The sequence below is a fragment of the Tachyglossus aculeatus genome, chromosome 5, assembly GCF_015852505.1.
Source record: "Tachyglossus aculeatus isolate mTacAcu1 chromosome 5, mTacAcu1.pri, whole genome shotgun sequence".
NCBI lineage: Eukaryota > Metazoa > Chordata > Mammalia > Monotremata > Tachyglossidae > Tachyglossus > Tachyglossus aculeatus.
Genome location: NC_052070.1, coordinates 32,452,279 through 32,740,636, shown reverse-complemented (window position 1 = coordinate 32,740,636; position 288,358 = coordinate 32,452,279). Strand labels below are relative to the sequence as shown.

Genomic DNA, 288,358 nt, shown 5'->3' with positions numbered 1-288,358 from the left:
ACTTTGGCCTACACACAGAAAGCATTCAGTAAATACCACGGATTGATAGAGAAGCAGCGTGGCTCAGTGGAAAGAGCGTGTGCTTTAGAGTCAGAGGTCATTGGTTCAAATCCTGGATCCCCCCTTGTCAGCTGTGTGACTTTGGGCAAGTCACTTAACTTCTCTGGGCCTCAGTTACTTCATCAGTAAAATGGGGGTTAAGACTGTGAGCCTCCCATGGGACAACCTGATCACTTTGTAACCTCCCCAGCACTTAGAACAGTGCTTTGCACATAGTAAGCACTCAATAAATGCTATCATTATTATTATTATTGATAGAATGGTCCCCAGAAAAATTGTGAAGCCCATGAAGGACAGGGACTGTGTCCAACCCAATTATCATATATCTACCCAAGCACTTAACAAATGCTACAGTTATTATTATTATAATTATTATCCGACACCACAATGCATATATTGGTGAGGGTGACCCAGAGGGCTCACTGTGATGTCAGGAGATGATCTCGCATGAGCACTGGGCAGAAGTCCACCCGAACCAGGAGAGTTTCTTCAGGGACATGCCTGAGCCTCCACCATGTTCTGGTGGGGGGCCATGTTGTTTCCTCACCAGGTCCCCATGAACACAGGGAACGCTTCCGAGCCAGGGACGGTCAGGAGGAGCCACGGTGGAAGGAGGCTCGGACTCAAATTCAAAAATGGTGGACATAAAGGGGGTTTGGTATCCCATCCTGGAACGCCCTCCCTCCTCATATCAGACAGGTAATTGCTCTCCTCCACCTGAAAGCCTTATTGAAACATCTCCTTCAAGAAGCCTTCTCTGACTAAGCCCTAGTATCCTCTTCTCGCACTCCCTTCTCTATTGCCGATTTGCTCCCTTCATTTATTCTCCCTCCCAGCCCCACAACCCATATATATATAGCTGTAATTTAGTCGTTTATTTATTTATGTATGTATGTATGTATGTTAATGCCTGTCTCCCCATATTGATTGTGAGCTTGCTGTGGGCAGGGAATGTGTCTATTGTTGTATTGCATGCTCCCAAGTGCTTAGTACAGTGTTTTGCACTCAGCACTCAATAAATACCAGTGAATGAACATCCACACTGGTCAGGGGACAAGCCAGACTACTCAGAAGAAGACCCCCGCCTCCCGGCCAAAGGCATCTACAGAGTACGGGTGGGGGGGGCTGGGGGAGCCCAAAAAGAAGGGGAAGACAAGACAAAGATCCACATTACCATACTTTTAGGGTGGAAATGGATCCACTTCCAGGGGTCACTACTGGACACATGTGATGACCCCTGGGAAGACTCAGGAGCTAAGGAAACAATCCCACTTGCATGATATGATCACCCATTCCATTCCTGGTCCAGGAGAGATGCTGCAGTCTCTTGCACCACCCAGCTTTAATCCCCACGAACAAACTAATAATAATTGTATAATAATAATTGTAAGAGTGGTGAATTTTTTTGTTTGTTTAATTGGTTTTTGTTTCATTTTATGGCATTTGTTAAGTGCTTACTATGTTCCAGGTACTGTACTAAGCACTGGGGTAGATACAAGCTAATCAGGTTGAACACAGTCCATGGCCCACATGAGATGCACAGTCTTAATCCTCCATTTTACAGGTGAGGTAACTGAGGCATGGAGAAGTCAAGGTCACACAGCAGACAAGTGGTGGAGCTGGGATTAGGAGCTCTATCCACTAGGCCATGCGGCTTCTAAATTGTTAAGCGTTTACTATGTGCCAAGCAGCATACTAAATTCCAGGGTAGGTACAAAATAATCAGATTAGACACAGTCCCTGTCCCACATGGGGCTCACAGTCTCAGAGGGAGAACAGGTATTTTAGAAACGAGGCACCTGGGACCCACAGATATTAAATGGTTTGCCCAGGTTCACAAGGCAGGCAGAGGAACTGGGATTAAAACCCAGCTCCCCTGACTCCCAGGACCCTTCACTCCTTCGCTATGCTGTGAGCTTCACTACGCCCCCCCCCAGATTATAAATTCATTATGGACCAGGAACGTGTTTGCTAATTCTGTTGCATCCATTGCCTAGTACAGTGCTCTACACTTAGTAAGCTCCATAAATACCACTGATTGATTGATTGGGATTGAAGGTGGGGGGCATCCAAAAAACCCAAAACCCCAAGGTTTGACTCAGGAACAGCCCGAATCCACCTCATAGGAACTTGGAACTGGGTCGTTCCTTCTGGATTTCTATTCCTCATCCTCCACCTGTCCCCCCTAACCTTCATTCATTCACTCAAGTTGTATTAATTGAGGGCTTACTGTGTGGGGAGGCACTGTACTAAGTGCTTGGGAGAGTACAATTCTACAATAAACTGGCATTTCCTTCCCACAACGAGTTTACAGTCTGAACCACAGCAGTGCTCTTGCTCCTTTATGCTCCCAAACCCAATCCTTCCCCGCAAGAGGGAAGCATGGAACCAAAGTTCTTTTTCTTCCCTTCCCCTGGCTCCACTATCAAGTCCAGGCTAGTTAATTCCTCCCAACCCCCCGATCCTCCGGCTTCTTCAGTCTTCCATGGCCTTTTTCATTAAAAAGCAATTATACATTGCTTATAATAGTCTAGTTTCTAACAGGTTCGTGATTCCTGAATATGAATAATTTTCTTTTCCTTTCACAGGATCATCATTTGCCTAATAATCCTACCCTGAAAGAAAGAACCCCTCTGCTCTTTGATTCCAGGCATATAATTTTACAGCATTTTTTTCTTTGATAGATTAAAAAAAAAATCTAAACATTTTAGTGTGGTCCCCCAAATCCACTGTAAAACAAAAATAACCCAAACAAAAGTCCAGTAAAAGCAGCCGGGACTAGTGGATAGAACGCAGGACTGGGAGTCAGAAGGACCTGGGTTCTAATCCTGGTTCCGCCACTTGTCTGCTGTGTGACCTCGAGCAAATCACTTAACTTCTCTGTGCCTCAGTTACTTCATCTGAAAATAGGGATTAAGGCTGTGAGCCCCATGTGGGACGTGGACCATGTCCAACCTGATTATCTTGTATCTTCCCCAGTGCTTAATACAGTGCCTGGCACATAGTAAGTGCTTAACAAATAACATGAAACAAAAAAAGTAACTTCTTTAAGGCATAAAAAAATTTAGTCTTTTGAACACAGCTCATTAATATAAATGCTAAATGCACATTCATAAACTAGTAACACTACACCTTAACCAAGAAGCCTGTAAGAGTCACCCTGCTAGAACTAGGTTTGCAATGGAAATGTTCAAGTGATACAACTTGGATGAACTTGGTATTCGCCTCCACATGTTCCAGTCCAAATATAAGTTTATTGATCGTAGGAGAACGACTAAACTCACTGGACCTGAACTTGGCAATCTAAACAGAGCGGTCATTTCTAGGGTATCTGTTTTTATTTAGTGACATTCTTTATTTTTATCCAGCCCTGGTCTTTTTCTAACGTGAAATGTTTTGGATCATATACACTGCATAAAGGTCAATCCCTTTAATTTATGGAGAGTTCCCCTTGCTTCTCCACTAAACAGCAATGGAATTTTTCAATATCCTCAAAATAAATTCCCTTTCCACAGCAGTAAACATAAGTATGCTAGAATGTCAGGCATGGATTTGTTTCCAGATTATTTACTTACAATTAAACAACACTGCTGGCTCCTGAAGTGCATTATCAGCAAAAAACATTATTTAAAGCATCAGGGGGAACAGCAAGAGGTTTAGAATCCAAAGAATGTCGTTTCCTCAAGTACCTCAGGATTATGAGATGCTATAGAACCAATAAATATGTTCCCTAAAATAGGCCAGAAAGAATGTTTAACTCTGCTTATAAGTTGGAAATATTATTGATGGGGAGAAGGCATTTCTCCCTTTATTTGGCTCGCTTCTCAAAACAGCTCACAGGGTCTGGTTTTTGCTTTTTAGGGCTTTCTCTTTCTGGCTTTCAAAAGGGAAGAATCCCCAAGTTGGACTCTCAACTGGGCTCTCTTTTGGACAAGAAAGAGGGAAAGAATGAAAAGTAAAAAATATGTAAGCAGAATGAATATGAAAATGCATGTCCCTTTGGTAATATTAGTAAAAATTATGGTATTTGTTAAGCACTTACTATGTGCCAAGCACTGTACTAAGCGCTGGGATGGATACAAGTGTGTTGGGTTGCACACAGTACCTGTCCCACTTGGGGCTCACAGTCTCAATCCTCATTTTACAGATGAGGGTAAGGGAAGCCCAGGAAAGTTATGTGACTTACCCAAGGTCACACAGCGGACAGGTGGCAGAGCCAGGATTAGAGCCCATGACTTTCTGACTCTCAGTCCCACGCTTCTATGCACTATGCCATGCTGATTCCCATTATGACATGTAGTGCTAGCCTTTGGTTGGGTATGGCTTTTCCTGTTCTAGTATCTTTTAATTTTTTTATGGCATTTGTTAGGCACTTACTATGTGGGAGGCACTGTACTAAGTGTTGGGGTAGACACTAGTTAGGTTGGACATAGTCTATGTCCCATATGGGGCTCGTAATTTTAATCCCCATTTTACAGGTGAGGAAACTAAGGCCCAGAGAAGTGAAGTGACTCTACCAAGGTCACACAAGCAGACAAGTGGCGGAGCAGGGATTAAAACCCAGGTTCTCTAATTCCCAGGTCTGAGCTCTTGAGGCAAAAATATCTGACCCGTGGTCATGGAGGATGTCTTTATGATTCATACATCACACAATGGCAAATAGGAGAAATTGGCTTTGGTGAAAAAGGTTATGTAATCCTTAACATTCATTTTTGTGTCTACACGGTGGAAGGAATACAGGTTACATCATGCAGAGAAGAATTGAAACATATATTTACGCATGTATAGGACTGAAACAGCCAAGCTATTAGTATGCCCAACCAAATAGCCTGCCTGTGGTAGAGCCAAAATCTAGTAGTTTGACTAATTTAACATTGAATGAATGAGATTTCATTCATTCAAATATATTTATTGAGTGCTTACTTCATTCATTCCTTCAGTTGTATTTATTGAGTGCTTACTGTGTGGTCACTGTGTGCAGAGCACTGTACTAAGCACTTGGAAAGTACAGTTCAGCAATAAAAAAAGGCAATCCCTCCCCACACTGGTCTTGAGAGTTGTGGGAAGGGAATGTGTACATTTATTGTTACATCATACTTTCCCAAGTGCTTAGTACAGTGCTCTGAATGCAATAAGTGCTCCATAAATATGACTGAATGAACTGGGGAATTTCCTTCCTTGTTGTTTTGTTTTATGCTTAGTGAAAAGTCAGTCAGCTGCTATTGATTTACCTTTTAACCTTGTGCTTACTGTTAATTATGTTTTTTTAAAATGAAATAGTGAGAGCTAAACAATACAATTGGCAATGCACCAAAAGTATTAGAAGAAATGCAGTGTTTATCCTAAGACCTTTCTCTAGATAGAAAATACAATCTCAGATATAAAATAAACTCAGATGATTATAGAGAAGCCCTATAAAAATCAGAAGATATTACAAATGAGCTAACCATTTTCAATAGTAGACATTTCAGATATACTATCCGCTTCACTACCTTCTGTTCTATTTTAATTGCCTTCATGTTGGCCCAAAACTATTTTCTTTGATGCATGTGAAATTTACTCCTGCTTTGGCCTTTAAAACAAATTCCCTAGTTTTGTTCATTATGACAGGGTGGAGAGTTATAACTGATGTGCTTTTTCCTTCTTCTAATTAGGGAGATTAGAGTATAAAAATGGAAGAAGGGACAGTGGTCCAAGTCTTTCTAAACCCCCTCATCAATCTATGGTATTTATTGAGTGCTTACTATGTACAGAAGTTGGAGAAGCAGCGTGGCTCAGTGGAAAGAGCCCGGGCTTTGGAGTCAGGGGTCATGGGTTCGAATCCCAGCTCTGCCAACTGTCAGCTGTGTGACTTTGGGAAAGTCACTTCACTTCTCTGGGCCTCAGTTCCCTCATCTGTAAAATGGGGATTAAGACTGTGAGCCCCCCAGTGGGACAACCTGATCTCCTTGTAACCTGCCCAGTGCTTAGAGCAGTGCTTTGCACATAGTAAGCGCTTAATAAATGCCATCATCATTATTATTATTATTACAGAGCACTGTATTAAGTGCCTGGAAGAGTACAACAGAATTAGCAGAACCTTTCCCTGCCCTGTAATTCCTTGTCATTTTATAAATTTATATTGATGTCTGTCTCCCCCTCTAGACTCTAATCTTGTTGAGGGCAGGGAATGTTTCCGTTATAGTGTTACATTGTCCTCTCCCAAGTGTTTAGTACAGTGCTCTGCACACAGTAAGCCCTCAATAAATACAATCGACTGACAGACTGCCCATAATGAGCTTCCGGTCTATACTGATCACTCTTTCAATGGCAGGATTAACAATGGGTCAGCTGGGACTACTGTTTAGGGTCCTAATCAATCAGCCAAACAATCAATCAATCAATGGGAGTCCCTACTTTAAAGAGGACACTGTACTGAGCGCTTGGGAGAGTATAATGCAATAAAGTTGCTAGACCCAATCCCTGCCCACAGAAACTTACAATCTAACAGGGGAAACAGATATAAAGATAAATTGTAGGTAAGGGAAGCAATTCTTCCAATGGAACTTCCACACAGAAACTCCACTAGATCAGAAATTCAAATGGGGCCATTCATTGAACCCTGCCAACAGCATCAAAGTGCCTGGATGCATTTATTTTAAACGGTATTTGTTAAGCGCTTCCAATTACAAATTACAGCATGGTATAGTAGATAGAGCAGATAGATAGGCCCTGGGTTCTAATCCCAGCTTTGCCGTTTGTCTGCTGTGTGACCTTGGGCAAGAAACTTCATTTCTCCAGGCCTCAGTTCTCTCATCTGTAAAACGAGGATTAGGACCGTGAGTCCCATCGGGGATAGGAACTGTGTTCAACCCAATTTGTTTGGGCCTAGAGCTTAGTACAGTGCCCGGCACATAGTAAGTGCTTAACGAATCCCACAATTTTATTTGTTTATTTATTTATTTTTTATTTTATTTGTCAGTTCTAAGCACTGGGGTAGACAGAAGGTTGGACACAGTCCCTGTCCCTCATGGTGCTCACAGTCTAAATTTGAGGGAGTAGAATTCAATCCTTATTTTACAGATGAGGCAGCTGAGGCACAGAGAAATTGAGGGACTTGCCCAAGGCAGCAAGAAAATGGCAGAGCTGGGATTAGAACCCAGGTCCTTTGACTCCCAGGTCATACTCAGCCAGACAGAGCAGCAGGCAACTGCAACAGCAGGAGGAGGGGGTGATGCCATGGGAATCCTTCCAACTCTCACCAACAAAACAGGGGAAGAGAAAGGCCTCCAGAAGCAATGCCACACCAGATGGGTTCCATCACTGAACTCTCCCCTTCTATTCCCGCCTCACCACCCCATCCCATTAGCAGATTGGGGCTGGTGGTCAGAGGACCTGGGTTCTAATCCCAGCCCTGCCAAGTACCTCCTGCGTGACTTTGGGCAAGTCATTTCACTTCTCTGGGCCTCAGCTCCCTCATCTGAAAAATGGGGATTCAATACCTGTTCTCTCTCCAACTTAGACTGTGAGCCCCATGTGGGAGCTGATTATCTTGTATCTCCCCCAATGCTTAGTACATTGTTGGCACATAGTGAGCCCTTAACAAATACCACAATTAGGTCCTTCAATTTTGGGAGGTTTTTTTATGACATTTGTTAAGAATTTACTAAGTGCCAGGCACTATACAAAGCGCTGGGGTAGATACGAGCTAATCAGGTTGGAAACGGTCCACGTCCCACTTGGGGCTCACAGTCTTAATCCCCACTTTACATTTGAGGGAATTGAGGCCCAGAGAAGTTAAGTGACTTGTCCAAGGTCACACAGCAGACAAGTGGCAGAACGGGAATTAAAACCCAGGTCCATGATTTCCAGGCTCCGGGCTCTTTCCATTAGGCCACGCTGGCTCCCCAGTTCACACCAGATGGGTCCCTGGGGTGACACTCCAGCCAACATATGAGTCAAACAGGGTGGCTTTGCCTTTAGGTGCATGCTCAGCTGCTCCACCAAATCTTAATTCCCACAGAGGCTGCCTGTCCCAGAGGATTGTCGGGGATTGGAGGGGTCTTGGGAATTCACCTCTGTGGCCTTAAGCTATAGAAGCTGGAATCCACTCCTCCTGGTCCTCTTTGGGGTTAGGGAGAAGGAACAACATGGCCTAGTGAATAGAACACCAGCCTGGGAGTAAGAAGGACCGGCGTTCTAATCCCAGCTTCGCAATTTGTCTGCTGTGTGACCTTGGACTAGTCACTTCACTTATCTGTGCCTCAGTTACCTCATCTGTAAAGTGGGGAGTAAGACTGTGAGCCCCATGTGGGACAAGAACTGTGTCCAACCTGATTTGCTTATATCCACCTTAGCGCTTAGTACAGTGCCTGGCACATAGTAAGCATTTAAGAAATGCCATAAAACAGGGACTTCATTCATTCAAACATATTGAGTGCTTGCAGAGCACTGTACTAAACGCTTGGGAGAATATCGTGGCTCAGTGGAAAGAGCACAGGCTTTGGAGTCAGAGGTCAGGGGTTCAAATCCTGGCTCTGCCAATTGTCAGCTGTGTGACTTTGGGCAAGTCACTTCACTGTGCCTCAGTTACCTCATCTGTAAAGTGGGGGTTAAGACTGTGAGCTCCCCGTGGGACAACCTGATCACCTTGAAACCTCCCCAGTGGTTAGAACAGTGCTTTGCAAATAGCACTTAATAAATGCCACCATTATTATTATTATTATTTTTATATAACAATAAACAAAAACATTCTCTGCCCGCAGATACCTTACACTCTAGGGGGACAACTTATGTAAGTAATCCACACTCCAGAGTGAGCCGTAAGCCCTTTGCAGAATAAAGCACAGCAGTAACCTCCACTAGGCTGACCAGAAAAACCAAGGAATACAGACCTGAGATGAGAAAGGCCAGAGAAAAGAGGAATTTTGAAAAAAGAATTCTTTAACTGGGTGGCGGTAACTCCAGAAGATGATAGGGAGGAAACTGTTCTGGTTAGCATTAGCAGTGGCTTGCATATTTAGTTTTGAGAGACAGCTAGCTGACACTGGAATGAAAAACCCACAGAGAGGGTCAGTTGTCAACTCAAAAGAGAAGAGGGAGGGTGGTGTGAGTCCTCATCTCTTCCAATCCTAATTGTCCTTTTTTTACTTAGCAACTCAGGGAGGGGTTTTGTGATAAGGGGACTTGTTGGGGGAGGAATTGCCAGTTTTTGCTTTGAGAGGAGGCTAAACCGATCTGTTGGCTCTCTTTGATGTTTTTCTTCCTGGGCAGCGGCAGGACTTTGAAAGGCAGGAGAACTGGGTGTTGCTCAGGAGGAGTTTTTTGATCCTGCCTCACAGGACAGCAGCAATTTTTGAGGTTCATTTTCCTCCCCAAGCTTCTTAACTGAATTACAGCAGCTCTCTGTTGATGACCTCAGTCTGCTCCAAAAAGCTCATTATTGCAGGCGCTTCTCTACAAACCTAAGAAATGAAAAATTCCTATCCTACAGATCTGTCCCTTCAGAGGAAGAATAGTATGCCCGCAAGGAACTTTCATTAAAGGGGAAGGGTCTGAACTGAATTTAGAGTATAGAACTTGGGCCTGGGAGTCAGAAGGTCATGGGTTCTAATCCCTGCTCCACCACTCCTCTGCAGTGGGGCTTTGAGCAAGTCACTTAACTACTCTGTGCCTCACTTACCTCATCTGTAAAATAGGGATTAAGACTGTGAGCCACATGTGGGACAGGACTGTGTCTAGCTGAATTTGCTTGTATCCTCCCCAGGTTTTAGTTCAGGGCCTGGCACATAGTAAGTGCTTAACCAATATCATTATTTATTTTATCTGTCTGTGTGTGTGTGTGTGTGTGTGTGTGTGTGTGTGTGTGTGTGTGTGTGTGTGTTCTAAGAAGCAGTTCAAATAAATACTTGAATAGACATACCTGCAAGAGTGCTGGGGATGGGCATAAGTTCTAAGACTTGGCTAATGGGTTTTTATGGCTTAGTTTGCTGGGAAATTAATCAATCAGTGGTATTTATTGCGTGCTCACTATTTGCAGAGCACTGAACTTGCACTTGGCTTGTGGGAAGAGGAGGTGGAATTTTAGGCAGGCTTTGAATGTGGAGAAATCTGTGAGCTGTTGATTTGGAGGAGGGATCTGTAGGTGCAAGCTTGTTGTGAGCAGGAAATGTCTGTTATATTGTTGTTTGTACTCTCCCAAGTGGATAATACAGTGCCCTGGACAGAGTGGGTGCTCAATATGATGGACTGATTGACTCCCAACTTTTAGCTGGGTAGCATCATCATTTGTGGCTTTGGTTTGTTATCTTATGCTGTCGAGTCAAGTCCAACCCACTGCGATGTCATGGACACATCTCTCCCAGAATGCCCTACCTCCACCTGCAAACATTCTGGTAGTGTAACCTTAGGGTTTTCTTGGTAAAAATACAGAAGTGGTTTACCATTGCCTCCTTCTGCACAGTAAACCTGAGCCTTCACCCTCGACTCTCCTCCATGCAGCTATTGCCCAGCACGGGTGAGTTTTGACTTGTAGCAAATTGCCTTCCACTCACTAGCCACTGCCCAAGCTAGGAATGGAATGGATATGCCTCTGCTTGACTCTCCCTCCCAAAGTTGAGACTGGCAGAACTGAGTGCAGTTGACTAGCTGATGTATTTTTGGAGGGCTAACTGTAGCTGTTTCAAAAGAATGATAATGCAGGTGCAGATCACCATCCACTGCCCTCCTTTTTTTGGAGGGGAGGCCCGGCGAAGTAAAGTGACATGCCCGAGGTCACCCAGCAGACCGATGGCAGAGCCAGGATGAGAATGCCTGTCTACTTGTTTTGTTGTCCATCTCCCCACTTCTATACCATGAGCCCGTTGTTGGGCAGGGATTATATGTTGCCAAACTGTACTTTCCAAGTGCTTAGTAAAGTGCTCTGCAGACAGTAGGCACTCAAATTCATTCATTCAATCAATCATATTTATTGAGGGCTTATTGCATGCAGAGCACTAAGCGCTTGGGAAGTACAAGTCGGCAACATCTAGAGACAGTCCGTACCCAACAATAGAGCGCTCTGCACATAGTAAGTGCTCAATAAATATGATTGACTAACTGACCGACCCTTCAGTGGGCCCATCTTGCTAGGAGTCATTTCAGGAAAGAATGGGCTCACAGGGATTCTGGGAAGGCTAAGGGGATTCGCTCTAGCCCAGTGCTCTCTCCCCCTCCCTCCAGGCTCGCATCTCCTCCTGCCTTCAGGACATCTCCATCTGGATGTCTGCCCGCCACCTAAAGCTCAACATGTCGAAGACTGAGCTCCTTGTCTTCCCTCCCAAACCTTGTCCTCTCCCTGACTTTCCCATCTCTGTTGACGGCACTACCATCCTTCCCGTCTCACAAGCCCGCAAACTTGGTGTCATCCTCGACTCCGCTCTCTCATTCACCCCTCACATCCAAGCCGTCACCAAAACCTGCCGGTCTCAGCTCCACAACATTGCCAAGATCCGCCCTTTCCTCTCTATCCAAACCGCTACCCTGCTCACTCAAGCTCTCATCCTATCCCATCTGGACTACTGCACTAGCCTTCTCTCTGATCTCCCATCCTCGTGTCTCTCTCCACTTCAATCCATACTTCATGCTGCTGCCCGGATTATCTTTGTCCAGAAACGCTCTGGACATATCACTCCCCTCCTCAAAAACCTCCAATGGCTACCGATCAATCTGCGCATCAGGCAGAAACTCCTCACCCTGGGCTTCAAGGCTCTCCATCACCTCACCCCCTCCTACCTCACCTCCCTTCTCTCCTTCTACTGCCCAGCCCGCACCCTCCGCTCCTCCACCACTAATCTCCTCACTGTACCTCGCTCTCGCCTGTCCCGCCATCGACCCCCGGCCCACGTCATCCCCCGGGCCTGGAATGCCCTCCCTCTGCCCATCCGCCAAGCTAGCTCTCTTCCTCCCTTCAAGGCCCTGCTGAGAGCTCACCTCCTCCAGGAGGCCTTCCCAGACTGAGCCCCTTCTTTCCTCTCCCCCTCGTCCCCCTCTCCATCCCCCCATCTTACCTCCTTCCCTTCCCCACAGCACCTGTATATATGTATATATGGTTGTACATATTTATTACTCTGTTTATTTATTTATTTATTTATTTTACTTGTACATTTCTATCCTACTTATTTTATTTTGTTGGTATGTTTGGTTCTGTTCTCTGTCTCCCCCTTTTAGACTGTGAGCCCACTGTTGGGTAGGGACTGTCTCTATGTGATGCCAATTTGTACTTCCCAAGCGCTTAGTACAGTGCTCTGCGCATAGTAAGCGCTCAATAAATACGATTGATTGATTGATTGATTGGGCCGGAGGGTTAGCTTCCGGGTGCTGTGGGCTGTGGTGGTTTCAGGACAGCCCTGAGATAACAGAGGGCAGTGAGGAGGCGTCAGAAAACTCCAGCTCTAATCAGGTCAGCCACCGCCTTCCCCACCTTCTGGAATGGACCCCTTTCACAAGCGACTTTCAAGGAGAAACAGATATCTTTGGGAACACACGCAGATGACGGGTTTTCATTTCAGCTAGGCCATTCAACCAATTCCTAAAGGTCCTGAGAAATGAGATGTTACTGAAACGAGTTAGATCAAACCAATGAAACATTAAACCTGAGGAGAGGGTAAACAAACTCCTTCCCAAAGACAAAAGCAACTCCTGATATTTTCTCATCTTGCTTTCTTACTGGTTGATCTCAGCACAAAGGTCTTGTCCACTCTCCAAAGGTGTGCCAAAGGGTGGCCTTCCAGGACAATCAGCTTTGCCCTCTCTCTTTCTGCCCAGATGCCAGGACCAGCCAATCACGGCCTTTGGGTGGACCTGTCTCCAGGCACCCCTTCACCTACTGCTCTTCCCTAACTCCTAGGTCCAGCTTCAGTTGTTTGGACATCCTGACATGACCCAAAAAATATCACCTCTGAGTCCTACGTGATGCCACAGCCTCACACTGTATGTTTCTCTAGATATCCCCTTGACTGTGAGCCCATTATGGGCGGGGACATATCTGTTAATTCTATTGTAGTGTATTCCCCAAGCGCTTAGTAAAGTGCTCTGCACATAGTAAGTGCTCAATAAATGCCATCACATCACACTGCACACACACTCTCTTCGAGTGACAGAGAAAAACCTGAGGAAACATCATGGCCTAGTAGAAAGAGCATGGGAGTCAGAGAACCTGGGTTCTAATCCCAGCTCTGCAGCATGCCTGCTGCGGTATGTTGGACAAGTCACTTAACCTCTCTGTGCCTCTATTACCTAATCCGTAAAATGCGGATTAAGACGGTGAGCCCCATGAAGGACGGGAACTGTGTCCTACCTGATTATCTTGTATCTATCCCACAGTTTAGTACAGGTCCTGGCAATCAATCATATTTATCAAGTGCTTAATGCGTGCACATTCCCTTCCCACAATGAGCTCACAGTCTAAATCAATCAATCATATTTATTGAGCACTTACTGTGTGCAGAGCACTGTACTAAGTGCTTGGGAAGTACAAGTTGGCAACATATAGAGACAGTCCCTACCCAACAGTGGGCTCACAGTCTAAAAGGGGGAGACAGAGAACAAAACCAAACATACTAACAAAATAAAATAAATAGAATTAACAAAGTCTAAAGGGGGAGACAGACATTAATGTCTTGTCCTAAGCCATCGAGTCATTTCCAACCCATAGCGACAGCACGGACACATATCTCCCAGAACGCCCCACTCTCCATCTGCAATTGTTCTGGTAGGGTATCCACAAAGTTTTCTTGGTAAAAATACAGAACTGGTTTACCATTGCCTCTTTCCACACAGTAAACTTGAGTCTCTGCCCTCAATTCTCTCCCAGGCTATTGCTGGCCAACATGGGTGTGTTTTGACTTGTAGCAGATTGCCTTCTGCTCACCAGCCATTGCCCAAGCTAGGAATGGATTGGGTATTCCTCTGCTTGACTCTCTCTCCCCAAGCCAAGACTGGTAGAGTACTGGAAACTCTCCAGGTGCGACCCTGAGAGGGGCAGACATTAATAGAAATAAATAAATGACTGATATGTACATGGTGCTGTAGGCCTGAGGGAGGGATGAATAAAGGGAGAAAATCAGGGCAATGCAGAAGGGAGTGGGAAAGAGGAAACAAGGACTTAGGGAAAGCCTCTTGGAGGAGATGATATAATAATAATGGCATTTATTAAGTGCTTATTATGTGCAAAGCACTGTTCTAAGTGCTGGGGAGGTTACAAGGTGATCAGGTTATTCCACGGTGGGGGAGCTCACAGTCTTAATCCCCATTTTACAGATGAGGCAACTGAGGCCCAGAGAAGTTAAGTGACTTGCCCAAAGTCACACAGCTGACAAGGGGCAGAGGCGGGATTCAAACCCACAACCTCTGACTTCCAAGCCCACTTTCCACTAAGCCACACTGCTTCAATAAGGCTTTGAAGGTGGAGAGAGTAATTGTCTGTTGGATATGAAGAGGGACGGCATTCCAGGCCAAAGGCGGGACTTGGGCGAGTCGTCGGCAGCAAGATGGACAAGAGTGAGGTGCAGTAAGTAGGTTGGCATTAGAGGAGTGAGGTGTGTGGGCTGGTTTGCAATAGAAGAGCAGTGAAGTGAAGTAGGAGAGGGTAAGATGATTGTTTTAAAGCTGATGGTAAGCAGTTTCTGTTGTTGCGGAGGTAGATGGGCAACCACTGGAGGTTCTTGAGGAGTGGGGAAACATGGACTGACTTTCTTTAGAAAAATGATCCAGGCAGCACAGTGAAGTATAGATTGGAGAGGGGAAAGACAGGAAGCAAGGAGGTCAGCAAGGAGGCTGATATGGTAATCAAAACGGGGTAGGATAAGGGCTTGCACAAATGTGGTAGTAGTTTGGATAGAGAGTAAGGGACGAATTTTAGCAATGTTGTGAAGGATGAACCAAAAGAAGTTAGTGAAATATGTGGGCTGACAGAGATGTATCAAGGATAATGTCAAGGGCTTGTGAGACAGGGAGGGTGGTGGTGTTGTCTACAGTGATGGGAAAATCATAGGGAGGACAGGATTTGCGTGGGAAGATAAGTTCTGTTTTAGACATGTTAAGTTTGAAGAGTCAGTGGGCCAATCAAGTAGAAATGTCTTGACGGCAGGAGGAAATGTGAGACTGTACAGTGGGAGAGAGAGAAGAGTTAAGAGATATAGATTTGGGTATCATCTGCATAGAGGTGGTAGTTGAAGCCACGGGAGCGAAAGAGTTCTCCCAGGGAGTGGGTGTTAACGGAGAATAGGAGGAGACCCGGAACTGAACCCTGATGGACACCCACAGTTGGGGCAGGGGAGGAGCCCATGAAAGAGACTGTGAGCCCATTATTGGGTAGGGACAGTCTCTATATGTTGCCGACTTGTACTTCCCAAGCGCTTAGTACAGTGCTCTGCACACAGTAAGTGCTCAATAAATATGATTGATTGAATGAATGAAAGAGACTGGAGAAGCAGTGTGGCTTGGGTGGAAACAGCACGGTCTTGGGTGTCAGAGGATGCGGGTTCTAATTGCAGCTCCACCACTTGTCTGCTGTTTTGGGCAAGCCACTTAACTTCTCTGTGCCTCAGTTACCTCAGCTGTAAAATGAAGATTAAGACTGTGAGCCCCATGTGGGACAACCTGATCACCTCGTACCTGATTACCCTGTAGATGGGATGCTAACTGGCACATAGCAAGCACTTAAATACCATAAAAGCATTTCATAAGGAAAGAGAGGCAAGGAGGAAATATAGAAAACACCTCCAGGAAACACTAAAAACAATAATCCAATGAAGGAGAGTCTCTTTGTGTAGATATTCTGGCCAGGACCTTGAGTCCCACATTGGCCCTTGCAGCCACACACACACTCATGGGTGAATTTTGCTATTAGTGGTGTCTTCAAAAATGAAAGACAATTCTGTATGTTGTGTGGGTGGCTCTGTGACTTGGTTAAAGCATCTGTTTAGTAAACAGGAGATCCTGGATTTGAATCCCAGTGGGGCCTAGTTTTTAAGGATCAGTATGGCCTAGTGAACAGAACATGGACCTGGGATTCAGAGGACCTGAGTTTGATTCTCAGCTCTGCCAGTTTCCTAATGTGTGACCTTGGGCAACTCATTTAACTTCTCTGGGCATCTTTTTCCTCATCTTCAAAACGAAGTTCAATGTTTGTTCTCCCTCCTACTTAGACTGTGAGCCCCATGTGGGACAGGGACTCTGGCTACCTGATTAATTTGAGTCTACCCCAGGGTTTAGAACAGTGCTTAACACAAGCTAAGCACTTAAATACCATAATTTATTTTTATTTATATGCTGCATATAAATGCCACATAGCATCAATCCCTTCCTTGATTAATCTCTCATCTCCCCAGCACCTCTTTGCCAACTGCACATTTGTGAATTTACATCCTCGCCTAGTTCTTATGAATATATCTTACATACCTTATTACTTACAGACACCAATTTACAGACAAGAGTAAAAAAAGAATGGAAAAATGAATATGCGGTGAGTAAGCGCTTAAATTATGGAGTATTTCTATCAATATGAATTGAAGTCTAAATGGGTGGTTCATTCAATCAATTGTATTTATTGAGCACTTACTATGTGCAGAGTACTGCACTAAGCACTTGGGAGAGTACACTATAACAATAAACAGACATCCCCTGTCCACAATGAGCTTACAGTCTAGAGGGGGAGACAGAGGGTGGTTCTGACCATAGAGGTGGTAGTTGGAAGGGTATGACTTGGGAAGTAGAAAAGTTAATCAGTGAAGATCTTCCAGAAGAGGGATTCAGAAGGACTTTGAATAATAATAATGATAGTGGTTTTTCTTAAGCGCTTACTGTGTGCCAGGCACTGTAATAAGCACAGGGGGCGGGGGGACGACGACACACAAGCAAATTGGATTGGACACAGTCCCTGTCCCACATGGGGCTCACAGTCTCAATCCTCATTTTACAGATTAGGTAACTGAGGCCCAGATAATAATAATTATTATTATGGTATTTGTTAAATGCTTACTATGTGCCAGGCACTGTACTAAGCGCTGGGGTGGATACAAGCAAATTGGGTTTGACACAGTCCCTGTCCCACATGGGACTCACACTCTCACACCCCATTTTCCAGATGAGGTACCAGGCTCAGAGAAGTGAAGTGACTTACCCAAGATCACACAGCAGACAAGTGGTGGAGCCGGGACTAGAACCCATGACCTTCTGACTCCCAAGCCCATGCTCTAGCCACTATGCCAGCTGCTTCTCAATAATTTTGGTGTTTTTTAAGCACCTACTATGTGCCAGGCACTGCACTAAGTGCTGGTGGATACAAGCAAATCAGGTTTGATGCAGTCCCTCTCCCATGTGGGGCTCACAGTCTCAATCCCCATTTTCCAGATGAGGTAGCTGAGGCTCAGAGTAGCAAAGTGACTTGCCCAAGGTCACACAGCAGGCAAGTGGCAGAGCCAGGATTAGAAGGCATGACTTGCTTTAACCACTACACCATGCTGTTTCCCATGAATGACTGAGAGATTGAATGTGAGAGTGGGAAAAGAGCAAGGACTAAGATCAAGACTACAGGCTTCAAATATAGCAGGGACGGAGGATGATGGTGTAACTAACCCCAGTTTAGGTGGAGGGAAATTGAAGTGTAGTTTTTGAAATACTGAGCTTAAAGTGCTGGCCAGACATTGCAGAAAAAAAAAAGGATGGTATTTGTTAAGTGCTTAACGGGAGTCAGAAGGTCATGAGCTCTAGTCCAGGCTCCATCACTAGTCTAATGTGTGATCTTAGGCAAATCACTTCACTTCTCTGTGCCTCGGTTACCTCATCTGGAAAATGGGGTGTGAGAGTGTGAGTCCCACGTGGGACAGGGACTGTGTCAAACCCAATTTGCTTGTATCCACCCCAGCGCTTAGTACAGTGCCAGGCACATAGAAAGCATTTAACAAATACCATAATTATTCATTATTATTATTATTCTCTGGGCCTCAGTTACCTCATCTGTAAAATGAGGATTGAGACTGTGAGCCCCATCTGGGACAGGGACTGTGTCCAATCCAATTTGCTTTTGTGTCCCCCGCCCCCCCCCCCCATGCTCCCGAGTGCTTAGTACAGTGTCTGCCACACAGTAAGCACTTAAGCATTGTTCTAAAAGTTCAGGTAGATACAAGGTAATCAGTTTGTCCCATGTGGGGCTCACAGTCTTAATCCTCATTTTACAGATGAGGGAACTGAGGCTCAGAGAAGTGAAGCGACTTGCCCAAGATCAAACAGCAGACAAGCGGTGGAGCTGGGATTAGAACCCAGGACCTCTGACTCCTAAACCCGTGCTCTTTCCACTAAGTCACGCTGAAGTCAGTGATAGAGATAGATTAGATGGATGGATCGATGGATGGATAGACAGATTTATTGATTGATAGAGATAGATTCCCTCTAGACTGTAAACTCATTGCGGGCAGGGAACATGTTTGCCAACTCTATTATATCATACTAATGTGGTATTTGTTAAATGCTTACCATGTGCCAAATACTGAACTAAGCACTGGGGTAGGTAGAAGATAATCAGGTCCCATTTGGGGCTCTCAGTCTAAGTAGGAAGGAGAACAAATATTAAATCTCCATTTTGCAGATGAGGGAACTGAGGCACAGAGCAGTTAAATGACTTGCCCTAGTTCACTCAGCAGACAAATGGCAGAGCTGAGATTAGGGCCCAGGTCCTCTAACTCCCAAGCCCGTGCTCTTTCGCTTAGTACAGTCCTCTGCATGTAATTAGCACTCAATAAATGATTGACTATATACAGTCAATCATATATATATATATAGTCAATCATAATATGTTGCCAACTTGTACTTCCCAAGCGCTTTGTACAGTGCTCTGCACACAGTAAGCGCTCAATAAATATGATTGATTGATTGATCAACTGCTCTGGGAGTCACCTGCATAGAGATGGTAACTGCAGTGTTATTGTCGAAGAAGGAGCATTTCTTTATTTCTGAGGTCTTAGGAGCAGGAGTTTACCCTTGCCTTAGCTCAGTGGTTATGGCTGACCTCGGGTTTACCCAAAAGACTGATATCAAGTCACAGCATTCAATTTTATAATCCCAGGGATTACTGGATTGACAAACTCCCTGCAAAAGAGACTATTTGTCGTAAATGAGCCAACACAATGAGTGTAACAGAATTTTAGCTTTTTCCAGCTCTTCTGTTCCTCTTAAACAGTAAAAATATCAAGTGTTTGTATTTTCTCTTCTCCCCCAAGACATCTTGAGCAGGATGGTCAGCAATAAAGACATTTTATGAGGCCATCCCAGCTCAGTCCAGGGGGTAACCCTGGAATTTGCTGAGTGATACTCTAATTAAGATGACTGGGACCTTTTTTTAAATACTATTCCAGGTCAAATAGAAACACAAATAATAACAAGAATTAGCAAGTCTCCCTGGTGTTTCCTCTGGATCACACTGTTTCCAGGCTGGGTTGGGGGGAATTCCACTGTCTCAGTTGTGTTTCCCAGCTGCCATAGGGCTGGTCTGTTTTAGACAGCCTCCCTCCCCCCATGATCTCACAAATGGACAATCGACACCTTTTCCAGCCCAGTGGTTAGAATCAATCATATTTCCTGAACATGTACTGCATGCCCAGCACTGTTTTAAGCACTTAGTACAGTGCTTTGCACAGAGTAAGTGCTCAATAAATACAGTTGATTGATTGATTGTTTTAAGTGCTCGTGAAAAAACAATATAACAGCTTTGGTAGATACGTTCCCTGTCCAAAACGAGTTTACAGTCTGGAGTGGGAGACAGACATTAAAATAAATGACAGATAAATATGTAAGTGCTGTGGGGGATACAATCTAGGGGATACAGTCTAAAATGATGTGATCTTCGTGTTGAAAATTCCTCCCAATTTTTGGATAATAGGTTAAGATGATATTCATCCTGGGGGAAAGAAGAAAGTTCTCCCCCTCTAGACTCGTAACCTCATTGTGGGCAAGGATCAGGTCTACCAAATTCTGTTATAGGGTACTCTCCCAAGTGCTTAGTAAAGTGCTCTGTGTTCAGTAAGTGCTGAAATGATTGATGATGATGGTATTTGTTAAGAGCATGTAATGTGTCAAGCACTGTTCTAAGCTCTGGTGAAGATACAAGCTAATAAGGTTGGACACAGTCCCTGTCCCGCATGGGCCTCACAGTCTTAATTCTCATTTTACAGATGAGGTAACAGGCATGGAGAAGTTAAGTGACATGCTTAAGGTCACACTGCAAGCAGGTGGCAGAGCCTGGATTAGAACCTGGCTTCTTCTGAATCCCAGTCCCGTGCTCTATCCACTAGGCAGCTGATTGATTGAATTTACTCAGTTAGTTTTATGTATACTCGTGATATATTTCAGACCCAGTTCTAACGGGAAATAAATTTGATCCTTTCCTAAAGCCAAAGACTTTGCTTTCTCCTTCAGGATAACCTCCTTTAAGCATCATCATCATTCTCTTCCTCCTCTTCATCAACACCAGTGGCATGTGACACTCTATTGTACAGAGCCAAGCCTTTGGGAAGGGTAAAACAGAAGCAAGACAAGCCGTTACTATCCTCCATGAACCTACCATCTAATGGGATGGATGGAAAAAAAAATGATTTACAAATAGTAGGAGCAGGAAGAGGAAGAATAATGTAGCAGAAAATTGTCCCCCCTGGGACAACCTGATCACCTTGTAACTTCCCCAGAGCTTAGAACAGTGCTTTGCACATAGTAAGTGCTTAATTAATGCCATCATTATTTATTTGTTAATTATTAAGCCAGGCACTGTACTAAGCACTGGGGTAGATACAAACTAAGCAGCCTGGACACGGTCAGTGTCCCGTGTGGGGCTCACCGTCTTTTTTTAATGGTATTTGTTAAGCACTTACTACATGACAGGCACTGTACTAGAAGCTGGGGTAGATAGGAGCTAATCAGGTTGGACACAGTTCCTTTATCCCACTGGGCCATGCTGCTGGCATATCGTAGGGGGAAAAGGAAAGGGCAGGCTGTGTTTGGAGTGGCCTAGTGGATAGAGCTCAAGCCTAGAAGTCTAAAGGACCTAGGTTTTAATTCCAGCTCCGCCACTTGTCTGCTGTGTGACTCTGGGCTTCACTTCACTTCTTTGTGCCTCTGTTACCTCATCTGTAAAATAGGGATTAAGACTGTGAGCCCCAGGGTGGGGATACAGACTTGTGTCCAACCTGATGAGCTTGTATCTAACCCAGCACTTAAACAACAGTGCCTGGCACATAGTAAGCACTTAATGATGGCATTTATGAAGTGCTTACTATGTGCAAAGCACTGTTCTAAGCACTGGGGAGGTTACAAGGTGATCAGGTTGTCCCACAGGGGGGCTCACAGTCAATCCCCATTTTACAGATGAGGGAACTGAGGCACAGAGAAGTTAAATGACTTGCCCAAAATCACACAGCTGACAATTGGCAGAGTGGGATTTGAACCCATGACCTCTGACTCCAAAGCCCATGCTCTTTCCACTGAGCCACGCTGCTTCTCTGACAAACTGACAAACTGACACTTGACAAATACCATTAGAAAAAAAAAAACTTTTAAAAATCCAAAACTTATCTTTACCTTGTGTGGGACATGGACTTGTGCCCAAACAAATGTATCCCAGAACTTCAAACAGTGCCTTGCACATAGTAAGCGTTTAAATACCATTAAAAACAAAGACATCTCGTGCCTTGTTACCTCATCTATAAAATGGGGATTAAGACTTTGAGCCCCGTGTGAGAGAGGGACTGTGTCTGACCTGATTAGCTTTTATCTACCTCAATCTTAATAAAGTGCCTGCCAAAGTAAGTGCTTCACAAATACCATTAAAAAGCAATAGTTGAAGTGGACAATGGGGAATTCACGCAAACACCCAGTGAGTTGTAAAACGATAGTACAAGATATTGCCTGAAAGAAGACCTCTTTACCTGACAGCTTGGAAGTCCATCACCTGTGCAAACAAAAAAATACAGAAAGGATCAAGTTGAACTGCAAATATTTTTACTCTCACCACGTTTATGTGTTTTTAATATTTTTACGTCCGACTCACTGAACAAAAAACACACTGGGGTGGCATCACTCATTTCAGTTTATTTTTAAGCTCTGAATACGCATTAATGTAATGAGATACTAATAGAATAAAGACACATCCACACTATTTATAGAACTAGATCAGGCTGATTAATCCAACTTAACCTTCTTGCTCCTAGGGAAGTAAATATGGAGAGCTTGTAAAAGAAATAGCCATATGCTTTCCTCTTCTCCAAGAGTTTTCTATGGTCACGTAGAAGTGAAAACTTTGAGCAGATGCCCCATTTGAACTAAAAAAAAAAAAAAAAAGAAGATGACGACGACGACAAAGAAGAAGAGTCATACTATTTCCCTGACCCTGGTGCAGACATCCAGGCAGTGTTACTAGGACACGCTAAAAAGAGTTTCCAGAAATACATGGCTAAACAATTACTGGGAAGAGATTTGAGGTTGTTACCTAATGAAAATGTCATAAATGCCATGTGATGAAATAGCACAGGAAATGAATTGTTAGTAAAGTGCAAGCTGGAATGTAGGAGAGTTAAAAAAAAAATCACTTAAACTTTGCATGACCTTGAAGAACTTAAGGATATGTCATTCGGGATGTTTTTCTAAACTCCTCAAAAGTATTCTGAGAATTGGGTGCTATCTCAAGTCTTGGTATTGCTATCATGGTATTTGTTAAGCGCTTAATATGTGTTAAACACTATTCTAAACTCCAGGATAGATAGAAGTTAATCAGGTCGGACACAGTCCCTGTCCCAAATGGGGCTCACGTTCTAAATAGGAGGGAGAAAAAGCTTTGAATTCCCAGTTTACCGAAGAGGAAAATGAGGCCCAGAGAGGTCAAATGACTTGTCCAGGTCACACAGCAGGCTGGTGTGTAGTACCTATATGATTAGCTCCTTTTTGACTGGGATCATGTCTTCCAACTCTCTCGCACTGCATCGTACTCTCCCAAGCCCCTAGTACAGTGCTTTGTGCACATAAAGTGCTCAATAAATACCACTGATTGATTGAATAATGAAGCTAAATTTAGCTCTAGCTCATCTTGTCTTTTGTTAAAATCATGTTTCAGGTCCTCTCTTCCCACCACCTCATCTCCCTTTAGGCATTCTTGCCTAATGGGACAATTCATTCCAGAAAGGCATCTTGTTTATTGCAGGCAGGATAGCAATGCTTTCTTTGCTAATTCAGAGCAGTGGTGAGGAGAGAGACACACATCACCCTAGGGTTATGCCTCAACCACAAAGATGCCTGTAGCACTGAGTTTCTCTACAATTGTCTACACATGTTCTCGATTTTCCTTGGACTCACCTTTGAATTTGAAGAATTTCTACACTCTTAGCTATTTGAAAACAAAGCCATATGCATGAATCTGAGATCTACGAATTTGCCCTTTGAGAAATAGGTTGCATTCCTTTTTCTGTTTTTTCCTCTCACAGGAACCCATATCATGCGTGTGGCTCCAAATAAAACTTGACTTCTTCTCCAGATACTTTCACCTATTTATTGACTTTTAAATTATGACCATCATTCTTTATTACAGAATCTGAATTTGCTGTAAGAAATTAAGAAAATGCATTAAATTAGTAGTTAAACAATGACCTAAAAGCCAAATCATCCCTCAAAAAGTGAATCCACAGATAAGGTTGCAAACAATTGGAAGGTAGGGTGGCCTGGTGGACAAAGTGCATGCCAGAGAGCCCGGGAACTAGGTTCTAATCCCATCTCCACCACATGCCTGATCTGTGACCTTGGACAATTCACTTAATTTATCCGTGCCTCAGTTTCCTCAGCTGCAAAATGGGGATTCAACACCTATTCTCCCTCCTTCTTGACTGAACCCCATGTTGAACAGGAACTGTGTCCAGCCTGATTAATTTGTATCTAGTGCTTATAATAGTGCTTGATACCTAGTATGCACTTAAATACCATTAAAGAAAATCTGTCTTATTGATAAGGTCGCTCATTTATCAACCTATCAATACAAAATGCAATCAAAATCTACCATGTAGGAAGTAAAATGATTTAACCTAAATATTGAATTCTTGACTTTGTGTCTTAAAAATTTTGTTTACAAACCTCTGGATCTAATGCTTTTCTTTTCTGGAAGAACAATCTAATTTCCCATGCAGGCACTGGCTGATTGTATGGCTTTGGGCAAGTCATTTGACCGATTTGGGCCTCAATTTCCTCACCTGTAAAATGGGGGAGAAGATACCGTCTTTCCCTCTCTGATTATGAGCTCTGTGTGTGATTGGGTCCAATTTGATTATTTCCTAGCAACCCCAGCCCTAAAGGTCTTGGCTCATTGTAAAGGCGTAATAAATATCTTAACTATCTTTTATGGTATTTGTTAAATAATAATAATGATGGCATTTGTTAAGCACTTACTATGTGCCAAGCACTGTTCTAAGCACTGGGGGGGATACAAGGTTGTCCCACGTGGGGCTCACAGTCTTAATCCCCATTTTATAGATGAAGTAACTGAGGCCCAGAGAAGTTAAGTGACTTGTCCAAAGTCACACAGATGACAAGTGGTGGAGCTGCGATTAGAACCCATGACTTCTGACTCCTAAACCCAGGCTCTTTCCACTGAGCCATGCAAACACTTACTATGTGTCAAATGCTATTCTAAGAACTGGGGTTGATACAAGTTAATCAGGCCAGACTCATGGCTTAGTGGATAGAGCCTGGGAGTCAGAAGGACCTGAATTCTAATTCCTACTCTGCCACTTGTCTGCTGTGTGACCTTGGGCAAGTCGCTTCACTTCTCTGGGCCTGTTACCTCAGCGGTAAAATGGGGATTAAGAGTATGAGCCCCATGTGGAACAGGGACTGCGTCCAACCTGATGAACTTGTATCCACCCCATTGCTTAGAACAGTGCTTGGCACATTGTAGGTACTTAACAAGTACCATAATTATTATTATTTCACAGTCTCTAATCCACACAGGGCTCACAGACTAAGTAGGAGGGAAAACAGATATGGAATCCTTATTTTACAGTTGAAGAAACTGGGGCACAGGTAAATTAATTATTACAGCAAATAGTTTTTGACTCTAAAGAATTGACAGTTCCAGTTATAAATGGTGACGTGGACCTGAACTAATTATAAATTATTTTGAAAAGGGTGCATTTAAAAAAAAATAGGTTAAGGGATTTCCCCCTTCAATCATTTAGATAGGCATTATCATAATCATTTAGATTATCATTTAGATCGTTATCATAACCATTTAGAGAAGCTGCGTGGCTCAGTGAAAAGGAGCACAGGCTTTGAAGTCAGAGGTCATGGGTTCTAATCCGACTCCACCAATTGTCAGCTGTGTGGTTTGGGGCAACTCAACTTCTCCGTGCCTCAGTTACCTCATCTGTAAAATGGGGATTAAGACTGTGAGCCCCCTGTGGGACAACCTCACTACCTTGTAACATCCCCAGCGCTTAGAACAATGCTTTGCATTGTAAGCTCTCCATAAATGCCATTATTATTATTATTATTATCTAGGTTTTTATGGCTGGCTTCAAGATAAAATTAATGATTGATAATGGAAATATTTCCTTAATCTCAAGATGCCAATCAATTATATATTTTGAGCACCTACTCTGTGCAGAGCACTGTACTAAGCACTTGGGAGAGTTGATAGACACGTTCCATGCCCACAATAAACTTCTTCAATCCCATCTTCTTTCCACTGATGGGTTAATCAGGTACTGTTTGACCTAAATTTTGTGCTGATTCTTTAGTATTAGAACTGAGAATATAATTATAGGTGGATTTTCAATAAGGGTGAATCACCTGTATGCTAATGATTCCAATGGTTAGAAGCCAGCGCTTAGAACAGTGCTTTGCACATAGTAAGCGCTTAAGAAATACCATCATTATTATTATTATTATATTTATATGTGCATTTTTTTCTGGATCCAAGAGGGTTTTGTAGTTCAGGAGACTGTAATATAGGAATTCCTGTTAAAAGTTTTAAAAATTATAGAAAATTCAAGATTCCTTGGACAATGAACTCAAATCTGTACAAGGAGAATACAAATTAGGCAAAATCACTTCCAAGTGAATATTTATTATTAGTAGTAGTAATAATAATAACGATGGAATTTGTTAAGGGCTTACTATGTGCCAGGCACTGTAGTAAGTGCTGGGGTGGATGCAAGGGAATTGAGTTGGACCTAATCCCTGTCCCACGTGAGGCTCCCAATCTCAATCCCCATATTATAGATGAGAGGACTGAGGCCCAGAGAAGTGAAGTGACTTGCCTAAGGTCACGCAGAAAACAAGTGGTGGAGCTGGGATTAGAACCCATGACCTCCTGACTTCCAGGCCTGCGGTCTATCAACTAGGGCATGCTGCTTTTCCAATGTGCACCCCTATATTCAGAGTCAAGGAATCGCTGAAATTGCCTAAAGCAGAGTACACAAACCCATGACTAATCCTTGAGCATGTCCAATGGAACATTATTATCAATCAATCAGCTAGTCAATGGTATAAATTGACTGCTTACTGAGGGCAGAATATTGTAGTAAATTCTTGGGAAAGTACAGTACTATAAAATAATAATAATAATAATGATGTTGGTATTTGTTAAGCACTTACTATGTGTGAAGCACTGTTCTAAGCACTGAGGAGGGGGGAAAATACAAGGTGATCAGGTTGTCCCGCATGGGGCTCAGTCTTAATTCCCATTTTACAGATGAGAGAACTGAGGCACAGAGAAGTTAAGTGGCTTGCCCAAGGTCACACAGCAGACATGTGGGGGAGGCAGGATTCAAACCCATGACCTCTGACTCCCAAACCCACATTCTTTACACTGAGCCACGCTGCTTCTCTTAAACACACTTCCTACCCACAAGGAATTTACTATCTTGTAGGAGAGACAGACATTAAAATAGGGTAGGGAATGGGTCTGTTTAATGGCATATTGCATTCTCCCAAGCGCTTAGTACAGTGCTCTGCACCCAGTAAGAGCTCAATAAATATAATTGACTGACTGATTGAAAATAAATTTCAGATAGAAGAAATGGTGGAATGTAAGAATATGTACATAAATGCTGTGAGGTAGGGTGCAGACCACCACCTTCCCCAACTTCAAAGCCCCTCTGAAATCACACCTCCTCCAAGAGTTCTTCCCTGACTAAAAGCTCATTTCCACACCCTATTCACCCTCCCTTCTGGATGGCCTACTCCTGGGCGTGAACTCATCAAGGACTTAGATGAACAGTGAAACCCCAATATCTGTGTTTATCAGAATTTACATTTTCCTTCCCTTTGCATCTTCTCCTTTCGACCATCTTAATTCAATTAATGGTATTTATTTAGCTTTTGTGCATGCAGAGCACTGTACTAAGCGCAGAGTTCATAGACATGTTCCGTTGTTGGGTAGGGACCATCTCTATATGTTGCCAACTTGTACTTCCCAAGTGCTTAGTACAGTGCTCTGCACACAGTAAATGCTCAATAAATACGATTGAATGAATGAATGAATGTTCCCTGCCCACAGTGAGCTTAGAGTCTACAGTACAATCCAACAGCATTGCAGGTGCATTTCCTGCCCTCAAGAAGCTTACAATTTTTGTAGTTTGCCATACAAGGAGTAGGGCAGGCATGGGTAGGGGTTGTTCAGTTTGAATTTTATCCTTCCCATCCAAGCCAACAGGTCTCATCAGAACTTTCTTTAAACAGATTGGGAGGGAGGGAAGAACTCCAGCGAAGAGACTGGCAGAGACTGGCCATCTTCCCAGCCCCAAAAATCTAAGCCCAAATCCTGTAGGCCTGAAAACAGTTTGCCAGTTTATCAACCCAAATGAAAATCTCCCTGGAAACAGGCCCCATCACTCCAGTTTTGAGTGTCAGTGAGAGATGTGAAGCTAGATGGCCTGCCTAACTAAATCTCCTGCCTGAAGAGATTTTCTAGAAAGCCCAAGGTCCTGAACAGAAGGTAAACTTCACAATTCTAGGCCTCTCTGGCTTACGTGGATGGCTCCCTTCCAACCTCTGACAACAAGCAATATTCTAGATAAACTACTGAATGTAAATCAATATAATCATTGGGCATATAACAATTATTATAGTATTTAAGGATTTACTAATGTGCCCAGCACTATACTAAACCCTGGGGTAGATACAATCAGTCAGTGGTATTGATTCAGCACTTACTCTATGCAGAACACTGTACTAAGTGCTTGGGAGCGTACAATCCAACAGAATTAGCAGTCACATTCACAGTCTGTAACAAACTGGGTTCTAATCCCGGCTCCACCCCTTATCTGCTGGGTGACCTTGGGTGAGTCATTTCAATTCCTCTGTGCCTCAGTTACCTCATCTGCAAAATAGGACTGTGAGCCCCAAGTGGGTCTTGGACTGAGTCCAGTTTGATTAACTTGTACTTACCCCAGTGCCTAATACAGTGCCTGATACAAGATAATCAGGTCATATATAGTCCCTATTCCAAATGGGGCTCACCTTCCAAGTGGGAGGGAAAACAAAAATTGAAACTGCATTTTACAGAGGAGGAAACCGAGACACAGAGAGATGTTAAATGACTTCCCCAAGGTCACTCAGCAGGTAAGTATGTTAGATTATGGTATCGGTTACTAGTACTTGTATCCCCAGGGCTGATACAAGTAAATCGGACCATTCATTCATTCACTCAATCGTATTTATTGAGCACTTACTGTGTGCAGAGCACTGTACTAAGCACTTGGGAAGTACAAGTTGGCAACATATAGAGACGGTCCCTACCCAACAGTTGGCTCACAGTCTAGAAGGGGGAAACAGACAACAAAACATATTAACAAAATAAAATAGAATAAATATGTACAAATAGAGTAATACATATGTGCAAACATATATACATATATACAGGTGCTGTGGGGAGGGAAAGGAGGTAAGGCGGGGGGATGGTGAGGGGGAGGAGGGGGCTCAGTCTGGGAAGGCCTCCTGGAAGAGGTGAGCTCTCAGTAGGGTTTTGAAGGGAGGAAGAGAGCTAGCTTGGCAGATGTGCGGAGGGAGGGCATTCCAGGCCAGGGGGAGGATGTGGGCCGGGGATCGATGGCAGGACAGGCAAGAACGAAGCACAGTGAGGAGATTAGCAGCAGAGGAGCGGAGGGTGTGAGCTGGGCTGGAGAAGGAGAGAAGGGAGGTGAGGTAGGAGGGGGCGAGGTGATGGAGAGCCTTGAAGCCGAGGGTGAGGAGTTTTTGCCTAATGCATAGGTTGATTGGTAGCCACTGGAAATTTTTGAGGAGGGGAGTAACATGCCCAGAGCATTTCTGCACAAAGATGATCCGGGCAGCTGCGTGAAGTATGGATTGAAGTGGGGAGAGACGGGAGGATGGGAGATCAGAGAGGAGGCTGATGCAGTAATCCAGTGGGGATAGGATGAGAGATTGAATGAGCAGGGTAGTGGTTAGGATGGAGAGGAAAGGGCAGATCTTGGCAATGTTGCGGAGGTAAGACCGGCAGGTTTTGGTGACAGCTTGGATGTGAGGGGTGAACGAGAGAGCAGAGTAAAGGATGACACGAAGGTTGCGGGCTTCTGAGATGGGAAGGATGGTAGTGCCGTCAACAGTGATGGGAAAGTCAGGGAGAGGGCAGGGTTTGGGAGGGAAGATAAGGAGTTCAGTCTTGGACATATTGAGTTTTAGATGGCGGGCAGACATCCAGATGGAAATGTCCTGAAGGCAGGAGGAGATGCGAATCTGGAGGGAGGGAGAGAGAGCAGGGACAGAGATGTAGATTTGGGTGTCATCAGCATGGAGATGATAGTTGAAGCCGTGGGAGCGAATGAGGTCACCAAGGGAGTGAGTGTAGATCAAGAACAGAAGGGGACCAAGAACTGACCCTTGAGGAACCCCTACAGTAAGGGGATGGGAGGGGAAGGAGGAGCCCGCGAAAGAGACTGGGAATGAACAGCCAGAGAGATAAGAGGAGAATCAGGAGAGGACAGAGTCTGTGAAGCCAAGGTTGGATAGCATGTTGAGGAGAAGGGGGTGGTCCACAGTGTCGAAGGCAGCTGAGAGGTCGAGGAGGATTAGGATAGAGTATGAGCCGTTGGATTTGGAAAGCAGGAGGTCATTGGTGACCTTTGAGAGGGCAGTTTCCATGGAATGTAGGGCCCGGAAGCCAGATTGGAGGGGGTTGAAGAGAGAGTTGGCGTTGAGGAATTCGAGGCACTGCGTGTAGATGACTCGTTCAAGGAGTTTGGAAAGGAATGGTAGGAGGGAGATAGGGCGATAACTAGAAGGTGAGCTAGGGTCAAGAGAGGGTTTTTTTTAGGATGAGAGAGATGTGGGAATGTTTGAAGGCAGCAGGGAAGGGACAAGTGGAGAGTGAGCGGTTGAAAATGGAAGTTAAGGAGGGGAGAAGGGACGGAGCAAGAGATTTCATAAGATGAGAGGGAATGGGGTCAGAAGCACAGGTGGCCGGAGTAGCACTTGAGGGGAGGGAGGAGATCTCCTCTGAGGATACCGCTGGGAAGGATGGGAGAGTAGCGGAGAGTGTTGAGAGCCGGGGGGTTGGAGAAGGGGTGGGGAGTGACTTTAGGGACCAGACACATGGCTTAGTGGATAAAGCATGGGCCTGGGAGTCAGAAGGAGCTGGTTTTTAATTCCAACTCTTCCACGTGTCTGCTGTGTGACCTTGGCATATAGTAAGGGTTTAACAAATGCCACAAAAGAAAAAGAAAAAGCAGAGAGGGGGCAGGCCCCAGGCCAGCATCACCATTGTGTCACATGACTGGGAGAGGGGAAAGCAGCACCTTGTTGGATCATAGTTCATTGCCTTCACCTCAAAATTGGTAGACTTGATAGGATGCCCAGACAACTTCCTACATTAAGCAAATGCCTCCTATGCAACTCACACCCACACTGCGGACCCAAAAACAGGTCAAGGAGAGCAAGGTAGATTTGGGAGTCATTCACCTCGAGATGATCATTTATTTTCCTCAATTTACCCTCAACATTCCTTCTCTCATGGTCCCCACCCCCTGCACCCCTGACAGTCTTCAGAAAAGTTTTAAAGAGAAGTTTTACAGTATCAATCATATTTACTGAGCATTTACTGAGTGCAGGGCACTGCACTAGTCATGGGTTCTAATCCTAGCTCCACCACTTGTCTTCTGTGTGACCTCGGGCAAGTCACTTCATTTATCTGTGCCTCAGTTACCTCATCTGTAAAATGGGGATTGAAACTGGGAGCTCTATGTGGGACAGGGACTGTGTCCACCCTGATTTGCTTATATTCACCCCAGCGCTTAGTACAGTGTATGGCACAAAGCAAGCACTTAAATACCACAATTATTATTATTACCACCAAGCATTTGGGAGAGTACAAACCACAATATAACAGACACATTCCCTGCCCACAATGAGCTTACAGTTTAGATGGAGAGAAACATTAATATAAATGAATAAATTACAGTTCTGCATATGGGTGCTGTTCATAGTCAATGATCTCTGAACATTATTGAAAATCTTACTAAAATCAAATCTCCTCCAAGAATCCTTCCCTGACTAACCTCTCATTTCCCCACCCTTTCGGCCCTCCCTTCTACATCACCTCTGAATTTGGGCTTGTACTCCTTAAGCACTTTGAAATTCATACCATCCACAAATCACTCACGCACAAATCATCATCGGTGGTATTCATTAAACACTTACTCTATGCAGTGCACTGTACTAAGCCCTTGGGAGAGAACAATACAACAATACACAATGAGTTTACAGCTTAGAAGTGGCTAGAGGGGAAGGCAGACATGGCTTAGTGAAAAGAACATGGGCTTGGGAATCAGGGGTTGTGGGTTCTAATCCCAGTTCTGCCACTTATCAACCGTATGACTTGGGGCAAGTCACAACTTCTCTGTGCCTCAGTTCCCTCATCTGTAAAATGGGAATTAAGACTGTGAGCCCCACGTGGGACAACCTGATAATCTTGTATCTACCCCAGCACTTAGAACAGTGTTTGGCACATAGTAAGTGCTGAACAAATACCATTATTATTAATAATAATATAAATCATTATATCCTCATTGCTGCTGCCTCTATTCATAATTTATTTTTAAATCCGTCTTCCCCACTAGATTGTATGCTCCTTGAGAGCAGGGATTGTATCTCCCATCTCTACTGTATTTTACAGTCCCACGCTCCTACAGCCAACTGTTTTCTAATGGAAATGAATGATTTTGCTTATAATGAGTCATTGTTTCCTTTAGTTTCCCAGGCCTCTGACTTCCCTCTACATGGTGTTTTTTGTTTTACTTTGTTTTTTCCCCATGTATCTTCCTCTGGACTCAATCAATTAAGATGTTTTTCTTCTAGGTTTCGGTAATCACTAAACATCGTTTGTAATATCTGAAAACCCACCAAAACATTTAAATACCAGACATGTGACAGGTCATAAAAACCAGACTTCCAGAACCCATATGTGGTTCTGTTGAGTCTGATGGACTAAAACAGCAGCTGAAAAAACACCCGAGTTAGAAAAAGAGCACTTTGGTGGGCATTAAAATACTTTGTCATACCTAAGTCCCAATCTGCAACAAAACTCTGTTCTCAGAAATCAGTTAATATCAGGGAAAATAAGAAAAAAAACTGCTTCTGTTTGATAAGCCATCTGGATGGCATAATGCCGTTTTGGTTGCACCCCAAAGTGTGACTGGGAAATTGGTGACTTTGCTAGGATGGCAACTGCTGGCCATCTCTACATGAGAGACAAAAGACATTTCTGGGAAGAAGGATGTGGTGCCTTCATGCACAGGTGATTAGTTTCCTCAATGGAGACACTGGACTTCTGTGGCCAAACACTGGTTGATTACTTAGTAAGTGTTTAGTATAGCGCTATACACACCTTTGTGAATTGCGGCCAATAAGTACCACTGTGATTGATTTGGGTATGCTGAAATAGTTCGTGGGACAGGGGTTTACAATCCCAAGATGGTGGGGCCCGTCTAAAATGGGGTGCCCATCCCCTAGTCTAACCAGTCCTCCTGCCCGCCTCCCTTTGTTGTGGGTGCTTAATTGAACCTAAGGATGACTCCATTTCCCGAAACCCAGATGCCACCAACCTCACAAGCCACATTCAGAGGGGAGAAAGGCCCCACTTTAACTCCATTTGAGAATTCTGACCTATTTTATAACAATAATAATAATTTGTATTTTGTTCCTGGCACTTTATTAAGTACTGGAGTGGATACAAGCAAATCAGGTTGAACACAGTCCCTGTCCCACATGGGGCTCACAGCCTCAATCCCCATTTTACAGATGAGGTAACTGAGGTACAGAGAAGCTAGGTGACTTGCCCAATGTCACCTAGCAGGCAGTGGTGGAACCAGGATTGGAACGCATGATTTTTATGAGTCCCAGGCCCATGCTCTAGCCACTATGCCATGCTGCTTTATATTTGACAATGTTATTTAAATATTGATCAAGCTATCAGTCAATGGCATTACGTACTTACGTGCATACTTATAAATCTAGAAAATATTTATGTTCATTAATGTCTGCCTCCCTTAAAGACTGAATGTTCATTATGGGCAGGGACCATTTCTACCAACTCTCTTATCATACTCTCCCAAGAACTTAGTAGAGTACTCTACACACAGTAAGTGCTCAATAAATATACTGATTGACTGATTGAGGGATTACTGTGTGCAAAGTACATTGTATTTAAAGAGTGAAATTACAATATAATTGGTAGTTACATCCCTGCCCTCCAGGAGCTTACAATCTAGTAGGGGAGGCAACATTAAAATGAATTACAGATAGGGAAGGTAGCATTTAATACTCTTAATTTTTACCTGGTTTCATAGAGAAGCAGAAAGGTGTAGTGGATAGAGCACGGGCCTGGGAGACAGAAGGTCGTGGGTTCTAATCCCACCTCCTCCACTTGTCTGCTGTGTGACCTTGGGCAAGCCACTTAATTTCTCTATGCCTCAGTTACCTCATCTGTAAAATGGGGATCAGGACTGTAAGCCCTGTGGGACAACCTGATTACCCTGTATCTACCCCAGCGCTTGTACTTCTACCCCAAGCGCTTAGTACAGTTCTCTGCACATCGTAACTACTCAATAAATATGACAATGAATGAATGAGCAGTGCTTGGCACCTAGTAAGTGCTTAACAAATACCATTATTATTATTATTATTATTGTATTTACCCCAGTGCTTAGAACAGTGCTTGGCACATAGTAAGTGTTTAACAAATACCATGATTATTATTATCATCTAGCTATTTAAATCACATGTTAATGATGTGCATATAGCTATAATTCTATTTGTTCTGATGATTTTTGACAACTGTCTACATGTTTTCGTGTCTGTCTCCCCCTTCTAGACTGTGAGCACATTGTTGGGTAGGGACTGTCTCTATATGTTGCTGACTTGTACTTCCCAAGCGCTTAGTACAGTGCTCTGCACACAGTAAGTGCTCAATATGATTGAATGAATGAATCACACTTTCCTACCTGAACGTTTATTGCCTTTATGTCATACTATTTTAATTGGTTGGTTAGTATTCAGAGTTGTAAACTTAGATATTACTGCAATCAAAGTCATATTACTGGGAGAGATGAGAGAACCTATTCCAGTCAGAGTTATTTTCTGTAAAATGAATTTTAAAAAGATAAAAATTTAACATTTAAAATGGTATTGTCCCAAGTGAAACAGAAATAGTATAACATATATTAAGAAGCAGTGTGACTTAGTGGCAAGAGCCCGGGCGTGGGAGTCAGAGGTCGTGAGTTCTAATCCCGGCTCTGCCACTTGTCAGCAGTGTGACTTTGGTCAAGTCACAACTTCCCTGTGCCTCAGTTCCCTCATCTGTAAAATGGGGATTAAGACTGTAAATCCCACGTGGGACAACCTGACTACCTTGTATCTCCCCCAGAACTTAGAACAGTGCTTGGCAAATAATAATAATAATAATAATAATGATAATAATAATAATAATAACGATAATAATAACGGCATTTATTAAGCGCTTACAATGGGCAATGCACTGTTCTAAGCGCTGGGGAGGTTACAAGGTGATCAGGTTGTCCCACGGGGGGCTCACAGTCTTAAACCCCATTTTACAGATGAGGGAACTGAGGCAAAGAGAAGTGAACTTGCCCAAAGTCGCAATTGGCAGAGCTGGGATTTGAATTCATGACCTCTGACTCCGGGGTCTTTCCACTGAGCCACGCTGCTTCTCTAGTAACCTCTAAACAAATACCATCTTTACTATTAACTACAAATCACAGAGAACAGGGGCAACGGCGGTGAGGTTTCTAATGTGACATGTTAAACACTCCCTCTAGTGCTTCTTTTTTCATGGAGACCCCAGGAAAGCACTGAACCACAGATAGACAGCAGCAATCCCAGACCCTAATCCCCAAATACTCCAATAATAAGATTAAGCGCCTTGTCCTCAGATAAACAGCACATGCTAAATCCCTGACACTCTTCAAAATAAGATGAGAAAACAGTGGGAGGCTTTTCTACTGCTGGTGCCCACTTTTCAGGAGCAATTACTCAGGACTTGGGGTAACTATACACTATTTTTTGACTTACTTTGGAAATTAGTTTGACTTGAAAAAGTTAGAGGCGTACTCCAAATAGAAGATTGATTATAGATTAACTTACCTAAACTTGCAAAAAGCTGGCCAACACATAATTACTGTTCAGATACAGTAGTTAAAAACTCAAAGATTTTGAAAAACTAATGGAATTAAATTTAATTACAGCACATTTTCTAAAAATAATTTGGCTATTCAAAACAGGTGACTAATCATTCTGGATTCGGTTATGAAGCCTTTGATTTATTCAATGAATTTACTTTAAATTGCTAAAGTGTTTGGGAGCCTCAATTAATTTGATTAATGTTCTTATTTCTTACCAAAGCTTTAGAAGAGTAGAACGAAATAATGCTGCAACATTAATGCAAACATAATTAGAATATAAGGGAAAAGATGACAAAAATGGACAAATTTTATCATGTGTTCTCTTATACAGAGTGTTTAACAATTATCACTACTTTTAGCTGTCAATTAGAGTAATAGCTACTAGAACCAATTTCAAACATCAATTTTATTAAAAGACCATTTGTTACTGAAATATTTCCACACATTTGATAGATTTAGGATGTTAAATAGTGAGAAGGCCAAAGATGACGACATTTTCAATTTATGGGGATGAGCTGAATTCTTTGTATCTTATTGGAAATATAATGTACAATTTATTATTATCCTTAACCTCTGCACACTGTAAGCCCGCAATAAATATGATTGATTAACTTATTTAACCGCCTGCTAGAATGTTAATGAAACTGAAAGGAAATATTCCTGCACATCTAGACTGTAAGCTTGTTGTGGACAGGGAATGTGTCTGTTATATTGTACTATCCCAAGTGCTTAGTACAGTGCTCTGCACACAGTAAGCACTCGGTAAAAAGCAATTGACTGATTGTTACAGACATATTAAAACATCTACTACAGATGTGTACAGTCATTGAGCCAGTAGAAGTCATATTTGACAGAAACATCTATTAACAGCTAATCTGTTTTCCAAATGATGCCGAATTGGAAAATGACAAATGGCAAACATTTCAATTATGATTGTTTTTCTTTTCCATAGCAGGGAGAACATGAAGCTGATAGTGATGTTCACTGCGTGTATGCTATGGTTGAAGTGTCATCTCTGTGCTCCTACATGGAAGAAGATGGATCCACAAATAAATCTCAAAAGTATACTGCTTTCTCTGTGATTCCCTGCACTGGGATTAATTGTTTAACTAGTGACTTTTATGGTTGTTTCACCTGTTGGGAGGTAGCTGTTTTCATCCACATTCTTTTTATAGGGTGGTAAAACTTTCTTTGACATTGTGGGTATATACCATCACAGAGGTACTTGGATTTTATTTCCCCCCCTGTGGTATTTGTTAAGCGCTTACTTATGTGCCAAGTATTGTACTAAGCGCTGAGCTAAATACAAGACATTCAGGTTGACCCAGTCCCTGTTCTACATGGGTCTCACAGTCTAAATCAGAAGAGGATATAATCCCCATTTTTCAGATGAGGTAACTGAGGCACACAGAAGTTAAATGACTTGCTCAAGGTCACACAGCAGACACGTGGCAGAGCCAGGATTAGAACACAGATCCTCTGATTTGCAACCACATGCTTTTTCGAATAGAGCACACTGCTTATGGTATTTGTTAAGGGCTTACTATATTCCAAGTACTGTACTAAGGACTGGGAAAGATAAAATGTAATCAAATCAGACACAGACTCTGTAGCTCACAGGCCTCACAGTCTCATTCAGATCCTTATTTGAAAAAAAATAAAAATAAAACGCTGCATTGCCACTCAACATGGAAAGTAAATCATGACTGCACCCAATTTAAGTGCTTTGCGATCAAGGACTGAGTTCTTGTTTCAGGAGGAACTTTGGCTTTCATTATTGGTGATGTATACCCTAGGGACCTAGCATTTCAAAATTAAATTAGCGGAAATTAAATAAGACTGCAGCTCTGGGGTTATAATCACCTTCTTGGAAGGCACTTTGGAAAACTAGACTCTGAGATCTTTTTATTTGTTAACTAGGAGTAAAGTTATAGCGTAGAAGTCTATGGAGCCAGTCTAGGCAGCAAAAACAAACCAGTGAAAGAAATGAATCAAAGAAGCTCACTGGGGCGAAGAGGTCGCCAACATATCCAATTTGGTGCCCACCCCATTGGCTGTGAAGGAAAGTTCCATAAGCAGAATAATGGCAGATTCTGCTCTGGCACCTCACTTAGAGGGTATTTTGGGGCTGTGAAATGAATGCTTTCAATTACTTAAAAATCAGCTAAAATAGACCCATATATTTTTGCCTTTGAACTAAAAATAAAAGGTAGCAAGAAGATAGGTAATTGAAAAGGGGACAAGAAGAAGATTAATTGAGGCATGTTTAAATGGTCATCACATTGGGTCCACATAGTACTTGGACTTCTGCTACTAATAATAATTATGGCTCTTACTAAGCAGTTACTGGGTACCAAGCACTGTGTTAAGCAATGTAAGAGTCAGTCTTTATTCCCCACAGATTCACAGCTTAGGAGATAGGGCTAGGAAATAACTCATCCCTCCTTTACAGATGAAGAAACCGAGGCACAGAGAGGTTAAATGATTTCCCCAAAGTCACACGGGAGCCATCAAGCACTTAGTACAGTGCTCTGCACACAGTAAGCGCTCAACAAATATGACTGAATGAATCGACAGAGTTAGGATTAGAACTACAGAAGGAGTGTGCCTAATACAGTACGAGTCTGGGAGTACAGAAGGACATCGATTCTAATACTGATCTGCAACTTGTTTGCTGTGTAACCTTGGGTAACTTAACTTCTCTGGGCCTCAGTTACCTCAGCTTAAAAATGGGAATTAAGACTAAGAACTCCATGTGGGACAAGGACTGTGTCCAACCTTGTATCTACCCCAGGGCTTAGTACAGTGCCTGGTACACAATAAGTCCTTAACAAATACCATTAAAAGAAAAAAAAATGCAGGTCTCCTGACTCTGGTCTCACAATCTATCCACTAGGACCTAAATTAGGAGAAGGCAAATATCAGGGAACCAGTGATCTAATTTGATCAGAACCCCCATTTATGGCTGCTGTCTTTCAGGCTTATCTGAAATCGGAGAGAAATATGTAGATGAAGAGATGAAGAAAGCACTGATTGGAATTAAGCAGATGAAAACCATGATGGAAAGAAATGAGGAGAAACACAAAGAGCTAATGAAAACCCTGAAGAAAAGCGGCAAAGAAAAGAAGGTATAATCGAAATACTATCATTCTCAAGTCTGTTTGCAATATGCATATCGCCATCATGAATCAAGAGGATCAGGAATTTTATTTTCAGGATAGTAGTTTATTGATTGATTTTATTTATTCCTTTATCGTGCCTGTTACTAAGCCAATTATCCCTTCCTCAAATAGTCCTTATTACAGAGGAGAGGGATGGAGATGATTACTAAAATAATTTTTATTATTCTGGTATTTGTTAAAAACTCTTATTATGTGCCAAGCCCTGCACTAAGCACTTGAATAGAGTCAAGATAAACAGATTGAACACAGTCCCTCTCCTAGATGGGGCTCACAGTCTAAGTAGGAGGGAAAACAGGTATTTAATCTCCATTTTATAGCTGAGAAAACTGAGGCACAGAGAAGTGAAGTGACTTGTCCAACATCACACAACAGGCAAATGGCAGAGCTGGGATAGAGAGGCAACTTGGTAGTGGATACAGCAAAGGTCTGGGAATCAGAAGGCCCTGGGTTCTAATCTTGGCTCTGCCACTTGTCTAAGTGACCTTGAACAAGTCACTTCACTTCTCTGTGCTTCAGTGACCTCATCTGTAAAATGTAGATTGAGACTGTGAACCCCATGTGGGACAGGGACTGTGTCCAAACTGATCAGCTGGTACTAATAATAATGGCATTTGTTAAGCACTTACTTTGTGCTGAGCACTGTTCTAAAGGCTGGGGTAGATAACAGGGAATCAGGTTGTCCCACGTGGGGCTTACAGTCTTTATCCCCATTTTACAGATGAGGTCACTGAGGTCCAGAGAAGTAAAGTGACTTGCCCAAGGTCACACAGCAGACAAGCAGCGGAGCTGGGATTAGAACCCAAACCCGGGCTCTTTCCACTGAGTCCTGCTGCTTATCTACCCATACCCATGGTATCTACCCATGCGCTTAGTATGGTGCCTGGTATATAGTAAGCGCTTAACAAATACCACAGTTATTATTATTATTGGAGTCAGAGGATCTGGGATCTAAGGCCCTTTCACTGGGGCTGGTAATAAGGTGTGAAGGTAAACTAACTGAACACCTAGGGGCTTAGTTCAGTTGTTAATGACTTCAATGCTTTGGAGACATGAAGAGGAAGGTGGGGAGAGTCTCTGTGTACCCTTTTGTGGGCTAATTCATTCATCCAATCATATTTATTGAGTGTTTACTGTGTGCAGAGCACTGTACTAAGCGTTTGGGAAGTACAAGTTGGCAACATATAGAGACGGTCCCTACCCAACAGCGGGCTCACAGTCTAGAAGGGGGAGTCAGACAACAAAACATATTAACAAAATAAAATAGAATATGTAAATATAATAATAATAATAATGGCATTTGTTAAGCACTTACTATGTGCAACACACTGTTCTAAGCACTGGGGGGGGATACAACGTGATCAGGTTTTCCCATGTGGGGCTCACAGTCAATCCCCATTTTACAGATGAGGTAACAGGCTCAGAGAAGTGAAGTGACTTGCCCAAGGTCACCCAGCAGACATGTGGCAGAGCCGGGATTCGAACCCATGACCTCTGATTCCAAAGCCTGTGCTCTTTCCACTGAGCCACACTGCTTCTCTAAATTCTTCTCTAAATATGTACAAGTAGAGTAATAAATCTGTACAAACATATATACAGGTGCTGTGGGGAGGGGAAGGAGGTAGGGCGGGGGGGATGGGGAGGAGGAGAGGAAGAAGGGGGCTCAGTCTGGGAAGGCCTCCTGAAGGAGGTGAGCTCTCAGTAGGGCTTTGAAGGGAATCCAACCTTGGCAAGAGGCAAAGCTCAGGAACTGGATTTAGGAAAAGCAGACTGACTTGGATGGCCTGGTGAATAAACAATAATAATAATGTTATTTGTTAATTGCTTACTATCTCCCAAGTCCTGTTCTAAGCACTGGGGTAGACACAAGGTAATCAGGTTGTCCCACATGGAGCTCACAGTCATAATCCCCCTTTTACAGATGAGGTCACTGAGGTGCAGAGAAGCAAAGTGACTTGCCCAAAATCACACAGCTAACAAGTGGCAGAGCTGGGATTAGAACCCACAACCTGCGACTCCCAAGACCGTGCTCTTTCCACTAAGCCATGCTGTTCCCCAGTCAGCCTGGATGGGTTCTCCAGGGCCCCTTGGGTTTGGAGCTAGAATCTGAATGAGTCACTGTCTAGGATCCATCATAGGACATAGTGTAGAATAAGGTAGGCTTGACATTGACCGTGAACTGGTAGAACCACAGAGAAGGTAAAGTTTCCACAGGCAAGGAAGGTTATGTTGGATAGGACATGTCCCACTTTGGCATTAGATTAAAAATGCCAGTTACTCTTGGCAAGAGTAGTTGGTTTAGGTAGACACTTTCCATTCTTGTTTCTCTTCATCCTATTCATTCAATCGTATTTATTGAGCGCTTTCTGTGTGCAGAGCACGGTACTAAGTGCTTGGGAAATACAAGTTGGCAATACCCAGAGACGGTCCCTACCCAACAGTGGGCTCACAGTCTAGAAGGGGGAGACAGAGAACAAAACAAAACATATTAACAAAAAATAAATAGAATAGATATGTACAAGTAAAATAGAGTAATAAATACGTACAAACATATATACATATACACAGGTGCTGTGGGGAGGGGAAGGAAGTAAGGCCAGGGGGATGGGGAGGGGGAGGAGGGGGAGAGGAAAGAAGGGGCTCAGTCTGGGAAGGCCTCCTGGAGGAGGTGAGCTCTCAGCAGGGCCTTGAAGGGAGGAAGAGAGCTAGCTTGGCGGATGTGCGGAGGGAGAGCATTCCGGGCCAGGGGGAGGACGTGGGCTGGGGGTTGACGGCCGGACAGGCGAGAATGAGGCACAGTGAGGAGGTTAGCGACAGAGGAGTGGAGGGTGCGGGATGGGCTGGAGAAGGAGAGAAAGGAGTTGAGGTAGGAGGGGGGGCGAGGCGATGGACAGCCTTGAAGCCCAGGGTGAGGAGTTTTTGCCTGATCCTAGGGATTCCTGCTACAACTTCTTTAAAAAGTAGTGTGGCTTTTAGAAATAGCATGGCTTAGTGGATAGAGCACGGGCCTGGAGTCAGAAGGACCTGGGTTCTAATCCCAGCTCTGCCACACATCTGCTGGGTGACCTTGGGCAAGTCAGTTCACTTCTCTGGGTCTCAGTTACCTCATCTGTAGAATGGGATTAAGACTGTGAGCTCCATATGGGGCAGAAACTGTGTCCAACCAAATTAACTTGCATCTATCTACCCCAGCAATTAGAAAAGTGCTCGGTACAGAGTAAGTGCTTAGCAAGTACCATGATAATAGTAAAGTTATTATTATTTTTACTATTAAAGTGAAGTTGGTAGTGTTACACCAGACCCCTCTAGACCATAAACTCATTGTGGGCAGGAAATGTGTCTTTTTATTACTAGATTGTAATCTCCCAAACGCCTAGTACAGTGCTATGCCCACAGTAAATGCTCAATAAATATGATTGAATGAATCCATGGGAATGATAAGCACGGCAAATGGTTCTTGGCCGCGGTCCCAGGGAGAGAGACAGAGGATTTGAAGCCCGAGGGCCACCAATGGGAATAGCTCAGACTGAAGTACACAGTGGAGAGGGAAAGACCCCCAAATATTATTTCAGCTGCAAATCCCATGCACATTCTCCATGCAGAGCAGCAGATATGAACAATGAAGCTCAGCACCACAAGGGGGGAGTATTTGCTAAATTGATGTCCAAAACGGCGGAGATAAATTCGTCTCAGGTTTTTGAATTTTTTAATAATAACAATCATAATAATGGTGGCATTTACTAAGCACTTACTATGTGCAAAGCACTGTTCTAAGAGCTGGGGAGGTTACAAGGTGATCAGGTTGTCCCACGGGGGGGCTCACAGTCTTAATCCCCATTTTACAGATGAGGGAACTGAGGCACAGAGAAGTTAAATGACTTGCCCAAAGTCACACAGCTGACAAGTGGCGGAGTCGGAATTTGAACCCACGACCCCTGACTCCAAAGCATGGGCTCTTTCCACTGAGCCACGCTGCTTCTCTGGAACCATAAAACTGCAAAACATTAATTTTTCCACTCTGGAGCCCATGCCCAGAATCCTTTGTCCAGTTTCAGAGCACAGAGAAACACCCACACAGCATCACCATTGATGCGGGTCATTATTTTCAGAATCTCTCACTGAGGGAGCCCAAAGTGCTGCCCAGAGAGGCGATATCTGGTGTCACCTCCTTAACTGTGGGGGTTCCTCAAGGTTTATTTCTGGGTCCCCTTCTATTCTCTATGTCCATTCCCTTGGAAAACTCTTTCACTTCCATGGCTTCAATTACCACCTCTATGTGGATGATACCCAAATCTACAGCTCCAGCCCTGTTCTCTCTCCAGTCTCACATCACCTCCTGCCTTTAAGGCATCTCTAACCTAATTTATGTCTATTCACCTCAGCGTTTAGTACAGTGCCTGGTACACAGTAAGTACTTAAACACAACAATTATTATTACTTGGATGTCCTGTCACCTCATGCTTAACATGTCCAAAACAGAGCACCTTATAATAATAATGGTATTTGTTAAGTGCTATGTACCAAGACTCTTCTAAGCACTAGGGTAGATACAAAGCAATCAGGTTGTCCCATGTGGGGCTCAGTCAATCCCCATTTTACAGATGAGGTAACTGAGGCCCAGAGAAGTTCATTCATTCAATCGTATTTGAGCACTTACTGTGTGCAGAGCACTGTACTAAGCACCTGGGAAGTCCAAGTCGGCAACATATAGAGACAGTCCCTACCCAACAGCGGGCTCACAGTCTAGAAGGGGGAGACAGTGACTTGCCCGAGGCCCCACAGCAAAGTGCTGGAGGTGGGATTAGAACCCACATCCTCTTATTCCCAAGCCCATGCTCTTTCCACTAAGCCACGCTGCTTATCTTCCTAACCAAACCCCGTCTTTCCCCCGACTTTCCCCATCACTGTATATGGCACCACCACCCTCCTGCCTCACAAACCCGTAACTTTGGTGTTATCCTTGACTTCTCTCTCTCTCTCTCATTCGACCCACATATTCAATCCATCACTAAATCCTGTTGGTCCCACCTTCACAACATAGCTAAAGAGCTGCATGGCTTAGTGGAAACAGCACGGGTTTGGGAAGCAGAGGGCGTGGGTTCTAATCCCGCCTCTGCCACTTGTCTGCTGTGGAGCCTTGGGCAAGCCACTTAACTTTTCTGCCTCAGTTACCTCATCTATAAAATGGGGATTAAGACAGTGAGTCCCACATGGGACAAGCTGGTTACCTCATATCTACCCCAGTGCTTAGAACAGTGCTTGGCACATAGCACTTAAATGCCATAATAATGATAGTTATTAAAATCTGCTCTTTCCTCTCCACTCAAACTGTTACCACATCAATACAAATTACTCATGCTATCCTGCCTAGATTACTGATCAGCCTCCTTGCTGACCTCCCAGCCTATCTGTCCCCACTCCAGTTCATACTTAATAATAATGACATTTATTAAGCGCTTATTGTGTGCAAAGCACTGTTCTAAGTGCTGGGGAGGTTACATGGTGATCAGGTTGTCCCGCGGTGGGGCTCACAGTCTTAATCCCCATTTTCCAGATGAGGTAACTGAGGCCCAGAGAAGTTAAGTGACTTGCCCGAAGTCACACAGCTGACAGTTGGTGGAGCCGGGATTTGAACCCATGATCTCTGACTCCAAAGCCCGGGCTCTTTCCCCTGAGCCACACTGCTTCCCAGATCATTTTTCTTCAGAAGCATTCAGGACCTGTCACCCTGCTCCTCCAGACGTCCAAGCAATCAATCGTATTTATTGAGCGCTTACTGTGTGCAGAGCACTGTACTAAGCGCTTGGGAAGTACAAGTTGGCAACATATAGAGACAGTCCCTACCCAACAGTGGGCTAACAGTCTAAAAGTCCAGTGGTTGCCCACCCACCTCTGCATTAAACAAGAGCTCCTCATCATTGGCTTTTAAGCAGTCCACCACTTTGCCCCCTCCTACCTCACTTCGCTACTCTCCTTCCACAGCCCAGCCCACACACTTGGCTCCTCTAATGCTAACCTTCTCACTGTGCCTTGATCTTGCCTGTCTCATCGCCAACCCCTAACCCATGTCCTGCCTCTGGCCTGTAACGCCCTCCTTCTTCAAATTCAGTACACAATTACTCTCCCCTTCAAAGTCTTATTGAAGGAACATCTCCTCCAAGAGGCCTTCCCAGACTAAGACCCCACCATTCCTCATCTCCCACCCCCTTCTGTGGTGCCCTGAATTGTTCCCTTCGCTCTTGCCCCTCCCCAGCCCCAAGGCACTTATGTACATATCTATAATTTTATTTATATTCATGCCTGTCTCCCCTCCTCTAGACTGTAAGGTTGTTATGGGCAGGGAATTTGTCCCCCTCGTCCCCCTCTCCATCCCCCCCATCTTACCTCCTTCCCTTCCCCACAGCACCTGTATATATGTATATATGTTTGTACATATTTATTTTACTTGTACATATCTATTCTATTTATTTTATTTTGTTAGTATGTTTGGTTTTGTTCTCTGTCTCCCCCTTTTAGACTGTGAGCCCACTGTTGGGTAGGGACTGTCTCTATATGTTGCCAACTTGTACTTCCCAAGTGCTTAGTAGAGTGCCCTGCACACAGTAAGCGCTCAATACGAATGATTGATTGATTGTTGATTGTTGTATTGTACTCTCCCAAGTGCTTAAGTACAGTGCTCTGCACATAGTAAGCACTTAGACTATTGATTGAATGAATGCTCTGCACACAGTAAATGCTCAATAAATATGAATGAATGAGTCTCAAACTCCAAATAATAATAATAATGGTGATTCATTCATTCATTCAATTGTATTTGAGTGCTTACTTTGTGCAAAGCACTGTACTAAGTGCTTGGGAAGTACAAGTTGGTAACATATAGCAGCATGACGCAGCGTGGCTCATTGGAAAGAGCACAGGCTTTGGAGTCAGAGGTCATGGGTTCGAATCCCGCTTCTCCACATGTCTGCTGTGTGACCTTGGGCAAGTCACTTAACTTCTCTGAGCCTCAGTTCCCTCATCTGTAAAATGGGGATTAAGACTGTGAGCCCCACGTGGGACAGCTTGATCACCTTGTATCCCCCCCCAGTGCTTAGAACAGTGCTCTGCACATAGTAAGCACTTAACAAATGCCATTATTATTATTATTATTATTCTAATATAGAGATGGTCCCTACCCAACAGCGGGCTCACAGTCTAGGAGGGGGAGACAGACAACAAAACAAAACATATTAACAAAATAAAATAAATAGAATAGTAAATATGTACAAGTAAAATAGAGGAATAAATCTGTACAAACACATATACAGGTGCACCTCCCAGCTGCCCTTTCACCAGAGCCTGGCATATCTGTGGTTATGCACCAGCCCCTGCTCACAATAAGCTTACATTCTACTTTCCCATAGCCCTTTTAAAGGGGAACAGGGAAACTGCTGGAGATGTGATAAAGTCAAAAAAGTCCCCGGGCAACCAGGATAAGTCATTTCCACCAGCTTGCAACCCAAGCCCCGACCTGCTCCATGGCCTGTGAACATTCAGACACAAAGGAGAGGCAGCCGCAGACAATCAGCCAATCAATGGCATGTACTGAGCGCTTACTGTGCAAAGCACTCTACTAAGAGCTTGGGTTAAGTAACACCAGAATCACACTTCTGCTTTGGGAGTAAAGGGGAAAATTGGGCTGGCACTTTTAGTGGTATGTTGCTATATGCCGGGAACTGTACTAAGCGCTGAGGTAGATATAAGGTAATCAGGTTGGACACAGTCCACGATCCCAGTGGTCTTAGAGTAATAATAATAGTAGTAGTAATAATAATAATGGCATTTGTTAAGTGCTTACTATGTGCAAAGCACAATTCTAATCGCTGGGGAGGATACAAGCTGATCAGGTTGTCCCACCTGGGGCTCACAGTTAATCCCCATTTTACAGATGAGGTAACTGAGGCACAGAGAAGTTAAGTGACTTACCCCAAAGTCACACAGCTGACAAGCGGCAGAGCCAGGATTAGAACCCAGGACCTCTGACTCCCAAGCCCGGGCTCTTTCCACTGAGCCATGCTGCTTCATTGGTAATAATAATAATAATAATAATGGCGGTATTTGTTAAGCTCTTACTATGTGTCAGACACTGTACTAAGTGCAGGGGTAGATACAGAGAAGCAGCATGGCATAGTGGAGACAGCACAGGCCCAGGAGTCAGAAGGTCATGGGTTCTAATCCCAGCTCCACCACTCCATTCATTCACTCATTCAATCATATTTATTGAATGCTTACTGTGTGCAGAGCAGTGTACTAAGCACTTGGGAAGTACAATTCAGCAACAGAGACAATCCCTGTCCACAATGGATTCACAGCTAGTCTGCTGTTTGACCCTAGGCAAGTCACTTCACTTCTCTACCTCATCTGTAAATGGGGATTGAGACTGTGAGCCCCAAGTGGAACAGGGACTGTATCCATCCCAATTTGTTTGTATCCACCCCAGAATTTAGTACAGTGCCTGGCACACAGTAAGCACTTAAATACCACAATTATTGTTACTATAATAAAAGGTAATCAGGTTGGATACAGTCCCTGTCCCACATGGGATTTACAATCTTAATCCCCATTTTAGAGATGAGGAAACTGAGGCACAGAGACGGTAAGTGACTTACCCAAAGTCATGCAGCAGGCACATGGTAGAGCTGGGATTAGAACCCAAGTCCTTCTGACTTTCAGGACTGTGCTCTACCCACCAGGCCATGCTGCTTCTCAATTTCCTATCAAAAGACAAAAGACAATCTTGAAATTGCATATTTCCCCAGATTCTTATTCGTACCGTAGAGTGTCTGGAGAACAGTGATCGCTTCCTTCCACTCCCCTCTCCAAATGACCTGTGATGAGGACAGCCACCCCGGAGGTTGAAGGAGAGTGGTTTGGAAGGGAGGTAGGAACTCACACCAAAAGGTGAAATCCCAGGTGGCTCCCCACAAAACCTTGTTATTCCCTCTCCCTGACACAGGAAACACAGCGACTTGTGGATGAAATTAAGGAAAGGCTGGAAGAGGAGGAGAGGCGATGCCAGATGTCCTTGATGGCTTCATGGGATGAATGCAAGTCATGTTTGGAAAGCATCTGCATGAGATTTTATACCACTTGCCAGCCAAGTTGGTCCTCTGTGATAGATAAGGTAAGAAAAAAGCCACATGGCCTAGCAGAAAGTTCTTACTACAGTGTTCTGCACACAGTAAACACTCATTCACTCAATCATATTTATTGAGCGCTTACTGTGTGCAAACCATTGTACTAAGAACTTGGGAGAGTACAATACAACTAAAGGTAACAGACACAATCCCTGCCTGTAATGAGCTCAATCTAGAGGAGGAGACAGATTAATATACATAAATTAATAAATTACAGATATACCTATGTGCTGTGGGGATGGGAGGGAGGAAGAATGAAGGAAACAAGTCAGGGTGTGGTCAGAGAAGGCTTCTTGGAGAAGATGTACTTTCAATAAGGCTTTGAAGTAGGGGAGAACACTTATCTGTCTGATATGAGGTAGGAAGGCATTCCAGGCCAGAGATAGGATGTGGGCGAGAGGTCAGCGGTGAGACAGAGGTGACTGAGGCACACTGAAGAGGTTAGCATCAGCAGAACAAAGTGTGCAGGTTGGGGAGTAGTAGGAGAGTGGTGAGGTAAGAGAGGGCAAGGTGAATGACTGCTTCAAAGTCAGTAGTGAGAGTTTTTGTTTGATGCAGAGATGGAGGAGCAACCCCTGAAGTTCCTTGAGAAGTGGGGAAACATGGTCTTTATGTTTTTAAAGGAAAATGATTTGGGCAGCAGAATGGAGTGTGGATTGGAGTTAGGAGAAAAGGGAGGCAGGGAGGTCAGCAAGAGAACTGATACAATGATCAAGGTGGGATAGGATAGTGCTTGCATTGATATGGCAGCATTTTGGATGGAGTGGCAGGGGCAGATTTTGGAGATGTTGTGAAGGTAGAACACACAGCTGTCACAGGCTCCGGGGATCATAGTAACCAGGACCTTCCTGGACTGGGGGAGCCTCAGTGACACACAGTAGAAGTTAAACCACACCTCTGATCACCAAGGTTAATGTGTAAAGTTTTTTACTTAGTTTTACCAGCATGCACAGGAGTGACACACACACACTCACCCCACCAAGAATCCAGTACCAGTCTGTGTGATCAAAGGAGCCCATTCTGCCAATGCTTCTTCTTTCTGCTTCCAAGTACTGCTCTCTGCATGCTTCCTTCTTGCTTCTCTTCCTCTACATGTTTCTGCACTCCTCCATCCTGCCTCAAAATACCCTCAGGTGTGCCCCTTTTTTGGCATGCCTCAAAGCAACCACCTTTTATCTGGCTTAGGTATGGCAGCTGTGGCTTCAGAGGTAGCAGCCATTGATTGGCCCAGGCCCATTACCAGGTAGAGAGAGAATCCCACACCTCCCTCCATGCTCTCCCCCCACAGGTCTGCAATCACCTGTCTCAGATACAGCTCATTAGTGCCTTCACAAACTCTCGCTTGTTGTTTGTGGGATCACAAATAGTCACTAACAGGCACCTTGTTGTGGGTTCATCACAACAGGATTTTAGTGATGGCATGAATATGTGGGTTGAATGAGAGAGAGGAGTCAAGGATAATGTCAAGATTATGGGCTTGTGAAACCAGAAGGATGGTGGTGCCATCTACAGTGATGGGAAAGTGAGTGGTAAGGCAGGATTTGGGTGGGAATGGACCGTCTCTATATGTTGCCAACTTGTACTTCGCAAGCGCTTAGTACAGTGCTCTGCACACAGTAAGTGCTCAATAAATATGATTGAATGAATGAAGCACTTAGTACAGTGCTCTGCACACAGTAAGTGCTCAATAAATACAAATGAATGAATGAATGAATGAATGAATGAATGAGAAGATGAGAAGTTTAGTTTTAGCCGTATTAAGTTTGAGGTGATGGAAGGGCATCCAAATAGAGATGTCTTGAAGGCAAGAGGAAATGTGAGACTGCAGAGAGAGAGATCAGGGCTAGAGATGTAGATTTGGGTGTCATAAGCACAGAGGTGGTAATTGAGGCCATGTGAATGATTGAGCTCTCCAAGGGAGTGGGTGTAGATGGAGACGAGAGGGGGACCTAGAACTGAACTTTGAGGGACATCCATAGTTAGGGGAAGGGAGGCAGAGGAGGAGCCCACAGAAGAGATTGAAATTGAGCCAGAGAGATAAGAGGAGAAGCAGGAGAGGACAGTGTCAGTGAAGCCAAGGGTGGGTAGAGTTTCCAGGAGATGGTGTGAGCGACTGTGTCAAAGGCATCTGGGAGGTTGAAAAGGATGAGGATGAAGTAGAGGCCATTGGATTCGGCAAGGAGATCATTGGTGACCTTTGAGGGGGTGGTTTCTATGGAGTGAAGGGGAGGGAAGCCAGATCAGAGGAGGTTAAGGAGAGAATTGGAGTAGAGGAACTTGAGACAGTGGGTGTAGACAGCTTGCTCAAGAAGTTTGGAGAGGATTGGTAGGAGGGAGACGGGTGATAACTGGAGGGAGCCGTGGGGTCAGGGAGGATTTTTTTAGGTTAGGGGAGATATGGGCATGTTTGAAAGCAGTGAGGAAGAAACCACTGGAGAGTGAACAGTTGAAGATGGCAGGGAGGGAAGAAGGAAGGGGGCAAGTGTTTTGATGAGGTGCAAAGGAATGGGGTCAGATGCACAGGTGGAGGGGGTGGACTGAGCCCACTGTTGGGTAGGGACTGTCTCTATATGTTGCCAACTTGTACTTCCCAAGCACTTAGTACAGTGTTCTGTACACAGTAAGTGCTCAATAAATACGATTGATTGATTGATTGATTTTGAGAGAAGGCAGGAGATTTCAATAAATACGCTTGAATGAATTGAATAAAGGAATGAATGAAAGAGTACGGACCTGGGTGTCAGAGGACCTGGATTCTAATCCCCGCTCTGCTGCTTGTCTGCTGTATGACCTTGGGCAAGTCACCTCACTTCTCTGTGCCTCAGTTACCTCTTCTATAAAATTGGGATTACGACTCTGAGCACCATATAGGGCAAGGACTGTGTCCAACCTGATTAGCTTGGATCTGCCTCAGTGCTAAGTGCAGTGCCTAGCACATAGTATTTAACAAATGTTGTTAAAAGAAATCAGGTCTTGGGATTTTTCCATGTGAAATATTTAGATACTGTTGTAGTTTCAATCCATGACTTTACGTTCGTGAGGAGGACTGGCCTAGAAGAGTAGGTGGGTATCCAAGGGGAACTGTTGGCCAAATGAGCCCAAGTCTCTTGATTATCCAAGCACAATTTATGAGAGAGTTTGAAATTGCTGGCTGGCCCTTCAGGTAATCCTGGAGTGCTCCAATACAGCCATCTCCAGTGGACATAGAGATTTTTCTATTTTTTTTATGGTATTTAATTGCTTACTATGGGCCAGGCACTTTAGTAAGCACTGGGGTAGATACAAGCTAATTCATTCATTCAATCATATTTATTGAGTGCTCACTGTGTGCAGAGCACTGTACTAAGTGCTTGGGAAGTCCAAGTCGGCAACATATAGAGATGGTCCCTACCCAATACCGGGCTCCCAGTCTAGAAGGGGGAGACAGACAACAAAACAAGACAACAAAACAAAACAGGCTAATCAGGTTGGACACAGTCCCTATCCCACATTGGGCTCCCAGCCTGAATCCCCATTTTACAGATGAGGTAACTGAGGCACAGAGAAGTTAAGTGACTTGCCCAAGGTCACACAGCAGACAAGTGGCAGAGCCAAATTAGAACCCAGTTCCTTCGGGGTTTGGATTGCAAGTCCTTAAAGACAAGATGAGCCTCTTGAGGGACAAGGTCAATGTTTAATTCACCACCCACCACTGGCATATGTCCTGCCTCTGGCCTGGAACATCCTCCCAAATCAAATCTGTAGGACAAATACTCTCCCCACCTTCAAAGCTTTATTGAAGGCACATCTCCTCCAAGAGGCCTTCCCAGATTAAGCCCCACTTTTCCTCATCTCCTACTCCCTTCTGCGTCACCTTGCTCCGTTTTCTCTTCCCCCCGGCCCCACGTTACTTAGGAATATATCTGTAATTTTATTTATTTGTTTTGTATTTGTATTGTATTTTCTCCCCCCCACCCAGGGCTGTAAGCTCATTGTGGGCAGGTAATGTCACTGTTTATTGTGGTATTGTACTTTCCCAAGTGTTTAATACAGTGCTCTGCACATAGTAAGTGCTTAATAAATGTGATTGAATGAGGGCTCACCTCCTCCAGGAGGCCTTCCCAGGCTGAGCCCCCTTTTTCCTCTCCTCCTCCCCATCCCCCCCACCCTACCTCCTTCCCCTCCCCACAGCACCTGTATATATGTTTGTACAGATTTATCACTCAATTTGTTTTACTTGTACATATTTATTATTCTATTTATTTTGTCAATGATGTGCATCTAGCTTTACCTCTATTTATTCTGATGAGTTGACACCTGACCACATGTTTTGTTTTGTTGTCTGTCTCCCCCTTCTAGACTGTGAGCCCGTTGTTGGGTAGGGACCGTCTCTATATGTTGCCAACTTATACTTCCCAAGCACTTAGTATAGTGCTCTACACACAGTAAGTGCTCAATAAATACGATTGAATGAATGAATTAATACTCTTTCCCAGCACTTGGTACAGTGCTATCCCTCCAGAAAGCCCTTCATACTATTAATATCACTACTATACCTAATCTTTACTCTGAACCAGTAAATAGTGCTCTTCCCTTGGAGATGATGCTTAATTAACACTGACAGACAGGGTGAAATCTCAAGAACTTTTGGGTCAAGTGCCATAATCCCATAAATGAACTGCATCAAGCCTTTCTATACTGGAGATATTCAACTTCAGTGTGGTTTCCAGGTTATGCCAGGATGCTTAACCAATAGAATATTCCAGCTGGGCTCTATAGACATGGTCTACAATGCCTGTCCAAATTTGCAGTCTTGGACAGGATGAATTTCTGGCTTGGGATGGAAAACCAGGATATTATTCCAGGTTCTTCTTTCCTGGGGCTGACAATGCCTCAGAAAAGCCTTGAAAAGTGGGCCACGTGGCAGCAATAGGAGCTTCAGACTCTATCTTCCCTGACAAAAATGAATGATATATTCTCATTCATTCTCTCTCTTTCTCCTCATTTACTTGGGTAATAGCCCATTTCCCCCATTGCTGTCATGAGCTTGCCTCAGGGTGTGAGGTGTGAGGTGCCCAGGAGGGAAAGTGAATTTTTGACTCCATTTGCTTCCTATCCAGGTTGAAAAGTTTTTCAAAAAAATACCTCCAATCATTTTTCCTCTCCGTGAAGTTCAAGGGAGAGATGCCCCCTCCAGTGGAAACCTTGAAGAGGAGGAAGAGGAGGAGGAGGATGTCCAGTTCACAAAGATGGAGGATCAATTTGGCCAGCTAAGCCTGGATATCAGCTCCCTGTTTGAGAGGAGTACTGATTTTTTCAGACAGATCCAGCAAGAATTTGATTTGACTTTTCAGTCTTATTTCCTGTCTGACACAGAGGTAACTAAGCCTGCGACCTCAGAGGCCCCAAAGAGAAATGTTGGTTTTTTGAAGAACTGGGAGATCCCCAACCTCTTTCAGCTAATTTTTGATTTTAGCCGATCCATTTTTGAAGGTGTGAGCGAAGTGATGACTGAAACCCTGAACAGACTCCAGGAGACAATCAAGGATTTGTCAGAACAAGCTAAAGGCAAGTAGAGTGTTAAAGGATTGAAGAAGCAGCAGCTCAGAGAAGCAGCATGGCTTAATGGAAAGAGCACCGGCTTGGGAGTCAGCGGTCATGGGTTCAAATTCTGACTCCGCCAATTGTCAGCTCTGTGACTTTGGGATAGTCACTTAACTTCTCTGGGCCTCAGTTACCTCATCTGTAAAATGGGGGTTAAGCCTGTGAGCCCCCCGTGGTATGTGATCACCTTGTAACCTCTCCAGCGCTTAGAACAGTGTTTTGCACATAGTCAGCACTTAATAAATGCAATCATTATTAAGAAGAATTGAACTCTGTTGATGGGGGAGGGTAAACAGAGTAGAGAAGCAGCGTGGTGTAGTGGATAGAGCCTGGGAGTCAAAAGGTCATGGGTTCCAATCCTAGCTCTCCCACTTATCAATGCTGTGTGACCTTGGGCAAATCACTTCACTTCTCTGTGCCTCAGTTACCTTATCCGTAAAAAGGAGATTGAGACTGTAGGAGCCCCACATGGGACAGGGACTGTGTCCAAACCAATTTACTTGTATCCACCCCAGCACTTAATATGGTGCCTGGTGCACAATAAGTGCTTAACAAATACCCCACATTATTATTACTATTAATACTAATAATACACAGTCAGCAATGGAGGAGGTAGAAGAGCTAACACCTAGGCTAAGGAAACAAGGAGGTTTTGTTTTTGACGCTGTTCTGCCTCCCCACCACTGGCCCAAACATCCAGCCCCAGTCTTCTAATAATAATAATAATAATGGTGTTCGTTAAGCACTTACTGTGTACCAGGCAGTGTACTAAGCCCTGGCAGGGACACAAGTAAATTGGATTGGACACAGTCCCTGTCCCACATGGGGCTCACAATCTTAATCCACTTTTACAGATGAGGCAACTGAGGCACAGGGAAGTGAAGTAACTTGCCCAAAGTCACACAGCAGACAAGTGGTGGGGCTGGGATTAGAACCTAATAATAATAATAGTGGTGGTATTTGTTAAGCGCTTACTATGTGCCAAGCAGTGTTCTAAGCGCTGGGGTAGATACTAGGTAATCAGGTTAACCCATGTGGGGCTCACAGTCTTCATCCCCATTTTACAGATGGGGTAACTGAGGCACAGAGAAGCTAAGTGACTTGCCCAAAGTCACACAGCTGACAAGCAGCAGAGCCGGGATTAGAATCCACGACCTCTGGCTCCCAAGCCCGCGCTCTTTCCACTAAGCCACACTGCTTCTCTAATAATATATCAGTCAATCAAACAATGGTATTTATTGAGCACTTATTGTGAGCAGAGCACTGTAGTGCTTGGGAAGAACAGTGTTGGTAGACATGTTCCTTTCCCACAACAAGCTTAATATACTTGAGGGAAATCTTCACTCAAGGGCATTGGTTGGCTGAGGCCTCTTGTATCATGGGCTAATTCTTTCACTGAATAAATGTGTGGATACACATCTGTTGAGGAAAGGGGAACTAAGTTTCATTACCTTGTTTAGAAGGAAGACTGAAACATTTCCTTTCAAGAACATGTTAATCACGGATTGTAGCCCTGCATGAATGCCCTCCGGGTGATTTGGGATCAGTCACTGCAATCTGGAACTTCTTTGGAAAGCACGATTCTGAGAGGTTTTTATTCAAAAGCAAACTCTCACCTGTCCCACTGAGGTGCTTGTTAGGAAAAAAGGCAAGACACTTATAAGACGCCACCTCCAAAACCAGAAAGGGAAAATATGCCTTAACTCTAGACTGAGCTCATTCTCTAGACTGTGAACTCATTGTGGGCAGGATTGTGTCTTGTGTCTCTAGTACAGTGTTTTGCACACGGTAAGCGCTCAATAAATATGATTGAATGAATGAATGAACTCCAAGAGAGTCCCATGATCTCACCTCTGCCAGAGAACTAGATGTCTAAGAGAAGCAGCTTGGATCAGTGGAAAGAGCATGGGCTTTGGAGTCAGAGGTCATGGGTTTGAATCCCGGCTCTGCCAATTGTCAGCTGTGTGAGTTTAGGCAAATCACTTAACTTCTCTGTACCTCAGTTTCCTCATCTGTAAAATGGGGATTAAGACTGTGAGCCCCTGGTGGGACAACCTGATCACCTTGTAACCTCCCCAGTGCATAGAACAGTGCTTTGCACATAGCGCTTAATAAATGCCATTATTATTATTATTATTAGGACATGTTTGAAGTCAAAAGCCTGCTCCCTGCAGTATTCAATTGAGGGAAATCTTCAAAATCTACAACATAAAAAGAGAAAAAACTGAAACCTGGCTCCGGGTGCCTAGAATGATGTACAGAATTATTCAGAAGCAGGTGTCCCTGTAAGGTCTAAGAGAAAGCATGCTATATCAATGGTATTTACTGTGTGCAGAGCACTGCACTAAGCACTTGAGAAAGTACAATACAACAGAGTTGGTAGACGCAGTCTTTGCCCACAAAACGTTTACCGTCTAGGGCTTCTCTTGCCAGGTGGCTGTTCTGTGACAGCTGAAATCCCCCCTCTCACCTCCATTAGGGTCAGTTCTTTGCTGGTGGTTTTGTAACTGAATATGCCACAGCTAGCAGCATCTGAGCTAGTTTCCCCCTAGCCAGGCCATTGTACAATTGGCCTCTCTATGAGAAGAGGTCACCTTACACAAAAGAGTCAGGTATGCGGCCAAAGACAGGATATATTACACTGTATCCTTCCTGTACCGCTGTTATTGTGTAGGGCGGAAGCCAGTCCAGCAATGGAAGTCTAATTCTGACCAGTGGGTTTCCCGAGTGACTCTGGATGTCTATGCTGGCTAGCTGGCCTGAGAGAACTCAGTCACCAATGTGGCCACCTAATTTTCGACAGAAGTGGCAGGATCACAGCCTAAATAATCCAATGATTTAGGCTGTTACGGGAAAAATTTCCCTCAGTCAAGAGAAAGATGTTGATGGTATTGACTCCTGTACGATCAGAAAGTGACCCTGAAAGTAAGGTCCAAACGAACAACTCCATGCTTCTGTTCTAATAATAATAATAGTGATGGTACTTGTTAAGCGCTTACTATGTGCCAAGCACTGTTCTAAGCACTGGGGGGATACAAGGTGATCAGGTTGTCCCACGTGGGGCTCACAGTCTTAATCCCCATTTTACAGATGAGGGAGCTGAGGCATAGAGAAGTGAAGCGACTTGCCCAAAGCCACACAGCTGACAGTTGGCGGAGCCGGGATCTGAACTCATGACCTCTGACTCCAAAGCCCGTGCTCTTTCCACTGAGCCACGCTGCCCAGAAGTATGGCAGCCAGGCCAGAACAAACTTGAGCAGTCTCCCTGGCTTATGCCTATATGGAGTCTGGCCCTCTTTTTCACCCCCCACCCCCTACCTCATTGCTGGAGAATTGGCTGAGTGAGACTAAATCGTCCCTGTAACTAATATTTCATGGGCTCCTTCTGAGGGAGAGTATTTTAAGGAAAGACACTGTTGTTCCAGTTTTTTAATGGTATTTGTTCATTCATTCATTCAATCGTTTTTATTGAGCACTTACTGTGTGCACAGCACTGTACTAAGCGCTTGGGAAATACAAGTTGGCGACATATAGAGACGGTCCCTACCCAACAACGGGCTCACAGGCTAGAAGGGGGAGACAGACAACAAAACAAAACATGTAGACGGGTGTCAAGCCATCAGAATAAATAGAAATAAAGCTAAATGCACATCATTAACATAATAAATAGAATAGTAAATATGTACAAGTGAAATAAATAGAGTGATAAATCTGTACAAACATATATACAGGTGCTGTGGGGAGGGGAAGGAGGTAGGGTGGGGGGGATGGGGAGGAAGAGAGAAAAAAGGGGGCTTAGTCTGGGAAGGCCTCTTGGAGTAGGTGAGCTCTCGGGCTTTGAACAGAGGAAGAGCGTTAAGTGCTTATTAATTAATAACAATAATAATAATAATAATGATGACATTTGTTAAGTGCTTACTATGTGCCAAGCACTGATCTAAGCGCTGGGATAGATACAAGGTGATCAGGTTGTCCCACTTGGGGCTCACAGTCTTGATCCCCATTTTACAGATGAGGTAACTGAGGCACAGAGAAGTTAAGTGACTTGCCCAAAGTCACACAGCTGACAAGTGGTGGAGTTGGGATTAGAACCCACGACCTCTGACTCCCAAGCCAGTGATCTTTCCACTAAGCCATTATGCGCCAGGCACTTATTCTAAAAGTTGGAGTAGATACAAAGTAAGTAGATTGGACACAGTCCATGTCCCACAAGGGACTCACAATCATAATCCCCAATTTACATATGAGATAACTGAGGCTTAGTACAGTGCTTAAGCACTTAGTACAGTGTTTTGCACACAGTGAACACTCAATAAATACAAGTGAACGAATGAGGTCCAGAGAAGTGAAGTGACTTCACGAATCGAGCATAAACTCCTCACCCTGGGCTTCAAGGCTGTCCATCACTTCGCCCCCTCCTACCACACCTCCCTTCTCTCCTTCTCCAGCCCAGCCCGCACCCTCCGCTCCTCTGCCGCCGCTAACCTCCTCACTGTACCTCGTTCTCGCCTGTCCCGCCGTCGTCACCCATCCCACATCCTTCCCCTGGCCTGGAATGCCCTCCCTCCACGCATCTGCTAAGCTAGCTCTCTTCCTCCCTTCTGAGAGCTCACCTCCTCTAGGAGGCCTTCCCAGCCTGAGCCCCCTTTTTCCTCTCCTCCTCCCCATCCCCCGCCTCTGCCCTACCTCCTTCCCCTCCCCACAGCACTTGTATATATCTGTACAGATTTATTACTCTATTTTACTTGTATATATTTACTATTCTATTTATTTTATTAATGATGTGCATATAGCTATAATTCCATTTCTTCTGACAATTTTGACACCTGTCTACATGTTTTGATTTGTTGTCTGTCTCCCCCCTTCTTGATTGTGAACCCGTTGTTGGGTAGGGACCGTCTCTATATGTTATCGACTTGTAGTTCCCAAGTGCTTAGTACAGTGCTCTGCACACAGTAAGCGCTCAATAAATACGATTGAATGAATGAATGATGACTAAGGTCACAGAGTAGATAAGTGGCAGAGCCAGGACTAGAACCCAGGTCCTTCTGTCTCCTAGGCCTGTGCTCTATCCACTAAGCCACCAGTAAAATTGACTCTGTACCTGTGTGCTGAGCACTGTACTAAGCCCTTTGAAGAGTGCACTAGAATCAGTAGATATGATCCCTGTCCACAATGAATTTACAATCTTATTGATTCTCCAGCCTATCTCATTTGTCATCTGACCTTAGATTTTGAGCCCCTTGAGAGACAGAGACCATGTCTAAATTCCAGCCTGTGTATTTTCTCCCAGCACTCAATATATAATAATCATTTTGATAGTTGTTAAGCACTTAATATGTGCCAGGCACTGTACTAAACACTGGGGTGGATACAAGCAAATAGAGTTGGACACAGTCCCTGTCCTATTAATTACTATTTTACAGATGAGGTAACTGAGGCACACAGAAGTAACTTGCCCATGGTCACACAGCAGACAAGTGGCGGAGGTGGAATTAGAACCCAGTTCTTCGTGGCTCCCAGGCCACTGTTCTCTCCATTGGGCCACACTGCTGCCCTGCACACAGTAAGCGTTTAATAAATACATAAATACTACTCAACACAAAGGACCCATGGAAGCTCTTTTTGTGGCGTGGGGGATATGGTTGACGTGGGTGCTGCTATGCCTTGGCCATGCCAGGCATGGAGAAGCAGCATGGTTCAGTGGAAAGAGCACAGGTTTTGGAGTCACAGGTCAGGGGTTCAAATCTCGGTTCCAACAGCTGTCAGCTGTGTGACTTTGGGCAAGTCACTTAACTTCTCTGTGCCTCAGTTACCTCATCTGTAAAATGGGGATTAAGACTGTGAGCACCCTGTGGGGCAACCTGATCACCTTGTAACCTCCCCAGCGCTTAGAACCGTGCTTTGCACATAGTAAGCGCTTAACAAATGCCATTATTATTATTATTACTATTATTATTATTATTATTATTATTATTATTATTATCATTATTATTTCCTCTCAGGGATCGGGCCTAGTTGCCAGGGGATCCAGGGAAGCAGCATCCGTCCTTTGTGTATGGTAGGGTGGGTAATTCCCAACTGTGTTTCCCGCAAGATGGGTCCTTGTCTCCAGAGCAGATCCTTTAGCCTTGAGAAGCCTAAAAGACAATGCAAAGCCCAGCTCTGTGAGGAAAAGACGTGTACGATGATGACACATTGTGTATTGTGGAACGCGGCCTGATACACCACTCCTTTTTGTTCGTTTCACCCGTATTTTTCAGCAACACACACATCCAAGTTTTAACCTCTGCCAGAAATTCTGTTCTGACGAAACACTTGTAAATCACGTACTTGGAATCAATGTGGAAATGTTTTGGGTTCCCTTTAGATTTGGACCAAAGGGGAGTGCTTACTGAGCTCTCACCGGGACATAACAGAGCACTGTGTGGACAACTGCAACGGAATTCTTCTAAATGTCTCCAATTTAATGAGAGATGCCAAAAATGTCAGAATAACCTATTGAAAGGTAAATCAGCATTTTCTTGTCTGTTTCTATAGTAACCTGCTCAGTAGATTCAAATGTTTTCTTACAAGCTTCCGAGTTGGTCATTTTTTTTAATTTGCATTTTTTCTTTACATTTATTTTTGTAATTAGTTCCCACTTTTCGATCCTTAATTTGGAAACGATTGAATCACTCTGCATCGCTAACTCTTTCACAAATGATTTGTTTCCTCCACTTCGATTCTACGCTTTGTTCATATGTGAGCATACATTTGGATGTACACACGCTCAATTTCTGCCGTACCTGCAAATTTGGATTCAAAATTCAGTTCTGACATTTGACGTCTGCATTGATGAATCATGGATTGGCAGGATAATAAAACAGCAAAAGGTCTAGTGGAATATGTCAACTCAATTAACATCGGGGGGCAATAGTTCAGTTGTCAATTTAATTTGTCATCGACCCCTAGAGAAGTTGCCAATTCAAATCATCATGACTTGGGAGCTATATAGACTGTTTGCCCCTATGGGATTGTCCCCAACATGATTATCTGTTTCCTACCTCAGTTCTAGTAATTACATGGCACAAAGTGCTTAAGAAATACCATAATATTATTATTACTACTATTATTATTAGTACCATCCTTGCTAGAGTGGATGAAGTAAACGGTTTAGCTACCCCCTCTGAGCCTCAGGGTTGTACCAACTAGATCTCCACTTGGCCTAGTGGGTAAAGCACGGGCTTAGGAGTCAGAAGGACCTGGATTCTAATCCTGACTCTGCCACTTGTCTGCTGTAGGACCTTGGGCAAATCACTTCACTTCTCTGTGCCTCATCTGTAAAATGGAGATTAAGACCGTAAGCCCCATGTGAGACATGGACTGTGTCCAACCTGATTAGTTTGTGTTTACCCCCATGCTTAGTTCAGTTTCTGGCTCATAGTAAGCACTTAACAAATACCATACAACAAACAATTCATTATCCTAGAGGAAGATCTTCTAGTTGGTGCACAATTTCCCTCACTTAGAACCCACCGCTGGTGACACTAGAAGGAAGCAGCATGGCGTAGTGGATAGCACACAGGCCTGGGAATCAGGTCATGGGTTCTAATCCCAGCTCCACCACTTGTCTGCTGTGTGACCTTGGGCAAGTCATTTCACTTCTCTGGGCCTCAGTTACCTCATCTGGCGAGCCCGTTGTTGGGTAGGGACCGTCTCTGTATGTTGCCAATTTGTACTTCCCAAGCGCCTAGTACAGTACAGTGCTCTGCACACAGTAAGTGCTCAATAAATATGACTGAATGAACGAATGAATGAGATTGTGAGCTCCACTTGGGACAGGGACTGTGTCCAACTTGTTTTGCTTGTATCCACCCCAGGGCTTAGTACAGTGTGCAGCACATAGTAAGCACTTAACAAATACCACAATCATTATTATTAAGACAACACTACTGAAATTGCCTACTCCACTGAACCTGACAGATTTTAAACAATCTGCCCTCTCTCACAACCAGCATCCTGCCACCCAGTGCTTAATAACGCAAGCTTCATTTTTTCCCCAAAGGAATAAATGATGATCCTTGTGTTGATTACGGTGTTATCACTTTTCCCTTTGTCCAATTCCTCAATAATGATTGACTGTTGGTCTAGTCGTTAGTTGATTACTAGCATTTAAGTCATCGATTTAGTCATTTCTAGATCAACTGTGTCAACTCAAAAAATCTATTCTTCCATTTGTATCTTTAAGGGTTCACTCTTCCTAATAATGACTGAACTCAGTAATCTCGATGCAAATCTTAATGGGAAGAAACGTATACTGGAAATTCAGAAGGTCCCTTAATCGTTCCATCCATGTAAAAAAATCAGTTAATTAGACAATGTAAACAATTCATCGGCCTTACAGAGATGAAGCAATTTTCTATTAAGATTCTTTAAAGATCTCGCAGTTTAGAAAAGAATTTTACTTTAATGCTTTCACACATGAATATGGAATAGTATTTTTTTCTCCCATATTAAAAAGGCCTGTCCTCAAAATCAAATACAGTCAGAAGCCATGTAAATTTCTACAATGCAAGTGTCTTACTGTTTTGGACACTTCTAAACATTAAGTGAATACTATTTTAATGAAAGAAAAAGCTATTTACTCTTGGGTTGTTTAAGAGATTTAGAACTTCAATTTTCATGAAGATACATTGATATGATTGTAAATCATTCCTCCCTCAAAGTAAAAAGAGGATAACTGAGATTTTCAATAGGAGTATTAGGGTGTTCACTTATCCATTATTAAAGTTCTCCTAAAACATGGGGCTTGTGAACATGGGGCATGTGGGATTCTAGACTTTGAGCCCACTGTTGGGTAGGGACCGTCTCTACATGTTCCCAACTTGTACTTCCCAAGCACTTAGTACAGTGCTCTGCACACAGTAAGCACTCAATCAACACAACTGAACTGAAAGAACCTCACTTTAAGAACTTTAAGGTGCTTTGTTAGATTGTGAGACCCCCGAGGGTCAGAAACTGTGTCTAATTCCCAACTGTGTACTCTCTCCCAGTGCTTAGTACAATGTTCTGCACCCAAATAGTGCTTAGTGAATACTGTGACTGCTATGGGGCATGCATATCCTCAGCAGCTCCATGTACATGCACACATTTTCTTCCAAAATTGCAATCGTGTTCTAGTTCTCTGAGAGCAGGGATCATGTCTATTTATTGTAAACTCCCAAATGTTTAGTAGAGTGCTCTGTTCACAGAAAGCCCTCAATAGCATTCATTGAATGACCAATCCAGAGAGACAGGGTTTTTTTGGAAAGAACATTCCCTAGTATCCCAGCAACTTTCTATATTAAAAGCAGAATAAAGACTGGTGTTATGGGAGAAGTGAGTTGAAATAAAAACTGGACAGAAATACCCAATTTCCACCTACGTTTCATCTCCTCCACCAGATCTCCCGTGTCCACTGTTCTCCAATCAATCAATGGTATATATTGAGTGCTTACTGCATGCACAGTACTGTATTCAGTGCTCTGGAGAACACAATAAGTTAGCAGACACATTCCCTGACCACAGTGAGTTTACCACTACTGAGCCTTGTCCTGCCCCACTACAGGCGAGGAGTCTAGATAGGGAAAAACGCATCAGCATCCTTGGGTACCTGGTCCCAATCAGCCAAACTATTCTATTTATTTTGTTAATGATGTGCATATAGCTTTAATTCTATTTGTTCTGAGGATTTTGACACCTGTCTACATGTTTTGTTTTGTTGTCTGTCTCCCCCTTCTAGACTGTGAGCCCATTACTGGGTAGGGGCCATCTCTATACATTGCCAACTTGTACTTCCCAAGCACTTAGGACAGTGCTTGGCACACAGTAAGCGCTCAATAAATACAATTGAATGAATGAACGAACGAATAATCAAGTGTGAGGTACAGCGTGGCCTAGCCTGGGAGTCAGAAGGATCTGGGTTCTAATTCTGATTCCGCCACTTATCTGCTGTGTGACCTTGAGCAGGTCACTTCACTTCTCTGTGCCTCCATTACCTCATCTGTGAAATGAGGATTAAGACCGTGAGCCCCATGTGGGGCAGGGACTGTGTCCAACCTATTAGCTTGTATCTACCCCTGCGTTTATTACAGCGTCTGGCACATAGTAAGCCCTTAACAAATACCATTTAAAAAAAAAAGAACATGGCAAAATAACCCGGCCAGATTGACACCAATGGGCCGTTTTTCATTTTGAATCATTGAATATATAGCAAATCCTTCACTGTGCTCTTATTCAAATTACCAATTCTGTGAACAAATACAGATGAAATTTTTCCCTTTGCAAACAGGTCATTGTCTTCAAGTTAAATTCTCTGTCAGCAATTGATCCTTGTATGGGTTGGTGAGCTATTACAAATGTGCCAGACAGAGGGGAATAACCAGTTATTGCTCTGTTTTAATTGAACATCCAGTAAATAGACCATAAAATTGCTGAAGTCTTCACCCACAGTACTTTCCTTTGGGCCAGATTCTATCACTGAGGAACGTCTGCATTTTGGAAGCTGCACTAACTCATTCAGGCCACTGGGACCCCATTACTGCAATGAAGCGGCAATTCAGTAAATATTTAATATTTGATTTATTCATTTAATAGTCACTATACAGTACACTGTAAATTACATCGGACAGGTTGCCATTATTGCACAGAGCCTTTGGGCAGGAGGGCCAATACCCTTTTTGACACCAATTCTAGCTGGTCTGAAATCCCACAAACTACGAACGACCCTCTTTGGGGGAGCCGGCAGCAAGAATTGGTCTCCAAAGGAAAGCCTGTCAATGCGGCCTGAGCGGATGAGCCTGGAAGTCAGAAGGACCTAGGTTCTCATCCCGGTTCCGCCACCTTTCTGCTGTGATCTTGGGCAAGTCACTTCCCTTCTCTGTGCCTCAGTTACTTCATCTGTAAAATGGGGATTAAGCACCATGTGGGACACGGACTCTGTCCAACCCTAAGCCCTCCTCTCCTCTTCTCCCTCTCCCTTCTATGCCGCTCTTACTTGCTCCTTCATTCATCCTCCCTTCCATCCCCACAGCACCTATATAAATATATGAATATATCTGTAATATATTTGTTTATTCATATTAATACCTGTCTCCCCCTATGGCCTGTGAGTTTGTTGTGGGCAGGAATGTGCCTGTTTGATGTTATATCATAGTCTCCCAAGCATTTAGTTCAGTACTTTGCACACAGTAAGTGGTCAATAAATATGATTGAATGAATGAATGAATGAACCCGATTAGCTTGTGTCTACCCCAGTGTTTAGTACAGTGCCTGGCACACAGTAAGCACTTAATGAATACCATTTTAAAAAAGCTTTTATTTCCTTACCCAAGAGTGCCCTGGGGTTCCCGAGCTGCACGTGAACTTTGACGATGCCTTCAGACTAGCCAATGTGTCCAAACATCAGTTTGCCGAGATCTTCCAAGTGGTAGAGCATCATATGGAAGACACCGTCTATTTGATGGGGAAGTTGAGAGAGAGATTCGGATGGGTGTCTGAACTGTCCAACCGGACTGTAAGATCTGAGAACATCTTCAATGTAACCAAGGTGCTGCCTCAATCTGAAACACGGAGCTTCCTTATTTGGGGAGGGGGCTGCAGTGGGGAGAGAAAAAAGGGTTGTGCTGACCCCTGGATTAGACATTGGGAGAGTCTTCTGGGTCAAACTGCAGCCTTCAAAACATTCAGTCCTTACTAAATGTATGTTAATCCTCTGGACTGTAACTCCAGAGATTAAATTTATTCGGATCTAAATCCTTTTAGTGGGGCAATAACATAACAATCAACCTATTCAAGCTTCGTTTTGCTGAGATCCTTAAAAAAATCATTCATCTGAATAACCAGGCACTCTGGAATTAAGGTCCCAAGGAATAGACACAACTTAATTTTCTGAGTCTCATTTTCTTGTATTTAAGGGAGAAAACTGTGGTGGATTGGCAATAACAAGAGACACCCACCCTGGCTTTCCCAAAAAGTTCCATAAATAACAAAATGCTGAATCTTTGAGCCTTAGACTAAAAAAACCCAATGATATTCCCAAAAGAAACAAATGATAACCACAACTGACCATTCCTGAATTTCCCAGAAAGGGCAGTTTTAGAAAATTGCCAAGAAAACCCAAAAAACTGGTTACTTCAGATTCTCCTTCAATTCTCCAATTTAGTAATACAGAGCAATTAAAAGGCAATTTACTTTTCAACTCCAGATGACAGACTGTTACTGTGGGAGCACAACTAGTATGCAAGGAGAGCTCACGATCCCAAGAGTTCAAATTCAGAAAGGGGAACTAATCTTATTAAACCTAGCCTCAAAAAGGTATCCTGTATAACTCAGGTTTACAAGGGAGAAACTAGAGCCATTTAAGATTGAAAAATGCTCTCTGATTATGAATAGCCTGCAGCTCTGGCACAATCATTGAATAATCAATCCCACTTTTCTGCACTTTCCACTATGAACCAAAGCGCCAGTCTACAAAACTACACTAAGTAAAATGTATTTTGAGGGTCTTTAAATATTAAATAAGGCATTTATGGGGATATAAACTCCTCATGTAAAAGAACATTAAAGGGATATTTTGCTCAGCTAGAGTAAGTTTGTAATGAGGACGCTTTGAATATTTTATTCAGTGGTCTATGGGTTCATTTATTCCACCGTGTGGCTGGAGGAACTGTTACTTCACCCTGAGAATATTTCTATGAATTATTCTTTGGTTAACATCAAATGGGGAAGGAAGGATAACTAGCACTTAGGAGAAATTTTCATTTGATTTCGAGTCTTCGGCTCTGGCAGACATACTAACTTAATTTTCACAGCTCTAGAAAATAACTGTGTTTACTCAAGTTCAGGAGGACTGGACATTAGCAGAATTCATGGTTTCCACTCCATTCAGCTGATTTAAAGAAAATCAATTACAGGGGTGAACTGAGGAGGATGCCAAAATTTCAGAGGCTGTGGCTGATGATGACAGCAGCATATAACCTTCTTCTCCCCCTCCTCTCCCTCCCCATCCCCCCACCTTACCTCCTTCCCCTCCCCACAGCACCTGTATATATGTTTGTACAGATTTATTACTCTATTTTACTTGTACATATTTACTATTCTATTTATTTTATTTTGTTAACATATTTTGTTTTGTTGTCTGTCTCTCCCTTCTAGACTATGAACCCGTTGTTGGGTAGGGACCGTCTCTATATGTTGCCAACTTGTACTTCCCAAGCGCTTAGTACAGTGCTCTGCACACAGTAAGCGCTCAATAAATACGACTGAATGAATGAATATAAGATGCTTTCTACTCTTCCCCTGCAAAAACAATTATGAAACATCAAGATTGGAAATGGGTAGACTTGAAAGTCTGTTGAGATATTACAGTGAAAGTGAACATTGGTTTTCTTCTAGGTGGCCCCACGAAACCAAGTAGAAAACTCAGCCGATCCAAATGACACGGAGGTGGAGGTAAATATCCTGACTTCACCCACTTTAACCATCAGGGTTCCTGATGAGTTAAGCCCGGAAGACTCAGCCTTCATTGAATATGTAGCTGAAGAAGCACTGCGGCATTACAAACAGAATTTTTAAGCCTGCTTTGGTAAGCGATTTGCATGATCAATGGTACTTTAGAGAAAAATGATTATCTCCATGGATTTTTTTAATGGTATTCATTGAGTGCTTACCATGTGCCAAGCACTGTACTAAGCACTGGGGTAGATATAAGCTCATCAGGTTGGACACAGGCCATGTCCCATACGAAGCTCACAGCCTTGATCCCCATTTTACAGATGAGGGAACTGAGGCACAGAGTAGAGAAGCAACTTGCTCCAGGTCACACTGCAGATGAGTGGTGGAATCAGGATTAGAACCCAGGCCCTCCTGACGCCCAGGCCCATGTTCTATCCACTAGACCATGCTGCTTCTCTAAACTAAGGCAGGTGATAGCACTTGGGCTCAGTTTTTCTCCTTTGCTGTCCAGGAGTTCAAGCATACGTATTTCTAAAGAAATCAATCAGATGTTGAAAAAGAAATCTCACTAGGATTAGGGTTCAAAAAGGTCTGTGGTGGTAGGAATGGTTTTGTCAATGAATGAACTGGTGCTCTGTCCATTAGGCCACACTGCTTTTAATGGTTCTGTTTAGACGTCAACGACATGCTTGTTATGGGCAAGGAATGTGCCCACTGTTGTACTGTACTCTCCCAAGTGCTTTGTACAGTGCTTTGCACATGGTAAGTGCTCAAAATATACCACTGATTGGTTGATTGCTACAATAAACTCTTGCTTTTTTAAACTTTGGGATAAGAGCTACTATTCAAGTAGACGCTATTGATTCCCTTGAATTACAATAAAGTGCAATCTTCAAAACCACCAAGGAAAGTGGGTGGGCAGTATTTCTACCCCAGCGCTTAATACAGTGCCGGACACATAGTAAGGGTTTAACATATACCGTTCCAAAAAAAAGAAAGAAACAAAAATCTGACTTCATGTACCTGTAACTCAAAGCAACAAAAGACTAAGTGGAGGGATAGAGAAGCCCTGGGAAAAAACAATCATTCACTTGAAAACTGGCCAAATCTTTCAGATAGTGCAACTCAAAATACACAGGACTTCTAGTAATAATAACTGTGATATTTATTAAGTGCTTACAATGTCCTAAGCATTGCACTAAGACGATAGAGATATTGATGATTCATCACATGAATATCTTAAATGAACAAGTCAGTAGTGGCAAATTGTGGGGGATTCATAAATCAATTTATGCTTTACTTAATATTTTCAGTGTCCAAATGCACTGAAAATGATTTTGCTTTTACAGATTTAGCCCTAACTTAAAGACAATAATTTGGGGGATAAATAGGTTCCATTGGGTCATACCCTATTTCTACTACAGCAATGGTTGAACTGAGGTGACCGAGGCTGCCGTTGTTCGTTGTGAGTTCGTTGTGAGCAGGGACTGTCACTCTTTATTGTTGTTTTGTACTTTCCCAGATAGTTCAGTGCTCTGTACACAATAAGTGCTCAATAAATACGACTGAATAAATGAATGAAACAAATGGTCCCCAAAGGTTTCTACAGCATCCTTCTTTTCCCCTGCCAAACCAGAGCTTCCCATTCCCCTGGCTCCAATCCCACTCCCTGCCCTGGTGCTGCCAAGAAGGGGAGGAAGAATGGCTTTTGAGTCTAGCAGAGAGCCTGTTGGCTTTCAGAGCAAAGACCAAGACCCAACTCAAGCGCTTAGTACAGTGCTTTGCACACAGTAAGTGCTCAATAAATATGACTGAATGAACTTGAAACTAGGAAAAAAAAATCAGGTTAGCACAGACCTTCTCCAAACACAAAGGTAAGTCTCCAAATGCAAAGGTAAATGTAGCTCTTAAAGGGATCCTGTAACTGATTTACATACACTTTTTTTATGGCATTTGTTAAGTGCTTACTATGGGCCAGGCATTGTAGTAGGCACTGGGATTGAGATGAGCTAATCAGGTTGGACACAGTCCCTGTCCCACATGGGGCTCACAGTCTTAATCCCCATTTAACAGATGAGGTAACTGAGGCACAGAGAAGTGAAGTGAATTACCGAAGGTCACACAGAAGACAAGTGGCAGAGCTGGGATTAGAACCCTGGTTCTTCTGATGCCCAGGCCCATGTTCTATCCACTAGGCCATGATGCGTCTTTAAGCTAAGGCATCTGACAGCATTCATTCATTCATTCAATCAATCATATTTATTGAGCGCTTACTGTGTACAGAGCACTGTACTAAGCACTTGGGAAGTACAAATTGGCAACAAATAGAGACGGTCCCTACCCACCAACGGGCTCACAGTCTAGAAGGGGGGAAACAGACAAAAAAAAAAAACCCAAAACAAGTAGATAGGTGTCAATACCATCAAAATAAATAGAATTAAAGCTTTATACATATCATTAATAAAATGAATATAGTAAATTTGTACAAATAAAATAAATATAGTAATAAATATGAACAAATATATACAAGTGCTGTGGGGAGGGGAAGGGGGTAGGTCAGAGGGAGGGAGTGGGGGCGATGGGAAGGGGAGGAGGAGCAGAGGAAAGTGGGGGCTCAGTATGGGAAGGCATCCAGGAGGAGGTGAGCTCTCAGTAGGGCTTTGAAGGGAGGAAGAGAGCTAGCTTGGCGGACATGTGGAGGAAGGGCATTTCAGGCCAGAGGAAGGATTTGGGCCAGGGGTCGACGGCGGGGCAGGCAAGAACGAAACCCAGTGAGGAGGTTAGTGGCAGAGGAGCAAAGTGTACAGGCTGGGCTGGACAAGGAGAGAGGGGAGGTGAGGTAAGAGGAGGCGAGGTGATGGACAGCCTTGAAGCCGAGTGAGAGTTTTTGCTTGATTCAAAGGTTGATAGGCAACCACTGGAGATTTTTGAGGAGGGGAGTGACATGCCCAGAGTGTTTCTGTACAAAGATAATCTGGGCAGCAAAGTATTGACTGAAGCAGGGAGAGACAGGAGGATGGGAGATCAGAAAGGAGGCTGATGTAGTAATCCAGTTGGGTTAGGATGAGAGACTGAACCAGCAAGGTAGCGGTTTGGATGGAGAGGAAAGGGTGGATCTTGGCGATGTTGTGGAGATGAGACAGGCACCTGGGCAGTTTTTCTCCTCTGCTGATGGGGAGTTCAAACATAATTTTTTTTAAAAATCAATCAGATGTTGAAAAACATCTCACTAGGATTAGGGTTCAGAATGGTCTATGCTGACAGGAATAGTTTTGTTAGCAAATGGATTTCCCATAGATGAATATTAGTTGATTGATCTGGTGATATAGGGGATTGAGGTTTCAGTTGTTATGTGGATAATCATAATCAAATGAATATCAAGAAGATGCCAACATAGTAAAGGGTCTGAGGTTGAGTTTGGAGTTGGGTTCATTTCCATTTTCTTATGGCATTTGTTAAGCACTTACTATATGCCAGGCACTGTGCTAAACTCTGGGGTAGATACAAGCTAATCAGGTTGGACACACTCCCTGTCCCACATAAGGTTCACAGTCTTAATGCCCATTTTACAGGTGAGGTAACTGAGGCACAGAGAAGTTAAGTGAATGGCCCAAGGTCACACATCAGACAAATAGTGGAGCTGGGATTAGAATCCAGGTCCTTTCTGACTTACAGGTCCGTCCTTGCGGTTCTAGAAAAATTGGAAGTTTCATGCCTGATACAATGTTTGGGAGATTAAAACCTATAACCATCTCTTCTTCTAGCAAAAGAGACAGTAGAGTTTCCAGTACTGATCATAATAATTATGGTAATAATAATTGTGGTATTTGTGAAGTTCTTACAATGTGCCAGGCACTGTACTAAATGCTTGGGTGGTTACAAGATAATAAGGATGGACAAAATCTCTGTCCCACATGGGGCTCACAGTCTAAGAGAAGCAGCATGGCTCAGTGGAAAGAGCCCGGGCTTGGGAGTCAGAGGTCATGGGTTCTAATCCCGGCTCCGCCATTTATCTGCTGTGTGACTTTGGGCAAGTCACTTGACTTCTCTGTGCCTCAGTTCCCTCATCTGCAAAATGGGGATTAAAACTGTAAGCCCCATGTGGGACAACCTGATTACCCTGTATCTACCCCAGAGCTTACAGCAGTGCTTGGCATATAGTAAGCGCTTAACAAATACCAACATTATTATTATTATTATTAAGTAGGAGGGAGAACAGGTGTTTGGTACTTTCCAAGCGCTTAGTACAATGCTCTGCACACTCTCAATAAATACGATTGAATGAATGAATGAATTCCTCATTTTACAGATGAGGAAACCGAGATATGGAGAAGGTAAGTGACTTGCCAAGGTCACAGAGGGGGAGAGTGGCAGGGCTGGGATTAGAACCCATGTCCTCTGACTCCCAGTTTTGTGATCTTTCCACTAAATCCACACTGGTTCTCCAACTAAAGTCTAGAAATTCCTCAATTCTGTTGCGTCAGCAGCTCTGTACAATATAATAGTAATAATAATATTGATAATGGTATTGGTTAAGTGCTTACTATGCGTCAAGCACCGTGCCAAGCGCTGGGGTAGAAATAATAATTTAATGTATGCAGCCTTAAGAGAAATAGTAGGGAATTGAATGCATCTCTAAAAGTTCCCTCTCTAAGACAGCAACCCGAACATGGGTGCAAAATCATAAACACTCACTGGAAGAAGCCCAGCTTGTCAGTGAGACCGGTTGCGGCTCTGTTTCCAGCTGGATAAGAGACAAAAGGGAGAGATTGTTAGCCTGCTGGTAATGAAATTTGCTGTGAAATTTTGTCTGGTGCCATGCTGACAAGCTCATTTCAACAACAATAACAGACATGTTGGGTTTTGCTTTTTATTTTAAGAAGGAAAAATGCCAAGGGAAGCAATGTGACCTAATGCCACACTGCTTACAGTGTGCTTGTAGTTCATTGAGAAGCAGTGTGGCTCAGTGGAAAGAGCCCGGGCTTGGGAGTCAGAGGTCATGGGTTCAAATCCCGGCTCCGCCACTTGTCAGTTGTGTGACTTCGGGAAGGTCACTTCACTTCTCTGGGCCTCAGTTACCTCATCTGTAAAATGGGGATTAAGACTGTAAGCCCCCTGTGGGACAACCTGATCACCTTGTATCCTCCTCAGCGCTTAGAACAGTGCTTTGCACATAGTAGGCGCTTAACAAATGCCATCATTATTTATTTATTATTATTATTTATTATTCATTCATTCATTCAATGGTATTTATTGAGCGCTTACTGTGTGTAGAGCATTGTACTGAGCGTTTGGGAAGTACAAGTTGGCAACATATAGAGACAGTCCCTACCCAACAACGGGCTCACAGTCTAGAAGGGGGAGGCAGACAACAAAACAAAACATGTAGACAGGCGTCAAAATCGTCAGAACAAATAGAATTAAAGCTATATGCACATCATTAACAAAATTAATAGAATAGTAAATATATATAAGTAAAATAAAGTAATAAATCTGTACAAATATATATACAAGTACTGTGGGGAGGGGAAAGAGGTAGGGCAAAGGGGGATGGGGAGGAGGAGGGGAAAAAGGGGGCTCAGTCTGGGAAGGCCTTTTGGAGGAGGTAAGCTCTCAGTAGGGCTTTGAAGGGAGGAAGAGAGCTAGCTTGGTGGATGTGTGGAGGAAGGGCATTCCGGGCCAAGGGGAGGATGTGGGCCGGGGGTCGAAGGCAGGACAGGAGAGAACGAGGAACAGTGAGGAGGTTAGCGGCAGAGGAGTGGATGGTGTGGGCTGGGCTGGAGACGGGGAGAAGGGAGGTTAGGTAGGAGGGTGTTAGGTGATGGAGAGCTTTGAAGCCGAGAGTGAGGAGTTTTTGCTTGATTTGTAGGTTGACAGGCAGCCACTGGAGAGTTTTGAGGTGAGGAGTCACATGCCCAGAGCATTTCTGCACAAAGATGATTTGGGCAGCAGAGTGAAGTATAGACTGACGTGGGGAGAGACAGGAGGATGGGAGATCAGAGAGGAGGCTGATGCAGTAATCCAGTCGGGATAGGATGAGAAACTGAAGCAGGAAGGTAGCGGTTTGGATGGAGAGGAAAGGGAGGATCTTGGCAATGTTGCGGAGGTGAGACCGGCAGGTTTTGGTGACGGCTTGGATGTGAGGGGTGAATGAGAGAGCGGTGTCGAGGATGACACCAAGGGTGCAGGCTTGTGAGACGGGAAGGATGGTAGTGCTATCAACAGTGATGGGAAAGTCAGGGAGAGGGCAGGATTTGGGAGGGAAGATAAGGAGTTCAGTCTTGGACATACTGAGCTTTAGATGGCGGGCAGACATTCAGATGGAGATGTCTTGAAGGCAGGAGGAGACATGAGCCTGAAGGAAGGGAGAGAGAGCAGGGGCAGAGATGTAGATTTGGGTGTCATCAGCGTAGAGATGATAGTTGAAGCCATGGGAGTGAATGAGTTCACCAAGGGAGTGAGTGTAGATAGAGAACAGAAGGGGACCAAAAACTGACCCTTGAGGAACCCCTACAGTAAGGGGATGGGAGGGGGAGGAGGATCCCGCAAAAGAGACAGAATGAACGGCCGGAGAGCTAAGAGGAGAACCAGGAGAGGACAGAGTCTGTGAAGTCAAGGTTGGATAGCATGTTGAGGGGTAGTCCTGCTAGACCCTAAGATCATGGTGGGCAGGGAACATGTATAACCACTTGGTTGTATCGTGCGCTCCCAAAAGCTTAGTACAGTGCTCTGCACTCAGTAAGCACTCAATAAGTATGAGTGACTGATTATTAATAATAATAATAATGTTGGTATTTGTTAAGTGCTTACTATGTGCCAAGCACTGGGGTAGATACAGAGTAATCAGGTTGTCCCACGTGGGGCTCACAGTCTTCATCCCCATTTTACAGATGAGAGAACTGAGGCCCAGAGAAGTGAAGTGACTTGCCCAAGGTCACACAGCTGACAAGTGGCGGAGCCGGGATTAGAACCCATGACCTCTGGCTCCCCAGCCCGTGCTCTTTCCCTCGAGCCACGCTGCTTCTCTACTGATGGGGAAAAGAGCCCGGTCAAGAGAATGGGGTCTAATCTTGGATCCACCACTTGCTGGTTATGTGACCTTGCACAAGTCACCTCACTTCCCCAGGCCTCAGATTCCTCATCTGTAAAACAGGGATTCAATACCTGACCTGCCTCCTACTATAAGCCCCATTTGGGACAGTGACCATGTCTTGGTGGATTATCTGGAATCTACCCCAGCACTTAGAATGTTGCTTGGTACATAGTAAGCACTTAACAGATACAACAATAATTGTTACTAAAATCACTATCTCTTGGAACAATACATAGTAAAAGCAGGGCGTAGTGGTCGGAGAAGCAGCGTGGCTCAGTGGAAAGAGCACGGGCTTTCGAGTCAGAGGTCGGGGGTTCAAATCCCAGCTCTGCCAATTGTCAGCTGTGTGACTTTGGGCAAGTCACTTAACTTCTCTGTGCCTCAGTTACCTCATCTGTAAAATGGAGATTAAGACTGTGAGCCCCCCGTGGGACAACCTGATCAACTTGTAACCTCCCCAGCACTTAGAACAGTGCGTTGCACATAGTAAGCGCTTAATTCTGTTGTTGTTATTATTATTATTATTATTATTATTATTATTATTATTATTATTAAAGCACAGGCCTGGGAGTCAGAAGGTCATGGGTTCTAATCCTGACTCTTTCACTTGCCTGCTGTGTGACCTTGGGCAAGTCATTTCACTTCTCTGGGTCTCAGTTACCTCATCTGTAAAACAGGGATTGAGACTGTGAGCCCCACATGGGACAGGGACTGTGTGCAAGCCGATTTCCTTGTATCCACCCTAGCACTTAATACAGGGCTTGGCACATAGTCCGTGCTTAACAAATACCACAATTATTATTAGCAGTAGAAGGCTATGTAACCCGTAGGGGGCTCAATTCAGAAATACCAAATTTAATTCATTCATTCAATTCAATCGTATTTATTGAGCGCTTATTGTATGTAGAACACTGTACTAAGCTCTTGGGAAGTACAAATCAGCAACATATAGAGACGGTCCCTACCCAACAATGGGCTCACAGTCTAGAAGGGGGAGACAGACAACAAAACAAAACAAGTACGGAGATGTCAATACCATCAGAATAAATAGAATTATAGCTATATACACATGATTAATAAAATAAATAGAGTAATAAATATGTACAAATGTACACAAGTTCTGTGGGGAGGGGAAGGGGGTAGGGCAGAGGGAGGGAGTGGGGGTGATGGGGAGGGAAGAAGGAGCAGAGGAAAAGGGGGGGCTCAGTCTGGGAAGGCCTTCTGGAGGAGGTGAGCTCTCAGTAGGGATTAATCATGTTAATATGATCTAGATGGCTCCCGGAAAGTTAGTCTGAGAACTTACTAGGACCAAAAATATTGCTCTTGACACCTGGGACAAGTCAACGTTGGCTGAATTAACATGAAGCGGAAACTGCTTAACAACAACAATGGAAGAACCGTTAGTAAGGTTATGGATTACAGCAGAAGACAGGACGTTCTGGAGAAAATCTTTCCATAGAGTCACTTTTTTTTTAATGGCATTTATTAAGCGCTTACTATGTGTAAAGCACTGTTCTTTATGTGCAAAGCACTTTGAATTGGAAAGGGCATTTGATGATAACAGGAACTGTTTAACTCTAAGTCAGGAAACTGGAGTGCTGCCCAGCCCCACAGTACTTATGTAAATATTCTTCTACTCTATTTCCTTGAAACATAATCTATTTTAATGTCTGTTTCCCCTATAGACTGAAAGTTTCTTGTGGGCAAGGATCCCGCCCACTTCCAACTCTGCTATAGTATACTTTCCCCAGTGCTTAGCATATTAAGCATTCCACTAATACCACTGACTGTTTATAGAGGGGCACAAAGGCAGTTCTGCTGTGGGAATGATCAGAGAGGCCTTGGGTATCTGTCATGGAAAATGAAGCATCGTGGTGCCTGGATAATTCCCCCGAGTCCTGTAGCTTGAAGACGGGTGAAGTGGGAGATGCCAATACAGTTTACCTGCCCACTGGTAAACTCACAGGATTCAAGCAGTTTGCCTTTAGGTCCAGCCAGGAACACAATGCTGTTTTAATCAATCAATCAGTTGTATTTATTGAGCGCTTACTATGTGCAGAGGACTGTACTAAGTGCTTGGAAAAGTACAATGCAGTGGAATTAGAGGACATGTTTCCTGCCCATTAACAGTCTAGAGGATGAGCTGTTTTCTCATTATTATTATTATTACTATATTCACTAAGCACTCTTTTATGGTATTTGTTAGGCACTTGCGCTTAGAACAGCGCTTGGCACATAGTAAGTGCTTAACAAATACCATCATTATTATATGCCAGGCACTGTACTGAGCACTGGAGTAGACACAATTTAATCAGGTTGGGCAGTCCCTGTCCCACATAGGGCTCATAGCCTTAATCCCCATTTTGCAGGTAAGGTAACGGAGGCAGAAGGAAGTTAACTGATTTGTCCAAGGTCACCCAGGTGACAGGTGGCAGAGCCCGGATTAGAACCCAGGTCCTTCTGACTCCCAGCCCTGTGCTCTATCCACTGTTAAGCACTTACTATGTGTCAAGCACTATTCTAAATGCTGGGGTAGACACAAGTTAATCAGGTTGGACGCAGTCCCTGTCCCACCTGGGGTTCCCAGTAGGAGGGAGAACAGGTATTTAAGAGCAGTAGGTATTTTCTCTGGAAACAAATGCTGATTTGGGCCCATGGAAAGAGTTTAATTGTTGTGGGTCGTTTGAAACGAATGTTCCTGCAGGAAGATGACCGCCAGTGATAGACTGCTAATACTAGAGTCCGTTCCTTTGTGCAGGTTTTCGGCCCTAAAGTCCCAGGAGTGACCTTCATCTTCTCGTCTTGACGGGAGACTCCACGCATAATAAAAGTGAAAGCTATGTGTTGTGTTATCTGTCGACAGTGAAACAGAAATATTTCCCCAGGGATGTGATAGAATAATACTTATGTAGAATATCATCATAATTATTGAGGTTCTTGTTACGCATCCTCAGTATGCCAAGCACTTTACTGAAAGCTGGGTTGTTGTTGTCTTATGCTGTCAAATCGTGTCCGATCCATATAGGCGCCATAGACACATCTCTCCCAGAGTGCCCCACTTCCATCTGCAGTCCTTGTTCCACGTGGGGTTCACAGGCGAAATAGGAGATCAGGTATTTAATCCTCATTTTACAGATGAGGTACTGAAACACAGAAAAGTTAGGTGACTGGCCCAAAGTCACACAGCAGGGAAGTGGCAGAGCTGGGGTTAGAATCCCTTGACTCCCAGGGCCATGCTCTTTCCACTACGCCACACTGCTCCTCTACACCTCACTTTAGGTAAGCACTTTTCAAATATATCATTAGTCATACATATATAAAATTAATTATATATGATATAATTTTATTTATACCTACATTTACTGATGTAGATACAAATAAACCAACCTCAAATGCTCACAGGCTGGCCGACAAGGTGAAAATGTCTAGGCATGACCTGGCAGACATTTTACTAAATCAATCCATCAGTGGTATTAATTGAGCGCTTCCTATGTGCTGTACTAAAGACTTAATGGTGGTGGGGTCCAAAAGGGCTAATGCACCAATTTGAAACGGACTCTCTGCAATGTGGAAATCTGGCCAGAAAAAATTGTTGGAAATGGGGGAGAGAAAAGTTCCATAGGAATAAAACCCGACTCTATTTTCATCGAACTGACCTATCTCTACAGGATTCTCAAAAGGGAGCTAATGCCTATAACAAAGGTATCTCAGCAATTTCCACTGAAACCAGCAAGATTTGGAGGGAGAAAGGGGCCGTCAGTTCACGTACTGGATGTGGAAATATAGAAAGTTTTCCTACTTTTTCAGCTGAGTTGTGCTCAAAGTTTTCATGATTTAATAAGTAAATTTAAAAAGAAGTGAAACCCATGGAGGGGCGGGGGTATAGGAATGGTAAGGCACACTTACGAGGAAGAACCTTGTTTGGAAAAGGAATTGTTCTTCAGAAAGACGGCAGGATTCAAAGCACCCTGCTGGATAAACCAGGTGGTGGAAACAGGGTGCCAGATGAAAGCTGTTCCCCATTGCTTGGCTGAAAATGGCAATCTACAGAGGACAGCCACACTATTCAAATGAAATATGAAGTTCTGCCAGAGAAAAGGAGTCCTGGTAGAATCTAAACATTTTTTGTTACAACTGTCTGGTATTTACTGGAAAGCAAAACAATGCGAGGCTTTGTATTTACTGGAAGACAAAACAATATGAGGCCTTAACAACCCAAGACACACAATTCTGCTAGATTGTTGCTCAGAATGCGCTGCGCTAGCTAGCCCTAATGCTTTCTGTTTGCCCTTTCACCTCAACACTTTACAGACATCTCATTAATCTTCCAACCCCACAATGCTATTAATCCTTAGTTACTCAGGGACTGATTATCCCATTTGTGGGTGGCCTTAGCTTCTTGCTTTTTTGCCCTGCTGAGCCCTTGACCATCTATTTACCCATCAGCACTTGCACTAGAGGGCAAAGACAGCAAACAGGTGAAATTCTAATTATCAGACATCCACTGAAGGGCCAGAGGGGCCTGGGCTTGTACTGCATTAGCCAGGAGACACAAGCCCTGCCCTCAATATGCCCACAATCTAATCAGGTCAAACACAATTCCACAATAACATATTGCTGCAAAAGCAATCACAAAAGCATAGCACAGAGCCCGCCGTTTGGTAGGGCAATTCGTCTGTTGCCGGATTGCACTTTCCAAGTGCTTAGTACAGTGCTCTGCACACAATAAATGCTCAATAAATATGACTGAATGAATGAATACCAGCACGACAAAGAAAAGGCTATCAGTTCCACACTGTGTCTTTTTCTCTTACCTATCCATCTGAAGAAACTACATTTCTGCTTAACACATCCATCCATCCTTCACTCTCTTCTTTAATAACTAGTTCTAAAACAAAAGCTGGCAGAGGAAACTGTCCTTGTGATAAGCAAACAAACAGCGGTGGGAAGAGGGAGGTAATGAGATAAAAAAAATTAAAGCAAACACATATGTCCAGAGCAGTGCAATTCACAGCGGCGAAATAAGAAGGCACCAGTGGAAAGGGAGTTTTGTTTGAGTAACTACACTCATATTTGAGTCTCGTCCAATTAACCCCTACCAACTCAATCCCAACACCACCAGGTACGTGTGGGGGCAGAGAAGATGAAGGGGGGAAAGTGGGGGGAGGGGGGAGAGAGAGGAGAGAAAGGTGGGGGAGGGAAAGAGGAGGGGGAGAAATGAGGGAGAGAGAGAGGAAGGAGAGAGAGGGGAGATGGAGAGAGCTAGGAGGGGGAGAGAGAGGAGAGGGGAGAAAAGAGAGAAAAAGGAGGAGGGAGGGAGGGAGAGAGAGAGGAAGGAGGGATGGGGGATAGAGAGAGAGGAAGTGGGAGAGAGGAGGGGGGAGAAAGGGGAGAAAAAGGAGGAGGGGGAGAAAGAGGAGGGGAAAAGAAGGGAGAAAGAAAGAGGAGGGAGGAGGATAGGAGGAAGAGGAAGGAAGGGGGAAGAGGGGAGAAGAAAGAGAGGGAAGATGGAGGAAGGGAGGAGAAAAGAGGGGGAAGGGAAAGGGGGAAGGAAAGGGGAGCAGGGAGAAGTTGTGTCCACCTTTGTCCACTTCAACTTTATCCTGTCATGCTTTAACTCTGCCCTCTCCTCTCCCCGGTGAAATGATTTCTCCATCCTTACCCACACCCTTGACCATCGCCCTCACCAGTTGTCCCAGACTTTTAACTCCCTCCTCGAACCCCCTGTCTCCTCACGACCCCCTTCCCTTGCCCCTAATGACCTGGCCACCTACTTTAATGAGAAAATTGATACTATCAGGCGTGATCTCTCTAAAATCTCCCCACCCCTCCCCACTCCTGCCCCTTTTTCAACTCTCCCATCCTTCCCAGCAGCAACTCTAGAGGAGATCCCCTAAAGCAATTCCTCTAAAGCAATCCAACAATAACTCTCTTCCCCTCCAAGCCTGAAGACTGAAGACTCATCTCCTCCATGAGGCCTTTCCTGAGTAAGGCCTCCTTTCCTCTTCTCTCACTTGCGTCTGCGTCACCCTGATTGCTCCCTTTATTCACCCTCCTAGCCCTTATGTCCATCTCTATCATTTATTCATTTATTTAAAGTGTGTCTCCTCCACTGGACTGACTGGACTCTGCTCATCGTGGGCAGAAAATGTGTTGTACTGTTGTCTCCCAGCACTTAGTACAGTGCTCTGCATGCTGTAAGAGCTCAAAAGATACTGCATGACTGACCAACTGTCTCCATCTCTTTGGTGGGGGGAGGGAAAGAGGAGGGGGAGAATGCATCATTCATTCATGCATTCATTCATTCAATCATTTATTGGGCCCTTTCTGTGTGCAAAACGTCGACCCCCAGCCCATGTCCTGCCTCTGGCCTGGAGTGCCCTCCTTCCACACATCTGTTAAACTAGCTCTCTTCCTCCCTTCAAAGCCCTACTGAGAGCTCACCTCCTCCAGGAGGCCTTCCCAGACTGAGCCCCCCTTTTTCCTCTGCTCCTCCTCCCCTCCCCATCATCCCCACTCCCTCCCTCTGCCCTACCCCATTCCGCTCCCCACTGCAATTTGTGTATATTTGTACATAGTTATTACTATTGAGAAGCAGTGTGGCTTAGTGGAAAGAGCCCTGGCTTACTGGAAAGAGCCCTGGCTTGGTAGCCAGAGGTCATGGGTTCTAATCCTGGCTCCACCACTGATCAGCTGTGTGACTTTGGGGAAGTCACTTAACTTCTCTGGGCCTCAGTTACCTCATCTGTAAAATGAGGATTAAGACTGTGAGTCCCACGTCGGACAACCTGATTACCTTGTATCTACCCCAGCGCTTAGAACAGTGCTTGGCACATTTAGTAAGTACTTAACAAAAACCATAATTATTATTATTACTATATTTTATTAATGATGTGTCTATATCTGTAATTTTATTTACCTATTTTGATGCTACTGCTGCCTGTCCACTTGTTTTGTTTTGTTGTCTGACTCCCCCTTCTAGACTGTGAGCCTAGGGACTGTTGGGTAGGGACCGTCTCTATCTTGAAGCAGTGTGGCTCAGTGGAAAGAGCCTGGGCTTGGGAGTCAGAGGTCATAGGTTCTAATCCCGGCTGTGTCACATGTCTGCTATGTGACCTTGGGCAAGGCACTTAACTTCTCTGAGCCTCAGTTCCCTCATCTGTAAAATGGGGATTAAGATTATGAGCCCCCCATGGGACACCCTGATCACCTTGTATCCTCCCCAGCGCTTAGAACAGTGCTTTGCACATAGTAAGCGCTTAATAATAAATGCCATCATCATTATTATCATTACTATTTATGTCTGCTGTGTGACCTTGGGCAAGTCACTTAACTTTCCTGAGCCTCAGTTACCGCATCTGTAAAATGGGGATTAAGATTGTGAGCCCCCCAAGGGACAACCTGATCACCTTGTATCCTCCCCGGTGTTTAGAACAGTGCTTCGCACATAGTAAGTGCTCAATAAATGCCGTTATTATTATTATTATTATTATTATTATTTATGTCTGCTGTGTGACCTTGGGCAAGTCACTTAACTTCCCTGAGCCTCAGTTCCCTCATCTGTAAAATGGGGATTAAGATTGTGAGCCCCCCATGGGACAACCTGATCACCTTGTATCCTCCCCGGTGCTGAGAACAGTGCTATGCACATAGTAAGCACTTAACAAATGCCAAAATTATTATTATTATTATCTGTTGCTGAATTGTACTTTCCAAGGGCTTAGTACAGTGCTCTGCACACATTAAGCGCTCAATAAATATGATTAAATGAATGAATACTACTAATAATAATTCTGATATTACCTCCTCCAGGAGGCCTTTCCAGACTGAGCCCCCTCCTTCCTCTCCCCCTCCCCCCCTCCCCATCCCCCCCGCCTTACCTCCTTCCCCTCCCCACAGCACCTCTATAGATGTATATATGTTTGTACGCATTTATTACTCTATTGATTTTACTTGTACATATTTATTCTATTTATTTTATTTTGTTAATATGTTTTGTTGTGTCTCCCCCTTCTAGACCTCCTTCCCTTCCCCACAGCACCTGTATATATGTATATATGTTTGTACGTATTTATTACTCTTATTTGTACATATTTATTCTGTTTATTTTATTTTGTTAATGTTTTGTTTTGATGTCTGTCTCCCCCTTCTAGACCTCCTTTCCCTCCCCCACAGCACCTGTATATATGTATATATGTTCGTACGTATTTATTACTCTTATTTGTACATATTTATTCTATTTATTTTATTTTGTGAATGTTTTGTTTTGTTGTCTGTCTCCCCCTTCTAGACCTCCTTCCCCTCCCCGCAGCACCTGTATATATGTATATACGCTTGTACGTGTTTATTCGTCTATTTATTTTATTAATATGTTTTGTTTTGTCGTCTGTCTCCCCCTTCTAGACCGTGAGCCCGCTGTTGGGTAGCGACCGTTTCTGTACGTTGCCAACTTGGACTTCCCAAGCGCTTAGTACAGTGCTCTGCACACAGTAAGCGCTCAATAAATACGATTGAATGAATGAATGAATAAATACGATTGGATTCATTCATTCAGTCAGTCGTATTTATTGCGCGCTTTGTATTCATTCATTTAACATTCATGCATTCAATCGTATTTATTGGGCGCATACTGCTAGCAGAGCACTGTACTAAGCGCTTGGGAAATACAAGTTGGCAACCTGAATGAATGATATTTATTAGGCGCTTATAATAAATGATGGGGAGGGTCTAATATGAGCATAAAGAGACCCATTCTGTGCCCCTCAGGAGGGGCCCGTCTTGGGTGGGCAGGGGGGTTGGCGTGAGGGCCGGTGAATGACTGAACCCCCTCCTTCCCCTCCCCACAGCACCTGTATATATGTACGTACAGATTTATTACTCTATTTTACTTGTACATATTTATTCTATTTATTTTATTTTGTTAATATTCAATTCAATCGTATTTATTGAGCGCTCACTGTGTGCAGAGCACTGGACTAAGCGCTTGGGAAGTACAAGCTGGCAACATACAGAGACGGCCCCCACCCAACGGCGGGCTCACAGTCTAGAAGGGGGAGACAGTTAATATGTTTTGTGTTAGACATAACACGGCGCTTAGAACAGTGCTTTGCACATAGTGAACGCTTGACAAATGCCAAAATTATTATTATTATTATTATCCGTTGCTGAATTGTACTTTCCAAGGGCTTGGTACAGTGCTCATACGTATATATGTTTGTACATATTTATTACTCTATTTATTTTACCTGTACATATCTATTAGCATGTTTGGTTTTGTTGTGGTACAGTGCTCATACGTATATATGTTTGTACATATTTATTACTCTATTTATTTTACCTGTACATATCTATTAGCATGTTTGGTTTTGTTGTCTGTCTCCCCCTTCTAGACTGTGAGCCCACTGTTGGGTAGGGACCGTCTTTCTATGTTGCCAGCTTGTACTTCCCCACAGCACCTGTATATATATATATGTATATGTTTGTACATACTTATTCCTCTGTTTATTTATTTATTTATCTATCAAGCAATCGTATTTATTGAGCGCTTACTGTGTGCAGAGCACTGTACTAAGCGCTTGGGAAGTACAAGTTGGCAACATATAGAGACAGCCCCTACCCAACAGTGGGCTCACAGTCTAAAAGGGGGAGACAGAGAACAAAACCAAACATTCTAACAAGATAAAATAAATAGAATAGATCTGTACAAGTAAAATAATAAATAAATAAATAAATAGAGAAATAAATATGCACAAACATATACATATATACTTACTTGATATGTACAAGTAAAATTGAGTAATAAGTATGTACAAACATATATACATATATACTTACTTGTACAGATCTATTCAATAGAATAGATCTGTACAAGTAAAATAATAAATAAATAAATAAATAGAGAAATAAATATGCACAAACATATACATATATACTTACTTGATATGTACAAGTAAAATAGAGTAATAAATATGTACAAACATATATACATATATACTTGTACAGATCTATTCAATAGAATAGATCTGTACAAGTAAAATAATAAATAAATAAAGAAAGAAAGAAATGTGCACAAACATATACATATATACTTGATATGTACAAGTAAAATAGAGTAATAAATATGTACAAACATATATGCATATATACTTGTACAGATCTATTCAATAGAATAGATCTGTACAAGTAAAATAATAAATAAATAAATAGAGAAATAAATGTGCACAAACATATACATATATACTTGATATGTACAAGTAAAATAAATAGAGTAATAAATATGTACAAACATATATACTTGTACATATCTATTCTATTTATTTTATTTTGTTAGTATGTTTGGTTTTCTTCTCCGTCTCCCCCTTCTAGACTGTGAGCCCACTGTTGGGTAGGGACTGTATACGTTGCCAGCTTGTACTTCCCAAGCGCTTAGTCCAGTGCTCTGCACACAGGAAGCGCTCAGTAAATACAATCGATTGCCAACTTGTACTTCCCAAGCGCTTAGTCCAGTGCTCTGCACACAGGAAGCGCTCAATAAATACGATTGAATGGAATTGGGGGGCTGTGGAAGCAGGCCTAGGTGAGAGTTTCCCGGAGGGCTGGGCGGCCGGGGGCATGGCTTCCGTTTTGGGTAGGAAGTAGTTGCCCCCTCTTTCTCCAACTCCTCCTCCTCCTCCTCTTTCCCGCCTAAAAAAAGGCGCCTCCCTCAGCCCTGGCCCCCTCAGCCGTGGCCTTCTGCTAAAGCTGCTGGCCCTGCACCATGCCCACCGACCGTCCACCCCACGGGGAATGGCAGTACCTGGGCCAGGTGCAGCACCTCCTCCAGGATGGCTGCAAGAAGGAGGACCGAACCGGCACCGGCACCCTGTCCGTCTTCGGCCTGCAAGCGCGCTACAGCCTCAGGGGTAACCCAACTCCTCCTCGGCCCCCGCCATGCCCTTATTTTATTTTGTTAGTATGTTTGGTCTTGTTCTCTGTCCCCCCTTTTAAACTGTGAGCCCACTGTTGGGTAGGGACTGTCTCTATATGTTGCCAATATGTACTTCCCAAGCGCTTAGTACAGTGCTCTGCACATAGTAAGCGCTCAATAAATACGATTGATGAGGATGATGCCCTGCTCTGCCTTGTCCTGCCCTACTCTACTCTGTCCTGGGCCCTGCCCTGTTCTCTGCCTTACCCTGCCCTACTCTGCTCTGCCCTGGGCCCTGCCCTTAATATGTGCAGAGCACTGTACCAATCCCTTGGAAAGTACAATTCAGCAACAGGTAATAATAATAATAATTCTGGCATTTGTTAAGCAAATAACATCTTGCCCTGTTCTCCTGTGCTCTGCCTTGCCCTGCCCTACTCTGCTGTGCCCTGGGCCCTGCCCTTAATATGTGCAGAGCACTGTACCAATCCCCTGGAAAGTACAATTCAGCAACAGGTAATAATAATAATAATTCTGGCATTTGTTAAGCAAATAACATCTTGCACAAGGCCGCAGGAACGGAGGACCAAGAGAATTTGTAACACCCCGCCGGTCACTCAATCAATCAATCGTGTTTATTGAGCAATTACTGTGTGCAGAGCACTGGACTAAGCGCTGGCAACGTATAGAGACAGTCCCTACCCAACAGTGGGCTCGCAGTCTTAAAGGGGGAGACAGAGAACAAAACCAAACATGCTAACAAAATAAAATCAATAGAATAGATATGTACAAGTAAAATTAATACATAAATAGAGTAATGAATATGTACAAACATATATACAGGTGCTGTGGGGAAGGGAAGGAGGTAAGATGGGGGATGGAGAGGGGAACGAGGGGGAGAGGAAGGAAGGGGCTCAGTCAGGGAAGGCCTCCTGGAGGAGGTGAGCTCTCAGCAGGGCCTTGAAGGGAGGAAGAGAGCTAGCTTGGCGGGTGGGTAGAGGGAGGGCATTCCAGGCCGGGGGGTCGATGGTGGGACAGGCGAGAACGAGGTACGGTGAGGAGATTAGCGAATTGAATTCCTGAAATTTCCAAATGTCCCACTGCCATGTTGCTGTAACTCAACAAAAGACACAGTGATATTGGGATCGGGGCTGCTTGGCACTCGTCCCTCTCCCGGGAGGTGAACGGGCTAAGGTAGCCACTTTCCTTCTTTGCTGCTCTATCTGAACTCGTGTCTCCGAGCCATTTTTTCCTATCTGCGTCACCACCCTGGGTACAAGAAACCTGAAACCTGCGGCCGATTTACACCGAGTTAACCTCTTTTGCACCCTACGTGTCGATAACATTTACTATGTGCAAAGCAATCAATCAATCAATCGTATTTATTGAGCGCTTACTGTGTGCAGAGCACTGTACTATGCGCTTGGGAAGTACAAGTTGGCAACATATAGAGACAGTCCCTACCCAACAGTGGGCTCGCAGTCTAAAAGGGGGAGACAGAGAACAAAGCCAAACATACTAACAAAATAAAATAAATAGAATAGATATGTTCTATATCTAATTGTACTTGTACTTTTTTGTACCAATTTGTACTTCCCAAGCGCTTAGTACAGTGCTCTGCACATAGTAAGCGCTCAATAAATATGATTGATTGATTGATATGTACAGGTTCCAAAGCACTGTACCAAGCGCCGGGAAGGATACATGGTGATCAGGTTGTCCCACGGGGGGCTCACAATCTTAATCCCCATTTTACAGATGAGGGAACTGAGGCTCAGGGAAGTTAAGCGACTTGCCCGAGGTCACACAGCAGACATAAATAATAATAATAACGATGGCATTTATTGAGCGCTTACTATGTGCGAAGCACTGTTCTAAGCGCCGGGGAGGATACAAGGTGATCAGGTTGTCCCACGGGGGGCTCACAATCTTAATCCCCATTTTACAGATGAGGGAACTGAGGCTCAGGGAAGTTAAGCGACTTGCCCGAGGTCACACAGCAGACATAAATAATAATAATAATGATGGCATTTATTGAGCGCTTACTACGTGCGAAGCACTGTTCTAAGCGCCGGGACGGATACAAGGTGATCAGGTTATCCCACGGGGGGCTCACAATCTTAATCCCCATTTTACAGATGAGGGAACTGAGGCTCAGGGAAGTTAAGTGACTTGCCCGAGGTCACACAGCAGACATAAATAATAATAATAATAATGATGGCATTTATTTATTCCCTCTCTCTCTCCCTCCCTACCTCCCTCCTCCGCCGCACACCCCCTCTCGTGCCAGCCGGTGACCCCCAAACTCCCCCACAGCCGCCCTATGGCCCGCAAGCCCATTGCAGCCCCCACCCTCCAGTCTGGGGGGTGGGGGGCGTTTGATAATAATAATTGTGCCATTTGTCAAGAGCTTACTGTGTGCCAGGCACTGTACTAAGCGCTGGGGTGTACACAAGTAAATTGGGTTGGACCCAGGCCCCATCCCACATGGGGCTCACAGTCTCAATCCCCATTTTGCAGATGAGGGAATGGAGGCACAGAGACGTCAAGTGATTTGCCAAAAGTATCGCAGCAGACAAGACAGGGCTTAGAACCCATAACTTCCTACGTAACCTTCTAGACTGTGAGCCCGCTGTTGGGTAGGGACCGTCTCTATATGTTGCCAACTTGGACTTCCCAAGCGCTTAGTACAGAGAAGCAGCGTGGCTCAATGGAAAGAGCCCGGGCTTTGGAGTCAGAGGTCATGGGTTCAAATCCCGGCTCTGCCACTTGTCAGTTGTGTGACTTCGGGCTAGTCACTTAACTTTTAGACTGTGAGCCCACTGTTGGGTAAGGACTGTCTCTATATGTTGCCAACTTGTACTTCCCAAGAGCTTAGTACAGTGCTCTGCACACAGTAAGCGCTCAATAAATACAATTGATTGATTGATTGATTCTCTGCTGTCTCCCCCTTCTAGACTGTGAGCCCACTGTTGGGTAGGGACTGTCTCTATGTGTTGCCAACATGTACTTCCCAAGCACTTCGTACAGTGCTCTGCACACAGTAAGTGCTCAATAAATACGATTGATTGATTGCACATAGTAAGCACTTAATAAATGCCATTATTATTATTATTATTACAGTGCTCTGCACACAGTAAGCGCTCAATAAATGTGATTGAATGAATAACCTTTGTACAGATTTAGTATTCTATTTATTTTACTTGTACATATTTACTATTCTATTTTGTCAGTGATGTGCATCCAGCTTTACCTCTATTTATTCTGATGACACCCGACCACATGTTTTGTTTTGTTGTCTGTCTCCCCCTTCTAGACTGTGAGCCTGTTGTTGGGTAGGGATTGTCTCTTTATGTTGCCAACTTGTACTTCCCAAGCGCTTAGTACAGTGCCCTGCACACAGTAAGAGCTCAATAAATACGATTGAATGAATGAATGAACCTTCTGACTCCCGAACCTGTGCTCTATCCACTATGTCATGCCGCATCCCACTATGCCATGCTAAGAAAGACAACCCACTGGGTGTGTGGCCATAATAATAATAATAATGATGATGATACTTGTTAAATGCTAACTATGTGCCTGTGGGAGTGGGCCCTGAGACAATGTACTGTGTATGCGGTCATAATAGTAATAATTATGGTATTTAAGCGCTTACCGTGTGCCGTGCACTGTACTAAGCACTGGGGTGGGGATCAGCAACTTTGGTTGGACACATTCCCTGTCCCACATGGGGCTCACAGCCTTATTCCCCATTTTACAGATGAAGGAACTAAGGCCCAGAGATGTGAAGTGACTCGCCTAAGGTCACGCAGCAGCCAAGTAGCAGAGCAGAGATTAGAACCCATGACCTTCAGACTCCCAGCCCCGTGCTCTATCCACTACAACGTACTGCTTCATCAATCAGTGGTATTTATTGAGCACTTACTATGTGTAGAGCACTCTCTCGAGCCTTTGGGAGAGTACAGTACATCCCTGATGTGTAAGTGGCCAAAGTCACATAACCGTTCCACTCAGTCCTGCACTCTCAGGATGGGCTGGGAGTCAGTATAGAGCCAGCGTGGAAGGGTCCCTGCAGAAATAGTAATAATTGTGGCATTTGTTAATTCCTTACTGTGTGCCAGATACTGTATTTATTTTATATATTTATATATTTATTTTATTTTGTTAGTATGTTTGGTTTTGTTCTCTGTCTCCCCCTTTTAGACTGTGAGCCCACTGTCAGGTAGGGACTGTATATGTTGCCAAATTGTACTTCCCAAGCTCTTAGTACAGTGCTCTGCACACAGTAAGTGCTCAATAAATGCGATTGATGATGATGATGATGCCAGATACTGTACTAAGCACTGGGGTATATACAAGATAATTGGGTTGGACACAGTTCCTGGCCCACACGGGACTCACAGCCTTAATCCCCATTTTTCAGATGAGGGAACTGAGGCACAGAGAAATGAAGTGACATGCCCAAGGTCACACAACAGACAAGTGGTAAAGCTGAGATTAGAACCCAGGCCCGTGCTCTTTCTACTAGGCCATGCTGCTTCTCTAATAAGGCCAGAAAAATCCCAGCCCACAAAAGGGGCCCCAGACAGCCACCAACATCCATCACCTCGGGCAACCTAGGGCCTCCCCCAAGTACCTTCAGGGGGTGCGGGGGTCACTCTGAGATGCGACCTTGCTCCCAGGGCTCGACTTCTACAGGATTTACAGTTTTGCCCTTCAAGATGTATTTTTTCCCCCCCTCAAATGGTCTTTTAGATCAGTTTCCTTTGCTGACGACCAAACGGATGTTCTGGAAGGGAGTACTGGAGGAGCTGCTCTGGTTTATCAAGGTGAGCTAGTCATTCATTCATTCAGTCTGTCAGTCGATTGTATTTTTTAAGCGCTTACTGTGTGCAAAGCACTGTACTAAGAACTTGGGAAAGCACAGTAAAACAGTAAGCAACGATATTTCCCGCCCACAGTGATCTCACAATCCAGCAGGGGAACAGTCTAGAGGAGGGAAATTCCCTCTGGCTACCTGCTTCTTGTATTCCTAGTGGTACAGAGCATTTTCCACTATTTCCCTGGGGACATAGACAGGGAGAACGCCCTTAAACCAGCAACAGAGGTGCACAAGTGTTTTGTTTGTTTGTTTTTAATGGTATTTGTTAAGCACTTACTATGTGCCAGGCACTGAACTAAGCACTGGGGTAGGGACAAAGCCTTCCCAGACTAAGGCCCCCTTTTCCTCAGCTCCCCCTCCCCTCCCTTATCTATGTAGTTAGTTGCACATATCTAAAATTCTATTTATTTATATAAATGCCTGTTTACTTGTTTTGATGTGTATCTATAGTTCTATTTATTGATGCTATTGATGCCCATTTACTTGTTTTGATGTCTGCCTCCCCCTTCTAGACCGTGAGCCCGTTGTGGGGAGGGATTGTCTCTCTTTGTTGCCAAATTGTACTTTCCAAATGCTTAGTACAGTGCTGTGCACACAGTAAGTGTGCAATAACTACAATTAAATAAATAAATACGAGTAATCCAGTCGGACACTGTCCCTTCCCCCCCCCCCACCCTTGGGGTTCCCAGCCTTAGTCCTCATTTTACAGATGAAGTAACTGTGGCCCAGAGAAGTTACATGACTTGCCCAGGGTCACACTGCAGACAGGTGGCGGAGCCGAGATTAGAACCCAGATCCTTCTGCCTTCCAGGTTTGTGCTTTCTCCACTAGGTCATGCGACTTCTCGACTGAAGCGAGTCCATTAGGAAATAGAGTACGAGCAGTGAATGCCTGGATCCCCTTGTTCCTTTTACCTTCTGGCCAAAGCCTGTCTGATCCCAGGCTGGTGTCTGGGGTGGTCACCTCGGCCAGGATGGTCTCTGAGGGTGGGGGACAGAGTAGTTGCTCAGGTGGAGTCTTCCTCACAGTGGACCCATACTCCTCCAGTAGTAATCATGGTATTTATTATGCAGAACACTGTACTAAGCACTGGGAAAGAATACGCAGGGAATCAGACAATGATACGTGACCGTCAGGTGGGGTTTCCAATCTAAAATAGGAGAAGCAGCGTGGCCTAGTGAAAATAACACGGGCCTGAGAATCAGTAAACCTGGGTTCTAATCCCGGCTCTGCCTCCTGTATGCTCTGTGACCTTGAGCAAGTCACTAAGCTTCTCTGTGTCTGTTACCTCATCTGTAAAATGGGCGTTACGGCTGTGAGCCCCTTGTGGGTCAGGCCCTGTGTCAAACCCGATTACCTTTTATCCACCCCAGCGCTTAGATCGGTGCCTGGCACATAATAAGTGCTTAACAAATACCAATCTCATTGTTAAAATCCAGGCACCCAGACTTCTGGGTCCACTCAAGAGCTGGCCGTTACCTCTCAGACCGTTCCTGAGCGAGGCCAATCTCCCCAAATTTGGGGACTGAGATTGAATCAATCGCATTTATTGAGCGCTTCCTGTGTGCAGAGCACTGTACTAAGAGCTTGGGAAGTACAAGTTGGCAACATATAGAGACAGTTCCTACCCAACAGTGGGCTCACAGTCTAGAAGAGGGAGACAGAGAACAAAACCATACTAACAAAATAAAATAAATAGAATAGATATGTACAAGTAAAATAAATAAATAAATAGAGTAATAAATATGTACAAACATATATACATATATACAGGTGCTGTGGGGAAGGGAAGGAGGTAAGATGGGGGGATGGAGGGGGGGACGAGGGGGAGAAGAAGGAAGGGGGTCAGTCTGGGAAGGCCTCCTGGAGGAGGTGAGCTCTCAGTAGGGCCTTGAAGGGAGGAGGAGAGCTATCCTGGCGGATGGGAAGAGAGAGGGCATTCCAGGCCCTGGGGATGACGTGGACAGGGGGTCGATGGCGGGACAGGCAAGAACGAGGCACGGTGAGGAGATTAGCGGCAGAGGAGCAGAGGGTGCGGGCTGGGCTGGACTCAGTCTGGGAAGACCTCCTGGGTCGGTTCAGGAAGACTTGGCACAGGAGAACGGGTGGCCATATAGCAGGAGTTGAAGGAGTGGGTTTTCCTGGATGGGCTGCCCACCCATATCCTGAAACTGCTCGCTCACGAAGGTAGACCAACGGCCCCACCCACCACAGAGCAGGGAAACTAGAAGGGGGATCCGGCGGGCCTGGTCAATGGACGGTGGCCGTGGGCCTCCTACAGCCCGGGTGCTCCCCATACATGACCGTCCTAGTAAATGATCATCAGGAAGTCTCCTTCCCGTAGACGCCGGGACCCAGATATCTATGATGAGGAAGGATGCTTGGCTAGGGGGCCAACCATCAATTATGGGAAATGTTGCCATAATTGGGGTCACCGGGAAACGGGGGGCGCTCCCCATCACCCGAGCACCCAACTACGTGCAAGAAAGTTGCAGGTTAAGGCGTGGGGGTAGGAAACCTAACCAATTTTCCATCAGGGTAGCGCTATCATTTTGGAAGATCAAAAGGGAACTCCTTTGAGAAAAGGCACCCCTTTCCAGCAAAGGGTTGCCTCCCTCTCAGGTGAATGGTTGTCCTCCTCAATCTAAGGCACCTCCCCCTAGAAACTACAATAGCCATAAATGGGAGCAAATTTGCCATTGTTCTTCCAGCCTAGGAACAACTGTAGGCGTGGTGATTTAACCATTATTTCTATAATTTTACTACCTTAAATTTCACTAAATTGGTAAAAGAGGTAGAAGCAAATCAAATATAAAGTGTCATCTTGATATATTTGGAATAATAATTGAATCCGACTGGGCACACCTAGGCAGCTAGTAGCGATGAGAGCTGCCCACTAACTCTGGTAGAGGCTTGGAGATCCTCCAAGACCTAGACCCTTCTCTCTTGCAGACACCACGCCTGGAAGAGGGGGAATGACGACACATCAGTCTATGAAACTGCTTGGCCTGCTCGTCATCTAACCTGCTAAATATTATTATGAAAAAGCTATTATTTCTAATTTTATCAGTTGTATTTGGCTGTATGATGCTCCTGGGTACTTCTGAACCTCATAATTTTATGATCAGTATTGCTTGACTTCCGGACGGGTCGAGCAAAGGAATCATCACGGAACTCCTTCCCGAGGAGGCCGTCTTCGGTCTTAGCCATAATGTGACAGCATTAGGGAAGGGAACCTGTTTTTAACGGACAACCTTCTTCAACATGACTGGTACCCCTCACCCCTTCATTCCTGTGATTCTGGACAATTGGACACGATGATATCTGGCAATGTACCGTGCAGCTCACCAGGAGTCCACAGCTCTAGAGAAGTTTCGGACTGGTTCCATGGACTCTTTAAACTGGGGGGAGCTCAGTGTTCCATGAGTTGCTGCTAGTTTTGCTCCTGGCGGTAAGCTTAGTGGGAGGATGCTGGGTACTAAATTGCTGTTGCTCCGGCTCTATCCACACAGGTGCGATGAACTCTACAGCCAGTCCCAGCTCCTGCCTCTGTGCTCTATCATAAGACCTTTGTACCCCACCAGTCACACTCCCTACCTATGGTCCGCACACCTTGGGGGTTCCGCCTCCCATCACACCTGGCCAAGGGATGGGCCTTGTCCTCTGTCCCAACACATGGATCCACTTTCCCGGCTTCCGTGGCCAGCCAGGGGAGGACATTGGTCCTTGGCATCATCATCATCAATCGTATTTATTGAGCGCTTACTGTGTGCAGAGCACTGTACTGAGCGCTTGGGAAGTACAAATTGGCAACATATAGAGACAGTCCCTACCCAACAGTGGGCTCACAGTCTAAAAGGGGGAGACAGAGAACAAAACCAAACATACTAACAAAATAAAATAAATAGAATAGATATGTACAAGTAAAATCAATCAATAAATAGAGTAATAAATATGTACAAACATATATACATATATACAGGTGCTGTGGGGAAGGGAAGGAGGTAAGATGGGGGGTGGAGAGGGGGACGAGGGGGAGAGGAATGAAGGGACTCAGTCTGGGAAGGCCTCCTGGAGGAGGTGAGCTCTCAGTAGGGCCATGTGGTCAGGGGAGGGACGATGCTGGAAGGCACGTCACCCCACCACCACGCGCCCCGGAAGGGACGCAGGGAAGGTTGGGGTCATGTGGCTAGGGCCAAGGCTACCCTGCTAATTCAAGCTCTCATCCTATCCCGTCTGGACTACTGCACTAGCCTTCTCTCTGATCTCCCATCCTCGTGTCTCTCTCCACTTCAATCCATACTTCATGCTGCTGCCCGGATTATCTTTGTCCAGAAACGCTCTGGACATATTACTCCCCTCCTCAAAAACCTCCAATGCCTACTGATCAATCTGCGCATCAGGCAGAAACTCCTCACCCTGGGCTTCCAGGCTGTCCATCACCTCGCCCCCTCCTACCTCACCTCCCTTCTCTCCTTCTACTGCCCAGCCCGCACCCTCCGCTCCTCCACCACTAATCTCCTCACTGTACCTCGCTCTCGCCTGTCCCGCCATCGACCCCCGGCCCACGTCCTCCCCCAGGCCCGGAATGCCCTCCCTCTGCCCATCCGCCAAGCCAGCTCTCTTCCTCCCTTCAAGGCCCTGCTGAGAGCTCACCTCCTCCAGGAGGCCTTCCCAGACTGAGCCCCTTCTTTCCTCTCCCCCTCGTCCCCCTCTCCATCCCCCCGTCTTACCTCCTTCCCTTCCCCACAGCACCTGTATATATGTATATATGGTTGTACATATTTATGACTCTATTTATTTATTTATTTATTTATTTTACTTGTACATTTCTATCCTACTTATTTTATTTTGTTGGTATGTTTGGTTCTGTTCTCTGTCTCCCCCTTTTAGACTGTGAGCCCACTGTTGGGTAGGGACTGTCTCTATGTGATGCCAATTTGTACTTCCCAAGCGCTTAGTACAGTGCTCTGCACATAGTAAGCGCTCAATAAATACGATTGATTGATTGATTGATTGATTGACCCTGGGCAATGGCCATCCCAAGGTCAAAATGCTACCTCTAGCGTAACTTCTCTGGCCAGAGGGGGTGTGGCGGAACCGATTGAACCGATGCCAGGGCTGCTCTGATGCCAAGGGACATCCTGGTTCTAACCCCACCCTCACCCGCCACGGGGTCAGGACTGAACCGTCCTATGACTATGGGGCCAAGTGGAAACTCAGGTGGGATCGTCCTGTCAATTGACCGAAAGGGGCAAACTTCAATTGGCTGAAAATGGATGTCAGGCAGATCAGGTCAGAGAACACAGTTGTGAGAAGAACGCAGGGTAGTGGAAAGGGGCCTTGGGAAAAATTGGGTAATGTCAGTAAACTAATGAATGTATGGGTTAGGTGGGGCTGGGAAGAGGGCATGACCTCCTCCTACTCTAAACAAATGAGAATATTTGAGGAGAAAGAAATCAGGCCTTGAGACGGGACGAGAAACTGAGAAGGAGATGCGGGATTGGACATGTCATAAAGAGCAGAGAAAAACGGTAGGGAAGATGTCCTCACACCTTGACTTTGTCCACCTCTTCTAGGGCTCCACAAATGCCAAAGAACTCTCTGCGAAGGGAGTGAGGATCTGGGATGCCAATGGGTCTCGGGACTTCCTGGATAAGCATGGCTTTACCTCCAGAGAGGAAGGAGACTTGGGACCAGTTTATGGCTTTCAGTGGAGGCATTTTGGTGCCGAATACAAGGAGATGAACACAGGTGAGGAAAATGAATGACTCCACAAGTTGTCTTTTCTGCCACAGTAGCAGAGTTATTTTCCACCATTATTTCAATTTGGTGTGAGCAGTTTGGGAAGCTGTAGGTGCTTATCTAGGGAGCTGTCCCCATCTTCGTCGCCCTTCTTAAAGTCGTATCTCCTCCAAGATGCCTTCCTCGACCGACCTCTAATTTCCCATCTTATTCACCCTCCCTTCTGTATCGCTTATATGCTTGGGGCTGTACTCCTTAATCACATTAATGCTTGCCTCATAGTGCTTATTTATGTACAATTAATTTATACTCTGTCATTTCCTCTATCTGTAATTTATTTTAATGCCTGCCTCCTCCATTAGACAATAAACTCCCTGAAGGTATGAGTCATCAATCAATTCTGTTGTATTGTTCTCTCCCCAGTGCTGCATTTACTGCTCTGCCCACAGTAAGGACTCGATAGATGCCACTGATTATATCTTCTTTTAAAAGATCAGTTTTATGGGGCAAGGTATCCTGAGCATTTGATGTCAGTGGAAAGAGGCTTGGGGCAGTTCACCATTAGTAAACATCACCGGGACCCCCAAGGCTGGCCGCTGGCCTTTGGGTGCCCTCTCTGACTGCCCGGAAGGATCGGCTTGTTGTCCTTGTTTCAGGGTGATGGAAACTGCCCCACCTGCAAAAGGCAGAAATCCCAGATTTCCTCTCTGTCCCATTTGCTGCAGAATTGCCGGGAACTGTGGATCGGGCAGTCCGCAGTGTTGGTTGAAAATATCTACTGAGTACTGAGAGACCAGAAAAAGGAGAAAGTACTATTGTGGCTTAGCTTTTCTCCTCAGGGATGCTGTTGCGGGTGAGGGACAGTTCTGAGATGAGCGAATCTCTTCTCGAATCACTTGCTGAGGAGACAGCTGAAGGGCCAGTTGTTCTGGGGTCATCAAAGGCCTCAAATAAGACAAATGACCAGGTCTTTATGCTTAAGGGACCCAGTGGTCTTTCTTTTTCTAGGATTGTCTCATTTCTTCCCTGCAGAAACCTCAGGTGCAGTTACCCCTTGGGAGAAGGGGGTAATTCAATCACTGTAGTTTATTATAAATTATGTTTATATTAATGTCCGACTCCCTCTCTATACTGTAAGCTCGTTTGTTTTGTTTTTATAGCATTTGTTAGACGCTTACTATGTGCTGGGCAGAAAAGCAGCGTGGCTCAGTGGAAAGAGCACGGGCTTGGGAGTCAGAGGTCATGGGTTCAAACCCCTGCTCTGCTGCTTGTCAGCTGTGTGACTTTGGGCAAGTCACTTCACTTCTCTGTGCCTCAGTTACCTCAACTGTAAAATGGGGATTAAGACTGTGAGCCCCACATGGGACAACCTGATTACCTTGTATCCTCCCCAGTGCTTAGAACAGTGCTTTGCACATAGTAAGCGCTTAACAAATACCAAAGTTATTATTATTATCAAGTGCTGAGGTAAGTACAAGCTAATCATATTGGACACAGTCCATGTCCCACATAGGGCTCACAGTCTTAATCCCTATTTTCCAGATGAGGTAACTGAGGCATAGAGAAGTGAAGTGACTTGCCCCAGGTCACACAGCAGACGAATGGCGTAGTGGGGAGTAGAAGCCAGGTCCTTCTGATTCCCAGGCCCATGCCTATTCACTAGTCTCCATGGTTTCTCTGTGTGTTTTTTTTTTCTTCCCAAATTTTCAGTCCCTTAGTTGATGATAATAATAATGATAGCATTTGTTAAGCCCTATGTGCCAAGCACTGTTCTAAACACTAGGGTAGATAAAGGGTCATCAGGTTGTCCCATGTGGCGCTCACAGTCTTAATCCCCCTTTTACAGATGAGGTAACTGAGGCACAGAGAAGTTAAGTGCAGCTCCGCAACATTGCCAAGATCCGCCCTTTCCTCTCCATCCAAACCGCTACCCTGCTCATTCAAGCTCTCATCCTATCCCATCTGGACTACTGCACCAGCTTTCTCTCTGATCTCCCATCCTCGTGTCTCTCTCCACTTCAATCCATACTTCATGCTGCTGCCCGGATTATCTTTGTCCAGAAACGCTCTGGGCATATTACTCCCCTCCTCAAAAACCTCCAATGGCTACCAATCAATCTGCGCATCAGGCAGAAACTCCTCACCCTGGGCTTCAAGGCTGTCCATCACCTCGCCCCCTGCTACCTCACCTCCCTTCTCACCTTCTACTGCCCAGCCCGCACCCTCCGCTCCTCCGCCGCTAATCTCCTCACTGTACCTCGTTCTTGCCTGTCCCGCCATCGACCCCCGGCCCACGTCATCCCCCGGGCCTGGAATGCCCTCCCTCTGCCCCTCCGCCAAGCTAGCTCTCTTCCTCCCTTCAAGGCCCTGCTGAGAGCTCACCTCCTCCAGGAGGCCTTCCCAGACTGAGCCCCTTCCTTCCTCTCCCCCCTCGTCCCCCTCTCCATCCCCCCATCTTACCTCCTTCCCTTCCCCACAGCACCTGTATATATGTATATATGGTTGTACATATTTATTACTCTATTTATTTATTTATTTATTTATTTTACTTGTACATTTCTATCCTATTTATTTTATTTTGTTGGTATGTTTGGTTTTGTTCTCTGTCTCCCCCTTTTAGACTGTGAGCCCACTGTTGGGTAGGGACTGTCTCTATGTGTTGCCAATTTGTACTTCCCAAGCGCTTAGTACAGTGCTCTGCACATAGTAAGCGCTCAATAAATACGATTGATTGATTGATTGATTGATTGTTAAGTGACTTACCTAAAGTCACACAGCTGACAACTGGCAGAGGCGGGATTAGAACCCACACCCTCTGACTCCCAAGCCCTTGCTCTTTTCACTATGCCACACTCCTTCTCAAACAAATGTATTTCCTTTCAAATGAGCGGGTGGAGGTGGGTGTACCATGACCCACCCTTAGAGCAATTCTGCTTCAGTTTTGTGGTCCTTCTGAGGCATGCAGCAGGCTGGAAAACTCACAATCCTGTGGTGGGGTGGAAACCAAGCATTTCCTGAAAATGTGGCCCTTTGTAATTTTAGTGTGTGCTGGTATCGATGACCTCTTGTTGGTTTTTCAATCTTTTGAACAACTTTCTTCAGATTATGCCGGCCAAGGAGTTGACCAGTTGCAAAAAGTCATCGACACAATCAAAGCCAACCCTGACGATCGAAGAATCATTATGTGTGCGTGGAATCCTAAAGGTAAGGGCGGGAAGGGAATTGGTATGGGAACTTCCGGGAATACGGGCAGTTCCTGGTAGGAAGGGATCATGTCTCTGTTTGCCGTACTTAATACAGTGCACTGCACCAAGTGAACGCTCAGGAAATGCAATTATTACTATGTATCCTAACCAGAGTGCCAGCCATTGGTGTCTTAGCACTTAACGGTCATCCTTAAAAGTTACTTTGTAATTACTTACCCAAAAGCTCGTATTTATTGAGCACTTACTATGTGCAGAGCACTGTACTAAGTTCTTGGGAGAGTACAGTATAATAGAATTGATAGACACATTCCCTGCCCACAGTTGTTTGAAGTTCTAAATTTATATTTTAGCAATAATAATAACTGTGGTACTTTGTGCCAAGCACTGTCCTGGGCACTTGGAGTAGATAGAAGATAATCAGTTTGGACAGAGTCTCTGTCCCACCTTGGGCTCCCAGTCTAATACCAGGGAGAACTGGTATTAAGTCCTCATTTTATAAATGAGGAAACTGAGGCATGGAAAAGCTAAGCATTTAAGAGAGGATTATTTGAATAAATTTGATAAGGCATCAGGGGGTTCATACTTTCTGTTGCATACCCTTCCCAAGGATGAATTCATTTGTTCAATTGTATTTATTGAGCGCTTACTGTGTGCAGTGCATTGTACTAAGCACTTGGGTGAATCCAATACAGCAATAAACAGTCATTCCCTGAATTCCTGCTCTGGTTCCCTTAGTTGGATCTTTTCCTCCCCCTCCCCACACCTCCCTTTTGTAACACAACACAACAAATGGGAGACTCTTTTTCTCATAACTCTATTAATCTAATTTCCAGTTAGACTTTCATTAGGGTGATTACAAGTGCCAGAGTAAAGTGTCAGTTAAACTATATCTAAAAACATTTATTGAATGTTTTCCTGCTGATGTTTAACTTTTACATCCCTCAAGCTATTGTCAAAACTTCAGAAAACCACTTCACTTTGTTTAGAGGTTCTGCCTCTTTTAATCTCATTCATTCATACAGAGCACTGTACTAAGCGCTTGGGAAGTACAAGTTGGCAACATACAGAGTTGTTCCCTACCCAACAATGGGCTCACAGTCTAGAAGGGGGAGACAGACAACAAACAAAACGATGTAGACAGGTGTCGAAATAGTCAGAACAAATAGAATTAAAGCTATATGTACATCATTAACAAAATAAATAGAATAGTAAATATGTACAAGTAAAATAAATAGAGTAATAAATCTGTACAAATATACTTGTGCTGTGGGGAGGGGAAGGAGGTAGGGCAGGAGGGATGGGGAGGGAGAGAGGAAAAAGGGGGCCCAGTCTGGGAAAGCCTCCTGGAGGAGGTGAGCTCTCAGTAGGGCTTTGAAGGGAGGAAGAGAGCTAGCTTGGCGGATGTGTGGACGGAGGGCATTCCGGGCCAGGGGGAGGACGTGGGCCGGGGGTCGATGGCAGGACAGGCGAGAACGAGGTACAGTGAGGATGTTAGCGGCAGAGGAGCGGATGGTGCGGGCTGGGCTGGAGAAGGGGAGAAGGGAGGTGAGGTAGGAAAGCACGAGGTGATGGAGAGCTTTGAAGCCGAGAGTGAGGTTTTTGCTTGATTTGTAGGTTGACAGGCAGCCACTGGAGAGTTTTGAGGAGGGGTGTAACATGCCCAGAGCATACCCTTCTGTTTCTGCACAAAGATGATTCGGGCAGCAGAGTAAACTGATGCGGGGAGAGACAGGAGGATGGGAGATCAGAGAGGAGGCTGATGCAGTAATCCAGTCAGGATAGGATGAGAGATTGAACCAGCAGGGTAGCGGTTTGGATGGAGAGGAAAGGGCGGATCTTGGCAATGTTGTGGAGGGGGGCCGGCAGATTTCGGTGATGGATTGGATGTGTGGGGTGAATGAGAGAGCGGAGTTGAGGATGACACCAAGGGTGCGGGCTTGTGAGACGGGAAGGATGGTAGTGCCGTCTACAGTGACGGAAAAGTCTGGGAGAGGACAGGGTTTGGGAGGAAAGATAAGGAGTTCAGTCTTGGACATATTGAGTTTTCGATGGCGGGCAGACATCCAGATGGAGATGTCCTGAAGGCAGGAGGAGACATGAGCCTGAAGGGAGGGAGAGAGAGCAGGGGCAGAGATGTAGATTTGGGTGTCATCAGCATAGAGATGATAGTTGAAGCTGTGGGAGCGAATGAGTTCACCAAGGGAGTGAGTGTAGACAGAAAACAGAAGGGGACCAAGAACTGACCCTTGAGGAACTCCTAGAGTAAGGGAATGGGAGGGGGAGGAGGAGCCCGCAAAGGAGACTGAGAATGAGCGGCCGGAGAGATAGTGTCTCTGAATTAAGTATATGTGGTTGAAATTTACTCCTCAGTAAGGAGATGTTCATTCACTTTCATCTCCTGTGGGCCGACTGAATGAGCTCTGACAATTCCGATGAATAATTCTGGTATCTGTTAAGCGCTTATGATGTGCTAAGCACTGTACTGAGCACTGGGGTAGACACAAGACAATCAGGTCAGCTACAGTCCTAGTCCCACATAAAACGCACAGTCATAAGTAGGAGGGAGGCCAGGTATTTGATCCCCATTTTCAGATGAGGAAACTTAGACACAGAGAAGTTAAGTGATTTGTATAAGATCACACAGCAGTCATAGGGTGGAGCCAGGGTTAGAACCCAGGTCCTCTGACGCCTGTTTTCTTTCCAGTAAGCCATGCTGCTATACAAGTTGTGTGTCAAAAGACATATCAAAATTTAAATTCGCTAATAAGTCTTTCCTCTTAAAGATAGACTATGACATCTCAAGAGTGCTTACAAGTATCTGGTTTGGCATGAGGGTTTTTTTTCTTCTGATTGGAGTTTTCTCTGACCTTTTTCTCCCTTCCTTTGTTCTTTTCCTAGATATCCCTCTGATGGCTCTGCCCCCTTGCCATGCTCTCTGCCAGTTCTATGTGTTGAACGGTGAGCTCTCTTGCCAGCTGTACCAGAGGTCAGGAGACATGGGCCTTGGAGTGCCCTTTAACATTGCCAGTTACTCATTACTCACATATATGATCGCACATGTCACGGGCCTGAAGGTACGGTGCTCTCTTATTTGAGCAATTTAATCATTGCATGTAAAATACTATTGTTTTCATGTGGGAGGAATTGTCATGGAATTATTGAGGAAAATACCAAAGTAAGTTATCGTCAAACAACAAGATAGGGTTCAGTTCTCAGCTAAAGAATGGTATTTATTAAATGCCTACTTTTTGCAGAGTTCTGTACTAGGGAACACATACTGAAAGTAGAAGTGGCCTGGGTATTTATTCATTCATTTTCTGTCGTAACTATTGAGCACTTACTGTGTGCAGAGAACTTTTAATATCCCCTGAATGTTGTAAATCATAAGTTTATAGAAGCAGCGTGGCTCAGTGGAAAGAGCACGGGCTTTGGAGTCAGGTCATGGGTTCAAATCCCAGCTCTGCCAATTGTCAGCTGTGTGACTTTGGGCAAGTCACTTAACTTCTCTGTGCCTCAGTTACCCCATCTGTAAAATGGGGATTAAGACTGTGGGCCCCCGTGGGACAACCTAATCACCTTGTAACCTCCCCAGCACTTAGAACAGTGTTTTGGACATAGTAAGCACTTAATAAATGCCATTATTAATTAATTAATTAATTATGGGAAAGGCCAAGCTTTTGCCTTTAGGAGTCTGCTTTCTTATCTTGAGTAAGAGTTCTCAGCAGCAAAAGTTTCGTGTAGCTTCAAATATTTTGCCCTTTAAAATGCATCCTGCAGTCTGCTTTGAAGCAGTTTGAACCGAACCGTAGCAGTACTAATAATGTTTTTCTTTCCGTCTCTCCTCATTGAAATATAGCCTGGTGACTTTGTTCATACTTTGGGAGATGCTCACGTATACCTGAATCATATTGAAGCGCTGGAACTTCAAGTAAGTGGTTGGAACTGAACATGCTCCATCCTAAGTCTGTTTTGAAATTGCACTGTCTTTCCAATGACAAATTTCCTTTGGCCTGAAAGTTCATGTCAGATGCCATTTGCAAATCCAAACTTCTCTCCAGTTCATGCTTTGCTGCTGCTCAGATCGTTTTTCTAAAACATGGCTCTGTGCATGTTTTAGAAACCACCAGTGGTTTCCATCACAATCCCCATGAAGCAGAAGCTCCTCACTATTTCCTTTAAGGCACTCAATAGCTCTCTTCCCTCTAGTTATCCTCACTCCTCTTCCACTACAACCCATTCAGCACGCTTTGCTCATCTAATACTACAGAGAAGCCTCATGGTCCTGGGAGTTAGGAGGAACTGAGTTCTAACCCTGGCTCCTCCACTTGTCTGCTGGGAGACCTTGGGCAAGTCAATTCACTTTTCTGTGCCCCAATTCCCTCATCTATAAAGTGGGGATTTAGACTGTGAACCCCATGTGGAACAGGGACTGATATGCGTGCATATCAGTGCTTAGTACAGTGCCTGGCACATAATAATTGCTTATCAAATACCATTTAAGTGAAATAGTAATAATAATAATGATGGTGTTTGTTAAGCACTTACTATGTACCAAGCACTGTTCTAAGCACTGGGGTAGATTCAAGGTAATCAGGTTGTTCCACGTGGGGCTCACACTCTTCATCCCCATTTTACAGATGAGGAAACAGGCACAGAGAAGTTAAGTGACTGCCCAAAGTCATACAGCTGACAAGTGGTGGAGCAAGGATTAGAACCCACGTCTTCTTAATCCCAAGCCCATCCTCTTTCCACTAAGTCACACTGTGCCTCACTCTCATCTCTTGCCATCGACACCTTCCTCATGCCCTCCCTCCTGCCTGGAAGTCCCATTCCCATTCATATCCAATAGCCACCACCCTCCATCTTTAGAGAAGTAGCGTGGCTTAATGGAAAGAGCACAGGCTTTGGAGGCAGAGGTCATGGGTTCAAATCCTGGCTCCGCCAATTGTCAGCTGTGTGAAAAGCATTAAGCACTTAATGTTCTTCCTCCTTTCAGAGCCCGAGAGCTCACCTACTCCAAGAGGCCTTCCCAGACTGAGTCCCCTTTTTCCTCTCCTCCTCCCCATCCCCCCCCGCCCTACCTCCTTCCCCTCCCCACAGCACCTGTATATATGTTTGTACAGATTTATTGTACATATTTACCCTTCTATTTATTTTGTTAATGATGTGCATCTAGCTTTACTTCTATTTATTCTGATGACACCTGTCCACATGTTTTGTTTTGTTGTCTGTCTCCCCCTTCTAGACTGTGAGCCCACTGTTGGGTAGGGACCGTCTCTATATGTTGCCAACTTGTACTTCCCAAGCACTTGGTACAGTGCTCTGCACACAGTAAGCACTCAATAAATCCGATTGAATGAATGAATGAATGAATGAATGGAGAACGAAGCACACTTCCTATGAATGAAGATCAGTGGCTGGAGTGGTTTTTTTGGTTTGTTTTCTGTCAAAGCCGAGCTTAGTTTACCTGAGGAACAATAAGCGGGGTTTATGGTAATAAAGTAGCAGGTCCTGGAACATTGCCAGGTGTAAGGCCCCTACTGGCAACACTGCTTGGCACCTTGCCCCCTGCCAGTCTTCAACTTGTCCTGTGGCTGTAGTACAGGAGCAGAACATTCATTTCTTCACGTGATTGTCACAACGGTCTTCTCTGCACTGGCACGAGTTGATTTCAATCAGTGGTGTTTACTATGTGCAGGGCACTCTACTGAGCATTAGGGAGAGTACAGTGCAACATTGTGTTTTTTGTTTTAAGTGCTTACTATGTGCCAGGCACTGTACTATGTGCTGGGGTAGATACAGTTTGGACAGAGTCCCGTGTCCCCCATGGGACTCAGTCTTCATCCCCACTTTACAGATGAGATGACTGAGGTACAGAAAAGTGTAGTGACTTGCTCCCGGTCACAAAGTAAGCAAGGGGGAGAGCTGGGATTAGAACTCAAGTCCTTCTGACACCCAGGCTTGTGCGTTATCAAGTAGGCCACGCTTCTTCTCTGTAGTAGACTCCCCCCATACCGGGCTTACAGTGTAGAGGGATTATTTCAAGTAGATAGCCTCGCTGAATTCTTAGGACTAAAAATGATCAGGTTGGACTTCCTACATAGCAAACGACAACCGAGGCATAGGACAGCTCTCCATATCACGTGGATGGTGCAGGAGACGAGTGAAAAGTCCCCATGGCCGATCAGGACTGAAATCCTTGGAGTCTTTAAATGAGGTTTACGGTTCATGGACAGATTGATGCAATACGCACACAGCCCAAAATGTGAGTCATTGAAACAACAGGGGTGTAAGGGTGGTACCCTGCTTATTCTTCTCCACTTTGATTTCAGCTTCAGAGGGAGCCCCGACCTTTTCCCAAGCTCAAGATTCTTCGGCAAGTTGAAACCATCGATGACTTCAAAGCCGAAGACTTCCTGATTGAAGACTACAATCCCCATCCAGCTATTAAGATGGAGATGGCGGTCTAAGACCCCCCTTTGTGGCCTATTTTCAGGGGGTCCCTGTAGCAATCCCTCTGGATGCTTGTTGGAAAGGTGATTTGTTTTCCGGAGCCTGTGTTTAGATGGAAATGAACTAGATTTAAAGTCCTTGGAACTTCTCTGGTAGAGGAGTTTTGCTTCTAGCAGAATTAGCCATGGGTACAGTAAATAGAGCACAGCCAGATAGCTTTCTTTACTGAGGAATGTTCACTGTAGTTTGTTGGTCTTTCTGAGTGCTGAAGGGATGAGATGTGAACATCAACTTTTGTTCAGTTCCAGGACTTAAACTGCTAAGCTTAAAACGTGTACGAAATTACTTCACATCTGTTTGAATAAGGTTAGTCACTCCTTTTTACTCGCTGTACAGAGACACTAGAGTTTGCAATCTTTCTTGTCTAATGCTGAATTTATTAAAAGGTTAACTTGTTACTTGAACAAATTTGTTCCAATACCGAACAGATAACGCAACATAGATGTCTTGCAGAGTGTCATAGTACAGTGTTCAGCCCCAAATTTAAATTCACCCCCAATATATTTGAGAAGAAACGTGAGAGCCTTTTGTTCTTTAAGTAATTAAACAATGGTATTTGAGCGCTGTGAGCAAAGCATTGAACTAAGCACTTGGGAGAGTATAACATAAGAGGTGGGAGACAGGTTTCCTGCCCACAACAAGTTTGCAGTCTAGAGAGGGAGAGTCAAACATCATCGCTCCCCTGGACACAATATTAATATCCAGTGGGCTGATCCCTCAGATTTTCATTGTGTTTGCATTCATTGCATTATATAGTCTTTGTGCTGCTAGGATAAAAGCTTCCTCTACTAAACAAAATCACTGTCCCCCAGTAACAGTAATGGGAGCTACTACAGCTTCTGAGCAGCAATTAGCTTTTGCCAAACTTCACCTTCAGGAAACTCATGTTGCTTGACAGAATCTTCCTTCATCTCTGCAGAATAACCGGGATCCTTAAAGGAAAAGTAGCGGTCATCATCATCATCACCACTTGGAACAAAGATCTCCTTTTTCTCAGAACCACACTGCTAAGAGTTGCCCTAGTATCCATGTGAAGTAGTGTGGCCTCGTGGAAAGAGCCTGGGCCTGGAAGTTAGAGGATCTGGTTTCTAATCCTGGCTTTACCACTTACCTGTTGTGTGACCTTTGGAAATCATGTAACTTCTGAGCCCTAGTTTCCTCAACTGTAAAATGGGGATTCAATTTCCGTTCTCCCTCCCACTTAGACTGTGAGCCCCACATGGAATGGGGAATGCACCTGACCTGATCAGCGGGTATCTATCCTGGTGCTTAAAAGCATGGCTAGGTACATAGTAAGTGCTTAGCAAATACCATAATAATCCCGGTGAAGAGAAAAGGAGTAAAATACCAGAGAGTGAGTTTGGTTCTAGGGTTTTCAATAGGAGGGAGAGTTGCTTTTTTTTCTTTATGCTGAATGAATTCCAATTAAACCAAGGTAGGTGGGTGTGTGGGTGTGTTTTTATAGTTGTGCTTGGCCAGGCAAAGGGGGCAGGGGAAAATGGGATGGGACACAGACATTCATTCATTCATTCAATCGTATATATTGAGCGCTTACTGTGTGCAGAGCACTGTACTAAGCACTTGGGAAGTACAAGTTGGCAACATATAGAGACGGTCCCTATCCAACAGTGGGCTCACAGTCTAGGAGAGGGAGACATGAGCCGGCATCCAGCTAATGTGAGATCCATTTACTGCAAAAGGCCTGGGCCCCAGTCATCTGGAACCTCTTGACTGCGCTCTCCATTTGGCTATGAGACTGAGCTTGCGGCTTCGGTAGAGTAGATGTCTTGACCTGGGTTAGTTAGGCTGTGTGGGAGAAGCCAGCCTCACGAATCTTTGGTGAGGAATACAATGTAAAGGATGAAGTGAAAGACCTTTTCCTTTCATTGGATTCATTAAAAACAATACGAAGTGCACTGTGGGAGACCAGCTGTGACCGATAAAGACCACTACAAAGGTCATTAGTGGTCTGTCTATTACAGCTTTAAAGTATAGAAGCAGTGTGGCCAAGTGGATAACCCTCTTAGACTGTGAGCCCACTCTTGGGTAGGGACTGTCTCTATATGTTGCCAACTTGTACTTCCCAAGCGCTTAATACAGTGCTCTGCACACAGTAAGTGCTCAATAAATACGATTGATTGATTGGAAGGATGTGGGTTCTAATTCTAACAACCCCACCTGTCTGCTGGGTCACTTCACTTTTCTCTCTCTTAGTTACCTCATCTGTAAAATGGGGATTAAGATTGTGAACTCCATGTGGGACATGGACTGTGTCCAATCTAATAATAATAACTGTGATAATTGATAATTGATACTATGTGCCACGCACTACTAAGCACTGGGGTGGATACAAGCAAGTTGGATTGGACACAGTCCCTGTCTCACATGGGGCTCACAATCTCAATCCCCATTTTACAGCTGAGGTAACTGAGGCACTGAGAAAATTGAAGTGACTTGCCCAAGGTCACCCAGCAGACAAGCGGTGGAGCCGGGATGAGAACCCATGACTTTGACTCCAAGGCCCGTGCTCTATCAATCAATCAATCAATCGTATTTATTGAGCGCTTACTGTGTGCAGAGCACTGTACTAAGCGCTTGGGAAGTACAAGTTGGCAACATATAGAGATGGTCCCTACCCAACAGTGGGCTCACAGTCTATCCATTCCACCATGCTGCTTCTTGATCTGATATTAGCTTGCATCCACTCCAGTGCTTAGTACTGTGCCTGGTACATAGTAAGCGCTTAACCAATACCATAAAAAAGAAAAATCGAGGAATCATTTCTGGTTTTCCTATGGGCAAACAGAGGCTGCTACGAGAGGTGGGGTTTCAGTACAGTGTGGGGATGTGGACATAATTGGGGGAGGTGGTTTGTCCTAAATTATTCAAGAAGAGATTTGCTGACCTTCTGAAGACCCTGAAGCTGGTCACAAACACCCAGAGAAGTCCCTTAAGAAGGCCTTATCAGGCCAGTCCAGACTGTATCTGCCACGTAGTAAGCGTTTAACCAATACGACAATTAAGAGCAGGACATCAGGGAACAGTTGATTCAATCATCTCTGGAGGACCCTGCAGCCAGATGAAGAGCCACTCCTCTCGAAGTTACCCATTTTTATTTCTATTAATGTTTGTCTCCCCTTTTAGACTGTAAGCTTAGTATGGACAGGGAATGTATCTGGTCATTCTACTCTCCCACGTGCTAGGTAAGGTGCTCTGCACCAAGTAAGCACTCAAAAAATAATTATAGTATTAAGGCGCTTTACTAAGCGCTGGGGGGGATACAAGTAAATCAGGTTGGATATGGTCCCTGTCCCATGTGGGGCTCATAGTCTCAATCCCCATTTTACAGGTGAGGGAACTGAGACACAGAAGTGAAGTGACTTGCCCAAGGTCAGACTGCAGTCAAGTGGCAGAGCCAGGATTAGAAACCATGACCTTCTGACTCCCAGGATTGAAACTCCTGCTCTGGAAGAAGGCCCAGGGGTGGACATAGGGTGAGAGTGGTGATTATGGTCTCTAGGCATTAAGCCAGAGACCACAAGGTGCAAATCCTGGAGCTTGATGGGGTCCAGGACCATCTGGGATGGGCAAAAATGCAAGGTGCTAATGATGAATATTTGTGTCGATTAATCAATAGTATTTATGGTGCCATTATTATGTGCAGAGCACTGCACTAAGTACTTGGGAAAGTACAATACAACAGAGTTAGTCATTATTTTCCCTGCCCACAAGGTGCATGCTTACAGTCTAGGGGGGAGACAGGCATTACATTATGGGTATAATAATAATTATGGTATTTGTTCAGTGCTTACTACATGCCAGGCACATACTAAGTGCTGGGGTAGATAAAATCAAGTCAGATTGGACACAGTCCCCGTCCCACGTGGGGCTCACAATTTCAATCCCTGTTTTCCAAATGAGGTAACAGGCACAGAGAAGTGACTTGCCCATGGTCACACAGCAGTCAAGTGGTGGAGCTATATAAATGCCAGAGTGTTTAAAGGGAGTAGTTTAAGTGGGCCTTTTTTTTTTCTTGGGAAATAATGATTGTGGATTTGTTAAGTGCTTTCTGTGTGCCAAGCACTATACTACTTTCTGGGTTGGATTCAGAAGTCAGGTCTGCCACACAAGCCAAGGAGAAATTTTTTGCTGGAGCTGTCAGAAGAGGGAATTTGGTTAATTGAGTAGTAATAGTATCTATTGAGCACTTACTGTGTGCAGAACACTGTCCTGAGTGCTGGGAAAGGTAACATAAGTTGGGCATTCTGTCAGGTAAACCTGCTTTGACCAAGAGGCTCACTAAGTGGCAGATAGAGCTTAAGGAATCCCATCTGTGACCAGTGTAAATCAAATCTGAATGTTGGGCATCTACTCGGGAAGTCTTATGACTATTACTCTTCTATCAAAGGCTCGGCAAAGAAAACCCTGCCAATCAAAGATACCAATGTTTCAATGTCTGCTGATTACCTGAGGAGGCATGTAAGATGCGTTCTTGATTACCACAGGATACTTGAAGTGTTCATGCAGGTGATCTACAAATTCACACATCCTAGAAGACATAAAGGAAGAGAGGCGGATGCCATCACTTGCCCCAAAGGAACTAACACACCGAATGCACTTGGAAAAAATATTCCCTGGGGGGTCGGGGAGATGAATCAAATCGGAATCACTTATATGCCTTAGTGGTTCTTCCCTGCCTAATTGGGTTGGGGTTAGATCAGCCTTCTTTGGAGGTTTAAAAGTCAAGGCTGCCCACCTACCACCTATGCCTACATATTTGGACCCAGTGATGAGGGCCCGGAGCAGGGGATGTAATGGTAGGGTCCCTTTGTGGGGTGCGTTCGACAAAGCTTACAGGTGGCCCTGAGCCTCGGGGACCCTTCTAAGGTAGGTGGGGGACAAAAGCTAGTTGCTGATATCTAATGCTTCCAAAATGGTTTGGTCCTAGCTGAGCTGTAGAGACTAAAGGGAAGCAGCATGGCATAGTGGATAGAGCACGCGAGGAAGGTCATGGGTTCTAATTCCGGCTCCACCCCTTGTCTGCTGTGTGTCACTTCCTTCTCTGGGCCTCAGTTACCTCGTCTGTAAAATGGGGATTGAGACTATGAGCCCCATGGGGATAGGGACTGTATCCAACCCGATTTGTTTGTATCCATCCCAGCATTTAGTACGGTGCCTGGCACATAGTAAGTGCTTAACGAACACCCCAATTATTATCATCAAAGTGGGAGATGACTCCACGGGAGGTGTAAATGAGTTTCTGCCACTGCACTGTATCAGAGGTTCTAGTCCTTAGGAAGAGAAGCAGAACTGGCACAGCCCAGCCGGGAGAAGCAGCATGGCCTAATGGATAATAACAATGATGATGGTATTTGTTAAGTGCTTACCATGTGCCAAGCACTGTTCTAAGCACTGTGGTAGATACAAGGTAATCAGGTTGTCCCACATGGGGCTCACAGACTTAATCCCCATTTTACAGATGGGGTGACTGAGCCACAGAGAAGTTAAGTGACTTGCCCAAGGTCACACAGCTGATAAGTGGCAGAGCCGGGATTAGAACCCATGACCTCTGACTCCCGAGCCCGTGCTCTTTCCACTAAGCAAGCTGCTTCTCAAGGACATGGGCCTAAGAGGGCCTGTGTTCTAATCGTGACTCCACCACTTGTCCGTTGTGAGACTTGGACAAGTCACTTCACTTCTTGTGCCTCAATTCCCTCATCTGCAACACGGGGATTAGGACTGTGTCCATCTTGTTTAGCTTGTATTCACCCCAGGGCCTAGTACAGTGCCTGGCGCATAGTGAGCACTTAAATACCACAAAGAAAAAAAAAACAAATGAGACAAGGACCTGGAAAATGGTAATGTACATATTTACTATGCTATTTAATTTATTTTGTTAATATGCTTTGTTTTGTTGTCTGTCTCCCCCTTCTAGACTATGAGCCCACTGTTGGGTAGGGACCGTCTCTATATGTTGCCAACTTGTACTTCCCAAGCACTTAGTACAGTGATCTGCACACAGTAAGCACTCAATAAATACGACTGAATGAATGAATGATGTGAACCAGGACTCCAAACTCCTCGATCTCCTCAGTTAAAGCAGTTAACATCTGCAGAGACAAGAGTTTCAAGGAGCAGCCTGAGGGGCCACAGGGCAAGCCCCTTAGGCAGAGACCTAAGACTATGACTGACCTGTTTTCCAGGCTTCCGGATACCGAAATAAAGTCAAAGATGATCAAGTGCTGGACCAGCTCACAGAGGCCAACTCCTCCCGCGTGGGGACAGACGGGAACTGAGAGAGGAAATAAATGAGTTCTTACACGCCGAGGACTCGGCCGACATCGCAAGAGGGGACCAGTGGCCCAAGTCCCCAGTCGGTGATGGTTTGGAGATGATTATTCGCTCATTAGGGTAAATAAAATCAAATCTCATCACAAAGTTATCCAGGAACTTCACCATTACGGTTAAGTGAATTAAGGTCAAGAAAATTAAGTTGAGAGAAATGTGGATTCTCAAAGCAATTCAACCGAAGGTGGTTGAAGGTCATGGATTGTTGATTGGGCTTTGCAGGGGTGGGGAAGATGGGGAAAGAAGGACTGTGATGGTTGCAGCCTCTCAAAGCCTTACTTTGAAACTTTTTGGCCATCAGTAACACAGACAGGTTTTCATTGACACTTCCCAGCCTGCAGCTGTCAATCTGGAGATACTGCAGGGCTTTAGCCTGCAGGAGCTGTTTAAATATCACCCTATTGTGGCACTGGAGATAGAATTAAAAATAAAAATCAACAGAAACTCACGCCTCCGCCCTGAGGCACTCTAATTGGCAATGAGACAATTAATTGTAGGTGGCAAGGCATCATTAAACAATGCGGTTTCTCCTATGCTGACTGTGAAAAGGGAATGGCATTTATCTTCAGTTCTCCCTTGGCTGAAGGAGAAGGCCGATAGTTCTGGCAGAGGCTTTGTGCTCCTCTCTTCATAGACATAGCCTAAAAAGTCTCACAATAAGAGCTCAGCTAGGGAGAAATTCAAACTCATCCTGAATTCATTAAGCAGATACAGATCGATATATCATCTCTCCTGGCAAAGAAGAGATGAAGTGGAGCACCCAAAATGAAATATGGTGAAAAGCGGCAATATTAAACTGCATTTTTTTCCTCTCCTGCAGGGGAAAAATACATTTGCTCTATCCTTTTGCTCTGCAGGATGCAGTAGGATGTGGCAGGCGGCAATCTTTTTTAATTTGCGAACACAAATCAATAATGTTTATTCAGCTTTGGAAACCACCTTTCTTACAATGGTACAGAGTATTTTAATACCCTATTAGTGGTTCCCGTTTGCAATTTCTAAGTGCTACCTTTTTGTTTTGCTCAGGGAGAAATAACACAAACAGCGTTCACAAATTTTTCATTATCTCACTGAAGTCCTCAAAAATTCCTATTGTGGAGGGTCCTAACAAACCATTCCATTTATATTCATGCATTGTACAAGTTTCACACACTCAGTAAGTGCCTGATGATTGTGGACTGAAGCCATCACTTACTTGTTCTCCTGTGGCAACTCCAATTCCCAAGGGGGACAAGGCCTGAAAACAACCCATGGTATTTTAATAAATATTTAAATTGTGATTCTGAATTTTTAAAAGAATATATTTAACTGAAATGAACATTTTACTGGGATTTTTACTAAAGTCAGTTTGACCTTTGGAGAATGATAGACAACTGTATGCTTCTGATGATTGTGTGTGTGTGTGTGTGTGTGTGTGTGTGTGTGTGTGTGTGTGTGTGTGTGTGTGTGTGTGTGTATAAAATATTGCACAGTGGAGCGAAAATAATTTCCTAAAATACTATGTCATTCTAATACTAATCTGTGGCTGAGTAAATAAAATATTTTAAAATGCACAAACAACATTCCAATACCTCTAAGGTACAAAAATCAAATCATCTTTACACTCAGTCTAGTTAATTTCATCATTTGTAATAACCATCTAGTTATAGGATATGCTAAAGAAAGCAACTAGGTCAAGGATCTTTTTCAGACCTTGAGATTTGGCTTCAGGCTCCATTAACTAAACAGTTCTCTAAAGTGAAAGCTTGTTGTGGGCAACGAATGTTTCTACCAACTCTGTTATATTGTACTCTCCTAAATGCTTAGTACATAGCTCTGCACACAGTAAGCACTCAGTAAATAGGACGACTGATAAATATCTCGACAGGTAAAAACCAAAAGGAAATAAGGCCAACATTGCCAGTAACCTCAATCAATTGTATTTGAGTGATTACAGTGTGCAAAGCACTCTAGTAAGGGTTTGGGAGCGTACAATATTACAGACACATTTCCTGCTCACAACAAGTTTATAGTCTAGAGGGAGAGACAGACATTAATATAAATAAATAAATTACAGGTATGTACTTAAGTGATAAGGGGCTGGGAGGGGAGATGAATAATGGGAGCAAGTCAGGGTGACACAGAAGGGAATGGAACATCACTAAAATCTGCCCTTTTCTCTCCATTCAAACTGTTACCATTCTAATCCAGTCACTTATCCTATCCCATCTTGACTGTTGTATCAGCCTCCTTGCTGACCTCCCTGCTTCCTGTCTGTCCCCACTACACCCCATATGTCACTCGTCTGCCTGGATCATTTTTCTACAAAAACGTTCAGCCCATGTTTCTCCACTCAAGAAATTCCAGTGGTTGCCCATCCACCTCCACATCAACCAGAAACTCCTCACCATTGACTTTAAAGCACTCAATCACCTTGCCCCTTCTTACATCAACTCTAACCTAACCTAATGCTAACCTTCTCACCATATCTCAATCTCATCTACCTCGCCCATAAACTCTCGCCCACGACAGGCTTCTGGCCTGGAAGGCCCTTTCTCCTCATATCCGAGAGATGATGACTCACTGAAGACACATCTCCTCCAAAAGGCCTTCCCTAAGTTCTCCTTCCGTCTTCTCCTATTCATTCATTCAATAGTATTTATTGAGCACATACTGTGTGCAAAGCACCGTACTAAGCGCTTCTGCGTTGTACTGAATTGCCCCCTTCATTAATTCATTCCTAAAGCATTTATGCAACATCTGTAATTCATTTATTTTTATTAATGTTTGTCTCTCTGCACTGTAAGTTCATTGTGGGCAGGGAATGTGTCTACTGTTGTACTCTCACAAGTGTTTAGTAAGTGCTCTGTACACAGTAAGAGCTCTATAAATACGACTGACTGATTGTGTGGAAGAAAAGGAAAAAAGGGCTTAGGGAAGGCCTCTTGGAGGAGATGTGTCTTCACTAACACTCTTTGATGGAGGGGAGAAATATTGTTGGGTATGAAGAGGGAGGGCATTCCCACCCTGAGGCTGGACGTGGGCAAGGGGTTGGCAGCGAGACAGATGAGATCAAGGTACAATGAGTAGGTTGGCACTCATCCTTCCCCTCCCCACGGCACCTGTATATATGTCTGTACAGACTTATTACTCTATTTTACTTGTACATCTTTGCTATTCTATTTATTTTATTTTGTTAATATGTGTTGTTTTGTTGTCTGTCTCCCCCTTCTAGACTGTGAGCCCGCAATTGGGTAGGGACCGTCTGTATATGTTACCAACTTGTACTTCCCAAGCACTTAGTACAGTGCTGTGCATACAGTAAACGCTCAATAAATACGATTGAATGAATGAATGAATTGGAGGAGCCAAGAGTGTGGGCTGAGTTTCAGTTGGAAAGTAGTGAAGTAAATTAGGAGGGGGGAAGGTGAATGAGTTCTTTAAAGCCATTGGTAAGGAGTTGCTGTTTGAGGCAGAGGTTGATGGCTATCCGCTGGAGGTTCTTGAGGAGTGGCAAAACATGGCCTGAATGTTTCTGTAGGAAAATAATCCGGGCAGCAGTGTGAAGTACGGAGTGGAGTGGGGAGAGACAGAAGGCAGGGAGATCAGCAAGGAAGCTCATACAGTAATCAAGGTGGAATAGGCAAAATTCTTGGATTAACACCGTAGCAGTTTGGATGGAGAGGAAAGGATGGATTTAAGCAATGTTGTGGAGGTTGAACTGGCAGGATTTAGTGATTAATTGAATATGTGGGTTGAATGAAAGAGAAAGCAGGCAAGGATAATGCCATGGTGGCAGGCTTGTGAGATAAGAAGGATGGCAGTGCTGTCTACAGTGATAAGAAATTCAGGGGAAGGACACAGTTTGGGTGGGAAGATAAGGAGTTCTCTTTCTGTCATGTTAAGCTTGAAGTGATGGCAGGACATCCATGCAGAGATGTCTCAAAGGCAGGAGGAGATGTGAGACTGTAGTGAGGAAGAAAGATCAGGGCTGGAGATAGATTTGTAGATGTAGATTGTAGGTGCAAATGTAGATTTCTACCTTTGAGATGGTTGCGTGCCCAAGAATATCATCAGGGGAGGTTGGCTCCTCTATCCAGAGCGGCTTAAATTCGGCCAACTTGGACACCCACTCCACTGCTTCGTGCACATCCCATCGTTGGTTGGCATCCAACATCTAAGAGAGAGGGCACCTTCCGTTCATTGTTCGACACGAGCAGAGCCAGTACTTATTGAATAACCACTCCTGGGCAAGTCACTTCACTTCTCTGTGCCTCGGTTACTTCATTGGTAAAACGGGGATTAAGACTATGAGCCCTATATAGGACAGGGACTGTGTCCAACCCAATTATCTTGTATCTACCTCAGAACTTAGATGCCCGGCCCATAGTAAGTACTTAACACATTGCACAATTATTATTATTATTACTACATGGAATGTAGGGGGGAATTAGACAAGAAGTATGAGACATGGGTTCTCACGGTGGGTGACGGCAAGCAAGCATAAGACATCAAACAGCAACAAAGAGAAGCAGCCTGGTACAGTGGGAAGAGCACAGGCTTTGGAGTCACAGGTCGTGGGTTCAAATGCCGGCTCCGCCAATTGTCAGCTGTGTAACTTTGGGTAAGTCACTTAACTTCTCTGTGCCTCAGTTACCTCATCTGTAAAATGGGGATGAAGACTATGAGACCCTGTGGGACAACCTGATGACCTTGTAACCTCCCCAGCGCTTAGAACAGTGCTTTGCACATACTAAGCACTTAATAAATGCCATCATTATTATTATCAAACATACATTTGCATGTGTATACATCAGTGCTGATTCAAACGTGTTAGTGGGTTGATCTAGGTAGCTAGGAGTTAGAGCCAAGTGTTCATGTGAGAGGTGGGTTTTTAGTTGGTTTTTGAAGGAGAGAAAATTCCTGGCTGGCTGAATAATAATAATAATGATGGCACTTGTTAAGTGCTTACTATGTACAAAGCACGGTTCTAAGCGCTGGGCGGGGGGGGGGGGGTAAAAAGTAATCAGCTTGTCCCACGTGGGGTTCACAGTCTTAATCCCCATTTTACAGATGAGGTAACTGAGGGCCAGAGAAGTGAAGTGACTTGCCCAAGTTCTCACACAGCAGGCAAGAGGTGAAGCCGGATTAGAACCCAGGTCCTTCTGACTCCCAAGCCTATCCACTAGGCCATGCTGCTTCTCATAATAATAATAATGATGACATTTATTAAGTGCTTGCTATGTGCAGGGCACTGTTCTAAGCGCTGGGGAGGCTACAAGGTGATCAGGTTGTCCGACGGGGGGCTCACAGTCTTAATCCCCATTTTACAGATGAGGTAACTGAGGCACAGAGAAGTTAAGTGACTTGCCCAAAGTCACATAGCTGACAATTGGCGGAGCCGGGATTTGAACTCATGACCTCTGACTCCAAAGCCCGTGCTCTTTCCACTGAACCACGCTGCTTCTCATCCTTAGCCTTTCCCCAAAATTTCCTTTACTTTTTTTTAAAAATGATAATTTTTAAGCACTTACTATGAACCAGGCACTGTTCTAAGTGCTGGGGTAGATGCAAACTAATCAGGTTGGATGCAGTCCACATCCCAGGTGAGGCTTGCACTCTTAATCCACACTTTACAGATGAGGTAACTGAGGCACTGAGAAGTGAAGTGACTTGCCCAAGGCCACACACAGCAGACAAGTGGCGAAGCCGGAATTAGAACCCAGGCCCTTCTCGCTCCTGAGCCCGTGCTCTATCCACTAGGACACGCTGCATTTCCCCAAGTAATCCAAAATACAGTGGAGTAAACCAAAGAGGAAGTAATACCCACAGGAGGTATCACTCACAGGACTGGCAGGGAGCATTAGCTCTAGAGCCTGGCTTTCAGGTAAAATGCAGATTAGATAGCTATTATTATTATTATTAAGTGCCGTCAGAGTCATTTCTGATTCATAGTGACTCCATGGATATACTTTCTCCAGAATGTCCTGTCCCCTGCCATAATCTGCAACCTTTCTAATGGTTCTTCCGTTATCGTTGTTATGGTCTCTATCCATCTGGTTTGCCTCTTACACATTTTCCCTGGACTTTTCCTAGCATCAGTGTCTTAGACCTGGGTTCTAATCCCGGCTTCACCACTTGTCTGCTTTGCATGACCTTGGGCAAGTCACTTCACTTCCCTGTGCCTCAGTTACCTCATCTAGCTGCTGGTCTGCCTCTTCCACATTTTCCCTGGACTTTTCCTAGCATTAGTGTCTTCTCCAGAGAATTAGTCATCCTGATTATGTGTCCCAAATATGCTAATATAAGTCGAGTCATTTGGCCTCCCAAAGACCACTTTGGTTTAATTTGCTCTAAAATCCATTGTCTTGCGGGCAGTCCACGGTATTCGCCAAAGCCTTCTCCAACACCATATTTCCAAAGAATCGATGTTCCTTCTACCCTGTTTTTTCACTGTCCAGCTTTTGGATCCATATATCGTCACTGGAAACACCACAGAGTTGAAGCCAATGGCACTTTTAGCAGGTCACGCCTGGCACTAAATTCCAACTGCCACTCTGCCACTCCATATTCCCCCAATGGTTGCCGGGAACAGTCCTCCTTACCGTCTATCCTGCAGCATGGACACTGAAACGGTCTATTAGATTTCATGGACCGTTGAAATTAACTTCCATACTTGGACGCTGCCTCCAAAATTATTTGAGAACTTGGGAGCAGGAACGACAACACCGATCTTATGTTGTACTAAAATCCGATCTTAAACTGTATTTTAGCATCTTCATTCAATCGTATTTATTGAGCGCTTACTGTGTGCAGAGCACTGTACTAATCACCTGGGAAGTACAAGTTGGCAACATATAGAGACGGTCCCTACCCAACAGTGGGCTCACAGTCTAGAATTTGGAAGAAAATACTCTGGAAAAATCGACTTCTCTTAAAAAATCATAAAGCTCCAAAATACTCCCCCATAAATAAGGTAGGTAGGAGGTACAGATGAATCTGCTGAAGTATATACTGACAAAAATAATAGAACTTGGTTTGTGGCAGGCTCTCGTCAGTATCCCTCCAGGCTGTAAACTCATCCCTCTAGACCGTAAACTCATCCCTCTTTACTGTAAGCTCGTTGTGGGCAGGGAATGTGTTGGTTTATTGTTGCTTTGTACTCTCCTAACGCTTACTACAGTGCACTGCACCCAGTAAGCGCTCAATAAATATGATTGACTGAATGAATGAATAGTTGCTCAGAAAGCTGTCTGAAGATTGGGTGTCGGAGTCAGGAGACTTGGGTTCTAATCCCGGTTCCACCACTCGCCTGCTGAGTGACCTTGGGCGAGTCACATAACTTCTCTGGGTCTCAGTTTCCACAGCTATAAAATGGGGATTCAAAAACCTGTTCTCCCCCGCTCTTAGACCATGAGCCCTGTGTGGGGCAGAGACTTTGTTTGATCTGATTATCCCATATCTACCCCAGAATTTAGCTCATAGTAAGCACGTACATACTATTATTATTACTGTTAAAATGCAAACCACCTCTATAAAGGGTGTTTGCATAGTTAAATAGATAATGCAACTTTCCCTTTCTAGTGGAGAAACTGAGGTACAGGAAGGCAGAGTCTTTGCACTGGGACACAAGACAGCAAGCTGATGCCAGAGACATCACCCAATGCACTTAACCACAATTACCCCACTAAACCACAAACAGGGTTGTCAGTAAAACAGAACAACAACAAATAAGGACCCACTCACAAAAATATATTCTTCTGCAAGCTCCACAGCCTGTGTCCGACAGTAAGAAGTATAAGCAAACATTTTTCAGTCCTGACTCAACTGTTTCCTGTTCTGGGCAAGTGACCTACCCGCTTTGTATATGGCTGTCTCATGCCGGGGGAATGTTTTCTAAATATCAATACTTACCAAAATATTTTCAGGTCCAATCAATTCTCTTAAAAGCCTGCATCTACGAATGTCATCCTGGAGATCAGCGCCAACCTTGACTTTAAACCTAAAAAACACATTTTGTTTTAAACAGCTAGGCCTCTAAACATAAGATTGACAGTTGGATTTTCCCCAGAGATGATCGGTCATGTCAACATGTTATAGGCTCTTTTTCCCAGTAACCTTCTGCAGTTTCCCAACACTCTTCAGACTCATCTCTTAATCTGTCTCTTTCAGAAAGTGCCTGCTTCTACAGAAGTGGCTGCGTAATGTCATCAGCGCCCAAAAGTTCGAGGGATGATGAGATAAGTGGATATTTACAATGTTAACTACGCTACTGACATGGCAAAACTGTGAAAGAAAACCCACAAGTCAACAATCAAGAGAATGATAAACCTACTCCATCTTTTTTTAAGGCTTTTAATAATAATAGTAATGATAATGGCATTTATTAAGCGCTTACTATGTGCAAAGCACTGTTCTAAGCACTGGGGAGGTTACAAGGTGATCAGGTTGTCCCCCGGGGGGCTCACAGTCTTAATCCCCATTTTACAGATGAGGGAACTGAGGCACAGAGAAGTTAAGTGACTTGCCCAAAGTCACACAGCTGACAATTGGCGGTGGTGGGATTTGAACCCATGACTCTGACTCCACAGCCCTTGCTCTTTCCATTGAGCCACGCTATTGTTAAGCACTTACTAAATGCCCAGGCACTGAACTCCAGGTTGGGACAGATACAAGCTAATCAGGGTGGATACAATTCATGTCCCACATAAGGCTCAGAAGCGTGGCTCAGTGGAAAGAGCAAGGGCTTTGGAGTCAGAGGTCACGGGTTCAAATTCATTTATTCATTCATTCAATCGTATTTATTGAGCGCTTACTGTGTGCAGAGCACTGTACTAAGCGCTTGGAAAGTACAAGTTGGCAACATATAGAGACGGTCCCTACCCAACAATGGGCTCACAGTCTAGAAGGGGGAGACAGACAACAAAACAAAACATATTAACAAAATAAAATAAATAGAATAAATATGTACAAATAAAATAGAGTAATAAATACGTACAAACATATATACATATATACAGGTGCTGTGGGGAGGGGAAGGAGGTAAGGCGGGGGGATGGGGAGGGGGAGGAGGGGGAGAGCTCCAGCTCCACCAACTGTCAGCTGTGTGACTTTGGGCAAGTCACTTCAATCAATCAATCAATCGTATTTATTGAGTGCTTACTGTGTGCAGAGCACTGTACTAAGCGCTTGGGAAGTACAAGTTGGCAACATATACAGTCCCTACCCAACAGTGGGCTCACAGTCTAAAAGGGGGAGACAGAGAACAAAACCAAACATACTAAATAAAATAAATAGAATAGATATGTACAAGTAAAATAAATAAATAAATAGATATAGTAATAAATATGTACAAACATATATACATATATACAGGTGCTGTGGGGAAGGGAAGGAGGTAAGATGGGGGGATGGAGAGGGTGACGAGGGGGAGAGGAAGGAAGGGGCTCAGTCTGGGAAGGCCTCCTGGAGGAGGTGAGCTCTCAGTAGGGCCTTGAAGGGAGGAAGAGAGCTAGCTTAGCGGGTGTGCGGAGGGAGGGAGGGAGGGTGTCTATAAACACCTCCAGATCCTAGATGCTGGCTATTTCTACTTCAGAATTGGCAAAGTATTTGTTCTTTTGATCTCTGTTACAACCACGATGGATGTGTCCAATCAGAAGAAAAAGGCTTCTTTTTCAGAAGCAGTGTGGCTTAATGGAAAGAGGCTGGGACCGGGAGTCAGAGGTCGCGGGTTCTAATCCCGGCTCCACCACTGCTCAGCTGTGTGACTTTGGGCAAGTCACTTAACAGCTCGGTTACCTCATCTGTAAAACAGGGATTACGACTGTGAGCCCCACGTGGGACAACCTGATTACCTTATATCTCCCCCAGTGCTTAGAACAGTGCTTGGCACATAGTAAGCGCTTAACAAATACCATCATTATTATGATTATTGTCTGCTGTGTGCCCTTGGGCAAGTCACTTTACTTTTATTCATTCATTCAATCGTATTTATTGAGCGCTTACTGTGTGCAGAGCACTGTACTAAGAGCTTGGGAAGTACAAGTTGGCAACATATAGAGATGGTCCCTACCCAACAACGGGCTCACAGTCTACTTCCCTGAGCCTCAGTTACCTCATCTGTAAAACAGGGATTGAGACTGTGAGCCCCATGTGGGACAGGGACTGCATCCAACCCAATTTGCCTGTATCCACCCCAGCGCTTATAACAATGCCTGGCACATCATAAGGACTTAAATACCACAGTTATTATTATTATCATTATTTCCCCTCTGCTCTTAGTCTCCCGCCCTTTAGGTTCCCTTTTGGAAGTCTCCAAGTCCTCCGCGTCTGCCCAAGGTGAAGGCACCAAGGGTCACCAACTGGACCCGCGAACAAGAGTGAGGGGTCCTACAAAGAGACACTCATTTATTTAGACTAGATTAAGACTGTGAGCCCCCCCCACCATGGGACAACCTGATCACCTTGTAAGCTCCCCAGCGCTTAGTACAGTGCTTTGCACACAGTAAGCACTTAATAAATGCCATTATTATTATTATTATTATTATTATTATTTACGCATTGCAGGTCCTCCCCGGCTTCTCTAAAGTCAGTGGTGACGTTGACAGAGCCAAGTCCATTACACCATCCTCCTGAATCATTTTACCTGGTCCAGCCATCCTCCAGGGCCTTCTGGCAGAGCTGCCGAGGAAAGGAGCACAGCATCAGTTTTGGCACTCACCTGAGAAATCCACTGTAACCAGAAAAACACTGACCCACCGGCTGCTTGACCTCTAATAATAATAATAATGATAGCATTTGTTAAGTGCTTACTAAGTGCAAAGCACTGTTCTAAGCACTGGGGGAGGATACAAGGTGATCAGGTTGTCCCCCGGGGGGCTCACAGTCTTCATCCCCATTTTCCAGATGAGGTAACTGAGGCCCAGAGAAGTGAAGTGACTTGCCCAAAGTCACACAGCAGACAAGTGGCGGAGCTGGGATTCGAACCCATGACCTCTGACTCCCAAGCCCGGGCTCTTTCCACTGAGCCAAGCTGCCTCTCAAGAAGAACTAGCATCATATGGTGGAGAGAGCAAGGGCCTGGGAGTTGGAAGGTCATGGGTTCTAATCTCAGCTCCACCACTTGTCTGCTGTTTGACCTTGGGTAAGTCACTTCACTTCTCAGTTTCCTCATTTGTAAAAACGGAGATTAAGAGCATGAGCCCAACGTAGGACAGGGATTGTGTCCAACCTGATTAACTTGTATCTACCCCAGCACTTAGAACAGTGCCTGGCACTTAAAAAGTCTCTAGACTCTGAGCTCATTTTGGGCAGGGAATGTGTCTGTTTGTTCTTGTACTGTACTCTGCTTAGTACAGTGCTTTGCACATAGTAAGTGCTCAGTAAATGTGATTAAATGAATGAATAAACAAGTACCATAATTATTGACAGTTCTCAGCCTTTTTCCTCTGATTGGACACATCCATCGTAGTTGTAACAGAGATCAAAAGAACAAATGCTTGGCCGATTCTAAAGTAGAAACAGCCAGCATCTAGGATCTGGAGGTGTTTATAGACTGTATCCCTGTGCATTCATTTCTCCTATTCATTATGGGCAGGGAATTCATTCATTCAATCGTATTTATTGAGAGCTTACTTTGTGCAAAGCACTGCACTAAGCACTTGGAAGAGTACAATAAAACTGACACATTTCTGCCCACAACGATTTCACAGTCTAGAGGGGAAGACAGACATTAATATAAAGATAAATGAGTAGCTAAATTACAGATGTGTAAATTTCAGATAGTTACAAACAAGTGCTTAGTACAGTACTCTGCATACAGTAATAATGATAATAATAATAACAATAATAGTGTTTAAGTGCTTACTAAGTGTCAGGCACTGTTCAAAGCAATGGGTAGAAACAAGAAAATCAGATTGGACACAGTCCCTGTCCCACAAGCGCTCAATAAATACCACTGACTGACTGATTCTCCCGTCACTGTTGTCTCTGCATTCAACTGTGTACCCCTTAAATCAATCAATCGTATTTATTGAGTGCTTACTGTGTGCAGAGCACTGTACTAAGCGCTTGGGAAGTACAAGTTGGCAACATATAGAGACAGTCCCTACCCAACAGTGGGCTCACAGTCTAAAAGACTAAAAGTCTTAAACACTCTTGATATTCATTCCAGCCCCCAGAACTTATGTAAATATCCTTATACTATTTCCCCTATTTAAAACAGTGCTTAGCACATAATAAGCACCTAACAAATACCACCATTATTATAATATAGTAGAATGTTTGTTCCCCCTAAAGACTGTAAGCTCCTATGGGGCAGGAATCATGCCTAATCAATTCTATTTAATGGTACTTTCCCAAGTGTTTAGAACAGTGCTCTGCACCTAGTAAGTGCATCATCAATTCTCATAGCATCCTCACATGGGGAAATAACACTTCCATTTTACTGATAAGGAAAACCAAAAATTCAGAGGCTTGTCCAAACAATAATAATAATAATAATAATAATAATAATAATAATAGTATTTGTTAAGCACTTATTATGTGCCAATCAATCATTCGTATTTATTGAGCGCTTACTGTGTGCAGAGCACTGGCCCAGGGAATGCCAGGCACTGCATGGAGCGCTAGGGTGGATACAAGCAAATCAGGTTAGACATAGTCCCTGTCCCGCATGGGGCTCACTGTCTTAATCCCCATTTTACAAATGAGGTGACTGAGGCACAGGAAAGTGAAGTGATTTACCCAAAGTCACACAGAAGATAAGTGGTGGAGTCAGGATTAGAACCCATGACCTTCTAACTCCCAGGCCCAAGCTCTACTCACTATGCTGCTTCCCATAATACAATGATACATAATACAAGTAAAATAAATAGGTAGAACCACCAGAAATGAGCCTCAGATCTCTGTTTTCTTAGGTGCATTATAGTCAGAATTATGGTATTGCATTCATTCATTCATTCATATTTATTGAGCACTTACTGTGTGCACAGCACTGTACTAAGCGCTTCGGAAGTACAAGTTGGCAACATATAGAGACAGTCCCTACCCAACAGCGGGTATTTATTATGCACTTACTATGTTCCAGCATCTCCAGTCCTGACTGCTGTCCTTCTCTGCAGTCTCATATTTCCTCCTGCCTTCAGAACATCTCCATTTGGATATCCCCCTGACATCTCAAACTTGACATGTCCAAAACCAAACTCCTCATCTTCCCATCCAAACCCTGTCCTTTCCATGACATTCTCATCACTATAGACGGCACCACCGTCCTCCCGGTCTCACAAGCCTGTAACCTTGGCACTATCCTTGACTCATCTCTCTCATTCAACCTGCATATTCACCCTGACACCAAATCCTGTCAGTTCTATCTTCAAAATACCTCTGAAACTAATCAATCAATCAATGGTCCTTATTGAGTGCTTATTGTTTGCTAAGTTTACTGTGTGCAGAGCACTGTTCTAAGCACTTGGAAGAACCTCTCCCTCTTTTAGACTGTGAGCCCACTGTTGGGTAGGGACTGTCTCTATATGTTGCCAATTTGTGCTTCCCAAGCGCTTAGTACAGTGCTCTGCACACAGTAAGCGCTCAATAAATACGATTGATGATGATGATGATGATGATGAAGAGCACAGTACCCCAGAATTGATAGACACATTCCCTGCCCACAAGGAGTTTGCCATCTAGAGAATCTGTGCCATTCCATCCAATCTGTTGCCACCCTGATCCAAGCATTTATCATATCCCACCTTGACTACTGCACAGCGTGGCTCAGTGGAACGAGCCTGGGCTTGGGAGTCAGAGGTCATGGGTTCTAATCCCAGCACCACCATCTGTCAGCTGTGTGACTTTGGGCAAGTCACGTAACTTCTCTGTGCCTCAGTTCCCTCATCTGTAGAATGGGGATTAAGACTGTGAGCCCCACGTGGGACAACCTGATCACCTTGTATCCTCCCCAGCGCTTAGAACAGTGCTTTGCACATACCAAGCGCTTAACAAATGCTATCATTATAATTATTATCAGCCTCCTCTCCGACCTCCCTGCTTCTCGTCTCTCCCTTCTGTCTCTACAGAGGTTGTGGGTTCAAATCCCGGCTCCGCCAATTGTCAGCTGTGTGACTTTGGGCAAGTCACTTCACTTCTCTGTGCTCAGTTCCCTCATCTGTAAAATGGGGATTAAGACTTTGAGCCCCCCGTGGGACAAACTGATCACCTTGTAATCTTCCCAGTGCTTAGAACAGTGCTTGGCACATAGTAAGCGCTTAATAAATGTCATCATCATTATTATTATTACCTCACTCCGCTGCCTGGATCATTTTTCTAAGACATCATTCAGTTCAATCTCCCCTTTCCTCGAAAAGCTTCCGTGGCTGCCCATCCACCTCTGCATCAAACAGAAACTTCTTGTCATCAGTGTTAAGGCACTCAATCAGCTCTCTTCTTCCTACCTTATCTAGCTGATTTACTACAATCCGGTCCACACGCTTTGCTTCCCTAATGACTACCTACTCACTGTACCTCAATTTCATCTTTCTCACTAACGACGCTTCACCCACAACCTCCCTCTTGCCTGGAACTCCCTCCCCATTAAGAATAATAATAATAATAATAATAATAATAATAATAATAATAATAATGTTGGTATTTGTTAAGTGCTTACTATGTGCCAAGCACTGTTCTAAGCGCTGGGGTCGATACAAGATAATCAGGTTGTCCCACGTGGGGCTCAGTCTTCATCCCCATTTTCCAGATGAGGGAACTGAGGCCCAGAGAAGTTAAGTGACTTGCCCAAGGTCACACAGCTGACAAGTGGCGGAGCCGGGATTTGAACCCACGACCTCTGACTCCAAAGCCCGTGCTCTCTCCACTGAGCCACGCTGCTTCCCTAATAATAATAATAATAGTATTTGTTTAGCACTTACCATGTGCAAAGCACTGTTCTAAGCACTGGGGGGATACAAGGTGATCAGGTTGTCCCACGTGGGGCTCACAGTCTTAATCCCCATTTTACAGATGAGGGAACTGAGGCCCAGAGAAGTTAAGTGACTTGCCCAAAGTCACACAGCTGACAATTGGCGGAACCGGGATTTGAACCCATGACCTCTGACTCCAAAGGCCGTGCTCTTTCCACTGAGCCACGTTGCTTCAGACCACCCCTCTCCCCACCTTCAAAGCCCTCCTAAAGTCATATCTCCTCCAAGAAGCCTTCCTTGACTCTGCCCTCATTTCCCCTATTTGCCCTTTTCTCTGCAACTCCTATGCACTTGGATCTACACCCGGGCTTGAGAAGCAGCCCAGAAAAGCTCAGAGAAACAGCGTGGCTCAGTGGAAAGAGCCCGGGCTTGGGAGTCAGAGGTTATGGGTTCGAATCCTGGCTCTGCCACATGTCTGCTGTGTGACCTTGGGCAAGTCACTGAACTTCTCTGAGTCTCAGTTACCTCATCTGTAAAATGGGAATTAAGATTGTGAGCCCCACGGGGGACAATCAGATCACCTTGTATCCCCCCAATGCTTAGAACAGTGCTTTGCACACAGTAAGTGCTTTACAAATGCTATTATTATTATTATTATTATTATTATTATTATTATTATTATGAGTCAGAAGACATGGGTTCTAATCCCGGCTCCGCCACTAGTCAGCTGTGACTTTGGGCAAGTCACTTCACTTCTCTGTGCCTCAGTAACCTCATCCGTAAAATGGGGATGAAGACTGTGAGCCCCATGTGAGACAACCTGATCACCTTGCATCCCCCCCAGGACTTAGAACAGTGCTTTGCACACAGTAAGCGCTGAACAATACCATAATCATTATTATTATTACCGCTTAAGCACTTGATATTCACTCCGCCCTCACCCCCGCAGCATTTATGGACATATACTCTGTCATTTCTCCTATCTGTAATTTACTCTAATTCCTGCCTTCCCTTCCAGACTGTAAGCTCCTTCTAAACAGGAACCATGTCTCCCATCTCTTTTGTACTGACTCTCCTAAGCACTTAGTACATGGTTCTACAAAGAGTAAGTGGCCGGTAAATACCACTAATTGATTGATTGATAGGAAAAAAACATCAGATGGACACTACCACTGTCTCACCTGAGACTCACAATCTAAGAGAGAGGGAGAGCTGGTATCTTATCCCCATTTTATAGATAAGGTAACTGAGGAACAAGAGAGCTTAAATGCCTCACCCGAGGTCACCCAGCAGGCTGACAGTGGAGCTGGGATTAGAACTCAGGTCCCCCGATTCCGAGCCCACTACTTTTTCTACTTCATCTGCCTCTGAAAACCAGCCACATTTGAAGGGAAACAAACTGTATTTTCCAGCAGCAAACACACTGCAACATACAGAGTTCTAAATCGGCACTAAAGCCCTCAATAATTGGATTCAAGCACGCATTAATTTTGCTAACATGCCCCAACTTAAATCTGTTCACTTAATTACAACAGAACAGTCATTTCCCAGATGCATAAGAAACATGTTTTACAGAAAATATGTTCTGATCTCTGTGTTTCTAGGACTACAATGGGAAGGTCATAGTCAGAGGAATAGCACTAAAACACCAAGCAAAGGACATTACTCCCCAGTTTTGTATTTTTGCTGGCCACATTTGGCATCTTGCTTCTTTGGGGAATATCGGGTGAAGTTTTTCATCAGCAGAAGGTCGTAAGGAATCAGCACAAATCACGCTGCTGAAATACAATGGGCTCCTTTGTCTAGGAGCACCAAGATCCCAAGAAAGCTGATTAAAATCTCATGACTTTCCTTCATTGTGCACTGGGAATATTGAGTTAGTGGCAGTTTCTGTTGTACTGTTCACTAGGGCAGGCACAGAGAATACCCTGGACCACAATTATATTATTATTATTATCATTATTATTTTTTCACAAGCTACACCACTACACAGCAACTAATTCAAATGGGCCAGATTTTCATTCCTTGTTTCCTTCCCCTAAAAACTCCCTATTGCTTAAAATGGAGCATTTTCTGGGAAAGAGCATTATTAAAGTATAACAACTGTGGTGGTAATAATGATAAGGCTAATGGTATTTATTAAGCACTTATGTGTCAGGGCCAGAGTTCTGATCCTGATTCTGCCACTTCTCTGCTCTGTGACCTGGGGCAATTCACTTAACTTCTCTTTGCCTCAGTTACCTCATCTGTAAAATGGGGATTAACACTGTGAGTCCCACGTGAGTTCCAGACTAAGCCCTCCTTTCCCCAGACTAAGCCCATTTGCTCCTCCTCCCCTCCCCATCGCCCCAACCCCCTTCCCCACCCCACAGCACTCGTGTATCTATGTACATATTTATTATTCTATTTCATTGATGATATATCTATAATTCTATTTATTTATATTAATGCTATTGATGCCTGTTTCCTTGTTTTGTTTTGTTGTCTGTCTCCCCACTTCTAGACTGTGAGCCCATTGTTGGGTAGGGACCGTCTCTATTTGTTGCCAAATTGCACTTTCCAAGTGCTTAGTACAGTGCTCTGCACACAGTAAGCACTCAATAAAAATGACTGAATGAATGAATGAATGTAGGACAGAACTAATATTAACTTTTTACTATTCTATTTATTTTTTGTATTTATTGAGCGCTTACTGTGTACAGAGCACTGTACTAAGAGTTTGGGAAATACAAGTTGGCAACATATAGAGATGGTCCCTACCCAACAAGGGGCTCACAGTCTAGAAGACTGTGTTTATTTTATTTATTATTTTATTTATTTTGTTAATGATGTGCATATAGCTTTGATTCTATTTGTTCTGACGCTTTTGACACCTGTCTACATGTTCTGTTTTGTTGTCTGTCTCCCCCTTCTAGACTGTGAGCCCATTACTGGGTAGGGACCATCTCTATACACTGCCAACTTGTACTTTCCAAGTGCTTAGTACAGTGCTCTGCACACAGTAAGCACTCAATTAATACAATTGAATGAATGCCCACTGTTGGGTAGGGACTGTCTCTATGTGTTGCCGACCTGTACTTCCCAAGCGCTTAGTACAGTGCTCTGCATCAGCCATCTCTCTGATCTCCCATCCTCGTGTCTCTCTCCACTTCAATCCATACTTCATGCTGCTGCCCGGATTATCTTTGTCCAGAAACGCTCTGGGCATATTACTCCCCTCCTCAAAAATCTCCAGTGGTTACCAATCAATCTGCGCATCAGGCAGAAACTCCTCACCCTGGGCTTCAAGGCTGTCCATCACCTCGCCCCCTCCTACCTCACCTCCCTTCTCTCCTTCTCCAGCCCAGCCCGCACCCTCCGCTCCTCCGCCACTAATCTCCTCACCGTACCTCGTTCTCGCCTGTCCAACCGTCGACCCCCGGCCCACGTCCTCCCCCGGGCCTGGAATGCCCTCCCTCTGCCCATCCGCCAAGCTAGTTCTCTTCCTCCCTTCAAGGCCCTGCTGAGAGCTCACCTCCTCCAGGAGGCCTTCCCAGACTGAGCCCCTTCCTTCCTCTCCCCCTCGTCCCCCTCTCCATCCCCCTCATCTTACCTCCTTCTCTTCCCCACAGCACCTGTATATATGTATATATGTTTGTACAGATTTATTACTCTATTTATTTATTTATTTTACTTGCACATATCTATTCTATTCATTTTATTTTGTTAGTATGTTTGGTTTTGTTCCCTGTCTCCCCCTTTTAGACTGTGAGCCCACTGTTGGGTAGGGACTGTCTCTAATATGTTGCCAACTTGTACTTCCCAAGCGCTTAATACAGTGCTCTGCACACAGTAAGCGCTCAAAAATTCATTTGATTGATTGATTGATTGATTGAGGCACAGTGAGACGGTTAGCACCAGAGGAAAGAAGTGTGCGGGCCGGGCTGTAGAAAGAGAGAAGCAAGGTGATGCAGGAGGGGGCAAGGTGATGGAGAGCTTTAAAGCCAGTGGTGAGGAATTTTGCAAGCAGAGCAGAGATGCACAGTCACCCTCTCCGATAATAATAATAATGATAGCATTTATTAAATGCTTACTATGTGCAAAGCACTGTTCTAAGCACTGGGGATGTTAAAAAGTGATCAGGTTGTCCCATAGGGGGCTCACAGTCTTAATCCTCATTTTACAGATGAGGGAACTGAGGCACAGAGAAGTTAAGTGACTTGCCCAAAGTCACACAGCTGGCAATTGGCGAAGCCGGGATCTGAACCCATGACCTCTGACTCCAAAGCCCAGGCTCTTTCCCCTGAGCCACGCTGCTTCTCTACCCTCCGATCTTCGGAGGGTAGCTGCGTCCTCAGAAGGCTGCTCTTTCCGAGGGAGAGGGTGAGTTGTTAAACCTACACGTTGCTCTTCTCAGAGCTGGATCCAAGGAGATCGGGAATGAGCTTTAGGTTTCCAAGCAATTGAGAAGAGCCAACTACCAAATGGCCCAGGTCTCCCAGGGAGTTAGATCGTACTTCTAAAATACAAGATGAACAAACCTGCTTTAACCGCTGGTCCGAGTACCCCAGCCAGGCACAGGATGTGGTGTAGGCGGGATAGCCAGTCTTTAGCATCTGCTCCTCTGGAACAACACAGAATTAGTCTGATGAGCACTTTCCACTTGCCTCTGACTCTCTGATTTAAAATCTCTCTTTTTTTAAATGGCATTTGTTAAGTGCTTACTATGTCCCAGGTACTGTACTAAACGCTGAGGGGGAGCACCGTGGCCTAGTGGATAAAGCACAGGCTTGGGAGTCAGAAGGACCTGGGTTCCAATGCCGGCTCTGCCACTTGTCTGCTGGGTGACCTTGGGTAAGTCACTTCACTTCTCTGTGCCTCAGTTATCTCTTCTGTAAAATCATGATGGCATTTGTTAAGCGCTTACTATGTGCGAAGCGCTGGGGGGGGGGGGGTAAAAGGTGATCAGGTTGTCCCACGTGGGGCTCACAATCTTAGTCCTCATTTTACAGATGAGGAAACTGAGGCCCAGAAAAGTTAAGTGACTTGCTTTGAGTCACAGAGCTGACAAGTGGCGGAGCCGGGATTAGAACCCATGACCTCTGGCTCCCAAGCTCATGCTCTTTCCACTGAGCCACGCTGCTTCCCCTAAAATGGGGATTAAGACTGTGAGCCTCACGTGGGGAAAAGACTGTGTCCAACCCAATTTGCTTGTATCCACCCCAGAGCTTAGTAGAGTGCCTGGCACATAGTAAGCGCTTAACAAATATAATTATTATTATTATTATCATTCCTACTATACGATAAATAGGTTGAACATAGTCCATGTCCCACATATGGCTCACAGTCTTAATCTCCAGTTAAAGATATGCTCTTTCCACTCCACTATTTCAATAATAATTATGGCATTTGTTAAGGGCTTACTATGTGCCAAGCACTGGGCTAAGTGCTGGGGCAAATAAAATGCAGTCAAATTATTATTATTATATTTGTTATGCACTTACAACATACCAATCAATGGTATTTATTGAGCACTTACTGTGTGCAGGGCATTGTACTAAGTGCTTGGGAGAGTGCAATACAACTCTAGACTGTGAGCTCGTTATGGCAGAGAATGTGTCTGTTTTGTATTGTAGTTTCCCCAGCAGTTAGCACAGTGATTTGCACACAGTAAGCACTCAATAAATATGACTGAATAAAAGATGGAACAGAGGTGTTAGATATGTTCCCTCTCCACAAGGAGCTTACAGTCTATAGGGGGAGAGAGACATTAATGTAACTGAATAAATAATGAATATGCACATAAATGCTCTGGGGCTGGGTGGGGGTGAATATTAAGTGCTTAAAAGGTACAGATTCACTCATTCAATAATATTTATTGAGCGCTTACTGTGTGCAGAGCACTGCAGTAAACATTGGGTGACTGCAATATAACAATAAACGGATACATTCCCTGCCCACAATGAGCTTAGAGTCTAGAGGGGGGCTTACAGATCCAAGTATTGTAAGCACTCGGGGAGTTACGAGACTGTGAGCCCAGTGTTTCTAGACTGTGAGCCCACTGTTGGGTAGGGACTGTCACTATATGTTGCCAACTTGTACTTCCCAAGCGCTTAGTACAGTGCTCTGCACACAGTAAGCGCTCAATAAATACGATTGAATGAATGAATGAATGATTGAGACCCTGTCCCACATAGGAGTCACAGGTTAAGGGGGAGGGAGAGCAGGTATTTAATCAACATTTTAGAGCTGAGGAAACTGAAGCAGTGAAAATTCAAGTGACTTATTCTAGGTGATACAGCAGGCAACCAGCAGGCAACCTGGGTTCCTCTACCACCACCAAGCAGAGCTCCCCAATTCCACTCTCTGGAATCAGTATTACAGAGGAAGCAAAGCCCAACGCTCTTTCTCATCCTTCACCCTCCTCCGGTCTTAAGATCAGCTTCTGGACTTTGGTCGGGGAGGGAGAGAGACAAGAAAAAAAAATTGGGTCGGTGAGGAGAGAAATTTGAATTTGCAACGTGTCCCTCCTTTTTTGACCCACTTACGACACAGTCTAACACATCTGCTTGAGTACCATCTGTCATCCAAGACAGATTCAAGTCATTGAGGATGACGGATGACACGGAGTTCGAAGTGATTTCCATTAACTCAGCAGAATAGTTTCCCCACTGAACTTTCAGAAATTGAAAAGGCTTTAAACGTACCTCTTTCCTTTTTCCCCACAAGGCCCTTTTGTAGTATTTCTGTAAACAAAAGAGGGCTAGTTGATTATATTTAAGAACTCAGAGCAAGTCAAATCTGCTCCCACCCCTGTGCAAACAAAAATCTTTCTGCCAATATGATCACCGTTTAAGGATGACTCACCATAGGCTTCTTCTTCAGTCAAGGCATCTGTGATATACCTGAAATCTATGCAGGACAACAGTTGCTTGGGGTCCTGGAAACATGGAATTATTTAGGATTTATTTGGAAGGAGAGGCGAGAGTACATGAAATACCCAATGAAGTGCAACTGCCAGTTTCACAACCACCACCAAAGCCTGGACCTCATGCTAATAAGGAAAGCACAATTAACAGTGGTATTCATTAAGTACTTGCTCCCTGCCAAATGATGGAATAGATATATATAGCTATATATTCATATATATATAATTATATATATATATACAATAAGATTGGATAGTCACTAACTAGATATAGCTATCTATATATACAGACAGATATAGATATAATCCATCTATATGTATATAGTGTTTATCTATACAGATATATAGATATACAGATATACACTATATACGTATAGATAGATGGATTATATCTATATCTATCTGTATATGTAGATAGCTATATCTAGCTAGAGTGTATCTAATCTTATTGTGTATATATATAATTATATATATATAAATATATATTTCATTATAGATAGATAGATATTTTTATATATAGCTTACAGTCTAGAGGAAACCGTGAGGGTGGAGACGCTGTTTTTTTGCAGATTCCAAGAGCCACTGCAGCGATTGGTTTTTAAAAGACTCTCATCTTTCCCTTGGCCATATCCGTTATTCTCAGCAAGCAGGTGATTAGCATTATCAATCAGTCAATCAATCAATGGTATTTATTGAGCACTTACTGAACACTGTCCTTAAAGTCCTCTAGACTGTAAGCACAGTGTGAGCAGGGAGCTTGTCTACCAACTCTGTTATACTGTATTCTCCAAAGTGCTTAGTACAGTACTCTGAACACAGTGAGTGTTCAATATATGCCACTGATTGATCAATCGGGTAAAAACATTCAGTATAAAGCAAGATTTGGTAAAAGCACAAAGGTGAGGGGAAAATCCATCTGTGAGGCCTCCGATTTACTTCTGGTTCTTTTTCTAATTGTTTAAAGCCCAAGTCTGTCCATTTTACTTAGAAGCAGTATAGCCTAGTGGAAAGAGCAGGGGCCTGGGAGTAAGAGGGATCCTTACAGCTGTGTGACTCTGGGCAAGTCAGTTAACTTCTCTGTGCCTCTGTTACCTCATCTGTAAAATGGGGATTAAGACTGTGAGCCCCATGTGGGACAACCTGATCACCTTATAACCTCCCCAGCGCTTAGAACAGTGCTTTGCACATAGTAAGCGCTTAATAAATGCCATTAAAAAATAAAAAAAAATTTTTAAAAGAGGACCTCCATCATTCATTCAATCGTATTTACTGAGCGCTTACTGTTTGCAGAGAACTGTACTAAGTGCTTGGAAAGTACAATACGACAAACAGTTCTGCCAAATGCTTGCTTTGTGACCTTGGGCCAGTCACTTACCTTCTCTTTGCCTCAGTTCATTCATTCAATTGTATTCATTGAGCGCTTACTGTGCACAGAGCACTGTACTAAGCGCTTGTTCTGCTGTTCTCTCTCCTACTTAGACTATATGAGCCCCATGACAGATAGGGACTGTGTCCAACCTAATTCACTTGTGTGTTAACACAGTGCTTAGAACAGAGTTTGACACATTTGCACTTAATGCCATTTTTTTTAAAAAAGAAAGGATAGTATGATCTAAGTGGGAAGATAAGAACTAAAATAAATTACAATAGGGCAAATAGTGGAGTATACGGGTGCTGTGGGCCTGAGGTGAGTATCAAAGTGTTTACCACTAGCATTAGCAGCATTACTACAGTGAGCTTGAAAATTGCAAGAGGGCAGTAGTTTTTAATATTTCTTTTCCCATCCCCTAACCCAGCCCCTTAGGGGCAGTGACATCCTACTTGCCCACTTGGGTCACGATGATGTCCTAGCCAGAATGACAACCCAAATGGCTTTTGGACAGTCACTGCAGTGCAGACAGCTGGCGAAGAACGTAAGCTCTTTGTGGGCATGGAACGTTTCTGCCTCCTCTGTTGTATTGTACTCTCACGAGTGCTCTGCACAGAGTTAACGCTCAATAAATACCACTGATGATGATTCAGCCCAGGGGTGGATATTACTGGAAATTTCCCACGGACCTTTCATTCTCTTACTAGAGTTTCTCTCTACTACTGCCACATTAGTCCTTCCCCGGCGTCATTTTCTCTTGGAATCCAAGTGTCCACAGGCACAGAGATTAAATTTACAGGAGGACTGTAAAACGATAACAATGGTTCACAGACTTCTTGCTTCCGCATGTGGGCAAAAATGGCAGAATCTAGTTACTCTACAGATTATATTATACCAATGCAAGTATGAATAAATTGGAAGAATTTTCTTACCATGTCCACAAGTAGCTTCCAGAGTGGCTGTAATAAAAAGGGAAAGATTTGAGTAACATGAGTCATTCTGTCCAAGATAACTACTCTGACAGGCAACAACTGATGGGGTCTGCCAAATGCCATCCCTCTTTTTCCATATTTCTTCTTCTGTTCTCACAGAGAGCAAGCCCCTAAATTGGCCATGCTAGGGTAGGTCCAGGGGCCAGATTCACTGAGGGACCTCTTAGAAGCGTCACATCGATGCCTATAAGTGAAGATTTCAGTTTCAGATTTAGGTTTCAGTTTCACCTCGTCCTACTGGTGTATTCAAGGAGAAGGAGGTTTGTTGATCCTAAGAGAACTTCCTGTTCAGGGCCTCTTTTCCTCAAGGGGTACGTCAATCTCTCAGGGCAAGAGAGTGAGGAAAGGGTGGACTTAAAGTCAGAAAGTCACCTAAGAATGGCAATCGCAGGCGGAGCTTTCATCACACCCATAGCAGGCTCCGCTAACACACAGGCTTCAAGTCCTGCACAAGTTCAGAGGCAGAGGGTTTGTCCTCCAGGAGGCTGAGACAGTGGATCCCTGGGCCACGGAACTAGGCTGGGGTATCCGGAGTAGGAGGAGGTCTCAGGAGCTGCTGAAGTTGCCTCACAAATTTCCACCCTTTCCCTCACAATCTATCTAGGCCCAGGTCCCTCTGAACCACGAATATTTTGGGAAGAACATGTCACACATTGCTAACATCATCTGTGATTGGGGAATTGCTTTTAGACTGCACACTCCTCAAGGAAAGGGGATAGGTTTTCCCCAAAAGCCCCGTGCACTTTACCCAGTGCTCCACAACCAGTGGAATTCTGATATTAATCAATCAATCAATCGTATTTATTAAGTGCTTACTGTGTGCAGAGCACTGTACTAAGCGCTTGGGAAGTACAAGTTGGCAACATATAGAGACAATCCCTACCCAACAGTGGGCTCACAGTCTAAAAGGGGGAGACAGAGAACAGAATGAAACATACTAACAAAATAAAATAAATAGAATAGATATGTACAGGTAAAATAAATAAATAGAGTAATAAATATGTACAAACATATATACATATATACAGGTGCTGTGGGGAAGGGAGGGAGGTAAGATGGGGGGATGGAGAGGGGGATGAGGGGGAGAGGAAGGAAGGGGCTCAGTCTGGGAAGGCCTCCTGGAGGAGGTGAGCTCTCAGTAGGGCCTTGAAGGGAGGAAGAGAGCTAGCTTCGTGGATGGGCAGAGGGAGGGCATTCCAGGCCCAGGGGATGACGTGGGCCGGGGGTCGACGGCGGGACAGGCGAGAACGAGGTACGGTGAGGAGATTAGCGGCAGAGGAGCAGAGGGTGCGGGGTGGGCTGTAGAAGGAGAGAAGGGAGGTGAGGTAGGAGGGGGCGAGGTGATGGACAGCCTTGAAGCCCAGGGGGAGGAGTTTCTGCCTGATGCGCAGATTGTTTGGTAGCCACCGGAGATTTTTGAGGAGGGAAGTAACATGCCCAGAGCGTTTCTGGACAAAGACAATCCGGGCAGCAGCATGAAGTATGGATTGAAGTGGGGAGAGACACGAGGATGGGAGATCAGAGAGAAGGCTGATGCAGTAGTCCAGACGGGATAGGATGAGAGCTTGAACGAGCAGGGTAGCGGTTTGGATGGAGAGGAAAGGGCGGATCTTGGCAATGTTGCGGAGCTGAGACCGGCAGGTTTTGATGATGGCTTGGATGTGAGGGGTGAATGAGAGAGCGGAGTAGAGGATGACACCAAGGTTGCGGGCTTGTGAGACGGGAAGGATGGTAGTGCCGTCAACAGAGATGGGAAAGTCAGGGAGAGGGCAGGGTTTGGGAGGGAAGACAAGGAATTCAGTCTTGGACATGTTGAGCTTTAGGTGGCGGGCAGACAAACAGATGGAGATATCCTGAAGACAGGAGGAGATGCGAGCCTGGAGGGAGGGGGAGAGAGCAGGGGCAGAGATGTAGATCTGGGTGTCATCAGCGTAGAGATGATAGTTGAAGCCGTGGGAGCGAAGGAGGTCACCAAAGGAGTGCGTGTAGATCGAGAACAGAAGGGGACCAAGCACTGAACCTTGGGGAACCCCCACAGTAAGGGGATGGGAGGGGGAGGAGGAGCCTGTTGTTATTCCTGAATTTTCTATTTCCCATAGTCTTGCCTCCACTCCCAACTCTCCTCCTGCTCCCCAAACCTCTCACCAAAACACAGAAAAGAAACAATCCAGGTTACAATCATTTACAAAGGCTGGCGCTGAAAAGCCAGTAACTCAGCCAAACCAAACAGTTCCTGTCCAGGTAGGGAGCTCTGTGTCACTTTACTTCTATCTTGTCTACCTCGCCGCCGACCTCTCACCCTCATCCTACCTCTGGCTTGGAATGCCCTCCCTCCTATCAGACAGTAATTGCTCTTCTGGACTTCCAAACCTTATTGAAGGCACAACTCCTCCAAGAAGCCTTCCCTGACTAAGCCCTCCACTCTTTTTCTCCCACTCCCTTCTATGTCATCCCGACTTGCTCCTCCATTCATCCTCCCTCACATCTTCACAGCACATATGTATATATCTATAATTTATTTATCTATTTATTTATTTGTATTAATGTCTGTGTCCCACTAATGAGCTCATTGTGGGCAGGAATGTGTCTGTTTGTTGTTATATTGTACTCTCCCAAACGCTTAGTACAGTGTTTTGCACACAGTAAGGGCTCAATACATATAACTGAATGAATGAATGAATGAATTACCTTTCCCTCCTGTTTAGCCCACAGGTCCCACACAGCATTCAGGATGGCCGCTGTCGCCAAGTGCACAACCCCTTTTTCCGGACCAATCTGTTGGGAGACAAAACACACTTCCAATCATTCATCAATTGACAGTATTTATTGAATGCTTACTGTGTGCAGAGCACTGTACTAAGTACAAAGAGCTTCCTAAGCGCACAGTCGCAAGGCGTTTACAATTTAGAGGGGGAGATAGATATTCAAATAAACCACAGAATAATCAAAACACTTAAACCAAAGCGTTTAAGAAATACAGACCCAACTGAATAGGTATCACAGTCAGAGAATGTTTCTCGGAGGAGGTGTGTCTTAATTCATTCATTCAATCATATTTATTGAGCACTTACTGTGTGCAAAGCACTGTACTAAGCAATTGGGAAGTACAAATCAGCAACATATAGAGACGGTCCCTACCCAACAACGGGCTCACAGTCTAGAAGGGGGAGACAGACAACAAAACATGTGGACAGGTGTCAAGTCATCAGAATAAATAGAAATAAAGCTAGATACACATCATTAACAAAATAAATAGAATAGTAAATATGCACAAGTAAAATAGAGTAATAAATCTGTACAAACATATATACAGGTGCTGTGGGGAGGGGAAGGAGGTAGGGCAAGGGGGATGGGAAGGAGGAGAGGAAAAAGGGGGCTCAGTCTGGGAAGGCCTCCTGGAGGAGGTGAGCTCTCAGTAGGGCTTGGAAGGGAGGAAGAGAGCTAGATTGGCGGATGTGCGGAGGGAGGGCATTCCAGGCCAGGGGGAGGACGTGGGCTGGGGGTCGACGGCGGGACAGGCGAGAATGAGGTAGAGTGAGGAGGTCTTTAGTAGGGCTTTGAAGGTGGGAAGAAAGGTGGTCTGTTGGAGATGGAGGAGGAGGGAGTTCCAGGCCAGGGGGAGGATTTGGATCCATGGTGAGACAAATTAGCAATAGGTTGGAGTTAGAGGAAGGAAGTGTGTGGTTGGGTTGTAGTAAGAGATCCCAAGCGCTTAGTACAGTGCTCTGCACAGTAAGCACTCAATAAATATGACTCAATGAATGAATCAGGTAGGTACGGGGAAGAGCTGATTGAAAGCTTATGGAAAGGAATTTCTGCTTGATGAGGAATGGTTGGACAAACATTGGAATGCTAACCAACTGTTGCCTCATACCAATTCCAGCAGAGAAGTTTATACTTTGCTGGAAGTCCATGGGGGATTCCTAAGAGAAGATTCCTTAGAGAAGCAGCGTGGCTCAGTGGAAAGAGCCTGGCCTTGGGAGTCAGAGGTCATCGGTTCCTTAGAGAAGCAGCATAGCTCGGTGGAAAGAGCCGAGGCTTGGGAGTCAGAGGTCATGGGTTCTAATCCCAGCTCTGCCACTTATCAGCTGGGTGACTCTGGGCAAGTCACTTAACTTCTCTGTGCCTCAGTTACTTCATCTGTAAAATGGGGATTGAGACTGTGAGTCCCACGTGGGACAATCTGATTACCTTGTATCCCCCCCCACAGGGCTTAGTGCTTAACAAATACCATTATTATTATTAAGACAGTGATAGTAGTAGTAGTAATGTTATTTATCAAGTGCACTGTACTAAGCAGCTGGGAAGAACAATAGAAGCACAAGCCATGGTTCCTGGCCACAAAGACTAAGAAAGCCAAATGAAGGAACCGGGGTCATACCAGAACAAGGATCATTTAGTGGCTCCTAACGCAGTAGTCATATATCAAAGATCTGAATTCTATATACAGCTGATTGATTGATAAATTACTAATAAATCCACATAATGTGATATATGATTTTCAGAATAAATCTTCACATTGAAGCACAGCATTTTTATAGTAGTTACCTACTGTTACCATTCATAATAAATCAGATTTTATTTGCTAATCCCACTTTAATTTCACAGGCTCTTACCCATCTGAGCTGCCCATCACTGGTGAGCTGCCTGTAGAATCCTCTGAAGTTGCTCACAATTTCCGCCAGATCCTTATTAAGCACATGATGGGCTAATGCATTTATAGCACAGACAACTGTAAGACACAGCACAGATTTAATTCCTGTTACTTTCTTGGTCCAGTAGTAATACGTTAAGAGAAAGATAACACTGGATCTATAAATTTAAGTGAATCAGAGTTTTGTGATTTTTTTTAATGGAAGTCAGGAAATTAATCCTATCATCCCTAGGATTATTATTATTATATTAAGCAATTTTTATTTGTCAAGCACTGTTGTAAACACTGCAGAAGATTTAAGAAAATCAGACACTTAATCATACTTACTGAACACTTACTGTATGCAGAGAACTATACTAAGCACTTGGGACAGTACAATATAACACAAAGCTGGTAGATACGTTCCCTGTCCACAGCAAGCTTACAGACTAGAGGGGGAGACAGACATTAGTACAAATAAATTACACATTCATTCATTCAATCGTATTTATTGAGCGCTTACTGTGTGCAGAGCACTGTGCTAAGCGCTTGGAAAGTACAATTTGGCAACAGATAGAGACAACCCCTAAAACAATGGGCTCGCAGGAGACAGACAACAAAACAAAAGAAGTAGACAGGCATCAATAGCATCAAAACATGAGAGCAGGTGACACACTGGGGCTCGTGAGGGACAAATAAGAAAAAAGAATATCAAGGCTTACACATCATTCAGTTCGGCTACTCTCCCTAGATATGTATGTAAGTGCTACAGAGCAGAGGGTGGGGCGAATAAAGGGTACAAATCCAAGCGCAAGTACAAATCCCTGTCCCAAATGGGCTCACAGTCTAAGTAGGAGGGCGAACAGGTTTGCAAATTTTCAAATTTTACAAATAAAGAATCTGAGGCAAAGGAGTTAAGTGATTGGCCCAAAGTCACACCGCAGGCAAATGGCAAAGCTGGAATTAAAACCCAGATCCTGAGTCTCAGGCCCGTTCTATTTCCACTTTGCCACACTGCTCCTTTTCTAACCGGAAGCAGTGTGGCCACTTAGAACAGCGAGTGGCATATAATAAGCGCTTAACAAATACCATCATCATTATTATTATGAAGTACTGCCTTGGGGAGCCAGAGGAACTGGGTTCTAATTCCAGCTCCACCACTTGCCTGCTGTGTGGCCTTGGATAAATCGTTTGATTTCTCTGTGCCTCAGTTTTCTCAACCGCAAAATGGGGATTCAATATCTGTTCTCCCTGCTACTTAAACTGTGAGCCTCACGTGGGACAGGGACTGTATGTAGCCTGATTAACTTGTATCTACCGTACCACTTAGAACAGTGCTTGACATATAGTTAGTGCTTTACAAATACTCTGAAAAAATCCAAACCGATCCAGCGTATAGTCTGTCTTGGAGGAGTCTGAGAGGGAAAGTGATTAGAGAAAATAACATGAAGGCTATGAGGTTCTCAAATTTCTTTCCCTTTTATAACGGGGCAGTTATTGACAACCAAACAATTTTTTCAAAGAGGGATTTGGGAAAAATAAGTTGTTCTTGTAAACGGTATTTGTTAAGCGCTTTCTGTGCCAAGCATTGTACTAAGCACTAGGGTAGACACAAGTCAGTCAGGTTGGACACAGTCGCTGTCAAACATGGGGCTCACAGTCTTAATCCCCATTTTACAGATGAGGTAACAGAGGCACAGAGAAGTTAAGTGACTTGCCCAAGGTCACACTGCAGACAAGTGGAGGAACCGGGATTAGAACCCATATCCCGCTGACTCCAAGGCCCACGCTCTATCCAGTAGGCCATGTGGAAAACATATTTTCCAGATCATTACAAAAATAACAAATCAAGGAGGCTGAGGGAAGAGGGTAGAGTACGACCAGAATAAAGAGAAAAAAATCACTTCTACACTGCTCCTCATCTCAGAGAGAAACCTGTCTTAACCTCGCCAAACGAATGGTGTATTAGGAGCCAATGCAGGGAAAGGAAAAATCCATAGCAGAAGGTACATTATAAAAACAAAGCCATAAAAAGGAAGACTTTCTGAACATTAAAAAAGTGCCTTTTTCTGTGAAAAGGTTCTTAAGCAACAGCAATAACTGTTGCAGACAAGAGTCCTTGAAACCAGACTTCACATGTTCTCTTCATAATTTTGTTTTCAGAGGGAGTAATGATAATTCTGATTCAGCTATAAACTCAGAAGAAAAAAAAAGGTGCGGGCTTTGCTTTTAGATGATAAGGCACTACTTAGTCGATTCCTCTTGGGTCCCGGCTATAGAGATTTACATGACCTCAAAACTCCAAAAAAACACTGTGGCATTGTTTGCGGAAAGGGGAATTTGCAGGGTCTTACTGTAAGTTACATTACCAGCCACATAAAACTTTGGTGATGTGGATCTGAATCGATACTATGAGTCATCGACTGAGATGCTATCGTAGTTTCATCGTGAAAGTGATTGTCTTAAACCGAAGATGAGAACTGAACTGAGCCCTATTTGTTCTGATGATTTTGACACCTGTCTACATGTTTCGTTTTGTTGTCTGTCTCCCCCTTCTAGACTGTGAGCCCGTTGTTGGGTAGGGACCGTCTCTATATGTTGCCGACTTGTACTTCCCAAGCGCTTAGTACAGCGCTCTGCACACAGTAGGCGCTCAATATGATTGAATGAATGAATGAATCTTAGTGCTTTCATTCAATCAATTGTATTTATTATTATTATTAATAATAGTAATAATGGCATTTATAAAGCGCTTACTATGTGCAAAGCACTGTTCTAAGCACTGGGGAGGATACAAGGTGATCAAGTTTTCCACGTGGGGCTCAGTCTTAGTCCCCATTTTACAGATGAGGGAACAGAGGCACAGAGAAGTTAAGTGACTCGCCCAAAGTCACACAGCTGACAAGTGGCGGAGCCGGAATTTGAACCCATGACCTCTGACTCCCAAGCCCGTGCTCTATCCACTGAGCCACACTGCTTCTCATTGAGTGCTTACTGTGTGCGGAGCACTGTACTAAGCACTTTCCTGACAACTGGTTTGCTCAGAGTGATTAGGTTTCTCAGGAACGGGCCTAATGATTCTGAAAATGAGGCAGGATGAATATAGTGTTGTCTTCCTCTTTAATACTGTTTATATTTAGGCTTTACACTATGGAAAATGTGGTTAATGGAACTGATACATCCAGATTACACATAAGAGAGCTGATATATTTACCTGCAAATAGTAGTATGGAACTTTAAAAAAAATTTGAATATAAGCAAACTCTATGGATCCACTACCAGAACGATTGCAGATGGAGGTGGGAGGTTCTGGGAGAGATGTGTCTGTGGCCTCACTATGGGTCAGAGTCGACGGCAAAAAATAACAAATCAACTCACCTTTCTGGAACCAGAGTCTTAAAATGGGAAAGGTAGGGTATGCGATGGAAGCCAAGATAGAGGCAGTTCAGATTCTGCTTGCTTCTTAATGGCATCAGCACTTTTTATCATGCTAAGAATAACAACTATGGTATTAGCTAATAATAATATATGACATTTATTAAGAGCTTACTATGTGCCTGGTACCCTTTCTAAGCACTGGGATAGATATATAGGGACATAGTCCCTGCCCCACACAGCGCTTGCAGTCTCAATCCTCATTTTACAGATGAGGGAACTGAGGCCTAGAGAAGCACTTACTCTGTTTAAAACTCGATAATAAGCACTGGGGGAGATATAAGATAATTAGATCTTAGATTAGTTTAGATGAGAACAAGAAGCAGCATGGCTTAGTGGAAAAGAGCACCAGCTTGTCAGCTGTGTGACTTTGGGCAAGTCACTTAACTTCTCTGTGCCACAGTTACCTCATCTGTAAAATGAGGATTAAGGCCGTGAGCCCCACGTGGGACAACCTGATAACCTTGTATCTATCCCGGTGCTTAGAACAGTGCTTGGCACATAGTAAGCGCTTAACAAATACTATCATTATTAGATCTGATACAGTCCTTGCCCACGTGGAGCTCACAGTCCAAAGGGAGGACATCTTAATAATAATAATAATAATAATGGCATTTGTTAAGCACTTACTATGTGCAAAGCACTGTTTTAAGCACTGGGGGGGATACAATATGATCAAGTTGTCCCACGTGGGGCTCACAGTCTTAATCCCCATTTTTACAGATGAGGTAACTGAGGCTCAGAGAAGTTAAGCGACTTGCCCAAGGTCACACAGCAGACTTGTGGTGGAGTTGGGATTCAAACCCATGACCTCTGACTTCCACTGAGCCACGCTGCTTCTCTAACCCTATTTTTATAGCTGAAGAAACTGAGGCACACAGGAGTTAAGTGACTGGCCCAAGATCTCGCAGCAAGCGAGTGGTAGAGCAGGGACTGGAACTCAGGTCTTTTAACTCCCCGCCCTGTGCTCTTTCCACCAGGTCACACTAACAGAGAGAGACCCTGGTGTCTGGTACTTTTTCATTACAATTGAGCTTGTGGTGGCTGGAAAATGTCAGGTTGAATTTCAGCAGATAAGGTAGGTCTGCTGTGAGAATTACTTAGTACAGTACTCTGCACACAGTAAGCACTCAATAAATACGACTGAATGAATGAATTACTTCCCCATACATGACTCCCTGTACCTCCTGACAGACACCAGCCCGATTTCCTGTGACTGAAGACTCATGCCTCACTACTTTTTTTACAAGGATTTTTTAAATGCTATTTATTAAGCACTTCCTCTGTGTCACACGCTGTAATAATGATAATAATAATAATGATAGTATTTGTTAAGCACTTACTGTGTGACATGCACTGTTCTAAGCCCTGGGAGTTAACAAGGTTAACAGGTTGTCCCAGGTGGGGCTCACAGTATTAATCCCCATTTTACAGATGAGATAACTGAGGCACAGAGAAGTTAAGTGACTTGCCCAAAGTCACACGGCTGACAAGTGGCAGAACCAGGATTAGAACCCACGACCTCTGACTCCCAAACCCGGCTAAGCACAGGGTCAGATACACGATAATCCACAGTCCCTGTCCCACATGGGGCTCACAGTCTTAATTCCCATTTTACAGATGAGGTAACTGAGGCACGGAGAGTTATGACATTCCCAAGGTCACACAGCACACAAGTAGCAGAGCCAGAATTAGAACAAGGGTCCTCTGACTCCCAGTCTGTTCACGGCAGATTTGGCATCAAACACAACATTTTCTTCTGAAAGATTATCTTCAAAAACTATGCTCACTTTTGCGCACGAAATGTACTGGGCATTAAACTACTTCTAGCTGTGAAGTACTCTAGATATTACAATGATCAAACTGAGGTTTTAAGTCTCTGAAAAGTCTTTTAGACTGTGAGCCCTCTGTTGGGTAGGGACTGTCTCTATATGTTGCCAATTTGTACTTCCCAAGCGCTTAGTACAGTGCTCTGCACACAGTAAGCGCTCAATAAATACGATTGATGATGACATCTATGGGTTCTTGTGGCTTAGGGAGATAGCTATGAGTCATCTGAAGTGTGTAGTCTGGCTCAAATCAAGCAATGGATCGGAGAAGGTGAAAACCACAAAATCACCTGTGTATCACGTCTCACTGGCACAGCCTTCATAGTGAAGGTGTGCCTTTTGCGAGGATTTTTTCAGGACAAATATCTATTATTGATCAGAATTTGGACAGAACAACAAGGGCCTCTAAAATCCCCATCTGTAAAATGGGGATAAAATACCTGTTCATTCATTCATTCAATTGTATTTAGTCTACTGTGTGCAAAGCACTTGGGAGAGTACGATACAACACAGAACTGACACAATTCCTGCCTACAACAAGGTTCTCTAACTCCCAGGCCTACGCTCTATCCATTTGACCATCCTGTTTCTTCAGTAACTGGACTGAATTTTTTTTTATGGCATTTGATAAGTGCTTACTATGTGCCAGGCACTGTTCTAAGCACTGAAGGAGATGCAAGGTAAGCAGGTTGGACCCAATCCCTCTCCCACACTGGGATCCCAGTCTTAATCCCCATTTTACAGATGAGGTACCTGAGGCACAGAGAAGTGAAGCGACTTGCCCAAGGTCACGCAGCAGACAAGGTGCGGTTGGAACGAGACCTCAGGTCCTCCTGGCTCCAAGGCCCGGGCTCTAGCCACTAGGCCACACTGTTTCATTGGGTAATGGTCATAGGGGCATCGAGAAAGCATTAAGATGAATCAATCAATCGTATTTATTGAGCGCTTACTGTGTGCAGAGCACTGTACTAAGCGCTTGGGAAGTACAAGTTGGCAACATATAGAGACAGTCCCTACCCAACAGTGGGCTCACAGTCTAAAAGGGGGAGACAGAGAACAAAACCAAACATACTAACAAAATAAAATAAATAGAATAGATATGTACAAATAAAATAAATAGAGTAATAAATATAGGTACAAACATATATACATATATACAGGTGCCGTGGGGAAGGGAAGGAGGTAAGATGGGGGGATGGAGAGGGGGACAAGAGGGAGAGGAAGGAAGGGGCTCAGCCTGGGAAGGCCTCCCAGAAGTGTTAGTCTTGGAGTAAATTTGGTAAATTTGGTATCTACTTTCTCTGCCAGAGGGTGGTCGCTAGCCCACCCGAACCTCTCCAAAAGCTGGCCACTGATGTAGTCCATTCCCGGCCAGTGGTTGGTCACTAGCCTGCCCCTTTCCCCACCAGAAGCCTCTGTGAAAGTCACCAAGGGATCCAATTCACAGCCAGCAGCCAAGCTGGAGTTCCATGAAGAGCTCATTCATTCATTCGTCCATCCATTCAATTGTATTTATTGAGTGCTTATTAATAACAATAATGTTGGTATTTGTTAAGCGCTTACTATGTGCCAAGCACTGTTCTAAGCGCTGGGCTAAATACAAGGTAATCAGGTTGTCCCACATGGGGCTCACAGTCTTCATCCCCCAACAGCGTGGCTCGGTGGAAAGAGCCCGGGCTTTGGAGTCAGAGGTCTTGGGTTCAAATCCCGGCTCCACCAATTGTCAGCTGGGTGACTTTGGGCAAGTCACTTCACTTCTCTGGGCCTCAGTTACCTCATCTGTAAAATGGGGATTAAGTCTGTGAGCCCCCTGTGGGACAACCTGGTCACCTTGTAACCTCCCCAGCACTTAGAACAGTGCTTTGCACATAGTAAGCACTTAATAAATGTCATCATCATCATCATCCCCATTTTACAGATGAGGGAACTGAGGCCCAGAGAAGTTAAATGACTTGCCCAAGGTCACACAGTTGACAAGTGGCGGAGCCAGGATTAGAACCCATGACCTCTGGCTCCCCAGCCCGGGCTCTTTCCACTAAGCCACGCTGTTATTGTGTTCACAGCACAGTATTAAGAGCTTGGGAGAGTACAATATAATGATATAACACACACATTCCCTGCCCACAGTGAGCTTGCAGTCTAGAGGGGGAGACAGACATTAATATAAATAAAAAATTGCAGATTTGTACTTAAGTGCTGAGGGCCCAGGAGACAGGGGATGAATAAAGGGAGCAAGTCAGGGCGACACAGAAGGGAGTGGGAGAAGTCAAAGGGGGGATGCCTGGTCAGCCTGCTCAGACTCCTAGTCCTCCAGTCCTTCCTTGGGCCTGCCCTTCTGGTTTGGAGGAGGGCCGAGGGGATCAGAGTGCTTATTACCGTGCTTTGCACACAGTAAGCACTCTATAAAGACGATTGAATGAATGAATGAATGAATGAAAGGGCATCCAGGAAGGGAAGCTGTGGGGGTGACATTAAGACTGCACGGAGCTGAGGGACAAGCAAAGGCTCCCGGGAGCCGGAGGGGACACATACCACGCTCCAGGACACTTGTGGACGGATGCCCATGTATGGCCACGGCCTGGCACATTATGCTTAATATCGAGGCACGTATTCCCAGGTCATTATTCATTCATTCAATTGCATTTATTGAGCGCTTACTGTTTGCAGAGCACTGTACTAAGCCCTTGGAAAGTACAATTCAGCAACAGATGGGGATAATCCCTACCCAACAACGGGCTCACAGTCTAGAAGAGGGAGACAGACAACAAAACAAGTAAACAGGCATCAGTAGCATCAAAATAGATAAACAGAATTATAGATATAATAATAATGATAATCATAATGATGGTATTCGTTAAGCGCTTACTATGTGCAAAGCACTGCTCTAAGCGCTGGAGAGGTTACAAGGTGATCAGGTTGTCCCAACTGGGGCTCACGGTTTTAATCTCCATTTTACAGATGAGGTAACTGAGGCACAGAGAAGTTAAGTGCCTTGCCCAAAGTCACACAGCTGACAGTTGGAGGAGCCGGGATTTGAACCCATGACCTCTGACTCCAAAGCCCGGGCTCTTTCCACTGAGCCACGCTGGTTCTCTATATATACATATATACACATCATTAACACAATAGAATGTTAAATATGTACAAATATACACACTATACATTGCACACATTACACAGAGTAGTGCGGTCCCCCACATGTTCATTCACTCATTCAATCGTATTTATTGAGCGCTTACTGTGCGCAGAGCACTATACAAGCCCTTGGGAGATCACAACAATAAACAGACATGTTCCCTGCCCACAGTGAGCTTATACATACAAGGATTACTCTGAAAAATAAGGTCACCACGGCAAGTCACAATGACTCCATCGCAGAGTCTGTCAACTCACCCACTTCCGTGCCTTTTCCCAAAGTGAAGGTTAACCCGTAGCCCTTCAATCCATCATTTGCATCCGTCTCCAGTGTGACGTAGGCTGCTGAGTAGTCGGGATCCGGGTGCTGTACGGAAATAAGGAATTTGCCAAGTGAGATTTATGCCCTGAAAGGATGTCATATGAGTCACAACGACCACACTGCGGGCCACGGAAGAACATTACTCGAGGTCTGCTGCTGGCGTCAGGGTGAGATCAATGAATGTAAAATAGCATCCTCCCACAGGGTCTGAACTATTTTATAAAAAGAAATCAATACACTTTAATCTCAGTTGACTCACACACAAAAAATCACTTTTTGGCCTGCAGCTTAGCTGAAAAGCTTTAGTCTACAGAACTCTGTCTGACGGGAGAGGATGATGCCTCAGGCCCTCTTGTCAGTACCAGCGGAGCTTCTCACTGTTGGCAACGAACATGCTGAGGGCTTCGGAGAGTTCCGAACTAAAATAGGAAAGAGTGGAAGGGAGAAAAAGAGGGGAGGCTGAGGGGTCTAGGGGAGACGAAGAGGGAGGAAGAAGGAAAGGAGCAGCTGTTGTCAAGGTAGGACGGTGTTGAGGGTGGGATCTGCAGGAGAGGAGTCTAAGGCCCAGGGCAGTGGAGGAGAGACTAGATTGTGAGCCCTTCTAGACTGTGAGCCCACTGTTGGGTAGGGACCGTCTCTATATGTTGCCAACTTGTACTTCCCAAGTGCTCAGTAGAGTGCTCTGCACACAGTAAGCGCTCAATAAATACAACTGAATGAATGAGAGGCAGATGCGAGTGTACCCCCACCCTCTGCTCCTCTGTCCCTCTGCCTGGAGGACCCTCGAGAAACTCTCTCCTCAGTCCTTTAACCTCCTGAAAAGAGGAGCAGAATGGACGCCGATTAGTTCATTTGTAGTTCTCCACAACGACCACTCTATTATTCCTCCCTCAGTGACTCCCACTCTGGCAGTCCCCACTAACTTTTCCAAATATTGCAGCTCCTCCTGAAGCCCTCGAGCTCCCCAACAGCTTCTCTTCCTGACCCTGGTGACCTCACCAACTTGGCTCCGCCAACTGTCAGCTGTGTGACTTTGGGCAAGTCACCTAACTTCTCTGGGCCTCAGTTACCTCATCTGTAAAATGGGGATTAAATCTGTGAGCCCCCCATGGGACAACCTGATCACCTTGTAACCTCCCCAGTGCTTAGAACAGTGCTTTGCACATAGTAAGTGCTTAACAAACACTATTATTATTATTACTTTGCTGGTAAAAATGGAAACCATGAGGCATGAACTCCTCAAATCAATCAATCAATCAATTGTATTTATTGAGTGCTTACTGTGTGCAGAGCACTGTACTAAGCGCTTGGGAAGTACAAGTTGGCAACATATAGAGACAGTCCCTGCCCAACAGTGGGCTCACAGTCTAGAAGGGACAGAGAAGTGAAGGGACTTGCCCAAGATCACCCAGCAGGCACGGGGCACAGCCGGGACTAGAACCCAGGTCCTCTGATTCCCTGCCCCATACTCTTTCTGCTCAACCATGCCACTTCTTTACGCACCTCGCTCGACTATATGCACCCGAACAACAACAATGGAAAACAATAACAAAAAACCCAATAATAATAACAATAACAATAATAATAATAATGGCATTTGTTAAGCGCTTACTCTGTGCAAAGCACTGTTTTAAGCGCTGGGGAGGATACAAGGCGATCAGGCTGTCCCACGGGGAGCTCACAATCTTAATCTCCATTTTCCAGATGAGGTCACTGAGGCACAGAGAAGTAAAGTGACTTGCCCACAGTCACACAGCTGACAATTGGCGGAGCAGGAATTTGAACCCAGGACCTCTGATTCCCAAAGTCCCCACATCACCACTCTTCTGCCTCCTCCTCATCTTTCTCCTGGTTCCTAGCTGGTCCTCAAAAGGAAATCTCCCACCTCTTCTCTCAATCCAACCACTTTCCTTGTGTCCCTGACCCTTTTCCCTCTCACCTCCCAAAATCACTTGTTCTCCCTCTCTTTGCCCGCTTCCTGCCATTTTCAACCTGTTCTCTTCTGGCTCCTTCCCCTCTCCCTTCAAACATGTATAAGTCTCTCTCATGCTAAGAAAATCCTCTCTCAATCGCTGTACAGCCCCATCATCGCCCTACCAACTCATCTCCCTGCTCTCATTCCTACCCCAACTCACTAAAACAGGTTGTCTAACCAACTGCCTCCATTTCCTCTTCACCGTCTCTCCTAGCTCGGCTGTCACAACTGCATGTCGCTGAAGCAAACTACTTGAAAAGGAGCTAAAGTCCCCTCAGTACTTCAGATACATTAGTGTAAGCCTGGAGTGATGGAGTCAACTGTTGAGACTGACCGATGAGCTTCAGTTCAGCACCTCCGGGACCAAAAATCCAGATGAAGGTATTGATTAGAGTGTTAGTGGTTTAGGCGGTGCCACTCGGATGCTCTCGCCTCTGCCTTCAAGACACCGAATGCAACGAGCAAGGAGGCCGGCAGGAGTGTAGGAAGAGGATGACTGCTGTATCTTTGGGTACAAAAGGTTCAAGGCACTCTATTGTCTCTCAAAGACACATTCATGGACACAGACTCATCACTAGCAGCACCAGCTTTGAACCAAAGGACAATGTTGCTACTCAATCAGCCCTTAATTAATTCATTTAATTGTATTTATTGAGTGCTTACTGTGTGCAGAGCATTCATTCATTCAATCATATTTATTGAGCGCTTACTGTGTGCAGAGCACTGTACTAAGCCCTTGGGAAGTACAAGTTGGCAACACATAGAGATGGTCCCTAACCAACAACGGGCTCACTGTCTAGAAGGGGGAGACAGACAACAAAACATATTAACAAAATAAAATAGAATAGTAAATCTGTACAAGTAAAATAGAGTAATAAATCTGTACAAACATATGTAGAGGTGCTGTGGGGAGGGGAAGGAGGTAGGGAGGGGGGAGAGGAAGGAGGGGGCTCAGTCTGGGAAGGCCTCCTGGAGGAGGTGAGCTCTTAGTAGGGCTTTGAAGGGAGGAAGAGAGCTAGCTTGGCAGATGTGCGGAGGGAGGGCTCTGTACTAAGTGCTTGGAAAGTACAGTTTGGCAGCAGATAGAGATAATCCCTACCCAACAATGGGCTCACAGTCTAGAAGGGGGAGACAGACAACAAAACAAAACAAAATAAGAGTGGAGCACTGAATAAAGCACCTGGGGGAATCATCATCATCAATCGTATTTATTGAGCGCTTACTATGTGCACAGCACTGTACTAAGCGCTTGGGAAGTACAAATTGGCAACATATAGAGACAGTCCCTACCCAACAGTGGGCTCACAGTCTAAATGGGGGAGACAGAGAACAAAACCAAACATACTAACAAAATAAAATAAATAGAATAGATATGTACAAATAAATTAAATAAATAAATAGAGTAAAAAATATGTACAAACATATATACATATATACAGGTGCTGTGGGGAAGGGAAGGAGGTAAGATGGGGGGGATAGAGAGGGGGACGAGGGGGAGAGGAAGGAAGGGGCTCAGTCTGGGAAGGCCTCCTGGAGGAGGTGAGCTCTCAGCAGGGCCTTGAAGGGAGGAAGAGAGCTAGCTTGGCGGATGGGCAGAGGGAGGGCATTCCAGGCCCGGGGGATGACGTGGGCCGGGGGTCGATGGCGGGACAGGCGAGAGCGAGGTACGGTGAGGAGATCAGCGGTGGAGGAGCGGAGGGTGAGGGCTGGGCAGTAGAAGGAGAGAAGGGAGGTGAGGTAGGAGGGGGCGAGGTGATGGACAGCCTTGAAGCCCAGGGTGAGGAGTTTCTGCCTGATGCGCAGATTAATCGGTAGCCACTGGAGATTTTTGAGGAGGGGAGTGATATGCCCAGAGCGTTTCTGGACAAAGATAATCCGGGCAGCAGCATGAAGTATGGATTGAAGTGGAGAGAGACACGAGGATGGGAGGTCAGAGAGAAGGCTGATGCAGTAGTCCAGACGGGATAGGATGAGAGCTTGAATGAGCAGGGTAGTGGTTGGGATGGAGAGGAAAGGGCAGATCTTGGCAATGTTGTGGAGCTGAGACCGGCAGGTTTTGGTCACGGCTTGGATGTGAGGGGTGAATGAGAGAGCGGAGTCGAGGATGACACCAAGATTGCGGGCTTGTGAGACGGGAAGGATGGTAGTGCCGTCAACAGAGATGGGAAAGTCAGGGAGAGGGCAAGGTTTGGGAGGGAAGACAAGGAGTTCAGTCTTTGACATGTTGAGCTTTAGGTGGCGGGCAGACATCCAAATGGAGATGTCCTGAAGGCAGGAGGAGATGCGAGCCTGGAGAGAGGGGGAGAGAGCAGGGGCAGAGATGTAGATCTGGGTGTCATCAGCGTAGAGATGATAGTTGAAGCCGTGGGAGCGAATTGAGGTCACCAAGGGAGTGCATGTAGATGGAGAACAGAAGGGGACCAAGCACTGAACCTTGGGGAACCCCCACAGTGAGAGAATGGGAGGGGGAGGAGGAGCCTGCAAAAGAGACTGAGAAAGAACGACTGGAGAGGTAAGAGGAGGGAATCTGACTTCATTGCTAGTGCAAAGGGGTTCTTAGCCTGTGGGACCTATTCATGGCCAAAGTGACCAATCCATCAATCAGTCAGTCAGTCAATAATAACAATAATAATAACAATAATGATGGTATTTGTTAAGTGCTTACTATGTACCAAGCACTGTTCTAAGAGCTGGTTAGCAGGCTGTCCCAAGTGGGGCTCACAGTCTTAATCCCCAATTTACAGATGAGGTAACTGAGGCACAGAGAATAATAATGATGGCGCTTGTTAAGCGCTTACTATGTGCCAAGCACTGTTCTAAGCACTGGGGTAAATACAAGGTTAGCAGGTTGTCCAACGTGGGCTCACAGTCTTCATCCCCATTTTACAGATGAGGTAACTGAGGCACAGAGAAGTTAAGTGACTTGCCCAAAGTCACATAGCTGACAAGTGATAGAGGTGGGATTAGAACCCACGACCTCTGATTCCCAAGCCCGGGCTCTTTCCACTAAGCCACGCTGCTTCTCCTAGTTAAGTAACTTACCTAAAATCACACATCTGACAAGTGGCAGAGCCAGGATTAGAACCCACGGCCTCTGACTGCCAAACCTGTGCTCTTTGCACTAAACCATGCTTCTTCTCTTTATTTATTGAGCGCTTACTGTGTACAAAGCACTGTACTAAGATCTTGGGAGAGTACACTGTGATAACACATTCCCTGCCCACAACGAGCTTACAGTCTAGCAGGGGAGACAGGCATTAATAGAAATAAATAAATTACAGATAGTATGCAAGTGCTGTGGGGCTGGGAGGGGGTGATGAATAAAGGCAGCACATCAGGGCGACACCTATTTATTGAGCCCTTATTGTACTGTACTAAGTGCTTGGGAGAGAGCAATATAACAGAGTTGATAGTCATGTTCAATGCCCACAACGAGGTCACCGTCTAGAGGACACGCTTACCCAGACTAAGCCCCCTTTTTCCTCTCCTCCTCCGCATCCCCCCGCCCTACCTCCTTCCCCTCCCCACAGCACTTGTGTATATATTTGTACAGATTTATTACTCTATTTATTTTACTTGTACATATTTACTATTCTATTTATTTTGTTAATGATGTGCATCTACCTTTAATTCTATTTGTTCTGATGATTTTGACACCTGTCGCCATGTTTTGTTTGATGCCTGTCTCCCCCTTCTAGACTGTGAGCCCATTGTTGGGTAGGGACCATCTCTATACGTTGCCCACTTGTACTTCCCAAGCGCTTAGTCCAGTGCTCTGCACACAGTAAGCGCTCAATAAATACGATTGAATGAATGAATCTAGAGGACCCCAGCCCAGTGTCGATGCTGTGCATGAGTGCCACGACGAAGTAGGCGGTTGCCTCAGTAACTACCCTAGCCTTTGACCCCATTTGCCAGCTATTTTCAGGATTTCCTGTTAGACCCATCCACTTCACGGAACATCTCCCCCTCGTCCCGCTCTCCGTCCCCCCCATCTTACCTCCTTCCCTTCCCCACAGCACCTGTATATATGTTTGTACATATTTATTACTCTATTTATTTATTTTGCTTGTACATATCTATTCTATTTATTTTATTAGTATGTTTGGTTTTGTTCTCTGTCTCCCCCTTTTAGACTGTGAGCCCACTGTTGAGTAGGGACTGTCTCTATATATTGCCAACTTGTACTTCCCAAGCGCTTAGTACAGTGCTCTGCACACAGTAAGTGCTCAATAAATACGATTGATTGATTGATTGATCTAAGGAGGTTCTTCAGTCAGAGAGCTTCCCCACAGATGGCATAACACTAGCAAGCACCCCGCTAGGTCTGTTGGTTTCACGTCCTCCTCCATGTCTCAACCTTCACGCCACCTTTCACCCCTCCCACCCTTACCATCACCACCACCATGGGGAGGTCTGATTAGGGCTTTTGGAGAGAGCCTGCAATAGGACGAAGCCCTAGAAAAACTCTGGGGCACTCTGTATGTACTCTGAGTGTACTTTGTAGTAGCAGGTGCCCTAGAAAAACAAAGCCATAAAAACTAAGATTCTTGGAATTTTTTTTCTGTGAAATGGCTCTTAGGCAACAGCAATAGCTGTTGGCCCTTATACCCAGACCAAACTTCCAGCAGGGACTCTCCCCATTTGCAAAAGTTAGGGCTGAACCCTGAACTCCTGATTCTCTGGGTGGTTCTCATAATAATAGTAATTAATAGTATTTTGTTAAGCGTTTACTATATGCCAAGCACTGAACTAAGCACTGGGGTCTTGTCTTACGCTGTCGAGTCATCTCCGACCCATAGCGACGCCACAGACACATTTCCAGATACAAGATGACCCAGTCCTACATGGGGCTCATAATCTACGTAGGAGGGAGAACAGGCACTGAATCCCTATTTTGCAGATGAAGGAACTGAGGCACAAAGAAGTGAAGTGACCCACCCAAGGTCACACAGACAGCAAGTGGTGGAGCCATGATTAGAACACAGGTCCTCCAACTTTCGTGCCCAGGCTCTTTCCACTGGGCCACGCTGAGGTAAATCACTAAGGAAGAAGGTTAAAAACACCCTCAATAATCCAGATTGTCTATTGTTGTCCCCTTTAGGTCATGAGATGCTTGATGGCAGGGATCTGGTCTTTATTTTATATCCCCAAGCGCCATATCCTGAGCTCTGCACAGAACAGGCCTCGATAAATGATGGAGTTTCCCTTCAGGGGTGATGAAGGAGTATCAGTTTTGAAATTTCTGGGGCAAGAACTTGTACAGGGTCAATTTACCAATGGTAATTATTCAGTGCTTACTGTAAGCAGTGCGCTGTATTAAGAACTTGGGTGAGTTCAAAATAATTCTCATGATCCCTACTCTCAAGGAGCATACAATCTAGTGGGGAACACAGACATTAAAATAAATTACAGATAGGGGAAGCAATATTTATGACAGTGCTAGTGACTCGCTACTCTTGATACGGATATAGAAATTGGTTTTACCTAACTGGATGGTGCTAATCAGAGACTGTCACATTTCCCAATGAAAAAAACACTTTGGTTGTCACCACAACAGGGCGAGAAGTACAGGGGAGGGAAGAGAAGAGGGAAGTTTTTTTCTTCTTCTAAAGGTCTCATCGTATGAAACCAGCCTGGCATCTAGGCAAAGAGTTTCCCTGCCAGGGGCCCTCACCTTCTGGTTCAAGAAAACTTTGTCTGAAACCATGGCTTTCCAGAGTCCAGCACCACCTCAGATATCAGGTCTTCTGATGCAAGAAGGAGAAGGGCAGTAAGTGCTCAGATGAAGACATCCGATAATCAGACTAGCTCGTGTTTCACCTGAGCGGTAAACAGTGATAAAGGACAGATTTGAAAATTGAAGTACGAGGTCAAACCGCTGGCTTAAGGCAGAGAGTGTGAAAAAAAATAATACGGTGCAGGGGCCCAAGCCCCCTTATCCCTGCATCTCTGGGGTCCCTCTCCTCCCACCTGATTCAGCAGAAGCAGCCCAGGAGAGGACGCAGCCTCCTTCGCAAATGGAAAAGTCGTGACAGTGGAAGCCTGGACAAGGCTCATCTCATGCTGTGAAGAGACTAAGGAATAGCCTCTCTAAGCAATAATAAACTGTTATTATTACTTTGTAAAGCGTTTGCTATAAATATGGTATTTTTACTTTTGCAGAGGAGAGTGTGGTCTGGTGGAAAAGGGTTGAGCCCAGGAATTGGAGGCTTGAGTTCTAGTCCCAGTTCTGCCACTGACTTCCTGGGTGACTTTGGGAAAATCACTTAACCTCTCTGGGCCTCAATTTTCTAATCTGTAAAGTGAGAATAAGATACCTGTTCTCCCTATCTCTTACACTATGAGTCTCATGTGCGACAGGGACTCCATCTTTTTTAATGATAGTCATTAAGCATTTTCTATGTTCCAGGCAGGGCTCAATGCTTAGAACAGTGTTTGGCACATAGTAAGTGCTTAATAATAATAATGATGGCATTTATTAAGTGCTTACTATGTGCTAAGTGCTGGGGAGGTTACAAGGTGATCAGGTTGTCCCACGGAGGGCTCACAGTCTTCATCCACATTTTACAGATGAGGTAACTGAAGCCCAGAGAAGTTAAGTGACTTGCCCAAAGTCACACAGCTGACAATTGGCAGAGCCGGGATTTGAACCCACGACCTCTGACTCCAAACCCTGTGATCTTTCCACTGAGCCACGCTGCTTCTCAACAAATACCATTATTATTATTATATTAAGTGCTGGGGTAGATGTAAGATAATCAAGTTGGACTCAGTCCCTGTACTACATAGGGCTCACAGTCTTAAATCCCCATTTTACAAATGAGGTAACTGAGGCACAGAGAAGTCAACTGACTTGCCCGAGGTCACAGAGTAGACAAGTGGTGTAGTCAGCATTAGAACCTGGGTCCTCTGACTTCTAGGCCTGTGTTCTTTCCACTAAGCCACACTGCCTCCAACCCGATTATCTACAGCTGGTACATACGGTAGGAAAGGCTTAGTAAATACAACTACTGTTACTGTCCTTTTTGAATGCTTGAATTTAACCTGTCATTTATTTTTTTTCCTGTGTCTGCTTTTCCCCCTTAGAATGGCAGCCTCTTGTGGGCCAGGAAAGATGTCATAATCACTGCCCATGTTTCAATGCCCAGTACTTTACACATTTGTAAGCACTTATTAATAAATTATACTGACTAACTTTTTGCACAGCACTGACAGACACAAATCATTTTTATATAAGCCCTGCATCAGGTGCCGTTATTGATACTGTTATCAGAGGGAGCACAGCATTCAATACAGGGTGCCTAGGAAATGAATGCAACCTTTGCTATTTCATTCCCCCCTCACTTTTTTTTCCCCCCACAAGATCGGTAATGCTGATCAACTGTGGGTCTCATTCTGTGAGTCTCAGTTAGCAGAAGGGCGTGAAGACAAGAGAGCACATCACAAAGCAACACTTTCAATTCCCACAATGACATTAGGATCCATCACAGTCCTTCATTAATGATGCTTTAAGTATGCATTTTCCCACTCAGGGTCACACCTGCAGAGTTTCCAGTGAGTACTCTACCTGTCTTGACTATGAGAAGGAGAGTCAAGCAGAGGCCTACCCATTCCTAGCTTGGGCTGTGGCTAATGAATGGAAGGCAATCAGCTACAAGTGAAAAGTCACCTGTGCTGGGCAGTCGCGGCCTGGGAGAGAGTCGAGTGTGGAGGCTCAAGTTCACTGTGCTGAAGGAATAAACTATTTCTGTATTTTTACCAAGAAAACTCTATGGCTACACTACCAGAACCATTGCAGGTGGAGGTGGGATGGTCAGAGAGAGATGTGTCCATGGTGACTCTATGGATCGGAGACGACTCGACAGCATAAGACAAATATGCATTTAAGAGACCCGATCTGCACAGTTGGGCTAAGAAATGAATAAGGGCTAGTGAGTACCTTAACTATTTCGCTGGACTACTAAGTCAAAAGACCTGCTGTCTATATAGGGTTGTGCTACAATTCCCCAGGGCACAGCAATCATTGCTTTCCCCAGCAATTCACCCTCTCCCACACGGGGGTTTTTCATAAAGTCAGTACGACGGAAAATGAAATGGGTTTCTTGACCCTTTTGTCCACTTTGAGGGCACAAGCCTACCACAGGGAAGCAGCGTGGCTCAGTGGAAAGAGCATGGGCTTTGTAGTCAGAGGTCATGGGTTCAAATCCCCACTCTGCCAATTGTCAGCTGTGGGGATTGTCAACTTCTCTGGGCCTCAGTTCCCTCATCTGTAAAATGTGGATTAAGACCGTGAGCCTCCCGTGGGACAACCTTGTAACCTCCCAGTGCTTAGAACAGTGCTTTGCACATAGTAAGCACTTACTAAATGCCATTATTATAATTATTATCTCTTGCATTGGATTCTCCCAAGTGCTTAGTCCAGTGCTCTGCACACAGTAGGTGCTCAGTAAATACGACTGACTGCTGATTGCTTGCTTCTGTGGCCTCCTACGGGTGTCTGTGGTCCTACTTTCCCAGGTGTGCCCCTGAGGAGTCTTCTATAGACTCACTCATTTATGAGAAGCAGCATGGCCTAGTGGCTAGAGCTTGGACCTGAGAATCGGGTGATGGGTTCTAATCCCCGCTCTGCCACTTGTCTGCTGTGTGACCTTGGGTAAGTCACTTCACTTCTCTTTGCCTCAGTTCCAGCTGTAAGATGGAGATAAAGACTGTGAGCCCCACGTGGGACAGGGACTGTGTACAATCCGATTTGCTTGTATCCACCCCAGACATATAGCAAACACTTAGATACTATTATTATTATTATTTAGCTAAGCAGTCAGGAAGTGGAACAGAGCTGGTTGGGAACTGCAGCTACGCAGGGAGAGTTAGTGGCCCCAGAGCCCCTGGAACCTGAGTCTCAGGCAGGGGCAGACTCAGGGGCAGGGGCAGACTCCTCAGGGGCAGGGGCAAAACCCCAGGGCAGGGGCAGATCCAGGGGCAGTCCCGGGGCAGAGACAGACCTGGGGGCAGAGACAGACCTAGGGGCAGGGGCAGACCCAAAGACAAACTTAGGGGCAGGGACAGATCCAGGGGAGGGGGAAGACCCAGGGCAGATCCAGGGGCAGACACAGACCCAGGGGCAGGGGCAGATGGAAGGGCAGGGGCAGACTCAGGGGCAGGAGCAGATGCAAGGGCAGGGGCAGACGCGGAGGGCAGGAGCAGGCACAGGAGCAGACTCAGGGGCAAGGACAGACCCGAGGACAGAGACAGACCTGGGGGCAGGGGCAGACCCAGGGCCAGGGGCAGACCAATGGCACACCCGGGGCCAGGGTCAGATCCAGGGGTGGGGACAGGGGCAGAGGCAGATAATAAAAATAATAGTGATAGCATTTATTAAGTGCTTACTAGGTGCAAAGCACTGTTCTAAGCGTTGGGGAGGTTAAAAGGTGATCAGGTTGTCCCACATGGGGCTCACAGGGGCAGATCCAGGGGCAGGGACAGACCCAGGGGCAGCAGCAGGGGCAGACCCACAGGCAAATGCAAGGGCAGGGGCAGGCCCAGAGGGCAGGAGCAGGCACAGGAACAGACACAGGGCCAGACCCGGGGACAGAGACAGACCTAGGGGCAGACCCAGGGCCAGGGTCAGATCCAGGGGTGGGGACAGGGGCAGAGGCAGATAATAATAATGATGGCATTTATTAAGCACTTACTATGTGCAAAGCATGTTCTAAGTGCTGGGGAGGTTACAAGGTGATCAGGTTGTCCCACATGGGGCTCACAGGGGCAGATCCAGGGGTGGGGGCAGACTCAGGGGCAGATGGAAGGACAGAGGCAGACTCAGGGGCAGATGCAAGGGCAGGTGCAGACCCGGAGGGCAGGGGCAGGCACAGGAGCAGACTCAGGCGCAGGAGCAGACTCAGGGACAGAGACAGACCCGGGGACAGAGAAAGACCTGGGGGCAGGGGCAGACCCAGGACTAGGGGCAGACCAATGGCACACCCATGGCCCGGGTCAGATCCAGGGGTGGGGACAGGGGCAGAGGCAGATAATAATAATGATGGCATTTATTAAGCACTTATTAGGTGCAAAGCATGTTCTAAGCGCTGGGGAGGTTACAAGGTGATCAGGTTGTCCCACATGGGGCTCGCAGGAGCAGGGCCAGCCCCGGGGGCAGGGGCAGGCCCATCAGGGCCAGGGGCAGCCACTCGGGCCTTGGTCGGCGGGCCTGCCCTCCCTTGTGCTGTGCCCCTGGCAGTGCCCCCCACCCGGCTGGGGTGGGCGGGTCCTGGGCTCTTACCATGGCATCGGAGCCGTGGGCCCCGAGGGCGGTGGGGAAGCGCAGGTCTCGGACGGTCAGGCTGAGGACGCGGCCGCCCACCATGCTGGGCCCCCGGCCGGCTCTGCCCTGCTGCCCTCCTACTGCTGCCCTCCTACTGCTTCTCCCCTCCGGCTGGCTGCCTTCCGCCCCCCGACTCCGCCCCGAAAGGGGGGCAGGCCCAGCGGCAACACACTCTCTTCCCCACCCCCTGCCCCTCCTCCCTCCCAAGAAGAAGAAGAGCAGCCTGGCTCAGTGGAAAAGCGCCTGGGCTTGGGAGCCAGAGGTCATGGGTTCAAATCCCACTCCGCCAATTGTCAGCTGTGTGACTTTGGGCAAGTCACTTCACTTCTCTGGGCCTCAGCGACCTCATCTGTAAAATGGGGATTAAGACTGTGAGCCCCCCGTGGGACAACCTGATCACCTTGTAACCTCCCCAGAAATTAGAACAGTGCTTTGCACATAGTAAGTGCTTAATAAATGCCATCATTCTTATTATTATTATGGGTTCAAATCCCGACTCCGCCATTTGTCAGCTGGGTGACTTTGGCCAAGGCACTTCACTTCTCTGGGCCTCAGTTCCCTCATCTGTAAAATGGGGATGAAGACCAGGAGCCCCCCGTGGGACAACCTGATCACCTTGTATCCTCCCCAGCGCTTAGAACAGTACTTGGCACAGAGTAAGCGCTTAATAAATGCCATCGTTATTATTATTAAGAACAGTGATGGCCTTTGTTAGGCCTGCTTACTCTGTGTCAAGCACTGTTCTAAGCACGGGGAGGGAGATACAAGCTCATCAGGCTGGAAACAGGCCCTTTCCCCCATGGGGCTCACAGCTCTTCCCTCTCCACTCTCATTATTAATAATAATAATTATTATGGTATGTTATTATGGTATTTGCTAAGCCATACCATACCAAAATACCATAGTGGTATTGGTATTGGTATTTGCTAAGCACCATTCTAAGCGCTGAGGGAGCTACAAGCTAGTGAGGCTGGAAATAGGCCCTGTCCCACCTGGGGTTCACAGCTCTTTCCTCTCCTCTCTCAATAATAATAATAATGATAATAATAATAATAATAATGGTATTTGATAAGCACTTACTATGTGCCAAGCACCATTCTAAGTGCTGGGGGAGATACAAGCTAATCAGCCTGGAAACGCTTAGTACTTAGTACTTAGTACTTACTTAGTACTTAGTACTTACTAAGTACTTCAAGCGCTTAGTACAGTGCTCTGCACACAGTAAGCTCTCAATAAATACGATTGATTGAAACAGGCCCTGTCCCATATGGGGTTCACAGGTCTTCTCTCCTTTCATAATAATCATAATAATAATAGTATTTGCTAAGAACTTAGTATGTGCCAAGCACCGTTCTAAGCACTGAAGGAGATACAAGCTCATCTGCCTGGAAACAGGCCCTGTCCCACATCGGGCTCACAGCTCTCCTCTCCTCTCTCAATAATAATAATAATGGTAATAATAATAATAATAATAATGGTATTTGCTAAGAGCTTAGTATGTGCCAAGCACCATTCTAAGCACTGGGGGAGATACAAGCTTGTCAGCCTGGAAACAGGCCCTGTCCCACATGGGGCTCACAACTCTTCCCTCTCCTTTCTCTTAATAATACTAATACTACTACTAATAATAATAATTGTGGCATTTGCTAAACACTTACTATGTGCCAAACACTGTTATAAGCACTGGGGTAGATACAAGCTAATCAGGCTGGAAACAGGCCCTGTCTCACATGGGGCTCACAGCTCTTCCCTCCCCCACCACCGCCACCCCATCTTCCCTTCTCTCCTTACTAGTCACAGTGGGCCAATCCTGGCTAGTTTCTTTCCCCTTCAAGATTAATAAAGCTTGCAGACATTAAATCAGGCTCAGTATCAATCAGTCATTTATAGAGTGCTCACAGTGTGCAGAGCATTGCACTAAAGGCTTGGGAGAGTACAGTACTATAAACTGTAGCTATAGCTATAAGACTATAAGCTCCCTTTGGGCAAGGAATGTGCCCATTTATTGTTATCATGTACTCTGCCAAGCATTTAGTACAGTGCTCTTTACATAGTAAGTGTTCAATACAATTGAATGAATGCAGGAATGTCAGTACAATTCGATTGTACCGAACACTTACTGTGTGCAGAGCACTGTACTACGTGTTTGGGAGAGTACACTATAACAATAAACGATACATTCCCTACCCACAACGAGCTTATAGAGTAAAAGTTTGGGCCTAGTGGAAAAAACACAGGCCTGCGAGTCAGAAGGCTTAATAATAAATAATAATTGTATTTGTTAAGTGCTTACTGTTTGCCAAGCATTGTACTGAGTGCTAGGATAGGCCCAAGAAAATCATGGTGGACACAATCCCTGTCCCATCTGGGGCTCACAGTTTAAGGGCCCTGAATTCTAAAGCCAGTTCCTGCCACCTGCCTGCTGTGTAACACCTCTGTGCCACAGTTTCCTTTGGGTAGGGACTGTCTCTATATGTTGCCAATTTGTACTTCCCAAGCGCTTAGTACAGTGCTCTGCACATAGTAAGCGCTCAATAAATATGATTGATGATGATGATGAGGAGGAGGATTAAATACCTGTTCTCCTTATCCCCTTAGACTGACAGTCTCGTGTCAGAGAAGCAGTGTGACTCAGTGGAAAGAGCACAGGCTTGGGAGTCAGAGGTATTGGGTTCTAATCCTGACCCTGCCACTTGTCAGCTGTGTGACTTTGGGCAAGTCACTTAATTTCTCTGTGCCTCAGTTCCCTCATCTGTAAAACGGGGATTAAGACTGTGAGCCCCACGTGGGACAACCTGATCACCTTGTATCCACCCCCAAGTGCTTAGAACAGTGCTTTGCACATAGTAAGCTTAACAAATACCATTATTATTATTATGTAGGAGAGTAACTGTGTCTGACCTGATTACTTTGTATCTACCCCAGCCCCTAATAGAGTGCTTGTCATATAATAAACACTTAACAACCACCACAATTATTATTATTTATCCCCTTAACCCTGCGTATCCCTCAAGGCTCTGGTCTGAGTCCCTTACCCTTCTCCCTCTAAACATTCCCTCAGATTACTCACCTGCTCCCGTGGCTTCAACTACCACCTCTAGGTGAATGACACCCAAATCTACCTCACTAGTCTTGGACTCAGCAATCTACATTTTTTTATTCACATACATATTTGTTAAGCACTTATTATGTGGCAGACACTGTTCTAAACCCTGGGGTAGTTACATGGTAAACAGGTTGAACAGAATCCATGTCCCACATTAATCCCCATTTTACAGGTGAGGGAAATGAGGCACAGAGAAGTAAAGTGACTTGCTCAAGGTCACACAGCAGACAAAGGGTAGAGATAGGCCTGGAACCCAGGTCCTTCTGAGTCTCAGGCTTGTAGTCTACCCACTTCTCTAGAGAGTAGACAAAGTAAGAGCCAATGACAGAGAATGAGAGGGGTTGGCCAGAGACAAAAGGAGAACCAGGAGAAAATTGATAGGAAAACCAAGGTTAGGTGGTATTTCCTGAATAAGGGAGGGGTCTGGAATTGGATACAGCCCAAAGGTCCAGAAGACTTGGGTCGTGTGAATCCATTTGGACTTGACAAAAATGATCTCACTGGTGACCTTGGAGAGAGTGGTCTCAATACAGTGGAGAGGTGGGCTGAGAAAACCACATTGCAGGTTAGTTCCCACTACCAAGGACCCTGGAGGAACATTCCACCAGCTAAACACCCTGGAGGGAAAAGGTTGGACTGTACGAATCAAATTAAGAACGAGATTATTAAAAACCTTCTAGATTCTAGGGTAAACTTGTTTTTGTGTAAAACATCAATATGTAAGGGAAGCTCTTTCAGGCTAGTTCATCCTAGACCATGTGGAGATTTCTGGATCCAGAGGACACCGTCAAAACTAATACTACTAGTTTTAGTAACCGCAGGGCTGAGCGGGTACAATGATGTAGAGACAATCAATCAATCAATCAATCAATCAATCGTATTTATTGAGCACTTACTTTGTGCAGAGCACTGTACTAAGTGCTTGGGAAGTACAAGTTGGCAACATATAGAGACAGTCCCTACCCAACAGTGGGCTCACAGTCTAGAAGGGGGGTGGGCTCACAGTCTAAAAGGGGGAGTCTAAAAGTGGGGGGGAGTCTAAAAGGTGGGGGAGACAAATGTGAAATAGCCTGAAAGTGTAGGGAGACACACAACTTTGGCAAATTTTTCCCCTAATTAATTAATTAATTGATGGCATTTATTAAGCGCTTCCTATGTGCAATGCACTGTTCTAAGCACTGGGGAGGTTACAAGGTGATCAGGTTGTCCCTCAAGAGGCTCACAGTCAATCACCATTTTACAGATGAGGTAACTGAGGCACAGAGAAGTTAAGTGACTTGCCCAAAGTCACACAGCTGACAATTGGCAGATCTGGGATTTGAACCCATGACCTCTGACTCTTTCCACTGAGCCATGCTGCTTCTCTAAGGCACGAACTGATACATTGTAAGCTTAGAACACTTTTTGAATGCACATGGGCATTATTTGATTACAGGACTTAAGGAGAACGTTCTGATTTAATGACTCCTGGGTAGATTATTAGGAATTGTACATTAACTGATAAGTAAAACAATCAGGAATACTTCCCCCAAATTGAACTATTTATATGCTTTCAAAGCACTCAGTTCACTGTGGCTGATTTTTTGGTTTTATTTCAGAGCTTCTTAACCACTATGCACATTTATCTTTGAATTAATAGCCAACTGCATTCTGAAATTTTGTTAATGAAAATCTTCCTTGTAATAAAAATAGAAAAAAAGGAAACCGCCATACAATTTATATGTGAAAATCCCTGGGATCTAGAATTTATGAATTGTTTTTAAGCACTTAAAACCCATGATAATAGATGTTTGCATCACTCTGTACCTAGGGAGCAGATTCAACACTCTAGAATTACAGCTCACAATTTCATATTAGATGTGTAGGGCTTCTAAGTCTGTGAAGCCACCAACTACCAACTCTCCCAAATGCTTAGTACAGTGCCCTGCACACAGTGAGCACTCAATAGATACAATTGATTGGTACAGTGCAGGTTATTACCTCTGAATGTGCAAAGGGAAAATAGCATCAACAGCAGATTTTCAGGAAGATGACTTAGTAATGACCTTCTATAATTGACACAGTGAGGAACCTTCCTTCCACTCCCCCAATGCAACAGATGGCTCTATTAAAGCACTTTCTTTGGTTCCATGTTCATGATCTCACTCCCCCCTCAATCCACCAAAGTGCAAACTCCAGCAAGAGTGCATTTAGCAGTTTTAGTGTGTTTAGTATCGAATGCGCATTTGATATTCACCCCACCCCTCAATCCCACAGCACTTACACACATATCTTTAAATTATATATTATACATTACTTATATTTATGTCTGTCTCTCTAGCCCATAAGCTTGTTATAGGCAGGGAACATGTCCGTTAATTCTTTTGCACTGTATTCCCCAAGCACTTAGTACAGCACTCACCACATAGTAAGCACTCAATAAATCGATGGACTGAGCTAAAAACAATTCATAAATTCTAGACCCCTGGGATTTTCACATATAAATTTTATGCCAGTTTCCTTTTTTTCTACAACTATTTTTAACAGTGAGGATTTTCATTAACAAAATTTCAGAATGGAGTTGGCTATTAACTCTGAAAGAAAAATGTGCATAATGGTTAAGTGCTGAAATAAAACCAAAAAATCAGCCACAATGAACTAAACATGCTTTGAAAGCATATAAATTGTTCTATTTGGGGGGTGAGTTCCTGATTGTTTTACTTATTTACTTAGCAGTTTATGCGCAATTCCTTAATAATCTGCCCAGGAGTCATTATGTGTAGAGTGCCTGGCACAAAGTAGACACTTAACATGGATCAGAAGGCGGAGCAAACACTTACTCAAAGAAAAGTTTCCTACTCTATTTGTAATTCTGCTGGTAGGGTAGTTACCTTTGTTTTCCTAGTACCTTGGCGAACCCCAAGGGCCAGGGTCCCCCTGAACAGGGAGGCCCTAAAGACTAGGCCTAGGACTACCTGTATATATGTATATATGTTTGTACGTATTTATTACTCTATTTTACTTGTACATATTCTATTTTATTTTGTTAATATGTTTTGTTTTGTTGTCTGTCTCCCCCTTCTAGACTGTGAACACGCTGTTGGGTAGGGACCGTTTCTATATGTTGCCAAATTGTACTTCCCAAGCGCTTAATACAGTGCTCTGCACACAGTAAGCGCTCAATAAATATGATTGAATGAATGAATTACGTGAAAAAAAATTCTTATTACAATAAAAAAAGAGTTGATAGACATGTTCCCTGCCCGCAGGAGCTGATGGAGTCAATTCCTCACGGTCTTCCAGTGGTCCCAGATTATTCATGGAGAGTTCAACTGCTCCAAACGTACAAACTGGGAATGGTCTGTCTTGTTTTATGCTTTTGAGTCATCTCTGACTCGTAGCGACACCATCATCATCACCATCATCAATCGTATTTATTGAGCGCTTACTATGTGCAGAGCACTGTACTAAGCGCTTGGGAAGTACAAATTGGCAACATATAGAGACAGTCCCTACCCAACAGTGGGCTCACAGTCTAAAAGGGGGAGACAGAGAACAAGACCAAACATACTAACAAAATAAAATAAATAGAATAGATATGTACAAATAAAATAGAGTAATAAATATGTACAAACATATATACATATATACAGGTGGACACATTGTATGTATATATGTATATATATACACACATATGTATATATACATATATACACCATGGACACATTTCACCCTGAGCAACCGATCCCATCTGCAAATTGTTCTGGTAGTGTAGCCATAGAGTTTTTTTTTGGTAAAAATACAGAAGTGGTTTCCCATGGCCTCCTTCCACGCAGCACACTTGAGTCTTCACTCTTGACTTTCTCCCATGTTGCTGCCGCCCAGCATGGGTGAGTTTTGACTTGTAGGTTGTCCTCTACTCGCTAGCCACTGCTCAAGCTAGGAATGAGCCCACTGTTGGGTAGGGACTGTCTCTATATGTTGCCAAATTGTACTTCCCAAGCGCTTAGTACAGTGCTCTGCACACAGTAAGCGCTCAATAAATACGATTGATTGATTGATTGATTGATTGATTGATTGAATGGAATGGGTAGGCCTCTGCTTGACTCTCCCTCCCATAGCTGAGACTGCTAGAGATCTGGAAACTCTCCAGGTATGACCCTTGGTGGGGGGGGGAGATATGGGATGGTTTATAATAATAATGTTGGTAATTGTTAATCACTTATTAACCTCCTCCTCCAGGAGGCCTTCCCAGACTGAGCCCCCTCCTTCCTCTCCCCTTTGTCCCCCTCTCCAACCCGTATTACCTCCTTCCCTTCCCCACAGCACCTGTATATATGTATATGTTTGTACATATTTATTACCCTATTTTACTTGTACATATCTATTCTATTTATTTTATTTTGTTAATATGTTTGGTTTTGTTCTCTGTCTCCCCCTTCTAGACTGTGAGCCCACTGTTGGGTAGGGACTGTCTCTATATGTTGCCAACTGGTACTTCCCGGTGCTTAGTACAGTGCTCTGCACACAGTAAGTGCTCAATAAATACGATTGATTGATTGATTATGTGCAAAGCACTGTTCTAAGCGCTGAGGAGGATATAAGGTGATCAGGTTGCCCCACGTGGGGCTCACAGTCTTAATCCCCATTTCACAGATGAGGTAACTGAGGCACAGAGAAGTGGCTAGCCCAAGGTCACACAGCTGACAAGTGGCTGAGCAGGGATTCGAACCCATGACCTCTGACTCCCAAGCACGCGCTTTTTACACTGAGCCACGCTGCTTCTCCACTCTCCTGGAAAATCTGTCTGACCAGTAGAAGAGACCCTCTAATAGTCATATTTGGTGATTTCCAATGCTTCCCTTGTATTGTTCTCTCCCAAGCATTTAGTACAGTCCTCCGCACAGGGTAAGTACTCATTAACAGTGCTTGGCACATAATAAGCACTTAACAAACATCATTATTATTATTATTAATAATTATAAATTGCAATGATTGATTGTTGCTACTAACTGGCAGAAATTCTCACTGGAGGTGGGTTTTAGGGACCTTTACACAAGCTCCTCATCCTGAGGAAGGCAGAGCTGTTCAGGTTTTGCGCTTGGCTCAGTGGAAAGAGCCCGGGCTTGGGAGTCAGAGGTCATGGGTTCTAATCCCCACTCAGCCACTTGTCTGTTGTGTGACTTTGGGCAAGCCACTTCACTTCTCTGTGCCTCAGTTACCTCATCTGGAAAACGGGGATTAAGACTGTGAGCCCCACGTGGGACAACCTGATCACCCTGTATCCCCCCAGCACTTAGAACAGCGCTTGGCACATAGTAAGTGCTTAACAAATACCACCATTATTACTGTTATAAAATGCCACTATTAACGCGATTATTTTTAGCAAAAGAAGTGTGGCATCCCTGTGACAGAAGTTGTATCCTTTTTGAAGGTCCCATCTTTAGCCAGCGTGGCTCAGTGGAAAGAGCACGGGCTTTGGAGTCAGAGGTCATGGGTTCGAATCCTGACTGTCATGTCTGCTGTGTGACCTTGGGCAAGTCACTTAACTTCTCTGAGCCTCAGTTACTTCATCTGTAAAATGGGGATTAGGACTGTGAGCCCCACGTGGGACAACTTGATCACCTTGTATCCCCCCCCAGCGCTTAGAACAGTGCTTTGCACATAGTAAGCGCTTAACAAATGCCATCATTATTATTATTATTTAGCCATGGCTGGCAGAGCTCCCTTGCCACTAAGGCCTTCCCGGCAGACCCTACCCCAGTCTCCGTTACACCTCAGGGTGAAATTCAAATTCTGATGTCAGATGCTTTGAAAGCAAAGAGAGGACAGACGGAGGCTTGGGAGTCACAAACAACTTCACCAGTTCACCTGAAATCTGAGCCTAGAGAGAGATAATAATAATAATAATAATCTTGGTATTTGTTAAGTGCTTACTATGTGCAAGGCACTGTTCTAAGCGCTGGGGAGGATACAAGATTCATTCATTCAATCATATTTATTGAGCACTTACTGTGTGCAGAGCACTGTACTAAGCGCTTACAAGATGATCAGGTTGTCCCATATGGGGCTCACAATCTTCATCCCCATTTTACAGATGAGGGAACTGAGGCGCAGAGAAGTGAAGTGACTTGCCCAAAGTCACACAGCTGACAAGCGGCGGAGCCAGGATTTATAACTGTGACCTCTGTTTCCCATGCCCATGCTCTTTCCAGAGCCACACTGTGAGAGAGTAGCAAGACCTCAACAGCTCTGCAGTCTGATGGGGGACCTCAGCAGTGAACCCATAAGGTGCCAATCCAATTAATTGATTTATGGTATTTATCAGGAGTTTATCAAGGACTTATAGGAACTTACTGACAGTATTTATTTAACAGCACTGACTGTGAGCCCGCTGTTGGGTAGGGACTGTCTCTATGTGTTGCCGACTTGTACTTCCCAAGCGCTTAGTAAAGTGCTCTGCACACAGTAAGTGCTCAATAAATATGATTGATTGATTGATTGATTGATTGAGTGGTTAGGAGAACACAGTTCAGCAGTCGGCAGACACAATCCCCGCCCTCCAGGAACAGATAGCCTACTACTGTTATTACAAAAATCAGTGGCATTTATTGAGTGCTTACTATGTGCAGAGCACTGTACTGAGCACTTGGGAGAGTACAACAGAATTAGCAGCCACATCCCCTGCCCAAGGTAGCAGTTTGAAGAGAAGCAACATGGGTGTACTGGATAGAGCATGGGGCTGGGAGTCAGGTGGTCATGGGTTCGAATCTCAACTCCGACGCTTATCTGCTGTGTGACCTATCTATTCTATTTATTTTATTTTGTTAGTATGTTTGGTTTTGTTCTCTGTCTCCCCCTTTTAGACAGTGAGCCCACTGTTGGGTAGGGACTGTCTCTATATGTTGCCAATTTGTACTTCCCAAGCGCTTAGTACAGTGCTCTGCACATAGTAAGCGCTCAATAAATACGATTGATGATGATGATGATGTTACCTCATCTGTAAAACGGGGATTGAGACGGTGAGCCCCACATGAGACAGGGACTGTGTCCAACCCAATTGGCTTGTATCCACCCAGCATTTAGTACAGTACCAGGCACATAGTAAGTGCTTAACAAATACCATCATTATTATTACTACTATGAGGAACCAGCTGGAACAGCCGTGAACCTCGCGCAGGGCCAATCCACATTTCCTAGTCAATCGTGTTTACTGAACACTTACTGGGCGCAGAGCACTGTACTAAGCGCTCGGAAGAGGACAATATAACAATAAACAGACACATTCCCCGCCACCCCGCCACTAAGGGAGGGCTCGACTGGGATTTTTTGGTCAGCGCAGTGCAGACGCTACGTAAAAGGGCTCCGTGTGGAAAAATGAAACAAGAAAAAGCACAAAGTAGCTTGAGTCTGGACGATCTCCTCGTTTAAGACTGCTTCATTATTCCTTTATGAAGGCTAATTTGAGAGTGATTTGGAAGAGCAACCAAAAAGATGAGCAGGTGCATTCAAGGAGAACTTTTATTTTCAACTCCCATCCACAAAACAATTCAATATTACAATGTTTTATAAAAATATGACGTTTTAGGCCACCATCATTAATGTTTAAAAAGTGTTGTGCTGAAGTGTTTTTGTCACCTTTTATTTTTGTCTGGGGTAAGTCCCTCGGTTTAGATTTTAGAGATGAAAAGCTGTTGAAAAAAATCCTTAAATTAAAAAGCTTTTTTTTTTCAGGCAAGTTTAAAAATACACAATTATTTAAAACAAATACACATTAAGTTAGTGTTTTATTTATTTACTATACAAATGTTATTACAAGGAACTGCTCCATTCAGTTAAAACCCAATGCATACCAGCATCATTTCCTGGCTTCCTTTTTTTTCGTGTAACAGTATTAGTACATAAACATAGAATTGCGTTACCCATTTCAAAATGTTTAGAAAAATTACAATTCCATAGTTTACAGAAAGCCCTTTAAAAATCTGATGTCACAGGTTTAGAGACGTCTAGGGAAAGTAACACGATGGCACTGTTTTTAAAAAAGATCCAGGTGGTGGAAGGAATTCAATACTAAGCAGGTAGTGTAAACAGGAAAAATCCTAAATTTTAGTACCAGGATGATACTGCCGACCTGCGTGCTATTCATGCCGTATTTGGCTAACACGGCCTGGGTTTCGGCAGAGCTACCACAGCGGAGAATTTAAAGTTCCAGGATTGGTTTCACCAGATCTGTGGGCGCCGCAACCTTCCCTCTATCACGGTTTAAACGGGCGGCGTGGTGCTACTGCTTGATATGTCTGGATTAGATGCAGTGTGAGGCGTCAGGAATGCCAGCAAAGCCATGCGGTCACTATCCTAGGTCAACTTTGACCAGCACGTCCTTCTCCTTGTAAAGCTTTCACATTTTCTTCCCCCGTCTTTTCTTTAAATACATCTTCCTCTGTGGGTGTTTGTCTTTATAGTCAAGAAACGCAAAAGTGCAATCATTCAGGTCCCTGAACTAGTGACGTTTTTACAGTTGTGGCACCCATCACCATTTAGCACGTATTAAGCCACATCTCACAGTACCCCCTCTCTTTTTGTGACAATGCACTGTCTAAAAGGCTGGCTTTTTCCAACTAAAGATTAAAGGGTTTCCCCTCTTGATTGTACGGTACGGTTTCAAATCACACGTAGTCAAACTTTTATCAACATAAGCTTATAAAATATTAGATTATTTTCTAGTTACTTCATTAAATCTAATTTGAACTACTCAGAAAACATTAAAAATGAAAAATCTCTCATGCTATGTTCCAGTTTTATTAATACAAGTATTAACACAGTGCATTATGCTTTCCGATTCCACTACTGAGGTGTACCATTTAATCAAGTGTGGTACACTGTTTAGGAGTGTCTCTCTGTGGAAAAACCTGGCCTATCCCATGCAAGAGGAAACAAGGATGAGAAACATTTTCTCAAATGTGCTAAAAATGGAGAAAAAAAATAGTGAACATGGGACATTTGACAGAACTGGAATGGAATTGTTTGGTCCCATACATTTCCTTGGCTTTAAAACCATCTGTAGTGTTACTTCTTGTAGTGTTTATTTCACCTGGGCATTTCTCTCTCCCAGGTCTGCAAACAATTCTACACAACTGTCCTCTGATGGTGAAATGTACAAAGTGAGCGAGGGAAATAAAGAAAGGGCAGGATTTAGAAACAATCGCCTGGTTGCAATTCAATGCTGTGCCAAAACTCATATTTCCATCAGTGATCTGTGCTACACTTCCTTCGGACCCTGAAATAAATTGGAAACTGCATCATTGGTACTTTAGGGTTTAAACACTTGAAAAGAGGTTTGTGCAACCACACCTGGAATTCCAGTTTGCCTTTGCATGCAGAGTGGTGAAGGTTTTCTTCTTCCGATTCCCTTGCACGAGTGAGGAACTCTACGCAAGTTCTTTACATTTTGGCAGAGCTGTGCATGGTGTTGGCTTACAAATTGTCTCCGGGTTGATACTGTGGTTCTGTAGCTGTAAAGTAGTCTTCTAAGAAGGACTGGATATATTCAAATGTTGGTCTCTCATCCGGGTCCTTCTTCCAACAGAGCTTCATCAACTCATGGAGTGACTCTGGACAACCCTGAGGGCAAGGCATCCTGTATCCACGTTCTACTTGTTCTAGGACTTCCCGGTTCACCATCCCTAATGCAAAAGATCCAAAGTATCAGCAAAGACTCGGAGAGAATGGACTTTCAAACTGTACTGGGTCTGGAATGCCCACTGTTTATTAATCAGTTTCCCGCCTTACTGGAAACCCAGTACCCAAAAGTGGTCAGCAAATTTTAGCGAGCCTCTGGGTGACCGCTTGTAGATGCAAATTCTTCAGTCTGTAAAACAAACATCCCTCAGGTACTTGAGTGATGTAATCAAATGTGGATGACCTAATGTGTATCTATTCTATTTTATTTTATTCTATTTTATTTTGTTAGTATGTTTGGTTTTGTTCTCTGTCTCCCCCTTTTAGACTGTGAGCCCACTGTTGGGTAGGGACTGTCCCTATATGTTGCCAACTTGGACTTCCCAAGTGCTTAGTACAGTGCTCTGCACACAGTAAGCACTCAATAAATACGATTGATTGATTGATTGATTGATTGATTGACTAGAGAGAGTAGTGTGGCCTACTGGATAGAGCATACGCCTGGGAGTCAGAAGGACCTGTGTTCCAATCCCGGCTCTGCCATGCGTCTGCTGGGTGACCTTGGGCAGGTCACTTCACTGTTCTAGGCCTCAGTTCCCTCATCTGTAAAATGGGGATGAAGACTGTGGGACAGGGACTGTGTCCAACCTGATCAGCTTGTATATCCTCCAGTACTTAGTTGAGTGCCTGGCATATAGTAAGTGCTTAATATTTAGGAAGCCTTTCCCCATTAAGCCCTCTTTTCCCTGGCTTGCTCTCCCTTCTGCGTCATCTACGCACCTCAACCTGTGACCTTTGGATACCGGATAACATTCTCCCAACCCCAGCCCCGAAGCACTTATGTACATATCTTTAAATTATTTATTACCCCAAAACATTTATGTACATATCTTTAAATTATGTATTATTCCTATTCAAGTTTGTCTCAAGTTTGTCTCCTCCTCTAGACTGTACGCTTGTTATGGGCAAGGAACCTGTCTGCTAATTTTGTCGTACTGTGCTTAGTACATTGCTCTGCACATAGGTAGCGCTCAATAAATACAATTGACTGACAGTGATTTTCTTGACATGTCAATAATATGTTGTGCACTACGTACTCCTATAATGTGGGGATTTTGCTTTGGACAAGCCTTCCGTTCAAGTGCCCGCCCCTAGACTAACCCCACACAGGTGTGCAGCTGTTTCTTCCCACATCACATTATGGGTCTATCACAATAAACTCATGTTGTCAGAACGCCCTTAAATGCCCAGTGTTGTATCAAAACCATGTAGTGAAAACACAAGTGATGGGAGAGCTGCACGTACTTAATCTTTCAAAGATGTTCCAAGGCTCCTATTTTTGTAATTTGCTTTTGCAAAATTTTCAAGAGATAGTTTTTAGCTATTATTCTCATTTGAAATAGGAAAACTGAGTGCAAGGGACTATAAATAACTGTCCCAAGTTAAGGTCTTCAGCGACAGAGTCAATTCTAGACCTCAGGTCTCTAGAATCCAGCCCTGCCTTGGTTCTCGAAGCTAGTGTTCCCAATCTTTAGTCATAAAAACTTGACTCAATTAGGTGGGTCCCCTGGTAGCTTTTACATCCCAATTTCACTGGTTCTTACTACATCACAGCCACTGCTGGCTCACCTTCACATTTGTTTTCCCCTCACAAAAGCCCCAGGCCACACATGGGGAAATACTGCAAGGAGATCAGAAGTACCTCTGGGACACAAGCTACTTTAAACAGGGATTGTGAGACATGGTGATCATGGGGGCGGCGACAGAAGCATGGCCGGATCCTTAGAGGGAAGAACGGGAAAGGGTATGGGCCTGTAGGTACACAAACAAGGGCCAACAGAGCAAGAAGGAAAGAGGACTTGAAGTACTCATATAGAGAAACTGCAACATTTAGTCAGGTTTCAAATGGATTTGAGAGGGAAAAGCAGGAGAACTACTCAGGATGAATAAATGTCCTTTCTTGGTTTCTTTTCAGGCATTAAAGATTGCAATATGACCTTTCTTTAAACTCTAATTTTGTTTAGAAGCTTACAGTGGTTATAAAGCAGAATAGAATTTCAGTTGAAGAATCAAGGATTTTGGGAGTTGAGCATATTCATCAATTTGATGTATCAAAGAAAGTTGGCAACCATAGGAAAGAGATTCAACAAAGAGCAGCCACACTTTCTGAATAAGGAAGCCTGGCAGGACAATGTACCAAAGCAGTGGTGATGTGTAGTTACAGAGCATTATCTAGACACTTAGTTTCGATTTCTTCACGCCACCGAAAGGCTTCATTCATTTAAGTCAACAATTTCAAAAAGCCATAGTTGATATGAGTAGGTCATAGCAGTTGGTAGCGGTTCATCACTCGGAAGGTGTTTACACTTCCAGGGGAAAGTGTTTATTTTAAAATTCTGTAAACTGTTGATGTGGAATTATTTTCCTCACTGAGTTGAACATGACAAATTTACCCCCACTCCAGCTGCAACCATCAGAAAACAAGTCAGTATCATTAAAAGTGGGAATTCAAAAGTGGGAACCTTAATGCCAAATCTTTCAAAAACCTTAGCCCCCACAATAAAATGTATTTTTCCGGAGATGCAGAGGAGGATTCACATTTCCTTGATTTAAATCTGGAAAACTATTTGAAAAGTATAATCTGGTAGAGGCCAATTTTGAGGGAAGTTCACGGGAATAGCTGCTATTGAATACGGCCCTGGTTCACTTCACAAAAGGTCCCACTGAACTTGGACTTGTCAGAATCAGAGGTTCCAATCTAATCTGAGCCCAAACCCTCATTTGATTCCACCCATTATTTCTTGATCCTGAACTGAACCTGAAAAACTATTCCAAAGTCAATGGTCGTGTTTTGAAAATAGCAAGGCGCGAGTTAAGTGTTTGAGGGGATTTTTCAAGTGGAAATATCTGCGTTTTGGATCTGGACACCCAGATCCTTCAGGATTTCAGGAAGACGCTGGGAGGGAAGGGGCTGACCTGACAAAGTACCTGGGGATGAGTAACAATAATAACAATAATTATGGTATTTGTTAAGGGCTTACTATGTGCCAAGCACTGTTCTAAGCACTGGGGTAAGATACAGGTTAATCAGGTTGTACCACGTAGGGCTCACACTTTTAATCCCCATTTTACAGATGAGGTAACAGGCACAGAGAAGTGAAGTGACTTGCCCAAGGTCACACGGCAGGCAAGTGGCGAAGCTGGGATTAGAACCCACGTCCTCTGACTCCCAAGCCTGTGCTCTTGCCACTAAGCCATGCTGCTTAGAGCCCGATCCCTCCTGGAAACAGTTTCCAGAGCAAGTGTCGGGGGTCAGCCCTTAACCACGTCGAAAAACCACTGGGCAGGCAGGGCTAACTTCTGAGGAGTCATTCATTCGTTCATTCAATCGTATTTATTGAGCGCTTACTGTGTGCAGAACACTGTACTAAGCGCTTGGGAAGTACAAGTTGGCAACATATAGAGACAGTCCCTACCCAACAAGGGGCTCACAGTCTAGGAGGGGGAGACAGACAACAAAACAAAACATGTGGACAGGTGTCAAGTCAGGTAAAACTAGCCATGCCCTGGGAACCACGTCGGCAGATCTGGCCTGGTTGACAGGCAACACTTTGTACTTCTAGGACCCCAACCACGTCCCTCTGCCCAGCCGTCCTAGGGAGTCTCTTGGTAGTCCTGAGAGCCTAGGCAGGATGGCTGTAGGGTGACGGAAGACCGCAGAGTTCCCGGCATTCTCTCCCACCAACTGCCAAAGGGGCAGATTCAAGGTCCCGCGGTGAGAATAAGAGCAGGAAGGAGAGTTGACCCTCACGTTTCTGTTTCCACACAAGCAGAGGCACTATCGTCATTTTAATGGAATAGCTGAAAGCTTTTTAGATGCTTGCTTACCTGGATATGGCACTCTTCCCTTTGTTACCAGCTCCGTCAGCAGAATTCCAAATGACCAGACATCAGATTTGATGGTAAACCGGCCGTATAATGCAGCCTCAGGAGCTGTCCATTTGATTGGAAATTTGGCTCCTAAAAACAATGATTAAAACTCTTACTTCGAAGTCCACAGGTCAAAAGCCCTTTTGGTGTTCTTAGCTTCCTGCTCCTAACAGAACGATGAATCACAAGGTGTGTTTAAACCTACTGGTCTTAAGTACTTTTCAATTTCTGTGGCATTACGTTTAAAGTCCACAGAAATACTCAAGGATACGATACTCTAAAATTAAAGTTTTCCTGAAGCAATGTAGAATGTAGCGTTATTTTTTTTCTTCCAGAAAGATGGTCCACCCCCAGACTTGATTTTTCCCTTCAGATCAGTTCCATTGCTTCGCTCTTTAACAGTGTCATGGTCCTAACTGCTTCAATTATCTTCACCTGGCAGGCCACAGAGAATGGGTCTAAACCATAATCATTTTGCAACGTAAGTGATTCTCATAGGCACAGCGCTGCTAGAAATATTTTGTTTAAAGTTTCTGGCTCTCACACTGCCACTGAGAAGCAGTGTGGCTCAGTGGAAAGAGCACAGGCTTTGGAGTCAGAGGTCATGGGTTCAAATCCAGCCTCCGCCAACTGTCAGCTGTGTGACTTTGGGCAAGTCACTTCACTTCCCTGTGCCTCGGTTACCTCATCCATAAAATGGGGATTAAGATTGTGAGCCCCCCACAGGACAGCCTGATCACCTTGTAACCTCCCCAGTGCTTAGAACAGTGCTTTGCACATAGTAAGCACTTAATAAATACCATCATTATTATTATTATTATTATATACACATAGAGGTGTCCTTAACTTGGAAAGATGATGCTACTGACGGCAAGATCCTATCCATGAATTTGAGAGGGGGGGAAAAACCCAGGCCACATTGCCTTTGCTACGGGAAATTAGCCCCCTCTCACGAAAGCAGTATGGGTAAGTAAACTCTACAGATGCCGTGATTAATTATTCCCCTCTTTGAAGGGCACGTAAGGTCAGCCGAGTTGAGTGGGGCAGAGGCACCAGAAACCAGGATGTAGAATGATTTCGTTTGTGCTTCAGGCATTTCCGTCCTTTCCCCATAGCAAAGGTTAGAGGCCCTTCAAAATCGGGGAAAATTGGATTTATAAGCCTTACTATGCTGCTAAATACTAGTCTAATAATACAGTGTAACACATTTATGCAATTCTTTCCTTTACCTTGCCTTGCAGTGTATTCGTTGTCTTCAATTAACCTTGCTAGGCCAAAATCTGCTATTTTACAAACAAGGTTATCGCCTACAAGGATATTAGCTGCCCGAAGATCTCTGTGGATGTAGTTCATTCTTTCAATGTATGCCATTCCATCAGCAATCTTGGAGAAAAAGTTAAACACACCAATGACATTTCAGTCAGGAAAAAAAAATGGTGGAGACATTTCACAATTTGGGTCTCAGCTATCTTAACAGGGTGAATGCAACACTTTCAGCCAGCCACATTGCTACCGGAGATAATTTCAAATTAATAATTACAAAATCAGGCTAAAACTTGGGTTTCACAATCAGCTCGGTCACACTTGTCTAAAGCGGAGGAGATGACTCGTCAAGAGACATGGGTTCAAGTTGTTCAGAAGTGATGCAAGTGTCCTTCAGGGGAAGGTACTCTGCCCTGAGCCCTGACCTTCAAACCAGAGGATAAATGAGTTTGGAACTTTGAATGGTGCTAAAGAAGCTGCTGGGGCTCCAGAAACCAGCTGGGCATCCTGGTTCCATTCAGATTCATACTCTAGGGCTGGCCCAGAAAACTGGCTTGGGCCAAGGCTTTGAGGCCCCCACATTCTGACACCCTACTTGTTGCTCCGCTATCACAGAACTCACTAGGTCACAAATCAAACGGCCTGGGAAAATCCACCCCACAAAGGCCACTAATTGATAACTCAATCCTTTTAGTTCAAATTTTCCCCCTGCAACTGTGCTTAGTACAGTGTTCTGCACACTCTAGGTGCTCAATACATACCGTTGTTTGATGATACCAAATATATTTTCCCACCAGATAGATATTTTTGTCAAAGCAACTTGCAGAGGAATAATTTCGATATCTAATGCATCAATTCAAATGCCACAATGGCTCCTTCATTCCACTGTTTTAGGGGTTGTTTGGTTGAAGATTCTCCACATTAAAGATATTTCTATTCATCTTTGCAACCTTAGTATCATTGTACAAGATGGTAATAATATAACAATTTTAAAGAATGTATCTACTAAACCCCCCAAAGATTTTGCTACAAATCGATGAATTTAATATTTACGAAATGCACTGAAAATCCACAAATTGGGAGGTCTGGTGTCCCTTGCTGAAACCAATATGTGCTCAAGTTTAAAATGCTGTGTTCTGAATTAAACCCATGGTAAATGCACCACTCTGAGTCAATAAGCAGGTATAGAGAAGCAGTGTGGCCTAGTAGAAGAACATGGGGCTGGGGGTCAGAGGGCGTTGGTTTTAACTGCCACTTGCTTGCTGTGTGACCTTGGGCAAACCACAGTTTCTCTGAGTCTCTGTTTCCTCATCTGTAAAAGGGGGATGAAATACCTGTTCTTTCTACTTAGACTGTGAGCCCCATGTGGGACACGGACTGTGTCCAACCTGATTATCTCGTATCTAAGCCAACGCACCTAGTTAGCACTTAACAAATACCACGATAAGTATTATGGAAGTACCTGGGCGGCCATGTCAACCAGCTGTGGGAGTTTCAAATATTTCCCATCTCCTTCTTTAAGGAAATCTAGTAAGCTCCCTGTAAGAGATTGCAAAAAAACACTTAACAGAAGTGAAGAAAGGAAACCAAAGGCTGACTGAAAAACAAACATGAACCAACTTTTAATGCTTATTTTCCTCTCACTTTCAGGCTCTCAATTGTCAGAATTAAGGTTTAACCTCTAGCCGAAGTGAATACTGCCCACCTCCACTTAATCCTCACTTCTGAACTTAGGGGGCTGGATGCCTGAACGGCTGACCAAGCCAGAAACATGCTGGCAAAAAGGCGTGGCAGTGTCTTTGTTACTCTAGATGAAGCCAACTGTGGGTATCGCCCTTAAGCAGGAGATCTCCCTCTTGTCCCCTGAGGCAAATGCCCCCACAACTAGGGGGAAAGAAAAGGAAGGCTAGAAAAGACAGGCCTGCCCACACCCTTCCGGCCTTCAGCAGAAGTTTTAAGATGGGGGAAGGGAGCCATGTCTTGCCTCAGGGGTCCTTTAGGATGAAGCAGCCCCCTCTGCTGTGGGCCTACCCACAAAGTCCTGACATATGATGCTTTGTGGTTCCATAGACTTCAAAGCCCTGCTTCAGACAGAGCCACCTTAAACCACAGTCTCTAGCTCAGGTAATAATAATAATAGTAATGATGGCATTTATTAAGCGCTTCACTATGTGCAAAGCACTGTTCTAAGCGCTGGGGAGGTTACAAGGTGATCAGGTTGTCCCACCCCGCACCCTCCACTCCTCTGCCGCTAATCTCCTCACCATGCCTCGTTCTCGCCTGTCCCACCACCAACCCCCGGCCCACATCTTCCCCGGGCCTGGAATGCCCTCCCTCTGCCCATCCGCCAAGCTAGCTCTCTTCCTCCCTTCAAGGCCCTACTGAGAGCTCACCTCCTCCAGGAGGCCTTCCCACACTGAGCCCCTTCCTTCCTCTCCCCCTCGTCCCCTTCTCCATCCCCACCATCTTACTTCCTTCCCTTCCCCACAGCACCTGTATATATGTATATATGTTTGTACATATTTACTACTCTATTTATTTTACTTGTACATATCTATTCTATTTATTTTATTCTGTTAGTATGTTTGGTTTTGTTCTCTGTCTCCCCCTTTTAGACTGTGAGCCCACTGTTGGGTAGGGACTGTCTCTATATGTTGCCAACTTGTACTTCCCAAGCACTTAGTACAGTGCTCTGCACACAGTAAGCGCTCAATACGATTGATTGATGGATGGATGGATGGGGACTCACAATCTTAATCCCCATTTTACAGATGAGGTAACTGAGGCACAGAGAAGTGAAGTGACTTGCCCAAAGTCACACAGCTGACAATGGGTGGAGCCGGGATTCGAATCCATGAACTCTGACTCCAAAGCCCATGCTCTTTTCACTGCTTCCTCAGAAGCAGGTAGGCTCCCCAGAGGGTGACATGCCACTCAGCCCTGTACGCCAGCCTCCAGTACCGATCCTAAGAGAGCTGCTTTGCCCAGGAGTTTATGAGCTCCTAACAGCACAACCTCCACATCCCTAAAGCTTTCTCAGGACTTCGGCCACTGGCAGGGCCTCCATGGGACGTCCAAGCAGTGGAAGCAGTGGCCCTGTGGGTGGCACAAACAGAGGGGGAATTTGGGAGCTGAGGCCTTGTGGATAGAGCCCAGGCCTGAGTTCTAATTCTGGCTCTGCCACTTGTCTGCTGCGTGACCTTGGGCAAGTCACTTCACTTCTCTGGGCCTCAGTTACGTCATCTGGGAAAGGGGATTAAGACTGTGAGCCCCATGTGGGGCAGGAACCATGTCCAACCGGACGTGCTTGTATTCACCCCAGCACCTAGTATATTGCCCGGCATATAGTAAGTGCTTAACAAATGCCACAATTATTATTATTAGGCACAGTTCCCAAGCAAAAGGCCAAACCAGGAACTTTAGAGGTGGTAGGCACTCGGCCCCTTCATCATCATCAATCGTATTTATTGAGCACTTACTGTGTGCAGAGCACTGTACTAAGTGCTTGGGAAGTACAAATTGGCAACATATAGAGACAGTCCCTACCCAACAGTGGGCTCACAGTCTAAAAGGGGGAGGGATGCCCGTTGTAGACGGCGGGGGGCATATTTCTTTGCTAGGGCTCAGTCACGCAGCACTTTCTTACAATTCTGAGTGGGCTTCCACTTCTAAGAACTCCTAAAATGTTTCTGCTTCAGCTAAAAGTTAGCTGAAGAATCTGGTCATGAAGAAAGGTTGAAACTTTTGTGGCTGGCTTTTAAACTTTCATGTGCAGCCCGCCTTCTCTGCTCGGATCAGACATTTCAGCCCTCACCTGCCTCCCCTGAGTTGTCCCTGCCCTGTCAGCTGACGGACGGGTAGCTTTGCAAAAAAAGCCCTTGCCTCGGCCTGGTTGGAGGCCACCCCTTGAATTGGTGATCGTGGATGGTCAGTGCGCTGGAGCTGGGACACGTATTTCTTGCTCTGGGGTGCTCTGGCTTGTGGGCTGATTAATTAGCTCACGGGAAACGCCTGAGAGGCAGGGACATGCCACCAGAAGGACACACTAACTTGTATCTACCCCAGTGCTTTGAACACTGCTTGGCACATAAGCACTTAATAAGTACCATAATTATTATTATTATTATTATTATGAAGACAGTGCTCACTACTCAGGGTCTTTCTAGTCCCTGGATACGCGCTTATGTTCATGGCTGCCTTAAGCCTTCAGTTTTGTTCGGCATTATCACTGCTCCTTCACCTACAGCGCTTTTTCCACCGCCCTTTCCCTCTGACTCTATTACGCTTCCACCGTTCAGCCCACACTGCCGGGCCAAACTCTACACCTTCTCCCATCTTCTCAGCGTGGCTCAGTGGAAAGAGTCTGGGCTTTGGAGTCAGAGGTCATGGGTTCAAATCCCAGCTCCGCCAACTGTCAGCTGTGTGACTTTGGGCAAATCATTTAACTTCTCTGGGCCTCAGTTACCTCATCTGTAAAATGGGGATTAAGACTGTGAGCCCCCCATGGGACAACCTGATCACCTGGTAACCTCCCCAGTGCTTATAACAGTGCTTTGCACATAGTAAGTGCTTAATAAATGCCATCATTATTATTATTATTATTATTCCCAATATACAGAACAAATTCCTTGCTTTTCTTTCAGGCCAATCTCTTTTGTGGAGAAGCCCTCTCTGGAATCCGAAGACATTGTGCGATTGACCCTCCTGGACTCTTTGTTCAGTAAGCTTATGGTATGCTACCACTCCACCTGCAAGTAATTATTAAATGATCCTTACGCCTTGATAGATGAGAATCCATCTGCAAAACAAATTTTCAATTTTAATAAGAAAATCCTATGAGTATATCTGGTCCTACACCTTTACATACCTTTCGTCATGAATTCGGTAACGATGTAGATAGGTTCCTCAGAAACAACAGCATATAGAGGAACGAGTTTATCGTGCCTTAATTTCTTCATGATCTGGGCCTCCTGAAGAAAAGCTTCCGGCATCATTGTACCAGGCTTGAGTGTTTTGATTGCTACTTTTGTGGTTCCATTCCAAGTTCCTAGGAAAACAATACAATATGCTACTTCAATCATGGTTTGAGACTCTGCCAACTTAGTCATGCCTGCTCTACCCGCCACTTTCAAACTGACAAAATAGCAAACAGAATGAGACATGAACACGATTGAATAGATACATTGAACGACATTATGATGAATGCTAATAGTCGTCCTGCTATCACGTTTCATCATCACAAATCACAAGAACAAAATGTAATGATTTATGCACTTGCACTGTCTCCAGAATTCTGAAATGGAAAAAAACTGTCAATATTTAACTTTCAAAAGACATCGCGTTTGCTCGTGGATCCCCAAAACTGTCAACGCTGTGGCTTTTTGCTTCCCACCTCCTTCAGCTGGTGCCTTCTTCGGCTGGCGTCTACATGTTATTCTTCTTAGTTGGGCTTTCTTCTTCACTTCTTCCTTCACCAATAGTCCAATCTCTAATCCCCAAATACGCGCTGTCACTTGTAACTTCCTCTCAAAGGGAGAAGTACCAGTGTAATTCAGTGTAAAGAAGGTATAGTACGCAAATCCAAAGGTAGTCACCAGTGATGCTTAAATCCCCTTTAAGAGTCTCTTCAATTATGGTACCCTATCTTATATGTAAAGGTTAAGAAACAAAACCATATTAAAACTCTTACCCATCCACACTTCACCGAAACATCCTTGTCCCAGTTTAACCTCTAGCCGCAGAGATTCTCGAGGAATTTCCCAAGCATCTTTTGCTAAGCCTTGAGTCTGGGGTTTCACAGTTGGACACACAGTTGTCAACTTATGGCAAAGGCCATCAGCGTGTTCTGGAGAATTGAGGAAAATGCATTTTAAAATGTACAATTCACAAAAATTATGGAGAACATATTGGATCATGGTTTAAAAATAAAATGGAAAATACGGGCATTTAAAATAAATAAAAATACCTGCACTGATCTAGAAATTACAAACAATCAGATGGATGAACACATAGGCTTAAGTCTTTAAATACCTGAATCCACCCCAATGCTTGGCACATAGTAAGCACTTAACAAATGCCACTATTATCATTATTGTTATTTTTAATAAATGCATGCCTGCATACAAAAACAGGTACCCAGAAAACCTATGTTTTGTACACTTGACATAAATGATAAGCAGGATTTTTATAAGAGAATTTCAGGGGAAAGATTCAGAGCTTTGGGTCGCAAAGACCTTCAGTTTTTCAAATAAAATCTGAAACAATTTTAAATTTTAAAACTGAACTGTACCTGTGTAATGTTTGACCAATTTCTGCAGCGATTCAAATTGTGCTCTCGTTGTGATATAGTATCCACCATTGTCAAGCTTCCTGATTTTGTAGTGTTTCACATTGTCACCTCTTACCTCATCCCAATCACGAATAGAGAGAGAATAAGCACCTAGAAAATAATGAACAGGTCCACGATGTTTCTCTACAGGGTTCAAAAATAATTAATATTGACTTCAGAAATGTGGACTGAGCCCAAGCCATACACACCTTTCGTGGTTTCGCTTTCTCTTACTAAAAAGATACCTCGTTGGTTTCCAGGGCTTAGTAGCAATCTCTCTGCATCCTTTCTGCCCATTTTGCCAAAATACCATCTATAAAGAAACAAGAGAGCCGAGGTTGGGTGAGGGGTCCGTAGAATGAAGATGGGACGACAGGATGAAGGAGAGAGGGATGGATGATTGGGGAAGACTCTGAATTTCAAGAGACGTACCAACTAGAGGGGGAAACTGTCACTGATTCATAAAATGGGATCATTTAAAATGGGAGTAGGTAGGAGAAGTCTGTTACCAAATAATTGTGGTAAGTTATCACAACCAGGGTTTTCTGATTGATCAATAAACTGGAACATTATCAACTGCCTCATGATACAATATGCCCTGGATCACATTGTATTCTAGATACAAATGCGATATTACCACCTTTACCTTCATGGCAACTGTCTCTAGTGGTCCCGGTGGAGTGAAAATACCCCTCTGGCCACTTGCTGGGTGACAATGCCGCTAGCCCCACATTAAGTTCTCACATTTGGCGCTTGCCAGGGAAGAGAAAACACATAGGGTCTGTGTTGCTCCCTGTATTTTTTTTTCCTTCCCTGCCTATTCTCCCAGATGGCGCCTTCTTCCTTGCATACCTCTGTCCCCAGGTCTGTCCATGACCCGCCCCCAATATGGTTCTCTCACACCAAGGACATACACAAATTCATTCTTCAGCCAGTACATAGAAGATCCACTGTGGTGGTAACTTCCCCTAGCACGCTGGCTGTGGTATCCAGGTTACCCTGGGGCATGCCACGGTACCATCACCTGATAACTGATGCATGATTAAGTTCAGGGGACAATGGTTTCCAGGGAGGGATAATCATGTATGTTTATAAAGTTGGTCCCTGGCAATCAATCATGCTTTCTGATCCTCATCAATTCCATGCCACCTCCAGCACAACTTCAACTGCCTCTGGTCCCTGCTACATTAATTGGCCTGCTTCTAAGATCTGCGGTCACCCCACTTTGGGCTCCTTCTGTCTGGAAACATAGTCTCTGTAATATTACATGGATTCCAGCCATAGAAACACAGCTAATCCAGGGTTCCAGTTTGCACCAATTAACCAGTTTATAATTTGGTTTCAGTGGCGTCAATCTGGTAAACTCCCAATTTCAAGTTCTCTCTGCTGAATTCTGACTCTAGGCTGTAAGCTCCTTGTGGGCAGGGAATGTATCTGTTTATTATTGTATTGTATTCTCCCAAGTGCTAAGTACAGTGCTCTGCACATGGTAAGTGCTCATTCATGTAAATACAGTGTAATCCTGGGGGTTACGTTTGGATGATTTTTTTTAATGTAACCCCTTCATTTTGAAGTCAATATTTATCTAAAGGGCTTCAGACATAGAGTAGGCATTTCCCTAGTGAGAGAAACAAATCCCTTCCACACCTACAGATAATAGCAAATTCCTGTATTCTAAAATCCTCCTTGCAATCTCGACCTAGGGGGAGCAGAGGCCTGATTTACACATTAAGCATGAAAATCCCATAAAATTCTTGAAAGTGCACTTTTTAGAGGGGTAGCAAAATGCTGGAACTTCTGTCTGTGTGTGTTGGAGTGGGGGGGGGGTGCTCCGTACAGTAATTTGAGGAAATGAACACTCTTACGAAAATTGCTTTCCATTGTCTGGACTAGGTACAAGATGTGAAACATCTTACATACAGCAATGAAATGACTTTCAAATATGATCACCCCTAATTCTTTTCATTAATGCAGTTTTACTATTTATAATCTTATCTTAAGTGGCCACTCCTGAATTGATATTCATGCAATGCTCTCAATTATTAACACAACACATTAGCTGTCTTAACACTGGTACATAATTTTGTGGTGATACGGGTAAGAATGATGTGCTCTGAAAAGCATCTTAAATATCATAATAATAAATAAAATATGAAGCAGCGTCTTACTCTTCTGCCTGAATGGAGTCTGCAGGAGCTACATAATTGCTAGGGATATATCCAGTCTTTCCGGTAGCAATGGATCTTGCTTCCCACCAGTCTCCTTCCCTGCAACAAACACAACCTCGATCATATATCAATGTTTACAGAAACCGTAATGTAACAGATACAATTTATTCGTTCAGCAAAGGCTCACTTCACTTCTTACTACGGTATTTCTGTTTTTTCAGATCAAGACTTTTACCCATATATTGGCTAAGCCCCTCCTATGAATCGATGCCTTACCGTGGCAGAAGAGTTTGCGTATGCTGAAGAAGCTTAGAGCTGTGCCATATATAGGGCTACCCATAAAAGAAAGGTTTTAGCGGAAACATCAGGCAAAGTCGATTCACCTGTGCTGGGCGGCAGTGCTTGACATGGAAAAGAGTCAAAGGCGGATGATCAAGAGACCAAAATGTTGACCAAAGACAACGGCAGAGACTCAAGTTCTTATTGCACGGAAGAAGGCAATAAGAAACCACTTCCGTATCTGTACCAAGAAAACTCTACGGATACATATACCAGAATGACTTTATAACAGAAGATGGGACATTCTGAAGGGGATCTGTCCGTGGAGTCGCTACGGGTCAGAAATGACTAGACGGTATTTGAAGAAGAAATGGCCAATCTCTTTCCAGTGTATAGTTACATTCCTCCACTCTTAACCTTATCATTATATTTTAATTATAAAAACATATGCCACAATAAGGACTTCTCAGGTATGCTTAGTGGAAAGACAATTTCCTGCAATTCTTGTAATTTTTCAACTGCTGCTTGCTGTTACAAAATGAAGCATATATTATATTTCATCATTTTTATCCATATAAGTCATACTCAAATTTGAAAATTAATAATTAGGAAATAGGAACTCATAACAGAGAAGCAGCGTGGCGCAGTGGAAAAAGCACGGGCTTGGAAGTCAGAGGTCATGGGTTCTAATCCTGGCTCCCCCACGTCTGTTGTGTGACCTTGGGCAAGTCACTTAACTTCTCTAAGCCTCAGTTATCTCATCTGTAAAATGGGAATTAAGACTGTGAGCCCCACGTGGAACAACGTGATCATCTTGTAACCTCCCCAGCATTAGAACAGTGCTTTGCATGTAGTAAGCGCTTAACAAATGCCATTATTATTATTATTATTATTTTTAATAAATTAGAACATTACTCATTAAAGGCTACACATTGATGTCAGAATTCTAATTGTTATTTTCTTAATTTATAAATCCACCCATCCTAGTGTAAAGCAAGGCACCAATAGCTGGGTAACAGCTGGGAAGCAGTCTGGCCCAATGGACTGAGCACACGACTGGGAGTCAGGAGGACCTGGATTCTAAATCTGCCTCTGTCAATTGTCTGCTGTGTGACCTTGGGCAAGTCATTTCACTTCTCTCTGCCTCACACCCTTTTTAGTCACTTAAAACTTCACTTTCAAGGGGAAGAAAAGCAAATGCAGAATTATCACTTAAGCGAGGAATTAATTTCTAATACACAACTAATCAAATTTTCTCGCTAATGATCTATAGTGCAATTAAGAGGGTGCAGTTCAAATAAGCCATACCATGAAGACATTTATTACTGGTTAACTGTACGGAAAAGATACGTTTTTCAACAAAGAATAATGACTAGTGGTTTTGTTCATTAGCTTGTCATGGTTAATTGAGGATTTATTTCTTCTGTAATGTGTTTTATTAAACCAGTGATTTTTCTAAATCCCCAAGGGCTAGAGTGAGTACACAATCCTCTGCCACAGTACAGAATGACAGACCCAATTAGACGATTCTCTGCAAAAAAACTTGTCTTTTTTCCTTTGAGCTGGATTTTGGTTTATAAAATGGAAAAAAAAATTCTCTATCACAGAATTTGTGCAACGTGTCTGAACAGAACTACTCACCTTTCCCTCTAAACCCACTCCCTCTCAACTTTCCCAACTTGATAATACGACTATCCTCCCCATCCTGAAGCCTGCACCTTTGGCGTTGGCTCCTCAGTGCCCTTCAACTCTCACAATCTACTGTCAAATCCTGCTGGCTCCTCCTACGCTTTTCCAGCTCGCCCTTTCCTCTCCACCCAAAAAGTTCCCACCCTGGACATGCTCTGATGGCCAAATTGTAGCTAGGCTAATGTAACCATCTCACTGCTGGCTTCTCTTTCCTTCCTCCCATCTCCATGCTGCTGCACAAATTTTCTTCTTCAAGAATGATTATGGTACTGGTGAAGTGCTTACTCTGTGTCATACAAAGTGCTAAGCGGGGAAGATACAAGTTAATCAATTATATTTATTGAGCGCTTACTGTGTATAGAGCACTATACTACTACTACTACTGATAATAATAATGATAGTATTTGTTAAGTGCTTACTATGTGCAAAGCACTGTTCTAAGCGCTGAAAGCACTGTTCTAAGCGCTGGGCAGGTTACAAGGTGATCAGGTTGTCCCATGGGGGGCTCACAGTCTTAATCCCCATTTTACAGATGAGGTAACTGAGGCACAGAGAAGTTGAGTGACTTGCCCAAAGTCACACAGCTGACAATTGGTGGAGCCGGGATTTGAACCCCTGACCTCTGACTCTCAAGCCCGTGCTCTTTCCACTGAGCCATGCTGCAAGTACTTTGGAAAAGTATGTTATAACAGAGTTGGTAGATCTATTCCCCGTCTATAACAGGGAACTTTGCTCGACTCTTCTGCTTCTGTCGCTTTGCTCTGGCTGTTCCCCCGATTTGGAAATCCCTTCTTTCCCAAATCGGAACAGACCACAGCCCTCGTGATATTCCCCCCATCCTCCAACAAGCCTCCTTGATTAATTCCCAGCACACAAAGTTCTATAAATCCATCAATACTTAGGTACTCATCTATACCTATCCTCAGCACACTCCACCCACATTCAACTGTACTTCCAATTGTTTATTTTGATTACTCTATTTGTAAATAGTTTTAGATCTGCCTTCCCAATTAGAGTATCACCTACTTGTGAGTGTAAGCTCCTCACGCCTAGTTAAGTGCCCAGAACTCAGTAAATAGAATGAATTCCTCCCTGTTTTAGCAATGCCCCATTTGCTCTCCTTCCTCTTTGCCCGCCTCCTACTCCTCCACATCCAGTCCCCATGTAAAATCCCATCCTAGCACACCTGGCAAGGCTTCAACTCTGGAACACATTAGCCTGAGGCCATCTGGGTCTCTGGATCACCCAGAGGGCGGCAGCCTGAGGCAGCCAGGGTTGCGTGGTTTTATTTATTGAGAGCTTACTGTGTGCAGGCACTGTACTGAGAGCTTGGGAGAGTACAACACAACAATATAACAGACACAGTCTCTGCCCCCAACGAGCTTACAGTCTAGAAAGGGAGACAGACACCAATATAAAGAAAATTTCAGATATGTACATAAGTGCTGTGGGGCTGGGAGGAGGGGATGAATAAAGGGAGCAAATCAGGGTGACACAGAAGGCCGTGGAAGAAAAGGAAATGAGAGCTTAGTCAGGGAAGGCCTCTTGGAGGAGATGTGCCCTCAATAAAGCTTTGAAGGGGGGGAACTAATTGTCTGTCTGATGTGAAAAGGAAAGGCATTCCAGGCCAGAGGCAGGAGGTGGGCCAGGGGTTGGAGGCAAGACAGACGACATCGAGGTACCGTGAGAATGGTTAGCAGTAAAGGAGCGAAGTATGCGGGCTGGGTTGGAGTAGGAGAGTAGCGAGGTGAGGTAGGAGCGGGCAAGGTGACTGAGTGTTTTAAAGCTGAAGGTAGGAAGTTTCTGTTGGGTGCGGAGGTGGACGGGCAATCACAGGAGTTCTCTGAGGAGCGGGGTTACATGTCCTGAACGTTTTTGTACATAAACCATCCGGGCAGCAAAGTGAAGTATAGACTGTATAGACTGGAGTGGGGAGAGACAGGAGGTAGGGAGGTCAGCAAGGAAGCTGATACACTAGTCATGGCAGGATAGGATGAGTGCTTGGATTAATGTAGTAGGAGTTTGGTTGGAGAGGAAAGGATAGATTTAGTGATGTTGTGAAGGTTGAACGGACAGGATTTAGTGAGAGATTGAATATGGGGGTTGAATGAGAGAGAGGAGTAAAGGATGACACCAAGGTTATGGGCTTGTGAGACGGCAGGACGGTGGTATTATCTACCATGAATAATAATAATACTAATGGCATTAAGTGCTTACTATGTGCAAAGCAGTGTTCTAAGCACTGGGGAGGTTACAAGGTGATCAGGTTGTCCCATGAGGGCTCATAGTTTTAATCCCCATTTTACAGATGAGGTAACAGGCACAGAGAAGTTAAGTGACTTGCCCAAAGTCACACAGCTGACAAGCGGCGGAGCCGGGATTTGAACCCATGACCTCTGACTCCAAAGCCCATGCTCCTTCCACTGAGCCACGCTGCTTCTCTGAAGCAGGGAAAGTCAAGAGGAGGACAGGGTTTGGGTGGGAAGATAAGGAATTCTGTTTTGGACATGTTAAGTTTGAGGTGGCATCTTCTTTAAAGGGGGCCTGGGATTGCTCCTTATTTTATTCTTTTAGGTCTAAAACTTATTGCTCTGGGACCTGTGGTGCAGACACATTGTTCTGGTTAGTGGCCTGGCATGAGAAGCAGCATGCCTTAGTGGATACAGCACGGCCCTGGGAGTCAGAAGGACCTGGGTTCTAATCCCAGCTCTGCCACCTGTCTGCTGTGTGACCCTGGATAAGTCACTTCACTTCTCTGGGCTTCAGTTACCTCATCTGTAAAATGGGGACTGAGACTGTGAGCCTCACATGGGTCAGGAACTGTGTCCGACCCCATTTGCTTGTATCCATCCCTCGCTCAGAACAGTGCCTGGCACACAGTAAGCACTTTACAAATATTAGGTTCTCTGGATGCTTGCGTATGGGCATATCGGGAGAGGGAAGGGAACAAGGGAGCAGTGGAGACAGAGGCAAAACTCTTCTTGCCACGTTGGACTCAACAGATGGGGAGCAGAGTCAGCAGTGTAACAGAAGGAGCTATCTGTAACACTTCTAAAGACACTTACGTGTTGTTAATGATCTGGAACCGTTCGCCCTTCTTAAACGAAAGATCTTCTGTAGTTCGAGCTTCATAATCATATAAGGCCACAAATATAGTAACACCACCTGACAAAGGGGAAAATAAAATACACAAAGCATCAGCACATGGAATAAAGGGATTACCAAAGGAAAAAACCTTGGCTTTTATGCTCCTAAACAACCACTGCACTTAGTTTTTTTTTTCCATTCTCCAGACTCCATTTGTCTACACAGAATTTGTGTGGCAGCTGTGACCTAAAGTGCTAAGGGATTTCAAATGGCTTCAGTGAAATTTCCTTCAAGCCCTTCTACAAGACTATATTTCTAGTTGAGGAGCAAATACATTTCAATTCGGAGACCCAAGCCAATTCTCTTCTATGCATTAGTATTCATTCAATTGCATTTATTGAGCACTTACTGTGTGCAGAGCACTGTATTAAGCACTTGGGAGAGTACAAAACAACAATAAACACCCACATTCCCTTAATAATAATAATGATGTTATTTGTTGAGCACTTACTATGTGCCAAGCACTGTTCCACAATGAGCTTACAGTTTATGGGGGGAGGGGGAGACTTATCAATACAAATAAATATATTACGATACGTACATAAGTGCTGTGGGGTGGGGAGGGGGAAGAACAAAGGGAGCAAGTCAGGGTGACGCAGAAGGGAGTGGGAGGAGAGGAGGGGGGCTAAGTCTCGGAAGGCCTCTGGGAGATGTGCCTTCAATAAAGCTTTAAAGGGGGAAGAGTAATTGTCTGTCAGATTTGAGGAGGGAGCACGTTCCAGGACGGAGGCAGGATGTGGGCTAGTCGTCAGCAGCGAGACAGGCGAGACTGCAGCACAGTGAAAAGGTTAGCACTAGAGGAGCGAAGTGTGCAGTCTGGGTTGTAGACGGAGAGTAGGGAGGTGAGGTAGGAAGGGGTAAGGTGATAGAGCGCTTTAAAACCAAAGGTGAGGCGTTTTGGTTTGATGCAGTGGTGGCGGGTTAGTAGTTAGCTAAAGAAGAGTTCCAACTGTGCTCTCAAGAGCAATCATTGACAAAAGAGGAAAAAAAAATGCTTATTTTCAAGGGTTTAAAGAAGAAAAACTCGGAGGAACGCCAAACTGTGGATGTCACGTCACACGATTCAGCATCCAAACCTGGGGTCTGACTTGCCGCAAGTCTTAGTAGTCGATAAAACAACAATGCTAAATAAGTTACAGAGCGCTTAGTACAGTGCTCTGCACACAGTAAATGCTCAGTAAATATAATTGAGTGAATGAACGCAATGTTCCTTTTTAATAAATGTTCATCATTCAATCGTTACAGAGCGCTAAATAAGTTACAGAGCGCTCAGTACAGTGCTCTGCACACAGTAAGCGCTCAAGAAATACGACTGAATGAATGAATAATGAACATTTATTAAAAAAGGAACATTGCGTTCATTCACTCAATTGTATTTACTGAGCATTTACTGTGTGGAGAGGAGTGTATAAAGGACTTGGGAGAGTACAATAAAACAGAATTGGTAGACACATTCCCTGCCCACAACGAGCTTATAGTTTAAAGAGGGAGACGGACATTAATAACGCATATATTATACATAATTTATATATGTATATTATATATACTTTATATATAAATTACAGTTATGTAATAAGTGCTGTGGGGCTGAGGGTAGGGTGATATCAAATGCTTAAAGGGTACATATTCAAGGGCATAGGTGATGCAGAAGGGAGAGGGAGTAGGGGAAAAGAGGGCTTAATTGGGGAAGGCCTCTTGGAGAAGATGTGACCTTAGCAAGGCTTTGAAGGTGGGGAGAGAGGTGGTCCGGTGCTTAGGGAGGGGCGAGGAGTTCCAGTTTCATGGAAAAGGAGTTGGTGGTGAGACAGATGCAGTTGACGAGGTACAGTGAGCAAGCTGGAGCTAGAAAAGCCAAGCGAGACGGCAGGGTTGTAGTAGGAGATCAGTGCGATAAAGTAGGAGGGAGGGAGCTGATTGAGTGCTTTAAAGCCGGCGGTCAGGAGTTTCTGTTGGATGGACGGAAACTACTGCAGATTCTTCAGGAGTGGGGAGATGTGGACTGAATTTTTTTTAGAAAAATGATCCAGGCAGCAGAATGAAGTATACACTGGAGTGGGGAAGAGACAGAAAGGTCAGAGAAGATTTGGTGACAGACTGAATATGTGATTGCATGAGTGAGGTGAGTCACGGATAATGCCTACTTTTTTTTTAATGGTATTTTTTAAGTGCTTACCAAGCACTGTTCAAAGTGCTTACCAAGCACTGTTCAAAGTGCTGGGGTAGATACAAGATAATCAGGTTGGACACAGTCCATGTCCCTGATGGGGCTCACAATCTCAAAACTCATTTTACGGATAATAGTAATAATAATAACGATGGTATTTGTTAAGCGCTATGTGCCAAGCACTGCTCTAAGCGCTGGGGTACATATAAGGTTGTCAGGTTGTCCCACGTGGGGCTCACAGTCTTAATCCTCATTTTACAGATGAGGTAGCTGAGGCACAGAGAAGTTAACTGACAGTGCACAGAGGAGGTAACTGAGGCACAGAGATGCCAGTGTCTTGCCCAAAGTCACACAGCAAACAAATGAAGAACCCAGGTCCTTCTGACTCCCAAGCCCGGGTTCTATCCACTACGCCATGCTGCTTCTCAGACTATTGGCTTGAGATATAGTGGTATTGTCTACAGTGATGGGAAAGACAGCAGGAGGAAAGGGTTTGGGTAAGAGTTCTGTTTGGGACATATTTAGTTTGGGTCTTGTGACATATGGGCAGTATATGCAAAAAAGTCTTAACTAATACGGAATATTTGCTTTTTAGCTAGCAACACAAACAGCAGTATGGCTCATGAAGCAGCATGGCATAATGGACAGAGCATGAGCATGGGAGTCAGGAGATCATGGGTTCTAATCCCGGCTCTGACACTTGTCTGCTGTGTGACCCTGGGCAAGTCACCTCACTTCTCTGTGCCTCAATTTAGCTCATCTGCAAAATGGGGATTGAGATTGTGAGCCCATGTGGGACAAGGACTACGTTCAACTCAATTTGCTTGTATTTGCTTAACAAATACCATTATTATTTAACTGCATTAAAGGAATGTAAATCATAAGTCATCCCACATTATTCAACTGTCAGAGGAACATTTTAATCCACGATTGGGGTTCCGATTTGGATAAAAAATATTAAATGTATCAGTCTGTTCATTCTTGACACAAATATTCATATACGTCCTTGGACAGATGGAATACATTTAATATTCTCAAAACTGTATTTTATTCCTCCTTCCTGTTCAAAATAGTTGTGTAAAATCACACGTGGAAAATATAAGCAAACATATATCTACCTGCCTATTTAAATTAAGTGATGAGGCAGAATGTGCTTTTTAACAACAAAATCAAATGGTGATCAATATTACTAGTGCAAGTCAGTTATTTGATATTCATTTGATATAAAAATGGGCACATGATTTTCAAAAGTACCACATCAGTTTTACAGAAATTATAAATTGAATGCAGGTATATTAGCAAGAAAAAAATGAATTCACCTCCTCAGCCTTTTTTTTCCCTGTTCCTCATATTAAAACCATGCCCTCACGCTTCCCTTAAATGTGGTTCAGTAGAAAGCCACTGATCCAAATGATTGGCTCGCCAGTTTGAGGCAAGATTGGATAATTTAAAAAATTGGGCAGGGGCCTGAAATAGCTAAAAATCAATTACAGTATCTTTGGTTATCCAAGCATTAGATCATACCAACTAACCTCAGTTTAGGTAATCAGTTTTCTACTGTGTACATTTTTTCCCTGTATGAACTGCATGGATTTTTTTTTTTAAGTGAATTTTGGAAAGCAAACACTGGAGAAAAACTGCAGGATGAAAAGACAATGGAAATGTTCTCTATTTTGACACTCATTCTAATAATACGATACAGCAAACCTCATCTTTTTTCTAACTGGAGAGTTATTAGAACAATATATGTTTGGGGGAAAAAAATGAAATGCTTAAAAATGATACAATCCTGAAATAGGCCTGAGTTAATAAGAGGGTTGAAATTCTTTCAGGAAAACTTTACCAAACATAATTTTGCGAAGACGGGAATTTTCTGGGCAAAACGAGCTAGAAGATGATCAGGAAATAGATTCCAGTACATATGTGAATAAATAAAAACCAATGAATGAAAAGCTCACAACCTCTTGAAACACTTAAAAAAGGGAACCAATTATATGTTTAGTTTCTTGTCATCTTCTGCCGTCGAGTTGTTTCCGACCTATAGCGATAACATGGACACATCTCTCCCACAGTGCCCCGCTCTCCTTCTGGTAGTGTATCCAGAGAGTTTTCTTGGTAAAAATACAGAAGTGGTTCAAGGCTGTCCATCACCTCACCCCCTCCTACCTCACCTCCCTTCTCTCCTTCTACTGCCCAGCCCGCACCCTCCGCTCCTCCACCGCTAATCTCCTCACCGTACCTCGTTCTCGCCTGTCCCGCCATCGACCCCCGGCCCACGTCATCCCCCGGGCCTGGAATGCCCTCCCTCTGCCCATCCGCCAAGCTAGCTCTCTTCCTCCCTTCAAGGCCCTGCTGAGAGCTCACCTCCTCCAGGAGGCCTTCCCAGACTGAGCCCCTTCCTTCCCCTCCCCCTCGTCCCCCTCTCCATCCCCCCATCTTACCTCCCTCCCTTCCCCACAGCACCTGTATATATGTATACATGTTTGTACATATTTTTTTACTCTATTTATTTATTTAATTTATTTGTACATATCTATTCTATTTATTTTATTTTGTTAATATGTTTGGTTTTGTTCTCTGTCTCCCCCTTTTAGACTGTGAGCCCACTGTTGGGTAGGGACTGTCTCTATATGTTGCCAATTTGTACTTCCCAAGCGCTTAGTACAGTGCTCTGCACATAGTAAGCGCTCAATAAATACGATTGATGATGATGATGATGGAATGCCCTCCCTCTGCCCATCCGCCAAGCCAGCTCTCTTCCTCCCTTCAAGGCCCTACTGAGAGCTCACCTCCTCCAGGAGGCCTTCCCAGACTGAGCCCCTTCCTTCCTCTCCCCCTCGTCCCCCCTCCATCCCCATCTTACCTCCTTCCCTTCCCCACAGCACCTGTGTATGTGTATATATGTTTGTACATATTTATTTCTCTATTTATTTATTTTACTTGTACATATCTATTCTATTTATTTTATTTTCTTGGTATGTTTGGTTTTGCTCTCTGTCTCCCCCTTTTAGACTGTGAGCCCACTATTGGGTAGGGACCGTCTCTATATGTTGCCAACTTGTACTTCCCAAGCGCTTAGTACAGTGCTCTGCACACAGTAAGCGCTCAATAAATACGATTGATGATGATGATGATGGTTTACCATTGCCGCCTTCCGCGCAGTAAACTCAAGTCTTCTCCCTCGACTCTCTCCCATGCCTCTGCTGCCCAGTACAGGTGAGTTCTGACTTGTAGCAGATTGCCTTCTACTCCCTAGCCACTGCCCAAGCTAGGAATGGAATGGGTATGCCTCTGCTTAACTCTGCCTCCTGTAGCCAAGACTGGTAGAGTACTGGAAACTCTCCAGGTATGACCCTGACAGGGGATTTTAACTTTACCTGGGTTCAGTCTTAAAGGTTTAAGTTTACTAGCTCTTAAGAATTTTACACCTTAACAGCTCTAATCTAATCCAAATGCAAAAAACAAATCTCAAAGAATTCTATACTGCTCACTTTAGCTACCAGAATTTTCACCTGGAAACCTGGCCTTGGTTCCAACTTTAAGGAATTGCAAAGATACAGTGCACATTCCTAATTTAAGCTTTGCAGGATTCCTAGCTAAAAAGAACTTCGAAATAACTCTGGCTTGGCAAATCTGTTCCCTTTTCTTTTCCCTATGTGAACTTCTGTCCCAGTGAGGCTTTCTCTACTGCTTATGCGCAAAAACTGGCAACAAAGAAATAAACCAAATTGAAACTACCTTGATCCCTGATTAAAACTCGCCATTTAGCACTCCTGGCTATGGGAACAGTGTGCTTAATTGGGTAATTGTTTTTAAAGGCCAAATATGTTTGGCATATGATAGGCATTCACCTTGCTCAGAAATTCTAGAATGCAGTATTTTAGGGGCACATTAGCTTCAACTGCCAATATTTTTGTTTACAAGGGAGCTCTGGTAAAAACCCTTACTTTTTCATTAATTTTTCTTTACCAAATTGGATGGAAAGCATGGTAATAATAATAATAATAATGATGGGATTCATTAAGCGCTTACTATGTGTAAAGCACTGTTCTAAGCGCTGGGGAGGTTACAAGGTGATCAGGTTGTCCCACAGGGGGCTCACAGTCTTAATCCCCATTTTACAGATGAGGTAACTGAGGCACAGAGAAGTTAAGTGACTTGCCCAAAGTCACACAGCTGACGATTGGCGGAGCCGGGACTTGAACCCATGACCTCGAGCTCTTTCCACTGAGCCATGCTGCTTCTCTGGTAAGCAGAGAAGTAAGCAGTGGTAAGTAAGTAAGTAAGTGGTAAGCAGCTGCCTCAGAGCAGTACATGGTAGTGGGCCTCCTGACCTTCCCAAGATGGCCATCGCTCGTGGCCATTCAAGGGGGCTCCCGTGCCACGCTGTCCCATCAAAACGGCCATCACACAAAGATGCGTCACCATGCAACCCCCATCCACTCTCGCTGCATTCATGGCAGCCGCCTTTCATTTTAGATTTACCTGGCTCCTTTGCTCTCCCACCTTCAGAAACACAGAAGTCTCTAAAAAACGTTGGGCTTTTTTTTTATTTTTAAATTTAAGCACCGGCGAGCTTCTCCCTTCCTCCTACTACCTCAGGCCCCAGAGGACAGGAAGAAACTGCTTAGTTCAGGGGAACCAGAACATCCCTTCAGCTGTGCGGCAGTCCAAGGGAAGTTTCTAGGTCCTACTCTCCCCACCTCAGTGAAAAGCAGGGGGCTACGGTGGGCTCTCCTTGTCTGGGAAAGGCAGATGGGTGGCCAGAGTCAGCTCCATTCTCCCTGGGGAAAATAGGGGCTTGGGGATGGCTCCCCCCATCTAAGGAAGGAGTCAGTTGCCCCGGCCCTGGGAACAGAGTGGGCGTCTGGATCCTGGCCAACACAGAGGCAACCAAGCACGCTGCCAAGTACAGGCAGCTGCAGATGAGCCATTCCCTGTCAGGTCCAAGCACTTGGTACAATGCTCTGCACAGTAAGCACTCAATCAATCAATCAATCGTGTTTATTGAGCGCTTACTGTGTGCACAGCACTGTACTAAGCGCTTGGGAAGTACAAATTGGCAACATAAAGAGACAGTCCCTACCCAACAGTGGGCTCACAGTCTAGAAGGGGGAGACAGAGAACAAAACCAAACATATTAACAAAATAAAATAAATAGAATAGATATGTACAAGTAAAATAAATAAATAAATAGAGTAATAAATATGTACAAACATATATACATATATACGGGTGCTGTGGGGAAGGGAAGGAGGTAAGACGGGGGGATGGAGAGGGGGACGAGGGGGAGAGGAAGGAAGGGGCTCAGTCTGGGAAGGCCTCCTGGAGGAGGTGAGCTCTCAGTAGGAGACAAATACGATTGAATGAATGAATGAGAGGCTGGGGCAGGTGTCTGCAGTGACGGTGCCTCACGTGGGTCAGAGGCATAGCTTTCTAAGCTTCAGGAAGACAGCCAGGTGGCCCAGGGGCAATGTCCTGCCCCGGGTTGTCAGAAGTTTCTCATCTTGCCGCCTCCAGGCAGGGTGCAGAGGGAAGAAGTGGAGAGGAACGGGCTGCAGTAAAGGTGCCGCAAAAGAGAGTGGCAAGGGAAGTGGGGAAACAGCAGGCCCGGGAGCGGTGGGCCAGAGCCAGGAGTCGCTACTTCAGGAAGGACTAATTCCACTCAGTTACAAGTGCCACGTCTCTGAGGCGTGAGGTGGGGCTGCGGAGATAGGCTGTGTGTGGGGTTGGGTTTGCGGGGGTGTCGACAGTCTGAAAATTTCACCGCAGGGTAAAACAGAGTCACTTGAAGGTGTCGAACAGAGGCCACGTGACGTCATCGCGCTGTGCCCCGTGTGTGCCGGGGCATGATATATCACGTATCACATGAAGGGGCGGTACTCGGAGTGTCAGGGCACAGGGCCAGCTGATGCCAGCCCTGCGATGAATTTGCAGATGAAACGTGAAGAAACTGCTCTGAAATGGGGTGAGATCACACCTCATCTGCCTGGACAGATTGATCTGGTGTAAATTCCTTCTAACTCATCTCTCCACCAATCCCTTCTCAATCACTACAGAACCGGCCACGGATGAGTCAGGGTTAGCTGGGACTACCAGGCCCGCGGGACTCGGCGGGGTGGTGGGGAGACACTCAGCATCGTGACTAAAGACAGCTGGGTTGCCGTTGCCTCTACACGTGAAGAGGTGCTCTTTGCGAGAACAGCAGTGGCGCCCAGAGAATAGCCCGTTTCCCTCTCCATCTCAGCCGCTGGGTCAGAGGGCCCTTCCCACCTGCAGTCTGTCTGGTCCTAGATCCGTCAGGTGGTTGTATTTACTGAGCGCTTACTGAGTGCAGAGCGCTATACTACACACTTGGGAGAGTACACTATAACAATAAGACAGACGCATTCCGTGCCCACAGTGAGCTAGAGACACAAGCCAGACTGAATACAGGAGGGATGGAGCGTCCACCACTACCTCAACTCGAAGTAATTGTACTTTCCAAGCGCTTAGTACAGCGCTCTGTACACATTAAGCGCTCAATAAATATGATGATAAATGAATGACGAGACCAAAGGCGGTTGGCGCGGAAAGCTGGGAAGAACATTCAGTTGGACACTGTATTGTACTCTCCCATGCACTTTGTACAGTGCTTTGCACCCAGTAAGCGCTTAATAAGCACGACTGAATGAATGAATGAAAATCGGGTTATTCCCATGGCAGGAGACAAGAAAAACTGTAAATTTGTTGTGGGGAGGGAACACGTCTTTTTTTGTTGTTGTATTGTATTCTCCCAAGCACTTAGTACAGTGCTCTGCACACAGTAAGCCCTCAATAAATACGATCAATTGGCTGACTGAAAAACAGATCGGAAAGGGCCTCCAATTTGAGGGAAACACCTTCCAGGACGTGGTCTCGGTTTTCCCTGCAGGAAGGTACTTAATAAGGCGAGACTTCAAGTGAATAAAGGAAAATGACTGAAACAAACCTCACCTGTTAAACCACCAGGATATGGACTTGGCACACTTGGAAAGGAGGACGATGCTCCTCCAAAAGGCGTCATCCCTGATGATCCTCCAAACGGTGTCATGGAATGACTGTTGAAATTAACAGATGGCCCCTTGATGGAAGGTGACTGTGTTGTCTGGGTGGGATCTGATCCATAATGGCTGCCGTGGCTGGTAACGGGCTCCGGAGTGTTTTCCGTTCTATATTTCAAGGTTGGACCTTTGTCTTCCTTACTTTTAATGCAGCCCATGGTTGGTTCTGCAAAGGTAAGGGGGAACAGACAGCCGGAAATTACTAAATGCAGGCCAACTCTGCCTCGGGGCAACCAACTAATTCAGAAAGTATCCTTGTGAATCACTGGGGGAACCCTCATGAGCCGAGAAGTCTCGGGAGCCCAGGAAGAAGCAGAGAAACGGCAGTCAGACAGTTTTCAATCGATCAATCATACTCATTTATTTATTTATTGTGGTATTTATTAAGCACCTATGTGCGGGCATTGTTTTAACCACTGGGGTAGAATCAAGCTAATGATATTGGATACAGTCCGAATCCCACATGAGGCTCACAGTCTTAATCTGCTGCTTGTCAGCTGTGTGACCTTGGGCAAGCCACTTAACTTTTCTGTGCCTCAGTTACCTCATCTGTAAAGTGGGGATGAAGACTGTGAGCCCTGTGTGGGCCCTTCTAGACTGTGAGCGCACTGTTGGGTAGGGACCGTCTCTATATGCTGCCAACTTGTACTTCCCAAGCGCTTAGTACAGTGCTCTGCACACAGTAAATGCTCAATAAATACGATTGAATGAATGACTGACAGGGGCTGTGTCCAAACTGATCTGTTTGTATCTACTCCTGTACTTAGAACAGTGCTTGACATATAGTATGTGTATAACACACACAACTATTATTTATTATTATTAATCCCCATTTTATAGAGGAAGTAACAGTGGCACAGAAGTGAAATGATTTGCCCAAGGTCACATAACAGACAAGTGGTGGAGGTGGGATTAGAACCCAGGTCCTCCTTACTCCCAAACCCGTGCTTCATCCTCTAGGCCACGCTGCTTGTCGCATATGCGGATTTAGCAGCATGACTTAGTGGAAAGAGCATGGCTTGGGAGTCAGAGGTCATGGGTTCTAATCCAGGCTCCGCCACTTGTCTGCTGTGTGACCTTGGGCAAGTCACTTAACTTCTCTGTGCCTCAGTTACCTCATCTGGAAAATGGGGATTAAGACTGTGAGCCCCATGTGGGACAACCTGATTACCTTGTATCTACCCCAGCGCTTAGAACGGTGCTTGGCACATAGTAAGCGCTTAACAAATGCCATCATTATTATTATTATTTATATGGCTCTTATTGCATGCTTACTATATGTAACACCCTGTGCCAAGCACTTGGGAGAGAACACTACATGAGCTGGAATACATGATCCCTGCCCTCCAGGGGCTTACAGCCTAAAGAGTGAGGAAAGGCTCCTCCTGCTCTCCTGGGAGCAGTGCAGAGAGTCGTCCTGAAGGCCAGGAAGCAGTACCTAGAGGGGTGGGGTGAAGAAGGATAGAGGAGACAGCAGCAGCTTGGATTTCTATAGCACTTTTACTCAGAGCACTTTCAAATCTTTATTTTCAAATCAGTCCAAGAGGAGGAAATTTTGGAGAGATTATCATCTCCATTTTACCGTTGAGATTGAGGTGCTTAAAGAGATTATGCAATTTACCAAAGGTCCCACAGAAGGCTACTAAAAATAAGAAAAGCTGTAGTAGGATTTGATAAGCATTTACTATGTGCCTAGCGCTGTTCTAAACGCTGGGGTACACATAAGATTATCAGATTGGATACAGTCTCTGTCCTGCATGGGGCTCAGAGTCTAAGGGGTAGGGAAGCAAAGAGTCTAGCCAGGGCTAGAACTCTCATCTCCTGACTTCCAACCCCATGTTTATTCACTAGAGTCTGCTGCCTCCCAAGTTAAATACCTAGAAATCCTAAAAAGATGTCAATGCAAAACTCCCTACAAAAGAACCCAGTGATGTAGGCCTGTGGTTCCTGATAGTAACTAACTGACACAAATGCCCTTGTTACAGTTTCAATTAAATAAAAATAATCTAGTTATATTTAAAAGGGCACTCTCACTTAGGTATATATAGGTATACACATATATGTTACACCCACACACATTTTATATATATACACATACATGTAGTCCTATTTTGTGAACAGTACATTCTTCCATAACGGTCTTTTACCATGGATGGACAAATCAGGAATTGGGGAATGCGCTTCTGACAACCGGCATAGAAGATGATGTGACATCGGAAGAAACCAACACGTACCTACATGAGGTGAATCGAGACTATAACCCCTACATTATAAGTGAACTGAGTGCACTTCTATATTGTGTTCATCCGAGTATTCAAACATCTATCCAGCTATTGGTTTTGAATAAGTCCTTTTTACTTTTGGAATCACTACTCATCAACATCTCAACCAAAAGGGCATATGAAGGCTTCCAATGGAGAGGACTCGGCATGGACCAGATTTTGGTGGCTCCGCCCCTTCCTTGCTCGAGCCCAATATCAAAGAAATCGGCCTGTGTGGAAAGGTCAGTATTTAAAAAAGGCACAGCCCCCTAAATGGCCAGTAGCTGGCTACCCCTGCAGGCTTAGCTCAGGGTAGTTCCAACATGCTATTGTTTTAGCTCAGGTGGTAGCAAAAGGCAAGTTGGGAAAGCCATATTTTTCTTTGTTTCGGCTTCATTTCCCTCTTCAGTTTCCCCCCACTCCCTCTTTCATCACAATGGTATTTATTGAGCACTTCCTGTGTGCAGAGCACTGTACTAAGCCCTTGGGAGAAAACAGTACAGCAGAGCTGGCAGACACGCTCCCTGCCTGCAACGTGTTTAGTCTGTGGGTGGGCAGGCAATGGGAAGAAGGAACTGAAATTGATTTGGTCCATCGCTGTGCTGATCTAATTCAACCCCATGGGCCTGTGTACGACATCTTTTGGGTGATCACACAACTCCAGGACACTTAAGAGAATTCAGGGAAGTAAAAGTGTATAAAAATATCATAAAAGAAAACTCTCTCATTCAACCCACTCATTCAACGTCACCAAGTCCTGTCATCCTGTCTCTTCTACCTTCACACCATCTCTAGAATCTGCCATTTCCTCTTCTTCCACACTGCTCCCCACTGATCCACTTACCCTATCTTGCCTTGACTATTGTTGTTAATGATGTGCATCTACCTTTACTTCTATTTATTCTGATGACTTGACACCTGTCCACATGTTTTGTTTTGTTATCTGTCTCCCCCCTCTAGACTGTGAGCCTGTTGTTGGGTAGGGACCGTCTCTATATGTTGCCAGCTTGTACATCCCAAGTGCTCAGTACAGTGCTCTGCATACAGTAAGCGCTCAATACAATTGAATGAATGAACAGCTTCCTCACTCTAGTCCATACTTTGCTCAGCTGCTCAGGTCATTTTCCAAAACAAAACAAAACAAAAAACAACATCAGTCCATATCTCCCAGATCCTCAAAAACCTTCAGTGATTGCCCATTTAATAATAATAATAATAATGATAATAATAATAATAATAATAGTAGTATGTGTTAAGCACTTACTATGTGCAAAGCACTGTTCTAAGCACTGGGGAGGTTACAAGGTGATCAGGTTGTCCCACAGGGGGCTCACAGTCTTCATCCCCATTTTACAGATGACGTAACTGAGGCCCAGAGAAGTGACTTTCCCAAAGTCACACAGCTGACAGTTGGCGGAGCCGGGATTTGAACCCATGACCTCTAACTCCAAAGCCCATGCTCTTTCCCACTGAGCCACGCTGCTTCTCATTTAACTCTTAATAAAACAGACATTCCTTGCCACTGATTAAGGCACTCAACTTGCTTCCTCCAACATTACCTCACTGATTTTCCACTACAACACTGATTGCACCTTTCACTCCTCTAATGCCAGCCTACTCAATGTACCTCAATCTCATCTAGCTCATCACTGACCCCTTGCTCACCAATAGCCTGGAACTCCCTCCCCCTTCATATGATACCGACTGTCTTCAAACTTCAAAGCCTTATCAAAAGCCCATCTGCTTCAAAACACCTTTCCCATCTAAGCCCTCATTTCCTGTACTTTCTCTCCCTTCTGCATCACCTATGCACTAGGAGCTCTACTATTTAAGCACTTATGTACACATCCTTATACCCAGCCATTACCCCTATTATTTATTTCAGTGTCTGTCTTCCCTTCTAGACGTGAGCTCCTTGTGGTTACAGATCATGTCTACCCACTCTATTGTACGGTACTGTGCAATTAGTAAGTACTCAATAGATACCACTAATTGGTTGATTTTATAGATGAGGAAAGTGATGTACTATAAGTGACTTGCCTAAGATCAGACACTGGGCAAGTGGCAGGGGCAGAACTAGAAGCCAGGCCCAATGACTCCAAGGTCCAGTCTCTTGCCACTAGGCCTTCCTGTCTCACTGTGTCTGAAAACATCATTCATTTATGTCCAATCAAGAGACACAAAAATGAAGCCCTGAAGCTTCTCGGTTGGCTCTGGGGCTAGTGGAGACTAGGAAAGGCCATGAGAATATGGTTCCCCTTCTCTCAACATGCTCTACTCTGCCTGAGACTGATTTGGTGGCTTTAGAGCTACATTTCCAGCGGCTCGCCAACCCGCTCACATTTTAGGAAAGGAAGACCCTCCCCAGGTAATGCCTGATAGGAAGGGCAGTGAAGAGGAGAGGGTGAATAAGAGGTTGTCTGAGCAAATTTGGCAAGGCTGGCCCCCTGGAAGGCTCACCAGCACAGTTTCACTGAAAGCTCACAACTGCACCCGGAGGAGGAAATGGTTCCGATTTATTAGAATCAACAACCGGGGTCTCACACAAAATTCCTGCAGAGCATGGGAAAGTAGATGGGAACAGGGAAGACAGAGGCAAGAGGGAAGGGTACATGTTAGGAACGGTGAGAAGGGAAGGAATAGGCAGAGAAGAAAACAAGGAGGGGAAGATGAACAGAGGAAGGGGGGCAGTCTGGTGTCTGGAGAAGGGCCAAAAAAGTGGGAGTCAGGAAGAGGAAGACATGGTAAGGGGAGACAAAGGAAGAATAAGTAAAGGGCATTCTCAGGGAAAAACTGACAGAGAGCCCACTGGAGAGAGGAAAAAGAAAAACAAACGGAAACGAATAGGAAACTACATCCTCTCTCCGATCCACTCAAAGAACAGACAATTCCACTAGTTTATTACAAAGAAGCAGGTTAAACTAGAATTCCAGCATTCAAGGTCACCTAGAAAAACATAACAAAAAAGCAGGCATGCTGGAGAAGCAAAGATTACATCAGGTCCATAGTTAGTAGAATCTGCCAATTATTTACATCACCAAATTGCCAACCAGCCATATTAACGGTTGGCATTTATTTTCTTGGTTTTAATTTATTTAGTAAGAAATGTAATTCTACTAGACTGAAAGCAGAAAGCCATGCTATTCAATAAGCACTTTAACGAGCAACAGAACCAAATATCTGCCTTTTGTTAGAAATCCAGGTCTCCTAAAACATGAGGGAATGCATTTTTTCACATACAGGAAAATTTACAGTGTAGGGTTCATGATTTCTGATTCCATGACATCCAGAAACCAGAACTGGGTGATTATTCACATACAAGAAAGTAACCCACAACCAAGTAAATAGCTGAATTATCTTTAAAAGAGATTGATAGTAACCACCAATCAACAGAATAGGACAACAAACCTGACAGATAAAATATGGGAAAGTTACTTTTTTTTGGGGGGGGGGGTATTTTTTACTTGATTACTACATGCCAGGCACTGACTTTACAAAGAACTGGGGTAGATACAAGTAAATCGGGTTGCACACAGCATGTATCCCACATGGGACTCACAGTCTTTATCCCCATTTTACAGATGAGGGAACTGAGACACAGAAAAGTTAAGTGACTTGCCCTAGGTCACACCACAGCCAAGTAGTAGAGCTGGGATTAGTGTTCCTTGTGATGCTCAAAAATGTATGCATGACAATCATCACCACATTTGATTTGGTTTTAAAGTATTCAATTAGCTCTCTCCCTTCTGATTATCCACTCTCCTCCCTTATGTACCAAAGCTCAACTTCTTCATCCATCTCAAGCTAACCTTCTCACTGTGCTTTGTTTTCACCTCTGACCCCTTGTCGATGCCGTTCTCCCAGCTGGAATTCCCTCTTGCTTCCAATGGGCCAGGTTGCAGCCCTCCTCATCCTCAAAGCCCATCCCACAGGAAGCTTTTCCTTAATTAATGACTTAATTAATGATCCTTCCGCAGCTACCACTTGAGCACTCAGAACCACCTTATCGCCTCCGAACATACTGGCACACTGGATTACAAACTCCTTGAGAGCAGGGATATCTACCCCCTCCTCACTGAGGCAGAATGAAATATCTGGTAACTGTGGCCTCTCTTCCCTGCACTCTCTCCCCCCTACCATGGCCGAGAGAACCGCCTCCTCTCCCGGCCCTCCAAGGCTTCCACTCCCAGCATGGCTCCACTCCTCATCACTGAGGAGACCTGCTTTCCCATTCTGCTTCCCACCACCACGGCGGGAAAGAGGTGTACCTGCAACATGAAAGCATCTTAAAACCTCGGAAAAGCTACTGGCCGCGGATGGAGTTGCTGGGACTTCTGATATGCTGTGGACTCTGATTCATGAGGAGCCTGATATCTGCTCCTGTTAAGCTCATTATGGGCAGGGGATGTATCTGCTAATTCTGGTGTATTGTACTCTCCCAAGCACTTAGTACAGTGCTCCGCACATAGGAAGCGCTCGATAAACTGCATCGACTGATGTAATCACAGCACCCTACCGGTTTTTGTTTTTATTTTGTGTACTGTATACTGGTCCTTGTCTTTTATGCTGTTTTAATATTTTACTGTTTCACTGCTCTAGATGTGTCTGTCTCCAGTCCTCCCTTCAGCCTACAGATTGTGAGTCCCTCGAGGGACATGGGTCATGTCTAATTCCCACCTGTGTGTACTCTTTCCCAGCACTTAATGCAGCACTCCGCACAAAGTAGATGCTTAATAAAGACTGCTACTACTCCTAACTCTATTGCATTGTACTCTTCCAAGTACTTATTGACAACATGCTGCACACAGTAAGAATTCAAATACCATTGACTCACTGCCCTATTCACCTTACTATTTAAGCACCAATTCACATACATATCGATTTCTCCTTTTTCCTAACCTGTAAATTCCTCGGTATCTGTCTCCCTGGCTTTACTGTAGGACTCTGCGGGGAGGGATTGTGCCTTTTAACTCTATTATATTCCCCCAGGGCCTTAATATGGTGCCCTGTACACTGTAGGTGTTCAAGAAAATATTACTGATGGGTTGGGTAGAAATCAACTTTAAAAAATCCAATCTAGTAAAGTAATACCACAAATTTAAAAAGTAAAATATCAATTCTGTGCAGCATTTTCATATTTCAGAAATTCTGCTCAAGGAGAAGAATCAACTCTAATGTTTCAAAATGTGAAAAAAAAATACATAAATATGTATATATATATATATTTTTTAATTTCCACTGCCCCACCCAATTCCTGGCACATTCTCCCTCATCTTTAAACAATTCACTAGCTACTGGTAAATTGTAGAGTGGATTTTGTCCCCTACCCTTCATTAATCTTGAATGGCACTAATATATCTGTAATAATGTTTTAATTTGACCAGCCATTAACTTGGAAATTACAGAAAGGCATCAAAGATAAGAATGTTGCAACAAAGCAATAATGAGCCACGCTGTTAAAGTACAACATAAAACTGCTTTAAGACTTAGAAAGAAAATGGTCTGCCTGGCCTAGGAACAAACTAAAAATGAACTCCTATATCATGAGCTCTAAATCTCTGCCATTAGCTTGCTGTGAGACCAAGGGCAAGTGACTGAACTTTTCTTGTGCCTGAGCTACTTTATCTGTAAATTAGAAACAGAAAATATAATGAAAGTCTAAAATAGGCATTCACTTATCTGCAATCCCTTAATAACTAAAAAGATATCAAAATGAGCTCCACTGAAAACATTTGTCATTCAGGTCATTACGTGACTATTCAGTTCAGAGACTCTCCACATGTTCTTTCCACTCCCTGATGTACAATGGTCTCACCCTGGGAGATTCCTTTCTTCCTTCCCCTCTCTGCAGTGTATTGTAATCCCACTGCAGGGAGAAAGAAGGGCAGTGCCCTAGATGCAATGGCCAGTGGAAATGAAATTGAATTTAATTTCACCATCTCCCCTCTTGGATTGTCAGTCAGTCCCTCTGTGGCCAGAAATGTTGTCTTTTGCTTCTTCTAATGCCTCCTATCTAGACTGTGAGCTCATTGTAAGCAGGAATGTGTCTGTTTGTTGTTATATTGTACTCTCCCAAGCAGTTAATACGGTGCTTTGCACACAGTAAGCGCTCAATAAATATGACTGAATTTGCACTCAGAAGGTGTGGACTTTTTTCTTCACTGCTGTTACCCCTCTTTTCCTCTCTCTCCTCATGCTTCAGGAGTGGGCCTCCCTGTTGCTCTCCTGTGCCCCTGGGCTCTTTCTCTTTCATCACTTAAAAATACTTGTAACTACCCTCTTCCCATTCCTTACCATTACCTTCAACCTCTCTCACAGATGGCTCCTTCTCTTTTGCCTTCAAACATGTTCAAGGCTCTACTACAAGGAAAAAAAAAACCCAAAACCTTCTCTGGATCCAACAGTCGCCTCCTACGATCACCCTCTATATCCTTTTTCCCTTTCCTGTCTAAACTCTGTCTAAAGGTTATAGAGACCATCTGCACTCACACTCCCTCTCCGCCAACTCTCTTCTTGCCCAGTAATCCGGTCATCCCCCTCACTTTACTGAAATGGTCACTCTTCCAAGTTATCCACGGCCTTATCATAGCTGAGGTCTATTCTCTGTTAACCCTCCTAGATCTCTTGGCCACTTTCCACTGCGGAGGCCATTCACTTCTCCTAGGAATGCCACTTTGGCATGTGAAACTCAGCAAATCTTAGATTTGCTTACCTCCTGGTTCTCCTATGCTCTCCTCTAGAGACTGTTATGCACTACACCATCCCAAGTGTTTAGTACAGTGCTCTGCACATAGTAAACACTCCCTCCACCACCTCTCATCTCACCATGGGGCATTTTCCCACAAGGCCCTGATGTGGGTCCCATGCATTTCTCCTTGCCCTCCCCACCTGGGCTGAGATTATGAAATCAACAATAAATGGACTTTGGAGTTTGAGTCGGATTTTCAGGGTGTAGATGACATCCCTGAGCAGATAAACAAAGAAGCTCTTTAACTCAGGAGGAATCAATTTAGAAATGAACAGCATAGATGCAGGTGTGCTAACTGTACCTCATTCACAGGAATCGTTGTCTGATGAGATCCTTACTGAACTACACTTTGCCATTCTGCAAACTGCAATTTGCCAAAACTAACTTTGTAAATTACAGATCCTAAATCATCAGCTGAAATTTGGGGATTAACAGGCCTTGTGTCAATTTCATACAAAACAGATCAATTTACAAAGATGATCGGAGGCCTGATGGAGAGAAGAGTTCAGGGTCTACAGTTGCATTTGGAAGGTGCTAGCCCCCTACAAGGAACTTTATGAAGACCAGGAGAAGACAGCCATTCAACCTAAACTGGACAAATCCTTCATTTGCTCAAGATGAAAAACCACTACCAGTGTCAGCAGAACAAATTTCTACTTCTGCTGTCTCCTGCAAAGACTCTTAATTGTAATATACCTGATTTAATTAAGGTTGCTACGCTAATACTTTGAATTACTCTAACATATTCTAAATACTTTAGTGACCTTTAATGTAACAGTGTAATAATCGTTCACTATGTGCCAAACTTACTATACATTAAGCACTGGGGTGAATACAATATAAGCAATGTAAAGCACATTAAGGAATTTCATATTTTTCCAGGAGTTCTGGAATAAATCACAATTAATAACAATGTAAGTCCGGGAAAACATATTCAAAGATATAGCTGTGTTTGAGGAATACATCATGCCTGAATCATGGGGGGTTCCTGTACTTCGAAATCACCATTAAAATACCAACCTGACAGTATGCTAAGAAAAGATACCTCAGGGTGATTATTGGAAACCATAAGATTTATTGATTAAACAGGAAAGTATGCTGGACCAGTGGAAAGTTATTCTTGTCCACACTTCCAGCAAGTGTGTTTTTTAAAAATTCTAATAAGCAGAAATTGTTGGAGAAATCAGGAAGTTAAACACATTAGAGCAGGGGAAGGGTTGGGGACAGGGAAATGGGGACAGAGGTCGTTTGACCAGCAAACCTCTGTTCAGAGTTGAACTAAAATAATGACTAGAATACCATTTGGCAGAGTAGGATGAATGGGCTGGGATGTTTGCGACCCCACAGTTTAAAAAGGGAAAAAGAACAGGAATTCATTACTTGCTCTTGGACAAGACTAAATCACTTTATGGTCCATTCAAGTTTAAAACTTGAATTTTAATGTCACTTGGGCAAAAAAATGAAATTAATTTTTAATTTATTCAGTGAACAGAGGCTGCAACAGAAATCGCATGGGGCTTTACTCATAATAGCCTCACAAAAACATTAACATTGGCCTGCAGCCAATATGTATTCTAAGGGACTCTCCTTTTGTGCTTGGAAGAGGGGAAGAAGAGGAGACAACTGGTGTAATGGAAGAGGGGAAGAAGAGGAGACAACTGGTGTAAAAATTTAGTAAAAATAAATGATCCCTTGATTTTCCCAGAATAAATTCCATGTAACTTTCTCTTACCAAGAGGCGCAAAAAAAAAAAAAAAAAAAAGCTGGCTACTGCCTAAAGACTGGATTGAAGAAAAGATTATTCAGATGGGTGACGTCTACCATTCTGAGGAGAATGAAAAAGGGGAACCTAAAAGGTTTAGAAGGGAAGAACCATTCTGCCTCAGCAGTATTAATTGAGCCCTTACTGTGTTCAAAAAAGCACTCCACTAAGCTCTGGGGAGACACACCCCTCCCCTCATGTAGTTTATAATTTAACGAGAGAGACAGACATCAAAATAAATTACTGGCAGTATAAAGAAATGTACAGAAGTTCTGTGGGGTGGGGGGGTGGATACTAAGTGCTTAGGGGGTACAGACTCAGTCAATCATATCTACTGAGTGTTTACTGTGTACACAGCACTGTACTAAGCACTTGGGAGAGTACAATCCACAAAAAACAGACACATTTCCCATCCAAAACGAGCTAAAAGTCACAGGAGACGCAGTCTTGTCTTATGCTTTCGAGTCGTCTCCAACCCATAGCGACTCCATGGACACATCTCTCCCAGAACACCTCACCTCTATCTGCAATCGTTCTGGTAGTGGATCCATACAGTTTTCTTGGAAAAAATACGGAAGTTGTTTACCATTGCCTTCTTACGCGCAGTAAACTTGAGTTTCCGCCCTTGACTCTGTCCCATGCCGCTGTTGCCCAGCACAGGTGAGTTTTGATTTGCAGTAGATTGCCTTCCACTCACTAGCCCAAGCTAGGAAGGCCCTGGAGCAAATTCATTGTCCCCTCATGGAAAATGAGGTGATTATAGCTGCTTCCCACTTGCCTCGTTCTCATCTGCGGAGTGTTGTGTAGCACCTTTGCTAAAGAGCTGGGAATTCTTTGGCAAATCAGCCTGACATGAGTTTACATCACTGAAATCTCCATGCAGGGTGCTCCGCCATAATGCAAAAATAATAGAAGTTCTGACACATTCCCTCCTCAACAATAGCATAACGTTATGCAGCTCCCGACTGTGAGCCCATTGTTGGTTAGGGACCGTCTCTATATGTTGTCAACTTGTACTTCCCAAGTGCTTAGTACAGTGCTCTGCACACAGTAAGCGCTCAATACATACGACTGAATGAATGAATGAATGACTCTCCCTCCCACAGTCAAGACTGGTAGAGTACTGGGAACTCCCCAGGTGCGATCCTGAGAAGGTGGAGATGCAGTAGGGAAGGGGAATAGGATGAAATGGACTCGGGTGGACTTGTTAAGGGGTGATACACCCAGCAGCAGCAGGTGCTTTTCTGAGCCAACGGAGCAACCACTTGTAGAAAAATCTGTTTCACACAATTTACCGTCCTGTTTCAAAGGACGGCACGATGGGTTACCATTCTGCTGAAGTGACATTCCAACAGCGGAAGTGTCAACTTTGCCCAAGGTGTGTGTGGCATTACATTATCCAGAGGGCATATAATAATGATGGCATTTGTCAAGCGCTTGGGAGGATACAAGGTGATCAGGATGTCCCATGTGGGGCTCCCAGTCTTAATCTCCATTTTACAGATGAGGTAACTGAGGCTCAGAGAAGTTAAGTGGCTTGCCCAAGGTCACACAGCAGACATGTGGGGGAGCCGGGATTAGAACCCATGACCTCTGACTCCCAAGCCTGCACTCTTTCCACTGAGCCAGCATATCATACTACTCCAATAACTGCAGCTTCAACAACCAGCTGCAAGGGACAGAAATTGGGTGAGGGTCTCTGACAGTATTAATGGGTCACACTGGGCCTGTGTTCCACTGGCATAAATCCCATGCTGCATTGCCACAGCATTTCTGGAAATCCAGTAGGCAACTGAAACGGGACGGATGTACTAATAATGGCAATGTCGTTACTTGCTCATCCTTCGCTAGGCACCAGGCACTGTGCTGCGTAAGGTGTGGGGCAGACACAATAAAGCAGATTAGACAGGGCCCCTCTTCCACATGGGGTCTCATGGCACAACAGAGACCTGCAATTTCTGGTCAAAGAAGCGCCAGGTTGTCAGAATATTCTCAGAGAATTTAGCAACATGTTAGGCTCTTGAACTATCCAAACTGCTAGAACGGGTTATTTACTTCCACTGTATTCACTTCCATTCCAAGAACTTCCTTCTTGACTCGCTACAATCAGGCTTTACACCCCTTCGCTCCACTGAGAATGCACTATAAGGTTACCAACAACCTTCAAACCCAATGGACTCTACTTTGTCCTAAATCCTTCTTCTCTTCTTGGCTGTCTAACAATAAGGACCACTTTCTAATCCTCAAGACACTTTCAAATCTGTTTCGCTGACATGACACCTGGTTCTCCTCCTATGTATCTGATCGCTCATTCAGTCAGTGGTATTTACTGAGTGCATACTGTATGGACAGCACTGTACGAAGCACTTGGGAAAGTCTAACAACAAGAGGGTTGGTAGGTGCGATCCCTGCCTACAAAGAGTTTACGGTATAGAGGACTACTTATCAGTTTTACTCACTGGCTCCTCCGCCTCTTCTCATCTCTTAAGTGTTGGCACCGCACAAGACTCTGTTGTAGACCTTACTCTTCTCGCTCTCCATCCACTCTCTGGGAGCCTCAGTTATGGATAATCCCCAGATCCACTTCTGTAGTCCTGACCTCCCAACTAATCTGCAATCCTACATCAGTACATACCCAACTGGATGTCCCACTGCCACCTCAAACTCCAGTCCATACCACACTCTGCTGCCCAGATCATTATTCTACAAAAATGTTCAGTTCACGTTTCTCTGCTCACAACCCTCCAGTGGTTGCCCATCCACCTCCACATCCAACAGAAACTCCTTACCATCGTTTTAAAGCACTCACCTTGCCCCCTCTGACTTCATCTTGCTACTCTCCTAATACAATCCAGCCAGCACACTTCGGTCCTCTAACGCCAACCTACACACTGTACCTCCAACTCATCAGTCTTGCGGCCCACTTCTCACCCACATCCTGCCTCTGGCCTGGAACGCCCACCCTCAGACAATTACTCTCCCTTACATCAAAGCCTTACTGAAGGCATATCTCCTCCAAGAGGCCTTCCCTGACTAAGCCCTCTTTTCCTTCTCTTCCACCCCCTTCTGCGCTGCCCTGACTTGCTCCCATTAGTCATTCCCGCTCCCAGCCCCACAGCACTTATGTACATATCTGTCGTTTATTAATTAATATTAATACACATCTCCCCCTCTAGACTGTAAGCTCGTTGTGGGCAGGGAATGTGTCTTTTACTGTATACTCTCCCAAGTACTTAGTACAGTGCTCTGAATGCAGTGAGCGCTCAATAAATATGATTGAGTGAATGAATGAATTTATTTCTATTAATGTTTATCTCCCCCTCTAGATTTGTTAGCTCACTGTGGGCAGAGAAGGCTTCTGTTACACGGCTATACTGTCCTCTCCCAAGCACTTAGTACAGTGCTCTACAATCAGTAAGCACTTAATAAATGGTTGATTAATAGGCCAAAAACCAAACAACTCAGCTTTTTTTTTTTTTAAAAAAAAGGTATCTGTTAAGTGTTTACTATGTGCCAAGCACTATTCTAAGTGCTGGTAGATTCAAGTATCAGGTGGGACACAGTCCTTGTCCCATACGGGGCTCACAGTCTAAGTAACAGGAAGTAGGATTTAATCCTCATTTTAAATATGAGGATATTCAGGCACAGAGAATCTAAGTGACTTGTTCAAGGTCACACAAGCAGATAAGTGGCAGAGCTGGAATTAGAACCCAGGTCCTATGACCCCCAGGCCCACGTTCTTTCCACTAGGTCACACTGGTTCCCTCCCAAATCTACTCCTCCTCTTCCTCTTTTCTGAGCTCAGACAATAATACCAACATCCTTCCTGTCCCAGAAGCCCACAACTTTGGTGTTATCCTGGATGTCTCACTGTCTTTTAACTCCCACATTCAATCTCCTGACAATTTTTCTACCAAAAGCATTATGAGAGAACTGAAAGTAATCATTTATTCCTCTAACCACTAGATCTTGATGCCAAGCATTAATTCAGTATCAGAACAAACAAGGAAAAAGAAAACTAAACATAGAGAAAATGATCAATAAAGTTCCACTAAAGATTACATCTAGGAAGCAATCTGCTGCTATGACAAGCATTCAGTTGCATCAGGGGAAAAAAATGTGAGTCTTGTTTGTCTGATACATAAACAATACCAACTATGTAATCAACTATCAGCTCTGTTATAAGGTACTCTCCCAAGCATTTAGTACAGTGCTCTGCACAGAGTAAGCACTCGATAAATCCCACTGATTTATGTAATCTACTCCTAAAATTAATCCATGAGTACCTTGGAAATGGAAGAACTAATAGCTTTATTTCTATCTACTAATTCAAGAATGACTTCTCCCATAAATCACTGACAGTACTTCGTAATTACGCATTCATTATCTGGAGTCTGTTAACTCCTTGTGGCCAGGGACCTAAAAATGTTCCAGCATCATATTTGAAGGTTTTGGGGTGGGTGGAAGAGTAATCCTGTCAGGCTTTTGGATGTTGGTGGGGAGGGTGGACAGGGGTTGGGTGGGAGTAATAACTGTGGTATTTAAGCACTTACTATGTGCCAGCCACTGTACTGAGCACTGGGGTGGACACAAGCACATCAGATTGGACACAGTCCCTGTCATTCATTCATTCATTCAATCGTATTTATTGAGCACTTACTGTGTGCACAGCACTGTACTAAGCGCTTGGGAAGTACAAGTTGGCAACATATAGAGACGGTCCCTACCCAACAGTGGGCTCACAGTCTAGAAGGGGGAGACAGAGAACAAAACAAAACATATTAACAAAATAAAATAAACATGTACAAACAAAATAAATAGAGTAATCAATATGTACAAACATATATACATATATACAGATGCTGTGGGGAGGGGAAGGAGGTAAGACGGCAGAGATGTGGGGAGGGGGGGAGGAAGGAGGGGGCTCAGTCTGGGAAGGCCTCCTGGAGGAGGTGAGCTCTCAGTAGGGCCTTGAAGGGAGGAAGAGAGCTAGCTTGGCGGATGTGCGGAGGGAGGGCATTCCAGGCCAGGGGGATGACGTGGGCTGGGGGTCAACAGCGGGACAGGCGAGAACGAGGCACAGTGAGGAGATTAGTGGTAGAGGAATGGAGGGTGTGGGCTGGGCTGTAGAAAGAGAGAAGGGAGGTGAGGTAGGAGGGGGCGAGGGGATGGACAGCCTTGAAGCCGAGGGTGAGGAGTTTTTGCCTGATGCGTAGGTTGACTGGTAGCCACTGGAGATTTTTGAGGAGGGGAATAACATGCCCAGAGCATTTCTGAACAAAGACAATCCGGGCAGCGGCGTGAAGTATGGATTGAAGTGGGGAGAGACATGAGGATGGGAGATCAGAGAGGAGGCTGATACAGTAATCCAGACAGGATAGGATGAGAGCTTGAACAAGCAGGGTAGCGGTTTGGATGGAGAGGAAAGGACGGATCTTGGCAATGTTGCGGAGCTGAGACCGGCAGGTTTTGGTGATGGCTTGGATGTGAGGGGTGAACGAGAGAGCGGAGTCGAGGATGACACCAAGGTTGTGGGCTTGTGAGATGGGAAGGATGGTAGTGCCGTCAACAGTGATGGGAAAGTCAGGGAGAGGGCAGGGTTTGGGAGGGAAGACAAGGAGTTCAGTCTTCGACATGTTGAGTTTTAGGTGGCGGGCAGACATCCAGATGGAGATGTCCTGAAGGCAGGAGGAGATGCGAGCCTGGAGGGAGGGAGAGAGAGCAGGGGCAGGGATGTAGATTTGGGTGTCATCAGCGTAGAGATGATAGTTGAAGCCGTGGGAGCGAATGAGGTCACCAAGGGAGTGAGTGTAGATCGAGAACAGAAAGGGACCAAGAACTGACCCTTGAGGAACCCCTACAGTAAGGGGATGGGAGGGAGAGGAGGAGCCTGCAAAAGAGACTGAGAATGAACGGCTGGAGAGATAAGAGGAGAACCAGGACAGGACGGAGTCTGAGAAGCCAAGGTCGGATAGCGTGTTGAGGAGAAGGGGGTGGTCTATGGTGTCGAAGGCAGCTGAGAGGTCAAGGAGGATTAGGATAGAGTAGGAGCCGTTGGATTTGGCAAGCAGGAGGTCACTGGTGACCTTTGAGAGGGCAATTTCCGTGGAATGTAGGGGACGGAAGCCAGATTGGAGGGGGTCGAGGAGAGAGTTGGCGTTGAGGAATCCGAGGCAGCGCGTGTAGACGACTCGTTCAAGGAGCTTGGAAAGGAATGGTAGGAGGGAGATAGGGCGATAACTAGAAGGTGAGGTGGGGTCAAGAGAGGGTTTTTTTAGGATGGGAGAGACGTGGGCATGTTTGAAGGCAGAGGAGAAGGAACCAGTGGAGAGTGAGCGGTTGAAGATGGAAGTTAAGGAGGGGAGAAGGGACGGAGTGAGAGATTTCATAAGATGAGAGGGAATGGGATCAGAACCACAGGTGGCCGGAGTAGCACTTGAGAGGAGGGAGGAGAGCTCCTCTGAGGATACTGCTGGGAAGGATGGAAGAGTAGCGGAGATCATTGAGAGCCGGGGGGTTGGAGAAGGCGGGGGAGTGACTTTGGGCAGCTCAGACCTGATGGATTTCATTTTATTAATGAAGTAGGAGGCCAGATCGTTGGGGGTAAGGGAAGGAGGAGGGGGAGGAACCGGGGGCCTGAGCAGGGAGTTGAATGTACGGAAGAGCTGACGGGGATGATAGGCATCGGTGTCGATAAGGGAGGAGAAATAGTTTTGTCTGGCAGAGGAGAGGGCTGAGGGCTGAGTTAAGGCAGGAAAGGATAAACTTGAAGTGAAACCCACATAGGGCTCACAGTCTCAATCCCCATTTTATAGATGAGGTAACTGAGGCCCAGAGAAGTGAAGTGACTTGACCAAGGTCAAACAGCAAATGGAGTATACCGGTCTGGGTCACTCCAGGGCTCCATACTGCCCCAGAACACTGTAAGGGAGGGGTCCAGATCCACCCCTATCCCCTACAGGATTCCTAAACAAGGAGCAGTCACAGTTCAGATGACTTGGACCACCTCCTCAAAGCCCCTGCTGGCCTTCAAGGGTTCTGGAATACAAGGCTTCATCCAATGCTGGCTGAGCTGCAGCTTCTACTAGTATCTCTGCCAGCAGAAGAGCTTGACGAAATGCCAAGAACAGGATTTTTTTTCCAAGGGCCCAGGCTAGTGTTTTAGACAAATAATCCATAAACTGTGCACTTGTTTCACTTTGAATGTTTGTGATACTTCGCTTCAAGTGAGTCAAAACAAGGCTTTACTAACGATAAGGAAGGAGCGAAGAGAAATTTTGGGGAGAAATGATTTACCATTCAGGAGCACTTCGACCTCTGAAACAGTTGGGAGAAAAATGATATACACAAATATGCTAAGGAAATCAAACACTCATCATTACCAATGGTATTTATTGAGCATTTGGTATTTATTGAGCATTTACTATGAGCAGAGCACTGTACTAAGAACTTGAGAGAGTACAGGGCTTATGTCTTTATGGACATTATTGTAATTATTATAAAATAAAAATCAACTGATTGACAAATGATCATTATAGCAGTCATTAAGCACATACTGTGTGCTAAGTGCTGGTATAGATATAAAGTCTTCAGCTCAGACACAGCCCCTACTCCATACGGGGGCTGACGATCTATTTTATAGCCATCATACATGTGAGAAAATTAAGGCCCAGAGAAGTTAAATGACTTGCCCAAGATCACACAATAGGCCAGAAGTTGGGACTACAACCTGGGTCTCCTGATTTCCAGACCTAAGCTCCTTCCAATAAGACTATAATTAGCAAACCATAATGGGCAATCAAATCCCAATCGAGCTGTGTGTGGGGAAATGTATGAAGAAGAAAAAGTGAAAAGTGGTTGAAATTACATAAATATAAACTGTTGCATAATGCCACAGTGCCTCACAGCTATAAAATATTTGGAAACCGGTTTCTGCTTTCTGATCCCCAAAGCCAGAAATAGGAGTCATGCATTATCCCCACCATCTTAAGCGACCCATTCTCTGAGGCATAATGATATATTAAGCTCATGCCCAGAGTTCGGGACTATAAAGGGGGGAGACAGAGTGCTGCAGAAAGGCAAACACACATCCTTCAGCCCTCTCTCAGACACCCGTCCATCCTCAATTATTTTATACCTTGGGTGGACTGTACAATTAGGAGGGAGGGATGGTTATCGGGGAGGGGAGAGGTTACTTTATTTTCTGCTTCCAAATCTCCTGTCAGAAGTACTACCAAATGTCACATCTATTTAAACAGAAATTCCTTCATGAACAAACTGGACAATGTAGACTAAAACCAAGCCTTTCTGACACTCCATTTTTTGGCTCAACAGTTGCCACTCCAAATATCCCCTCAAATACTTTGCATAGGTTTCCCCCCTCCCCCGTAAACCACTACAATTTAAAGCTGTTGGATACAGTGCATCGGTAACTCCTACTCTAAGACTGTGAGCTTTTATAAGCAGAGAACATATCTACCAACTGTTATACTGTATTCTCCCAAGTGCTTAACACAATAAACACTCAAATATAATTAACTTTCAAAAAATTCATTATTTCATTCTTGAGGTAGAAAAAAAGGTTTATCATGACAATGTCAAAAGCAATTTTTTCTGGTATTTGTTAAACACTTATGTGTCAAACACTGCTAGGTAGGACACAGCCCCTGTCCTGCATGGGGCTCACAGTTGCTATTTTCTATATATTTCTGCTACTTGAAGTGGATCTCTGGCTTGCTTCACTGTGCTAATGGCTCAAGAAAACATCTTTTCATGCTCTATGGCATTTTCTCCTTGAAACTGAAAACAAATTCTTTACTGCTCTCTGGCTCCCCACTACTGATAAGAATCTGAACAAGCAAACAGAAATAATGGTACAATTAGAAATAAGAGTTATCTATCACTAGCTAAACGACTAGTTATGTATTTTAGTTCTGTTTTAGTGCAGCCTTACATAAGTCCATAAAACATTTTACCAATCACTCTCATATTGGGGTTACCAACGTGCAATGTGTTAGAAATCTGGGTCACAGCTAGTCTCGCAGATAGAGCAGGATGTTTCCAAATGGGTCTGGTTGGAAGCTGGCAAGGGAACTACAGGGAAAAGAGGGGGAGGGAGGGAACAAAACATTTTCCAGGGCCCAAGAGGACTGGAGAAGCAGATGACCTAGACCTGGGTTCTAATGCCCACATTGCCACTTTCCTGCTGGGTGACCCAGGGCAAATCACTTCACTTCTCTGTGCCTCATTTTCCTCCTCTGTAAAATGGGGGTTCAATACGTGTTCTCCTTCCCTCAAACTGTGAGTCCCATGTGGAATAAAGCCTGTGTTTAATCTCATTACCTTATAGCTATCCCAGAGCTTAAAATGGAGCTTGGCACAAATTAAGTGCTTAATGAATACTATTATTATTGTTTTTATTGGTTTGCCTACAATTCCTTGAGGCCACTAGGGCATTTTAAGAGGAGACTGCTTTCTCTGCCATAGGTAGTGTCTCTCTTTCAGTACTTTGAAAGAAGAGAGTTTCCACGGCCAGTGCTTAGAACAGTGCTTGGCACATAGTAAGCACTTAAATACCATCATCATCATCACGTCCCTCCATTTTACCTGCAATAAAGTAGGCCAGAGACATAAGGATCGCCTTTTGGGATGTCAGATTCCATCTTTTTCGCCCCCAAACAAAAAGAGAAACATGTGGACTTTCTAGGGCACAAGGAGTCCATATGTTAAGAGGTCCCTTGATCTCTTAATCTTGATGGGTGTAGCATAAATCTCCATCTATGCGTAAATTTCATTTGAATCCTTCTTTACATCTATAATATAGTCCAAATTTGACTTAAACCAGTGAAAAGAAAATGGGCCTGGGAGTCAGTGGTTCTCGGTTCTAACCCTGGCTCCATCACTTATCTCCTTTGTGACCTTGAGCAAGTCACTTAACTTCTCTGTGACTCAGCTTCCTCATCTGTAAAGTGGGGATTAAATTCTACTCCCTCCTACCTAGACTGTGAGCTCCAAATAGGACAGGGACTGTGTCCAATGTCCGACCTGATTATCTTGTATCTACACCAACACTTAGAAGAGTGCTTGGTTCAACGTAAGTCAGAGATCATATATATATGATCCAGCCATACATATATGATCAAGCCATGAGCCAGCAGGGCCTCAAGACTGTGAGCTCACTGTGGGCAGGGAATGTGTCTGTTATTGTACTGCACTTTCCCAAGTGCTTAATTCAGTGCTCTGCACACAGTAATATATATATATATATTTATACTCTTCCAATCACTTAGTACCATGCTCTGCACAAGCACTCAATACAATTGAATGAATGAATGAGCTCTCCAAAAGCATCCATTCATTCATTCATTCATTCAATCATATTTATTGAGCACTTACTGTGTGCAGAGCACTGTACGAAGCACTTGGGAAGTACAAGTTGGCAACAAATACAGACGGTCCCTACCCAACAACAGGCTCACAGTCTAGAAATCTATTAACAAGTGCTCTCTTTGTAGCCAAAAATAATTACATATCCATGTACTACAGCAGCATGACATAGTGGATAGAGCATGATTCTGGGAGTCAGAAGGTCTTCTAATCCCGACTCTGCTGTGTGACTTTGGGCAAATCACTTCCCTTCACTGCGCCTCAGTTCCCTCATCTGTAAAATGGGGAGTAAGGCTGTGAGCCCTATGCGGGACAGGGACTGTGTCCAACCTGATGTTCTGTATCCACTCTAGCACTTAGTACAGTGCATGACACACAATAAGCGCTTAACAAATACCATAATTATTACAATACTTCCTTTGCTTCTTGCTACAGTGGGATTCAAACTACATGCCATACTTGGTTTAAGAAGCTTTCACTTAAGATTTCCAGTTTTTATTAGATCTCTTACTGAAGTAGTCACTTTCTTAGACCTGGATCAATTTTTTTTTTTCACATCCTGCACCTGTGTGTTCTAAGGGTGCAAACCCCTTAAAATACCAGGGTTGTGGCTGTGAGGCTTAACCAGTGACACCTGTCGGATCATGACCAGGCATCACTGGCAGCTGTACGGTTTCTAATTCTCTAGAGCCAATTCATCTTGGTTTATAAACCAAGGGAGGTGGGAGGGAGGGAGCAGGAGGGGGAGACTTTTTCCCTTCTTCCCAAGAGGCAGCTCCTCTAGGCTGTAAGCTCCCTGTGGGCAGGGAACGTGTCTACCAACTACGTCCCAAGCGCTTAGTACAGTGCTCTGCACACAGTAAACACTCAATATATACCACTGATTGATTCTCTGAGGAGTCCTGAAGAAGTTAGAAGGGTCTTCTAATTCTCACCTGGACAAGGAACTGCATTAGCATGAACTATCTTTTTCTCTTTGACATGAAGCCTTGTTTCCCAAAGCAAGGTCCCAAGAATTCTCATTAGACCAAGCCATGAGCCAGCAGGGCCTCAAGACTGTGAGCTCACTGTGGGCAGGGAATGTGTCTGTTGTTGTACTGCACTTTCCCAAGGGCTTAATTCAGTGCTCTGCACACAGTAAGCACTCAATAAATATGACTGACTGACTGAATGAAAGGGAAGAGCTTTTGGAACCGACTCACGAAGTAGACTGTGAGCCCACTGTTGGGTAGGGACTGTCTCTATGTGTTGCCAACTTGTACTTCCCAAGCGCTTAGTACAGTGCTCTGCACACAGTAGGCGCTCAATAAATACGATCGATTGATTGATAGTAGAAGGGAGCACTATTTCACATGAGAGCGAGGGTTCCTCAGGCCTCAGGATGCTCTATTCGTACAGTGACCAATTCAGTTTCACTTTGCAGAGCTTTACCACTGAACTAAAAGGAACCTAAGTCTTTTAATGCTTGAAAGCATTTTCACTGCACTGCCTGGGGCAATCTAATCATCGGTTTCATTCAATGGGTTGTACTGCACTGACTACTCCGAACAGTTCGCTCTGCATTTTGGCATTCTGCCCCTTAGAGTTGTGTAGAGTGGGTGGGAGGGGCGGGGGGCACAGAATAAAATGAAACCTGCAAAAAATCACTTTACACACTTCCTTCTAAAAGCCATAGGTGGATGAACACACACGTGCCTCAGTGGAAAGACCCCGGGCTTGGGAGTCGGAGGTCATGGGTTCTAATCCCAGCTCTGCCACTTAGCTGTGTGACCTTGGGCAAGTCACTTGACTTCTCTGTGCCTCAGTTACCTCATCTGTAAAATGGGAATGAAGACTGTGAGCCCCACATGGGACAACCTGATAATCTTGTATGCTCCCCAGTGCTTAAAACAGTGATTTGCACATAGTAAGTGCTTCATAAATGCATTATTATTATTGTCATCATCAAACTCTGACACTAGTCTATTGCCTGAAGCCTATACAAACATTTCAGTGACTTTCTTTCTAGTCCACTCTCTAAAAGCACAAAGGAATGGTGTGGCCATGACAGAATGGAAAGCAGGGGTGGAGGAAGGAACAGAATCTTAAAAGGTGTACACTCTAGTAAGAAAACGTAAGAAGGCAAAGGGAGAAGAGAGAGGATAGATTAAACGGCAAGGTTAAATCAGCTGTTTCTTCTCTGTCCTATGTATTTCAATGACGGTCTCTAATGAAATATATGCTTAATCAGTTCTACACATTATCACTTCATTCATTCATTCAATTGTATTTATTGAGCACTTACTGTGTGCAGAGCACTGTACTAAGCACTTGGGAAGTACAAGTTGGCAACATATAGAGACGGTCCCTACCCAACAGCGGGCTCACAGTCTAGAAGGGGGAGATAGACAACAAAACAAAGCATATTAACAAAATAAAATGAATAGAATGGTAAATATGTACAAGTAAAATATAGAGTAATAAATCTGTACAAACATATATACAGGTGCTGTGGGGAGGGGAAGGGGAAGGTCGGCCAAGTGCTTTTTCTACTATCACAGTCTGTGAGTTAATGGATTACTTTAGAAAGGTAAAGTGTCAAGACACTAGAGGTATGCTTTAGAGATAAAAACCACGGTGCACAGGGAACACTGCCTGTTAGTGAATAACCAAGGTCCCAAAGTGCAAGCTAATCAATCACCTTTGCCCACTTCAGGCAATCATTGACACAGGTCCCCTGCAGGAACACCTTCCCTTTCATGTTTCCCCTCCCTTGACAATTCCTGAGGCAGGTATAGCTGACCCTTCACTCCCCCTAAGAATCTTGGCTTCCATCTGCCACTGCCTTCCCTCTCAGATCTGTTCTGCAAACATTACAGGCAGCATTACTGTCTTTACAGTAATGAAATGAATAGGAATAGTATTAATGGCATTAATAATAATAATAATAATGGCATTTGTTAAGCACTTACTATGTGTAAAGCACTGTTCTAAGTGCTGGGGGGGATACAAGGTGATCAAATTGTCCCACATGGGGCTCAGTCTTCATCCCCATTTTACAGATGAGGGAACTGAGGCCCAGAGAAGTTAAGTGACTTGCCCAAGGTCACACAGCAGACATGCGGTGGAGCCGGAATTCAAACCCATGACCTCTGACTACAAAGCCCGGGCTCCTTCCACTGAGCCACGCTGCTTCTAAGCGGCATGGCCTGGTGGAAAGAGTACGGGCCTCGGAGTGAGAACGCCTGGGTTCTAATCCCGGCTCTGTCACTTGTCTGATGTAGGATCTTGGGCAGGTCACTTCACTGGGCCTCAGTAACATCATCCGTAAAATGGAGATTAGGACTGTGAGCCCCACGTGGGACTGTGTCCAATTTGATTACCCTGTATCTACCCCAGCGTCTAGAACAGTGTCTGGCACATAGTATGCGCTTAACAAATACTATCATTATCGTTATTACCTATGGACCCACTGGCTGTAGGTAGGCTCAATGCTAGGGCAAGTAGAGGTGAAGGCTGAGACACAGGGCTAACCTCCCATCTACAGGCCTCATCCTCCCATCTTACCTCCTTCCCTTCCCCACAGCACCTGTATATATGTATATATGTTTGTACATATTTATTACTCTATTTATTTATTTATTTATCTTACTTGTACATATCTATTCTATTTATTTTATTTTGTTAGTATGTTTGGTTTTGTTCTCTGTCTCCCCCTTCTAGACTGTGAGCCCGCTGTTGGGTAGGGACTGTCTCTATGTGTTGCCGACTTGTACTTCCCAAGCGCTTAGTACAGTGCTCTGCACACATTAAGCGCTCAATAAATATGATTGATTGATTGATTGATTGATCCTCAACCCTCCCGCCCACTTCCTGTTGCTCACGCTGATGCTGACTTGGATCTTCCCCCCCAGTCCCCGCACCCCAGTTCCAAATCCGTCACACTCCAGCCCTTCCCAGATTCAAAACCCTCCTAAACTTCCACCTCCTCCACCAATCTTTCCCTGCTTAATCCCCAAACCTCAAACTATACGACCCCACCGGTCTTTTCCAGCATGTATTTGTTTATATCCATCCTCAACTTGCCTCCATGCTTATTCAATTATTTATTTTACTTACTCTAGTTGTAAACCATTTTATGCCTGCCTCCCCGCATTAGTATATTGGCTTTCTGAGGCCAGGAAACATGTCACTGCTTTGGGCTTGCTCTTTCCCAAATGCCTACCAGAGTGCATGTGCAACCAGTGGGCACTTGGTAAATGCTGCTGCTGCTGCTGCTACTACTACTACCTGCTTGTACGAGGCATTGGGGATGATCAGATTTCCACAGATTTCTCATAGAGCATGAGCTGAGAAGATTTAGGTAGGCTCAAAGGAGCCCAACAGTGGAGAGGCTAATGGGAAGGATAGTGGGAATGGGACTGGATCCGATCTATGATGGAGAACGATCATTCTTCCTACTGAATGTAGGGTGGACAGAATTGTGGAAAGGTTAAAAGCACAGAGATGGTGGGAGGGAGGGAGGGTGTGTTGCAAAAGTTTCCTTTGCAGGAGATTCGGGCTGGATCTACAGCTGATGGAGTACTTGTAATAATAATAGTAGTAAATAGCATTTTTAAGTGCTTGCTATGTGCCAAGCATTGTTCTAAGTGCTGGGGTAGATACAAACAAGGTAATCAGGTCATCCCACCTGGGGCTTACTCAAGAGTACACCCTTCTACTACCTTGCCTTCACTTGGCTGCCTGACCCATCATAAAACCACCCCGAGAGTCCAAAAAGAAGGAAGGGCGTTCCTGGAATTGGGCTCTATGGGCTCTTTGAGGGATAGGGAGAAAGAGACACAGGGGAAGGAATGAGATGGATCTAAGGCCCTTTTGCTTCCATTGCCCTGGGTCTGGGATTTGTTAAGCACTTACTACATGCTAAGCTCTCAAAATAATCACGGCAGATACCGTTCACGTCCCACACATTCTAAGTAGGAGGGAAGAGAAACAAAGAGTGGCTCTTTGGGATGAAGGGGCAATATAATGAGGTCAATGAGTAAAGCTACCCAACACACGCAACTGGAAGATAGGAAACCTAAGCTCTGAGGTTGAAAATAACTACGATTGAGCATATCCTAGGAATTGCATGATAATATATACCTCAAACGCAGTCTATGAGGCTGCCAGAAATCACCCTCTAAGGTACAGATGCACCACTGGTAAATATACTCAAAATTCCTTGCATTTCTTAACTGCCTGACACAGACCTGCATAAATGAGACAGACAGCCACAGGTTTCAGTTTCAGTTATTATATCATAGTAGATATATACAGTGGGACACTATAGAACCAATACTTATTTTCCTTTTAAAACCTCTCAAAATTACAAGGAGATGTGGTTTAAACTGCATTTACTTTTTTTAAAAAAAAGTGCTCAATGCTATGTCTTTCATAACTGGAACCCCCGCGATTTTTGAATGAATGAAAACTTAATTTGAGGACAATTTCAGACTATTACTAAATCTATGCAACAAGCTTTTACAGAGAAAGGTGCAAGATTCATCTCTAATATTGGCCTTCTCCTAGAAAGCTACTTTCTAAAAATGTTTAAAAGATGTTTTGGCTCTTCTCGGATGACTGCTTTCATAGTTTTATGAATCTGTTAAATGCTTTTAGAATGCTACCACAAAATGTGCAAAATTTGAGTACTATAATGTTTTCAATATTCTAAGGTGGAACATCTAATTTTATAAAACATTAACTCAAGAAGAAAATGGTTTGCATTAAAAGAAAAATTGGGTCCAGAAGACAAGGAAGCACAGAAAGTCATCAGTGATTGCTTCTAAATGAGTCATGATTACTAATCTGAATCACTCTGCCAAAATAAAAATGTTTGTTTCAGAGGGAAAAAAGGGCAGAGAAGGAATAGTTCAGTAATTCCATAATAAAAACATTTGGAAGCAGTAAATCAAATCTCCTAAAGTCATATACATTCCTTTAGACCTCTGTTTATTTCTCCTCTACTATGGAATTTATTTTGACTTGGTCAGAACAGAATGGATCAGCAACACAAAGCAAAGGTTCTGGATCTGGGATCATGTTCAAAAGACATTTGGATAAAACATTTGAATGTGATACTTTTTCTTGCAAACACAACACATGTTCCTTTCAACAACACAATTCATTTTACACCTGCAGGCAGTCCCAGAATGGCCGAGATTACATCCAAAGTTTTGTTTTACACTGGACTTTTCGGTTTGTCATACTTCATTTTCTGGCTATTTAAAAATGATGTATGTGTAAATATTTTACTTTTATGAAAGTTTTTGAGCCAGTTTGTATTTGGCGCTCCTGTTTTTCCAATTAGGAAACAAAATCTGGACATGTCAATGGAAGGCGCTTCTATTACTTTCTTACTTATGAAAACAATAAAAGCATTCTAATGTTAATAGAAATGATATGTTAAAAATTCATTCATTCAATCATATTTATTGAGCATTTACTGTGTGCAGGGCACTGTACTAAGCGCTTGGCAAGTACAAATCGGCAACATATGTTCGGCAACATATGACTACCAGATAGACAACAGTGCAAATTAATGCAAAACTTTTGGGAAAACCATATTAAGAGGAAAAAAACCCCACTTACACTTTATTTAAAATTCAAACACCTGCAAATTTAAATTCCAGGTATCCACAAATAATTATTGAGCTCTTAAGATATTCATAGCTGGTATTTACTGATACTTGTTGGACGCTTACTGTACTACACGCTTGGGAAAGCACAATATTCATTCAGCCTGCTTCTTGCCAACTCCAACAGCCCCTAACTCCATCCTACTCCTCTTGGATCTCTTAGCTGCATTCAACACTGTGGACCACCCCCTTCTCCTGGAAACAGAATCTAACTTTGGCTTCCCTGACACCATTCTCTCCTGATTCTCCCATCTCTCTGACCATTTCTTTTCAGTCTCTTTAGCAGACTCCTCTTCTGCCTCCCACCCTGTAACTGTAGCTCAAAGTTCAGTTCTGGGTCCCCTTCTGTTCTCCACCTACACCTACTCCCTTGGAGAACTCATTCACTCCAAAGGCCTCAACTACCATCTCTTGGATCTTATAAAATTGACCTCTCACTCTCTTCCTTCTTTGCAGTCTTACATTTCCTCCTACCTCCAGGACATCTCTACTTGGATGTCCTGCTGACACCTCAAACCAAACAAGTCCAAAACAGAACTCCTCATCTACCACCCCAAACTCAATCCTCCCCATGTTTTTACCATTACTGTACACAACATCACTTTCCTCCCTGTCTCCCTGCCCGTAATCCAGCACTGTCCTCGACATCTCCCATACATTCCACACATTCAATCTGTCACCAAATCCAGTCAGTTGCTAAAATCCACCCTTTCCTCTCCATCCAAACTGCTTCCATGCTGATCCAAGCACTTATATACCATCTAGACTCCCTGCCTTTCCCCACTCCAGTACACCCTTCACACCGTTGCTAAGATCGTTTTTTCTAAAATACATTCAGTCTGCATCTCCTGACTCAAGATCTTCCAAGGGCTGCCCATCCAAACTGCTCATACAGAAACTCCTTACTATAGGCTTTAAAGCGTTCAATCACCTCGCCCCCTCCTACTTCACCTCACGACTCTCCTACTCCAACCCAGCCCACATATTTCACTCCTGTAACGCCAACCTACTCACTGTACCTCGATCTCGCCTATCTCACTGCCAACCCCTTGCCCACATCCACCCTCTGGCCTGGAACTCTTTCCTGCTCCATACACAAAAGTCCACCAATCTTCTCACCTTCAAAGCCTTATTAAAATCACATCTCCTCCAAGGTTTCCCCGACTAAACCCCTCATTTCTCCTCCTCCCACTCCCTCCTGTCGCCTATGCCCCTGGATCCTTACTGTTTAGCACTTGACATTCATTCCACCCTAAGCCCCCATAGCACTTGTGTACATATCTATAACTACCTTTAATGTTGGTCTCCTCCTCTAAACTGTAAGCTCCATGTGGGCAGGGATTGCATTTACCAACTCTTTTGTATTCTCCAAAGCACTTAGTTACAGTGCTCTACACACAGTAAGCACTCAATAAATACCGCTGACTAATTATAATAATATGAAAGAGTTGGTACACGCTAACCTAAATGTAGTCGCTTTATTTTCCTATGTCCAGCCTCTTGCTCATGTTGTTCCTGAAGCTTGGAATAACAGCAATATTACTACCTAATAGTAAATTTATTGAGTACCCACTTTGTATAGTGCACTGTACTAAGTCCTTGGGAAGTGCTGAATAAAGTAACGCTTTCCTTGCCCACAAGGAGACAAACATAAAAATTATTATTGTCCCTTGCTAAATCCCACAGAGCATGATCCTCCCCACATTCAAAGTCCTCCTGAAAATGCATTCCTTGCAATCAATCTAGGGTACTTACTGAGCACTTACTGTGTGCACAGCACTGTACTAACCGCTTGAGTGAGCATAATGCAACAGAGTTGGTAGACACATTCCCTGCCCACAACACGAATGCAGTCTAGAGGGGGTGACAAGACATTAATATAATCTATTACAGTGAATATGAATGTATAGATATGGACATATGTGCTGTGGGGCTGAGGGTGGGGTGAATACCAAATGCATTTAATGTTTGTACAGATTTATTACTCTATTTTACTTGTACATATTTACTATTCTATTTATTTTGTTAATGATGTGAATCTAGCTTTATTTCTATTTATTCTGATGACTTGACACCTGTCCACATGTTTTGTTTTATTGTCTGTCTCCCCCTTCTAGACTGTGAGCCTGTTGTTGGGTAGGGACCGTCTCTATATGTTGCCAACTTGTAATTCCCAAGTGCTTAGTACAGTGCTCTGCACATAGTAAGCACTCAATAAATACAATTCAATGAATGAATGCATTTAACATGTCTCTTTCAGTCAATTCCCACCATCCCAAGTCATTCCTACTGTTTGTGGCCTAGTGGAAAGAGCAGAGGCCTGGGAATCAGGGGACCTGGGTTCTAATTCCTTGCTATGTGACCTTTGGCAGGTCTCTGTGTCTGTTCCTCTCCTGTAAAATATTCTCCCTCCTACTTAGGTGGCATCCCATAGGGGATAGGTATCTGATGGTATTGTTTCTAACCCAGTGCATAGTAGGGTTAGTAGCCCATACTAAGTGCTTAACAAATATCACAATTATTATTATATTAATGGTGTAGTGGATAGACTATCCTCTGCTCCTCCTCCCCTCCCCATCGCCCCTACTCCCTCCCTCTGCTCTACCCCCCTCCCCACCCCACAGCACTTGTGTATGTATGTATATATTTATTATGCTATTTATTTTATTAATGATGTGCATATATCTATAATTGTATTTATTTGGGTTGATGCTATTGATACCAGTCTACTTGTTTTGTTTTGTTGTCTGTCTCTCCCCTTCTAGAGTGTGAGTCCGTTGTTGGGTAGGGATTGTCTTTGTTGCTGAACTGTACTTTCCAAGCACTTAATACAGTATTGTGCGTACAGTAAGTGCTCAATGAATACGACTGAATGAATGAGCCTGGGAATCAGAAGGTCACGGGTTCTAACCCCAGCTCTGCCACTTGTCTGCTGTGTGATCTTGGGTAAGTCACTTTACTTCTCCAGGCCTTCGTTACCTCATCTGTAAAATGGGGATTGAGACAGTGAGCAGCCTGTGGAACAGGGACTGCATCCAACCCGATTTGTTTGCATCCACCCCAGCGCTTAGTATAGTGTCTGGCACACAGTAAGTGCTTAACAAATACCACAAGTATTATCATTATTATTATCCACAGGTCGTGAGGTCCACTTGGGCTCTCCCACTTCTGCTGCATCCCACTGTCTCTGGTCAGCTTTTCCCCTAGAAATGAGAGCAGTTCCCCGGACCAACCTTCTCACATGACTCACGCTCTTTCGAACGCCCTATGGAGATACTCTCCGGAACAGGATGCTGAGCTGACTAGGTCTCTGATCAATGCCATTTCGGTCTTCGGTTCTTATGGAGCCTGCAGCATACCTCAGGGGCATGAGTAACGATTAGAATGAGGCTGGCGCAAGTCTGGAAAAATCCAGTTTACAGAAGACCGGAGGGCCTGACCTGCAATAACACAGTCCTCCCTTCCTACAACTTCCGATACAGGGAACTGGAATTGGCAGGCAAAGAGGGGGCAGGAAGAGGGCGTCTGCTGTGTTAGGGGCCCACTCTAAGTTCTTCCCACATATTTACAAGGCAGCTCTTCAAATTATCCTAGTTTGAAAAAAAGCTTTGATTTAAAGCACCAAAATGGAATTTCTGTTTCTTAGCTTTGAGAATCACCTAATATTAAGATAAAGTTTGTTCTAAATGTCAGTTGTGTCCAGCATTCTGATGTTTTGCGTTCTCAATGTCATTATGGGAAGGACTGCGGACCCCCTTCCACATAATGGAAGAGCTGGGCTTTTCTCAGTCCCGCTTGCATTTAAAAATCAATGTCAGTATAATTCCATGGATACCTGCTAATAAAAGGATGTGTGCAGTACAATTTAGCTATTTAAACAGTCAGTTTACTAATCTAAAAATAGAAATCAGTAGAAAAATGCTAATTGTAAGGTAGAAAGGCAAGCTGTGTTTTTCTAACAATTTGCATTAGTAGTAAGAGGTTACTCTTAAAATGAAAGCACAAAAGATCCGTTTTTCTTCCTAGATTTCCTGATGTAACTACGTCAAGGGTTTGAAAAAAATAAGGGCTAATAAACCATACGGGCTAAACAAAGATTCACAATATGATGGGTCTCCCATCCCGGGCTACCTTTAACATGGTCTGCTGTGTTCTAATTCATTCAATCATATTTATTGAGCGCTTAGTGTGTTCAGAGCACGGTACCAAGCGCTTGGGAAGTACAAATCGGCAACATATAGAGATGGTCCCTACCCAACAACGGGCTCACGGTCTGAGATGACTAATTCACAGCACAGACCCTTCCAGTTTTTGCGATTCCATATTGCAGAATGCTAGTTTCTCAAGGATGTTTGTTGAGTGTTTCCAACAAACACCCAAACATGAGAGGTGCCTCTCGTGGTAGCATGAAAGGCACCGTGCAGGCGCGCCGGGACACGTTTAGGACACTAGGCAATCAGCCAGGCCACCGGGAATCATTTAGCACGCTAGGCAATTGCGTCGGGAACCGTTCTGCACGATGAGGCCCAGAGAAGTGAAGCGACTTGCCAAGGTGCCCCAGCAGACAAGTAGCGGAGCTGGGATGAGAACCCAGGTCCTTCCGCCAGGCCACGCTACATAATAATAATAATAATAATAATAATAATAATAATAATAATAATAATAATAATAGCATTTGTTAAGCGCTTACTATGTGCAGGGCACTGTTCTAAGCGCTGGGGGAATACAAGGTGATCAAGTTGTCCCACGTGGCTCACAGTCTTAATCCCCATTTTCCAGATGAGGTAACTGAGGCTCAGAGAAGTGAAGTGACTTGCCCAAGGTCACACAGCAGACATGTGGCGGAGCCGGGATTCAAACCCATGACCTCGGACTCCAAAACCCGGGCTCTTTCCACTGAGCCACGCTGCTTCGGGTTTTACAAGATGTGTGAAGAGGTGAAGGCTTGAGGTGTGAAGTCCCTAGCCAACTGCACAGGGGCATAACAGTGTGCTGTTCAGGGCTTAAATTGGCCCTTCACCCAACAGGTTTGCTTTTTGCTGTGACTGTGCATCTGACCCCAAAAGGCTGAAGAGTTAGCGGGGCTGCAAGTCTGGCGACATGTTTCCAAGCATTAGGGCTTCAGTCCTCAATGACCTCAATCAATCAATCGTATTTACTGAGCGCTTACTGTGTGCAGAGCACTGTACTAAGCGCTTGGGAAGTACAAGTTGGCAACATATAGAGACGGTCCCTACCCAACAGTGGGCTCACAGTCTAGGAGGGGGAGACAGAGAACAAAACCAAACATATTAACAAAATAAAATAAATAGAATAGATATGTACATGTAAAATAAATAAATAAATAAATAAATGGAGTAATACCTCACCTCGCTTCTCTCCTCCTGCAACCCACTTCCCTGCTCTAATGCTGACCATCTCCATCTCATCTATCTCACTGCCAACCTCTCGCCCACGTCTGCCTCTGGCCCACCCTCCCCTCTTCGTATCGGACAGACAATGATTCTCCCCACTTTCAAAGTCTTACTGAAGACACATCTCCTCCAAGAAACCTTCCCTGACTTCAGTACGTCACTCCACCCCTTAAGTCCCTATCCATAATTTCTTCATTTCTATTCATGTCCGTCTCCCCCACTAGACTGTAAGCTCATTGTGGGCAGGGAACGTGTTATCACCTCTGTTATATTGTACTCTGCCAAGCAAGTAGGAAATGCAAATAAATGAGATAGATTAAAAATTTTTAAGCGCTTAGTACAGTGCTCTGCACACAGTAAGCGCTCAATAAATACGATTGAATGAATGAATGTTTCCATTATTTATTTTTTTAACATAAGTAGTCTAACAGGCTGGCTCCAGTCCACAGCAAAACTACTCTCTCTCCCCACTCCCATCCCACATACACATTAGGCAATAAGAGAACTGGGTCCAAGATGTTTACTGCATTTATCATTTATTTTCACCTCAATGACCTTTGTAAACAGCTATTACACAGATAGGAACAATTTTACACTATACTATGTAATTGGGCAGTACCTCCTGGTTCTGAATAGATAACTGCCTCACTGTAGCAGATTAAAAGGGGAGAATAAAAACAAAGCTAAAACTGCCTAAAACACTTGGATGTTGTTGAATAATAATAATGACGGTATTTGTTAAGCACTTACTATGTGCAAAGCACTGTTCTAAGCGCTGGGCACTGTTCTAAGTGCTGGTGGGCCCAAATTCTTGCCAGAAGAAGTGTTTGCAGAGAAACAGGAATTTCTGATATCTTTTGCAAAAGTAAAAGAGATTAGAATCCAATCAAGCTCGTGATACCAGTACATTCTTCTAAACTGATCAGCAGGAACTTTTCTGGAAAGTGATAAACAATTTCTTCCTGGAACTTGCACACTCACATAAAGATGTTCAAGTGTGAGGAACGGTTCTTTTAAAGGGTGCAGTGAAGACGGAATATGTCTTGCAATGAATAAGGGCAAAACCAACAGATATAGTCACAGGAGTGCTAAGGGTTGCCATTTCAATGACATGATCAGGAAGGTGAGCCCTAGCTGGTGAGGATCTCCTGGAAAGGGGATTTATTAGAAAGTCTCTGAAAGCAGGGAGGGACATGACTTAGACTTGAGGGAGGAGGAAATTCCTTACAGGTCAGAGATGGAAGAGTGGAGCTCAAGCTAAAGTCGAGAGGAGGAGGGGGGAGGAAGGAGGGAAGGGGAAAAGGGAGGAGGAGAGGGGGAATTCATTAATCACTAAAGAAAAGTAAAGAGGAGATGACTTCAAGTCAATGGGCTGATGAGAGAATTGAGAAACTGTGTGGCATAGCGGATAGAGCCTGGGAGTCAGAGGTCATGGGTTCGAATCCTGGCTTCACCACTCGTCTGCTGTGTTACCTTGGGCAAGTCACTTCACTTTTCTGTGCCTCAGTTACCTCATTTGTAAAATGGGGATTAAGACTGTGAGCCCCACATTGGGCAGGGACCTCGTCCAACCCGATTTGCTTGTATCCATCCTTAACAGCCTTAACAGATACCATAATCATTATTATTATTATGAGAACAGAAATGGCTAGCTAGTGGAAGGAGTGACCAACTTCAGAAGCTGAGGGAGCCCAATTCCCAGAAATCCTCCTGCCCACTTAAGGCCAAAGACCAGTGAAGAGACCACTGGCCCTGCACTGCCCCAGAATGTCATTTTCTTTGATCGCTGGCAGTTCCTCTAAACAGCCTATTGCTGTAGAAGACAGAATTCTGGGCTGGATGGACCACTGATCTGTAACAGCAGAGGAATTCCTTAGGTTCTTACCCGAAGACAGCCTGTCTTTCAATCCGAACGGATCCCAGAACAACATAAATGCACTTAGTCTTTTCTTCAGACGCAGGAACAGATAGGTTTCATCTCCCCAACTCCTATTTTCACCTCCTTCCTCCAGCTCTGATATTCATTGCTGTGTGGTTGTATTTAACTTGAATTTATATAAGTGTAAAAAGTTGAATGCCAAGATGGTCAATCTAATTTCTCCCCCATTCCCTCCCTCACCCCCACCTCAACTCTCAGCCCAGGGCCATTGTTTTCCCCATTTCACAGCATCATTAGTACCAGCACAAACAAAATGAATGCACATTAATTCCCTCAACTCAGCCATATTCACCCATTTGTGGTTATTACCTCTGCGATTAGATTGTACACTCCTTGAGGGCAGGGTCCAGACTTTTAATTCTCTTGAAGATCCTCAAGGGCCTAGTTAAGTGCAACGATAAAAATAATATTTGTTACACACTTACTATGTTCCAAGCACTGAACTGAGTGGTGGAGTAGGTGTAATACAATACAATCAGAAAGGACCCAGTCCCTGTTCCACAGGGGGCTCAAAGTTTAAAAGGAAGGGAGAACAGGTACTTCAGACCCATCTGACAGATGAGGAAACTGAGGCAAGGAGAAATTAAATAACTTGCCCATGGTCACACAGGAGGCAAATAACAGAACCAGGATTAAAATTCAGGTCCACTCACTCCCAGACCTGTGCTCTTTCCACTAGGCCAAACAGGCATTCAAATATTGCTGATACTGATACAATTCCATGTTGTGAATATCTATCTCTCTCTCTACACACACACTCCCCCCCCACACACACACCCCACAAGAAGCAGCATAGCACAGGGGATAGAGCACAGGCTTGGGAGTCAGAAGGTCATGGGTTCGAATCCCGGCTCTGCCACTTGTCTGCTGTGTGGCCTTGGGCAAATCACTTCCCTTCTCTGGGTCTCAGTTACCTCATCTTTAAAATGGGGATTGAGACTGTGAGCCCTATATGGGACAGGGACTGTGTCCAACCTGATTAGCCTGTATCTTCCCCAGCATTTAATACTGGGCCTGGCACATAGTAAGTGCTTAACAAATAACATCATCATATTATATATATATATATATATATATATATATAAATTCTTCTTCTGGTCATCAGATTCCCTACTGTCCTTTACTGCCAATTCTTCATGATATCAGAATAAGAAATGTGGGAGATGAAAAACTGAACCCTGCCCTTAAGCAGACAGAAAATGCATTAAAGACCAATATTATTGATAGTCCAGAACAGTTCTTCCTAACAATGAACTATTTTAATTTCCATAAGCATCTTTTTTCCCAAAAGGTGAGTGGCCTTGCCAGGCCAGATGCAGGTGTCCTTGTGGTTTCAGAGTTCAACAGACTGTTTGCTAATAGGTTTAAGAAGCCTCCGATCTGGGTAAACCAAGTTTCCTTTCCCCCACCCTATGGCCCAATTCCCGGAAATCCTCCTGTCCACCTAAGGCCAAAGACCAGGGAGGAGACCAGTGGCCCGGCATTGCCCCAAAATGGGCTGGATGGACCACTGATCTGTAATAGCAGAGGAATTCCTTAGGTTCTTACCCCAAGACAGCCTGTCTTTCAATCTGAATGGATCCCAGAACAATGGCACTTTTGCAGTTGCAGCAAGAGCCTCACTTTGGGTTATCTTTTCCATGGAGATTGGAGAAGGAGAGAAACAAAGGAAAGGAATATCACCAGTACATAAAAAAGCCTGATTTATTTTTCTCACTGCTCTCATATGCAGACCCAAAGTAGACAACAGCACAACTGTAAGATAGTGGCAAGGCAAACAAGTACAGAACTAAAGTCTTATTGGGGAATAGAAAAATCTTTAGCCATTCCTGAGTCGAGCACTCATGCTGATCTTCTTTCCTTCTTGCCAAAATGAGTGGAAACAAGTAGAACTAGGCGGTTATCTCATGCCAAGGAAAGTGACATATTTTAGATGTGACTGAAATGAATAAATCTGGCTAGTATTAGAGAAATCTAAACAGAGGAAAAAAACTCACACTGATAAACAAAAGGAAAGCTGGGTGTCTGTGTGGGCAAACTTTTCACTATTAATTTGAATAAAAATACTTTCCTCTTCAGGCTGAGGACCCTGCTGAGTAGTTGCTGGGGCTCCGTAGCCTAAGACCAGTGGTTGTGATCAATGGGGAAAAATGAATGTGGTTGACAGGGTCACAATGGGAGTAAGAAGTCAGAAGCAGCATGGCCTAGTGGGGAGAGCACCAGCCTGTGAATCAGGAGAACCTGGGCTCTCATCCCGGCTCTGTCAATTGCCTGCTGTGTGACGCTGGGCACATCACAACTTCTCTGTGCCTCCATTTCCTCAACTGTAAAATGGGGATACCTGTTCTCCCTCCTATTAAGACTATGAGCCCCATGTGGCACAGGGACTGTCCCCAACCTAATATGTATCGACCCTAGCACTTAGAACAGTGTTTGGCACATAGGCTTAACACACAAAAAAACAAAAATAAAAAAGACTAGAGTCCAGAACTCAGCTTGGGTTGAGATGAGCTCTGTGAGGGCTAACTCAATGGAAGTCTCCCAAGGGCTTCGCAGTGCGCTGCACATAGTATTTTCATTTATTCATTCAGTCATATTTATTGAGCACTTACTGTGTGCACAGCACTGTACTAAGCGCTTGGGAAGTACAAGTTGGCAACATATAGAGATGGTCCCTACCCAACAACGGGCTCACAGTCTAGAAGAGGGAGACAGACAACAAAACATGTGGACAGGTGTCAAGTCATCAGAATAAATAGAAATAAATCTAGATGCACATCATTAACAAAATAAATAGAATAGTAAATATGTACAAGTAAAATAGAGTAATAAATCTGTACAAACATATATACAGGTGCTGTGGGGAGGGGTCAGTAAATACTGCTGTGACTGTAAGCTTGTTGTGATGGCAGGGAATGTGTCTGTTATACTGTACTCTCCCAAGCACTTAGAACGGTGTTTTGTACACAGTAAAGCACTCAATAAATATGACTGATTGAGGAAAGAGTTGAGGCTTGCAATGGGGTTTTCTCAGAGGCAAGTGACTAGTCCCTGCAGACTAGGAAGTGAGAATCGCCTGGAGGCACTTAGCCATTTATTTGAAGGCTGAGAGAGAGGCCAAACTTCTTTAGGGGAAGGACTCAAAGCCTCTGCCTGTATGTTCATCAGAAGGAAACTAAATGGAAAAAACAGTTAAGGGAAAAACCTTCAGAATGAAAATAATAATAATTGTGGTATTTGTTAAGTGCTCACTATGTGCCAGACACTGTACTAAGAGCTGGAGTTGTTACAAGCAAATCGGGTTGGACACAGTCCCAGTCCCACACTGGGCTCACGGTCTCAATCCCCGTTTTACAGATGAGATACCTGAGGCTCAGTAAAGTGACTTGCCCAAGGTCACACAGCAGACAAGTGATGATGATCCACTGTTGGGTAGGGACTGTCTCTATATGTTGCCAATTTGTACTTCCCAAGCGCTTAGTACAGTGCTCTGCACACAGTAAGCGCTCAATAAATACGATTGATGATGATGATGGTGGCATTTGTTAAGTGCTTACTATGTGCCAAGCACTAAGTGCTAGGATAGATGCAAGGTTATCAGGTTGTTCCATATGGGGCTCACAATCTGAATCCCCATTTTACAGATGAGGGAACTGAGGCACAGAAGTGACTTGCCCAAAGTCTTACATGTGACAAGTGGTGGAGCGGAGATTAGAACTCATGACCTTCTGACCCCTAGGCCCATGCTCTATCCACACTACGCCATGCTGCTGGAGCCTGGCAAAACAAAGGTGAAGAGGGGCAAAATCTTGGAGGGAGGGACAGAGCAAATGTGAAATCGTGGCTCAAATCCCACCTGGGCTAAGGGGGACCCACTGAGGCTAAAAGGAGGTAGATGTAAAAGCAACCATCACACTTCTTTGCATAAAAGGTGATAACAAAAAAAAATTTGTAACCAGATGAAGGCGGGCAGGCCAAAAGTATTAGGAGGTTAAAAACAAGAGATCCACAATGAGTTATCAGAGGGAAAGTTAGGAGTTAACCATTAGGATATCTTCACATTGTTCCTCCAACCATCTGGTACCAACGTCAAAAACTAGGCTGGATGGATCACTGGTCTGACAGTATTGGCAATCAATCATATTTTTTGAGCGTTTATGCAGAACACTGTACTTGCACTGGGAGAGGACAATGGAGTTAATAATTGTGCCATTTTGTTAAGCACTTAGTATGTGCCAGGGACTGTACTAAGCACTGGGGTGGACACCAGCAAATCGAGTTGGACTCAGTCCCTGTCCCACGTGGGGCTCACAATCTCAATCCCCATTTAACAGATGAGGTCACTAAGGCCCAGAAAAGTGAAGTGACTTGTCCAAGGTCACACAGCAGACAAGTGTCTGAGCCCAGACTGAGCCCCCTCCTTCCTCTCCCCCTCCCCATCCCCCCCGCCCTACCTCCTTCCCCTCCCCACAGCACCTGTATATATGTTTGTACAGATTTATTACTCTATTTATTTTACTTGCACATATTTACTATTCTATTTATTTTGTTAATATGTTTTGTTTTCTGTCCCCCCCTTCTAGACTGTGAGCCCGTTGTTGGGTAGGGACTATCTCTATATGTTACCAACTTGTACTTCCCAAGCGCTTAGTACAGTGTTCTGCACACAGTAAGCACTCAATAAATACGACTGAATGAATGTATGAAAGTGGCAGAGTCGGGATTAGAACCCGTGACTTGGTAGACACTTTCCCTGCCCACAAAATGCTTACATCTCGTCTTAAGGTGATTAAGGCACTACCTGTTGCTAGGCTCCAGGGAGGTAAGGCGGAACACACTACCGGGATCTGTTACCAACAATTTTTAAAACCCTGTAACTTTAAATTCTTCAGACCTTTTACTCCCCTTTGGAGGAGCCCCTTAAATTCTGTGCTTAATACAGGGAATGAAGGTGTGCTTAAGACATTTATCTACAGTCAGATCCAAGTGCTCTGAAGTACTCAGACTGAGATCCCCACGAAAATCAGTCAGGGACTGTATCTGACCTGATGATCTTCTATCTACTCCAGTATTTACTACATAGCAAGTGCATAACAAATACCACTATTACCGTTAAAAAGGGACCACTGGATAGTTCTAAAGGATTGTTGATTTCATAAAACCAACTGGCTTCTTTTTTCCAAGAGTTGATTAAATTCTTAATCAACATCACTGTATCTCACACCATATTTGTAGCAAATGCCAGCCTCATGTTTATTTGCTTTTACACAGTACTTGCAGAGTGAGCTAAGTATATGGCTTCTGTGCAGGCAATAGAATTGGAGTAGCAAAATGAATTCCAACTGCTCTCCCCTCACATGTACAACCCCTTTTTTTCCCATTTTAAAAGATGCTTGGTACATTCATTCAATCATATTTATTCAATTGTATTTATTGAGAGCTTACTGTTTGCAGAGAACTGTACTAAATGCTTAGGAGAGTACAATGCAACAACAAACATATTCCCTGCCTCCAAGTCTACATTTGGCCCACAACGGGATATCCAAATAGCCATTGAAGAATGACTTGATTTGGGAAAGCCTCAGTATGGAGGGCAGAAGCCATGTTTTATAGACCCAATGAGGCATAAACTCAAACAATGCAGAACAGCTGTGAATAGTGGGGAAACAACCAGCCTTCTACACAGCAATCAGGAGCGGGATCTCTCTCTGAAGACTCCGGAAAGAGTGTTTCCAAGAGACAAAATTGAAGACGGAGCCAGGTACAGAGCAAACGAGATGGTCCAAACAAGAACAACCTCTACTTGGGCAGAAGGGACTGTCACCTGGATATTTATCCCTTCAGCCCTGTCTGACTCACGTGGAGAAAAATCTTACCAATGACATCACCTTTGAGACTTAACAAATGATTTATTATATACAAAACACACACACACGGATTAGTATGAGAATGGCTCTTGCTTGAACAAAAATCACTGAAGAGCTGCGTGAGATCTTGATGAAAGGTATGTACCACCAGGCCATTTTCATCTGAGCAGTGAGCATGCTGAGAAACATCAGCATTCAAAATGACACCCTTAATAAACAGGCGTAACAGAGAACAATTACTGATTCTTACTGAGAGGGATTTTTATTGCAAGCATTTGTTGCTGCTAAAGGAATAGATATGGTAAATATTTTAAAACTAGAGAAACCAATACTGAGACCACATCTTAATGAAATCCATCACTCAGTGGAATTTATTGCACATTTGCTGCACTCAGAATGGGAATCTGCATGCATTCTGCTTTCAAATGTGCCACTGGAAGAGTCATACTGAACTCCTGGATCAGCCTCCTAGCACATCTCCCCACCTCTTTCCAGTCCACCCTTTACTGCCCAGATGACATTTCTAAATATCACTTAGGGCACATCTCTCCACTCTTCAAAATCCTCCCCTGGTTGCCCATTCCCTTCCCTTCCTGACCGTTGGCTTTAAAACACTCAATAAGCTCTTTGCCCTTATTCTCACTCATTCATTCATTCAATCGCATTTACTGAGAGCTTACTGTGTGCAGAGCACTGTAATAAGTGCTTGGGAAGTACAGTTAGCAACATATAGAGATGGTCCCTACCCAACAACGGGCTCACAGTCTAGAAGGGGGAGACAGACAACAAAACATGTAGACAGGTGTCAAGTCATCAGAATAAATAGAAGTAAAGCTAGATGCACATCATTAATAAATAGAATAAATATGTACAAGTAAAATAGAGTAATAAATCTGTATAAACATATATACAGGTGCAGTGGGGAGGGGAAGGAGGTAGGGTGGGGGGGGATGGGGACGAGGAGAGGAAAAAGGGGGCTCAGTCTGGGAAAAAGGGGCCAGGAACGTGCCTGCCAATCCTGTTGTATTATACTCTCAAGCACTTAGTACAGTGTTCTGCACATAGTAATAATAATAATGATGGCATTTGTTAAGTGCTTACTATGTGCAAAGCACTGTTCTAAGCGCTGGGAGGGTACAAGGTGATCACGTTGTCCCACGTGGGGCTCACAGTCTTAATCCCCATTTTACAGATGAGGTAACTGAGGCTGAGAAGTTAAGTGACTTGCCCAAGGTCACACAGCAGACATGTGGGGGAGCCAGGATTAGACTGAGATTAGATTAGTCATGGCCTCTGACTCCCAAGCCCGTGCTCTTTCCACTGAGCCACGCTAGGTGCTCAGTAAATGCGATTGACGATAATACCCACTAACTTGCATACTTTGCTCTTTTCAAGTCAGCCTACTCACTGTGCTTTGTTCTTGTCTCTCGTGGCCAATGGCTCACGCCTTCTCTCCTGCCTTTCACATCCACTAGAACACTGCTGCTCTCCCCGTCTTCGGAGTCCTAACGAAACCACATCTCCCCTGGGCTTATCTCTGATTCATCTCTCATCTCCCTACCCTACTTCCCCCTTCCACTGTCACTTCAGCACTTCGATCATGTAAACACTAGGGTATTCATCCCCCGACACACACCTTATAGCAACCAATCAATGGTATTTATTGAGCACTTACTATGGGCAGAGCACTGTGCTAAGTGCTTGGGAGAGGAGTACTTATGTACCACTTTAAAGTCTGATCCTTCCTCCCACCTGAAATATATTTTAGGGTCTGTTTCTCCCATGTAGTTATAAACTCCTTGAGGGCAGGAGATAGAGTAGCTAATAATACAGTAGGTGACTTACTCACAGTCACACAGGAGGCAATGGTACCCGGGCCCATGCTCTTTCTACTAGGTCATCAATCAATCCATCAATCAATTGTATTTGAATGATTACTGTGTGCAGAGCACAGTGTTAAGTACTTGATGAGCACAATCTAACAGACTGTGTTGACGTGTTCCCTCCCCAAAAAGAGCTTCCAGTCTGCTGCACTCCCAAAGGTTTAGTGCAATGCTCTGCACAAATAAACATTACTGCTTGATTGATCTACTGCTCATTCATGATTATAGCATTGTATCATATAAATTATTTGAGGCTGTGGTTATTGCCTCAGAGAGTGGACAAAAGAATGACTCAGGAATGCAGAGTCTCCCAAGATTTGGCCATGGTGGGTTCCAAAAATCTGACGCAATAGCACGAAGAAAATCAGAAGTGGTTCAGTATGAATCACTTCAAATGCTACAAAGCCAAAAAATTCCTGCTGTATGTTACCACAGGTAATGCAACATAATAATAATGATGGCATTTGTTAAGCGCTTACTATGTGCCAAGTTCTGTTCTAAGCGCTGGAAGGGATACAAGGTAATCAGGTTGTCCCATGTGGGGCTCACCGTCTTGATCCTCATTTTACAGATAAGGTAACTGAGGATCAGAGAAGTTAAGTGCCTTGCTCAAGGTCCCACAGCAGACATGTGGCGGATCGGGATTAGAACCCATGACCTCTGACTCCCAAGCCCATGCTCCTTCCACTGAGCCACGGCAAAAGTCCAGTTGAAATAATGCAGAATCAGTGGGGGGAAGGGAGTAGCAACCTATTTGCCAATAATGTTCAAGGATTCCACATCATTTACTCTTTATTGGCATACTTAAGGAGAAGTAAAATTCGGAGCATTGCCTTTGTTCCATCTCTGTTAGATGTACTCACCTCATAAAACATAAACAGGGGCTGGCTGGAGTTGTAGCTTGGATGGTTGCAATTTCGCAATAGCAAATGACTGGCCCAGAAGAGATTTTAAAGGAGGGGAGGGGTAGTTTGATTAAGGAGAAGTGGGAGAGCAATCCAGGCAAGGGGAATATCATTAGCAAACATGGGGTCACCATTTTCAAAAGACATGAGCAACGGAGAAGTTCAACATGCTGACAAAAGTCACAGAAGCTGAGACGGGACCCTCCGTGTGAGATTAATTTCAAGCAGGAACCTGGGGTTCTTGGAGTGATATGTCAAAATACAGCCACCTCTACCACAATGTCTAGTATGCGGTCTGTGAATTAGGACATTTTTTTAAAATGTGTCCATCTGAAGGGAACACGACGACAGAAGAAATGCTTATGCTCCAGAGCATGCAAAAGGCAACACAAGTTTCCCTTATTGTGGGATTCTTTAAAAACATAAATGTTGCGTTATCAGAGAATGGACTGATTTAATGAAACAGAAAAACTCTATACGGAGTGCTTGCCCTGACAAACAAGAATGACTTCTTGTGCTTTGCAACATCTAGTTTCATATCAGTCCTTACACCGAAGAGGCAGCTGCATGTTTTGGATGGACCATCCTTTCATCCATCAACAGTCAATGATCAGCGGTATTTACTGAGCACTTGTGTGTGCACAGCAGTGTCCTAAGCACTTTGGGGAGTACAACAGAGTTGGAAGATACGGTCCCTGCCCACCATATGCATCTTGCACTTTCAGACAGTCACCTCTCTGCAAGATCCATAACTGGTTGTTAGTCTGGGCGAGGGGCGGGGGAAAGCACCTTGTTCAAACCTGGCAAAAGTCAAGTCGAAATAATGCAGAATCGGTGGGGGGAAGGGAGTGGCTACCTATTTGCCAGTAATGTTTGAAGATTCCACATCATTTACCCTTTATTGGCATACTTAAGGAGAAGTAAAATTAGGAGCAATGCCTTTGTTCCACCTCTGTTAGATGTACTCCCCTCATAAAACATAAACAGGGGCCGGCTGGAGTTGTGGTTCGGATGACTGCAATTTCTCAATAACAAATGACTGATCCAGGAGAAATTTTGAAGGAGGGGAGGGGTAGTTTGATGAAGGAGAAGTTGGGGAGCAACCCAGGCAGGGGGAATACCATGAGCAAAGAATCAATGGAGGGAGAGATGAGTGCATGATATGGAAAGCAGGTTGGATTGGCTGGAGCTGAGACCACAAATTCCCGGGTTATTTATACCTGACTTAGAGGGGAAGCTTTTCCATTGTTATGCCTTAACATTGAATACTGAATGTTAAATGAATGAGCAGTCACTCATTCATTCAATCGTATTTATTGAGTGCTTACTGTGTGCAGAGCACTGTAGTAAGTGCTTGGGAATTACAAATCAGCAACATATGGAGAGGGTCCCTACCCAACAATGGACTCACAGTCTAGAAGGGGGAGACAGACAACAAAACATGTAGACAGGTGTCAAACCCGTCAGAATAGAATTATAGCTATATTCACATCATTAATAAAATAGAGTAGCAAATATGTACAAGTAAAATAGAGTAATAAACATGTACAAATATATACAAGTGCTGTGGGGAGGGGAGGAGGAGAGGAAGGGGGGCTCAGTCTGGGAAGGCCTCCTGGAGGAGGTAAGCTCTCAGTAGGTCTTTAAAGGGAGGAGGAGAGCTAGTTTGGCGGATGTGTGGAGGGAGGGCATTCCAGGCCAGGGGAAGGACGTGGGCAAGGAAGTAATCAAGGAGGGACAAGACGAGTGATTGGATTAACTTGGTAGGGGTTTGGACAGAGGGGAAAGGTGGACTTTAGCAATGTTGTGAAGGTCGCTCCGACAGGATTTAGCGACACATTAAATATGTGGGCTGAATGAGAGAGATGAGTCGAGGATAACGCCAAAGTTACAGGCTTGAAAGACATGAAGGATGGTGGTGCTGTCTACGATGATGGGAAACTCATGGGGAGGACTGGGTTTGGCTGGGAATATGAGGATTTCTGTTTTTGACATGTGAAATTTGATGTGTCGGCAGGACATCCAAGTGGAGATGTCTTGAAGGCAGGAGGAAATACGAGACTACAGAGAGGGAAAGAGATCAGAACTGAAGATACAGATTTGGGAATCATAAGCACAGAGGTGGTAGTTGAATAATAATAATAATAATAATAATTTTGGTATTTGTTAAGCACTTACTATGTGCAAACCACTGTTCTAAGTGCTGGGGAGGATACAAGGTGATCAGGTTGTCCCATGTGGGGCTCACAATCTTAATCCCCATTTTACAGATGAGGTAACTGAGGCACAGAGAAGTTAAATGACTTGCCCAAAGTTACAGAGCTGACAAGCGGCGGAGCTGGGATTTGAACTCATGACCTCTGACCCCCATGCCCATGCTCTTTCCACTGAGCCACACTGCTTCTCTAGTTGAAGCCATGGGAGTGAAACAACACAAGTGTGGGAGGCACAGGACGTGGGTTCTAACTCGGCCTCCGCCACTGGTCTGCTGTGCGATCCTGGGCATGCCACTTAACTTCTCAGTTTCTTCATCTGTAAAATGGAGATTAACTCCTACACCTTCCTACCTAGACTGTGAGCCCCGGGAGGGGCGGGAACTGTGTCCAACGTGATTACCTTGTATCTACCCCAGTGTGTAGTACAAAATAGGTGCTTAATAAGTACCATAATAATTACCACTGTTATATTATGGCAATTTATCATTATTATTTATGCAATGATACAGATTTAGTTTATTTAAGGAGACAAGAATTAAGAACTACGTTTGTAGATCAGTCCACTATTCAAATTCAATTGATACATATAGAAAAAACGTGAATATGTAAAATTAGGTCGATTTAATCACTGGGGTCACCACCAGATTTACCATGGAAGCCAATCTGGTAAAGTTGTTACATTATCTACAGCCAGGAAGGAAGATAGATCTGAGAAGGTCACGTGGTTGAAAAAAAACAAAAGCACAATGGAAAGCAATAAACACCAACCATTTTTACATGACATGTCCTATGTTTTCACACCAAAATGATACCCTGATATCTCAGGGTATCAGGACTTTTCAAGAACCTTACAAAACACTAAGGAAATGTATCTAGCCGAGAAACAATTCAAAATAAATGATCATTTCCACTGGCAATTACTAGTCAGCTAAATAGAAGTCCACCTGCACTGTACACTTAGAAATGTAGAGTGTAAATCTAAATTTGGCTGCCCTGATATTTCTTCAGAACTGGTCAAAATCATCTGCCCTATTTCTATACAGTATTCCGACAAGTCACGAACAAAACGTTATAGGTTAAACATCTCTAAAATAACATTCTAAAATGACAGTAAAGCACTCGACTCGTTTGTACCAGTTTCTAAAATGACAGTGAAGCACTCGACTCGTTTGTACCAGTTCCACAAGCCTATTTCCTGTATACAGTTTCCACAGGAAAAAGAGATAAGCACATTTGCTTGGTAAATGTTTGAAAAGGTACAATATGCATGGCAGGAGTACGATGACAAACACACACAATTTATTAAATAAATTTGATTTGAGAAGTGCTCAGTGGCAGTTGAATAATTTTAATAATTATATACTGATTTATGCTATAATGAATACTGCTAATTAATATAATCCCCTATATTTTTTCAAACCAACTACTTAGGGTCTGGGTATTAAACTATTGCCAATCAGGATTATTGCTCATAAGTAAATATAAATTACTGACTAGAAAAAGTCTTCATATTTTTTTCATTTACTGACCACATAATATCCACTGGAAAAACAGAAAAAGAACATTTTAAAATTGATCGTTAGGTTATTTCTAATCAATTGACACTTAAAATTCTGGGGGTACCATATAATGGTTTCTAGTTATGCAAAATATTTTTATGGATAGTCATAATAAAAAGCTCTAGTCTTTTAAGGGACTGCAAGATAATATTAACTGAAAAATACTTAGGAAGGAAATAGAAATCTTGGTACTATGGAGGGAATTGGAATTGCAATATATTACGCATAAAAACTTTATAAATGAAATTCTTTGTTAGGTTCCCAGAAGGACACTCGGGAAGTCAAAGCCTCACATCTTTATTCGATGCCAACTACCTCTTCATTTGTAAAAGCCATATTCACCGCCACTCAAATTTTCATTGGGCCATTCCCTGAAACGCACCCAGTCCCACCGCTGCCCCTGCTCCCTAGAGGACCACTGATAAAACCTGTGGAGTTTATTCATGCCATCCCGTGAATAAATGATCCAGGGGCTCCTTTGGTTTCCTCATCTTCCAGCTGAGTAAAAGGCTTTCTGTGATAATATATGAATAGGCAAGCAATCTCCTTTCATCCCGACTGTTCAGTCTGCCTGCACACTGGCTGAGGAATGGTCAAACATTTCGGCAGATTTATTGGGGATCCCCAGCCTATGGTTACTGGGCAGTAGGCCAAACCCCATCGGTCATCATGTTCCCTGACCATCTTAAGAGAGTTTTAATAGGGACAATTAAATATCCCTTTCTTTATATTTTCCTGGTGACTAGGGGATGGTAGAGGAGGACAAGGAAGAACGTTAATTAGTGAGACATCTGGGGGAAATACTAAATTGACTGGACTACTACTCAAATTTTTAACAACGACGTTAGCATATTTGAAAGGTGGGAGAGCCGCTCCATGACCTCCGGAATGGAGGTGGGAGGCTAACCCATCCAGAGAGGAAAGGAGAAGTCTGGCTTGCTTTTCATTCCTCTCTGGGGTCGGAACTGGGAGTGTCGGGCAGGAGCCTAGGCTGCACGCCCAGCGAACAACTCCAGGGCTGGGCAAGAGGGAGGGAGGGCACACCTCCGCTCCCCCCATCCGCACCCCTAGTTCTCCCTGGTGGGCCCTGGCAACTGGTTGGGGCAGATGCTGCGAGCCAACCTCCCTTCCCCTATCTTTTACTTATAATAATAATAATAATGGTATTTCTAAAGCTCTTACTATGTGCAAAGCATTGTTCTAAGCACTGGGGAGGTTACAAGGTGATCAAGTTGTCCCACAGGGGGCTCACAGTTTTAATCCCCATTTTACAGATGGGGTAACAGGCACAGAGAAGTTAAGTGACTTGCCCAAAGTCACACAGCTGACAGTTGGCGCAGCTGGGATTTGAACCCATGACCTCTGACTCCAAAGCCTGTGCTCTTTCCACTGAGCCATGCTGCTTCTCTTTGTATTGACAGGGCTTTGCAGGAAGTGAAAGGCCCCTATGTGGGATTTCTTAGAGAAGCAGCATGGGTCAGTGGAAAGAGCCCGGGCTTTGGAGTCAGAGGTCATGGGTTCAAAACCCAGCTCCGCCAACTGTCAGCTGTGTGACTTTGGGCAAGTCACTTAACTTCTCTGTGCCTCAGTTACCTCATCTGTAAAATGGGGATGAAGACTGTGAGCCCCCACTGTGGGACAACCTGATCACCTTGTAACCTCCCCAGTGCTTAGAACAGTGCTCTGCACATAGTAAGCGCTTAATAAATGCCATTATTATAATTATTATTATTTCTGAGGGTGCCAGAGAGAAGTCCCAGAAACACTCAGGGCGTACACACTGCTCCTCTCCCTGTTTCTATTCCCTTATGCACGCTCATGGGCTGAAGAAACGGGAGGGCAGAGAAGGAAAGTCGGTCCTTCAGTAACCCCTATCCCCGGCCCTACACAATTCAAACCCGAGCCACCTTAATCTTCCTTTGGCTCAACCCTTGGATCGAATCCAGCTCCTTGACAACCCGCCCTCTCTCTTCCCTTTCAACAGGCCATGAACGCACTAAAACACTTGGAATTTATGAATCAAATGTACCCTGTGGTCCAAGTACAAGAGATGACCATATTTCCTACGCAGATTTGGGTTCCAAATAGAGTAATCTCCCACATACTGAATGTGTACTTCGGTAATGGTGACACTAACACGGTGCCTTCCAAAGGAGGGGCTCTTGTATCCTAGACAGCTACTTGAACCAACTCTGGGACCAAAGGGATTGATTCCTTCAGAAGCCAAGTAGTTTGCATTGAATTTCTAATGGGAACTTCCTGCTGAGTTGGCAAGCCTCAATAGCTTAATTCCTTCCACCCCCCAAGAGTTATATTTTGAAGAAAACACCCTACAAAATTGCCACTCCACTACTTCGACTAGGTTCTTCGATTACCATTTATTAATAAGAACAACTACAGTTCTATCTAGCTTTACCAGAAATTGATCCTCGTTTAAAAGGTAGATGGAATTGAAATTTCCACACCCCTTTATTCTTATTCTAGTTTTACAGAAAATTCCCCGTAGGGGATTAACTGTCATGAGTTTTTTTTTTTTTTAAAGAAATCAACTGAGAATGTCCTAAAGAAGCATTCTGTAGAATTGATTCAAAGGAGAACAGGAAAAAAACTGGATCTTAAAATATTTTGGTTCGTTTCCTGGTGTATGCTCCCAAGGCACTGATCCTTCCAAAGACAACACGTGACACTATCTGCAACTTGGAAGACTGCTCCCAGACTCCTATCCTTTCACTACAGCTCATTCATTCATTCATTCATTCGTACTTACTGAGCACTTACTGTGTGCAGAGCACTGTACTAAGCGCTTGGGAAGTACAAGTCAGCAACATACAGAGACGGTCCCTACCCACCAACAGGCTCACAGTCTAGAAGCGGGGAGACTGGCAACAAAACAAAGCATGTGGACAGGTGTCAAAATCGTCAGAACACATAGAATTAAAGCTATATGCACATCACTAACAAAATAAATAGAATAGCAAATATGTTCACCATCCACTGTAATTACTGTTGTTCCCATCTTTCAAACTCAGTATCACTTCTGGATTTGGGAGACATTCTCTTTTGCTGCCCTGAATGTTGGATATGGAGCTCTATGGAAAAAATAGAGTGTTCATTCATTCAATCGTATTTATTGAGCACTTACTGTGTGCAGAGCACTGTACTAAGCCCTTGGGAAGTACAAGTTGGCAACATATAGAGATGGTCCCTACCCAACAGTGGGCTCACAGTCTAGAAGTCTCTTTCCATCTTCTTTCCTACCTCCTTCTCACCAGATTCGAATAGTTTGACAAAATGATTTGCTGGCAACCAGCAAATCAGCCGCCCCACCCTATCTCCCATCCCCCCCGCCCTACCTCCTTCCTCTCCCCACAGCACCTGTATATATGTTTGTACAGATTTATTACTCTATTTTACTTGTACATATTTACTATTCTATTTATTTTATTTTGTTAATATGTTTTGTTTCGTTGTCTGTCTCCCCATTCTAGACTATGAGCCCGCTGTTGGGTAGGGACCGTCTCTATATGTTGCCAACTTGTACTTCCCAAGCGCTTAGTACAGTGCTCTGCACACAGTAAGTGCTCAATATATACGATTGAATTAATGAATGAACCAGTGAGGGGCTAAGGGGATTAAAAAAAAACTACAGAGCACTACCTTCTGACTGACCCCCTTACCAAGAAAGATGATACAGATAAAGTCTTCTTTTGTTCCTTCAATCAATCAATCAATAGTATCTACTGAGCTCATACTATATGCAGAGCACTATACTTTGAGTATTTGCTACTCCACCATTACATTAATATGAAATTCACAACTTTTGTCTCCATAACAAAAAGTAAATAAGGGTAGCTATCTAATTCATTCATTCAATCATATTTATTGAGCGCATACTGTGTGCAGAGCACTGTATTAAGTGCCTGGGAAGTACAAATGGGCAACATTTAGAGACGGTCCCTACCCAAAAATGGGTGCTTAGTCTAGAAGGGGGAGACAGATGACAAAACAAAACAAGACGACAGGTGTCAATACTATCAGAATAAATAGAATTATAGCTATATACATATCATTAATAGAGTAATAAATATGTAGAAATATATACAAGTGCTGTGGGGAGAGGAAGCGGGGTGATGGGGACAGGAGAAGGAGGGGAGGAGAAAAGGGGGGCTCAGTCTGGAGGAGGTGAGCTCTCAGTAGGGCTTTGAAGGGAGGAAGAGAGCTAGCTTGGGGGATGTGCGGAAGAAGGGCATTCCAGGCCAGGGGACGGACACGGGCTGGGGGGTCGATGGCGGGACAGACGAGAACGAGGTACAGTGAGGAGGTTAGTGGCAGGGGAGTGGAGGGTGCGGGCTAGGCTGGAGAAGGAGAGAAGGGAGGTGAGGTAGGAGGGGGCGAGGTGATGGAGAGCCATGAAGCCAAGAGTGAGGAGTTTTTGCTTGATTAGAACTTCGAAGTTCGAGTGAGGAGTTTTTTCTTGGTAGATATAATCTGCATCGACTCATATAATTGCCTCCACCATATAAGTTCCCCAATCCAAGTTTTGAGGTGGAAGTCAAAATTACTTTTTATATCACCTAATTGTAAGCATGTGATAGTTGTCCACTCTGGGGAAGAAAGAGAATGGTCAGAACCTATTAACGCAGCAAAGACAGGTTAGCTCGCACAGGACGATGGGGAGCTTTTTCTTTGAAGTAACATATTCCAAGAGGAATTCCGCTCTCTCGTTCACCCCTCACATCCAATCCGTCACCAAAACCTGCTGGTCTCACCTCTGCAACATCACCAAGATCCGCCCTTTCCTCTCCATCCAAACTGCTACCCTGCTCATTCAATCTCTCATCCTATCCCGACTGGATTACTGCATCAGCCTCCTCTCCGATCTCCCATCCTCCTGTCTCTCCCCACTTCAATCCATACTTCACGCTGCTGCCCGGATCGTCTTTGTCCAGAAACACTCTAGGCATGTTACTCCCCTCCTCAAAAATCTCCAGTGGCTACCAATCAACCTACGCATCAGGCAAAAACTCCTCACCCTCAGCTTCAAGCTGTCCATCCCCTCGCCCCCTTACCTCACCTCCCTTCTCTCCTTCTACAGCCCAGCCCGCACTCTCCGCTCCTCTGTTGCTAACCTTCTCACTGTGCCTTGTTCTCGCCTCTCCCGCCGTAGACCCCCGGCCCACGTCCTCCCCCTAGCCTGGAATGCCCTCCCTCCGCACATCCGCCAAACTAGCTCTCTTCCTCCCTTCAAGGCGCTACTGAGAGCTCACCTCCTCCAGGAGGCCTTCCCAGACTGAGCCCCCTCCTTCCTTTCCTCCTCCTCCCCCTCCCCATACCCCCTACCTTACCTCCTTCCCCTCCCAGCACCTGTATATATGTTTGTACGTATTTATTACTCTATTTTATTTGTACATATTTATTCTATTTATTTTATTTTGTTAATATGTTTTGTTGTCTGTCTCCCCCTTCTAGACTGTGAGCCCTGCTGAGAGCTCACCTCCTCCAGGAGGCCTTCCCAGACTGAGCCCCTTCCTTCCTCTCCCCCTCGTCCCCCTCTCCATCCCCCCCCATCTTACCTCCTTCCCTTCCCCACAGCACCTGTATATATGTATATATGTTTGTACATATTTATTACTCTATTTATTTATTTAGTTATTTTACTTGTACACATCTATTCTATTTATTTTATTTTGTTAGTATGTTTGGTTTTGTTCTCTGTCTCCCCCTTTTAGACTGTGAGCCCACTGTTGGGTAGGGACTGTCTCTATATGTTGCCAATTTGTACTTCCCAAGCGCTTAGTACAGTGCTCTGCACATAGTAAGCGCTCAATAAATACGATTGATGATGATGAGCCCGCTGTTGGGTAGGGACCGTCTCTATATGTTGCCAACTTGTACTTCCCAAGCGCTTAGTACAGCGCTCTGTACACAGTAAGCGCTCAATAAATACGACAACGAATGAGGAAGAGAAGGGAGGGAGTTCAAAGTCACTGAGTGCCTACTGTCTATTGCACTTAGGAGTGCACAGAAGAGGGTGACTTTGGGCCAATCACTTAACTACTTTGCCTCAGATTCTTTATTTGTAAAATTTGTAAACCTGTTCGCCCTCCTACTTAGACTGTGAGCCCATGTGGGACAGGGATTTGTACTTGCGCTTGGATTTGTACCCTTTATTCGCCCCACCCTCTGCTCTGTAGCACTTACATACATATCTGGGGAGAGTAGCCGAACTGAATGATGTGTAAGCCTTGATATTCTTTTTTCTTATTTGTCCCTCACGAGCTCCAGTGTGTCATCTGCTCTCATGTTTTAATGCTATTGATGCCTGTCTACTTGTTTTGTTGTCTGTCTCCTGTGAGCCCGTTGTTGGGTAGGGATTGTCTCTATCTGTTGCCAAATTGTACTTTCCAAGTGCTTAGTACAGTGCTCTGCACACAGTAAGTGCTCAATAAATACGATTGAATGAATGAATGAATGAGGGAAAAGACCCAGCCTAAGTGCCCCCTTTCCTATCTCTTCCTTCTTCCCTCCACTCTCTCATTTTTTCTTCTGCTCTTGGGTTTTAATCCCAGCTCTTACACTTGCCTGTTGTATGTCCTCAGGCAAGTCACTTATCTTCTCTGTGCCCCAGTTTGCTCATCTGTAAAATGGGGACTCCATGCCTATTCTCCCTCCTGTGAAACCTGTATTCCACCTGATTATTTTATGTCTACCTCTGTACAGTGCTTGGCACAAAGTACTTAAATACCAGCACTATGATTTTTCCAGACCTAATTTTTATATGACCCCTGGAACAGCCTGACCCATTTTTGTATTGCAAAAATATGAAAAAGTGGAGCAATTATGCAAGTAAATTTGGAATTTAAGTATATAGAGTATGGGCCTGGGAGTCAGAAGGTCATGGGTTCTAATCCCAGCTCCGCCACTTGTCTGCTGTGTGACCTTGGGCAAATCACTTCACTTCTCTGGGCCTCAGTTACCTCATCTGTAAAATGGGGATTGAGACTGTGAGCCCCACATGGGACAGGGACTATGTACAACCCAATTTACTTGTATCTACCCAGCGCTTAGTACAGTGTCTGGCACATTGTAAGTGTTTAGCAAAAACCATAATTATTATTATCATTATTAAATATAATTGTAACTTTAGTTTCCATCAGCTCTTTAATAACCAATGAGATTGATAAAAACAAGTTAATTATTCTAATCAAAGTCACTGAATAATGTTTTTTCTCCACTTCAAATTGCAAACATGCCTACAATTATAGGGCATTCATTGCAAGAACACTAAAATCTGTTCTTAAAAATCACTGGTTCAGAATCATATGATCAAGTTTTAAATGACTCTTGATCAAAGACTTACAAATCCAATCTGCTGATATATAACTTATCCCACAGCCAGAGAGAAAAACAGGGAAACGGCCTGGAATGCCCTCCCTCCACACATCCGCCAAGCTAGCTCTCTTCCTCCATTCAAAGCCCTACTGAGAGCTCACCTCCTCCAAGAGGCCTTCCCAGACTGAGCCCCCTTTTTCCTCTCCTCCTCTCCATCCCCCCAGCCGTACCTCCTTCCCCTTCCCACAGCACCTGCATATAAGTTTGTACAGATTTATTACTCTATTCATTTTACTTGTACATACATACTATTCTATTTATTTTGTTAATTATATGCATCTAGCTTTATTTCTATTTGTTCTGACGACTTGACACCTGTTCACATGTTTTGTTGTCTGCCTCCCCCTTGCATACCGTGAGCCCACTGTTGGGTAGGGACCGTCTCTATATGTTGCCAACTTGTACTTCCCAAGCGCTTAGTATAGTGCTCTGCATACAGTAAGTGCTCAATAAATACTATTGAATGCTCTGCACAGTGAGTGCTCAATAAATACGGCTGAATGAATGAATGAAAATCAAAATGTGTCTTAAGTTGACTTTTCTACATGATATAGATGATAAATCTACTTTAGCAACAATGTGGTCAAACCATTTCTTCAGGGCTTCAAAAGTGGCAGTTTTTCAGGGCCTACGGTGTGATGCACGTAGAAAACACTTGGGAAGTACAAAACAACCAAGTGTCATATTCCCTGCCCACAGTGAATAAAATTCAGTCACACTCTATGTAATGACTCCACGGTAAGAAATGTCCTCCTTATCTAGTGATCTATATAAGGCTCTGGATCTGTAGACTATAAACTCCTTGGGGGCAGGGATCAGGTCTACCAGCTATATTGTTCTATACTTTCCCAAGTGCTCCATGCAATGTTCTGCACACTGTAAACGCTCAATAAATAACCCTGATGGATTGATCTCCCAGGGTTGTTACGGCAGAAAGGGCACTGCTCTGAGAACTGGAAGCCCTGGGCCCTAGTTCCAGTTCTTTCTGAAGTGGCTATGGCTCCATGGTGAAGGTCTCTGACCAAAGACCCAACTAGCGTGTTGGGTGAGGTAAAATCAGCAGGAATCCTGAAAATTAAGTAAGTGGTCAACGTGGGCAGCAAAGACCGAAGTAGTCACCAAGACTGTGAGTCCTAAGTGGAAAAGGACTACGTAGAAGCAGCTTGGCTTAGTGGAAAGAGCCCGGGCTTGGGAGTCAGAGGAGGAGGGTTCTAATTCCGGCTCCGCCACTTGCCTGCTCTGTGACCTTGGACAAGCCACTTAATTTCTCTGTGCCTCAGTAACCTCATCTGTAAAATGGGGATTTAAGACTGTGGGCCCCACATGGGACAACCTGATTACCTTGAAATAATAATAATAATGATGATATTTGTTGAGCACTTACTATGTGTAAAGCACTGCTTTAAGTGCTGGGAGGTTTACAAGGTGATCAGGTTGTCCCATGGGGGGCTCACAGTTTTAATCCTCATTTTACAGATGAGGTAACTGAGGCACAGGGAAGTTAAGTGACTTGCCCGAAGTCACACAGCTGACAGTTGGCGGAGCCAGGATTTGAACCCATGACCTCTGACTCCAAAGCCCGTGCTCTTTCCACTGAGCCATGCTGCTTCCCCAAGTGGGGGGATGCAAGTGGGGTTGTATCTACCCCAGTGCTTAGAACAGTGCTTGGCACATAGTAGGCACCCAACAAGTACCATAATAATAATAAATAATAATAATAACAATAATGAAAGGGAGACCAACTTGATTAAGCTGTACCTACCCCACCGCTTAGTACAGTGTCTGGCCCATAATAAGCACTTAACCAATACCATTAAAAACAAACAACAACAACAAAAATCTGCTGGGCAAGACCACTATAGCCTGCAATTGGCACTAGGCCGCAGTCGCTTGGTCTCAAATTGGTCCTGTACATAAAACTTGGACGTACACCGAGGAAGGTCTTGTACCCTAAAGCCAAGCAGAAACATGACTGAGAAGATTGGGTCAGGGTTCCATCATTATCACCATAATCCCTTCCTTCCTGCAGGTTTTCTGTTCCGAGGTGTCAGGACAGAGGCTCACCCATCGTTCAAGGGAGACTCTCTCGTGGTGGGCTTTATTGTTCCAGCCTTCAACTGCGGTGGTCCCCACCAATGAAGCTTCAGCCCTCATAGAGGGAGGACAACGATATGAAAAACCTTGCAAGAATGACGTACGGCATGACAGGAGGGAGAGAAGAGAAAGAAAAGAAAGAAAAAAAGAGTGAGAGAAGGGAGGATGCTAGAACAGCTGGGAAAGGAAAATTAGTTGGGGGGGAGAGGAAGAGAAAAAGAGGGTTCAGGGAGAGAATGATGTGTGGGGGGACAATGACAAGGAATTGTGGCATTAAGAAAAGTGAGTGGGGTTTCAAGGGGCAAAGGAAAATGAAAATTAAAAGGAAGAAATGAGAGAAACAGTGCACAGAAGATAAGAGTGCAAGGACTGAGAGATAATGAATTAGAAACAAGTAAACAAGCAGAGGCGCATTGTGGCTTAGTGGAACTAGGACAGGAATGGCAATCAGAAGACCTGGGTTCTAAGGCCCAGCTCAGCCTCTTGCCTGCATATGACCTTGAGCAAGTTTCCTCATCTGTAAAACAAGGATGATATACCTGTTCTCCTTCTCTCCTGGGCCGTGAGACTTGAGTCGGTCGGGGACTGTGTCCAATCTGATTCTCTTTCATCCACCCCAGTGCTTAGCATGTAATAAGTGCTCCAAAAAACACTATCATTATTACAATGGAGAGGAAAGGAAAAACAGAGATCAACAGGATAGATGATCGGAGAGGAGAGTGTTAGAATAAAAGAGGTCAGTGACAGATCATTTTTACAGAAGAAGGAAAAAAGAGAAGAAAACTCTCATTGCTATCACCCAGGTGAATACTGGGTATTGATGCTAGTTCTCTCAATAAAGGAGAATTAGAAGGTCTAGAATAATCATAATGTTGTCAATTGTTAAATTTTTGTACATTCAAAATCACTTTAAGAATGGTTCAAATGACCACTGTGGAACTACAATTACCAGGTGGCAACTGCTGCTTTTCCCAGGCCATGGGGTCTCTCTCTCTAGCAGTTGCCCCTTGCAGTCAAGGTGAAGAGATCAAGTTTGAGGTCAGCAAGGGCGATTCAGAGCACAATGCTATCAGGGTCCACAAAATGCCAAACCTGGGAAATCTGTTCTGATTTAGGGATCCTGCACTCTGAGATGGTTGCCAAGAGTTCAAAAATATTAGAGAGGTTACTACTGGAATCAGTGGAATTTTTCAACCCAAGAGTGATATTTGTTAAGGAGTTACTATGTGCACAGCACTGTACTGACCAGTTGGGAGGGCAAGATACAAACAGCAGACACATTTCGTGCCCATGAGGAGCTTACAGTCCAGAAGAACTAGATTTGTCACTAGGAGAGTTTCTAAATTATTTAAAAAGAAACCTTCCCTATGGAACAATTTGTTAATGAGCCTGCTGTTTGGTAGGTACCATCTCTATATGTTGCCAGCTTGTACTTCCCAAGCGCTTAGTACAGTGCTCTGCACACAGTAAGCGCTCAATAAATATGATTGAATGAATGAATGAACAATTTGTTAATAAGAAGTCTGGAATCCCCACCATCCACGCAGCAGTATATAATCAAATCATTCATGAGTAAACACATCATTTCACCAAAATAATCACTACTTGAAACCACTGATCGGTCTAAGTTACAAGTTCTTATGAAGAGAATCACAGAAATACCAGCCTCACTTTCTCACCAAAGACCTCAGCTCAATGGTGGAACTACAAAAATACTGTCTTAGCAATGGCACCTAAATTATATTGTACATGTAGCATGTTGTCTGGAAATATTGGCACCACTGAGGGGAAAAAAGAGCTATTGTTTCAATATGTTTGCTAGGCAGTCTTACAAATAGTTTCCAAAAGTCTGTAAGCCCACAAAAATGCTCACTAACCCATCCTCAACTTTGCACTGGGGGCCACAATATGTACCCCAGAGGTTAGGCAGCTCACGGTAAGATGAACCCACAACTTTTCTAATCAATATAGTATCAAACATTATTACAAAAATACACAAAATCATATGACTAAAAAATAAATCAGTGTTCACGAGCTCATGTGACGGCGCCATGGTACTTACATGGCTTATGTGAAACAGGGGTGAGTATCAGAGAAAGGACATGAGGAGAAAAATTGAAGAATGAGAAATTAATACCTCAAATCCAGATGAAGAACTGGCCCAAATGAAAACCTTTTCTAGAGGTAATCACAATTAACACAGCACCTCTACTATTCTAAATTTTGTTGTGCACAGAATGCTGGCTTCTGAAAATGACTGGCTGGTCTCTATGATTTTCATATATTTTTCCAGCCCTGCTATATGATTTAAGAAACTTTAATGCCAACATCACGAATAAGATCAGACTGGTTGATAGTTTAAAAGAAAAAAAAAAAACCACGAAAGCCTTTACCAGCTTGCAGAATTTAAACAGCCCAACTCTGACATCAAAATGTCCATTAAATTCATCTAATAAAAGTATACGTCAAAAACCTGAAAAAGTCCACTACTGGTTCCCGGTTCTGTGGATCACACTTTAAATTACAGCATTAAAATTCTTACCCACCACCTGAACTGCAGTGGCTCTGGGTCAATGCAAATTTATCTGCTACAATGAAAATCTGCAGTCCTAAAACACTTTTGCAAAGATCAGCCTTAGAATAAAGTGTTTGACACTGAAGAACTGCTCAATACAGTATGGCTGAAATAAAATGCATTCTTACATCAACTGACAGGACAGAAGTAAAGAACTTTTCCAAAGACCATGTTTCCTCACAAAGATATCGGCATTTCTTGAAAACAGTAATCAATCATCTTGCTATAGAGAATTTACAAAAAGTGAAACTGGGCAGCAAAAGCATCCATCTCACACCTTTAAAAAAAATGCCTTTTCTCTCTACTACTTGGGGAAATCTGAAAGCCATGTCGGAAAATTGTGAAAGCGATTGGTCTCCATTAAGTAGTACAAGAAATCAGATATGCAACATAATGTGGGGGACGGAGGTTGAAAACCAGACGATAATCTTCGTCTGAGGTTTCAGTGGTCATTCCTTCCTTCCAGCACTTCCTGCCCTGTCCTCCCCCTCTTCCCCTTCCCCGTAACTCCCCGATTCCCCAATGGGCGTATCCTGAGAATCACATATTAATACTTCCACCAAGAAAAGAAAATCATAAGGTTTTTAAGAGGATCCTGATTTAATAAAATCATACTGAAATTATTTCTCGATTTTACAAACACCTAGAAAACTAAAGAATTATGATTGATAATTATAATTCTCATCTCCCCCACTGCCAACCTCTTGTGCATAACCTACCTTCAGCCTGGAACTCCCTCCCTCTCTACAGCTGGCAGCTCACTGCTCTCCTCTTCAAAGCCCTTCTGAAATCACATCTCCTCCAGGAAGCCTTCCCTGATTACTCTCATCTCCCCAACCTTTACCCCCAAACCCCACTTTCCACTTCGTTCATTCATTCAATCATATTTATTGAGCGCTTACTGTGTGCAGAGCACTGTACTAAGCGCTTGAAGCACTTGGGTACTCACTCCCTCCAGCCCATGTCGTATTCATCTATATAGCTTGACATTCCATTGTTAACCTCCTTTTTGTGCATTATTTTATTAACACTCTCCCTACTAGACTGCATGTCTAGTCTATTGTACTAAACTCTGCACGCAGTAATTGCTAGTTTATTAACACTTCAATTTTGCTAAATTTCATTTTTCTAGCAAAATGTGGAAAGCAAGCGACTTCAAAAGTAAAAAAGAAGATTGACAATTTCACTTACATTCTGGGTAAGATGATGTTTAGTTTCTCATATACCGCCTCTGGATATTCATACCAATAATCACCTTAACTCCTATTTCGCAGCAAGAAAACAACTTTATAACGCCGATTCAACTATCATCCCTACGCTGATGACACCCAAACCTACATCTCCAACCCTGCTCTCTCTCCCTCCCTCCAGGCTCGTATCTCTTCCTGACTTCAGGACATCTCCACCTGGATGTCTGCCCGCCATCTAAAACAACATGTCCAAGACTGAACTCCTTATCTTCCCTCCTAAACCCTGCCCTCTCCAACTTTCCTGGTATTGTAGCCGGCACTACCATCTTTCCCATCATCTCACAAGCCCGCAACCTTGGTGTCATCCTTGACTCCACTCTCTCATTCACCCCACACATCCAATCCAAAACGTTCTGGGCATGCCTTCCCCTCCTCAAAAATATCCAGTGATTGCCTGTCAACCTATGAATCAAGCAAAAACTCCTCACTCTCAACTTCAAGGCTGTCCATCACCTTGCCCCCTCCCTCCCTTCTCTCCTTCTCCAGCCCAGCCCGCACCTTCTGCTCCTCTGCCGCTAACCTCCTCACTGGGCCTCATTCTCGCCTGTCCAGTCGTCGACCCCTGGCCCACGTCCTTCCTCTGGCCTGGATTGCCCTCCCTCCACAAATCTGCCAAACTGGCTCTCTTCCTCCCTTCAAAGCCCTACTGAGAGCTCACCTCCTCCAGGAGGCCTTCCCAGACAGAGCCCCCCTTTTTCCTCTCCTCCTCTTTCCCTCCCCATTGCCACCCACCTACCCCCTTCCCATAGCACATATATATTTGTACATATTTATTATTCTATTTTATTTGTATATATTTGCTATATTTATTTTATTAATGTGTATATAGCAATAATTCTGTTTATTCTGAAGGTATTGACAACTGTCTCCATGTTGTTTTCTTGTCTGTCTCCCCGTCCTAGACTGTGAGCCCGTTGTTGGGTAGGGACCGTCTCTTTATGTTGCCGACATACTTTCCAAGCGCTTAGTACAGTGCTGTGCACACAGTAAGCGCTCAATAAATACGACTGAATGAATGAATGAACGAGTAAAGGCCTTACCCCCTCGCTACCTCATTTCCCCCATGAAGAAGTGTGTATCCGGATATGACCATAAGAAATCACATTCTAAGACAAAGGGTGCAAAGCAAGTTCAGCAATTCATGACTTTCAGAGCTTCACGAAGACATCACTGCGAAACACACATGAGCTAAAGCAGACCAAATACAGCACCGTTAAAAGACGCGTGTAAATTATGTTGAAATGCTATGTGGCGCTAAAAGAAAGTCTTTTGACAGCTAAGTGACTGTTGAAATGTTGCCTTTCCCTCAAATAACCTTAATGGGAACCCTCCTCATTTCTCATTTCATAAAATGTCCACCTTACCAAAGCCAGTACCATAAAACAGCCTCTCAGTCAGCAGTTTGGACGGAAAAGCCAAGAATACCGGGGCCGATTTTTTTAGGGGAGCAGAGCCTCTGGAGGAGGAAGCAAGCAGGTGAGGGTTGAGAATGGCAGACAAGATCGAAAGAGCTAATGGGTCAGAAAGACCCAATTTCAGGCCACTTTGGTTCCACTCAGAAACGCATAAGCTAAAGGTAAGGTTCATGGCAACTATCAACTCTTGTTTAAAAAATAAACAACGCTGCCTATTTAAGAATCACATTAATACAGCAAATTTAACTTCAGAAACATTTATAACTTACATTGTTCACATCATAATTTGTAGCTTCTGATGGTATATTATATACCGTCAGTTGTGCCACAATCAATGGTATTTATGGAGCACTTACTGGATGCAGAGCACTGTACTGAGTGCTTGGGAAAGTACAATACAGCAGAGTTGGGACACTTGATCCCTGACTATAAGGAATTTACAGTGCAGAAGGGGAGACAGACATTAATATAAATAAATAACACACGTTTCACGATGTGTTTTGGCTATAAAGCTGACAGGAAGTTAGAGAACATTCTCCTGACAAAACAAACCCGCTTGGATACAGAGTGCTGCAGTATCGAAAGAAACGGTTTGGGCGCAAACGTGAAGCATCAGGTAACGAGAGAACTGAAACATGCATGTTACCTAATTTGGGGTTTCACAAGTACGCGAACCCTACAATATAGGAGAAATAGGTGCATTCCATTTCCTAACACCCCAAGGAAGAAAAATGCACTGAGTTGGGGGGTGGGGGGGAGGGGGTTTAATCTGAATTCTTGGATTTTTGATATTACCTGGCACATACTCAATACTCGGATGCTTATTTCACGTTAACATTTGATATTTACTATTCTGACACTCGGTTGTCCAGTAAACAATTTCTTGAAGGAGCAAGTGACTATTTGGTGTGGGGCCTCAAACGTCGCATTTTGAATACAAAGTTCTACTAAGAGTAGAAACGATGAATTTAATTTTTTTTATTATGATTATATCATCATCAATCGTATTTATTGAGCACTTACTGTGTGCAGAGCACTGTACTAAGCGCTTGGGAAGTACAAATTGGCAACATATAGAGACAGTCCCTGCCCAACAGTGGGCTCACAGTCTAAAAGGGGGAGACAGAGAACAAAACCAAACATACTAACAAAATAAAATAAATAAAATAGATATGTACAAGTAAAATAGAGTAATAAATATGTACAAATATATATACATATATACAGGTGCTGTGGGGAAGGGAAGGAGGTAAGATGTGGGGATGGAGAGGGGGACGAGGGGGAGTCAACAGGCAACTTGTTTTCATGTTGTCAACTAATACTGAAAATCCTAATTGTGGGTCAGTTTTGTATTGCTCTAAACTTTCAGGAGCTATGAAACAGCTACTCATGATGATCATATCAAATTATTTATTAAACCAATACCTGCCCTAATTATTATTTAAATGAGCCAGACTGCAAAAACAGGAGTAACCAAAGTCTTCCACCATTAATTGAAATACTTCTGTTATACTGGACAATTAAGTTACTCTCAATGTAAATTATTTAATGTTGGAACCCAGTTATTTTGGTAGCTGTAACTGCAGAAACTGTAATCTCTCTGATTTGACATTTGCTACATTCCCTGAGATCTAATCCCATGCATCGTGCACCAACCCAAAGATAAATTCCATCGAGATCAGGATTACACACGGAAGTTGCCATTTACATTTGGGGACTGTCCAGTATTGACTAGAAGAGAGTCAATTTTGTTATCTCTGAAATTTGCAAAATAAAAGTTCAGCTCCCGTAAAGCTATACGTCTGGTGATTACTATGGAGGATGCAGTTTAATAAGATAGTTTCAGGCCCTTTTCAGAAATCTCTTCTTTAATAACAACAATTATGGTATTTGTTAAGTGCTTATTATGTTCCAAGCACTGTACTAAGCGCCGGGGTAGATACAAGGTAATCAGGTTGTCCAATGTGTGGCTCACAGTCGTAATGCCTATTTTTACAGATGAGGTAACTGAGGCACAGAGAAGTGGTTTGCCCAAGGTCACACAGCAGACAAGTGACGGAGGCTGAATTAGAACCCACGACCTCGGACTCCCAAGCCTGTGCTCTTGCCACTCGGCTATACTGCTCCTCTTAAAAATGTGACAAGTTGAGAGTCAAACTAAAGGCAATTTTTTTACAAGATGGTTTTTGCAAAATATTTGGATCCTTTCAATTTCCAGACTACAAACATTCTCCAGTATTTAAAAATAAAATAAAATAAAAATTTCACTTGCCTTTCTGAATGCTAACTTTATAGCAAGTTTCTGACATTCTAGAAACATGTGGCTGAAGAATAACGAAACCTGAGTGTGTGAATATCACATTCTGGTGGTTCCACACATTTAAAGCACCAGATATTGAAATAAATTACCCTCATGCCTATTTCAATGACTCAAAGCACACTTCTTGCACTGTAAAGTAGGAAGAGTAAAGCTACAATCAGATGTACAGATTTAGTATAAAACAGCAACACTCCTTTAGCAATTCTCCAAAGAAATTTAAACATTCTGACTGATTCCAAGTCACGCAAAAAGACTAAAACTGTTTTCCCCACAGCAATGTTAATCACGTTACCCTGAACATACGCATTACAAACTTTAAAATATATGTCCCGAAAACCAAACAGCCGAATCAGCAATGCAAAGTATATACGGTATAGCGACGGCAAGGAACTGTACTTTAAACCCAGGACCCTAACATTTAATTTCAAAGCCGGTTCATTTTTATTCATTCCAACTCACTGTAACTGTGTCAAGCTCCTTATGAGCGAAAACGTGTCTGCTGTTTCTGTTGCACTGTACTCTCCCAAACGCCTAGTCTAGTGCTCTCCTCAAAGTGCTCAATAAATACCAATGATGGACCATCAAATAGCACTTGCAAATTTCTGATTCTACAGAAAAATCACTGACTACAGAATCCTGACATGGGTGGTCGGGCGACTACAATCAAAAGACAGAAAACCAGCCAGCCAGCTCTGACAGCCCCCAAACCATGGTTTTCTTGCAGTGTCTTCGAACGCTTAGCACAGTGCTCTGCACACAGTAAGCGCTCAGTAAATATGACTGAATGAACGTGGCACGGCCTAGGGGCAAGAGCCCAGGCTTGGGAGCCAGGGGAGGTGGGTTCTAAATCCCGACTCCGCCACTTGTCTGCTGCGTGACCTTGGGCGAGTCACTTCACTTCCGCCTCAGTGACCTCATCTGTATATTGGTGATTAAGACTGAGCCCTCACATGGGGCAACTTGATTCCCTTGTATTTCCCCCAGCGCATAGAGCAGTGCTTGGCACATAGTAAGCACTTAATACCATCATTATCATTATTCTCCGTGCCTCAGTTCCCTCATCTGTATAATGGTGATTAAGACTGTGAGCGCTCACATGGGACAACCTGATTCCCTTGTACTTCCCCCGGGCTTAGAACAGTGCTTGGCACATAGTAAGTGCTTAAATACCATCATTATCATTTTCTCCGTGCCTCAGTTCCATCATCTGTATAACGGTGATTAAGACTATGAGCCCTCACATGGGGCAACCTGATTCCCCTTGTATTTCCCCCAGCGCATAGAGCAGTGCTTGGCACATAGTAAGCACTTAATACCATCATTACCATTATTCTCCGTGCCTCAGTTCCCTCATCTGTATAATGGTGATTAGGACTGTGAGCCCTCACAGGGGGCAACCTGATTCCCTTGTATTTCCCCCAGCGCTTAGAGCAGTGCTTGGCATATAGTAAGCGCTTAACAAAAATCATCATTATCATTTTCTCCGTGCCTCAGTTCCCTCATCTGTATAATGGTGATTAAGACTACGAGCCCTCACATGGGGCAACCTGATTCCCCTTGTATTTCCCCCAGCGCATAGAGTAGTGCTTGGCACATAGTAAGCACTTAATACCATCATTATCATTATTCTCCGTGCCTCAGTTCCCTCATCTGTATAATGGTGATTAGGACTGTGAGCCCTCACAGGGGGCAACCTGATTCCCTTGTATTTCCCCCAGCGCTTAGAGCAGTGCTTGGCATATAGTAAGCGCTTAACAAAAATCATCATTATCATTTTCTCCGTGCCTCAGTTCCCTCATCTGTATAATGGTGATTAAGACTACGAGCCCTCACATGGGGCAACCTGATTCCCCTTGTATTTCCCCCAGCGCATAGAGTAGTGCTTGGCACATAGTAAGCACTTAATACCATCATTATCATTATTCTCCGTGCCTCAGTTCCCTCATCTGTATAATGGTGATTAGGACTGTGAGCCCTCACAGGGGGCAACCTGATTCCCTTGTATTTCCCCCAGCGCTTAGAGCAGTGCTTGGCATATAGTAAGCGCTTAACAAAAATCATCATTATCATTTTCTCCGTGCCTCAGTTCCCTCATCTGTATAACGGTGATTAAGCCTGTGAGCCCCCACACAGGACAGTCTGATGACCCTGGATCCACACCGCAGCGCTTAGAACAGCGCTTGGTGCGTTGTAAGCGCTTAACAAAAACCACAGTTATTATTGTGAATCGTTATTACCCCTGACATGACAGGGTGGACGTCGGAAGCAGGCCCCGAGCAGGAGACCCTCCACCTGGCTTCAGCAGCGGGAGCCGGGGGATTTGGGGAGCACCTCCCGGGGTGCAGAGCACTGTACTGAGCGCTTGGGAGTGTCCTCCCCAGCTCTGGCAAACGGGCACTTGGGTGCAGCGTGGCTCGGTGGAAAGGGCACGGGCTTGGGAGTTAGAGGTCGTGGGTTCTAATTCCGCTCTGCCACTTGATAATAATGATGGCATTTGCTAAGCGCTTACTATGTGCAAACCTAAGCGCTGGACTTTGTCAGCTGTGTGACTTTGTGCAAGTCACTTCACTTCTCTGGGCCTCAGTTACCTCATCTGGAAAATGGGGATGAAGACTGTGGGTTCCACAAGGGACAACCTGATTATCTTTTATCTCCCCCAGTGCTTAATGCCCTCCCTCCACACATCTGCCAAGCTAGCTCTCTTCCTCCCTTCAAAGCCCTACTGAGAGCTCACCTCCTCCAGGAGGCCTTCCCAGACTGGGCCCCCTCCTTCCTCTTCCTCTCCTCCCCATCCCCCCCCCCCGCTTTACCTCCTTCCCCTCCCCACAGCACCTGTATATATGTATATACATATATAGTTATTACTCTATTTTATTTGTACATATTTATTCTATTTAGTTAATATGTTTTGTTTTGTTCTCTGTCTCCCCCTTCTATACTGTGAGCCCGCTGTTGGGTAGGGACTGTCTCTATATGTTGCCAACTTGTACTTCCCAAGCACTTAGTACAGTGCTCTGCACACAGTAAGCACTCAAATACGACTGAATGATTGAATGAATGCTTGGCACATAGTAAGCGCTTATTTATTTATTTTACTTGTACACATTTATTCATTTTATTTGGTTTATATGTTCTGTTTTGTTGTCTGTCTCCCCCTTCTAGACTGTGAGCCCACTGTTCTTCTAGACTGTGAGCCCACTGTTGGGTAGGAACCGTCTCTATACGTTGCCAACCTGTACTTCCCAAGCGCTTAGTACAGTGCTCTGCACACAGTAAGCGCTCAATAAATACGATTGATTGATTGTTGGGTAGGGACTGTCTCTCTGTATTGCCAACTTGGACTTCACAAGCGCTGAGTACAGTGCTCTGCACACAGTAAGTGCTCAATAAATACAACTGAATGAATGAATGAATGCTTGGCACATAGTAAGCGCTTATTTATTTTACTTGTACACATTTATTCTATTTATTTTATTTGGTTTATATGTTCTGTTTTGTTGTCTGTCTCCCCGCTCTAGACTGTGAACCCACCGTTGGGTAGGGACCGTCTCTCTATGTTGCCAACTTGGACTTCACAAGCGCTGAGTACAGTGCTCTGCACACAGTAAGCCCTCAATAAATACAATTGAATGAATGAATGCTTGGCACAGAGTAAGCGCTTATTTATTTAACTTGTACACATTTATTCTATTTATTTTATTTGGTTTATATGTTCTGTTTTGTTGTCTGTCTCCCCCTTCTAGACTGTGAGCCCACTGCTGGGTAGGGACCGTCTCTCCATGTTGCCAACTTGTACTTCCCAAGCGCTTAGTCCAGTGATATGCACAGAGTAAGCGATCAATAAATACGATTGAATGAATGAATGCATGAATAATAAATACCAACATGATTCCCCCTTCTAGCCTGTGAGCCCGTTGTTGGGTCGGGACCGTCTCTGTTGCCGACTTGCGCTTCCCAAGCGCTTAGCCCAGTGCTGCGCACATAGTAAGCGCTCCCTCAATCCGATGGCACGAATGGATGAGTGGTGGGTTGGGCGGCAATCCCGACTGACACACACATACACAGTCCCGTCCCAAAACAAAGGGAACTTCCAACACACTGTGGGTGTCAATCAACCCGAGGGCAGGGCAAGGCCCGGTCCAACAGCACAGCCCCCCAACCCCCTCCTCGCCTGCGGGGGTCGATGGATCGATTCATTCATTCATTCAATCGTATTTATTGAGCGCTTACTGTGTGCACAGCACTGTACTAAGCGCTTGGGAAGTACAAGCTGGCAACATCTAGAGACGGTCCCTACCCAACAGAGGGCTCACAGTCTAGAAGGGGGAGACAGACAACAACACAAAACATATTAACAAAATAAAACAGAATAAATATGTACAAATAAAATAGAGTAATAAATCTGTACAAACATATATACAGGTGCTGGGGGGAGGGGAAGGGGGTAAGGCGGGGGGGAGGAGGGGGAGAGGAAAGAGGGGGTTCAATTCAATCGTATTTATTGAGCGCTTACTGTGTGCAGAGCACTGTACTAAGCGCTTGGGAAGTACAAGCTGGCAACATAGAGAGACGGTCCCTACCCAACAGCGGGCTCACAGTCTAGAAGGGGGAGACAGAGAACAAAACAAAACATATTAACAAAATAAAATAAATAGAATAAATATGCACAAAAAATAGAGTAATAAATCTGTACAAACATATATACATATATACAGGTGTTGTGGGGAGGGGAAGGAGGTAAGGCGGGGGGAGGAGGGGGAGAGGAAAGAGGGGGTTCAATTCAATCGTATATATTGAGCGCTTACTGTGTGCAGAGCACTGTACTAAGCGCTTGGGAAGTCCAAGTTGGCAACATATAGAGATGGTCCCTACCCAACAGCGGGCTCACAGTCTAGAAGGGGGAGACAGACAACAACACAAAACATATTAACAAAATAAAATAAATAGAATAAATCTGTACAAACATATATACATATATACAGGTACTGTGGGGAAGGGAAGGAGGTAAGGCGGGGGGAGGAGGGGGAGAGGAAAGAGGGGGTTCAATTCAATCGTATTTATTGAGTGCTTGCTGTGTGCAGAGCACTGTACTAAGCGCTTGGTAAGTACAAGTCGGCAACATATAGAGACGGTCCCTACCCAACAGCGGGCTCACAGTGTAGAAGGGGGAGACGACAGATAACAAAACATTTTAACAAAATAAAATAGGATAAATCTGTACAAATAAAATAGAGTAATAAATCTGTACAAACATATATACATACACACAGGTGCTGTGGGGAGGGGAAGGAGATAAGGAGGGGGGGTGGGGAGGGGGAGAAGGGGGAGAGGAAGGAGGGGGTTCATTCACTCATTCATTCAATCGTATTTATTCATTCAATCGTATTTATTGAGCGCTTACTGTGTGCAGAGCACTGTACCAAGCCCTTGGGAAGTCCAAGTTGGCAACATCCAGAGACGGTCCCTACCCAACAGCGGGCTCACAGTCTAGCAGGGGGAGACAGACAACAAAACATATTAACAAAATAAAATAAATAGAAAATGTAGAAATAAAATCATTAGAGTAATAAATTACTACTTCCCAAGCGCTCAGCACACAGTAAGCGCTCAATAAATACGATTGATTGATTAATAAATACGTAGAAACATATATACAGGTTCAGTCTGGGAAGGCCTCCTGGAGGAGGTGAGCACGCGTAGTCCAGCGCTCTGCACACAATAAGCGCTCCAAAAGTACGATTGAATGAATGATCGATCGGAGATAGGATTGAATGAATAATCGATCGGAGGGGGGGGGGGGGTCTACCGGGCGGTTGGGAGAGGCCAACAGGAGCCAGTCTGGAGGGGGCAGGGCCGGAAGGCGCCCCCAAAATAAGACTGTGAACCCGCTGTTGGGGAGGGACCGTCTCTAGATGTTAGTAGTCCAGTGCAAGCGCTTAGTACAGTGCTCTGCACACAGTAAGCGCTCAATAAATACGATTGATTGTTAAATGTTGCCAACTTGTAGTTCCCAAGCGCTCAGTCCAGTGCTCTGCACACAGTAAGCGCTCACTAAATACGATTGAAGGAATGAAAGGGGCACCATCCTGCCCCGTGGGGGCCCACAGAGGCCCAGGGGCAGGGCCAGGCCCCGGGGCCCCAACTTTCTCCCCGACTTGTGGGGGCCCAGCGCTCCTTCCTTCCCTCCTTCCTCCCTCCCCGTCGGCCGGGGTGGGGTCTCGGTCTCGGGGGTCTCACCTGCAGTAGGCCGCCTTCACATGGGGGGGAAGGACTGGCTGGAGGGCGGACGACGGAGGGGCCGGCTGGGGACCCTCCTTCTCCTTCTCGTCCTCCTCCTCCTCCTCCCTGTTCCCGACTCCTCCCTCTCTCCCTGTTCCTGCTCCTGCTCGTCCTCCTCCCTGCTCCTCGTGTTCCTCGCTCCTCCTCCTCCGCCTCCCTGTTTGTGCTCCTGCTTCCTGCTCCTCCTGTTCCTGCTCGTCCCCGCTGCTCGTCCTCTTGCTCTCGCTGTTCCTGCTCCTCCCTCTCCCTGCTCCTCCTGCTCTTGCTCTCCCTGCGCCTCCTATCCTCCCTGCTTGTGCTCCTCCTCCTCCTCCTTATACTCCTCGCTCCTCCCTCTGTTCCTCCTGTCCTCCCTGCTTCTGCTTGTCCCCGCTGTTCGTGCTCTTGCTCTCCCTGTTCCTCCTCCTCTACTCCTCGCTCCTCCCTGCTTGTGCTCCTGCTCCCTGTTCCTGTTCGTGCTCCTCCCCCTCTCCCTGTTCCTGCTTGTGCTCGTGCTGCTCCTCCTCCCTGTCCCTCCTGTCCTCTGCTCCTGCTCGTCCCCGCTCCTCCTCCCTGCTCCTGGCTCCTTCCTCTCCCTGTTCCTGGCCCCTCCTCCCTGCTCTTGCTCTCCCTGTTCCTGCTCGTGTTCCTCGCTCCCCCTCCTCCCTGCTTGTGCTCCTCCTCCTGCCTATTCCCGGCTCCTCCCTCTCTCCCTGCTCCTTCTCCTCCTGTCTCCCCTACTTGTGCTCGTCCCTGCTGCTCGTGCTCTTGCTCTCCCAGCTCCTCCTGCCCTCCCTGCTCCTCCTCCTTATACTCCTCCTCCCCCCTGTTCCCGGCTCTTCCCTCTCTCCCTGTTCCTGCTCCTCCTGTCCTCCCTACTCGTGCTCGTGCTCTCCCTGTTAGTGCGCCTCCTCCTTATACTCCTCGCTCCTCCCTGCTTGTGCTCCTGCTCCTCCTCCTTACACTCCTCGCTCCTCCCTGCTTGTGTTCCTCCTCCTCCTCCTCCCCCCTGTTCCCGGCTCTTCCCTCTCTCCCTGTCCCTGCTCCTTCTGTCCTCCCTACTCGTGCTCGTCCCTGCTGCTCGGGCTCTTGCTCTCCCTGTTCCTGCTCCTCCTCCTTATACTCCTCGCTCCTCCCTGCTTATGCTCCTGCTCCTCCTCCTCCCTGCTCCTCCTCCTTACACTCCTCGCTCCTCCCTGCTTGTGCTCCTGCTCCTCCTGTCCTCCCTGCTCGTGCTCCTGCTCCTCCTCCTTACACTCCTCGCTCCTCCCTGCTTGTGTTCCTCCTCCTCCTCCTCCTCCCCCCCGTTCCCGGCTCTTCCCTCTCTCCCTGTCCCTGCTCCTCCTGTCCTCCCACCTCGTGCTCGTCCCTGCTGCTCGTGCTCTTGCTCTCCCTGTTCCTGCTCCTCCTCCTTACACTCCTCGCTCCTCTCTGCTTGTGCTCTTGCTCCTCCTCCCTGCTCCTCCTCCTTATACTCCTCGCTCCTCCCTGCTTGTGCTCCTGCTCCCTCTATCCTCCCTGCGCGTGCTCCTCCTCCCTGCTCCTCCTCCTTACACTCCTCGCTCCTCCCTGCTTGTGCTCCTGCTCCTCCTGCCCTCCCTGCTCGTGCTCCTCCTCCTCCCTGCTCCTCCTCCTTATACTCCTCCTCCTCCCCGTTCCCGGCTCTTCCCTCTCTCCCTGTCCCTGCTCCTCCTGTCCTCCCTCCTCGTGCTCGTCCCTGCTGCTCGTGCTCTTGCTCTCCCTGTTCCTGCTCCTCCTCCTTACACTCCTCGCTCCTCCCTGCTTGTGCTCCTGCTCCTCCTCCTTACACTCCTCGCTCCTCCCTGCTTGTGCTCCTGCTCCTCCTCCCTGCTCCTCCTCCTTACACTCCTCGCTCCTCCCTGCTTGTGCTTCTGCTCCTCCTATCCTCCCTGCTCGTGCTCCTGCTCCTCCTCCTTACACTCCTCGCTCCTCCCTGCTTGTGCTCCTGCTCCTCCTGTCCTCCTCCTCCCTGCTCCTCCTCCTCCCTGCTCCTCCTCGCTCCTCCCTGCTTGTGCTCCTGCTCCTCCTGATCCCGGCTCCTCCCTCTCCCTGTTCCTGCTCCTCCTCCTTCCACTCCTCGCTCCTCCCTGCTTGTGCTCCTGCTCCTCCTCCCTCTCCCTGTTCCTGGCTCCTCCCTCTGTCCTGTCCCTGCTCCTCCCGTCCTCCCTGCTCTTGCTCTCCCTGTCCCTGCTCCTCCTGCTCCCTGCCGCTCCTGTTCGTGCTCCTCCTTCTCCCTGTTCGCGCTCGTCCCCGCGGCTCGCGCCCCCCTGGTGGCCGAGGGAAGGAGGGAATTCCCGGGCTGCCCCCCCCCGTGGGGGGGGACACCGGAAGTGGGGCGGCCCTCACTTCCGGCCCCGCGCGCTCGCTTTCTCCCCCCTCCCCCGCGTCTCTCACCGTCCAACATGGCGGCCGGCCAGGCCGAGCCCCCCCTTAGCCCACTGAGGAGAACTCATTCATTCATTCAATCGTATTTATTGAGCGCTTACTGTGTGCAGAGCACTGGACTAAGCGCTTGGGAAGTACAAGTTGTCCCTACCCAACAGCAGGCTCATTCATTCATTCACCCATCCAATCAATCAATCGTATTTATTGAGCGCTTACTGGGTGCAGAGCACTGGACTAAGCGCTTGGGAAGCACAAGTTGGCAACAACTTTTAGTTGTTTCTTTTAGACTGTGAGCCCACTGTTGGGTAGGGACCGCCTCTATATGTTGCCAACTTGTCCTTCCCAAGCGCTTAGTACAGTGCTCTGCACACAGTAAGCGCTCAATAAATACGATTGATTGATTGATCCAATCGTATTTATTGATCGCTTACTCTGTGTGGAGCACCGCACTAGGCGCTGCAGCGGGGCTCGGTGGAAAGAGCCCGGGCTTGGGAGTCAGAGGTCATGGGTTCAAGTCCCAGCTCCACCAATTGTCAGCTGGGTGACTTTGGGCAAGTCACTTCACTTCTCTGGGCCTCAGTTGCCTCATCTGTAAATCGGGGATTAAAACTGTGAACCCCCCCGTGGGACAACCTGATCTCCTTGTAATCTCCCCAGTACTTAGAACAGGGCTTTGCACATAGTAAGCACTTAATAAGTGCCATCAATATTATTATTATTATTTTTAGACTGTGAGCCCACTGTTGGGTAGGGACTGTCTCTATATGTTGCCAACTTGTACTTCCCAAGTGCTTAGTACAGTGCTCTGCACACAGTAAGCGCTCAATAAATACGATTGGTTGATTCCCTGGGCCTCAGTTACCTCATCTGGAAAATGGGGATTATTATTAATAATAATAATGGTATTTGTTAAGCACCTACTATGTGCAAAGCACTGTTCTAAGCGCTGGGGGGGGGGGGGGAATACAAGATAATCAGGTTGTCCCTTGTGGGGCTCACAATCTCAATCCCCATTTTACAGATGAGGTAACGGAGGCCCAGAGAAGTGAAGTGACTTGTCCAAAGTCACACAGCCGATGTGGCGGAGCGGGGATTTGAACCCATGACCTGTGACTCCCAAGCCTGGGCTCTTTTCACTGAGCCACGCTGCTTCTCTGACTAAGACTGTGAGCCCCCCCGTGGGACAACCTGATCACCTTGTAACCTCCCTAGTGCTTAGAACAGTGTTTTGCATGTAGTAAAAGTGCTTAATAAATGCCATTATTATTATTACAATAATTATTACGATAATTGTTACATATAGCAACGGTCCCTACCCAACGATGGGCTCACAGTCTAGAAGGGGGAGACAGACAACAAAACAAAACATGTAGACAGGTGTCAATCGTGTTCAGCGACCGCTTACTGTGTGCAGAGCGCTGGACCAAGAGAAGCAGCGTGGCTCAGGGGCAAGAGCTGGGGCTTGGGAATCAGAGGTCATGGGTTCTAATCCCACCTCTGCCACCTGTCAGCTGGGTGACTTTGGGCAAGGCCCTTCACTTCTCTGTCAAACCCGATGCACTTCTATCGCCCCAGTGCTTAGTACAGTGCTTGGCACATAATAAGTGCTTAACAAATATCACAATCCAGCCCTTAGAACAGTACTTGGCACATAGTAAGCACTTAACAAATACCATCATTACTAGCCACCCCAGGAACTGCCTGGACCCGTCTGCTTTTTTGAGCGTTTAGAGCATTCATTCATTCAATCGTATTTATTGAGCACTTACTGTGGGCAGAGCACTGTACTAAGCACTCGGGAAGTACAAGTCGACAACATACAAAGACTACAATGGGCTCACAGACTAGAACAGTGCTTAGAGCTTAACAAATACCATTATTATTATTATTATTCTCTGCACCTCAGTTCCCTCATCTGTAACGGGGAATTAATAATAATAATATTTCCCCCATCTAGACTGTGAGCCCGTTGTTGGGTAGGGACTGTCTCTATCTAATAGTAATGTAATGTTGGTATTTGTTAAGCACTTACTATGTGCAAAGCACTGTTCTAAGCGCTGGGGTAGATACAAGGTAATCAGGTTGTCCCACGTGGGACTCACAGTCTTCATTCCCATTTTACAGATGAGGGAACTGAGGTCCAGAGAAGTTAAGTGACTTGCCCAAAGTCACACAGCTGACAAGTGGCAGAGCCGGGATTTGAACTCACAACCTCTTGACTCCAAAGCCCGTGCTCTTTCCACTGAGCCATGCTGCTTCTATCTGTTGCCGAATTGTACTTTCCAAGCACTTAGTACAGTGCGCTGCACACGTTAAGTACTCAATACGATTGAATGAATGAGTGAATAATAATTTTGGCATTTGTTAAGCGCTTACTATGTGCCAAGCACTGTTCTAAGCGCTGGGGGAGACGCAAGGTAATCAGGTGTCCCACGTGGGGCTCCCAGTCTTCATCCCCATTTTCCAGATGAGGTCACTGAGAAACAGAGAAGTTGAGTAACCGTGAGCCGCATGTGGGACAACCTTATTACCTCGTATCCACACCAGTGCTTAGAACAGTGCTTGGCACATAGTAAGCGCTTAACGAATGCCATTATTATTGTCATTATTTTTATTACTAAGCGCTTCTGAAGTACAAATCGGCAACAGGTAGAGATGGTCCCTACCCAACAACAGGCTCACAGTCTAGGAGGGGGAGACAGAAAACAAAACAAAACAAGTAGATAGGTGTCAGTACCATCAGAATAAATAGAATTACAGCTATATTCACATCATTATTTTTTTAATGGCATTTGTTAAGCACTTACTATGTGCTAAGCACTGTTCTAAGCGCTGGGGGGGGGATACAAGGTGATCAGGTTGTCCCACATGGGGCTCACAGTCTTCATCCCTGTTTGACAGATGAGGGGACTGAGGCTCCGAGAAGTGAAGTGACTTGCCCAAGGTCACGCAGCAGACATGTGGCGGAGCCGGGATTCGCACCCATGACCCCTGACTCCAAAGCCCGGGCTCTTGCCACTGAGCCACGCTGCTTCTCATTAATAAAATAGAGTAATAAATATGTACAAATATACACCAGTGCTGTGGGGCGGGGAAGGGGGTGATGGGGAGGGGAGGAGGAGCAAAGGAAAAAGCGGGGGCTCAGTTTGAATTGATTTGGGGCCCGTCCTTTCCCTTGGAGCGTCCCCAGCCTGCCTTTCAGGTTGATTTTTCCTCTGCCTCGGTTTCCCTCTCTAGCTTCTCCTCAGGGCCCGTGTGATGGCTTCCCCCCAGCCCAGAGGGGACTAAGAGGGGGTAGGTGGCAGGGACAGGGAGGGACAGCAGAAGAAGCCCCCCAGGTTGGGGGTCCTGGAGGCCCTTGGGGCTGGTGGCCCTGGGGGCTGGGGTTGGTGGCCCAGGCCCGGACGGCTCCCTCAGGATCCCACTCGCACCCGGGGCCCTGGGGCTCGGCCTGAGTTCAAAGTCCAAGTCCGTAGAACATTGTCTTCTGCTGAAAACACTCCTCTTCCTGCAGGACCCACCATGGACTTCCTCTTTCAATAACAATCATAATCATAATAACAATGGTAATAATAATAATAATAATGGCATTTATTAAGCACTTACTATGTGCAAAGCACTATTCTAAGCACTGGGGCAGATACAAGCTAATCAAGTTGTCCCACGTGGGGCTCACACACTTAATCTCCATTTTACAGATGATGTAACTGAGGCCCAGAGAAGTTAAGTGACTTGCCCAGAGTCACACAGCTGACAAGTGGCAGAGCTGGGATTTGAACCCATGACCTCTGACTCCAAAGCCTGGGCTCTTTCCACTGAGCCACGCTGCTTCTCTAGACTGCGAGCGCGTTGCTGGGCAGGGACCGTCTCTATATGTTGCCGATTTGTACTTCCCAAGTGCTTAGTGCAGTGCTCTGCACGTAGTAAGAGCTCAATAAATACGATTGAATGAATGAAGTTGTAAAGCACTTAACTACGTGCCAGGCACTGTAATACGCATGGGGGTGGATATAAGCAAATCGGGTTGGGCACAGGCCCTGTCCCACGTGGGGCTCTCAGTCTTAATCCCCATTTTGCAGTTGAGGTAACTGAGGCCCAGAGAAGTAAAGTGATTTCTAGACTGTGAGCCTGTTGTTGGGTAGGGACCATCTCTATATGTTGCCAATTTGTACTTCCCAAGTGCTTAGTACAGTGCTCTGTACACAGTAAGCGCTCAATAAATACGATTGATGATGATGAAGTAAAGTGATTTCTAGACTGTGAGCCTGTTGTTGGGACCATCTCTATATGTTGCCAATTTGTACTTCCCAAGTGCTTAGTACAGTGCTCAGCACACAGTTAGCGCTCAATAAATACGATTGAATGAATGAATGAATGAATAATATATAATGGTATTTGTTAAGCACTCACTATGTGCGAAGCACTGTTCTAAGCGCTGCAGGGATACAAGGTGATCAGGTTGTCCCACGTGGGGCTCGCAGTCTTCATCCCCATTTTACAGATGATGTAATTGAGGCACCGAGAGGTTAAGTGACTTGCCCAAAGTCTCACAACTGACAAGCGGTGGAGCCTGGATTAGAACTCATGACCTCTGACTCCCAAGCCTGTGCTCTTTCCACTGAGCCACACTGCTTCTCTAGTATCTAATATCTAATCTCTATCTAATATCTAATATATCAAACACATTCTCTGCCCACAAGAAGACAGAAATGAATTGCAATATGCATCTTTATGAAGAGGGCGCTGACATATCTCAGTCCTGATTCATGACGGTTTTAATAATAATAATAATAATGGCATTTATTAAGCACTTACTATGTGCAAAGCACTGTTCTAAGTGCTGGGGAGGTTACAAGGTGATCAGGTTGTCCCATGTGGGGCTCACAGTCTTAATCCCCATTTTACAGATGAGGGAACTGAGGCACAGAGAAGTTAAGTAACTCGCCCAAAGTCTCACAGCTGACGAGTGGTGGAGCCGGGATTTGAACCCATGATCTCTGACTCCAGTGTCCCGGCCCCTTTTATTCTGTCTGTGTTAGTCTGGATTTGTCACCACTGGATTCGCACCCTTTATTCACCCCTCCCTCAGCCCCACAGCACTTATGGACATATCTGTAGTTGACTTATATTGATGTTTATATCTCCTTCTATTCATTCATTCATTCAATCATATTTATTGAGCACTTACTTTGTACGGAGCACTATACTAAGCGCTTGGAAGGTACAATTTGGCAACAGAGACAATCCCTACGCAACGGGCTCACAGTCTAGAAGGAGGGAGCCAGCAACAAAACAAAACAAAGTGGACAGGCATCAATAGCATTGATATAAATGAATAGAATTATGGACTGTAAGCTCATTTTTGACCGGGAATAATAACTCTGGCATTTGTTAAGCGCTTACTCTATGCCAGGCACTGTACTAAACGCTGGGGTGGATACAAGTAAATTGGGTTGGACACAGTCCTTGTCCCACATGGGGCTCACAGTCTCAATCCCCAAGTTACAGATGAGGTAAGTGAGGCACACAGAACAAGGATAATAATTATAATAACAATAATTATGGTATTTGTTAGGCACTCACTATGTGCCAGGCACTATTCTAAGCGCTGGGGTGGATACGAGCAAATCGGGTTGGACACAGTCCCTGTCCCACGTGGGGCTCACGGTCTCAATCCCCATTTTTTAAATGAGGGAGCTGAGGCCCAGAGAAGTGAAGTGATTTGCCCAAGGTCACACAGCAGACAAGGGGTGGGAACTTGTCTACCAACACTGTTATATGGTAATAATAATAATAATAATGGTATTTGTTAAGCGCTTACTCTGTGCAAAGCACTGTGCTAAGTGCTGGGGGGGGATACAAGGTAATTAGGTTGTTCCACGTGGGGCTCACAGTCTTAATCCCCATTTTCCAGGTACTCTCCCAAGTGCACAGTGCCCTGCACAGGGTAAGCACTCAATAAATACAATTGATTGATTGGATTGGTTTTGGTACCGAGAGGCCTAATGGATAGAGCTCAGGCTCGCAAGTCAGAGGGCCTGAGTTCTAAATCCGGCTCTGCCAATTGCCTGCTGCATAAATATGGACGAGTCAAGCCCGGGCTTTGGAGTCAGAGGTCATGGGTTCAAATCCCGGCTCCGCCACTTGTCAGCTGTGTGACTTTGGGCAAGGCACTTCACTTCTCTGGGCCTCAGTTACCTCATCTGGAAAATGAGCCCCCGTGGGACAACCTGATCGCCTTGTAACCTCCCCAGCGCTTAGAACAGTGCTTTGCACATAGTAAGCGCTTAATAAATGCCATCATTATTATTATTATTTGCTTGCATTACCTCATGTGTAAAATGGGGTTAAAATACCTGTTCTCCCTCCATCTTAAACTGTGAACCCCATGTGGGATAGGGACTGTATCCCGATCTGTTTATTACTGTATCTTTCCCAGCATTTACTACGGTATTTAGCACATAGTAAGAGCTTAACAACCCCTCTCAGGGTTATACCTGGAGAGTTTCCAGTCCTCGACCAGTCTCCACTAAGGGAGGGAAAGTCAAGCAGAGGCATGAGCCCACTGTTGGGTAGGGACTGTCTCTATATGTTGCCAATTTGTACTTCCCAAGTGCTTAGTACAGTGCTCTGCACATAGTAAGCACTCAATAAATATGATTGATTGATTGATAGCCACTCCTTCCTATCTTGGGCAGTGGCTAGCAAGTGGAAGGCAATCTGCTCCAAGTCAAAACTCGCCCATGCAGGGCAGCAGTGGCACGGGAGAGAGTCGAGGGCGGTGACTCAAGTTGACAGCGCGGAAGGAGATAATGACAAACCACTTCCATATTTTTACCAAGAAAAATCTATGGATACACGACCAGAACGATTGCTGGTGGAGGTGGGGCGTTCTGGGTGAGATGTGTCCATGCTGTCGCTGTGGGTCGGAGATAAGTCAAGACTTTAACAAATACCACTATTTTTTATTAATGCATTTGCCAAAGACACAGCCAACACTGCTACGTACAATAGAATAAAATCAAGTAAAAGTTCCAGAACATAGTAATGTCCTGAAACTATATACAGGTCATGTGTATATCTGACCCTTGCGTTTGAAATGATGCTACTGGTGTTGAAATTTTACTCACGTACGTGAATGTGGCCGAAAAGGCCAATGCTTCCCTGACAATTTGTCCTGACGCGGATATAAAGTTAGTCTTTGTTGTACTGATGGAAACTGAGGGGTTGCCACAGTTTTGTGGGTGGCTACATAAATAGAGCTGAGTGCAATCTAGCCAAGCCCTTCCACAAGCCCCCTGACGCCAACCTCAGCTGACCCAAACTCTCGTGGCCATCCTTGGGATATCCTGAACTCATTCATTCATTTATTCAATCGTATTTATCATCATCATCATCATCATCAATCGTATTTATTGAGCGCTTACTATGTGCAGAGCACTGTACTAAACGCTTGGGAAGTACAAATTGGCAACACATAGAGACAGTCCCTACCCAATAATGGGCTCACAGTCTAAAAGGGGGAGGCAGAGAACAAAACCAAACATACCAACAAAATAAAATAAATAGGATAGATATGTACAAGTAAAATAAATAAATAAATAAATAGAGTAATAAATATTATTGAGTGCTTACTGTGTGCAGAGCACTGTACTAAGTGCTTGGAAAGTATAGTTCGGCAACTGATAAGGACAATCCCTACCCAACAACGGGCTCACGGTCTAGAAGGGGGAGACAGACAACAAAACAAAACAAGTAGACAGGCATCACTAGCATCAAAATGGTCAGTCAGAGATGGGAAGTTCGGCCTCTACTTTGGATTCTTCAAAGAAACGCAAAGGACCAGTGCGAACACCAACTCCGGCTCCTTTCCTTGATGGCCTTCTCGAGTGGTGTGCTCGATGAGTTTCTAATTAGTTTCCAGTCATTCAAAACTTCTTCAACTTTTGAAATAAACCGTTCCCACTCGGAGGCGGTGGTGAATTCCATGATCTCAAACAACTCGGACTCAGGCTCACTGAATCTTCTGTGGTATTGGGAAGGGCCAGATAGTGTTGCCGAGCAGCTTCGATTTAAGTTAGATCACACTTACCATCATCCCTGCCTTTTATATCTTTTTTTCTCTGTCTCCCCCCTTTAGACTGTGAGCCCATTGTTGTGGAGGGACTGTCTTTATATGTTGCCAACTTGTACTTCCCAAGCGCTTAGTACAGTGCTCTGCACGCAGTAAGTGCTCAATAAATATACGATTGATGATGATGATGATGATATCTTTGTTTCATCTTTCTTTTCGCATCCGTGACCTGTGCCTCCAGCATGTTTAGATCTCATCCATACTTCTTCCCTAGTTCTTTGTACACAGGCATTTAATAAGTACTATAATTTCCACAGATGTAATTAATGTATGGCACTGACCTATTTTTATCCTGCTCACAGTACAATTGTATCTATTTCTTGATATCCTGCAAAGAGCTGGGCAATTCAATAGGTGTCCCTTTCCCCCAAATTCCTTCAAGTTGTATAAAAGAAAAGAAAAGAAGCAGCTCATAATTTTTTGATACCCACCCAAGTTGTAAATACTTTCTACTACATGCAGGCAGACTGTTGCTCACCTGCAACAAACAGCCATTTGCAAGTCTGCCTTAAGGTATTTGTGAGAAGGCTGAATCCTTACAATAAAGCATCCATTTTCCCACTCAGCTTGAGATTGAAATCATAAAGCAGGACTCCTTTAGGCTTTGCAGTGAATAGTTTTCCAGGGCTTTACCTTGAAACGTTTTGAAAATAAGTCAGAAATTTTCGGGGTCAAATCAGCACAATAGCCAGAAACTCTTAACTTGTTTGGAAGAACAATTGCTTTTTTTCTCTTGAGAGTTTCGAATTAGAGGTCCATGAAGTTTCATCATTCATTCATTTAATAGTATTTATTGAACGCTTTCTGTGTGCAGAGCACTGCACTAAGCGCTTGGGAAGTACAAGTTGGCAACATATAGAGACGGTCCCTACCCAACAGCGGGCTCACAGTCACCCAGTCACTCCCTCCACCCTGGTTGTGATACAGTACTTTAGTGTACGAGTGTATTAAGATTGCATTTCCCTCAAAAAGTCTTCGTGAATTAAGCCCTCCTTTCCCTGGCTCCCTCTCTCTCCCTTCTGTGTTGTCTACACACTTGGACCCGTGACCTTTGGACATTTGGTTTTCACCCCACAGCACTTAAGTACATATTTATTAATTGTATATTATAAATCATTTATAATAATATCCGTCTCCCCCTCTAGCCTTTAACCTCATTGTGGGCAGGGAACCAGTCTACCCCAAGCGCTTAGGACAGTGCTCTATGCATATAGTAAGCACTCCATAAATACCACTGAAGATAATGGGAAGCAGCGTGGCTTAGTGGAAAGAGCCCGGGCTTGGGAGTCAGAGGTTGTGGGTTCTAATCTCGGCTCCGCCATTTGTCTGCTGTATGACATTGAGCGAGTCACTTAACTTCTCTGTGCCTCGGTTACCTCATCTGGAAAATGGGGATTGAGACTGTAAGCCCCATATGTGAGCCCATTGTTGGGTAGGGGCCATGTCTACATATTGCCGACTTGTACTTCCCAAGCACTTAGTACAGTGCTTTGCACACAGTAAGAGCTCAATAAATGTGTTGGCCCATGTGCCTTGGGGACCATTTCAGAAGAAGAACCTTTTCCTCTATTTTCAGGCAAACCATATTAATGTAATATGCAATAATGGCATTTGTTAAGCGCTTACTATGTGCAAAGCACTGTTCTAAGCGCTGGGGGGGATACAAGGTGATCAGGTTGTCCCACGTGGGGCTCACAGTCTTAATCCCCATTTTACAGATGAGGGAACTGAGGTTCAGAGAAGTTAAGTGACTTGCCCAAGGTCACACAGCAGACATGTGGCAGAGCCGGGATATTACTGTTCAAAAGTTCTATCCATGTACTTTTCATATGCTCACTGCCTAGGTCCTTGAAGATTAAAGTTCTTCAGGCAACCGCAAGAAGGAGAATGCTAGAGTTTCTAGACTGTAGGCTCGTTGTGGGCAGGGAGTATGTCTGTTTCTTTTTGCATTGTACTCTCCCAAGCGCTTAGTACAGTGCTCCGCACACAGTAAGGGCTCAATAAATACAATTGAATGAGTGACTGAATGAATGACAAACTTTTTTTAATGTTATTTGTTAGTGCTTACTACGTGCCAGGAACCGTAATAAGCTCTGGGGTAAGTACAAGATAATCAGGTTGGACTCAGTCCCTGTCCCACGTAGGGCTCATGGTCTTAATCCCCATTTTACAGATGAGGTAGCTGAGGAACAGAGAAGTTGAGTGACTTGCCCGGGGTCACACAGCAGACAAGTGGAGGAACCGGGATTAGAACCCAGGTCTTTCTGACTCCAGGCCTATGCTCTATTCACTAGGCAATGCGGGTTTTGTTGTGGCAGGATGAATAATATAATTCAACTGATAGTTTTGAGAGGATATTTTCGTATTTTTGGAAGAGGAAAAATCCGTCTCTCATGGAGAAATGTATTTTTGAGCCACTCAGTCACCTAAAGTGAGATGACAAAGACTAGGTCATTCATGCATTTTAAATCGACCTTGGCCTTTCTCCAGATCTTGATTTACAATCGGCATGTTCAGCTGCAGGCAGGGAAAGCGTTTTGTAAACTCGTTGCATTTAATCTTCAAATATGATATCAGATCATTCCCAATTCTGGAAGTGTTTCTAGTCTGACCACAACTGAGGATCTGGAGCGGTACTATGAGACAATTAGGAGTGATGCATGACAACTTTGTTCCTGGAGTGGCTCGCCTGATGGATTTTATTTAGATGGATTAGGGAATTCTGAGTTCCCCTGAACAGGTTTTGCCACAGAAACTCTCCCCCACGCCATTAGAAACCTGGCTCGGATCTTGGGCTGCTGCCATAAAGTCTTTGCAGATTTTGTCTGTGTCCTCTACCTTGAAATCCAGAGCAAGCCAATACAAATGGAAAGGAGATAATTGCATACTTGAATTTTTCTCCTGAAAGCATAACTAAAAAGCAAATACATTTTACAGTAAATTATTAGATTGGGAACATCCTTTTCCCTTTATTTTTTTTTTGAAAGAAACTTACGATTTTGATATTAACTCTTGGGAAGGGAAATTGAGGCCCAAGCTATGACTGAGAGATTAGACAATTGGAGCAGAACAACCCCAATTTAATACTGAATGGTAGGATTTCAAATCCATCGATTCAACTTTCCAATCAAAGCAGCAGGGTGCAGTGAAAATACTCCTTTTCTTCCTTTCCCATCCCCAAAAAGAGAAGTGGAAAGGAGCTAGGCTTTGAGCCCAGAGTGAAGCTGTTGTGGTTTGGTGTCTCCTTGTGATTCAAGAGCCCAACCAAATGCCAGGGAATTCAAATAGACTGTAAACTCGTTGTGGGCTGGTAATGTGTCTGTTGACTGTTGTATTGTATTCTCCCAAGTGCTTAGTACAGTGCTCTGCACACGGTAAACACTCCGTAAATATGATTGAATGAAACTGACTGATTATTCTACAGACCCAAGCTCCCAGTAGCCTACAGAGTAATTTTAATTTTTCTATGGAGTCAAGATTTTGAGGCTGCAAGGATCCCAGTTACCAATTTTTTTTTACTGATTTTATAGTTTGCTCCAGGAACTCCGCACAAGTTAAACCACCTCAAAATAATAAACTAGTTTCCAAAAACATCACCACAGATAATCAAAACTGTGAACAGTAAGTCTACCAGATAGCAAGTGAAATTGGTAGAGCTATGGCCTGAATATCTAGGGCAGAATATTTTTAATGGGTAATCAAATGACCTAACTTCAATACTGTGTACTGGACAAGAAAATTACAGGGTTTTTCTTTGTTTTACATTATTTTTTAAGCACTTATTGTATGCCAGGCACTGTACTAATCGCAGAGGTAGATAAAAGATAATCAGGTTGGACACAGCCTCTGTCCCACATAGGGATCACATCTTGAATCCTTTCTGCTTGAAAAGGTGATTAAGAAACTGAATTAAAGACATTATCACAAAGGTTTGCCTAATTCTTCCACTCACTATCATCAGGAAAAAGAGCACTAGGTAGAACAAAATATCTTGACTGGGGTCATGGTGAAAATAAGAATTATTATGATTATTAGCAGTAATAATAATAAAAAATATGGTATTTGTTAAGCACTTGCAGTGTGCCCAGCACTGTACTAAGCTCTGGGGCAGATACGACAAAATCAATTCAAGCACAGTCCCTGTCCTAAAATGAGGCTCACCGTCTAAGAAGGAGGGAGAACAGATATTTAATCGCCAGTTTACAGATGGGGAAACTGATACAGGGAGCAGTTATGTTACTTGCTCAAAGTCAAACAGCGGCAAATAGCTGAGTTGGGAGCACAGTAAAATATTCTCCTCTAGACTGTAAGCTCCTTGTAGAATGTGTCTACTGCTTTTATAGGGTACTCTCCCAAGCGCTTAACACAGGGCTCTGCACACAGTAAGCACTCAGTAAATATAGCCGATTAAGTAGAGCCCA

General features: G+C 44.5%; 4 protein-coding genes and 1 non-coding gene across 6 annotated transcripts; 2 read left to right on the top strand and 3 right to left on the bottom strand.

The window, feature by feature from the left end:
• Positions 1 to 36,721: 36,721 nt before the first annotated feature.
• CLUL1 (clusterin like 1) lies at positions 36,722 to 67,293 on the top strand. Its single transcript, XM_038747267.1, has 8 exons — positions 36,722 to 36,821; positions 38,739 to 38,887; positions 47,934 to 48,101; positions 53,214 to 53,661; positions 56,566 to 56,622; positions 60,068 to 60,205; positions 65,052 to 65,257; positions 67,114 to 67,293. Exons 1-8 carry the CDS (start codon positions 36,722 to 36,724, stop codon positions 67,291 to 67,293), a joined length of 1,446 nt encoding a protein of 481 aa, XP_038603195.1.
• Positions 67,294 to 84,943: 17,650 nt separating this feature from the next.
• On the top strand, positions 84,944 to 105,916 carry TYMS (thymidylate synthetase). Its single transcript, XM_038746388.1, has 7 exons — positions 84,944 to 85,167; positions 89,931 to 90,004; positions 95,637 to 95,811; positions 98,905 to 99,006; positions 101,907 to 102,082; positions 102,865 to 102,936; positions 105,341 to 105,916. Exons 1-7 carry the CDS (start codon positions 85,023 to 85,025, stop codon positions 105,476 to 105,478), a joined length of 882 nt encoding a protein of 293 aa, XP_038602316.1. The 5' UTR covers positions 84,944 to 85,022; the 3' UTR covers positions 105,479 to 105,916.
• ENOSF1 (enolase superfamily member 1) lies at positions 105,882 to 161,772 on the bottom strand. Of its 2 annotated transcripts, XM_038746386.1 has the most exons (16): positions 161,640 to 161,772; positions 149,319 to 149,427; positions 140,645 to 140,760; positions 138,717 to 138,803; positions 135,969 to 135,995; positions 133,607 to 133,679; positions 133,447 to 133,485; positions 131,281 to 131,363; positions 122,494 to 122,528; positions 119,763 to 119,850; positions 115,891 to 116,025; positions 113,065 to 113,106; positions 112,149 to 112,278; positions 111,714 to 111,813; positions 109,989 to 110,070; positions 105,882 to 106,453 (listed from the first exon to the last, which is right to left on the bottom strand). In XM_038746386.1, the coding sequence occupies exons 1-16, from the start codon at positions 161,721 to 161,723 to the stop codon at positions 106,352 to 106,354; spliced, it is 1,332 nt and encodes a 443-aa protein (XP_038602314.1). In that variant the 5' UTR covers positions 161,724 to 161,772; the 3' UTR covers positions 105,882 to 106,351. The 2 variants fall into 2 exon arrangements, with proteins under 2 accessions (XP_038602314.1, XP_038602315.1); XM_038746387.1 differs by lacking the exons at positions 140,645 to 140,760; positions 161,640 to 161,772 and having other exon boundaries at positions 149,319 to 149,380.
• Positions 161,773 to 172,269: 10,497 nt separating this feature from the next.
• Positions 172,270 to 273,436, bottom strand: YES1 (YES proto-oncogene 1, Src family tyrosine kinase). The gene is made up of 12 exons (XM_038746389.1): positions 273,377 to 273,436; positions 202,388 to 202,660; positions 193,167 to 193,266; positions 188,134 to 188,232; positions 186,175 to 186,278; positions 185,927 to 186,076; positions 185,327 to 185,482; positions 184,505 to 184,684; positions 181,100 to 181,176; positions 179,604 to 179,757; positions 178,333 to 178,464; positions 172,270 to 174,449 (listed from the first exon to the last, which is right to left on the bottom strand). Exons 2-12 carry the CDS (start codon positions 202,650 to 202,652, stop codon positions 174,241 to 174,243), a joined length of 1,626 nt encoding a protein of 541 aa, XP_038602317.1. The 5' UTR covers positions 202,653 to 202,660; positions 273,377 to 273,436; the 3' UTR covers positions 172,270 to 174,240.
• On the bottom strand, positions 198,639 to 198,776 carry LOC119929165. Its single transcript, XR_005451303.1, has one exon. It is a non-coding gene; the product is annotated as a small nucleolar RNA SNORA7 (small nucleolar RNA).
• Positions 273,437 to 288,358: the final 14,922 nt, after the last annotated feature.

What these genes read in the sequence shown, in the direction of transcription:
- CLUL1 (XM_038747267.1), top strand. Translation starts at nt 36,722, where the DNA reads ATGAAGCTGATAGTGATGTTCACTGCGTGTATGCTATGGTTGAAGTGT. An exon ending in TTTGTCAGAACAAGCTAAAG is followed by an intron (nt 53,662 to 56,565) that starts GCAAGTAGAGTG and finishes AATTTCCCTCAG; the next exon opens with TCAAGAGAAAGATGTTGATG. An exon ending in GATCTGAGAACATCTTCAAT is followed by an intron (nt 65,258 to 67,113) that starts GTAACCAAGGTG and finishes GTTTTCTTCTAG; the next exon opens with GTGGCCCCACGAAACCAAGT.
- TYMS (XM_038746388.1), top strand. Translation starts at nt 85,023, where the DNA reads ATGCCCACCGACCGTCCACCCCACGGGGAATGGCAGTACCTGGGCCAG. An exon ending in AGCGCGCTACAGCCTCAGGG is followed by an intron (nt 85,168 to 89,930) that starts GTAACCCAACTC and finishes ATGGTCTTTTAG; the next exon opens with ATCAGTTTCCTTTGCTGACG. An exon ending in GTGTGCGTGGAATCCTAAAG is followed by an intron (nt 99,007 to 101,906) that starts GTAAGGGCGGGA and finishes TTCTTTTCCTAG; the next exon opens with ATATCCCTCTGATGGCTCTG.
- ENOSF1 (XM_038746386.1), bottom strand. Translation starts at nt 161,723, where the DNA reads ATGGTGGGCGGCCGCGTCCTCAGCCTGACCGTCCGAGACCTGCGCTTC. An exon ending in CCCACGGCTCCGATGCCATG is followed by an intron (nt 149,428 to 161,639) that starts GTAAGAGCCCAG and finishes ATTTCCGTACAG; the next exon opens with CACCCGGATCCCGACTACTC. An exon ending in GAGTTGCCACAGGAGAACAA is followed by an intron (nt 112,279 to 113,064) that starts GTAAGTGATGGC and finishes TTCTATCTCCAG; the next exon opens with TGCCACAATAGGGTGATATT.
- YES1 (XM_038746389.1), bottom strand. Translation starts at nt 202,652, where the DNA reads ATGGGCTGCATTAAAAGTAAGGAAGACAAAGGTCCAACCTTGAAATAT. An exon ending in AGAAAGCGAAACCACGAAAG is followed by an intron (nt 186,077 to 186,174) that starts GTGTGTATGGCT and finishes ATTATTTTCTAG; the next exon opens with GTGCTTATTCTCTCTCTATT. An exon ending in GGGAAGAGTGCCATATCCAG is followed by an intron (nt 174,450 to 178,332) that starts GTAAGCAAGCAT and finishes CTTTTGCATTAG; the next exon opens with GGATGGTGAACCGGGAAGTC.